The 288,358-nt window shown below is 40.4% G+C and overlaps 6 protein-coding genes across 17 annotated transcripts; 1 reads left to right on the top strand and 5 right to left on the bottom strand.

Annotated features, from left to right (window-relative positions):
- Positions 1-3,011: 3,011 nt before the first annotated feature.
- On the bottom strand, positions 3,012-38,390 carry abat (4-aminobutyrate aminotransferase). Of its 4 annotated transcripts, none has more exons than XM_062407361.1 (16): positions 38,232-38,390; positions 32,217-32,360; positions 30,288-30,385; positions 30,173-30,202; positions 28,360-28,477; positions 20,236-20,285; positions 19,812-19,892; positions 19,539-19,631; positions 17,389-17,451; positions 17,210-17,273; positions 16,808-16,956; positions 16,170-16,307; positions 8,807-8,974; positions 8,097-8,243; positions 6,716-6,827; positions 3,012-5,414 (listed from the first exon to the last, which is right to left on the bottom strand). In XM_062407361.1, the coding sequence occupies exons 2-16, from the start codon at positions 32,308-32,310 to the stop codon at positions 5,293-5,295; spliced, it is 1,527 nt and encodes a 508-aa protein (XP_062263345.1). In that variant the 5' UTR covers positions 32,311-32,360; positions 38,232-38,390; the 3' UTR covers positions 3,012-5,292. The 4 variants fall into 4 exon arrangements, with proteins under 4 accessions (XP_062263345.1, XP_062263347.1, XP_062263346.1 ...); XM_062407363.1 differs by having other exon boundaries at positions 32,241-32,360; XM_062407362.1 differs by lacking the exon at positions 38,232-38,390 and having other exon boundaries at positions 32,217-32,437.
- A 1,256-nt stretch (positions 38,391-39,646) lies between these two features.
- On the bottom strand, positions 39,647-61,505 carry mettl22 (methyltransferase 22, Kin17 lysine). Its single transcript, XM_062407365.1, has 12 exons — positions 61,322-61,505; positions 57,524-57,685; positions 57,064-57,274; positions 51,922-52,055; positions 49,332-49,372; positions 48,976-49,120; positions 48,204-48,275; positions 47,703-47,756; positions 47,251-47,331; positions 46,208-46,310; positions 41,624-41,792; positions 39,647-39,943 (listed from the first exon to the last, which is right to left on the bottom strand). Exons 2-12 carry the CDS (start codon positions 57,627-57,629, stop codon positions 39,875-39,877), a joined length of 1,185 nt encoding a protein of 394 aa, XP_062263349.1. The 5' UTR covers positions 57,630-57,685; positions 61,322-61,505; the 3' UTR covers positions 39,647-39,874.
- Positions 61,506-63,840: 2,335 nt separating this feature from the next.
- Positions 63,841-69,785, bottom strand: hao1 (hydroxyacid oxidase (glycolate oxidase) 1). Of its 2 annotated transcripts, none has more exons than XM_062407615.1 (8): positions 69,612-69,785; positions 67,682-67,833; positions 66,952-67,222; positions 66,685-66,857; positions 66,058-66,149; positions 65,099-65,257; positions 64,323-64,392; positions 63,841-64,121 (listed from the first exon to the last, which is right to left on the bottom strand). In XM_062407615.1, the coding sequence occupies exons 1-8, from the start codon at positions 69,746-69,748 to the stop codon at positions 64,054-64,056; spliced, it is 1,122 nt and encodes a 373-aa protein (XP_062263599.1). In that variant the 5' UTR covers positions 69,749-69,785; the 3' UTR covers positions 63,841-64,053. The 2 variants fall into 2 exon arrangements, with proteins under 2 accessions (XP_062263599.1, XP_062263601.1); XM_062407617.1 differs by having other exon boundaries at positions 66,952-67,054.
- A 6,948-nt stretch (positions 69,786-76,733) lies between these two features.
- On the bottom strand, positions 76,734-179,534 carry smg1 (SMG1 nonsense mediated mRNA decay associated PI3K related kinase). Of its 5 annotated transcripts, none has more exons than XM_062407950.1 (64): positions 179,332-179,534; positions 174,882-175,030; positions 172,179-172,331; positions 170,755-170,888; positions 169,167-169,225; positions 167,046-167,259; positions 166,633-166,758; positions 166,440-166,512; positions 160,348-160,445; positions 158,941-159,114; positions 155,972-156,193; positions 155,582-155,683; positions 154,589-154,879; positions 145,307-145,437; positions 144,365-144,526; positions 140,598-140,716; positions 140,406-140,493; positions 140,190-140,291; positions 138,252-138,392; positions 133,486-133,712; positions 132,709-132,908; positions 131,036-131,197; positions 130,654-130,808; positions 130,392-130,525; positions 129,392-129,700; positions 129,008-129,149; positions 128,504-128,654; positions 128,052-128,172; positions 127,174-127,419; positions 126,755-126,906; positions 126,116-126,251; positions 122,513-122,687; positions 122,212-122,350; positions 121,269-121,487; positions 121,002-121,182; positions 119,678-119,839; positions 118,882-119,105; positions 118,222-118,376; positions 117,311-117,533; positions 112,432-112,678; positions 108,417-108,646; positions 107,964-108,212; positions 107,653-107,791; positions 106,647-106,756; positions 105,211-105,429; positions 104,378-104,571; positions 103,969-104,141; positions 97,524-97,803; positions 95,366-95,638; positions 94,890-95,124; positions 94,494-94,705; positions 93,258-93,414; positions 92,170-92,359; positions 91,654-91,934; positions 90,957-91,166; positions 90,451-90,588; positions 89,068-89,220; positions 83,054-83,233; positions 82,401-82,628; positions 81,944-82,155; positions 80,137-80,237; positions 78,796-78,972; positions 78,241-78,347; positions 76,734-77,978 (listed from the first exon to the last, which is right to left on the bottom strand). In XM_062407950.1, the coding sequence occupies exons 1-64, from the start codon at positions 179,406-179,408 to the stop codon at positions 77,901-77,903; spliced, it is 11,001 nt and encodes a 3,666-aa protein (XP_062263934.1). In that variant the 5' UTR covers positions 179,409-179,534; the 3' UTR covers positions 76,734-77,900. The 5 variants fall into 5 exon arrangements, 4 of the variants coding, with proteins under 4 accessions (XP_062263934.1, XP_062263935.1, XP_062263936.1 ...); XM_062407951.1 differs by having other exon boundaries at positions 118,882-119,102; XM_062407952.1 differs by having other exon boundaries at positions 122,543-122,687.
- Positions 179,535-188,672: 9,138 nt separating this feature from the next.
- On the top strand, positions 188,673-203,122 carry fbxl16 (F-box and leucine-rich repeat protein 16). The gene is made up of 7 exons (XM_062407912.1): positions 188,673-189,020; positions 194,896-195,604; positions 197,001-197,243; positions 197,484-197,749; positions 198,428-198,512; positions 199,411-199,474; positions 200,192-203,122. Exons 2-7 carry the CDS (start codon positions 194,903-194,905, stop codon positions 200,338-200,340), a joined length of 1,509 nt encoding a protein of 502 aa, XP_062263896.1. The 5' UTR covers positions 188,673-189,020; positions 194,896-194,902; the 3' UTR covers positions 200,341-203,122.
- A 7,771-nt stretch (positions 203,123-210,893) lies between these two features.
- Positions 210,894-270,804, bottom strand: septin12 (septin 12). 4 transcript variants are annotated; one of them, XM_062407908.1, is made up of 11 exons: positions 270,599-270,804; positions 252,522-254,021; positions 226,319-226,726; positions 220,923-221,051; positions 217,132-217,213; positions 216,435-216,572; positions 214,583-214,700; positions 214,184-214,279; positions 213,752-213,848; positions 213,042-213,093; positions 210,894-211,884 (listed from the first exon to the last, which is right to left on the bottom strand). In XM_062407908.1, the coding sequence occupies exons 1-11, from the start codon at positions 270,651-270,653 to the stop codon at positions 211,788-211,790; spliced, it is 2,772 nt and encodes a 923-aa protein (XP_062263892.1). In that variant the 5' UTR covers positions 270,654-270,804; the 3' UTR covers positions 210,894-211,787. The 4 variants fall into 4 exon arrangements, with proteins under 4 accessions (XP_062263892.1, XP_062263895.1, XP_062263893.1 ...); XM_062407911.1 differs by lacking the exons at positions 252,522-254,021; positions 270,599-270,804 and adding an exon at positions 234,540-234,597; XM_062407909.1 differs by lacking the exons at positions 252,522-254,021; positions 270,599-270,804 and adding an exon at positions 232,562-232,805.
- Positions 270,805-288,358: the final 17,554 nt, after the last annotated feature.

Here is a 288,358-nt window from a genome sequence, read left to right as displayed (position 1 = left end):
GGAGTAGCACTACCCTCTGTTCTCATTCCATATACAAACCAACCTTTAAGCTATGTGTAGAGGAAAGTCAAAATAGTAGCTAGATTTGACGCTATAGATGCTTTTTTGCAATGTAGCATGTGACATTTCAAACCCAAACCTCAATAGTCGCTAGATTTGTTCGCTTGTCATTTTTTCAGACATCGAAAAGACTAGAATGAACGAACAATTTGATTGGCTGTCTGGTACCATATAAGGAGTAGCACTACCCTCTGCTCTCATTCCATATACAAACCGACCTTTTAGCTACGTGTAGAGGACATAGCAATAGGTCTGGAGAAGCTGTGGATTGCTTTTGGTCAGGGAGCCCATTCACGATAGATTCCAATCCATGACATCGTTTCAACAATTGGGCCAGAAAGATCCAGTGGCCTACCATTTTTCCATGCATTTAGTGGGTGTGACATTGTGTCTGCATTACGTGGCAAGGCTAAGAAATCTGTATGGCAAACATGGAATGTGTGTGATGAAGTGTCAGGGACATTTAAGAAGCTCAGTCACTGGCCCACCACCATTGACGATGATGACCTCCAAATGCTGGAGAGATTTGTGGTCATAATGTATGACCGATCAAGTGCAGCCACATCTGTGAATGATGCACGACTGCATCTGTTCGCCCGCAAGCAAAGGCCATATGATGCCATACCACCAACAAGTGCAGCCCTCAAGGAACACATTAAACATGCAGCCTACCAAGCAGGAGCTGTCTGGGGCCAAGCAACTGTCACTCAACCAGTTTTACCAAGTCCTACAGGATGGGGATGGAAACTGCAAGGACAAAGGTGGTTGGTGAACTGGACAACACTTCCACCAATTGCTGCAAGTTGCCAGGAATTGGCTAAATGCTCATGCAAAAACCGCTGTACTAATTGCAGGTGCAAATGTTTTTGTCTGACTCTGTCTTGTACAGCCTTGTGCAGCTGTGAATGTCACGGAGACGTTTGAGGCCCAATGAAGTTATTTTGACTTGACTTATTCTAGCCAAGTAATCGCTTGTAAAAAACTGTAGATTCGATAGACAGTCTAAAACCCCCCCTGCATTTATCACATCTCTTCTCCCCAGCCTGGACAAAGATAATAGCCCCCCCCCACCAAATGGCCCCAGACTGCCCCATCACACATCCATCCCCCCTATCACACCTCTCTCAATTCAGGAGAGAGATGTAAATAAGCTCCTGAAGAGACTGAACCCCCGTAAGGCAGCTGGACCAGACGCTGTCTCCCCCTCAACACTAAGGCACTGTGCGGATCAGCTGTCTCCAGTATTCACGGACATCTTCAACACCTCACTGGCTGAATGTGTTGTACCCGCCTGCCTCAAAACATCCACCATCATCCCCGTTCCAAAGAAGCAGAGGATCACAGGCCTTAATGACAACAGACCAGTCGCCCTGACCTACGTAGTGATGAAGACCTTTGAGCGCCTCGTGCTGAACCACCTCAAGACCATAACCAACCACCTCCTCGACCCGCTGCAGTTTGCCTACAGAGCCAACAGGTCCGTAGACGACGCAGTCAACATGGGACTCCACTTCATCCTCCAGCACCTTGACTCCCCTGGCACCTACGCCAGGGGAGTCCTGTTTGTGGACTTCAGCTCCGCATTCAACACCATCTCCCCAGCTCTTCTCCAGGACAAGCTGACACAGCTGAGCGTGCCTGAGCCCACCTGCAGGTGGATCACTAACTTCCTGACCGACAGGAAGCAGCGCGTGAGGCTAGGGAAGCTTGTCTCTGACACCCGGACCATCAGCACTGGAGCCCCACAGGGTTGTGCTCTCTCCTCTCCTCTTCTCCCTCTACACGAACAACTGCACCTCCAGCCATCCCTCTGTAAAACTTCTGAAGTTTGCTGACGACACAATCCTTATTGGATTAATTTCTAATGGGGACGAGGCTGCCTACAGAGAGGAACTAAACAGCCTGGCTTCCTGGTGCAGCCAGAACCACCTGGAGCTGAACGCTTTAAAAACTGTAGAGATGGTAGCAGATTTCAGGAGGAGCCCAGCCCAAACCGCCCCCCTCACCATGTGCAACTCCCCAGTTAAAACAGTTGTCTTTCAGAATCCTGGGGACAATCATTGCACAGGACCTGAGATGGGCGGAGAACATCACCACCATCATCAAGAAGGCCCAGCAGAGGATGTTCTTCCTGCGGCAACTGAGGAAATTCAGCATGCCGCGTAAAGTGATGGTTGACTTCTACACAGCCATCATTGAGTCCATCCTCACCTCATCCATCACCGTCTGGTTCGCTGCCAAGGACAAGGGCAGACTGCAGCGGATCATCCGGTCAGCTGAGAAGGTCATCGGCTGTGACCTGCCGGCTCTCATAGATATTTTCCACTCCAGGACCAGTAAGAGAGCAGGCAAGATCATCGCTGATCCTTCCAATCCCACTCACCACCTGTTCCAGAGACTTTTTCCCCATGGCAGTGAGGCTCACAAACAAGCCCCCTGCATCACACTTACCCCGCATCACACTGACTCTGCTGACCCCCCCACCCTTGCACATAATTTATAACTCTATATTACTGGCACTATCACCAATCTCCGCACCTTAAAACCGCATGTAACTCTTCTACTGTATATATATATATTTTTTTTTTAATATTGTTATATTGTTCGATATTGTTTTTAAGTTGTTGTTTGTAAAGTGCAGCAACCACACCAAGGCAATTTCCTGTATTTGCAAATATACATGGCAATAAAAAGAATTCTGATTCTGATATGTCTAAAGCGGGAAATCCTTTGTGGACATGGGAAGTAATGCAAAATGTGCAATGCATCATGCACCATCACGAAAATGAAATAGTAACTTTTTTCTACTGCCAGTGGTTGGGAAAGTTCATTGTCAACCAGCATCAATAAAATGCATGAGGTAGCAATGCTACTTGCAGCTAAAACAGACATTTGTTTTTGTAAAAAAAGAAAGAAAAGAGCATTAGCAGTTAAGAAATAAAACTCCCGTACAAAGTTAAAACTTCATTTATTTAACACATTACATACACAATGTTTTATAGACAACAGATAGCGCCTTCTAAAATAACTACATCAATAATCATCTGTTTCAGATCACCAGGGCAAATAGTCAAGTCATTAGGACTAAGGACAACTCCATACAAGAAAAACTGACCGAGTTTACTATGTTTAACAAATATTTACATTACATCTATGGTATACATATTTTGCATCATGGATGTAAATATATTTATATATACTGTATTGAATCTCAGGAAATTAATAAAAGGGAAATTATTTTGGTAACACTTTAAAAAATGCTAGATATTCCTTAGACTTGCCTAGAAGCTCCATAGAACATTCCTAGACGCTGATGAAGGTTCTACAAAATCAGAACATCAGCCTGAACAGATTTACAAAATAAAAAATGGTAAATAATGACACATTTTGTGTTGATAAAATCATTAAGAATGTATCCATTACAGTTTTGTATTATGTAAGATCTAATGTGTCTCAAGACAGCCCTACATAATTAACCTGTGCTTCAAGTTAAGCAACTTCACCACACTTAGATAAGTCTGGATCTGTCTCACCAACAGCACAGGAAAAGTGCCTAGAAATTTACAAAAGAAAGATCAGGGTAGCAGCTTTGTGCTGCTCTGGTTAAATTATAGTGGAGACTTTGATTTTTCACTTCATCTCAAACTCCCCTTTAAGTTTCTTCTAACATATGTTTGTAAGTGTGCATTGGGCTCACTGTTGCCTCTTCGTGGCTTGAATGGGAAAAGCTTAAACAGCCATAGTTCTCACCTACCTGCACATTTTTCTCTCTCTGGTGTCAGAGGGCAGTAAAGATCAAGTATAGAAACCACTCGTGAAACTTTCCCTTGACAAATGGCACAAGCTTATTCTATGTGAGACTGTCCCAAAAAAGGAAAGGAACAAGCCTGATTGGCTTAGTTAATAACGACTGCTGTCTTTGACTTTCCAATTATCTATCAGAAATAAGAAGTGGTGAATTTGAAATATTATTAAAGTGAGAGTTGAACTCCAGAAGTAATGTTATTTACTGAAAAAAAGGCAACTGATATGATGCTCTTGTTCAAGAGTAAAATCAATGTGTTCAAAAGTTTAATTCTATTAAGGGTTACCAATGGCTACTGTTATCTGATCCAGTGGCAAAAAAAAAAAGAAGCAGATTTAAGTAACATGCAGACCCTAATTAATCTATAACATTTTCATGGTCAATTTAAGATTCACATTTGCTGGGCTACAACATTTCAGGCTGAAAAGTAATTCTCGTTAAGAGCAACACAACAGTCAGAATAATAACAAGGGCATTTCTAATGGGCAACATCAAATGACATGCAGGCTGGCATCTTAACTATATTGTGCATTCCTACACAGATTGGTCTCTGACACTGAGATGTGTCTCCAAGATAATTGTTTGCCTTCTTTACTGTCTATCTGTGTTAAAGGCAGTGGGATGTAAGTGGCATATGAGCACTTTATGCAAGACATTGTTCGTACTTCGTCATGAAGTGAGGTGGCATCTTTTTCCTCCTATTAATCTATCTGTCTCCTGCCGTGCAACCTTCTAAAGGAACAAACCCACATGTTAAATGTGGTTCCTGACCTTTAAACCTCAGACATAAGTTTTATTGTTGTACACATGAATGATATCAAGCTATTAGATTATTGGCCAGATTGACAAAGGCGATGTCATCTTTCTGTGCAAGAAATTTAAAAACCATCACGCCAATGAAACCAAGAATGAGATTAGATGAACAGAAGTTTACAGGTACTTTAAAGCACCTTACAGAAAACAATTTCTTCCAATTACATGAAAAACATCAGCTGCTCCTTGCTTTGGTCTGATATTGAACTGCTACTTTTTATGGAAAGTCTGCATAAGAACTGCTAGACAAGTTAAGACAAGAACACAAATCCAGATGAGAAAGGTTCAAATGTTGGAGTCACTTCAATAGATTTACAGAAACATGATTATTGTGTTTAACATTTGTATTATTTGTAACTACTGGTATCTGTTCCACATGGTTTTCAGGATAAATTTGTATGGAAGCACATGTAAGAAGACATTACTATAATTATTTCTGGCCAAAAAGATGACTAACCCAGTCTGCTATACCTAACTTAATCAGAGGTTATGTGGGATATCTGCATACGTGATTAGGTGGATTGTGCTTATCATTTCATGGACTGTCAGGAGTTTCCCTGCCTTCCCTCTCGATTATTTTAGGCTCTAATGTCTGGTTTCTTTAGGGTCAACATTTATTTGTACTGGGCCAAGACATCATTGAAGATGTTAAGGAAGATATGAGCATGGTACTCTTTAAAAAGCAGTGTTGGACGGAAACGGATCGATCGATCCCCACACCCTCCAAGGAGGACACCTGTCAATGAAATACGCAATTACTCTTTTGCCATACAGTTTAATTACAGTTCTTCTGTCTGTCACCCAACTTCACATGAATGTTTGTGGTGATTTTATTTTACACAGGACCAATCACAAATTTTCTGACCAGGACAATTAGTTCCAAATTGTATTTGTCATATACAGTTAACACAGGTTCAACATTACAATGAAAGGTGTTGAACAAGAAGAAACAGGTCATCTCAGCATTGCAATAGTTAAATGCAAGAAAGGTAAAAAGAATTTGCTATAAAATGTTAATGCAATACAATATAAAATTAAGAAGATATATTTCAAAAGGTACTTGGACTTTAAGTGTATGGAGTCTGTGTGAATAGTAGTTTACACATGTGTATGTGTAGTTATTGCACCCTATGTGTGTCACACATTTCCAAATAAACAGGCAGGAAAAAGATGTTTAGAGGTTACAAATAACAAGTTGACTACAAGCTAAGGAACCTGATGGCCCGATGGTAGGATGTGTTGTAAAGTCTGTAGGTACATGCAGCCCTGCTGCTGTACCTTCTGCCAGATGGTTACAGAGTGAAAAGTCTGCATGCTGGGAGGCTGTGGCCCTTTATGATGTTGGTGGTAAATGGTTTTTATATTTATATAGCGCTTTTCTAGTCTTGATGACCACTCAAAGCTCTTTACAGTACAGTTTCACACACACACACATTCATACAGTGCATCTATTAGCAGCACTTTGTTGTTCATGAACGAATAATTTTTCGTCATAGTTTTCATCAACGAAATTAACACAGGTAAGCAAGCCCTCTCTGGTGCGCTGATAGTTTATGAAGACGCTGACGTTCATGCCAAATTTGTCTCCGAAAGAAGAAAGCTGGGAGACAAGGTTTCTTGACAGTGATGTCTGTCACAGCCGCCCATAACAGACATGTTTAATCATCATAAACAATCAAGTGTGCTGAGATGAGATCAAAATGAAATTTATTTTACTGTAGAAAAAAACTGCAGTGAAATGGTTTGTGGATAAAAGTATTGATGTATATTTTGCAGTCATGAGTTTTTCGCATTTGTCGAGGGGTATAGATGATGAGCCTTCTATTACTTCTATTCCAGCTGTATTAAAATACCTTGCTCATGTCATGCTCATTGTATTGCCAGGGAATTCCGAATTCTAACCTGCAGGGTTGAACCAATATGAGCCACACCGTGACTTGAACTACAGTACCCACGGAAGATGAACGGGTGCCACAATGAATGCATACCTCAAAATCACAAGAATAAGTAAAGAATAAATGGTAATGTGCCTCATACCTTTGTCTCTGGTCTTGAGCAAGATTTTGTCGCGCGTTTCATCATCACAGACATCAATGGCACAGAAGGTCCCCTGCCCTCGAGCGCGGCTCAGTATGCCAGGGTATTGAGTCTTGGAGTGAGATGCATTAAGGCCATGATCACACACATTAATGTCATATTCACACAAAGCATGATCAAAGGAAACTACAGTAGGCCTGATATTTTAGAGGTTAGGTATGTGGACAGATTTTCTTAATACGGCTACTATAGCTAGTATCTTATAGATATTCTCTTTATTGAAAAAATACAGTGTTGACAGGCCCTCACACATATAAATACAGAGCATCTATTGGCGCTATGTTTTTTAAGAGAAAAGCCCAGTCATCAGAGGGCATTTAGGGGTTCAGTGTCCTGGCCACTTCAGCATGCAGATTGGGGACTGGGATTGAACCACCAGGACAACCCGCTCTTCCCTAGGCCGCAATGTGGCTCTATTGTCTTGCACCTGCTTTCAGTGTTGGTAAAGGCAGAGAAAATTGATTGGTGGTCATGTTTGTGTGAACATATGCTCAGCGTCCAGGCTTTACTCAGTGAAAATTATTGCTGACCTGTCTTTAAAAGCAATTGGTAGTTTTTTATTTGATATGTTCCCTTGTGTTGCTATTCTTGAAGACAGAAAAGTGTTAGAAATCAGGCTTCCTTGCTCGCTTGTTCTTAATGGTGTGAAAGTTAGGCCTTGTTTTAGCTACAAGACCAGCAAACTAACTGCTGAGGTTACCGCAGTGTCAAAAATGGTAGCTACAAGTCCTCTCTTTTTGTGCTTGGTTTCTGACCTAACTGGACATTGTCTAAGTCCATGGAGTGAGAAATCTACTATAGAGGTTTGGTACTTGACACTCTAATCAAGAGGCCCGGATGTGGGGGATTGGGTGTATCAGTGTATGTGGATTTTTTTAGTAGTTGTATATATTAATATGTATATGTGCATCTGTTTCTTTTCCATAGTTCTTTAATAAAATTGTCTAGGGTTACATGCTGCTTTGCTGCTCTTATATGTGTGCAAAGGGGAGAAGATACACAAAACTAAACTTGTGATCATAAATTTAGACCATAATATTGGATTAACTCTGATTAACTAAAATCTTTTCATAATACAATCAGCCTACAGCAAACACTGACTGAAAATGAGGCGAAGGACTGCATATATAATATGAACATATTATAATTTCAAAATATGTGAGAAACACAGCTAGTGGTCTATATTTGGTTCATATTTTATTACTCATCTCATGATGTTATCTATGCTTCTTTGAAATGGGTCACCTTTTGGTAGAATTGGGGCAACCTGAACAGATGAACTAATAAACATATGCCTACCTACACACAAACAATTAAGTACCTGTAGCTCATAAAGACCATTTAGCAGAGTTTTTCCAGAACGGGTAACTTCCTCCAGAAGTCTTTCTCTGCGAATGACATTGAGAACCTCAACCAGGAACAAGTTCTTTGATGGATCACCCATCCATGTGTTAAAAATGCGGTATGCCTGAAAAATGAGAGCAGATACAAAAACAAACATGTTAAACAAACCCATGTTAATAAAATCAGCCCATATCAAAACTTTTACAAGTAACAGTTTAGTGATAGTGGCATAGCACTCAAGGAACCAAAAGTTGACCAAGCATTTATGACTCATGGCATTTTCTACATCAAAGTCAACTGTTACATCAATAATTACAATGTATAAGTGTCATTTTCAAATCAATCAGTTTTCTATGATTGATTGAGATCGTTGTTAGAGTTCTTGCTCATTGTGGGAACTGTTGGGTTTCTATTTAAATGTATGCTCTTTAACTTAATATGTTATGATTTGGTTCTTAAAATTGACCTGAACTGAATACCTTATATTATAATTCATTCCTCATTTTGCCATGCTTTTTTTTGTGTGAAGCACTTTATAACCTTTTTTAGAACAAGTGCTATACAATAGTTGTTATTAATATTATTATTACTATGAGGTAGAGTATACATTGCAGCCTGTATGGGCTACCAAAATTGCCAGTGTGTGGTCAAAATTCTTTTTGCAAAAAATATTTAAAATGGTCAAACCTTTTCAGCCTGTAATTCAGCCTTGTAGTAGAAGCCACCAGTCAGGAGTTTCTTGCTAAAGGAGACAATGTCAGCTGGATCTTCCATGCCCCAATGCTCATGGGCCCAAAACTTTCCTGTGCTCCCTCCACCAGTCTGAACTTCATCCACGTGGAAAGCACAGCCATGCTAGAGAGAAAAAAGCTTGCAGACTGAGACATGGAAGTGACCCAGAAGCACAGATCATGAATGCAATTTGGGGGATGTGTGTCTCTGTCATTGACACTACAGGCAAATCTTGAGAGGGAGGATTACTAACTTTTAGTTTGAATTATCAGGTTTACAACGGTGTACCGTAGATCTGGATCATGAGCACGAAAACTCTAGGTCATGGTGTCCCTGGACTGTTTACATATCATATGCGGTAGTAAAGTAAATTCCAATTTTTTGCTTATGTTTTTGCTGAATAACTTTATTTATATTAGGCTTAACCCCTTGTAGACTGATGTCGCGAATTTGCCTCAAACCCCATTCCGGTCTTAATGCAGCCGAGGTGACGATTGTGCCTGATGGTGCAAATACTAAACATACCAAAGAAGATATTGGAAGCACTCTGCCTTCATCTAGTGGTTGAAGTGGATATTACATACTAGCACCTTGGGACTGTGCAGCAAAGTTATTTTGAGGTATTAGGCTGTATTTTAATTAGTTCGATGATGGAACAGCAATGATTGTACAGAAAAAATATGTTGTTATTCAATTTCAATCAAAAGCAGCATCAATCTAGATAAAAGAGACTGGAAAAGCACCCCCGGTGGGAGGCCCTATGGAAATTTAAATGATTAGTATTATTATTAGGGCCCGAGCACCGAAATCGGTGGGAGATTTAGATTTAATGGCCATTTTGGTCATATTCCACATTTTTACTTTGATGTACTTGTCGTAGAGCTTTCATTAGATCAACTTAAAATTTAGAAGTGTGTCATCACCACAAGATGGAGATCTAAAGTTAGATCGTAAAACCGCGTGACCGTGGCGGGGCGTCAAACTTTGATTACACGCCATCAAAACACAGGCTTCTGTATCTCAGACATATTTGGTCAAATCAAGTCCAAACTAGACATGTAAGACAAGAGTCGCGACATGAAGACATCTATCAATCAATCAATCAAATTTTATTTGTATAGCCCATATTCACAAATTACAATTCATCTCATAGGGCTTTAACTGGGTGTGACATCCTCTGTCCCTAACCCTCAGCAAGATTAAGGAAAAACTACTAAAAACCCTTTTAACAGGGTAAAAATATGTAGAAACCTCAGAGAGAGCCACATGTGAGGGATCCCTCTCCCAGGACGGACAGAAGTGCAATAGATGCCACGTGCAGGAGAACATCATCAATAATCAAAGTCTCTAGCAGCATTTGAGGAGGGTAGACATCCTGAAGGACAACCCCATCATGACATGCAAAGCAGTCCCGCTGCAAGCACAGTCCATGCTCAGCAACCATCTAGACCACTATCCACCATCCAGACCAGACGCCACTCCAGTCCTCAGTCACCGTCCACCGCCGCCCAACAGGACCCATCAAAAGCCACCACCGCGGTCCTGGTCCACCGCCTGTGCCCAATGCCAACACGACACAGGGTCCGCCACCAGCACCACGATCAGCCCACATGACTCAGAATCTGCCACACTGGATGCAACACCGCGACCCCCGGTGCGCGATCCACAAACCGCAATCCATGGTGCGGCCACAGAGGCCCTGGATCTGCCGGTGATAAAGCAAAGGGATTCCGGGGAAGGGGGATAGGGATGAAGAAGAGGAAGGAGAAGCTGGAAAGAGAAGCTCCGTGTGTCATGTGTCATAAAATAGAACAAGTAACGTTCTGGCGCACTAATTAGCTCTAACTATAAGCTTTATCAAAAAGGAAGGTTTTGAGCCTACTTTTAAACGAAAAGATGGTGACTGCCTCCCGAACTGAAAGTGGTAGATTATTCCACAGCCGAGGGGCTTGATGGCTAAAGCTCTGACTCCTACTCTACTTTTAGAGAATTTAGGGACGACAAGTAGGCTTGAATTCTGGGAGCGGAGTGCTCTAGCGGGTTTATAAGGTACTAACAGCTCTTTAAGGTAAAAGGGCTATATTATTAAGGGCCTTGAAGGTGAGGAGGAAAATTTTAAATTCTATTCTAGATTTAACTGGAAGCCAGTGTCACGATGCTAATATTGGAGAAATGTGCTCACTTCTCTTTGTTCTCGTCAGGACACGTGCTGCGGCATTTTGGACAAGCTGTAGAGTCTTTAACGACTTACTGCTGGAGCCTGATAATTATGAATTACAATAGTCCAGTCTCGATGTAACAAAGGCGTGGACTAGTTTTTCTGCATCTTTTTATGAAAGGACATGTCTAATTTTTGAAATATTACGCAAGTGGAAAAAAGCGGTTCTAGAAATTTGTTTTAAGTGACTATTAAAGGACAATTCAGGATCGAAGATCACTCCCAAGTTCCTGACTGTTTCATTGGAAGCAAGGGCAATGTCGTCTAGCGCAGCTATATCATTAGATAATGCATGGGGCCAAGTATTATAACCTCTGTTTTGTCTGAGTTTAATAAGAGAAAATTGCGGGTCATCCAGGTTTTTATGTCCTTGAGACATGTTCGAAGTTTAGTTAATTGATTACTTTGTTAAGGTTTCATTGACAAATATAACTGGTTGTCATCCGCATAGCAGTGGAAATTTACAGAGTGTGTCCTGATAATGTTTCCTGGTGGAAGCATATATAATGAGAATAAAATTGGGCCGAGCACAGAGCCCTGTGGAACACCATGGTTAACTTTGGGGCGCACAGATGACTCATCATTAATTTGCACAAATTGGGAGCGATCAGAAAAATACGATTTAAACCAGTTAAGGGCGGTTCCATTAATGTTAATTAACTGTTTGAGTCTTTGTAATAAAATTTGATGGTCAATTGTGTTGAATGCTGCACTGAGATCTAACAGAACGAGGACAGACACAAGTCCCTGATCTGAGGCTATTAAAAGGTCATTAGTGACTTTTGCCAAGGCTGTCTCTGTACTGTGATTGGCTCTAAACCCCGAGTCTTCATATATATTATTTTCCTGGAGAAACTCACACAGCTGATTGGCAACAACTTTTTCTAAGATTTTAGAAATGAAGGGGAGATTAGATATTGGCCTGTAATTGGCTAAAACCTCTGGGTCTAGGGTGGGTTTTTTGAGTAGGGGTTTGATGACAGCTATTTTAAAAGACTGTGGTACATAACCTGATGATAATGACAGATTGATAATGTTAAGTAACTAACTATCAATTAGGGGCAGAATTTTGTAAGAATGGGATCTAAGATACAGGTTGTTGGTTTAGAACCTGAGATTAATTTGGTAAACTGATCACGGGTGATCAGAGAGAAGCTGTCTAAGTAATGGGTAGGATTCTCAGCCGTTTCTGAGATCTCTGTTGTTGGGAGGGTATTAGTGCCAATTGAGGGCAGGAGATGGTTGATTTTATTTCTAATAGTTTGAATTTTATCATTAAAAAAGGTCATAAAGATATCGCTATTTAGGGATCGAGGAATATTGGGTGCGGTGGAGGTGTGACTCTCTGTCAGCCTGGCTACAGTGCAGAAGAGAAACCTGGGGTTGTTTTTATTCTCTTCTATTAGTTTTGAATAGTAGGCGGCTCTTGCTTTGTGGAGAGCCTTTTTATATTCTTTAACACTATTCTTCCAGTCTATTCGATTTTCAACATTGTTGCTGGAGCGCCACTTCCTTTCTAGTTTTCTTGATAATTGTTTTAACTCATTTGTCTGGGAATTATACCACGGAGCTAATTTACTATGTTTGACATTTTTCTTTTTTAGAGGCGCTATTGAGTCTGATGTTAATCTTAATGAGTCTGCAGAGCTATCGACGAGGTGGTCGATCTCAATGGAGCTCAGGGTTTTAAAGAATTTGTTTTTTGTATATCTACTGCTAATACGGGTTTAAATGAAATTGGGATTATTTCCTTAAATTTAGCTACAGCACTATCAGGTAGACATCTAGAAAATGAATTTTTTATTAGTGGCATAAATTCAGTTATTGAAAAATCAAAGGTTATTCAATTATGGTCTGATAGAACTGGATTAAGCGGAAGTACTGTTAAATTTTCAATTCCGACACCGTACGATAATACAAGGTCAAGTGTGTGGTTACCACAATGAGTAGGTTTGTGCACACACTGACTGAAACCAATAGAGTCTAGTATTGAAATAAATGCTACGCTAAGGCAATCTTTATTATTATCAACATGAATATTAAAGTCACCAACAATAATAATTTTATCGGTCTTTAGGACTAAGTTTGATAAAAACTCAGGGAATTCCTTTAAAAATTCAGTATAAGCCCTGGGAGCACGGTAAACTACAGCAAATATGATTGGCTGTTGGTGGTTCCTGGATTGGCGTGGAAGACTAAGAACCAGACATTGTCACTTAAAATGGCAGCGCCCTCTGGTGGCAGCAGGAAATGTCTTTTTTTTGGTACGTCTTAGACTTGGATGTATTTCTCCTCATCCACTTTGCAAAACCATGTCAAACTGTGTCAAATGGGTCTCAAGACATTGATAATGTAGGCCTAAGATTAGTCTGACTTTTCACCATGTGGTTCATTAATGGAGTGGCTCAAAGTTCATCAGCTCGCCATGACACACGAAATCGCTGTAACTTCTGTGATCATTGGTCCATCGCCCTCAAACTACATGTGTGTATCAACAGCAGTTTTAAGGAATAGGCGTGGCAAAATAACTGACTATCGCCCCCTTAAGGGCAGCCCCGGCACTACAATAAGTCTCTTGGATAGATATGCTAGAGCAAACACGAAGCCCATCATTTTGGATTTGGTGGCCATTTTCTACAATTTTACTCTGATGAACTTGGCGTAGGCCTTTCATCAGATCAACTTCCACTTCTGGGAATGTCACCTAAACTAGATGGAGATATAAACTGACTGTGTATATTTGATTTCATCACACGGTGTGACCGTGGCCTGGCATCAAAGCTTGATTACAAACCATCAAAACACGAGCTTCTGTATCTCAGGCGTATGTGGTTCAATCAACTCCAAACTACATATAAGACAAGAGTCGCGAACTGAGGACATCTACAAAGACACCATGACATAGCGCTACAGGAAGTGATGGGTTTATCCTTGCCGCAGAGCTTAAAATGCACGCAACGCGGAGGCGTGCGGTTGGTCATCGATCATTCTCTCTTCGCCGACCGCAACAGACTTGAATTCACCTGTGCTCGGGTCCGTTAGGGCTACAACATAGCCCTAGTTGTAATTAGGGCCACTAATACATAGGTGTATCATGACCAGACAAATAAAAAAGTCTTAGGAGAAATTAGAAAAAACCTGCAGGAAGCCTGCTATTTTGCATTTAGTGGCCATATTCCACATTTTTACTTTGAGTTACTTGTACCAGGGCTTACAACAGATTAACTTCAAATTGAGATGAGTGTCATCACAACAAGACGGAGATACAGAATTATTAAAAGATCTATTTTCGTCACATGGTGTGACCGTGGTGTGACTGTGGGAGTCAGAGTCTCTCTCTCTCTCTCTCTCTCTCTCTCTCTCTCTCTCTCTCTCTCTCTCTCTCTCTCTCTCTCTCTCTCTCTCTCTCTCTCTCTCTCTCTCTCTCTCTCTCTCTCTCTCTCTCTCTCTCTCTCTCTCTCTCTCTCTCTCTCTCTCTCTCTCTCTCTCTCTCTCTCTCTCTCTCTCTCTCTCTCTCTCTCTCTCTCTCTCTCTCTCTCTCTCTCTCTCTCTCTCTCTCTCTCTCGGGACATTTCCTCAAACCGTGTGAAAATTAAGGTACGGCGAAGGTTCATCCATCGCCAAAGGAGACTGTGCATTGTCCTATCACCACCGAACTTCTGTCTCATGATCAGAGTCCAAGCCTGAACAGCTCTAAGTGTCAATATCTCCTCAGTCATTATTTATTTTTTTCAAGCAAAACGCATGCAACGCTTCAAAGCATTTTTCCTTTATTTCATGGATATTTAAAAAGTCTCGGTTAAAGTTATTTTAGATTTTAAAAGGCACAGATTTCATGGGATTATCAATAATACGATTTTTTTCTTTATAAATGACCAAAGAACGACCGGCATCAATGTCGCAAAAAGCTCAACAATTACTATTATGGATAAACCATATACAAGCGAATTTTCACTTAAGGCTCGCGAATGCTTCTGTGTTTTCACGGCCCCGCAAGCGCAAGAGCCCTTCCGGGCCCCTTATAAGACGCGCAGCGCTTGGGGAAGCTTGGGGAAGCATGAATGACAAAGAGTCCTGCGACACAGCTGCGTGAAAAGCCGCCGACGCAGTTGCAGAAGCATGCGTCGGCCTTTAGGGATATTTGCAATTATTTTAACAATCTGATTGTGTCCTTGATGTACTCACGGCCAAATGACATTTTAATATAATGAAGTTCAATCCACTATATGACACATGACACAAAGAGCTTATTTTTCCAGCTTCTCCTTCCTCTTCTCCATCCCTATCCCCCTTCCCCGGAATCCCTTTGCCTTATCACCCGCAGATCCAGGGCCCCTGTGGCCGTACCATGGACTGCAGTTTTTGGATTGCGCATCACGGGTCGCGGCGGTGGATCCAGTGTGGCGGATTCTGTGTAATGTGGGCTGATCGTGGTTCTGGTGGCGGACCCTGTGTCGCGTTGGCATTGGGTACGGGCGGTGGACCAGGACCGCGCTTGTGGCTCGTGGTGGGTCCTGGTGGGCGGCGGTGGATGGTGACTGAGGACTGGAGTGGCGTCTGGTCTGGATGGTGGATCGTGGTCCTGCTGGTTGCTGACCATGGACTGCGATTGCAGCGGGACTGCTTGGCATGCCATGTTGGGGTTATCCTTCGGGATGTTTACCTTTATCAATGCTGCTAAAAACTTTAATCTTGATGGTGTTTTCCTACACGTGGCATCTATTGCACTTCTGTCCGTCCTGGGAGAAGGATCCCTCACATGTGGCTCTCTGAGGTTTCTATGTAGTTTTATCCTGTTAAAAGGGTTTTTAGTAGTTTTTCCTTACTCTTGCTGAGGAGTAAGGACAGAGGATGTCACACCCTGTTAAAGCCCTATGAGACGAATTGTAATTTGTGAATATGGGCTATACAAATAAAATTTGATTGATTGATTGATATTTTTATACACTTTGCCAAAGAGAAGCTACAATAATTTATTACTCAGCATTTATGAATTTAACTGCAGATAGTAAAGCAGTAACCCTGTCAATTGATGCAACTGAGAATGCGCACAACATTAAATCCTTTAAAAGGATCTGTTGCCATAATGATAAATGGTACCTTGCGTGCAATGTTGCAGAGGCTTTTGAAGAAGTTGGGGGTGGCGTGGTTATCGCCACCTTCAGCCTGGATCGGTTCAATGACAATCCCTGCCACTGGTTTCCCCTTCTGTCTCCACTTAATGATCAGGTCCTCCACCTGGTTATGTGTGGCACACGCACACACGCACACCAAGTTGTGTATGGAAGTAAACAAGGAAAAGAAGTCAGTAATTAACGTAGAAGACACAGATGTGAGCATTTACGGTTTCATTTTTCTTTTGATATGTTTTCAATCACAGACAGGTTACGATACAAGTTTGTTTTCATCCGTTGACTCCCGTCCGACTCTTTCCTACGCAAAATTATGAAGAATGTCGATATAGAGTGACGCTGAAGTTGCATTGAATTCCGATATGGGTCACATGGTTCAGACTGACGTCGCATTTCAAATTACTTCACTTTATTCGTCATTCCTCATAATTATGGCCAGGCAAAGGGGCGGGCAAATCTTGTGGATAGGTGCTGAAAATAGTTGTAAGTAGCCCTCGACATCCTGCAATTTTGAATCAAATCTGTTTAATTGAAGCCTTTCATGTCACGATCCCACCACTCCTGGCTCCGACTCTGTAATCCCCCTACTACACATAGACGGCTTACCTCCTCCAGACAACGAGCCTCCTCCTGTGCATTCTCTTTGGCAAACTCCTCCAGTGGGTACTGCAGTCTGGGGAATGGTGCGATGGGCCAATCAAATGATGGCACATCCAGCTTGTGGATTGCTTTTGAGTGTGTTGTTGCCAAAGCACCTGAATAAGATGCAAATGTTTAGTTAGCCACAAATCTATGTCATAACTATCCCTCCGCCTCACAATTCTCAATACTTATTCATCACAAAGTATTTCAGGAGTTTCAGAAGCTTAAATGAGAAAATAATTTATTTTCTTGAAAGGTGACTTTAATGAATTAAGGAGTAAGACCTCATTTGATTTCAAAGCTGCAGAGCACTAGATATGACATGGCTGTCTGGTTGATTTTTAAATATGAAAGCAATTAACAAACCAATAGTTCTTCCATGGAAACCTCCCATGAATGATAAAATACTGAGGTCTGGACAACCTGGGGACTGAGAAAGAAGGACACACAGAAGAAGAGAGAGAAAAACCCATTAACAAATAAGAACACAATGTATGAAGAAAGCCCAAAATATTACAACACGTATTGAGATTTCTTTCACCCACCTTGTTTATCATACAGGAGCTGAGGTCTTCATCGGATGGTGTGTTGTGACCTCGTTCCTTGTTCTACAGCAAAAGCCAACACAGTCAGAACCTTAAACATTGATTCTGATGATTAATTCACATTTGGTTATTGAGATAATATTCAAGTTCTAATTAAATCAGATATTTCTGTCTGGGAAGAAGAAACTCAGTAAGAGTTGAGAACTCTCTTATTCATAATGTTCCGTTTAAAAAAATAAAAAAACTTAATGGAGGGCTCTGCAGTGTAAAATCATGGAAGTTTTCACAGTTGATGTCAATGTAGATTTATGCAGGTCTCATGTGTGTAACAGCACATCAGAGGTTATTTTGTAATGATCACGGTACATACACAATGAGGCTCAGAACTCCACTAATGCTTACATGGGGAATTTTATGTATATATTTTGTCATCCACATCACTGATGTAGACTTCTCTTTGACCCTCTCCTGTTGCAGTTATCGATCCAAGTGCCTTGTCAAATTAAAATCTATTGAACCATTTCTTGTTTATTTCAATGAAAGTGCACAGCTAACCCTAACCATCCAAACTAAATGCCTAACCCTAACCCTTATTCTAACCTAAACCTAATTCTAGCCCTAAAACAAAGTATAAACCCCCACACAGTCCATTAAAGGGAGGTCACAAAGTGAGGACCGGCCAAAAGCTACTCACTTACCCAAAATGTCCTCACTCCGTAGGTTGTTGTGATAGAAATTGTACTATTAGGGCAATGATTAATATGAGGAACAAACTTTGATCTTTAGACAGACAAATATCTCCCTGAGAAATCAGGGTGTTGATCCACCATATGATGTTATGTTACTTTCTCACCCTCAAATTCACCTAACAGAGACTTTACTGCACGGGGGATTTGTGGTGGTTGTAAACATTAAGACAGATGTTACACTCCAGGGGTCTGAGATAAAGCAGGGCACAGGACATCCGTCACCTATTCTTCACATCAAAGAGGTTGATGGATAACATTTGTGTCCTCACTAGGCTGGGCTTGGAGGTGTATAAAGTGTTGCTATTTCTTGTATGTCAATGCTCATTGTATGAAATCTATCCCATGGTCTTGTACATTTGATGCCCATCTGCAGATGTAGAATAAACTTCCAGAAAGACATTGTAATGACTTGTGCTTGTATATTGAGAAATTCCCATGACATTGTATACTCAAACTGGTACTCACAAAGAAAGCTGTACAATGTTTTTGGTTTTGTATTTATATGGCACTTTTCTAGTCTTGATGACCACTCAAAGCGCTATACAGTACAGTTTTACATTCACACACACATCCATACAGTGCATCTATTCGCAGCACTTTGTTATTCTATGGGGGGCAATTTGTGGTTCAGCATCTTTCCCAAGGACACTTTGGCATACAGATGGTTCAGACTGGGGATTGAACTGCCGACCTTCAGGGAGGGAGGACGACCACTCTACCCCTCAGCCACAGCCGCCCAAGAGCATGCACACACACACAGGCACAACAAGAATATATTAAACAAATTAAAAGCAGTGTTATGAAATCCATGGGGAAAGACTTGAGAATCTTTAGTACAGTCATCGGTTTAATTTTAAAGCTGCAGATTGAGCTACATTTTTTAATGTCATTCAGAAAGACCTTCCTCTGAGTTGTGGCTTTCACACAAAAACCTGACGCACTGCCTTTGGGCAGACAGCTTTTTCAAATGGATAAAAAAACAATCTCTTGCAGATATTCTAGTAGATATTATGGACTCCTCTGACAGACTGTCCATGATATGTTTAAAGTTTGTCGAGTTGTATTTGATGGTTATTTTATTTTTTTTAACGTGTCTTAAATTCTGATTTAAATTGAAGAATTCAAGAACTTTTTTGTCTAAGAAAAAAGTTCTTGAAAAAGAGGAAGTGATTCTATGAAAGTTGCTGCCATGACAGAGATCAGCACCCATGGCAACAACGGACCTTTGGTTCAGTCCGTTAGTTAAATACAAAATAAAAATAATTCTAATAATTAAAATTATCTGACAGGCCAGATATCTGTCAGGCCACTTTTGGCCCAAGGGCCAACTTTCGCCGACCACTGGCCTAAACTATGTTACCCAAGTGACATTTAACACCGTCTGTATGTTCACTCACTTACCCTATACCAGATAAACATTGCTTTGTAGGCGTTCTCATTTGAGCAAGAGCCACAGGCCATGGTCTGAACACGAGTCATTCCACTGGGAGCAACCTTAGAGGAGGGAAGACAAAAGAGGGAACACTAACTAACCATTGCCTTAAATGTTCAGGATTTTCTCTTTGACATGAAATTGTGTATCTTTGTCTGTCATAGGCTACGGTTGTGGAAACATTTCTGATTAATAACAAATTAGTGTGTGATTGTGTGTGTGTGTGTGTGAGACAGACTAACTGAAAGAAGACTTTCAGTCAGTTTTTCTGGAAAGTTCTCAGGTGGCAAGATCCCCAGGGCAGGTCGGTTCACAAATGCACTCTGAAAAAGAAAAAAAGAAATGAATGAGTCGGCATTAAACTGTAGATAAAGCCAGTAGCCCCATTCACCTCAGTTAAAGCAACTATAATTATCTGTGTAACCACCACCAATAACCAGGACATAAGATAAATAGCTCCTTACTGACAACCACACAAATGTTAAGTAAAATGCATGTGCTTTTGTCGGTTGATTATGGTTACCATGTTTCAATTTAGTTTTAAATTGTTGGTCAATTTCAAATTTGATGGGGCTAATTCTGAGAACCCAAGGAAGTGCAGTGTATTGGGGGAAACCTATAATGAAGCTAATAACATAAATTATCTTTAATGTGGTGAGGACATACCAGATTGTTGGGATTGGCCATCAGTTTGAGAAGAGCAGGGTGGTTGTAACCTAATGGAAGACAGAATGAGAGTGATAAAGATGGAAGAGGAAAATATTAAACAGGACATATTATGCCCATTTTACCACAGTTGATATGGTTCCTTGGGGTCTTAATGAAATGTCTGTCACATATTTTAGTCAAAATACCACAAGGATCATTTAAAACAGCACCCTATTTACCCTGTCTAAAAGATTGATCTGTTTTTAGTGCCCCTCCCCCCTCACCCCCGGTGAGCCGGGCTGCGAGATCCCCAGCTCCCCAGCGCAGCTCCGCAGTTGGAGCAGTGGGAGCCTGAGCTAGCGCAGCAGCAGCTTCTGCCACACTGTGAAGTCAACGTTTAGAGGTGTCCCGGGGGACCCTTGTTTATGCAGCCACTTAAATGTCTGATGGGTAGCAGCAGCGAGCTAACGCTAGCCGGGGAACCAGGCTCCCCTAGCCGGGGAACCAGGCCGGTGGAGCCCGGCTTGCGTTAGCTCGGCCGTCCAAGGCCATGTAGCGAGACTCCCTACATGGGCATGGTGTGACTATGACGTTTTTTTCGGTCGTGATCCCATTCGACGCACTCTAGCATATCGTTTCTGACATAGAGAAACCACAACATACAGCAGGAGGTTTTTTTTTTTCAAGAGCTTTTGGGATGGTAGCTATGCCAAATACCCAAATTAACGTGTAGAAGCACTACAAAAGTGGAATTTCATAATATGTCCCCTTTATCTAAACATCTTTATTTTTGGATTATCTGTAGCAGTCAATAGGTTCTGGTTAAAAACAAGAAAAGAGACTTGTAAGACCTGTACTGTTTTTGTTTTATCTGGGAAAGACGTCTGGCTACTGACCATTTGCGCTTCCTTCTCACATATCAATACCAACTTTGTTGATGTCTGTAGGGAAAGCTCTGTGGCTTGGTGTTGAAGCTCTTCTGTTTTGGAATAATATTCTTTTAAAATAGGTTTAAAAAGTAACAAAAATGATGAATCGGCTGCTCTTGAAATTTCCTCTGATTTATTTGTTTTTGTAGAGTAAGCAGGCTGGTTAACTACATTTGGGGGTGGTGACAGTGAAAGTTGGGTCAGCCTGCACAGGCAAATCCTACTTGGAACATGCCTACAATTCTCAAGATTTTAAAATCTTACCAAAACCGCAGTCAGACCTCATGGTAAAGCTTATTTAACCAGTTTATAACCAAAGAACACTACAAGCCAATGACTGCACTTTGGCAAATCAAGTTTTGAACTAAATGAAGAGTTGTGCTGTCTGAAATATGCACAGTTTTCTTGATCTGTTCAACTACGAGTATTTCTCCTTTTCAAGCATCTCTAAACTATATCAACCTCCCTTATTCCCCTGGTCTTGCTGTACTTTCGGCTTTAAATGATCTGCCTGCTGCAGTGACATAAATAATGAAATGCCTGAATAGCCCTCCAACATACTATGGCAAACAGTAAATGCATCCCTGGTCTGCATCATGTTCTCACACCCACCTATGAACCATCCAGTGAGTTTGTCTTTCTTGCAAAGATATCCCATTGAACACAGAATCTGAAAGCTCACTCCCAATTAAAGTAGAGATTTGACCCTTAACTATTTAGACAAACATTCAATTTAGTGCTGTCAAGCTCAAGTTGCCTGGTTGCCTGGGAATTCACCTCACCTTTCCATGTTTCTCAGTTGACACCTATTACCTTCTGTGAAACTTAATAAGCTTTAGTAATTCCTGTCAGCTGTGGTAAAGCAATGTCATTCAGCTAATATTGTCTCAATTTATATTATACTATGATAATACTTGTTTTTTGAGCACATGACATCACAGCATTGAATATTATCTAAATGAATGGGGCTACCTTACATAAATTGTAGTGCAGTTCAACATACCACCAGCAGAGTGCAGTGTTAACAATGAAGTCTTCACCTCCTCTGAGGTCCTGACACATGATGGTTTCATAAGTGTTCTTGATTATCTGTAGCAGTCAATAGGTTCTGGTTAAAAACAAGTAAGAGACTTGTAAGACCTGAACTGTTTTTGTTTTATCTGGGAAAGACGTCTGGCTACTGACCATTTGTGCTTCCTTCTCACAAATCAATACCAAATTTGTTGATGTCTGTAGGGAAAGCTCTGTGGCTTGGTGTTGAAGCTCAACATTTATATTATACTATGATAAGACTTGTTTTTTGAGCACATGACATCAAAGCATTGAATCTTGAATATTATCTTAATGAATTGGGCTACCTTACATAAATTGTAGTGCAGTTCAACATACCACCAACAGAGTTCAGTGTTAACAATGAAGTCTTCACCTCCTCTGAGGTCCTGACACATGATGGTTTCATAAGTGTTCTTGATGATTGAAGGGTGATGATCAGGTAAATAACCATATACATGAAATCAAACCAGCACACCAGAGTGAGGAATAAGAGGAAATGAGGGCCTTATACTCAAGTCATTTGAATGCTGGAGGGAGAATCTCTTGAACACATCACTTCATCTGTAAAAAGGCTTTAAAATATCTTCCTTGTGCCACAAATTGAATCAGGGACAGATTTAAGAAGTATTTTGTGCTTTGTCTTTGCATGCATATGGACTGTAAAAAGAATCACAAATACTTGAAAATCGACTGATGAATGTCAATTTTGCGCAGAAAACACAAAACATGAATATTAGTACATGCATGTCAAAGGACATTTTATCATGTGTTTGTTTTGTAAGTTTGAGTCATAGAATTAACAAAAATAGTGAGAAGATTAACAAAAAGTGGAACTGAATAGTTGTATATTCAATGAAATACTGGGCATAGTATTGTCTGTCATATATCGACTTAGGTCTATGCTTTCTGAGAAGTACACAATTGTACCAAATACCAGTTGTCATGCCCTTCTAACTACTGAATTAATTAAATGAATGAGTTCCTGGCAACAACAAAAGCCCTTCTGTCAAGGAGGCCCAAAGCCTCGATCTGAAACCACTGAATTATAAACAATATTTATCAGCGGTGTCTGAAAACCATTAGAACATTTTTTTATTATGTTTTTAAACTCTTATGAAAGATCTTATTTTTTAATGGTGAAGGCACAGGATAGTTTAGGCATACCCTTGCACAATCCATAATCAAAGCCTTAAAAAGATAATTCAGCCAAAAATGAAAGTTCTGTCGTTATCTACTCACCACTATATCAATAGTGGGTTAACTGTTAGTATTCCAAAATTCTAAAATTACTATTTTCCTGCTACACTCGATGAGCAGCCCTTGTATGTTAAGTACATTTCTTATCACTCCAATGACCACTATGTTACACTACGGAGTAACTTCTACATTACAGTACTGCTGCATATAAAAATAGTTTACTGTTTCTAATCTTTGGTTTGAAAGCTACGTTGATGTCAGAAAACACTTAGTTACAAAAAACTGTATTTGATATGACGCCAGTTTCTTTATAAGGTTGAAAACATAATGCTGATTTAATTATGTGTATAATCATGTGGTTGCGTTATTAGCTTATTCCTATTGTTGTTGTCAAAGACACATGTAAGTTTTCATACTATTATTTCACTATAAATGGCGCTTTTTCGCGTGGAGCTGTGGGAATGGTGGTATGACGACAAACAGAGAATGTGCTGCAGGGAGACACACAAGGTAGATTATAATCCTTCACTGTGGATTGTTAAATAATCCTCACCGTATTCAAAGTCTTTAAGTTGTTGTTCCAGTTTCTTATTTGTTCTGCTCATCCGATTCTTAGGAGAATTAAGCAGTCCCCACACAAACTGCATGACAGAGCATCCTGGTTTGGAAACTGTGTGATTGAATGTCTGCTCTCTGCAAAATGCAGACATTTATGGGGCTGACCTTGGCCTTTGAGGCTCAGACTATACTGGTAAATTCATAATGATTACAATGATAATAGTAATTAATTTGTAAAGAACCTTTCTAAAAAATGCAGCTGTAAGTGCTTTACAAACATAATAGATACATAAAAAAGGGGTGCAAGAATTAGTTAAGAGCTGAAGCAAAGAGATGTTTCAAACTTTCTGTAAAAGACATTCACTGAAGTGGCTTCTCTGATAATAAATAATGTGTGAAATTATGGCCAGTGTTGGGAAATGTTTTTTGTGCAAACCACAGGCCTCCTTTTTGGCCTATATCTGTTGCCGCATGTTCTGGGCCGAGCCTCCCGAAACTCAGTCTCCAAGGATGCTGCAAGTCCTTCTGTTCCAGACATCTTCACACATAGGTGTGAAAAACCACAATACTTCTCTTTCCATCCACACACCGAGGACAGCAGGCTGCCAGCCGCTTCTCCTGCATCGCTGAGGAGAGGGCCCGGCTGCCCCCAGCACATCTTCTCTTCCCACCAACAACCGGAGGTCAGAGGTCCAGCTTTCCAACTTATCTTTTCAAGGAAACCTCCTCTCAAATCAAGCTTCTACAAACTCCTAGCAGCGTCTCGGAGTCCTGCAGGTAAGGACTTCCAACCAGCATCTGAGCACACGGCTCCACATTAACGCTAAAGGCCAATGTATGCTTCTCCGAGTCCGTTACGGACAGAAGGACGGACAGACACTTTTTGATTTATAGTTCTCCGTGGCTGAAAACAATTTGGCACCAGAACAATAGGTGGCGCAGCGGAAGACGAGATTAGAGAAGCTTACCTCATGAGTTCCCAGAAGAAGTCCTCGTTCATTATTTACCTGCTCCCGGCTTTTCACACACACAGTCTATGATGGCAACGCAATAAAATAAAGTGACACCCAGCGGGTCATAATGTTTATGTTATAGTTTCTTAGCGCAGCGTATCCCCGGTCTTGTTTCCGAACTGCGTTCATTCAACAGCTTGAAGCTACACGGAGGCAGCTAGCTTCCCCCCCAGCTTCCACACACAGTCAGCAGGGATTCCCGATACTAACTACTACCAAGTGTTTGCTTTAACCTGAGGGTGTGTGACAAACAGTCTCATGATAGCTGTGGAATTAAAGTCGTGACAGCATGTTTTTTCACAGTTACCACCGCAGTTGCCAGCCAGCATGGTGGCTGGGACGCTAGCGCAGTTATGGAAGTTCATTATAACCGTATGTGATCGTACACACATGCCGTCAGGGCTCTAACCAACCAATTTAAGCCGGACAACTCCGCTGGCTTAACACACTAATCATGGAATCGTAGTTGTGTTTGGGTTTATTGTGATATAGGAAATGAAAACAGGAAGTTTGAGATCCGGAAATGATTTCGTTCCGAAATACTGTCGTTACCGGACCAATCACAGCCAATGGCTATCCGTAGGCTCTCCGCCATGCTGATGTGTAGTTAGAAAAATCAGAGCTGCACGAAAAGCTCTCCGTGGAGCCCGGAGAGGGCGTTCCACGGCAAAGAAGTCCGTGTACGTGTCTGTCAAAACGGAGAAGCATAAATTGGCCTTAAGGCAGAGAATTCTACGACCACAAAGCCAGGAGACGTCACAGATAAGCAAGACTACTAAATTCTGTCTGTGTTTATAAGTTTGATATATGCTGTGATATTGTAGGTATAAGTTCAAGCTAGTTAGGCTTGCCACAGGCGTTCTCCCTGACTCTCATTATCTGATTTAACATCCACGCATATGTCCTCACCTCCCTAGCTCAGACCCCAGCTACATGTCGTAAAACACATTCTGAAGGGGGGGGGGGGGGGGGGTCTGGCCAAACCACCATTTTGAAAGCATGCTGACGAAGGTGTGAACTTTGGTCAGCCATTTTGAAAGCACCATAACACACACACACACACACACACACACACACACACACACACACACACACACACACACACACACACACACACACACACACACACACACACACACACACACACACACACACACACACACACACACACACACACACACACACACACACACACACACACACACACACACACACACACACACACACACACACACACACACACACACACACACACACCAGTGTATAGACAAAATTATGTAAAATTGAAATGCATATTTACCATAACCATCTAAACTTGTTACTAGATACGTCAAATTCATATGCACTATGAAATGAAACATTTGTGGCACCTTTTTTTCAGTAGAAAATTAATTTATTACAGAAGCAGAGCAACCTGCATAAATCACACATTGTTGTAGAAAAGACTTGACATCTCTAAATGTAGAAAATGTAAAAAAAAAAAAGTGACATGTTTGTGTGGTCCTGATTTCCAGTTGGTAAATTGTAATAATCCCCCTACCAGGTTGGTCAGGCGTACAGGAGCTTCGTCAGCTGCTGCTGGGGCTGGCTTGGGAGAAATGAGAGGTTTATAATTCCCTCTTGTGAAGTCCTTCCCATATGTGAGGAATTCCCTGATAAAAGCAGCAGTTATGTTGGCCCCTCGACTGACACAGCCAGCGATGACCTCTTCTTTTGGTAGTCTCTCATACTGAATGGACAGCAGCTCCAGATCTGTGTAATTTACCGAATTGAGACTTTGAACACCAGTTCAACCAAATACATGGCCTCATGACAAACAAAAAAGGATCTTGCAACTAGTGAAAGAAAGGATAGATGACATTCTTTGAGGCAAACATAGGGCAACAATGTGGTAGGCCTCGATTTCTCCACATCCTTCAGGACCATCTACTAGAACGGAGCATTATTTCTTTAATATGTATAGTTACAGTGAACCAATGGCGCACATTATGTGTTGTTATTGTATGATGCACAGTTGCGATCCCTGAAAACATAATGATAGAAATATAGTTGGAGCACTGTAAAATATTTTCAGTACACACCTGGCTACAACCACTGTTGGTTTCAGTGGATGTTCTTCATGCGTGTACACATCTTAGAAGTGGTTCACCAGAGATCAGATGTGATGTCCCCTACAGATAAAAGGAATTGTGAGGGACCAGGTGAGGATTTATAACATGTAAAGCCAATACAAGGACACAGCAGCCTTAACTTATTATTATTATTGTCGGGGGGATTATTGTTATTCTAACAACCACATTGAATGACTTGATAAGTTTATCTCCTGTATAATAAATTAGAGCCACAGTTCCTGTTTCCTTTATTATGCTACCTACATAAAATTTTAAACTACAACCACAGTGAGGAACAACAACGTGATGGTCCAGGACGTTACTTGTGTTGTTTCTAAAGTTCTGGGTTCATTCAGAGTGAAGCTGCTCTGTGTGTCAACGTTGCCAACAATTAGGGCTAGTGTTTGCATTAGCATTAAAAATACAAAACAAGAGTGAATTGTCCACTGCTTCCTCCTTGTGAAAAACAATACTTCAATCATTTGTTTACTTACCGGTTGAGGATCATGATCCGCAGTGTGGCGAAATCTGTATCCTTGAGGAGTTGTTGAGAACTCTTCCAGAAATGCTACAGCACGTCAGATATAATAAAGTGTAATCGCTGGTCTCGAACATTAACGTTCTTAGGAGGCGTGTACACAGACACGTTCTCTTCCTTGCATCCCTCCACACTTCAGTGTTTCTTTAGTGTTTGTTCTGGTTAGCCTGTGGTAGCTCAGCAACAAGTCTGCTTGATGTCGCGTTTCGGTGTGGAGGGGTGGTCGGTTCGGGGGCTGGTAATGGCTGGTTGGGGCTGAGAGATGAGTGGGAACCTACGTGACTCATATGGGGGAGGAAGTACGAAACAAGACATTTGGATAACATATTTCTTAGAATGGACTGAGTGAAAAAGTCTGCTTAGTGACTGTTTTCTTACTTTAAGGGTAGCTACTGACCCCCTTCAAGTAATTACAGATAGTAAACGCCCAGAAAATGTACGTTACACAATATGGGGCCATTAATATCTTTGAAAGTAAATGATCATTACAGGCAAAGTTACAAATAAGTTAGCAGGACTGTTTTATAAGGGTTTCAGACTTTTAGGATTTTTTAATTGATTTGATACATTGATTTAAATATTAAGGTTTTTATTCATTCCCTGCATTACATTACTGACTAATTAATTCATATGAAAAACACTTTTCAAATTTATTGAAAACACTAGAGGATAGAGGAGTTTATTCATACTGCCCACTAATAGAATCCATGTAGCTGTGGATGTTTGGATGTTTTGCAACTAACCAATTGGAATGGAAGAGATCTGAGAGTAGATATCCAGCATGCGGTTGCCATCCACATCCACCAGGTAGTTTCCCCTGCTCTCCTCATAGTTACAGAAGAAGTTGACTGCAGCAACATTCTGGGAAGAGAACGTTGAAAAGCTTAGAGTAGAATACAATCCTCCCTTGTGAACTTGACAGAAGACGCACACAAACAACAAATGCATCTGCCTCATGACAGTATAAAATGCCTAGTATTTTGGTGAATGGACACAGACGAAAAGGTCATTTTTTAAATATGTATTTTTACATTGTATGCTGGCTTAGCTTTACTTGCAGAGTGGAACTTGTAATTAATTTCAGTCAAACAGAAGTAAACTTTAAAAACAACTCCAGAGATGGTTGCCATCTCGTTCAGTCAACACATGTAGAATAATACATGTGTAATAAGGCTACTGAGCCAAATCCTACACCCATTTTCCCAATGCAAATGCACTATAGTTTGTATTCACTTTTATTTGTATCGTGCAAAATCCTAATATACATTATCTCTTGTCACTTTTTATAATAAGTTTGAGAGCTTCAAAATTGTAGAGAAACCCCACAGTTCCAACAATTAGCAAATACTGTGGTGACTTGAGAGAAAAAACTCCCCCATTAACTAGAAGAAACCTCTAGCAGAACCAAACTCAATGTGGGCGACAATCTGCCTCGACCGGTTGGGGTGAGTGCAGAAATGGGGAAGAGAGGGGAGGAGGGTGGAAAAGAAGGGGGAGAAGAGACACACCAGGAACAGTTGTGAAACCATCATGTTTCAGCTCTGTCAGACCGGTTGTTATGACAATAATAAGAGTGATAATTACAGATGTTAAACTATTATTAATGATAGCACGATAGTTTGTGTCAATGGAAATCTTGATCTTAAAATTAGGTATGGGCAAGTGAATAGTTGCCACACTGACAAACATAAACCGCGTCTAAAGTCAGTGCTGGGGTGTTGGTAGTCATATTAAAGGTGCATTCTTAAAATAGCAATATCTGTCCTATGTAAGCTCACAAGGCCAAACAATCTGCTTGACAAAGGCACAGGTGTTCTGCTTGTGCACTTCCATGTGTTTTCTCTTTTTTTTTATAATTTTGAAATTACAGTCTTATAATAGCAATCCACCAAGCTATATAATATGACACATATATGATCCATTTCGAAATGAAAAAATGCCCAATAGACAGTTCAAACTTTATTTTCTTGCATGGTTATAATTCATTGGGGAGGATTTAATGCGATATTGGGCTAAAATTAAGTTTCCAACAGAATAATGACTCATATCTCTGTAATATCACAAATAAATGAATTCTCAGGATTAATTATAGAACACTATCTTACTTGGTTTAATAATAGCTTAAAAATAGACCATTTACTGTATGGTGTTTATGTTAGCAGTGAAACCAAAGCAGAAAGACTTCAGCAGGAAGTAACTTAGAAGCTTCAAGTTTTTTCGGCCTATGAACCACACCAAAAATGATCACAGGAAGGAATAGGCACCATTTCTAGTTTGATATCCTGGTCTTATAATACATTAATTTGTGATGAGCTGGCAGCTTGCACAATGTTCAGTTGTACAGTGGCATAAATGTTTAGTAGCAGTAGAAAATGCTTAAAGAAATACAGTTGTATAGATTTGAACTATAAAATTGATTAATGGTTGAGAGGTTGCACATAAGACGCTCATAGGGGGGTACAATTATAATTTCATATTTTCAAATGGCTAATGCTATTTATGATTAATTCATTTAAATCAATGGGTCACACAAAAAAAAAATGAAACTCAGCTCACCTGGATTTCCCCGAGTTGTTTTGTCAGCTCCTACATATAAAAAAACCTGTAAGTAATTCTTAGTGATATATTTTTTGTGCTTTTAAATCACTTTGTTTGTAATAATGTGTATTACTTTTGATCGTGGCCCCGGAACTGAAGTTTTCATAGAAGGTCCATCGTAGTCATACTCCACCTGGGTCTTCGGAGCTGCTTTGCTGACATATCTGCACCCTGATTAGAAAAGATAATAAGATAAGAATACTAGAACTGCATTCAAAGAGATGCTAAACAAGCACTGCTAGCAGTCTAAAATATTCAATATATATGCTACATAGTTAAACAGCAAAATAATAACAAATTTATACTGCCATTATATATAACCATTAGGTACGCACAAAACAGGGCCTGAAACGTATGTACGTCACTTCTCACGTAAACGTTGGGATTTATAAAAACAAACTTTGCAGGAAAAGATGCATATATAGGAAATATACCGAGCCCTATATCTTATCCACTACAGCCAGATGCATTGTAAGCTTCGCATAGAAATGATTTCCCGTGGACAAAAGGTCCCCACCCAGATTCTGAACCCTGGAAATGTGCGTCACTTACAAAGAGGCACCTTAACACTAGGGTATAAAGACCCGCATCTTCCGGTCTATTGATGAAAAACAGTCTGTTTAGAACCTTAGAACAAACGGATGGATTCAGAAAGTGAAACGCTGGAGTGCTTTTATTTTAATACGGTTTCGGGAACTGTCGAAAATACCTTCATGACAGAACATTGTGGTTGACAGCAGAATTAACAGAGAAAATTGTCTTTCACCCCAGTTTTAATGTGTATCTGTCTTTATGTCACCAACATAAATGGTTGCAACACTTTCTGTATGCGCTTCAAAATGAAAGCAGTCCAGCTCTTCTGTTAACCGAATCCATTATTTTGTTTAAAAAGGCTTTTTTATTGTGAAATATTTGCAGTAGCAGAAGATGCAGGGATTCATACTGTATACTACTGGTATTTATTTGAGTACACAAGATTACTTTTATACAAGGAAATAGGTATATTTATTGTCATATTCAAGTCAAAGACTATATGTAAAATATTGTGCTGCAGTAGCAGCTCCTCTGCAGAATATATTGTTGAACTGAAGCTAAATATTGGGCATTGAACAGATGCTGTAAATATAAATTGATATTAACTAGAATATTGTGCAATGTATAGATAAAGTTACACAAATGCCCTTCTTTGTGTATATTTATGCTCGTACATTTAAAAGAAATTGCTAAAATAATTATTATATATTCAATATTACCCATACAGAAGAGATCTAATTCAGGAAGCTATTTTAAGGACATACTTCTTCGAATGGACTGAGATAAAAAGCTGACTTTATAATTTGAGTGTACCTAATGACCCCTTTCAAGTATTTACAGATAGTAAAAGCCCACAAAATGTATTTTACTCAATATGGGGCCATTAAAACTTAGGGTTAAATTGCTTAAGTATTCCATTGGGAGGTCATGCTTTTCAGAGAAATATCCACTGATATTAAAACCATGATGGTGGTTAACAGCATCTGCTAAATGGTTCAAGTGAAGCAGTAAATCTAAACGAAATAGATTGGCCTACTGATAATTGACAGGAGAAAGGACCTTTGTCTCATCACTGTGAGCAGTCTCTGTGAAGCCAGTTACACATTAACACTGATTATTCAGTCATGTTCCTTTGTTCACAAACACATGGTTAAATCAGAATGTGCAAAACTTCATATTTACTGAGGATATCTAAGTCAGAATAAAGTACGACACAATGTTTAGATTTTTTTCTCAAATTTGATTGCTCGAATTCAATGATAATCTGCTCTCTAAGACTTGCTTCAATGTAACCAACCAGATTTTAAGACCACTCCAACATATATTTTGTTCCGTTGACAGTCGTTTCTTAGTCAGCAGTCCATTGCAATTGGTAACAAGACATTAAATTAATGATTAAGATACACCTCTAGGTTAATAAACAAAAATGTATAAAAGTGAGTGGTCATTAAAACACATGCAGGCTGACCTGTATTTGAAGAGCTTGATTTACCTGCAGTACCGAGCCATAGGTTCTTCTGCAGGGAGAGAGAAAGCTGACGGCTGAACAAGGAGGACGCCATGGCAGGACAGAGGCAGCAAGTGCTATCAGGATCTTAATTCACCAAGTCACCTATAGGAAGAGAGAGAGAGTAGAGTCGAGCAGAGAGAACCAATGAGCTGCTGTTACATCCACTAAATTATCTTGATCTTTCCGAGCTTTATACTAAGCCAGCTCCGCGTATTCACAAGCAGGGCTGGGTAGGTATAAGTTACCCATCACATATCCAGTTGAGGCAGATGGCCGCCCACTTTGATCTGGTTCTGCTAACTGGTTTCATCCAGTTAATGAGGGAGTTTTTTCTATCCAAGTGCTTGGTCATTGTGGAAACTGTTGGGTTTCTCTATAATTGTTAAGGTCTTGACCATATATGTTAAGTGCTTTGAGATAATGCATATTATGATTTACTAATTCATCCGAAACAAAAGTTATGCACACATTACTAATAACTTTGCTTTCTTGACTCAGAAGTGAACTCAGAAGAGCTTTTAAACAACTCCAATTCCTCTATGCACACACACAAAAACCTCCAGGACTTCATACACCCTTGATATACATATATACATGTACACATACTGGTCATTTTCTCATACTATAACAAATTTATGTTTGATTAATGTTTTCTTGAGACAAATCGTATATGTTCCATCTCAGGCTCTATCAATCCTGCAGTTGGTATCACAGCCTGCAATAGCTGGTGGTGGCTGATCATTTGTGATGATCAGCCACCACAACAGTGACTTACTGATGTTCGATGCTGGTGCATTGCCTTTTTTTGCAATGCAGAGAAGGTGTCAACATCTTTTAACACCCCATGAGACCATTTCAAAAGATGTTAGCAGTTTGTAATTATCAGGTCTCTACACTTTGACAAATGTTTATTTCAAGCTAGAGAGACAATGGTTGAGGTTTACGAACTTCTTGTATCATGAATCTCTGCACGGATCAACAAAAGTCTATCTGCAAAATGTTTGCTGACCACCAAGAACCAAGCTCATTTGTGCTCTGCCTTCATCTAGGAATAGACCCTGGACAGACAGATTAAGTAATATGGCCGTGACAATGTTGAATTGATTGAAATGTAACAACTGGTTTTGGGTCTTAACAATTTGGACATTCTTGTGCACAGCTATAGTACTATTATTCCATGACAAAAGAAGAATTGTGGAAAAAACTGGGAAGAGTAAGGCAATCAAATGAATGGCTGTTCGTTCTTTCCTCTATCATCTTCGCTATTATGCAATACTTGCAGCAAGAACAGGAAAAATCCAGCTTTCACACAGCAAAGGAAACCTTGGTCCTTTACACGCAGGCACACACACACGCACATACAGACACACAAACACAGTTTCTTGGCAACATGTGAACTGGATTAAACTGGTTTAGAGTATGTGAACACTGGTTTGCCCGGGAGGGATGGGGTGGGTTATGTGAGTCGACAGTTGAATGGACACGTTCAAGTCTGAACTGGGATAAACTGGAAACTGAACACAAAGGAGGTGTAACAGCAATTATGCTCACTTAATTATAATTGACCTGCGAATGGACTTTGATTCCTGACGTTGTGTTGGAGGTGTCAGTCACGACCACAAATGCCAGTTAACACTTTAATAAAGTATTTAAAAATTTGACTTACTGATACTCCAACCATATTTCTATTGTCCTGCTGTGTGCATTCATTAGATTACATTCAAGTTCTGATGTAAGATGAACAAAGGTTTTATCTGTTCTGGCTCGTCTAGGTTATGCTTGAAAAAAATGTTTAGTCATTCTGAACAGCTACAGTTGAAGGTAGGGTGAAAAGTCAGCCATCAATGAGTGGAAGACGCCATAATTGTGCAAAGATTACAGAACATGGTATCACACAACCCCCCCTTGCAACGCTTACATAGTGCTGCACTCACTTGAGCCTGTTATTTACAGAAACAGTCAAATAAAGAGATGGTAGTTCAACCCCTTTGTACTGTTTCAAATCGAAAGAAACTTGAGCATTTTAAGATTGAGATTAAGATACATTTATTTGTCCCAAACACATGCACAGACATGCACAGGCACACTCATGCAGGTAGGGAAATGTAACCTCTGATTTTAACCCATCTGGTGCAGACACACAGAGCAGTGAGCGACCATGTACGGCTCTCAGGGAGCAGATGTTGGGGGAGTAAGGTGCCTTGCTCAGGGGCACTAGACAGGGTAGGGAGAATCCTCTTGGATTTTTGGACAGATCAATCCAGGTTCGTCTTTTTGTTGTGTCTCCGTGGAGTCGAACCAGAGACGAACCAGAGATCTTTTCTGCCCATAGTCCAAGTTTCTGCCACTAGTCCACCACCTCTCCCAGTTAGTTTGTCAGTTGAGTTACGAATGTAGTTTTCAACCAACGATTCGACAGGCAGTGTGTGTGTAAAACGATATCGATACTTAACAGGATGCAACTTTTCTAGATAGAAGTTTAAGATGTGTCTATAGAACTCATCCGTCCTTGTATTGACAATCAACGAACAGCCAATGATAATGAGCATAGTGCCACGACAAACCAATCATGTGGCTGGAATAGAGTTACACCCACATCAGGTTTGGTTGAAACACACATCAGAGCCAATGAGCAGCAGTACACGTGCTAATGTTTAGCTCCTGCAGAGAGGAGGACGACGACTCTGCATTGATACAGTGACTGAAAATAATCATTTTTTCCGCTGCGTTCATAGCTTTTATAAAACCACTGCTCCAGGATCAGAAATGATTAAAGGTCCCGTCGTCTTGCGTCAGAGTATTTTTCAGAGTCTGCTTTCTTCTCACTCCTCTCACCTGCGCTCACTCAACACCTTCACTGATCACACGTTATTAAGAGACGTACAGGACTGCAGTTATTTTATGTTTTTTTTTAATTCAATCAAACAATCAGGATATTAGAGTGAAAGTAACCAAAACGATACGAAGCCATGATCCTACATCATCGATTAATAACTAAATACATGTGATATCAGTTTGTGTGTGATGACTCAGGCATGCTGAGAATTAGACTTGATCCCAATAAGCCTGTACGTTGTGGCTTCATCCCAGGAATAGTTCTGTTTACACACACACACACACACACACACACACACACACACACACACACACACACACACACACACACACACACACACACACACACACACACACACACACACACACACACACACACACACACACACACACACACACACACACACACACACACACACACACACACACACACACACACTTATTAAAAGCATAAATAATAAATATAACACAAAAGCCTGTAGCCGATCAGAGCTACAGCTGTTTTAAGGACGACTTTACAGCTTTGTTAAAATAGCCATGGTATATATACTTATTAACCTTCATTTTCATTTATTGTCTGTGTTGTCTGCTTAAGGACAACCAGTTTGTCCCCGGGCATAACACTCTGTCAGTGCTATAATTGTTTTCTTCCTTGACGAGTGGTCCGAAATGGGAAGTTTTTTTCATCAGTTATATGGTTGAGTTTGTGAGAGAGAGTGAGTGAGTGAGTGAGTGGTATGGATCCGGCATTTCTGTCATTGTAATGGTTAGAAAGTTTAAAATATTCACTTGTTAACTTACTACTAACCACTATGCAGATGGAGGGGTAAGAGATTTTATATGAAACTGTAAAAGGCTGACTAGCAGTTCAGACTTGGCTATTTTTTTATGTGGAATAATGCCTTGCAGTATATACTTAGTTTTTTGTCGGATTTGATTATGAGAAGATTAGTTTTGATAAATTCATTATTATATAAATCAAGATTTTTATATTGTATTTATTGTTGGATTAATCGAAAAAATAATCGATAGGCCCTAGATCAAAACAATCAGTGGTATCCTAACCTCCACCCTGGGACATCAATTTAAAGGTTGCCAGGTGAACACGGTTTATTTATTTTTAAGTGTTATTCAGTGCGCACTCTGCATTACTATGCACCTGACACCACAAACATGATCATGGCAATGATATTTCACACAGACTTACACTAAGATTCACTGCGAGTGGAGGGGTTGATGACTCTTCTAACATGCAACATACACTACAAAAACTAAGCAAAATGCTTGTTGTTGTGAACGCGTCTGAGCAGAGAATCTCCAAATGAATGAAAAAAGCATTTATCTTAAAAGGTAGCTGATTCAGCCCATCCAAACTGTATCCCAACATTTGATTCTGAAGCTTAGATATTCTAACATATATCAATGTACATTTCCTAGTTTGTGAAGAAATACTGACAGAATGGCAACTGCACCAGTGTTTGAAAAATAATTGTTCACAGTAATAGAATCCTTTTAGCTCCACTTTAAAATGGTTTGTTAGAATCTGCATTAACTTGGCAACAAACTGATACAAATATGCAATGTAACAAAGAGGCTAATCCAAGCCAACAGGTAGTTTTCACACTCCCAAATCAGCATTACCTCAGAGTTCATCACAAAATGATCATGCAAGTGCCTGCATTAAGTGCAGCTTTGTCTGAGATTTGCCCTGGTTGAGTATGTCAAGTGACTTATTATATTACCCATTCAGCATTCTTTGCATTTTGGCTAACCTGTGTGCTATTACTAAAACTCAGATTAACAGTTTAAAATTATGAAATATGCAAACACAGACATTATCCTACACGGTTTAAAAAGAAAATCAGAGTAATCCAGTATTGTGTTGATGTCTATTGTGTAGAATTACATGTTTCACATGGCCGCTATGATAAAAATGTAATTTTTTTAATTTCCGCTCCCGATAGATAATGAATAATAATAAATGTTATTGAATACACCTGTCCTAGCCCCTAACAACTGAGCGGCATGCAATAGGAAAAACAAATTCAGGTGACCCATCTTGATCGAATAAACAGAAATCAACACACCAGTAACCATGATTTTGTCCATGTGGGCAATTTCCTTCTATCGATAAGTGAATACATAAAAACTGAAAAGATACAAACAGTCTCATTCGTTTGTTCATGCAGATGGAGTAAATTCTGGATTGTTTTGGGTTCAAAGCTTTAGTTTTAATATTGTGAGAGAAAAAAGGAGATTTTAAGTGCAGCTTAAGCTTTTGAGCCGTGGGATCAATAAGGTGTTGAAAATAACTTCACAAGCACAACATATACAATTCCAGTACATTCTAGAATGGTAAAGTAGTTTGATACTATCTAAACTGAATTATTGAAGAATAGTATAGAACTAACAGCATGTGAAATAAACAAAATTACATTTTAGCAATTTCAATTAGAACAAAAAGTCCAATTCTGTTGCAAATCACGTCAGGTGCGCCTGTCTGCCAAAACAGTCTCTGTGTTGAGCTGCAGGGGGCCCTTCAACAACAAGTTTAAACAAAGATCCTTGTCGTGTACTGAGACATTCATTTCACTGTTTCAATTTCACTGTGCTTTTAAATAAACTTCTGATTCATGTTGCTATACAGCTGGACTGATTTTAAAACAAATTTAATTGCCCTGAGCGAGGTGAAGCTACATGCAGCAGTTGCTCTGTATCCATGTCGATTACAGAAGCAGCTGCAGCACACATCCCTTTCGTCTACATGTCAGAGCCGATGATTCCAAATCACCGAGGCTTTTCAAACTTGATTAAACAGCTGTTGTGTCTACGCTTCTGCTGAAAAATCTGGTTCCCTCTGGATCCGGCTGGTCGGACCCTAACCCTGCAGGATCTGGATCGATAGAGTAAATACGGTAAACAGAATAACATTCACTAACGAGTTAGTTGGCTGCAGTTAACGGCTGCAGAGACCGATGATTTGTCAGCAGCTGTTTTGACATGGCCGTTGCAGACTGAAGCGAATCCCGATTCTAACGGTTCAGGAGAAAGCTCAGCGACGTAGGGTGAATGCGCCATGACAGATATGTGAAATGTCGACCATGAGCCGTGTCAGAAATGAAGGCTTAAAGGACTTACCGACGATCCAGCGACGGCTGCAGGTTCTGAGAAGGTCCCCTTCGCACAGGGTGACAGGATGAGTCCGGTCTAAGGCAGCTGGGCCTGCTCTCTACGTGGGAGGGGCTTGTTCCCTCTCCTCGTCTCCCTCTCTTTTTTTAAACAAATCTTTATTTGTAGTTTAATGTTGAACACGTTATCCAAGACATCGTTCCAGTCTGTTATAAACACCATCAAACCACAGCAGATGTGTTTTTAAGAGAATGCTGAGAGACAGAGGGACCATGAGTCAATCACAACTCAAACAAACTGCTCCACCCAGTGGTGGATCACGATATTTTAAAATCACGGGCCATGTAGGAGGGCTCAATTATATTGTTCAATATCCGTGCATAATTCCATATTCAGTATGGTTCAGCATTGACGATGTGTAGTTCAAAAGAGCTTAGCACATAAAAAAGGTCATATTTATTCACCTCCACTTTAGCGGCAAAACAGAATTCAGCTTGGGCTTGCCCCTGGCTCCACAAAAGAGCCCGTTCACACATACTAAAAAACGTTCACCTCCTGTTCACTTCCAATCTGTGGAAGCGAGGAAGTGAATAAAATGCTAGCTTCCTGTGGAAGAGCAAATCTGCAGCATCGCTTCACCTTGACTTCAATTTTGGTGAACTATGACCCACAGATTTGCATTTGCGCATGTGTGACCAGGCCCTAAAACTGTCAACTCAAGTCATGCGGTGGCCGTGAATGTTAGAATGTCTGTTGAGAAGAAGATTCCTATTTAATAAACCGACTTACTTGTGTGTACTTGCAGATTGTGAAGTTGGGTAGTAAATTGTGATCATGGACCATAGATCATGACAGTGGATGCCGAATCAGATATAGTGATTGTAGACTGTCGTGGTTGATCGTGATCATGGTGATTGTGGATCAGTATGTTTTATTAATACATACAGGTTTGAAATGCAATAAGTTCAAACCTATTGCATTTCTGTGTATCCTGGGAGAGAGATCCCTCATATTCTTCCACTTTTTGGTAGTTTTTGATGGTTAAGAACAGAGGATGTCACACCTTGTTAAAGACCTATCAGACTACATGAAATTTGTGAATATGGACTATACAAATCAAATTTGATTGATTGATGGACGGAATATATAATTTAGATTTTGTGTTACCAAAATAATATATATATCAACCTTAACTAATAATTCAGCATTCTCTGATATATAGAAAATAAATTATAATAATAAAGTTCAATAGCTTGCTGAAATGCTGAAAGTGGCATGGAGCCACAATGATAAATATATATGCATTTTGATGTACTGAGTGTAAAATTGATGTACTAAGTGTACAATTGTATTTATTTATTTAGTTTTTATTTCATTTATTTATCTTATTCATATTTGGCAGTGAACAGACTTACAACTCAAGATGACGTTTGATCACCGAAGTTTAATAAATTCCATTATGATCATGTATGAATGCATGGAACAGGTTGAACAATAAATAATGAAAACTGATTTTGAGAAAAATCTATCTTGAACATACTAAATTGCTGACACTTTTTTTGTTGTAACGGTCTATATTACAAAACTTCAACCGTGAGCTGGATCTGTATGCTCAGTACTGTTTCGTTGCTCCCATGTGAACCCAGGGCAAGCTAAAATGGCTCACAATCAGGCTGGGCTTGGTCAAATGGAAGTGGAGTCATAGACACCTTCCACAGCTCCTGCAAGAAAATAAAATGATGTGTATTAATAAAAACCTTACACTATCTTCATTAATTATCTAAATCTGATCCATCCAGACTTTCTAGGATTGGGGAGCTGCAGAATGAGTTGACAGGCCAGTACTTGGACAACAGCTAACATAGGTAAGTAAGTACAGTCAAACTAGTGTTGGAGCCATTCAACTGAGAAAGATCTTAAAGGGATAGTTCACTGAAAACTGAAAATTCACTCACTATACCGGTGGAGGGGTGGGTGAAGTGACCTCCTCAGATGGAGTTTTTGGACCAATGTTGGAGGAAATAAGGCTTTTACTTCAATTCCCTCTTGGGAACACACAAACAACCGCACTTCATACACACAAAACATGTGACTCACAGGAGGAGATTTCCCCGCACGGTGCAAACGGAAATTATGTGACTCGCGATAGGCAGGACCTATGGGCAGGACACTATAGTTTGCTACGTAGTTTTTACAATTCTTACGGTTATGAAACCGTGATGTTAGGAAACCGTTATTATCATTAATCCCGACATCCTTATTGATGAGTAGACAAAATGGAAATGTACTGTGGGAGAACAAGACAACATTCCACCCAGTGCCAGTAAGTTGGGTCCTCTAAATGTATCAGACTTAAAAGTTTTGTCTTCGAATATCACACGTGGTTCTTCTTTTAGGCTCCCTCCTCCAATCTTATGGGAAAGAGGGCATTATTTTGATAAACAATCATATCATTGAGCGACTCGGCATAGAGTAAAATTCAGATTTCAGGATTGATACATACATTTTAATTCTATACATGGTAACATTAGACTCCTTGTTAGCTTACCCTCAAACCCACTTTCCTCTCTTCTTCACCTTAGGTTAAACAATATATCAAGTGAACAGATAAAGGTGCTCTATCATTAAAAGTAGCACACAACAGGATTCTCTGTTTGAGATGCACTTACTCCTACTGGAAAGATTCTGCTACGTTTAGGCAAGGAGTGACACCAGAGTAGAGCAGGAAAGAAACTTCAACCGATCACCGTGAATTCTCTGGACAATTCACAAACTGTGTACTAGTGAGCTACAAGGGTATAGCCCATTTATGGCCTTATTCAACTTATTTGGTCGGTTGCATTCTAGCACAGAGCTCTGCCAGATAATGTCAACAGAGGTTCAGCATTAGAATTAATGTGAAAGAGCAGCTCTATATAATTAATATTAATTAGCTAATTAAATATTTTCCACTTAAAAGTGGAGAAGAGAATGTAACTTGTATTTTATGTTTGGTTACTGAGATATTCTCAATGAAAAATCTTGCAGCTTAAAGTGCAAGGTCAGGAAGTTTCTTTTTGAGCCTCACAGCTTCTTATCTCAGTAAATGATCATCCATTTTACACAACAATTGATTTTATTATCAAGACAGCTTAACATGGACCATGTATAACAACTGCCATTTTACTTTACGGTTTACACATCTATCTTCAACACAAAGCCCAATTTAATACAATCTACATTGTAAGTAGCACATTAGCAGAGCAGCAGCATCAGCCCTCCCTCTGGGTCTTCAGAGTATGCATTCAGACACAGTACTACAGTGTAGATCTGAGTTTTGATCTGTTACGTTTATTTTTACTAATCTGTATTCAAGTTGTAGATTAAAATGAGATTATGATGTATGTCAGTGTTTCTCTTACCAGCTGCTCTATGCGTTCGTACAAGAAAAACTGTGCATAGTTAGAAGGGAGTTGTTCCACTCTGAAGCAACATCTTCCATCCATCAGGTCGTTGAGTTGGGACAAACAGTGGCTGAAATAATTGTAAGCTTCGCAGGAAACATCCATGTCGCGCAGAGTGAAGTTCATCCTTGCATTATCAAGGCACAAAAATAAATTATCATTAGTACCAGAGCTTGTAACTGGAAATACAACACTGAAGATTTACCTAAAAGTAGACATAATAGAAAAGTTTGTTCTTGCTGCATTTCACTCTTGATTTTTGGGGCAGGCACAAAACAGGTTTACAGCACAGAGAAGCAGATTCATGTTTCAGTATCTGAACATATGGGCAGAACTTTGCCTGGGGGAGGAGAGGTCGTCCTTGTTATGGGAATTTCTTAGTCAAGCACAAGTCATTACAATGTCTTTCTGGAAGTTTATTCTACATCTGCAGATGGGCACCACCGTACAAAACCATGGCATAGATTTCATACAATGAGCAATCACACACAGGAAAAGCAGCACTTTATACATCTCCAAGCCCATCCTAGAGAGGTACAAACTTATCGATCAGCCTCTTTGATGTTAAGAAATAGGTCACTAATATCCTGTCCCCTACTCTGTCTCAGACCCCTGGAGGGTAACATCTGTTTTCAAGATCCCTTTCTCAATGTTTACAACCACCACAAATCCCCCGTGCTGCAAAGTCTCTGTTAGGTGACCCTGTGGGCGAGGAAGTCATATAACAGCAGTTACTTGAGTGAAACCCTGACTTCTTAGGGAAAGATTTAGTTTTGTAGTTTTCAAAACTACAAAGTGCTACTAAATTGTTAGTGTTTTTTTTTTTTTTTAGGCGGGCCGTAGTTTGGACACCCCTGATATAGAGAGACTGCTGCACATACTTGGACTGTATAAATGGGTGGATGGAAATAAACTGTACTGTAAAAAACCTTCCCTTTTGATAAAGCTTATAGTTAGATCTAATTAGTGCGGCAGAACGTAACTTGTTCTATTTTCTAAAATAGGATGCGTTTAGTCTAAAAAGGCATAGAGGTATTGATGGCTGATCTACTGAGTGGGCCACATGGTTTTCATTGAACTATTATACAAACCAGTAGCCAGTCAGATTTACCTTGAGCCTCAGTGTAGCCTCAAGTTCGGCCTGTATCATTGTATCATTGATTACAAGGCAAAAACCCCTGATGACGCTATGACGCAAAGGGAATTTATGACACACGACACACAGAGCTTCTCCTTCCAGATTCCCTTTCCTCTTCTCCATCCCTATCCCCCTTCCCCTAAATCCATTTGCTTTTTCACCCGCAGATCCAGGGCCTCTGTGGCCACAATTCCATTTACCATGGATTGCGGTTTGTGGATCGCACATCAGGGGTCGCGGTGGTTGATCCAGTGTGGCGGATTCTGTGTCGTGTTGGCTGATCGTGGTGGTGGATCCTGTGTCGCATTGGCATTAGGTACGGGCGGTGGACCAGGACCGCGGAAGTGGCTCGTGTTGGGTCCTGGTGGGCGGCGGTTGACGGTGACTGAGGACTGGAGTGGCGTCTGGTCTGGATGGTGGATGGTGGTCCTGCTGGTTGCTGACCATGGACTGTGATTGCAGCGGGACTGTTTGGCATGTCATGTTGGGGTTGTCCTTCGGGATGTTTACCCTCATCAAATGCTGCTAAAAACTTTAATCTTGATGATGTTTTCCTACACTAGGCAATCTATTGTACTTCTGTCCGTCCTGGGAGAGGGATCCCTCACATGTGGCTCTCTGTGAGGTTTCTACGTATTTTTACCCTGTTAAAAGGGTTTTAGTAGTTTTTCCTTACTCTTGCTGAGGGTTAAGGACAGAGGATGTCTCAGCCCTATGAGACGAATTGTAATTTGTGAATATGGGCTATACAAATAAAATCTGATTGATTGATTGATTGATAGATGAAAAGAAAAACAAAGCATAAACCAAGTTAAAGCTGGAGGTGGAGGTAACCACATTGGAGAAGGCCATATAACCCAACTTAGGCATTGTGCTTCCAGAATTCAGGCTTACTTGTCGTCCCTTAAGTCTCTAAAAGTAGAGTAGGAGCCAGGGCTTTCAGCTATCAAGCCCCTCTCCTGTGGAATCATCTCCCACTTTCAGTTCGGGAAGGAGACACCATCTGTACGTTTAAGAGTAGGCTTAAGACCTTCCTTTACGATAAAGCTTATAGTGAGAGCTGGTTCAGGCTTGTGTTAGACCTGCTCTTAGTTATGCTGCTGTAGGTCTAGAATGTTGACACATGACACACTGAGCTTCTCTTCCCACCTTCTCCTTCCTCTTCTCCATCCTTTTCTCATCAAAGAAATTAATATCTCATCAATACCAGAAACTGACTTGAGTTCTTCCCCAGAGTCCTTTTGCCTTATCGTCCGCAGACCCATGGCCACATCGTGGATCATGATGGTGGATGAGGTTTCTACATTCTTTTGAATGGGGTAGGTTTCTACCCCGTTCAATGTTTTTTTACACTCTTGTTGAGGGTTAAGGGCAGAGGATGTCACACCTTGTAAAAGCCCGATGAGACAAATTGTGATTTGTGAATGTGGGCAATTCAAATAAAATAGATTGATTGATTGAATTTCTCGTTGCCCATTGCAATAATGCAGTACAGGTAACCACAGTCTCCAGCAATAATGTTTCTATACTAAGTTCAGCATAGACCTTCTCAAACCATGGCATGATGTTTCAAATCCCAACATGTAGTTCTGGTACAGCATGGGGGGATTTTGGGAGCCTAAACAGAGTTGGTAGAAAATAATTAGAAGTCTGGTAAGATTTTCTCATCTAGGTCATGGTTATCAAAAAAATTGAATTTGAATGCTGGAGTGGTTGGAGATAGTTGGAAGACTTTTCACCTCTCATCTGAGAGGCTGCTTAATTTCTGACTGACTGGTTAGAACAGGGGTTGGCAACCTGCAGTTCCGGAGCCGCACGCGGCTCTTTTGCCCCTCTGCAGTGGCTCCCTGTACAGTGCTGTGCATGTTGCGCATATTTTTCACGAATGGTGAACTTAACGAATCAGTTTTCATATGATGAACGTGAGCGAACGTACAGTTCACGTTCATTTTTAAATCATCATCGTATCAGGCCTTCATGAAATGCGGACACACACACAGGCCCCGGCACTCTGCCCCCCGCCCCGCTCACTCGCTCAGAGACACAGTGAGATCAGAGCTCATTCACGTGAAGCAGCGGCTCAGTGACTGACTGCTTCTTAACAGTGGAAACAGTAAGAACGCCTAGTTTTTCTGGTCGCAGCTGATCAGAGATGCATTACATCCTATTACAGCCCGGCGCTCTTCCCTGCATGTCGCTAATCTATAGTGTCTGACCCCCGGCATCGGTAAACTAACAAGGGACAAATCCCCAAAAAGAAAAGTCTGGGAGGAAGATAGATAGTTTAATTCTTCGTGGACAGACAACAATGCTGTCTTACCTGTATGCTTGATATGTGGCGAGGAATTAGCCAACAAAAAAAATTGAATGTTTAAAGAAATTTCCAGAGCAAGCACACAGCATCTGCTGAAAAGTACCAAGCTGGAGATGAGTAAAAAAAGCATAGTTCTGAGTTTCATTTATTTCAAAGTAGGCCTACATATGTATTTTGTTCTCCTCTTCATAAGAGTTTGGTGTTTTCCTTTTTTTTAACAGGTAGAAATAGCATTTAAATGTCAACAGTATTTTTTATTGTCGTTCTATAATTTAATAATTGCAACAAATTATAGTTTTTATTTATATTGTATAACTATATAACTTTATAACGTGTGTTATCAAATATGTTTTGCGGCTCCTGACAGATTTAATTTGGGGGATGAGGGGGCAAAATGGCTCTTTCGATAGTAAAGGTTGCCTGCCCCTGGGTTAGAAGATCAGGAAATTAATCTCTCTGGTATTAAGCCCATGGATGTCACTTGGTTCATTGGTGCTCCTGTCTGTAAGAGTAATTGGAGCCACAAGTATCAGGTTGTGTCTTAGTGTTTTACTCAGATTTAAAAACAGAGTTGTGATCCTTCTTAAAGATCCTCCTGGGTTTTTCTGATTATCCATACATACTGTTTTTGTCATTATGATGTTGACTCTTGATTGCATACCTGCCTGCTCAGTTACCAGTCTGTCTGAAGGATTTCAGATTTAGACTTGAACTCTGATAAGCTTTCCTGGAGACTTTTTCAGCTCACCTATTTAATCATCAGAGTTGGTTTCCGTTTCGGTTTTCTGCACATTGACTCCAGCCCTTTGTGTTAACCATAAAAGTTACAACTTCTTTGGCAGCCATTTGTTAAAAAAAGAAATCTCTGATCATGGAAGAAATATCATTTTGGTTCCTACTGATGTATGGTGACAACTGAAAATTAATGGACATTTTGCAAGCTGTTGTAATCACAGAATAGAAACTGATTTTTCTGCAAAACCATTGCAGCATGTGACACAAAAAGTACTTCCTTTGGTAAGATTCACACTGTCACAATAACAGTTAAGTGATACTTGTTTTAACAAAGTATGAATTGTAAAACGTATACCTCTTCTCTATGGAGATGAAGATTGTGCAGGCGTGAGTAAAGTTGCTGCAGAGTTGATACAGTGTTCGAAAAAAGCCATCTGTCAGGTCATCATCATAGCAAACTGCAGAAAGAAAGAAAATCTGAATGTCTTTCATATTGCAGCTCTAAAGGCAACACAAATTCATAACATAAAAACAAAAATTCATCACATGGCAAATTTGATACCTTCATCATGCCACTATCCATGTAGAGAAATGTCGTTTAACAATGCACTAATCTTTTTTGTAGATTATTTTGCCAGTAAACTATTGTACTATAGTGACGCCAAACGTCAATTTTTTGAAACATTTGTAAAGAGGCATACATTTGTAAAGTGCCTTCAGATTTAAAAATAATTTTTCCAGCTAACGAATCTTCTCTATGAAGTAGCTGGAAGAGACCAGTGTTTTTGGTTTTAATGCGGCTGCAATAGCCATTAGCCGGTCACATTATGATTGCATTTTGTCCGTCCATCCATACACTGTCCATACTCACTGAACTATCTAGACATCTTAAGTAACAATATTATGCCTCAAATTCAATGCAGATCTAACACAGATATGATGAATTTGTGTAATTTGACTGTTCATCTGCAACGCGGCCTCTTAAAGGGATAGTTGACCAAAAAAAGAAATTCACTCATTATCTATTCACCAGTATGCAGATATACAGTATGCAGTGTTTTTAGACTAAATGTTTGCTGTGATCTATGCACGAATGCATCAGAAAGATAAGACTGTAGGAATACATTTCTAATTCACAAAAAGGGTTTCCTCTCTATGAATGATTAGAATACAAAGTTTTAAATTCCCCTCCCACCCCAACACATTCCAAGTTAACAGATTTCAAAGGCACATCCTGCCAGTCTGTTGTATAGAAAGAAAGAAGAACCACCTCAGGCCTCAATTAATCAAAGTGCCATTGTACAGATGCCATGGTCCTTTTTCATTACAATAAAGCATGGTGCTGTATACCTAGAGGAGATTTATGTGATACATTTGTAATTCATCTCAATAACCTACCATCAGCAGCAACAATGAAGCTAGTGTTGTCGTACAAATCGGCAACTTCCTCCTCTGTCCAGTTAAACTCCCCATCAGCATCTAGAAAAATTTAACAAATGGAAAAAAAGATCCCTCTCAGACCTGATATTAACATCCATCCTTAGTGATCCAATCAAATGTGGACAGCACCTCCATGTCTCGAATTTGGTAGGTACATTGAATCTTTGAAAACACAACGAGCTATAAATCAAATGTTTATAGCTCTGGCCCAATGAATATGTTTAGTGTGTTGGCCAGTTTTCTGGATTGAGGCAAAAATGTCCTGACCACAACTAAAAACATTAAATTAGTAAATGATTTTACTAATTCATCTAAATGTAATCTAAAACTACATTTTAGATTAATGTAAAATCTAAAATGTAATTCTTGGTTTTATGCCGAAGCAGGTCAAGGAAATGTTGGTGTGTTACCTGTACAAAGGGAATGCTGGAGCCAATCTAACTGCCTCACTCTCACTTCACCACCTAATGATAAAAAAAAAATCTTTATTAAGTTTGCTTATTGTGTGTTTCTCAGTAATATTGTATTGTGAATTGTGTTGTGATTTGGCGATATATAATAACATTTTAATTTATTTGTCTCGCAGTTCGATCAGACCTGATTGTTAATGTATTCATATTTCTTTATTTTAAGTACACAGACATATGACCTTTATTACAAAGATTTTTGTTCATTTCTTTTTCCTTAATAAACAGGAATACATTTTGTCACTTTGAGGGAGCGATGTTAACGTCCCCACACATTAACATTAAGTAAAACGTAAAGGATGAGATTTAAGATAATACTGAAGTACTGCTTACACACAACAGGCCAATTAAGATGTGTACAGTGCCTTTGGTATCAGTTGGAACAGGAAGTAACGAGAAGGAAATGAGGGAAAAGGTGAAAGTAATCTGACAACATTCTCTCACCTGCAGGTTCCGTCATGTGCTTGTTTAATGTCACATTTCTCTTACACATGCTTAGAAGGTCTTCTCCCACATCTGTAAAAACAAATAAAGCTCTTTCATCAAAAAAACTACATTGGCCTCTGGGTCATGTTCTATCATATACATTATACTGAAATGTGCTGAAAGGGCAGAGATGCACACTTGACTGGTAGGTGCACTGAAGTCGTACAAGCTTCAATTTAGCTCCTAGTGAATCAATCGACCACCGTGACCTCTTGGTTTCTACTGGCCCAGTGACCTCTTGGTTTCTAGTGGCCCAGTGATCTCTCGGTTTCTAATAGTCAGCAATTCGTACTTGGTGAGCACAAAAAAAGCCATACACTGCTTCACCTTGTCATCACCGATTATGTAGAAAAATAAAAATGTTGAAGTACAACCGGAGCTAATCATGAAGGCAGATGCTATAATCCACCATTGACTACCCCTTGTGAATCTCTGAACAGCTGAAATTTTAAAGCAGATTTCTGTGAATGAACATGATGACAATGTTGATCTTGGGATCAGTATAATATGTGATCAAATAATAAAATATTTTCGAACTTAAGCCAGGTCTATTCACCGAAAATGTCTATTAAATGCTGTTGAAAAAACAGGCAAAGTTTTAAGTTGACCTGACCTTATGATATTTCCATGCAATTCAGTTCTGTTCACAGAATTATCAATTGTTTAATCTAAGTTTAAGATATTCAAACACTAAGACATTCAATAGTTGATGAGCGAGAATTAGAATTACCTGTGCAGTACACTGTTTTGGCTGTGGTTGCCATGACAACACTGGTTAATCCTGTTCCCGCTCCAAGCTCTAGGACTGTAGCTCCTTTAAACATGACCGGCTGAGACAGGATGAAGTCAGCGAAAAGAAATGCCCCCCGCCAAACCTGATGAGATAAACATTATATCATCAGTAACTGCCTCCTTAACATTATTGACTACTTACACAACTCAATAATCAATAAATTAATGACACCACAAAAAGCATTGTTCTATCATTTACTGGCATAGGGGCCTATGGATGCTATGTGGTAAACTATTTAAAACTGTGAGGAGCAACAGGCAAAAAACTGAAAGAGTGGAGTAATTTGTACTGACCTGCTTGCCAACATCTTCCAGGGGTGTTGCCATAGTGTGCTCTGTGAAAAGATTGGATTTATACATTGGATGGTGCATTTGAAATCATTGACTATTTACTACATAGTGCAACATCCAAATCAGGTGATAAAGCCAGAGGTGAGGACAGACTGAGTTGTAAAAAATCATAAATTTATTGCATACACAAAATCAATTGAGCCTCCGGATGAAGAGAAGACGTTGCTGTGCTATTTCACAGAGTACTTCTGTATTTTCTCTGAATGTTATTGTTATTAATATTATTAGGGCCCGAGCACTTACAGTGGGAGGCCTTGTTGTATTTTGAAGGATTTGTATTTCCCTTTTGGGCTTTGCTCAAACATGCTCAAATCATATCAAAGTTTGCAGGAAATTCAAAACCCCAAAAAGTAATTGTATTCTGGAGATGGAGATGGAGATATAAACCACCTTGGTATATCTTATTTCATCACACGGTGTGACTGTGGTGTGGCATAGACTTTTTATTACAAGCCATTAAAACATAAGACCATTTTTGGTCCAATCGAGTCCAAACTAGACATGTAAGACAAGAGTCCCGGCCTGATGACATCTACACAGATATCATGAATTAAAATCACAGCGCCACCTGCTGGCTAAAGGAAGTGATATGTTTTATACTTTGATGAACTGCTCCTGGCTGCTTTACAATATACAGATCAAACTCCACTGTGCATTGTCTTATCCCCGCCAAACTTCTGTTTCATGATTAGAGACTTAGCCTGAACAGCCCTCCTGCCACCTACTGATTCGCCATGAAAGAGGAAGTACTTTTTGAATCCCCTCTGCATTATCCAACCGGCCCCCAAACTACTGACCTATGATCACAATCCTGACCTGATAATGCATGTGCTCGGTCCCGTTCAGTGCTACAACGTAGCACTAGTTATTATAATTGTTTGTAATCATAATATTTTAAGAAGGTGTGACATCCTCTGCCCTTAACCCTCAAAAAGAGTAAGGAAAACAGAAAAATGTCATCAGTACTGGTGGCCTGTACAACAGTTTGAGTATCATTCTACTTGTTTATGCTGCAGTGGGAGCATGTGAATGTGACAGCAAAGACTTCAACAATTCAAGTTTACCCTTATCAATGCTGCTAAAACTGGAGAGGGATCTCTCACATGTGGCTCTCTCTGAGGTTTCTACGTAATTTTTCTACTCTGTTAAAGTTTTTTTCCTTACTTTAGTTTTTCCTTACTCTTGTTGAGGGTTAAGGATGTCACACCTTGTTAAAGCCCAATGAGACAAATTGTGATTTGTGAATATGGGCTATACAAATAAAATTTGATTGATTGATAGAAGTTTGAGAGAAAAAATGCAGAACAATGATTGGCATAAAGAAGAGCACTTTATAACCAACATTATAACATCCTAAAGGTAAAGGCAACATCCTTATTGGGAGATTTCTGCCTCTGGGCATAGACAGGTTCGCATAAGCAAGGGGAAAATGAATTCCTACATTTAATTGATACCAGTTAATTTGTAAGGGCTTTCAAACGTTTTCGAGCCACTCTAGAATCTGTGTGTAGAATCTAAGAACGCAGAGGTGGAGGCTCTCGTTACATATTCCTGTTTTCATTCATCTAATAATTACCCAGGAGTGGGAACAGCAGGTTATTGCCTAAGGATGCTAGTTTGACTTTCAAGCTGAAGCTACTGCCCTTTGTTGCATTTTCGTGGGCTTTACCAAAATATCTCACTGATAAAATCGAGGGTTGGTCCGGCAGAGGGGAGAGGAGTATGTTTTGGACTTTGTAAACGTGTAGCGACGGAAAAACCAGGAATCTGACAGGTGACTTGCATAAGTTATTGTATAACTGTGCAGAAGTGTGTGCAAACTGTTATCAGGACTCTATATTGTGAGCATTTTATTCGCATCTGGAACTTAGAGGAACCACCACTTTGTAGGTCCATCATAAGTCAACTGTGTCTTCAGTTCCAACAGATAGACATTTTCTTTCTATAGATTTTTGATTTACTTTAATCAATAATTTTTTCAACGATCTACTCTAACATCCAAAAGTGACTGATAAAGAGATTTACTGTTCTTTTCATTTGGAAAATATAGAGTATTCAAACCTGAGTCTCACCTAACTGCCGAAATCTTCTCACTTCTAACAATTATCATGTTTCACTTTACCAGTTTCCAATCATTGACATCTCAACACTAGATAAAACATTTCCTGAAAGAGATTTTATCTATTTTATTCTTTGAATCAATAACAGTTCACAATTTCTGGTAAATTTCTCAAGTTTACAGAACTGTCTTTAATAGGTTTTAGATTGGCTTTAGAACTTACCAGACATAGCACCAATTAAAGTTTTAAAGGATCCTAGTGGTTTTACATTTGAGCGCTGCCTTTGACACGATCAAACACCTTATTCTCATCCACTGAAAAAAAACTGGGACTTTAGGGTCCTCCATTAAATCCACCACGCTTTTACCTTTCTAACAGAGTAGAACCTTTTCTGTGGTCATACTGAATTCCTGTGTAACAGTCACACAGGCGACTGATAAATTTGAAAAACAGAATGAAATCTAGGTTCTCACCAATCCTTATGATGTCTTTGTAGTACTTATCAGCTTTATCATCAGTATTTTCCTCTTCTTGTTCAAGTAGAGGGTTAGATTGTTGGAGAATGATGGGGCAGACCAAGTCTCGTCCTCGTCCCTCTTTCCTCAGCCTGGGGAATGATAGGAATAATATGAAATGTAAGTAGTAACACCATCAACCAAAATTATACTTGACATGTCTATTGACCAAACCACAATCCTATACAACATATATTTCTTAAACAACATGCAACACCTTCGCAGGTCTGTGATTGCTTAAAGGGACACCACCATTCTTTAATCTTAAGTAACCTCTCATTGTGACCTGTATAGAAGCCATTTTGGTGCATCTAATGTAAAGATATTGTTGTAGCAATATTCTGAAAAATGTTATTCAGATTTTTTAAAGATTGAGATGTATTCAAGATAAATGTTCAATCTGATCTTGAAGAAACAAAAGTATTTTTTTTACAATAACTGCAAATGCACCACCTTTATGTGAATATACCAGGGCAGTCCAGCCACATCCAAAATGAAAAGTTACAGAAAAATCCTCCAGCCAATTATTTAGGCTAAAAGAACAGGCCTTTCTGACTTTCTAGTTCCAACAGCTTTAATATTTTGTTGCAAGGCACGCTAACAATGTTTTGTGCAGACTTACAAGTGATGGGCCACTGTGCTAAATACCCACAAGTATGTAGCTAGACATGAAACTACATTGATGTTCTAAATTTGCAGGTTTATTTCTGACTTTATCCCATAGGGCCGTAACGCATGGACAGTAGCATAAAGCGTGCATGCGAGTGCCTAGCTCACCACAGCCATTCCAGCATAGGCCTGATAGGGTTGGATCTAGAAGGTGTCTAGAGTTTAAAGGGTTTATGTGTGCGCTGCAATATTTCAGCTATGTTACTCTAAATTTGGACATGATACCAGCTCCTCCAGATTCTGTCCCACTCAAGTGGGTTAAGTGAGATACCCAAGAAGATTTTTCTGAAAAGATTAAAACTGAAAATTAAAACGTAAATCGCTCCCACGGCTCCATTTCTCAGCTCTCATGCATAAAAACTGCGTGAGACCATTTATCTGGTTGTAGTGTAAACTCTTGTGATTCTCAAAATGTTTTCATTTTCCAGATAGGACTTATAGTTTTTGAGTAAGAAATATTTGTTTGATGACGGTGCTAGAGTGTGAAAAAATGTCTCTAATTAAAACTAATGAAAATCTTAGGAGGAGAATTTATGAAATAAGAAGTACGTTTCGGCAGGAGGAGGTAGTTCTTTCAGTAGAGCAGAGGGACAGTAACCCAAAATGGCGTGTTGAAGTCCAAGTCTGGGTAAGACACAAACATTGAATTTTTTTCTTTGCCTTTCAGGGGGGAACTGTTGAAGTCTTTAAATAATCAACTGTCAATGATATCTAAAGTCAATGTGATTGGATTAGTGGATCTGCCGCTGACTCAGTGATCCACTGGTTGTGACTTCAAAACCAACAGAAGCCAAAAATTACTTTTGGACAAATATATTAATATATCCGGTTGTAGTGTCAAGCCTTGTGATTCTCAAATGTGTTCATTTTCCAGATAGGACTCATTGTTTTTGAGTAACAAGTATTTGTTTGATGACGGTGCTAGAGTGTGAAAAAATGTCTCTTCCATTAAAAGTAATGATAAGTCTCTGAGGATAATTTATGAAATGAGAAGTACGTTTCTAAACTGCTCACACGGCCTCATTTTTTGACTCTAAACAATAATATAGATATGTTCTTGTTCTTCCAAACCTTGTGATTCTCACGGTGTTTTCAGTTCTCGGACAGGAGTTATATTTTGAATTAGAGCATTTTGTTCAGGATGTTCTCCTGAGCTCTGATGTCTCCCCCATCCACGTCGCACCTGGCGTAATCAGTGACTCACAGACACAGGGGGAGGGGGGACAGTCAGATCTATTTTTAGACTTCACAGGTGGTAATCAACACTGCAGGTAGTGCAGTCAGATGAGCAGAGGGACAGTAACTCATAATGGCGTGTTCAAGTCCCAGTGAGGTAAGACACAAACATTGAGTTTTTTTCTTTGTCTTTCAGGGGGGGAACTGTTGAATTCCTTAAATAATCAACAGTCAATGATATCTAAAGTCAATGTGTTCATTTTCCAGATAGGACTTATAGTAACAAGTATTTGTTTGTAGGAGATTTATGAAATGAGAAGTAAGTTTCTAAACTGCTCGCAGGGCCTCATTTTTGGCTCTAAGCAAGAATATAGATATGTACTTGTTCGTCCAAGCCTTGTGATTCTCAAGGTGTTTCATTTCACAGACAGGAGTTATAGATTTTGAATTAGAGCATTTTGTTCGGGACCTTCTCCTGAGATCTGATGTCTTCCTCTCATTCTCGCACACCTGCGGTTATTAGAGAGTTACACACGCCGAGAAATTTCTCGGCAGGAGGAATTTTCTAGTTATTATATACCAAACCACTGTCCATCCCTTTACTGGCTTAACTAGCCCCATGCACAGACTATACCACTACATATTCTTATATATTTAGAGATATATATATATATATATTTCTGCTGTTTTTATATATATATACATTTTATATTTTATTGTACTATCCAATCCCTTTACTGGCTATACTAGCCCCATGCACAGACTTTACCACTATATTATTATATATATATACATTTTATATTTTATTGTACTATCCACTCCAGCAGCACAAGAACACTTTCCTACAGGACACTGACACAATCACATCATTGCATTCCATTCCTGTATCTGTAAATTTGTTCTCTGTATGTATGTATGTTAGTGATGTGCTAAGTGTACCAGCTACTGGATGATCTTAAATTCCCACGGGATTAATTAAGTATCTGTTGGGACATGGTTTTTGTGCAAACAACAGGCCTCCTTTCAGTCAAACTTGAAACAAACATGCTGCATGTACTGGAGTGGACTCAATCCCCCAAGATGCCACAGGTTCCATTGATCTTAGAAAGTCAAGGAACTCAGTCTCCCAGAGGATGTAACAGGATGCTGCATGTCCTGGGGTCTGGACAATGTCACACAAAGGTGTCAAGAACCACCAGGGTCAACTCCTATTGGTCACTCTGGTCCAAGACCCGTGAGGTCACCGGGGCCAATATAAGGAGGTCTCCCCAAGATCTTCCTCTTTCTCCAATCCTCCCGAGGGCGGAAGGCTGCTACAGCTCTCTTCTTCCATCCCTCCGAGGGCGGAAGGCTGATCAAGCTCTCTATCCAGCTTCCTTCTCTATCCAACCCACAACCGGAGGTCAGAGGTGCAGCTCCCAGCTCACCCCTCTCAAGGAAATCTCCTCGCCCTTCAAGCTCTACAAAACTCCTCGTAGCGACGCAATGTCCTGCAGGAGAACTTCAACCAGCATCTGAGCACACGGCTCGACAGAATCGCGAATGCAGAGCTCTACGACCACAAAGCCAGGAGACGTCACAGAACTGCAAACTGAACAGCAACTTCTTTTCCTCTTTCCCTCGGACTGGTAACATAATCTGGGTTTTATGATTATACATGCTAAGCAAGACTGTTTAATCAATTCTGTGTGTTTATACGTTTGATATATGCTGTGACGTTGTAGGTATAAGTTAAATCAAGGTTAATGCTAGTTAGGCTAGCCACAGGCTTTGTCCCTGTCTATCATTATCTGATTAACATCCACACAGACACGCATGGCATCTCCCCTAGTTAAACCTTCCCCCTCAGCCGTAGAGCAATGCCGTAAAGCAACCTCAGAAGAAGGGGGGGCTCTTATCTTAGGGACCATTCTTTAAAGCATGCTAATTTACATTCACACACACACTCACACACCTCCTTGTTAGTTAGTTTGATTGTTTAGTAATTTGTGTTTTTATACTTTATGATGTTCATAATAAATGTTCTTCTTTCACAAATGTTCTGTCAATAATATTGCAAGTGAATCTTGCCAACCGTCACACTGTTAAGAACTCCATAACCTTCATTGTTCATTATATAATCTTTAATGGTAACATATTTAGATTTCTAATTGAACTAGATCTACATGAGACTGATCTTAATCAATAAATTGGCGATCTTTTCCCTTCTATGAAGGGTGGTGCCCCGCGAGAACTTTAACCAATTCAAGTTATGATTTAATATTAATATTTTAAATATTAATGTTTTATATTTTATTTTGATAACCAAATGTATTGAGTGCCTAAAGGCACACCATTCTATGGTAACACTTTTTAAGCACTATTGCACTACATATCCATCTATCTATCTAATTGCAACGTTGTGGTCTTGTGAGTTGGTTTGTATGTGTGGCTGTGAGCGACTTGCACATGAATAATGAATAAGGCTGTGCTAGGCAATGGTTCCTAACAAGACGAACAGTACACAATGTAGACAGGGACAGCGGAGAATAATATTCAATTGCTGGGGTTTTATTTTTTGCAACACGGTGGATGATTGAAGATGTAAAGGTAGGTGTTAAGGAGAAAAGGGCTAGCTGCAGTTGGAAGAAATTAGCTAGCTAGGAGGCTAGCTCTAGGGGCTATGAGCTGTCATGAGTTGTGGGGCAAATTACTCCTTAGATTAGGCCACGAATAGGCCTGCTGCAAGTGCAGTAAGGTATTACTAAGGAAGGAGTGACGCACAAACTCTGCAGGGTGTTGTCTCTGAATTCATATCTGGTGGCTTGGGAGGAAACTGAGGTTAACTAAAGTCACTGTCATGTTCAGCTTGCCATTGTTGGCGAATCTGTATCAATGGCAGCCTCAGAATCTTGTTTTTTTATGACAGCACTGGAAACTGACATGGTCCCTGTCTGATGTAGACCATCCACCTCAAGGTTGGATGTGTTGTGCATTCTGAGATATCGGTCATCCGAGTTACTGTAGCCTTTCTGTCAGCTCAAACCAGACTGACCACTCTCCTATGACCCCTGAACAAGGTGTTCCTGTCCACAGAACTGCTGCTAACTGGATCCTTTTAAACGTAGAGACTGCCATTTTCACAGAAAACAAAACTAAGATTTTAGTACCAATGCTGTTTGATTTGAACCTTAACTAAAGCTCCTGGCATGTACTTGTGATCATGCCAGGATGATTTTAAGGTAATTGCATTAAAAGAAAACATTTTTTCCATACCGACGTGTAATGTGAAGGTCTCCATCCTCATCTAAGCACAGTTCCACATTTCCTTCCCCACCTTCATCTCCAACCTTTTCTTTGGTGGCATTTGTGTCTTTTTCCAAGTCTTCCCTTGGGTCATCACATTTTTCCTGCTCTAAACTTTGACCTGGGTCATTGTTGTCAAGCCTCTCATCATTCAACAAGATCTTGAAGTTGGAGCTGAAGACTGGGTAGATAAATACAGTACAGTTAGAAAGTTCAGCTAAGCACTAGGATGATGCTGACACTTTTTGTTGCTCAATCTGTTTGTTATTTCCCAACTAATTAATATTTTAGTCTTAGCCATATAAGAAATAATGAAAAATCTTCCTGATTCCTGGACATATGGTTAGAATAAAATGTAGTACTTATATATCACAAATGCATAAGACAACGTAGACAACGTAAGTTCGAAACCTGAATATGTTATACAAACCAGGCTGGCCAACATGGTTGAGGCGTGTCATAAGGTGGCTTGTATTAGGCAGGAGCATGTGAACATCTGACAGCACAGTATCATGATGAAAAGTGATCTGGTCCATAGCTGATCATTCGTGGTCACAATAGAAGAGCACCCCATTTATCTGCTTCCGCGTACCTAGGAAGACAGGACAAGCAAAGGTTTGATACAACCTCCCAAAATGTGCTTTTGGCCTTGCCCTCTCTTACCAAAAACACAAATTCATTTTCACTCACATTTTCCTATACCTATAATAACTATAACAAAAATAAATTATCACAAAGGCTGACAGAGCCCTTATATATATTTTTCTTTTTGGACTCTAAATATAATTTTAACTATACCTTAAACAGCTATCAAAATATCTTAAGATTGAAAAACACATTCTCATGTTAGCAGACATATTTTATTTTGACATATGACCATCAATTCATAATTTTTCTTTTTTAAATATTACAATGAAATATTGTCTCCATCTCTGTCTCGCCTGTCTAAGAAATTCCCTTTTTTTTATACACTGTTCCTCTCACTACGTTCCTTCAGTGACAGAGGTCATAGACAGGTAATTTATTCACAAAACAAAAGTTCATTCATTATTTTTAGGAAAGAAGCCCTTTTTAATTATTGAACAATATTCTTATACATTTTATTGCACATTATAGATTGAACCCTTCTCTGTGGACATGCTGTTTTAGATGTAGTGGGAATAAGGATTTAACTTAATTGAAGGGGATAATATAAGACATTATATTATCAATCCCTCATAACTACAATTGAAAATATTCTAATTTTTATACCTATAGTTTCAACTGCTGGACGTGTTTTGGCCCATGTCTCACGAATCATAGCAGCCTCATTTATAATACATTACATAAATAATACCACCAACAATTGTATCTTTATGCTTGCTTCTTACTTGTAAAGGCCTGATAACTATATTACCCCTATTGCAAGTATCAACTAATACAGAAAAAACGGTTTGTTTGGAGTTTGTTATGGTAAGGGGAGCGTGTGCATGAGGAGATAAAAAACCCTCATCAATAAAAACACAGATAACGTGTCATCATGTCCTCCTTCTTCTCCCCAGTCGAGTTGGAAATACTAAAGAGTTCAGATGCAAGAAATAAGAATAGTATGCAAGTATATGAGAGAGATTTAGCCTGCACATTATTGTTAAAACACTACTCAATTTATGACACTTTCCTTGATAAAGCTATAACTTCTAGTTACTGGTGGTGTCATCTGTCTGGTGGAGCATTCTGCCTAAACAGACCCCATGCAGTTGTTAATTCTCAACTAAAATACTGGCAATTACAATCAAGAAGAAAGTACATCAAAGTCCACAACAAGACATTCCTCTGTAAGATAAGAGAAGTAAGTAACAATCAAGCTAAGTAAATGGTGAAGGGTTTGCTTTTTTAGTCTTGATGACCACTCGCAGTGCTTTACATTACAGTTTGCCATTCCCCCATTCACACAGTGCATCGATTAGCAGCACTTTTTTGATCTATAAGGGGCAATTTGGGGCTCAGTATCTTGCCCAAGGACACTTCAGCATGCAGATTGGGAAGACTGGGGATCAAAATTCTGACCTTCTCTACCCCTCAGCCACAGCCGCAGGACATAGAGCAAATAAATAAGACTTATTAAAAACATAGGATTATTGTGTTTATGTGACATTATGGGTAAATCAGACATATTTGTAGAATAATGTGGCTCTGACTGAAATGATCATGCCATATTTGAAACCTCCTTTAGTCAGAGGGCCTTAGTTAAAGAGAACCTGCAAATGAGCAAATTAGCTTCATGAACTATGTTTCCATAGTAACTGACTCAGTCTTCTCTCAAATTTGGAAAAAAATAACCTTTTTAAGAGCTGGTATGTAGTTGCCACATTTGGATATCATGTGGTGCGACCTCAAAAAAACTATGAATTTTAAGTTAATTCCTAAAATATATATTTTTATCATAAATTTCATAGTGACATTTTGTGCTAACCTAGCTTGTTTTCTTTAGGTGTCCAATTCTGTGCCTGTTAATTTGGACTGAACTAGAAGTTATCATGTGGTGCGACCAAATATCATATGTGGTGCTACCATGCGATATATGTCCTAGATTAAGAGTTTTAGTGGTTTTATGTTAAATTAAGGATGTATATACATAAAGTACTTATTTAGTATTATTTAGAAAATATTTGTATGCAATTTGATAATTTTCTCTTAATATTTCAGAAACAATGGTTTGTTTAATGTTGTACAATATTGTGATAAAATATCGCCAACAAATCTGAGCATGTAATTTAACTTTTGTAATATTCATTTATTATTTATTTATGTATATGTATAACTGTTTTAATTTATTTTACCAGATGCCACTTCCAAGCAAAATAAAAACCGCTCGCCATAGGCAGCGTATTAATTCTGACCCTGCAGCAAGAGCGGAGTACCTTGCTCGGAGAAGAGAAAGGTATGTTAAAACTTTGAAAAATTGAAAACTACAACTAAAGCCACATGAAGTACTTCTTGCCTTTATGTGTTTTTTATAACCTGGAGGAAATGCATTTTTTCCTTAAAACGTTAATCTGCTGTCATATATCATTAGTCAAAAACAAGTTTATGATTTTATGGCATCATGATTTCAGCTACCAGAGGAGAAAACAGCAGGGAAAGAGTCCATATGCTAAGTCAAGTGAGCTGACAGAGAGAGAAAAAGAAACAGAGAGCTTCATCAAGTGCGTACAGGGAAATGAAAAATATGGCAAATGCTTTGCTAGAAATTACGCCGCCATCAACGGAGAACATTCCACAAGATCTGGTTGATGTGATTGTAACCTATGATGAGCTTCCATATGTAGGCCAGGTCCTTGAAGTTATGGAAGAGGAAGCCCAAGATTGGGCAAAGTTCAAAAAGGTCTGGGATTAAAGTAATGCCTGCAAATTAAACCAAGTGCACCACATTTACAGGTAAAGTTTAATGAAATGTTTGAAATGTTCATGAAAAATGTATATTTAATGTTTGTGTTCATAAAAGTTCTATCAAATTTGAATAAAATCTGGTTTTAATACATTTTTTGAATGGAATTTATTGTTTATTGGTCTCTTTAAACAATAGGAGGTATAATATCATTTAGAGCGACCACTCATCATGTGGTGCGACCAGTAATAGCAAGACCTGTAACAAATTCTAAGTGAAATATACATTTTCTGTGGCTGAAATATTAATCACTGATACAATATGCATAAATTAATGGAATTCTTAAAAAAATTGTCAGTTTTATGCGCTTTACAGGAAAAATAAGTCTGTAAACTACATTTAACAAGGACACTGTGACATTATACAACAAAAATGAGAATTATTTACAAAAACTCTAAAGAAATGCATCTACTTTTTTTCTAATGACTTTATAGTATTGTAAAACTGTAAAATAAAAAAAAGCATATTAAGGAAATTAATAATAATAAATCACGGTCGCAACAAATGACATTTTTTAAGGCCACGGCCAAAACATATATTCTTATATGATTTTATGTGTACACAACATTTTTAATGTCGGAACAATTATAATAGATTTTATTGTTTTTTGTATTTTAAAATTGGCCTGTTGAAAATCTTTATACGTCATTGACCCGCCTACTGTTTATAAAGAAATGAATGTGGAACACAATCATCCAAATCGTGCACCGCTCAACAATAACGATAAAACTGCATTCATGACTCAACACTGGATCTAAAACTTTGTGGTTGTAGGTTGATAGTAATAAGATGCGACGTTACCTGGAAAGCTACGAGAGAGTTCACCCGCCGACCTCGTTTAAGACCAGCTTAGACACACTCAACCCATCGGCAGCATTTTTATAAATATCCTACGTGACAGTGATATGTGCACGAAGATCACCTTCTGCCATCAGCTGTCTCCATGCATCTATTGCTGACACTGGTCACTAACAAAAGTGCACTCCCAAAGGCATCCGGACTGCAACAGTTAAGATATAACTTTTGTTCCACCCTGCCGCCAGATCTTCTTCTTTGGGGTTTAACGGCAACTTGCATCCTCGGCGCTGCATCACTGCCATATTTTGGAGTCAGTTAACTCTTACGCGGACTGATTTGTCTTGACAGATTTTTATAATCAGTCCTGTTTTCTGTCTGCCTCATATCTTCCCAGTGCTGCTGCCAATCTTGATTATTAATTATTGATTAATTATTTAAGTATTGATTTCCTTCCAATGGCAATGGCCCTTCCCTTTGATTTTGAAAGTTTCATTGAGATGAGAGAGATAAGAATCGAAATGATTCAACTACCTATCAAGTATTTCCATACAGCTTGAAACCCTTTCCTCTAATCCTTTCCCAGTGGAGAATACTACTTTAGTCTTTTCAACTGTTAACATAATAGAGAGGTGCAAAAGAGAAATTTACTCTTACTACTTTCGCTATCTTGATTTTTCCGAGACGAATCCTTTTTTTAACCTTCTCCATCCTTTTGCAAAGTTTCCTTGTCCTTTAATGATTTTTATGACCTTTGTTAGTGTGATTTCATTTCCCTCAATCTCTCCATTCCTTGACCTGCCGCCTGCTGCCAGATCTCGACATCCACTTACTTTTCCTTTACCCTGCAAATGTGCTACTCATAAAAATGTAATAAATTATATTTGTGTTCTGTAAAGTTCTCTGCAAATTCTATAATCAAAATTTACAAACTGTATTTTAAAATATATTCCTAATATAGAAATCTTATTATTTTTGTAATTGTATAGTTGGAACACTAGAACACCTAGTCATACCTTTCAGTGTAAACATGTGACAGGGGTTTGGACTGATTTTCAGTTCGATCTTAAAACTAAACTCTGTTTAGCAATTCCAACTTTGGAAGTGTTTTTCTCAGTGGGGATGGTATCCTCTGAGACATAGAGTGAAGCTGGGGCACCGCAGTCAAGCAATGGAGAGGGTGCTGTTGGCAGTTGGAGAACAGGTGGACACGGTCACATTCCATATGCCTGTATAAAGCTGTGGTTGTATATCTGAAGGAAGAGAGGTTTCTCATTCAGCTCATGGAGACTTTCTGTGTTAAACATGAGTAGGGATTTTAGAGGTTGTCAGCTCTGGACAGGGGGGAGCTGGAGTCACTTTGCCCAGTGTTGACGGTGATAGTGGCTCAGTGTCTTAGAATAATTCAGCATTTGTATATTTTTTTGTATTTTGAAATACTTGTATTTAGCTTTTCAACATATTCAAGTATTTCCATCACCAGTAAAAGATAGGCCAAACTCAATACAAAAATAATCCTAAATACATATAAATATTATCACTAACTGCAACTCACACACAAACCAGGGACTGTATGGTGTATATGTTGTTAACCTGGCATTAACCCCATGTTACGATTAGAGTGCAAATTCAAGTATTTGATGAAATAATCTACACTGAAACTTATTCATTTAGAAAATGGCTTAATTCATATAGGCTGACAATATTTTTCATGCACCTTTCTGAAGTTCCCTTTTTGGTAAGCAGTCTTTATCCATCTATTACTGATGACACCTGTGATACTCTTTGCAACCATGTATCAAAGAGGTCAATGGTCATATAAGTAGAATTAAAAAGTACAACAATACATAATGATACTCTCGACAAAGTTACCCTAATAAGCCACCTACTTTGCTTCATTGTACAAGCCCCAAGCGCAGACAAGCCCTCAATGGGGCAGTAGTTGTCCTATGGCCCAGTTTGACTACCTTTTTATATAAACAGTATTTTATGTATTAGTTAGTAAATATTCATCAGTTGTTGGATGGTTTGGTAAATTAGCAAATTATTAAAATACTACACCAACATGTTGTTTTGTCTTGTTCAAATCTCATATCAAAACAAGTTTGAATCCTTTTCGCAACTTAATATCATCTTAACCCTCTCTACTTTGAATTGAACCTTTGGTCTTACTCTAGTTATTTCTGTGTTCACAATAAAATAAAATGTATTGTTATTATTTATGTTGGATCATAAATCCTGTCATCACAATATCTTGTGACTCAAATTTAGATTGGGCCTCTCAACTAGACAATGCCTCAGGATTTTATAGTAATTAGGGTGTAGCCATTTCATGTCATATTGTGCAATTTCTTCCATCACCACATGGGCCTGTGGCGGCTACAGTGTAGCCCATGTGAACTGGTGCTACATATTTTTGGGGAGTAGTAGTAATAGTAGAAGTAGTGGTAGTAGTAGTAGTAGTGGTGCTATAAGATGAAAGAGAATGAGAACAATATCATTAAATACACTGCAAAGCTCGTTAGTCACATCAAACATGATTTTTAATAAGGACCTCCTGTATTTCTAAAGATATATAACACGACACAGCTTTAGGATAATATCATAGTAACAAGTCAAAGTAAAAACCTGTACCCATGATATAATACAATTTATGGCACAAATAAGTAACAAATGATTCAGGTTCAGGGATCTATCAAGATTGCATTGTCCTGTGAGTCCAACCACAGATTCTTCTTTCACATCCTGGAGGTAAAATCCAGTTTTCTGACCAGCGACCTGTTCACCTCAGATACGGAGTGGCAACCTACACACAGAGACACACGCGCGCACACACAGACATGCGCAAGTATGTATGCACACGCGCACGCGCACACGCACAGACACAGACACAGACACAGACATACACACACACACACACACACACACACACACAGTTCAATTTGAGGACTTTACACAGACTTGTTGGGTATTGGTTTGTGTGTGTGAGTGTGTGGTTGTGTGTTACCTGACAGTGCCATAGCAAGTCGCAGCTCCTCCTTTAGAAGTTCAAGGACCTCAGTCACTCCCTTTTCCCCCTGGGCACAAATTCACATGCTCAATTAACATTCAATCAACGTTTCTTTTGTAGCATGCAAAATTACTGTTAATCATAGAGTGTCATTTTGTAAAGAAAATGTAGATAGTCTCTGTTTATATTTAAAAATGTACTTTTCAAGCCAACATTGACATTCTTTTTGATTCATGCTAAATAGCAAAATTTGTAGTCCAAATAATAAGGTTTCATATCCATTGATAGTGAATTTCAAAAAGCTAATGTAATTGTTCAGTTTAGAAACTTAGATACAAGAAACAATTCAAATAATTTGTGCTAATTTTCCACCAAAGAAGATAATTCAGATCACCTAATGGCTCTGTAAATAGTAAATCTGAATATCACTGTAACACTACCTGAGTGCATTGTGTCCCTCCTTTCTCCTCACTCTCACCAACAAATGCACACATACACAGACCATTGACAAAATACCCATGTCTTTATAATCAAACTGGCTTAAATCTATCACCTTCAAGTTTATGTGAAAAGCAATGACATAGATGTTTAAAGAATATTGCATAGAGATCTGATCGCAAGTGGTAAATGAAGATGCATGTGGAGACATCACACCATGCAGGTCTGAAATGAAAAACTCTCTCAGGACAGATGTTAATACCAGGTCTGAACAGGGCCTCGATACCCCCTCCTGATTGAGGCTAATGAGTCTGTAGATAAGTGTTGTGGTTCACCTGACAAGCAAGGCCCCAGAGCACTGGTCGACCAATGAAGATGGCCTTTGCTCCCAGTGCTAAGGCCTTAAGGATGTCTGTCCCGCGCCTCACTCCTCCATCCATGTAGACATCGCAGCGACCCTGCACTGCCTTTACCACTTCATCTAACACATCAAGCTGCGCACACAAAAACATACACTTTGTTTACTTGAATTTAATCCTGTCACATAAAGTACATTTGACTGGAAAGAGAAAAGTATCTCAACATGGTTCTTAAATGATAAAAGTAGAAATTGAAAACAAGGTTGCATGACTGGACAGACTTACATCTTTTATTTTTCTGGATGGGCAATTCAAAAACAGTAATCTCATTAAAAGCAGAAATGTGAAATAACACAAGAACATTGCAGGCCAGAATTAAAGTCCTGACATGACCAGCTAATGCTTACTTATCTCACTGAGCAAGAAAAGTGAGGGTGGGATATAACAGGAAAAGAGAGGAAGTGAAAAGCAGGTGTTGAAGCTGCAGTTGTTTTGACCTGATGGAATTTTTTAAAAACTGTTTGAAACTGTTATAAAAAGGGAAACTTAATTTAATTTATTTTTATCAATTCAATGTTATTGAATTTATTTGAATTGGAAAATATTATCCAGACTTACAACCCCAACAGTACAGTTTCCAGTTTAAGCTAAAACCTTGTTCAACTTCAAACCCAACTACAAGGTGGCGCCTTTCAAGATATTCAAGGATATTCTCCAATGTAACAGGAGGATGACACAATGAGAGATGCTCTAAAAAAATGTAAGCTGCATTTTTCACTGGTTTTGTTGACAATAAGAAATATAGTGATTAACATCATGAACCTTTTTTAAGAGACCACAGTGCAGCCATGAAAAATCAAAAGAGGCCTAATTTAGATGTTATATAGGTTAAGACTATTCAATTTCTGACCATAAAGTATAAGAAACACACAGACCGTGGCAGGAACCCCATCCAGTTGTCGAGCTCCATGATTGGACACTAGGATGCCACTGACACCATAGTTCACAGCCTTGACAGCATCCTCACCTTTAACACACAGAAACCGCTGAACAAGTTCATTTTGACCATGATGTGTCAGAAACGAACTATAAGGATGAGTTGATAAAAATAAAAAAATAAAACATTCTAAAATGATTATTGATAATGTTATCCTACACGTGGCATCTATTGCACTTCTGTCCGTCCTGGGAGAGGGATCCCTCACATGTGGCTCTCTCTGAGGTTTCTATGTATTTTGACCCTGTTAAAAGGGTTTTTAGTAGTTTTTCCTTACTCTTGCTGAGGGTTAAGGACAGAGGATGTCACACCCTGTTAAAGCCCTATGAGACGAATTGTAATTTGTGAATATGGGCTATACAAATAAAAATTGATTGATTGATAAAATATTCACAGATAATTTAAGTAACATTAACTTCTTTACTTAATATAACAGCATTTATTTCAGCTGTAAAAAAAATGAATACCAATATTCTTACTTTCATGGCACAATGGAGTAAGTGTGTGTGCTTGTGTGTGTGTGTGTGTGTGTGTGTGTGTGTGTGTGTGTGTGTGTGCGGCGTACCATTCAATATTCCTTTCACAATCAAAGGTAGAATTGTATGTTTCTTCAGCCAGGTAATGTCGTCCCAACAGAGGGTGGGGTCGATTGCTTTTGCAACATAAACAGCCAAACCACTGTCACTGCCATAGTTTCCCTCAGAGAATGCCAGGGAGGCTGTTGAAAAGTTTGACATTCTAGACGCGCACACATCCACACACACGCACACACACTCTGTAGTCTCCATGTTGGTAATTTAAGAAAATGTAATTGCTATCTTGCGACTCCTACCTAAGGTGTGGGGGCAGCTGAAAGCTGTTGCGCATGTCGTCCCATCTTCTTCCTAGGTATGGCGTATCCACGGTAACAAAGATAGCTTTGTAGCCCACCTCCTCTGCACGGCGAACCAATGACAGTGTGAGCTCTCTGTCTTTATAGATATAAAGTTGCAGCCACAAGACACCCCCAGCACTCGATGAGGTTGTCATTGCTGACATCACTTCCTCTATAGTAGAGGTGGCCCAGGAGCTCAGCATCATCCCTGTTCCCACAGTTTGGCATGCTGGGTAGGTGCATTATATTTCTGATGTTAATGATTTATTTCAGAGTGGTTAAATTAAGTGGAAAAACTGGTTATGGACAGACATAGACAGACATTTTCATATACATTCATTTTGTGTTATATTTTTGGTTCTGAAAATCAATGCAAATAAAAATCCTTACAGTTTCAATAGGGCTTCCTACCATTCGGTGCTCGGGCCCTATTTAATGTTTATACAGTTGCATGTAAACATGAAAAATGAAGTGTACATTATTTGTTTGGTGGTGGAGTTTAGATTAGACATAAATGTATCTGGTGATAATTTGCATGTTTAATCAGCAAAAAACACTGTTTAGCATGCTGTGACTGCTGCCGTGCTGACATTGTGAAGACCTTTAAAAATTGAATTCTATGTGTAACCAACTAGATATGTTCTACAGTTTGAATCTCTATTATTCAAAATTCTACAGTTTTGTATACCTCTTGCTGTAGCTGTTTCTCCTTCAGGATGAGCCATCCTCTGCATTGCTGTGGCTGCCACACAGAGAGGCATGCTGAGCCTCTGGCCCAGCATGGAGACAGACAGATCCACTGCAGAAACATCCCTCAACACCCGAGGGACAAGATACCACCTACACCCAACACACGCGAACGCACACGCACGCACACGCACACCCGCACACACACAGTGTAAATGCAAAGTGCAATTTAATACTACTAATACCAAGGCACTGTTGGGTTACTGTTCTCTGGTTTATTGTTCTTTCATTTAGTCCCTAATCAACAAATTATAAAAGCATTCTTAGAGATGCCGAACTGTCTATGAGGGGCTAAGTTTGCCTAATTTTAATTTACTATAAAGCAATTATCAATGCAAGAAGACAAACAAGTACCTATATTAGTCTCTGTGGAACTTGTATCTAATTTGGTAACTTACCTATTTGCTCTCCTATAGGTTTACCCACCTACCAGTTTAAGTTTCCAACGCTTCCCTCCCTTAAAATAAAATCCAATTTGGGAAGCATTTCCACTCAAATCTGGCATACAATTTGCTTCCTTCAAAACATGAAATGGCAATGGTTGGGTCGCCTTTGATAACCTCTTAAAATATATTCGAACTGCCTCCTAAAGGAATAGTTCACCCCAAAATGATAATTCACATCTACTCACCCTTTTGCCAAAAGAGGGGTGGGTGAAGTGTTTGAGTCTACAAAACAGTGCTGGAGTTTCAGGGGCAAACGGAGTAGCAGCCGGAGCAGCCGAATCCAATACAAGACAGATTCGGCGTCAGGGACCATCACAAATGCTAATGTCTGCTAGCTAAATCACTTTAGGTGTAAAACACGGTGGAAATTACCTTGTTTCGAGTTGAATATGAATGTCAGGGCTCGTGGACACTTGGATGACACCACACGAGCAGTATGGACAAATGTTTTTTTCTGTTGTTTTTTTGTCGGAAGATAAGTGATTCAACTGCTACACTGTTTACCCCTGAATTGACAATGAGTTAATCGTGACCCCTAACCCTGTTTGTCAATTGTTAGGCTTTAAACCTGTCATATGATCAATTGCCATCTGATATATTTAAAAATATAAATATAATCACTTTATTTTCCTATCTAAACAAGGTTACAAAGTGCTTCATAAAATCCATGGCGAAACATGGCTGAAATACAATATTTGATCACCCTGAGTAGCCAGCCTTGACCTACAGACAGCCAACAAAGACAAGATACGAGCAGCAACATTTTGAACAAGCAGCAAACAAGTTCCTAAGGTTTGACTAAGGCATGTACAAAGGGATGTTGCAATTAAACGATTAAAGAAAAATACATGTATTACCTTTTCAGGGAGAAAAGTCAGGGAGAGATAGAGCTGGTATGATTTTGGATATTTGCATTAGAAAAGTGCTAAGAAAACAAAGCTCACACATACAAAGAGCTTAATGGACACACAGATCAATATGAGGACTTTACACAGTCTTGCAAAATATTAAAAAAAAAATAATGAGCATTGTGGTCATGCCCCACATACATCTATTTATAAATAAAGTAGATTTACTTCTTACTTTTCTAAATTGTTTTGTCCTCACAAAACATATGAAAGTGACCTTGGGTTCCGTGAAAGGCGCTGTCCTGCCACGGCTAACTGTATTAGATCGTCCTAGTAGCAGATACATTCTCAAATTATGAATACTTGTTTATATGTGTGTATATATATACATATATAAACAATTATGAATACTTGTTTATATGTATATATATACAATTATCGGAAAGGGCATGCAGTTAGACTGTAAAAAAGTATAAGATAATTAATAATAAAAGTATGCACAAGTGTGATTGCTGCTGGACTAAAAACAAAGTATTTAACTAACTGTGTATGTGTGAGTGCGTGTGTGTATGCATACCTCTTGAAGGCAGCAACATTGTCAGCCAATGTGGTTTGTTCATCAGCTCCTGAGCGGTAGTAGTCATACACAGCTTTGGGAAGAACTTTTCTAGCTTCCTCCTCAAAGTCAGACACACATACTCGCTGTCCTGACATTGCTGGTCATCCAAAGTTAAAACACTGAGAGGTTCAATGTCTGTCTCTCTGTTATAGTGCAGGGTGTGTAATCATTAACCTGCTGGAGGCCATCGACTCCCTGGCTCCTTTTTCAGCCGTGCCTTTCATGGGAGTTGCTGCCCTACTCAGTTTACCCAAGTCATGTAATGAAGGTTAGAACAAATCCAGATGATTGCAGGCGTTGTGGCTATCACTCTGAGCCACCTGGACCTTCAAAATCCATATATATATATATTATATTATAATATATTGCGAGTGTGGTTATGTTCTGCTTTCATACGAACTTTGAATCCTCTTGTTAAAATTTGGGTTCACAAAATAGTAATTCAAGGTAACAGAAAAATCTCAGAAAAATGTCAAAGCTCAGATTCACCACCAAATGTTTTTTTGTGAAAGCACACACACATCTCACTCATGTTGTTAGCGGATATTTTGTTCAAAATAATTTATCATTTGGTTATATAAACTGAAGTGAATCACTACCTGAAATGATCAGGTCAGTTCAGTTGACCTATCAGTCAGTCAGCCACCCAAATTACTCCTTGAAAAGAAGAGAACTGTATGGATACACTCTCTGGGGAGAACATAGTAATACTTTTTAATGCCTGATGCAGCCTATCCTGCACAATGAAAGTATTGGAAGTCTCCATTAGGAAGTAGAACTAAATGTTTTATTTAATAGTCAAGTGCTGCAAAAATATATGTGTTATATTCAACTCACTGACTTATCCTCCATTAATGAATGTTCTCATCTAACTAGTTGAACCTAAGTTCACCTGTGTTTCAGGTCATAGACAGGGTATTAGCACTCTGAACTGCAGTCAAGGACTTAACAAACCAGCGATTGTGTTTTTGTAAAAAATGTGTGCACTGATCCTTGTGTTTCAGTTCATTGAAAAGACTAATTCCCAGCACAAGCTCCAACGAGTAAGGAGTAAAAGATAGAGAACTGCATTGCATGCCACTGGCACATATACACACAACGGCAGCTGAAACAATGAGGTCTGACTGTTTGCTTGGATGATATTTGCAGTGTTGACCCTTCTTTTTCAAGACCTCTGCAATTCACCCTGGCATGCTGTCAATTGATTCCTGGGTCACATCCTGACTGATGGAACCCCATTCTTGCATAATCTATGCTTTGACTTTGTCAGAATTTGTGGGTTTTTGTTTGTCCATCCCCTCTTGAGGATTGACCACAAATTCTCAATGGGATTAAGTTCTGGGGAGTTTCCTAGCCATGGACCCAAAATGTCAACATTTTGTTCCCCGAGCCACTTAGTTATCACTTTTGCCTTATGGCAAGGTGCTCCATCATGCTGGAAAAGGCATTGTTCATCACCAAACTGTTCTTGGATGGTACGGAGAAGTTGCTCTCGGAGGATGCTTTGGTACCATTCTTTATTCATGGCTGTGTTTTTAGGCAAAATTGTTAGTGAGCCCACTCCCTTGGCTGAGAAGCAACCCCAAACAGGAATGGTCTCAGGATGCTTTTATGTTGGCATGACACAGGACTCATGGTAACGCTCACCTCTTCTTCTCCAGACAAGCTTTTTTCCAGATGCCCATAAAAATCAGTAAGGGGATTCATCAGAAAAAATTACATTACCCCATTCCTCAGTCGTCCAATCCCTGTACCTTTTGCAGAATATCAGTCTGTCCCTGATGTTTTTCCTGGAGAGAAGTGGCTTCTTTGCTGCCCTTCTTGACACCAGGCCAATCACCCAAAAGTCTTCGCCTTCCTGTGCGTATAGACTTAAATAAACTTTTTCCCGTTTGATCAACAAAACATGCATAGTACTTTGGAGGTGCAAAATAAATTTTATTGTGACACAAACAATAATGAGAACAAAAAAGTTGACATCTGTTGGGTGCATAAGTATTCACCCCCCTGTGTCAATACTTGGTAGAACCCCCTTTCGCTGCAATTACAGCTGCAAGTCGTTTGGGGTATGTCTCTACCAGCTTTGCACATCTAGAGATGGAAAGGTTTGTCCATTCTTCCTGGCAAAAAAGATGAAGCTCAGTCAGTCGGATGGAGACCGTCTGTGAACCGCAATCTTCAAGTCTTGCCATAGATTCTCTATTGGATTGAGGTCTGGGCTTTGCCTGGGCCATTTTAAGACATTAACATTCTTTAATCCAAACCATTCCTTTGTAGCTCTGGCTGTATGTTTAGGGTCATTGTCCTGCTGGAAGATGAACCTCCGCCCCAGTCTCAAGTCTTTTGCAGACTGCATCAGATTTTCTTCAAGGATTTCCCTGTATTTGGCTTCATCCATCTTTCCCTCTATTCTGACCAGTTTCCCTGTACCTGCTGAAGAGAAGCATCCCCACAGCATGATGCTACCACCACCATGTTGCACTGTTGGCATGGTGTGCTCAGGGTGATGGGCAGTGTTGGGTTTTTGCCACACATAGCGTTTTGCATTGAGGCCAAAAAGTTCAATTTTGGTCTCATCTGACCAGAGCACCTTCTTCCACATGTTTTCTGTATCTCCCACATGGCTTCTGGCAAACTCCAAACGGGATTTTTTATGGATCCCTTTCAACAATGGCTTTCTTCTTGCCACTCTTCCATAAAGGCCAGATTTGTGGAGTAGATGACTAATAGTTGTTCTGTGGACAGATTCTCCCACCTCAGCTGTGGATCTCTGCAACTCCTCCAGAGTAACCATGGGCCTCCTGGTTGCTTCTCTGATTAATTATCTCCTTGTACGACTCTTCAGTTTGGGTGGACGGCCTCCTCTTGGTAGGTTTGCGGTTGTGCCATATTCTTTCCATTTTCTTATGATGGATTTTATGGTGCTCAGAGAGATGTTCAAAGCTCTGGATATTTTTTTATAACCTAACCCTGCTTCATATTTCTCCACAACTTTATCCCTGACCCGTTTGGTGAGCTCCTTGGTCTTCATGATGCTGTTTGTTCAGTAATGATCTCCAACAAACTCTGAGTCCGTCACAGAACAGGTGTATTTATACTGAGATTAAATGTGAAATCCATGTAATATTTCCCCCCACTTCCAAATGATGCACTATTTTGTGTTGGTCCATTACATAAACTCACGATGAAATAAATTTTAATCTGTGGTTATACCATGACAAAATGTAGAAAAGTCCAAAGGGGGTGAATACTTATGCACTTTATATTTGTGTAATTCTCAAAACTTTTGGCCACGGCTGTTCAGAGCAGCAGCAGAGGAAAACATAAAGTTAGAGATCTCTTATGTGAGATATACAAAAAGGTATATGCTCTGATGCTTGTCCAAAATGCTGCAGCACGTGTCCTGACAAGAACCAAGAAAAGAGACCACATTTCTCCAGTCATAATTTGCTACATTGGCTTCTCGTTAAATCTAGAATAACATTTTAAATTATCCTCCTCACCTTCAAGGCCCATAATAATATGGCACCATTATACCGCAAAGTGCTGATAGTACCTTATCAACCCACTAGAGCAGTGGTTCTCAAAGTGGGGGGCGCAGACACTCTCCAGGGGGGGGCAACGTCAAAGACAAAAAAAAATGAAAAAGACAGACGACCTGTCACTGGTTAGTGAAAGCTCCCTCAGTGGCAAAATGCAAGGGGCTGGACTGACACAAACACATCTAATACTGTTTTGTGCCTGATCCACCAATCAAAAGAGGAGTGTTATCATTTCAACGGGAGTTGCACGTAGGCTTCCAAGTATAAAAGTAACTGCAGGCATGGTCAGCGCTCACCCTCACTGAGACGACACCCTGCAGTTTGTGCGATTGCTCTTGTTTAAAAAATTCTGTATGTTTACTTCTGCAACAAACTGTCTCTTGTACTGTTTGCACTTTAATCACTACTTTTACACTTTTAGAGAACCTTATGCTGCTGTACTTAAAAAATTCTGTATGTTTAGTTAGTATTAGGAAATGTCTTGTGGAAATGTGTTATCTGTGCACTTTATATGTTTCACTGTGGGAGAGTGGGAAACGTCGTATCGATTCCTTGTATGTTCTAAACATGTTAAGAAATTGACAATAAAGCTACTTTAACTTTAACTTGTTTCCTCTATAATTCAGATATTCATTGCTTTATAAACACTGTCTTTTTAAAGACTCACTCCTTCCTTAGTAATCCCTTCCTGCACTTACAGCAGGCCTATTCATGGCCTAATCTAAGGAGTAATTTGCTCCAGTCTTTTTTAGAAAGCTCATAGCCCCAAGAGCTAGCCTTCTAGCTAGCTAACTTCTTCTAACTGCAGCTAGCCCTTTTCTCCTTAACACCTACCTTCACATGTTCAATCATCCACCGTGTTGCAACAAATAAAACACCAGCATTTGAATACTATTCTGTGCTGTCCCTGTCTACGTTATGTACTGTTTGTTTTGTTAGAAACCATTGCCTAGCACAGCCTTATTCATTATTCGTGTGCATGTCGCTCACAGCCACACATACAAACACACTCACAAGACCACGACGCTGCAATTAGAACTTTATTAACATCACACACACTGTATCAGCAACCAAACACAACTACCCCTAACCAGTTTTTTTTTTTTTTTTGGGGGGGGGGGGGGGGGGGGAGCACAGAGCTCCCACAATTCAGGCTTACTTGTTGTCCCTAAAGTCTCTAAAAGTAGAGTAGGAGCCAGAGCTTTCAGCCATCAAGCTCCTCTCCTGTGGAATCAACTCCCCCTTTCAGTTCCGGAGGTAGAAACCATCTGTACGTTTAAGAGTAGGCTTAATACCTTCCTTTACGTTAGAGCTTATGGTTAGAACCAGTCCAGGCTCGTCTTAGACCTGCTCTTAGTTATGCTGCTATAGGTCTAGAATGTCGGGGGACACACACAGCTTATTCTTCCCAGCTTCTCCTTCCTTTTCTCCATCCATATCACGTCAAAGAAATGAATATCTCATCAGTATGTTACTGACTTGACTTCTTCCCCAAGTCAAGTCCCTTTGCCTTATCGTGAACGTGAACGTGGCTGGCACCTACCTCTCAAACGTATTAAATACAGGGTTCATACCCATTTTGACCAATGGATTTCCATGACTTTTTCCATGACTTTAAACCAAATTTCCATGACCGAACATTTTATGAAATCTCTGTAACGTATTGTTAGCATTCAAACTAACAATGAGAATTTCAAGGCATACAGTATACCTTAAATGACACAAACCCAAGTATGCCTGTTTATATTTTGAGCGCATTTCTTTAAAAGTATATGAATTATTTAAACTCAGCGTAAATGAACTAGGGATGGGCATTCAATTAAATTGTCTTAATCGATCGTCGGGGTAATTAACAATCGATTTGATATATTCTGACCTCCTGCCACAGTGATGCCATTCATCTACAAAATTCTTAATAATCAATTAATCGATCGTCGATTAATTATGCCCATCCCTAAAATGAACGACATGAAAATATGAATATAACAAATTTCCATGACTTTTCCAGGTTTTCCATGAAGACCCTGTAACACAGTCATTAAACACCAATATCGATCAAAGGTAAATTCATACTTAAATAGTCATGGCACATTATAGCTGTAAAAGCATTGGCCGTTTTACCCTTAATGATGGAAATATTGTCCCTTTTAGCTTGGCTGAGGTGAGTCAGATCAAACAGGAACCCTTCGATCAGTAAAGTGGGACTTTGTCTGCCTCACGAAGGTCCACTGTTTATCCTGACAGTCTGCACCTTAAAAAACTTCACGTGGACATTCTTACGCAGTCACCTTTCGTGATGCAACTACAATGGCAGAGTATTTATGAATCATTAATATTCACAAGATCCAGATTTTATTCATTTTGAATAGATCCCTCTTTCCATAAGGACCATTGCATAGTGTTCCAGATTCAGGAGCGGTCAAAGAACTTGCATGTCTACATGCCTTTGGACTATGATGATAGATCTGAAAGGACATTTCTTTCATTTCCATCTTCTGTGAAAAAGATGCTGAGGATGGAGCCATTAAATAACAGTACTTCATTGAGCCCATCAAGATTAATTACATACATTTCTGTGCTCTGACAAATGAGTTTAAATGCAAGGGGACTTATTCTTTCTTTTGAGATTGATCTGCAATAAATCATTTTATTTGTATAGGCCATATTCACAAATCACAATTTGTTTCATAGGGCTTTACAAGGTGCAACAAACTCTGTCCTTAGCCCTGAGTAAGGAAAAGCTACCCAAAAAAACTTAAAAGTGGAAAAAAATGAAATCTAGGAGAGTAATGACAAAAACATGTATTATCCTCATTTACCCAACTATGCAATTTGGGAATTAAATAAAAAAGAAACTCAATACAGTATCTCATCCTTTTATCTTGTGGTTCCCATGTTGTCTTGTTTTCCTCTGTCACTTTCTAAAAAATCTGTCCCTGTACGTCAATCGCTGCTTCCTGTGTTCTAGAATGTGTGAACTTTATCATTTGAAACCTCACCGGTTACACTTTTTTTCAATGTCTACATGCATTCCTTTATTACCAGGTGTTTGGTTTGTCTTACACACTCTGGTGTCACCATTTTTTTAAAAAACGCATTGATTCTTATTATTGGAAATACTAATTAGTTTGTCTACATTTAGTTAAAAATACTCAACCAGTGGATTGTGGTTGTTTGAAACACTTTCTGGGCAGTGCAGACCCAAATTATTTAATAACCAACTTCATCGGTCTTTAACCATTTATTGAACCGACAGTAACAAATTGACATATTGCATCTACTGTAATTGCTCTGGAGAAAACGGACAGTCAGGGCTCTAGTTTAGAGAGGAGCTCTAAACTAATGTAACCCCTATTATCTTGAAATGTTTCTTTCTTTTCATTAGAGTTGAGGTGAGTAGTGGCAGATTGTTGCAGGTGACCATCATTGGTGAGTATTATTGTATTATTCTATGACAATCTCAAAACATGTATATAAAATAAAACTAAAATCTACAAGAAGCTAATGTAAGGAAGAACAGCTAAATAAAAGTCATCTCTTCTCAGCTCCATGTTTATTTGGCATTCAACAAAATTGACTAAAAGCTTTAAGAATTAACAATTTGCACCATCACCAAAAACATAATTTCTCCCACTAAAAATGTAAAATTAGAAAGTTACTAAAAACGCAAGCATTGGGGGTGGGGAGTGAATACATGAGGTCAGCAACAGATTTTGACAGGCAAGTGAAAGAAGGCCGAAGTCTACCATAGGTCTAAAGATGACTGAAGATAGTTACAAATCACAAAAGACCAAGATGCATACTGAAGAAAGCGTCAGATAAAGGTCCTTCACCTTTTACATGTCCATTCTAGACTCAGATGAGCCCTCCAGAAACATTTCAAATGACAGGATGTTTCTCTTTTACCCATAGTTCAAATAATCCTCCTGAGAAAACAATTCCAGTTCATCTTTTAATCAGTGACATGTGACAAAACCTCAGAGATGTGTCAAAGTCTTCACTGTTCAATCAAAGTATGGTTTGATTATTGTTTTCTACTAAAATTTCTGCTGATTTCAGGTGGGTTCCCATGTAGCCTTGGGAATGCTGTTCAACCTACATTCTCATAATTTATACCGTTCTGTATCACCCACTGACCAATCAGAATCCCAACGCCATTGCTGAACACATACGAGAAAATCTAAATGCCCCATCCATCTGAGCCCCGGTAAACAGCGCATCAGCTGTGTGCTTCAGAGGGAAATAACTCACTTCCTGCTTCATTCTGCCATCAGTTGGTATTTGATTGGCTCCACAGGATGGTGTGATGTTTATGGGTACAACTTGATAGTGAACTATCCGGTTGAGGGGGGGGGGGGGGGGGAGTATCTCCAGGTCGAGGCTAAGGAGGCCTTTTCCCTCCTTCCCCCCTCCCCCATTCATCACAGCTTTGCTCTGTCAAACCCCAGAAAGGAAGGTGGGACTGCGGGCCCACTAAGCGTTGTGTTAGCCCGATCGCCGATGGTTGGGGGAGTGTTGTTGCAGCAGTGCTACGAGGTCGCTAACCCAGTTAGGGTGCCCAGGAGTTTGGGAGGGCAGACTAAGCATCCACTTCCCATTTACTCCCCCGTTTGGCCCGGTGCTGCTGTTCCAACACCCCAGACCCGCTGGACTCTGGTGGATCTCCAAGCCTTCGCTGGACCAAAGACATGAAGCAGTGCAGCAATCACACCCAGGCAGTCCAGCCCTCATACAGCTGAGCGAGGTTGTCCATGTTTGTGGCTTCTTTGATGATAAAGTCCACCTGCAACCGAACAACAGGACCATTAATCAACCAACTGTGTGTGACATTCATTCGGTGACTTGACTCTTGTGTTCTGTATACTCTTTAACTGCGGTATATTCTTGACCAAAGAGAGGGGGTGTTTTTTCCATATAATTTGCTAAAAGGCAACTGTGCAATAACAAAATGCAGGAAGGATGGAAAGATTGATGACATGTTTATATTTAAAGATGGAAACAGATTTGGATTATTATTTGCTACGTCACTTAGTGCGTGCATGAACCTGCTCTGTGGCGCTCATCCTCCTGTTGGGATCGATGTCTCTGCCTTCCAGCTTGGCTTTCACTCTCTTCCACACACTGACTGCATACGAGTTCCTCTCCTGGACAGCTGCAACACAGATATCCGTAGGTTCACAGCAGTGCAAAGACCTTCAATCAAATTCAAGTCTAAAATCCCATAATGCAGTAAATTTGGCAGGAACATCTGTACTAGATGAAATAAAGAGACTGTTTCTGTTCCAACAGACTTATATGTGATATACACCTGTAACTAATGTACATCTGTAGCACCAAAATACTGAGTGGGCATAAAAATAAAGAAATACATGACATTTTGACAAACGAGCATAAATTGAACTGTTATATATAATTTTAAGATCAGAACATTTGCTGGTATATATTGAGGGTGCTACATATGAACAAGGTATGTCTCTGTAACTTTTGTTAATTAAGATGTATTGCCTTGCATGTATTTTGCATGCAAGGTTAAAAACAAAATGTACTAAAATGACCTCAGATCAATGAGCAGAGTCAGTGTAAAGAGTGAAGATCAGTACCTCGTCCTGTTTTGGGGTCTCGTACAGCTCTCTTGGGGCTGGGATTGAGGCCTTTGCAGTTCATTAGCAGAGTGCTGGGTGGGGTGTCATTGGGGGTTCCAAGGTTGCGTGGCAGACCCTTACGTGCATTCTGGGACATTGAGTCTGGCTGGGTCTTCACCACACTGCACCTAACAGCTGAAGCACATGACTTGATTAGTAGAAATTTAGATGAAACTTGCTCTATCGAGTTTCCTTCATGGATCTCTCTGCTAATTCCAGAAATCTGCCTGTACGTGGACTGCATATTTTCAAATCTTCATCATGGCAACAACATTCACGGAATGACTTCTTCTTTAGCAATTTGTCTACACAGTAAAAGCACAACCTTTGTTGTGCTGCAATCCTTTATATCGAGCTGAATTGTAGTTGTAAGATTGGGTCTGACGATTGTGTTGCTTGCTCAACAGACCTTGAAAATAAGTAACATGCAGTGTTTGAAAAATAGTTAAGCAAATCACTCAGTTACACTTGCCACACACAAAAGAAATAAAGCTAATTATTGATTCTTTGATAAACATTGACTTTAAATTGGCTGCAACAATAAAAAAAGAATAGTGTTTTTAATTGCAGGTAAGTTAAACACAAAGTTCTCTAAATTTACACTGCACCATAGAGTGTTTGTGTGTGTGTGTATATACATATATATATATATATATATATATATATAATGAGGCAAACAATAAAAGACTGTAGTATATTGTAGAACTGTGAAGAGGAATAAATCTGAATTAGACTTTGCAGCGTTACCAAAGGCCAAGCAAACTGCAGATTCGAAACAGGGATGTTTACAACGAACATTGAACTACTAAATGCAGAAAGCATTTAGTAGCATCGAGAAACAGCAGATCGTTGGCTTCACACTTAGCATGTGTATTGTTAAGGGCCCGAGGAAGTGCTAAATAGAACAAATTGAATTTAACAGGCCAATGATAATGGTAATAATAATAATAATTAATGACAATGGTAATGACAACTGGTTCTACCATTTGGGATTCTGTGTACTAAGTCAAGCCTAACTGAACTTTGAACATGTAAATAGCTCTTTGTACGGCAGCGATGGTGCCATTTCAGGATCCAGCAGGCCGAGTTCTACAGCTTACTTTCTGTGGCTCGATTACTGCAGGTCACTTTTACTATCATTTTTCTTTTGAAAACACCACTACTATCCTGCTTTACTATAGCCAGTTGCAGTTTTTAGCTGAAAAGAGAACTATAGTGTTTTATAGCCACCTGTCAAGACCACAGGGTAAGGGCGTGAAGGGGGTGGGGTGTAATGTGCATACTTTTACGAGGTCATACCTGCTGCAAAGCTCGTCTGTGCTGCAGAAACAGGACTGGTACATTCACTGTCTCTATCCGTCACCAGTGGGGAAGCAAAGCCCACCAAGCCGTTATACACACTACAGGGATGCACAAACAGAGGATAAGTATAAAATATTTAAGGGGAAATAAGTCAGATTTAAAGGGGACATTATGAAAAATTCACTTTTGTAGTGCTTCTACACGTTAATTTGGGTATCCAAATTACCGTCCCAAAAACTCTGGAAAAAAACAACTCCCGCGATTTGTTGTGGTTCCCCTATGTAAGAAACTATACGATAGAGTGCGTGGAATGGAAATACGACCAGAATTGACGTCACAGTCGGTCTACATGGCGTAGCCCCCCGGCGATCTGGCCAAGAAGCAGAGCCTGCGGTCGGGGTAAGTCACGAGCCAAAGCCCCATCCTCAGCTCGGGCTCGCTGGGTGATGTCGTCGGGCTGCTGGTGGACCTGTCGGTGTTTGTTTACGGTTAGCAGCAGCCGCCTGACTGATCTCCCCACGGACAGGGGAGCGTTGACAGTGCGTGTCTTGTGTCGCAGTCAGTGTCTTCAACTAGAAAAGCTGTTTTGTTTCTGTAATTGACGGTGACATGTAAGCTAGGTGGCGTTAGCCTCATAGCAAGCAGGGCCCGGCTTGCCTCGGCGGCAGAGGCAGCAGTCAGTCGGCTGCTCGGTGGCGGGTTGGTCCCCGGCTGTACCTGGGTGGCCCACTGCGAGGCTGGCGGTGCTCCCGCTGACTTCACACACATGAGAGCCGGACACGTCTCACCGGCTCAGGGTTCCCCCCGTCTGCAGGGTATGTGTCATTTTCATCATTGATCATTATCGATCTGTGACAAATCTCCAGCCTGTGTGTCCCCTGTGTGTGTCCCGCTACGGTTAGCAGCAGTGGGCTGACGCTAGTTTGTTGTTAGTTTGTGTTTAAAGTTGCAGCACTTTCTTGAATGGCTGCCTATTAATAGAAAACAATGCACTCTGAGTCGTTGCTTCTGTGTGTGTCGCCTGGTTGAAACAGCAGGTATAACTTAAAACAGCTGTTTGTGGAGCTTTGTTAGAAAATAGCACCGGAATGTGTTCCAGGACCCCCCGGTCTCCAGCTGCATTGAACCCGTGCTTAGGCGCTCGCTCAGCGGACAGCCTCTCCTGTGATGCCCGGGCGGCGAAGCGGAGGAGGAGGAGGGGGGGAAAGAGCTGTGCCTTAAAACTTTTGTGGTCCGTACAGCTTTGCTCCATGCACCCCAAGCTGCACGATCCGGTGACGGTCACCAGCAGCTCGTTGCCGCCTCCGTCGCTAGCTTTAAAATAAACTCATACCCGGGGTTTTAAGTGCATTTCGGCGCAAAAGTTTCAGCAGTGTTAGCCTCCAAAGCTGTAGCCCCCCACGATCCCTTTGTCTGTGTGTGTCTGTGTGTGTGTGAGTGTGTGCACGCTCAGAGTAAGTATGAATAAATATACACATACAATTATATAGTGTATACACACATATCTAATGCATGTATTTGAATAATGTACATATTTATCAGAAGGTGTAGTAGTTTGAAAATTGTAGCTTCAATGAAGAAACACAACAAACAGATAAGGAAATATATGTGTACGACGGGAACTCAAAACAGGTCAATCTGAGGAAGGCTGTTTTAGACAGGGTAAAAAGGGTGCTGTTTTAAATTATCCTTGTTGTATTTAGACCACAGATATTTCATTAAGACCCCAAGGAGCCATATCAACTGTGGTGAAATGGGCATAATATGTCCCTTTTAGAGTCCATGTATAAAGGACTGGCGGTACCTCTGGCTCTGGGAGTGCAGTTCCTTCAGGGTAGCAGGGATCTCCTCTAGCAGTTCAAGCTGCTCCTGGTTGCGAGGCTGTCCACTGGCCTGGACCACTGTGAATAAAACCAGCTGGATGTTGTCCTGCCACGCTTTGTACTCTAAAAGGAAGTGACGCACACTGCCCTCATATGTCACCTCTTCCCCTTCTGCCAACGCTGCCTCTTCGTCCTGTACAACAAAAGTATCACAGGGGTTACTGGCAAAGGTAACAGCTAAAACAGACACATGGCTCAGCAAGAAACTTATGAGAATCATGAAAAGGCACATATTCAGAACTCCTAATTTTTTGCAGTGATTAAATGTTTTATTTTACGTTTGCATTGCAAAACAGACAAACACAAAACCCATATCTGGATGTTTTTTGGAAAGTTCCTGAAGAAAAGAATGCATAAGTAAATTAGGCGCAAGTATACCTTAGCCATGGCTCTCAGCAGGTGTTTGACATCAGCTAGTTGGCGGTTGTGGTTAGACAGAATGGTTTTAATGGAGTCAATCAGGAGTTGCAGTGCATCTCCACAGGACTCTAGTTGCTGGTCTCGCTCATCTTGAGTTCTCTGCTGAACGCTCAGCTCATCCTCCAGCTGCCTCTGGGACCAGCTCAGCCAATCAGGACTGCCTATGGGCAGGTCCAGCGGTGGATTCTAGTAATGGACAAATAATATGAGTTACTGAATAAAATCACACTGACATGTTCGGAGCCTGTTATTATACTTGGAAGACATAACACCGGAAATGCATATTAGTCCATAGCTGTTAGATACTCATGACACAAACACAGGGTCTTTGACTGGAAGTCTGATGTAAAATGCCAATATAATTGCTAATAAGAATCCCAGCATGATAGACTAAACGCTGATTTAAAGAGTTTTTTGTTTTTCTTTTATAACATTGTAAGAAGCAGAGCCTTAACTGCTAAAACAAATGAATAGGCCAAATTACTTCTATACATCTAATGAGTCTTCTAAATAAAACAAATGTATTACTAATCCAAAAATGTATTACCTAACTTGTAATGCACATTCTGACAATAACTGCTTCTAAACTGTAAGGAAGGAGGTCAACCCACCAGTCTTTGTAGCAGCTGGAGCTCTAGAGGAGACACTGCATTGCTAAACTGAGCAGCATAGGAGCAGGTTTGTTGGCAGCGCTTCAGCAGCTCAAACAGAGCTGCATCCATGTTTAGGGCCTCGGGAGATCGAATCCTAAGGCCTTCAAAGTTCAGGATGGTAGAGCACAGGAAGGTGACCTGGAAACATACAGCAAGAAAACTTGTCTTTCTTTACATTGGTCATCAATCAAGTGCCAAAGATGAGTTCAGCAACTTCAGTAAAGGGCAGACATGGGGGACTCGAGTCACATGACTTGACTCGAGTCAGACTCGAGTCGCAAATTTGAGGACTTGAGACTTGCTTGAATTACACTGATAAAAGACTCGACTTGACTTAGACTTGGTCTTCATGACTTGAGACTTGACTTAGACTTGAGACAGATGACTCGAAATGACTCGACTTTTTAAAAGTTAGATTAAGTTAGAAATTATGTTTTATTTATATATTTAGCCAATATATTTATTATTTTATTTTGAAAAATGATCGGGTGATTTTACAGTGCAATGAATGTACGCATCTCGGGTGATCGCGCGCTGCACGGACAAACTGCCGCTGCGTGAGCAGGTCAACACAGGAGCAGCAGTCATGGAGGCGGCAAGACCAAAAATAATTAAATTTGGGTTCAACGATTACATTGTCGATGAGAATAAGAAAAAGAGGACAGCGGTATGCAAGGTCTGCAGCTCAAAAATCAGTGACACGATCGCCACCACATCCAACTTCATCCGTCACTACAAAACCCACAAAAAAATGTAAGCTACGTGACTGTGTCTTTTAGCTAGCTGTACGGCTGTTACAAAGCTAACGTTTGCTAACACTGAAGCCTGAAACATGCTTCTGCGACTGCGTCTGCGTCTTTTCACGCCGCTGTGGCGCAAGACTAGTTTCATTCATGCTTCCCCAACCGTTGCGCGTCTTACAAAGCAATTCCGCGCCAGAACACTAGGCGGAGTAATGCTTTTTGTCGAGACGACCTTAGAGACGCCTTCTTTCTTCTTCATCGATTGTTTATTTACATAGCCACTGCGGCTCCTCGTAGCCTTTTTCTGGCGGACAAATCCGCCAGTCAGTGACAGGTTATACAAGTGATCATACTATCGATTATCTTCTGCCAAGTGCTCTTCTATTTGGTCCATATTCGTTCTTCTAAATCTTCCGTGATTTCTGCCGGTATAATGGGGCATGAAACCGGAAATGCAGCTCCAGAAGGGATGTAGAGCAGACCAATCACAGCCTTGCGGGCTGAGTGAGCTTGCGGAGCTTTGCCGTAAATTTTAGAAAAGGGGGTCGACACCCGTCAGCACGTAAGAAGGGATACATAAGCACGTAAGGGACCCGGAAGGGGTCTTGCGCTTACGGGCCCGTGAAAACGCAGAAGCATGTTTCAGGCTCAGGCCTACATATCTTAAATTGACCGTGGCTAGAAGGCTATCTATAACCTAATGTCTTCTCAATAAAATGCGCAGTAAAAGTGTCTTTAGCTAACTTATTGGCTGGTCAAATGGGTCAGACGTTAACTAGAAAGGTAACGGTTGCTAACATGAATTCCAACACAGTAGTTTATTAAGCTAACATTACGAGCAAGTCAGTGCATATTTATGCACGCTGATTAACGGCCGCGACTCGCGGATTGCCACTGCAGATTAACGTGTCACTTCAAGCTTTTGAGAGAGAGAGAGAGAGAGAGAGCGAGTGTGAGTGAGTGAGTGAGTGAGTGAGTGAGTGTGTGTGTGTGTGCGTGTGTGTGTGAGAGCGAGAGTTTGAGAAAAACTATGAGTGAAGAGAGTGTATTTCTATGTGTTTGATTGATGGTTGTGTAACACTGATATTGAAAATCCTGTATGCCAGGGAATTTAAGGGAATTTGGTTTGATAGATTTGAGGCTCTATTTTATTTTCTGTCTTATTTAAAGCCTTTTCACTCTTACATTTATTTATTTTTTAATATGTAATACAAGCAGATGAAGTTATTAACACATTATTACCTTACAGTGTAAAGAAAGAAAGAGGAGTGGAGAATATATATATATATATATATATATATATATATATATCCTATCCTAAAGTCAATATTTCTCTCGGGAAATTTAACTCACATTTTAATTTTACTTGTCATAAGCCCTATAAAAACTGCATCCCACATTGCATATTAACAGATTTTGTTTAAATGTATGAACATTTCAGTGCATTTTAAAAGAGCCAATTCACAGAAATTGAACAGACTGATTGAGTCCTAGCTATATGGTCAGCAGTTCCAGGATAACAAGTAATCTTATTTGATTCTTGCATTCATAGAACTAAACTAATGATTTACTATGCAATGAATAATATATGAATCATAATGTGTAAATATATTCCTCTTTTCTTTTTACTGTCTACAGATATGAAGAGTACATCCATACCAAAGATACTTTGGATCTTAAACAGCCTTCAATCAACCAATTCATCGAATCAAGGAGTGTGCCACTATACAACTGCAACCATCCCCAGCAGAAAGCCATTACACACTCAATACTGTCGGACCTCATAATAAATTGCAACATGCCATTGTCCATCGTTGAACATCAAAGCTTTCATCAGTTTTTGTCAATAGTGGACAACAAGTACTCTCCAGTCAGTCGAAGAACAATTACTTCAAAGATTGACAGTCTGGTGGGAGATAGACAAAGTAAGCTAAAAAATGAACTAGCAAAGGCAGATAATGTGTCAGTGACTGTAGACATATGGTCAGACCGCAGGATGAGAGGCTTTCTTGGAGTCACAGGACATTGGATCAACATCGAAGATGACAGTCTTCAGTTAAAATCTCAGTTGCTCGCATGCAACCGCTTCAGAGGTTCCCATACAGGGGAAAGAATTTGTGAAGAATTTGAGCAAATATGTGAAGAATATCAAATGAAGAAAAAGGTCGACCACATCATCTGTGACAACGCTGCAAACATGAAAAAGGCGTTCAGTACATGTTTTCCTGGACAGGAAGATGAAGATGACGACCATGATGATTTCAACATTTGGAACAACCTGACAGTGGAAGAGCAGGAGAGGTTTGAGAATGTATTGAGTGCAAAGTCCCAGACAAGACTTCAATGTTTTGCACATACCCTTCAATTGACTATAGGTGATGGCCTTAAAGACACTAAAATAATCAGTGCAGCTCTCTCCAAAGCTTCAAGGTTGAGCTCTTTGCTCCACACGAGCACCACTTTCAAAGACAAATTTGAGATGGAGTTTGGACAGCGTGGAATTCCTGCCTCTGTAACCACACGCTGGAATTCCACACTTAGGCAACTGAAATCAGTGCTTAACTGTGACCAACTGAAACTGTCTGCAGTTCTTGAAGATGCGGGACACAAAGAGACAGTATTCACAGCTAGAGAGTGGAGTCAGATAAGGGAACTGGTGGATGTTCTTCAACCCTTTGGAGAAGCCACGGATCTCACACAAGGAGAAAAAATTGTCACTATAAGTGCTGTGGTACCCTGCATCCTTTCTCTTAATCATCACTTGGAAAATCAAAAAGAGAGAGTGCACTACATGGGTGGTTTGATCCGTAGCCTGCAAGAATCACTCCAAAGAAGATTCAGAGGGATCTTTGTACATGTGAGGATGGCAGATGACCAGAGTGATGGAGCAACCTTGCCGTTCTCTGACCCTCTATACCTAAAAGCTGCTTTGCTGGATCCTTCATTCGGCACCATGTGGCTGGCCCATGATGTTTTTGCCCCTGAAAACGTCAAGGAGGATGTGTCTGTGATGATAAAAAGTATGTTATTTTTTCCGTATTAATCCAATTTAAATGTCAGACCTAAGAAGAAATAGTCTGTAAAAGGAATGTTTAGTATGTTGATATATACACACTGAGCACTTCAGTTTTTGTTTACATTGTCAGAAAGGTGATAATTCTACTTTATAGTTATTATTGAGGTTGTAGTGGGTGATAGTGGTATACTGGAGAGAATAATATATTGAAAAGTGTTCTTAATATTTTCCCTCCCACATTTATGTTAATGAAGTGGACAAAATTGAAATTGTTATAGAAATATTTTGTGACTATTGTTTTTGCTTGTTTATCAGGCTTGATTCTCAGAGATGCTGGCATGACCATGACCACGACCAGTCCAATCACCGATGAGCCAATTACACCGTCAGAGCCAGAGCGTAAACTGGGCTGTTCTCAGCATACCGCAAAAATATGAAGATGAGTTCAAATTCCACTCCCCAAATTCAGTTGAACCACTACCTCAACATTTGTGATGGACAGAGCTGCCTTCAGTTTTGGGACATGAACAGGCGCACCCTCCCCTCTTTGTTCAAGGTGGCGGTAAGGGTCATGGCAGTCCCTGCATCAAGTGCACCTGTTGAACGTGTGTTCAGCCATGGTGGGGTGATAATGCAACCCCATCGTTCACCACTGAGTGACAAAGTACTCTCAAATTTAATTTTTTGCAAATGCAATGCATTGTAAGTCGATGTATTGCAAATAATATTCTACAACATGTAGGGAGATTGACTGATGACTTGATCTGTTCTCGTATACAGCGAGCCACCTAGAGGTTGTAATTGATTCTGTTCATAGGTTGGAGGTAATGATCAAAAAAAACATTTTCAAACTATTCACATATTGGCTTTGGTATGCCACATGCTATTCTTGTTATTTCGTCCTGTTCATATTTACACTATCTACATTTTAACCTAAGATTTATTATTAAAATATTGATTATTAAGTGTGCAAAATGAAATAACCTTATTTATGCAACGCCACTTACACAACCACTGCTGTCCCTGTTATTTGGAGCCTGACACCTGGGAGGAATTGTGAATACGTTTTCATGGTTTGATGTAATGTTTTTTCATTTCAGTAATGTTTACATTTCAGGCAATATTTATTTATTTATTTTGATATATTTATTTTAATTTTATGTTCCATTTAGTTGATGATACAATACTTTTTTGTTCACATAAATGTTAATGAGAAGCACCTTAGACAGATGCCTTAACAGGCCATTGAGAAATTGCGTGACCCTCCTGAAGGTGGACGCAAGCAGTTCAGTAAGTTGGGCAATTGTAAGCAGGCTGCTCAATAGTTTGAGTTATTGTTGACATTATGATTGTTAATGTTGAAATAAAACAACTTGTGATTGTGAACCACTCTCTTGACTGATTTTTAAATGTAGAAACTGGGTTAGATAATATGATTTTTGTATGACTTGACTTGTGACTTGCTTGACCTGAGCAATGACTTGACTTGTGACTTGCTTGATTCTAACCACAGTGACTTGGACTTGCTTGAGACTTGAAGGTTATGACTTGAGATTTGCTTGTGACTTGCACATGAGTGACTAAAGCCTGAAACATGCTTCTGCGTTTTCACGGGCCCGTAAGCGCAAGAGCCCTTCCGGGTCCCTTACGTGCTTATGTATCCCTCCTTACGTGCTGACGGGTGTCGACCCCCTTTTCTAAAATTTACGGCAAAGCTCCGCAAGCTCACTCAGCCCGCAAGGCTGTGATTGGTCTGCTCTACATCCCTTCTGGAGCTGCATTTCCGGTTTCATACCCCATAATACCGGCAGAAATCACGGAAGATTTAGAAGAACGAATATGGACCAAATAGAAGAGCACTTGGCAGAAGATATCCGATAGTATGATCACTTGTATAACCTGTCACTGACTGGCGGATTTGTCCGCCAGAAAAAGGCTACGAGGAGCCGCAGTGGCTATGTAAATAAACAATCGACGAAGAAGAAAGAAGGCGTCTCTAAGGTCGTCTCGACAAAAAGCATTACTCCGCCTGGTGTTCTGGCGCGGAATTGCTTTGTAAGACGCGCAACGGTTGGGGAAGCATGAATTAAAAAAACGAGTCTTGCGCCACAGCGGCGTGAAAAGACGCAGACGCAGTCGCAGAAGCATGTTTCAGGCTTTACTCCCATGTCTGGTAAAGGGACCCTTGGTCATTAACATGTAAGATGTGCTACCTTGCTGGTGCGCTGGTTCTCCTTGGCCACAATGCCACGTTTCTCCCGGATGGTCATCTCAAAGTCCTGCAGGACAGGGGCTAGTGCTGGGTTGGCTCCACCAGCCCATTTCAGACGCTGCTCAATGCTAGCCTCCAGAGATGCCAGCTTCTCCTGAGAACACCAGCAGCAAAGAAAACACAGGATTTGGAGGGTAGCAAGTACTAAATCAGGATTCAAAATGTCATATTGATTGGTGCGTGTGAACTTGGTCTATTCATCATTATATGCAATTATAATTGCTGTATTTGGTGGAAGATTATTAAACTTAAAACTGGGAACAATCATGAGAAGTTCTGTGCAAATAATTCACAAAAAACAGAATCCCTACCGGCATGGTAGCAGAGTTATGATTTATAATCACTAATGTAAGTATGCATAAGTTGAAAACTCAGTGTAAATGAATTAGGGATGGACATTCGAATAAATTGTCTTAATCGATCGTCAGGGGAATTAACGATCATTTTTCGATTAATTATTAATATTTTTATATTAAAATTCACTATTTATAGGCTTTATTAAAATGCAGTGGAAATAGAAAAAACACAGCGGTCTTCCTCATTGATATCTTTATTACATGATGAACAACTCTTGTGGCAGTTAAATGGGATCAGTTCAATGGTTACACTTGGGTTCCAATCATTAGGGGTTTGAATAACCGAGCACCGATATCCTGGTTTCACAGAGGAATAAGACACTGCCATCAACGGTGTTTACCGAAACCGGAAGTGATTAAAAAAATAAAGCATAGACTTCAGAATAAGGGCACATATTAATAAACGTTTAAATCGTGATTTTGATACTGTGCAAAATAATCATGATTATGATTTTTTCCATAATCAAGCAGCCCTGCTGTACTCTTAAGCCCCCGATGAGAGAGCAGATAGCCGCTGAGTGCTATCTGGATTTGAGGTTTTCGACCTCTCAGATCGGTTGTTGTCACGCCCTCACTCCCGGAACCCCTCACCCAGACCCGGGTCTGTCCGGGTCCCATTCCCTGTGGATTGAGGGTCTGTGTGCGGACATGAAGCCGAGCACCGGAGACTAGCTCCGGGCTTCTTCCTCCAGCTGCTAACATAAGGGGCAGTGTAGCCTAGGGGGTAGAGTGGGCGTTCTCCAATAAGAAGGTTGCCGGTTCAATCCCCACTCTTCTCCATCTGCATGCCGAAGTGTCCTTGGAAAGATTCTGAACCCCTAAATGGCCCCTCATAGATGTTGAATGTACTAAAAATGTAAGTCGCTTTGGACAAAAACGTCAGCTGAATGTCATGTAATGTAATGTAACATCCTCGCTGTGCTGCGTTCAGTGCAACTCGGATATTCCGACCTCCTGCGAACACTGACCTGAATGGTGAGGGTTGCTCCCTCGTCCTGACTGAGCTTGTACAGCTTCTTCTTCATATTGCTGAGGATGATAGAACGGGGAGGAATGCTGACACTAATTGGCTGATTATTGGGGCTCAGAACATCTTCATGCTGCCACTGGAAATAGAAACAAGAACAAACTCATTCCATGAGGTCAGGGACATGCTGTACAATCAATACTAACCCAAGCTGCAGAGATGATGAGCCAATGAGATGAACAATAACAAATATATTAAAATCCATAACCTTCAATGAGTACTTGTATGCACTGACGTGAACGGTTTCTCGGTGCTAGCTATCTACGGTACACTTTAAAGTTTGTAGGTGTATGCTGTGGAACATTTAGTTGGCGATCCATAATAACAGTTGAAAAAATGCATTGCAATAAATCCAGTCAGTACTAGGGAATGTAAAGATGTAGAGAATGTGAATGAGGCTCCCTCATTCACATTCACATCAGCAACCTCACAAACTTATATGCGTACCTGGAACATGGCAATGTGCAGCTGGCTCCTCTGCAGGCTGGCCTTGGCGGCCTCCAGATTGGCATCTAATCTCCTCAGCAGGTCCACTTTTTTCCAAGCTGTGTCGTAGGAGGAGGTCAGTACTGTGGATCTGTTCAGCAGCAGCTGGGAGACTCGGCCTGCGGAAAGGTTCTGCTCCACTGCCTTCTTACACAGCTCATCTAGAGACACCTTAAGAGCCAGGACAGACACCAGATCAAGAAATCATACTACAGACGTCTATCTAGTGAGCTCTTTATACACTTGAAAGTTCAGAGCAAAAGTGTCTGGATCTGGCAAAAATGTATCCTGAAAGGTTTATAATTCTTTCAGTTATCATTACACCCAAGGAATGGATTCTACAGTGCAAATGTTTATTGAAGAAACTTGTGTAAATGTAAAAAACAATTTGGGTCACACTGGTGCAAATTATTGACTTCCAAAGGATTTGCTTTAACCCCAGTCCTGAATGGGTAAGAGCACAGAGCATTTTATCAGCAGCTTTTTCATTAAACCAGTTAGTGAGATTACTGATTACAGAAAATATGGGTTGAGTTTAATTTATGGTGGCACGTGCTACCTCTCCATTGTTTTCTGTATTTAGCAGGGTGAGGCTAACCTCCAACAACACACACACAAACAAAGATAAGTAGACAGGACACACACACACACATCATACCATGTTCTCCGTTCCAAAGTCTTTAGCCTCCACCTGAGTGACAACGTCTAGGCCGAGGGCAGACACAGTGCTACATAGGGCCAGACCAAGGGCTTGACTGGGCAGACCCATGAGCATCTGCCGAACAAACTCAGCTGTGAAGGCCTTGATGGGGCGGGTCATCTGTTCCTCACTCACCACTGCCAAACCTGACCCTGTTGAACCGAGCAGCTGGTAAAGTTGATTACCCAAACCAACTGGTCCATTTGTAGGCAAAAGGTCCTCAGCTGAGGGACATGTACCTAAACACATAAGATTTGTCACACACTTGTCAGACAGCAGGCTAAAAAAAGTGGCCCAGCTTCATATTCTCTGCCTTGCAAACACCCCTATACGCTTCTGTGATTTAGACTAGAAGAACAGAATATAGTGATAAATATTCTGTTGCCTGATCATTAATACTAACACATTGTTTTTTTTTAGCTTGCTTGATGTGTTCATGCTGAAGGCTTTTATGTGGAAATTAAGATTTTTTACCAGACAGAGTTTGAGCAAAGGAGGAACACAGCCTGAAGAAATCCATGATGGTTTGTAGTCTCTTGAGGAAGAACATCTCTTCCATCAGCTGCCGCTGATTCAGGCTATCAAAGAAATGGAGCTGTGTGGTACGAGCCTCCCTCAGAACATCCACCTTCCTCCAAGCTGAAGGAACCTCAAGAGAACTCAGCTGAGAGAAATGAGGAGAAAAGAAAATTGGGGTGAGATCTCCTTTTACATTTTTTTATTTAATGCCCTCCCTCTTGTTTTCTTATGAGTATTATGGCTTCCCTCATTCACTTTACATAGGTGGTTTTCCTTTTTTATTGGCATGTTTTTATAAATTGTTATAAATTATTCCACACATGTTGCATTTCTTTGAAAATACTATCCAGTGACCTTGGATCAGTTAGTACATTGTTATATTGCATGTGTCTGATCATGCACTGATCACTATCAGGAGTTTTTGCTGAAATTTTAAGCAAACTCTGGTAAAAATTTAATTAGAATTGTTTTGGGTAATTCATCTTAAAGTATTTGGGTATTAACTCATACTGCTGTTATTACTTTTAGTGAGGATAGTATACTGTTATTATAAATATGGAGCTGGAAAATAATTAAAAACAATATGAAAACCATTTCTCTTTTTGAAAGGAGATATGGCTTTTTGTTTCATGAGTTCCTCTTGTAACCAAATCAGCATGAAACTTTCATGAAGATCTGTGATGTGGCCAAAAAGAGTTTTGGCAGTGTTTACCACTGCTGCAAAATGAAAAAAGTGGAGGCCCAGGAAGATTTAAAATGAACCATTAGCATAACCATTTTGAACTGCTTGCTGTAGTATGTCGTATTTATAGAAAATCTACTGAGAAATCATCCAAGTCATGCTCGAGAAAAATGAAAGTGCATCAGAGCAGCAATAGGGCAAAATATGAGAACTTGTGTTTATTCAGTCTACAACACCTAATTGATGTCTTGTGGATCACTGTACTGGCATTACTGGCTGAAGGTTCACTCAGGGAAGATCTCGCTGTATGTAATTTACGGGGTACTACATTAATATGTCTGAGGAAAAATCTGGGTGTTACCTTCTCTGTGAGTTGTCCAAAGGCAGTCTCTAGCTGGGTGAACATGCCATCAAAGGCCACCAACAACATTTGACCCGCTGACATCTTTGGTGTCTCCTGGCCTGCTCCATCCATACTACGAGGCTGTATCAGCTCAGAGTACTGAGCACGCAATATTCTGAGAACAAAACATGTTGTGAATTTCAAAGGTTAATTTCACCTTCAATTTAGCATATTATGCAGAAGTGTGGCAATTGTGTTTTGTTAGGTCCTGGTAACTCTGCGCTCACGTTAAAATCGAGGAGACTCAAGGAAAACATTGTTTGAATGCAATGCTGGATTATGTTTAGAATAGAATGACACAGTGACAATGCACATTGAGAACTGGTGTTTTATTCACAGTCTGCTGCCCATCACAGCGGATTTTGAGAGGACAAGTATTATTGCTGCAGAGAGCAGAACCTGTAGAATCTAACATTAAGAAATGTTGTGGCGTTATCAACATAGTCATCCTGTATAGATACATCTTCTCCCTAAAACCAACTCATAAAAAAGAGAAATTGAATGGACACATTTTCATTCAGTTAAAAAATCTTTCAGTTACAGCTGGGTATCACTGCAGACTTCACAAGCCCCTTGGTTGAGAGCATAGAGGGGCAAGCTTGTACTCTGTGTGGGCGTGCAAATGCGGCTACAGGCTGAGGATAACAGTGGACATTTAGGCTAAAAACATGGATTAAATTACGCCATTTCAAGTTGAATTGGAATGACGGGGCTTAAGGACAATAGGATGACACAAGAGGAGCTGTATGCAGGCAGTATGTTTTTTTTACGTTAGAAGAAGTGCACACCATTCTTTGATTGTATTAGATTTGGCTGCAACACGGTTTACCTCTGAAACTCCTAAAGTGTTTTGGGGACTCAAAAAATTCATCCACCCCTCCACCCACATAGTGGCAAGTATATAATGAGAAATTTCATTTTTTCGGTGAACTATCCCTTTAATCCCTTCAAATCAGCCTAATGGTCACACCAGGCAGTTGCTTACTTTTGGTCGGGGTGAGCCCTAGTTTACCCAAAATCTTTTGTACAGGGCAAAGTTAGCACAAACCACAGTCAGATTAATTTAAAATATATTAGGTTAAAATAAACTGCAGCGATCCTATCATTTTTACTTGAAATTAAAAAAAACAATGCTTAGTCTGATAAATTTCCGTGACAAGGAGAATTAAACCTAAAATCAATGCGGCTACTTACCTGGAGATGTGGAAGCAGTGGTTGTGCCCATCGTGGCCGATGCTTGGGGTGGCCTGAAGACTGTCTGCTAAACCGTGCAGGCCAAGACCATCAGAGCTCTGCTCAACCAGTTGCTCCAGTTCTGCCAACATTGACTCCAGAGTGGGCTCCCCTTTGATCATACAGTGCAGAGCCTCTGGAAAAATAATCTGATGGAAGTTGGTGTTCAGTTCCTGCAGAGAGCAGAGACACATAAGTGACAGGAATTCCTTTTTTCCTTACAATGGAACTTCCTATTATATTTGCAAATCTATAAAAACAGTTCATGAATTACTAAAAGTTTCTCATTATTATCCAGAGGGTAGGCTGCTTTTGATTGTATCCAGTTGATTCCAATGGGTTGTTGTTTGATCCTACCTGTAAGCAGATGTACACAGAGTTGGCCAGGTACACAGCCTGCGTGGTAGCTGAAGGTGCAGGCAGTTCCAGGTCATGGGGTAGGAGTGGGCAGCGTTGTAGCAGTGTTATTAGGGCACTGACATTTCCAATCATACTGCAGAGCTCCTCCAAAAACCATGCCCCATCCCGAGATGTCAGGTCTATCAGATGCTCTCCAGCATTGGCTGCTGCTCCCTCCATCACCATGTTCCGCCTAGAAAAAGGATCAAATATAACGTCTCTGTTAAACTGAAACTTTTATTATTGCTCTTTATTTTCTCATTAAAACCATTTCTAAAAATCCATGAGCTGGGTTAGATTAACTGAAATTTTAAGTTGTATAAATAATGTAATAATAAAACTTAAATCAAAGAGCATCATACCACTACCCTATTTTCCATTACCCAGAGTAGTGAAACAGCATATTTAAAAATGTGTAGAAAAATGTGTATAACCTGCAGAGTGTACAGATGGCAGAGGTGATGATTCCAGCCAAGCTTAGGGAGCCTGGCTCTCCATTCTCCAGAAGGAAGACTGTGATACAGTGTTCAATTTCCTGTAGCTGCTCCTCATAGTCTGCTGCAGTTGTGCCATCAGCCTTCAGTTGCTCTGCTTGGTGTATCACACATTCATTGGTGTCAGCCACTTGGTGCTGCAATGTCAACTCTACATTGGACAGAAACTGGCAGGAGGCTGCAGGAGGCTGGGGGGCAAACAACACCTCATATCTGTAGAGGTAGGGGGGGAAAACCATAGCATAACAAGCATGAGACAATGTTTGATACAATTGACCACAACATCAGTATCAATCGAATTAATTGTACATTAAAGGGAGGAAATTATATGTCAGAAATGGAGATTCATTTGCTTTCACTGCCAACGACACTGGTTTACTTGTATGCTTGATATGTGGCGAGATATTATAAAACAACAAAAAAAGTAATGTTGAAAGACATTTCCAGAGTAAGCACGCAGCATTTGCTGAAAAGTACCAAGCTGGAGATGAGCAAAAAAAGCATAGTTCTTTGTTTAATTTATTTCAAAGTAGACCTACACATGCCAACGCATTTTGTTCTCCTCTTCATAAGAGTTTGGTGGTTTCCTTTGTTGTAACAGGTAAAAATAGCAATAAAATGTTAAGTTTGTTTTATTGTCGTTCTATAATTTAATTTAAGCAACAAACCATAGTTTTCATATATTGTATAACTATAAATATAACGTTATAAACTGTGTTATCAAATATGTTTTGCGGCTCTAGACAGATTTAATTTGGGGGTAGAGGGGGCAAACTGGCTCTTTAAATAGTAAAGGTTGCCTAGCCGTCTTAGATTGAGATCAGAGCTTTAAGGCCCACATTAACAAGGTTACTGGTACCAAATTTATCCACCTTAGAAAAATAGCAAAAGTTTGGCCATTAATAAATCACACAGATGCGGAAGAGCTGATTAATGCATTACTTTCATTTTTCATTTACATTTGATAGGCCTTCCAAAGAAAATAATAGAGACTAAACTGAACTGGACTGCCTCACAACAGTGGCAGACAGTAGGACCCTGAGTAGGTTGCGGACTATCCTGGACAATGAGCACCACCCACTTCACAGAACTCTCATAGGACAGAGGAGCGTATTCAGTGGCAGACAGGAGTCTGCCACCGAATACCTCCGGTCCTTTGCCTCCGGTCCTTCGTCCCCAGGGCCATTCGGCTTCATAACGCCACACAGAGGGAGAGTGGGGGGGGAGAGATCTTCCCGGCATGAGTCGACAATATTCGTGGCACCTATTGCACTTCTGTCCGTCCTGGGAGAGGGATCACTCACATGTGGCTCTCTCTGAGGTTTCTATGTATTTTTACCCTGTTAAAGGTTTTTTTCGTAGTTTTTCCTGACTCTTGTTGAGGGTTAAGGACAGAGGGTGTCACGCCCTGTTAAAGCCCTATTAGACAAATTGTAACTTGTGAATATGGGCTATACAAGTAAAATTTGATTGATTGATATTCCTATATATATATATCTGCTGTTTTTATAATGTATAAACAGTTTATATTTTTTGTACTGTCCACTCCAGCAGCACAAGAACACTTTACTACTGGACACTGACACAATCACATCATTGCATTCCATTCCTGTATCTGTAAATATGCTCACCGTATGTGATGTATGTGATTTATGTGATTTATGTATATATGTCAGTGATGTGTTAAGTGTACAAGCTACTGGATGATCTGAATTTCCCTCGGGATTAATAAAGTATCCATCTATCTATCTATCCATCTCTCTAAAGCTGATAGTAACAAGAGGGACTAACACATTAGTCCAGTTCTAGCTACTTTGATCTGGTGGCCTTTAACACACAGGATTGACTTTAAGGTTCTCTTACTTAAATACAAGGCTCTGAATGGGCTTGGACCAAGTTAATTAGCAGACTCAAATTAACCATGTCCCCTCTAGAACACCAAGATCATCTGCAGCAAATCTATTAGAGATTTCAGGGTGTTACTCACTGCACACTAATATTGTAGGCTTATTCTGCACTGTAAAATCTAGATATCAACGATATGTTTCTGACAGTAAACACAATGCCAGGGAATGAAAAGCCTGCTGCAGTTCCTTACTGTCTATATACGTGTTGGCAGTGCTCCACTGTCATGTCTCTTAGTAGCTCCTCTAACCAGGTCTTCCATTGATGGACACGATGGCGCAAAAGAGTAGCCCGTGGATACAACAAAGCAACTGTAGCATAGTTGTGCAGCTGCTCCAGACAACCACGAAGGGCCACACGGCGTTGCTGCAGGAAGGAGCTCAACTCTGCCTCAAGGCTCTCACACTGGCTGATCAGGTGGGCCTGGCCTGCATTCTGTAGGAAGGCTGTAGCTGGCACATAGCTAGGAGGACCTAGAAGAATTGGACAACAAAGAGACAAGGTGTAAAATAGCTGAAGTAACCTAAAATATAACAACCCTCATTTCTTGACATAATAGCAGGCTTATATGACCTTCTACACTGCTGGGAGTCAAATGTTGTCACAGTCCTAGATAAGGTACAGTGGCAAGATGATGGTAATAGTACTGATGATATGCTGGTAATGTTATTGTTAGACAGTATATAAAAATAGTACAGTATATATAGTATATAATATAACATAATATGTATTTATATATGATAGTAATTATACCAATATAATAGCAGTATATAGTAATAATGGCAGCAACAGTATAAGTGTAAGAATATGTAGACAGTGTGCATAAGACAATATTATTGTATTAAATGATATATAGTATCAATATGGTTTATATTAACACATATCACATATGATGTGAAGTAAGTGTTCCAGTATATGGAGCGGAGTAAGGAAGGTTGCTGCCTAGTCAGAGCATGGATTCACCCAAAGAGCAAATATCATCTGAGGCATAGGTCACCAATTTTCCTCAGAAGACCAAGACCTATAATTTGATTTTGACAGAGTGCTTCTATTTTAACCTGCCGATTTTTCTCGCATTTACGGTATTTAATTATTTCAGCACACGATAGAGTTTACTTCTCTCACTGAACAAGAGAAAGTGGGGAACAAAGAGAAAAGGAGCGTTAAAGCTGTTTGGTTGTATACATTTGAGACACATCAATTGGATAGACCTACAACCAATCAGAGCAACATAGTATGTGACGCATGTTAAGCAACGCATTGTGAGTTATTTACTAACGCCGGGTTCACCCCGGGACACTTCAGCGCAGCGCCAAGCCTTAAATTACAGCTGGCTCCCATCCACTCCCATGTTAAAACTGCGATCGTTTCGGCGTCGAGTATATTTGAAAAACGATTTTAAACTATATTGATGACCAATTTTAGATGATATAAATGATCAAATATGCATCCCATACTTTGAAGTCTCCTTCTGTTGTCCTGGAGTTTTAATTTGACCAATGACATTATTAAATGTCCCCCTCTGCGCATCCACTACAGCCACACAAGCAGTGATACAGATAAAGAGAGAGAGAGGGGGCTATGTATTCTCCACATAGGCTTGAGTGGAGAATATGTAATTTACCCCCGACACTTAACGGAGCAAACAGCGAAGTTCTTCAACATGGATGACATTAAATCAATAATTGAAGTGGAGAAGTACAGTGAGTTGTATGATCCTCGGAACATGTTGTATAAAGACAACACCAAGAAGGACACATGTTGGGACGCTGTTGCTTAATGTTGGAGCAACAAGTAAGTATATGCTTTTAATCTACTTGATCAACGGGTGATATTATTAGCACTGCCCGGCGGTTCAGCGTCGCTTCAGTGTCCAGTGTCAACAGCCAAGCGCCGGCGAAATAGGGATTAGCGCGGTGCTTTGGCGTCGCCGCCACGTTCTCTGTTCCTCTTTCAAAATGAATGAGCTGTCGATGTCTTCTATAACAGATTCAATGGCAGCATCTACACATCTCAGCTCTCCAGCGGCAGGCATGTTTGTTGAAAACGAATTCAACCCAAGGGCACTATGATGACGTGGTTGATTACGGTACCGTTGATCATGTGTCCATCAACATATAAAGCCCGCCCTGGCAATCTGATTGGCCCGGTCGAGCATAATTTCTCCTCAACGGAGCGACTCCAGACCGAACTTCCCGACCTAAAATGTTGTGGGCGGGGCTAAATTCGTCTGGCATCCAGGCTGAGTGTAAGCTGCTAGCTAGCAAGACTGCACTGCTTACTAACTAACGTTCATAAACCCAGGTTTGTCACACAGTTGAAACACAGCTACTTACATTTGAGGATAAACTTGCATAAGAAGTTTCACTGTAGATGTCAAGGCTCCCGTGTTGGCTGGGAAATGCATGTATTTGACCCTTCTATTGAGATCGCGAGTAACGTTTCTCGGTTATTATTCCCGAAGTCCACCAATCCCAAACTATACTTTTAAAGTTTATATCACCAGGTTGCCTGATCAAATTCCAAAATCCAATACACCAGATAGGATGCCAAGAGCATGTTCTACAACATGGGATCATCAATTTCTATCTACAGTAAAAGCTGTTCACATGTAAAGGGTTTTTATAAACTCATCTTAATTCTGTGCTCAATAGTTTCATTTTATTACTATTTTACAGATCATCCAATACAATTTTCCAGGACAACTGTTTCAATTTCCATGTAAGTGTTCACTTTTGCTCAGTTTCCATGACTTTTCCAAACCTGGAAAATGAAAAAATAAATTCCATGTTTTCCATGATTTCCAGGTACCCTGGGAACCCTGAGAAAAGCACATTGATTCATTAGTTATTGAGATGAATGATTCCTCTTAAAAAAGTTCAGCGTAACTCCAGTTCAAAGTTTCGGTGTTACTCAAATTGCACAAATTTGACCCTAAAATGACTTTTTTGATACATTAAAAGCTATAATCAGAATTTGTCCTCTGGTGCAGCACACAAGTCTAAGCTAAATGAATATCAAATCAGTGTGGAGAGCACTGAACAGATTTTTGAATTGAAATCCTTATTTTGCAATTTACAGCACAATTGTAATAACAGAGTCTAAAATACTTTTTAAAGCACTTTCTAGTTAAAAACGTAGTTTATATTTGTCTGACTGATTGTATTAACTGATGAAAAAGCAGTAATGTGTAGTACTATAGGACATTGTGAACGTGAAATGTTTCATGCACCGGGCCAATCAGATGGAGCCCTGCTGCCTTGGATAATATATTAAAGACATTCAGATCATTGACAGGGTTTTCCTTCAATGAATCATTCTCAGGAGAGGAGAATAAGAAGAGAATAGAGCGAAAACAGAGATTTTAATGGAGCTCCGTCAAATCTCGCTCTGCCACATCTGACTAAACTCTATTGTGGACCCTTCTAGTGATCATGTTTGTCCCGGATTGTATAAAATAATAGTGAAGCTTATTTATGATCCCAGGACCTGAGGTAAAGTAACATCGCGCACAGAGACACACACATCTGCTGCGTCTCTCTCTCTGCTGACATCTGACTCGCTACAATTTTAAATGTTGTCGCCACAATATCAACAATAATCAATACTTTCATTAATGAGTTAAATCTTTCTTCAGAGCAGCGCATTCTGTGCACGTCACTGCATATGACCTCTGACCAATGTAATCTAATTACTTCATCTTTGAGAAATTCCCTGAAGGTGGTCTTGAGATTAATGTAACAATAATTTTTTCGGTAACCTAATGATTCTTTTTTATTACACGATTAATTTGATAATGAATTTATCAAAAATAAAATAAATTATATTATTTAATTATCTTCTCTTGAATGCAAACAAATTTGATAAAGACAAAGTATGCACTGCTAGGCATTATTTCAATAAAATAACTTTAAGAGCTTGTTCCATTCAATTAAAAGGAATATATAAATTTGCATTAAGCTATACAACAACAAAATAAATGAAAACCAAAGTAATATTCAAGTAACTTTCTGGAGGAATATCAACACCTGGTAAATTCAATCTTGAAGTAGCCTGGTAATTGAATCAATGTCGGTATGAAGTCAAAAGCTATCTTTACAATAAATATCAACAATGTTCATTATAAATTTTCACTTTGACCTTAAGTGTACTCTTATTATTAAATAAATATTTTCTCATTTCAAGTAAAATAAGGTTTGCATTTAAAAAAGGCATCTTAAAATAAAGTGCTTAATTTTAGAATAAATTACAGTTTTTCTCAGTTAACACACAAAAAGCGAAAATTCGGCACAATTTGCACAACCTTCACTTCATGTACCGATCACTTGACCCAATTTGGCACTACTTCACACTCCCTTATCTGCATTAGACTCTGACTTTCATTCTTTACACTCTGACATCAATTACAATTGATGTCTTGTTGTCAAAACACTACACACAATGTTCGGTTGTTGCACACACTTCTCAAGTAAAATCTCAAAGCATCAACCTACAACACACAAATACTCAAATCTCTAAACATTCAGGTCTGTTGAGCAATTTCACCTCATTTACACAGCCGAACAGGAGACTGAAATTGTAGATATGGTTCGTGAGAACAACTCTCTCACACTCAGACAAATAAAAACTAGGATCCTGGCTGACCATGCTACATCTAGAAACGTCCAGACCGTCAGCCTCTCTACATTGGACCGCATTCTTCATAGGACTGCCATGTGGATGAAACAAGTGTTCAGGGTCCCATTTGAACGGAACACAGGCATGAAGGAGTTACGGCTAGAGTTTGTGCTTGTAAGTACCAACATTCAGCACTGACACATGCATGTATTTTACCTGTAATCCAATATTGTTCCTTTTCTACAGTGTCTCACTGTAGCCCACTGTGTTGACCTCTCTGTGTCCATACTGTAACTTGCATTCTCATGCTGTCTGTGTCAGCGGATTTACACTACATTACATTACATTTAGCTGACGCTTTTATCCAAAGCGACTTACAATAAGTGCATTCAACCCCAAGGGAACAAACCCAGGATGTATCCAGGAGCACGGCACAGCCAATGAGTTGTACCAGTACATCTTTATTGATGAGGTGGGATTCAACCGGGTGAAGAGGAGGTGACGGGGCAGAAACGTCGTTCTATACCGTCCACCTTAGTCTCCTTTCCTGAATCCTATTGAGGAATTCTTTTCAGCTTGGAGGTGGAAGGTATATGAGTGAAAACCAGTGGGACCGGGTCCCACTGCTCCATGCCATGGAGGAGGCTTGTGGCGACGTGAGTGTCGAGGCCTGTCAGGTCTTCATGCGCCACTCAAGGTGTTTCTTCCAACGCTGCTTGGACAGGGAGAACATTGCCTGTGATGTGGATGAGGCCCTCTGGCCAGATAGGAACCGGAGGCCTGATGCCTAAATAATTTTTGTGAATGGGGGGGGGGGGGGTTACAGTACTGTACTGTTCTGTGTGTACCGAAATAAACCTTTTTTTAAATGCATATTTGTGTGCTGTTTTATATTTGACTATGAAAAAAGAAGGCCAACACTGAGACATTTTACAAAAAGAGAAATGGCTCATTCTCCAGAGTCACTGTCATTCCTATGGTGTGTTCCATTTTGATGATTGTGTTTTCAGTTTTGCACTTCAGTGTTCTGTAAATGCTTGATAGTGTGCAAGCAAATGCTTAGTTGTGTTCTCAATGAAAACATGAGTTCCATTTTGTGAACAGGTAAGAGATTTGATGGCAAAGAGTCATCTTGCAAAGGGAGTGTCAGGTTTAGCATTTTGTGTGTGAGGTTTTCAGTTTTCTGTGTGCAGTTTTGAGAAAACCGTTATTGTTTTGAAAAACGTGTTTTAACAAAACTGTAATAAACAGCTTAAACTTTCTTCTTTGTTCCCACTTTCTCTTGTTCATTTACAGAAGTAAACTCTACCATGTGTTGCCAGGATTTACTACTGTTAAAACATCGGATTTAAATACGACTACCATAAGTTCTTAAAGTACGCAGGTTAAAAATATAAATGGTCCGTGTAGAGCGGCTTCTGTGTCTGTTCCGTGGCCCAACTATTGGGAACCTACGCTTGATGATCGTGGATGATCTTTTTTGCTTCAGCTTACTCTTCAGGTGAGTCCATGCTTTGACTTTGCGAAGCCACCTTACTTGTGATGCTTAAGTAATCAATGAAGTCTATTACGTCGACGCATCGTCCCAGCCCTAACCTCGACCTTTGCCCATCAAACTCTAATCAAGTCATCCTTTTGTGCAAGTGAATTATGCCAGATGTAATAAAATTACCAACAGGCAGTCCTGATATATCACATTCACAGGAATCTGAGGTCACCATGAACTCTGACCTTAAAATCTGTGCATCTCTGAGTCATAGAGAATGTTTGTACCAAATATGGTTTTCATGAGGTACTACTTTCACGAGAATGGGACAGACAGATAAACAACCCGAAAACATAATACCTCTAGCCACTGGCTGTTGCCAGCGCAATTGCATACAAAATTGGCAGTAACAACGTTTTACATAAAACCCAAGCAAGTTAAAAAATATATTTACATATTCTTTTTAATTTTGTGTTGTTTTTTTAAAACCAGTTCATTCACTCATTCTGCTTGCTGTTTTTGCAGTGGGTCTCACCGAGATCTATGGGACTGCTGATGTCCTGCAGAAGGCTGGCTAGTTGGGTGGCCTCTAGGTTGTTGAATGCTGCTTGGTACTGTGAGATCCACTGGTCCAGGTCGGCCAGCTTGCTCTGAATGGCCTCCTGCACAGTCCGCTGCCTTGACTGCAGCTGATTGTGTTCAGAATATCTATGACAAGGAGATTTGGTTTAACAGGTTTTCAGAATGTTCTGATACAGGCTCACCTTGCATATACAGTAAAGAGAGGAAATCTGAAGCTCAAAAACAGGACCGTAAAGTGATACTTATTACGATCACTACAAATGTGTTAACGTAGACAGCTTATTCTTTGCCTAAAATTAAATCTAATTGCCCCATGATCAACATGTGGCTTTGGTGTAAATAAGTGTTGTGCTTTCTCAGACCTTTTCTCTAGGGTGAGGATGAGATGGTCCGGATGGTTCTCTGCTCCCTCAAGGAAGGCAATCTCCTCCTGCAGTTTAGTTTGTTGTTTTTCCCCCTGGCAGAGCAGCTCCTGCAGGACCAAATACTCCTCCACAGCTTCTTCCACTTGTGGCAGCACTGCCAGCATCTCGTCCCGATTCTTAAACCAGTTGACCTGTTCACATTCCACACAGTGAACTAATCACACACATAATATTTGCTTTGCTTGTGAATCCGTTATAAATGGCATCCATTTATTTGATAAGCTTTTCCAGTCTGATCAGTTTCATTGAGGCACACTTTCAAACTGCACTTTTTTCTATCCCACACCATTCATACTCTGCCAGTACAGCTGTCTAGAGGGAATCTGGGGTCCAGTGTCTTGCACCTGATCACTTTAGAATGCAGACTAGATGTATTCATTTGTGTAAATTAGTTTAATACAACTCTGGTTCTTCTTGCTAAAGTAGCTGGATGTTTCATTTCCTTTGGTTTGCCAATAATCCTGTCCCAACGGCGTTCCTATTTTCTCCTCTACACTATTAGTCTTAAAACAAAACTGAACCATTCTCTGTTACCCCTAAACTTGATTCTAATCAGACTGAGATCATTAATCTGATCATTCATTCTATTAGAGAAAACGAAAATGCATTGCTTAGACACATGTTGACTAATTTAACTAAACTAAATTTGGTAGAAATAAACAAGATAGTATAAAACCTTAAGAATTAACATCGCCAATATTCAACTTTTACTTCCTGATTGAAATGTAAAAGAAATACATGGCTGAGTCTCCTCTATTCCTGGATCTTACCTTAATCTCCGCCACCCTGGAGGAGAAGAGAGAGCGTGTGATGTCTCGCTCCATCTCCCTCTTGCTTTGCTTGCTGTCAGCCTGTTGGCCTCCTCCTCCATAAACTGCACCAGCAAAGCCTACTTCACCCCCAGCAGTCCAGTCTACAAGAGGATCATAGACGAAGGCCTCCAGCAGGGTCAGTAGGGTCTCTCTGCCACGACGCATCATTTGAACCACCTGAAATAACATCTCATTTCAGCACTTATTCAGCTGTTGCAACTATCAGACACAGCTGACATGTTTATTCAAGATCAAAACCATGTCCTGCACTAGGGTTTGGCAGGACTTTTCCAATTGATCACGGTCAGCCCAATTGCCATACCATGTGTGCATGGCACATGACAGTATAAGCAAATGCAATAAAGGAAAATTATCGTGAGCATTATGTGCACAACAATTGACAACACACATGCCCTCTATAAGAAGGGCCAGAGCCGCCTTCATCTGCTGAGGAGGCTGAGGTCTTTCGGAGTGTGCAGGGCTCTCCTCAGGACTTTTTATGACTCTGTGGTGGCCTCAGCCATCTTCTACGCTGTGGTCTGCTGGAGGGGGGGTAGCACGGACAGAGACAGGAACAGGCTCAACAGACTGATAAGAAGAGCGAGCTCGGTCCTGTGCTGTCCTCTGGACTCCATTGAGGAAGTGGGGGACAGAAGGATGTTAGCCAAGCTGGCGTCCATCATGGGCAACACCTCTCACCCCCTGCATGACATTGTGGGGTCCCAGAGCAGCTCCTTCAGCAGCAGACTGTTACACCCACGGTGTAAGAAGGAGAGGTTCCGCAGGTCCTTCATCCCGGCTGCAGTCAGGCTCTACAACACCAGCACCACCTGATAATGTTGTAGTCCCTGTCTATTTATCTTTTTCTCCACTAAACCTCTCACATCATAATATTCAACACTTAACATCTATATTTATATCATGGTCACTTAAAATGGTTACATTGCAATATTCATATTTCCAGTATGCTATCTTGTAGTATTATTTATATTATGGTCACTTACTTTCTAATTATTTTTAATTATTTTCTGTATCATGGTCACTACTGTTTCATATTTTTCTATTTTCATTACAATAACACTTAACATCATTCCACTTTATCCCCAGCACCTGCTTTTTGTACAGTGTCTGTTTTTGCAGGTTGTTTGTTTTCATACTCCTATTATGTGTAGTTTTAGAAGTGTACTTTTTTTTTTTTTTTTTTTACAGTGCTTCGACACTGTTACTTTAATTCTGTTTTTCTATTACTGCTGTAACAAGTGAATTTCCCCATTGTGTGGATAAATAAAGAAATCTAATCTAATCTAATTGCCTTGAAGTTATTCCTTGTCATCTATTGCAAATCAAGTAAAGCTAGGTGGTGGCTTATATTTGTTGTATGATATGAGAGTAACCTGTTCACAGGACAGCCTGAAGATACCCTCCACCCCAGTGACTCCCAAGGCAGTCTCAATGTTGTGGGTCATCCGAAATGGGACCTTCTCTGGCACCCGCAGGCTCTTTCCTAGTGACACAAAAACACAAACTTGACACTGTACTAATCTATTAACCAGTTAAGGTAGTTTATATTGTCCACGAGAGGCAATTTGGTTTGCAAACAGTATTCACACATAACCCACACATATCAGAACAATACATGAAATTATAGCTGGGCGATATGGAAGAAAAATCTTATCACAATATTCACACGACAACAGTCGATATCGTTATATATTTATATATATCGAGATATAAGTCAAATAACCAGAAAATAACTTTTTGCAAACATGAAACTACGTGTTTATGTACAATGTTTTTCTAAAGTACAAACATTTCTTATGCACAATACATATTTTACTTGCTCGTACAATCATCCTGTGCCACTGCACTACACTTATATTTCATACAACCACTGAAGTTAAAAGGTGTTTATAATGCACATATTCAGCATTTCTTTTAAATTAAATGATTTCTATTACTTTATTCTCTTGTCTACCTAATTCTGGCATGCCTGCTGTTGTAACAACAGAATTTTCCTTGTGTGTGGATCTTTAAAGTTTTATCTTATCTTAATTTAAATCAGCACCACTGCACTGAGGCACATTACTCCACTGATCAACAAGTGACTCTGCTCCTCTGATCTTCTCTAATCCTCACTCTTATAACTGATCATTATAAAAGCATCTGGAATGCATATTTATATTCCTGGATAAACGGGGCGTCGCTTCTGAAACTATGAATGAACTATGAAACAGTGCAGCTAACACATATTAAGCATGCTGTGTGTTCCATTTAATCAACACACGCTCAAGGCAAATACTGCATATATTCTACTTAGAAAGTAAGACATGGATGTGACAGTAGCTCTTATATAGGCATATCTATAATTTGTGGTTTCATTGTCATTTATTAGTAACTGACCTTTTTCAAAGCATACATTGTAGTCAATGTGGACCACCTCTCCAGTGGTCATGTCAATCAACACATTGTCAAGGTGACGGTCACCAAGGCCAATGATGTATCCTACCATTGACATGACAGCAGTAGATCTGGCGTAGGACTGCATGATAAAGAAAAGGATAATCAATCAAACAGAAAACTGTTGATTTCAACCTTAAACACGTCTCTGAACTACCCATCCCACTGATAAAATAAATGAAAACATGAGAAGTATTTTTTAATTCCCCTCACATGTCATAGGTTTTAAAATGATAACAGACAGTCATGGTTACCTGAGTGACCCTCCACCACTCACTGGGTGTGGTGCAGGAACACCACAACTCCTTGGCCAGCAAGTTTGAGGGTGTAGCCTCCATAAACTCTTTCAGCACCTCCTTCATGACGCTAAGAGGCCAGTCTCGTCGTGTCACATCTAGACTGAGCCCCACTGCCTTCAGTGCTGGCCCAATGCGGCTGTAGTACAGCTCACTGGGGCGGGGAACCGGAGGCACTGGCTGCTGCTGCTGAAATGAGTCATGGGTCTAGACAAAGAAAGACAATTTGTCCAGTTAGCTTCAACAAAAAAGCATTTAAATTGAAATGAAGCATTTAACCATAATGTGGGGTTGTCACAGTGGAAATGGTGGGGAGATGGCCTAGTGTGGTTTCACTTAAAACAATTCTAGCTGATTAAATTGCCCAGCGTGCATCTACTTGTTACAATATAATACATGGAAGAATGTAACCTTCTGAGCTTGCAGCACGGCCTCCCTCTGCTGCCAGCGCTTGTAGAGGCCAAAGAGTGGTGTGGCTCCATCCACCCACTGGATTAGTCCTGATCGGGTTCCAAGGGGGGTGACGGAGTAGTGGCGGGCATGGAAGTGCGGCTGCTCCTGCTGGTTGATCTTGGTAAACATGGTGTTGACAATCGACAAGAACTGCATGATGCGCTCATCCAAATGCAAATCCTCCAAACCTGAGACAAACAAGATTCTAATCACTACTTCAATACTACTGACTCATTGATTTGATAGTACATATGGTATCAAATATTCATAAAGTGATCAATATTGAACTTTGGCTACTGTTAATTAACGATTGTTGCTATAATTGTTATTGCTTTATAGGGCACTTCTATACTACTGCAACTACTAGTAGTATTACCAATAATAATTAATGGATGAACTCTGCAAATACGATCTTGACATTTGGCTATCAATTGCACTGACCACTGTCAAACCATAGATTAGACCGTCTAGCAGCAAATCAATAATCTGCATAGAGATCAGAGAGATGTGATTCAATCATCAGCAAAAGAGGTCCCATCAATTGTACAAATAAGTTGCACAAATAGTGACTTTGTAAAGAGTTAAGAGTTCTGAATTAAAGATTTTAGTCAGAACCTCTTTAGTAGGGTTACTGAACAGTATTAGTATGAATTTAATGATATTTTGCCCCCCGAAGTCAAACCTGGGCAGCATTTCAAATAGATACAACCAATTTACACAGTAAATTTATACTTCCATGTATCCTGGGATAGAATCGCTGCATCTATACTTGACCTTTTCCTGTATAAAGTATTGTGCACTCTTCTCAAAGAGTTGAAGTTTAAATTTATCTAAATTCAAGGTACATTAAATCAGTGGTTGCCAACCTTTGATCGAGATCGACCGTCGTCGCTTACGATATCCGCAATGGACTCACTGGCTGTGGTTGCGCCGTTGTTCACACTGGCAGTGTGTGGAGCAGGGAGCTGCTGGTTTATCTACTGCATTTCCTTCATTACTAGTCGGATTATGTACTAAACTAAACGGTCACTACCGTACAAAGACGTGCATCTGTCAATAACAATCAAAGCCCCGTTAGAACAAATTAATGGATTCAGAAAGCAAAACCCTGGAGTGCTTTTACTTTGAAACGAGTTCAGGAAGTGTTGGAAATACACAAGTTTGTGACATAGGCTGATAAACATTGTGGTTCAGGTCAGAATAAACAGAGAAATAGATCTTTCAATAGAGTTTTAATGTTTATCTGATGAATGTATGTCAAACAAATGGTTGCATCACTTTCTGTATGCGTTTGAAAATAAAAGTACGTATTGAAGTAATCCATTCTTTACTTTTGTTTAAGTACACAGGACAAAGCCTATATGTAAAAATATTGTGCTGCCGTAGCAGCTCCTCTACAAAACGTATTGATGAAGTGAGAAGCTACATAGTGATCACTGAACAGATGCTGTAAATATATACTGTTGTGAATATTGTGCATTGAATTGATAAAGTTGCACAACTGCCTTTCTTTGTTTATATTTAGGCTCGTACATTGTGCATTTAACAGAAATTTCTAAAATTATAAAGATTACCCTCTTAAGTGGGTTTTTTGGAAGATATTCAGGTGGTAAATCTCGGTTTGCACTTGGTATTAAAAAGTGATCTTGGGCTAGAAAAGGCTTGTGAACACTGCCTTAAATTATGTTTGAACTAGTTGGAATGGTGTTGTATTCATGACTAGTCAGAATTAAATTGTCTATATTACTATTGTAATTCATTATTATCAGGCTCCAGCAGGAAGTCGTTAAAGACTCTACAGCTTGTCCAAAATGCTGCAGCACGTGTCCTGACGAGAACAAAGAGAAGAGAGCACATTTCTCCAATATTAGCATCGCTACACTGGCTTCCAGTTAAATCTAGAATAGAATTTAAAATTCTCCTCCTCACCTTCAAGGCCCTTAATAATATAGCGCCTTTATACCTTAAAGAGCTGTTAATACCTTATAAACCCACTAGAGCACTCCGCTCCCAGAATTCAAGCCTACTTGTCGTCCCTAAATTCTCTAAAAGTAGAGTAGGAGCCAGAGCTTTTAGCCATCAAGCCCCTCAGCTGTGGAATAATCTACCACTTTCAGTTCGGGAGGCAGTCACCATCTGTTCGTTTAAAAGTAGGCTCAAAACCTTCCTTTTTGATAAAGCTTATAGTTAGAGCTAATTAGTGCGCCAGAACGTTACTTGTTCTATTTTATGACACATGACACACGGAGCTTCTCTTTCCAGCTTCTCCATCCCTATCCCCCTTCCCCGGAATCCCTTTGCTTTATCACCCGCAGATCCAGGGCCTCTGTGGCCGCACCATGGATTACGGTTTGTGGATCGCGCACCGGGGGTCGCGGTGTTGGATCCAGTGTGGCGGATTCTGAGTCATGTGGGCTGATCGTGGTGCTGGTGGCGGACCCTGTGTCGCGTTGGCATTGAGCACGGGCGGTGGACCAGGACCGCAGTGGTGGCTTGTGATGGGTCCTCCTGGTGGGCGGCGGTGGACGGTGACTGAGGACTGAAGTGGCGTCTGGTCTGGATGGTGGATCGTGGTCTAGATGGTTGCTGAGCATGGACTGTGCTTCATCAATGCTGCTAGAGACTTTGATTATTGATGATGTTCTCCTGCACGTGGCATCTATTGCACTTCTGTCCGTCCTGGGAGAGGGATCCCTCACATGTGGCTCTCTCTGAGGTTTCTACATATTTTTACCCTGTTAAAAGGGTTTTTTGTAGTTTTTCCTTACTCTTGCTGAGGGTTAAGGACAGAGGATGTCACACCCTGTTAAAGCCCTATGAGATGAATTGTAATTTGTGAATATGGGCTATACAAATAAAATTTGATTGATTGATTGATATATTGGAAACTGGAATGAAGATTATAGTATACAGATTGTACTGAATTGTAGATTTCTATAATGAAATAACCGAAATAGTTAGAATCTTACTATGTAATTACATGTTGAAAATGTTTGAGTAGTTAACAGTATTTATTGCTTTGAATATATTGAAGTATATTATATAAATCCTATATAAAAATTCATACCCGTCAGAAAGTATGAATAGTCACCATAACGTTGTGGATATCTGTTAATTGTGGATAATCTCGCTTAACACACATTTTAAAAAATGTTTAAACTACTTGTCCTGCTGAATGTGCCTGATACAGAGGGCTGTCTTTGTCACATATAGAAGACCGACTGCACTGAGCTGAATTCATGTCTGTATTCAAATAAAATCTTCCAGCAGGTTGTTTTGGTGCTTTAGAACATAACCGCTGTAAAACAATTCGAAAATTACATTTAGTTTCACTGTTTCGTGTTCGGCGTAAGTTGATTAGTTGTTGCAGCCCTACTGCACATGGATCCTTTTTCATCAAATGATACAATCAGTAAGATAAACCTGAACAGACTTTCACTGTTATTGCACATTTGTGCTGTAATTCTCAAAATAAGTTTTTCAATATAAGAATCAGATGACATAAGCAGCAAGACCTACTCTCATGTCTGCAGCCTGTATGTGCGTTTTAATCTGATACTCTTCACACACAAACTTAATCTTATTTATTTGGTTATTAATCAATGGTGTCGGTTCAAGAATTTGGAGCATTCCAACTACTTTAACCCTGATATCCTGGCTGCGCGCGTGGTGTGTGTTTAAATGCGTGCCACATATATACGAGCAAATTAAACAAGCAAGGGTAGGGAGGGAGGAAATTCCCACAGGATACTAACGTCCAAGGTGACCAGACCTAAGTGGATTTTACTCAGTTTGAGTTTACAGATGTGACCCTTGTTTGTATGTGTGTTTCTTACTGTTGGTACAAGTGTGCAGAGTCAGGAGGAACTGAGTGAATGGATCTGCAGCGTTCTGCTCCATTATGAAGAAAGATTTTCATCATTCTCCCCCCCCCCCCCCCCCCCGTTTTTATTACAGTGAGCTGGTATCTTACCTTTAAAAAGGTAAGGGTAGTTGTTTCCATCTGATCCCAGGAAGTAGAGTTTTTTTGGCTTGGTCTTGGTGGGCAGGATGGTAATGGTGTTGCCTACGCTCTGTATGGTGACAGCATCTGATGCAGACACCTCACCCGGCAGGGCCATCTCTGTTGTGGTCATAGACAACAGGCGAGGACTGATCTCATCCAGATGAAGCAGATAACTGGATCTCTTCTGAGCACGCTGCTGAAGGCTCATCATGATCTATCCAATACACACACCATTTGGGGTCAGCCATGCAAAATGATTGCAAGAAGGTCATATAGACATTAACCTGAACAGTAAAAAGGGCTGAGAACCGACTCAAGTACTTTGAAAACACTTGGCAAATTGCTCATACCACCATCAAGAATAAATAATGCCTTTGTCACTTCTAAATGCAAAAAAGATAGGAACACAAAAATGTATTGAGGGGCAGAGTGAAAAAAGTAGCAGTCTTACATATATATTAAATGGTTTTGTATTTATATAGCGCTTTTCTAGGCTTGATGACAACTCAAAGCGCTTTACAGTACAGTTTTACATTCACCCATTTACACACACATTCATACAGTGCATCTAATCGCAGCACTTTGTTATTCTATGGGGGCCATTCAGGGTTCAGCATCTTGCCCAAGGACACTTCGGCATGCAGATGGGTCAGACTGGGGATCGAACTGCCGACCTTCAGGTTAAAGGACGACCACTCTACCCCTCAGCCAAGGCCACCCCTGTTTGTGCGTGTAAATCAAAATTTACGATGGATTCTAGACTAATGTCTAGCATTATAAAATGTTCACTATTTGCTTACTGGTTATACAAATTTTCAATTTATGAGAGGCTCAAAGAAGATCTGTACATTTCGGTTTAACTACAACACAAACAGTGCATAAAAGCAGAGGTGGGAAGTCACGAAGTACAAATACTTGTACTTTACTTGAGCATTTATTTTCCTGACGACCTTTACTCGATACAATTGAACACAAATTTCGGTACTTTCTACTTCTTATATTCTCAAAACTGCCTCGCTACTTGAGTAGCGCAGGTTGGTGAAACACACGCCTTTACGCACAGCACACCTCTCTCTCTCGATTGATACGGAGGCCCGGTTGTGTTTGCCGTCGGGGGGACAGCGCGAGACCGTAAGCCTCTGGACGCTGGTCGGGCTGCCTTGGTCGACCGGGGTCGAACAGGCTGTACTGGTACTGATCCCTCCGCGGGTCACCTTCAGAAACCTTGTTACAAGGATAACTTCCTCTAGATAGTCAAGTTTGATCCTCTTCTCGGCGCTCCGTCAGGGCCGTGACTGACTACGACGGGGCCGATCAGAGGACCACACAAAACCATCCAATGGGGAGTAGCGATGCGTTTACAAAGGCAGGGACTTAATCAACGCAAGCACATTCCCCATCCATTTATTCCCTTTAGAATTATCCAGGTGCTCATGCAGGAGCTCGTTTCTGTTCAGTCTTTATTATTTTGTCGGAAATTTGGCCCACAGCAAAACTAGACTGTGTCTAGTATTTGTTCTTCTCTGTACTAGCACTGTGCAGGCTGTTAACAAAAGAGGAAATCTGTCCTATTTTGTGTGCCTAGAACTTGTTTCCTTTTGCTGAGTTATAAGGGGCATTGCGTATCACTCCTGCTACTGATTAGAACGTGAAAGGTCCATGTTAAGTGATATTAACAGAATGTTCTAGTGGTTAAACTGTGGTTTATTAATGTGCTTAGGCAGATACAAGAGGCACTTGTTTATTCTGTTGTGTTGCTTCTTTGTTGTGCCTAGACATTCTGGTGCACTAGTCCATTACTATTTGAACCGCAAAGAAAGTGAAAATTTCCTTCAACAGTGTGAGCTACTCCCTTCAGAGAACAGCACAAACGGGCTGTAACCAGAGAAGAAAGCGAAGTGGGAGGCCCCGGTGCACAACTCAGCAAGAAGACAAGTATATTAGAGTATCTAGTTTGAGAAATAGACGCCTCACAGGTCCTCAACTGGCAGGTTCTTTAAATGGTACCCGCAAAACGCCAGTGTCAACGTCTACAGTGAAGAGGCGACGACGGGATGCTGGCCTTCTAGGCAGAGTGTCAAAGAAAAAGCCATATCTTAGACTGGCCAACAAAAAGAAAAGATTAATATGGGCAAAATAACACAGACATTGGACAGAGGAAGATTGGAAAAAAGTGTTACGGACAAACGAATCAAAGTTTGAGGTGTATAGATCAAAAAGAGGAACATTTGTGAGACGCAGAACAGGTGAAAAGATGCTGGATGCCTGATGCCATCTGTCAAGCATGGTGGAGGTCATGTGATGGTCTGTGGCTGCTTTGGTGCTGGTAAAGTGGGAGATTTTGTACAAGGTAAAAGGGATTTTACCATGGCAACGCCATGCCATATCCTGTGGACAGCGATTGATTGAGCCAATCTCCTCCTACAACAGGACAATGACCCAAAGCACACCTCCACATTATGCAAGAACTATTTAGGGAAGAAGAAAGCAGCTGGTGAGCTGTCTGTAACGGAGTGGCCAGCGCAATCGCCAGATCGCAACCCCATTGAGCTGTTGTGGGAGCAGCTTGACCGTATGGTACGCAAGAAGTGCCCATCAAGCCAATCCAACTGGTGGGAGGTGCTTTAGGAAGCTAGGGGGGACATTTCTAAAGATTACCTCAACAAATGAACAGCTAGAATTCCACAGGTCTGCAATGCTGTAATTACTGCAAATGGAGGATTCTTTGACGAAAGCAAAGTTTGAAGAATGAAATTAATATTTCAAATAAAAATCATTATTTCTAACCTTGTCAATGTCTTGACCATATTTTCTATTCATTTTGCAACTCATTCGATAAATAAAAGTGTGACTTTTCATGGAAAACTTGAAATTGTCTGGGTGACCCCAAACTTTTGAACGGTAGTGTACATTTCAACTCCAGATATTTTTGATACTTAAGTACAATTAATAATAGCAACTTTAAGTCTTTGAAACAACTCATTTTCTTACGGGTGACTTTAACTTTTACCGGAGTCACTTTAAGATAAGATATCTGTACTTTTACAGAGTATGGCTTTCAAGTACTTTATACATCACTACACAAAAGACTCTGGATAATCAGGTGTAAGGAGTTTTGTGTGTAGTGACTTGAGGTAAATAGTCTTGAAGAAACAAGATGAATATAGTCAAACGGTATCCACCCTGTTCGGCCCTTGTGACTCAATGGCTGTGATTTAATTCACTTCGACAGGGCCACATAATGTCTTAAAATACTTCATCTCACTTTGGCAAAGTGTGGGTCGCTAGATGCCGTCTCAAAAAAAAAAATACAATTTTAAAATAATTTAAAATGTTATTTGTAACCCTTTATTGTAAAAATATATACATAAATATGAGTTGAAATTAGAATAAAAACATGCAATAAAAACAAGTTTTTTCCTTTTTCTTTGTAGACCCTTGAGGTTATTACGACCATTATAGGTCAAAAGAAAGTCCTTATTGAACAGACAATCCCAGCCGCAGCTCAAAGGGCATCATATGCGGTGGAATATTTAATTGCACAGGTAAAAAAAACACACACACAATCAGCGAATCGTTAATTAAACCCGCTAAAACCTCTGGCCATGGATGGGGAAACATTATAAAGGATTATAAGGATACAGTTGAGGACATTTTTACAAAACTAAAAGAAGAGGGACTATCTTTGGGAAACTGTATTGTGTGTTTAGGAACGGGGCTGGAGGGATGCTGGGGGAAAAGGCAGGACTGAAAGCGAGAGTCCTACAAGTGGCGCCACACGTCAATTCCACACACTGTATTAATCACAGAGAATCTCTTGCAGGCAAAACACTTGAGCCAGGGCTTAAACATATTCTTAACATTGCGTAAAAAATGGTCAACTACATAAAAACACGTCCACTCAATAACAGACTTGCTCTTGCGGGGAAATGTGCTGAGCCGTCTGTATGAGCTGTGGGACGAGGTGCACATATGATGGAGCTAGGGTTGGGTACCGAGAACCGGTTCCAATATGGCACCGGTTCCAATACAACCGGTACCTACCCCGAACCGAAATGCAGTGCAGATTTCGGTGCTTCATTTCGGGGCCTCAGCCAATTGAACTGAGGTCTTCGTTCCTCCCGTCTACTCACACTTCCACTCCTTCCTTCACGGGAAGGGGCGTCTCCCGTCGGGTCCCTGCATGAGTCGGGCGCGTCTTCCGGTGTACAAACTCTTGTCTCAGCGCTGCCCGCGTAACGCATGCGTCAGGGCTTCCGTGCAGGTGTGGGAGGATCTCCTCGCCAGACCTCTCCCCGGCGCGGGTGTATTGTATTTATTTTTGTTTATTTAAGTATAGTGTAAACTTTAGTTAACAGTTCATATATTATTCATAGTTTTAAGTTAAAATGTGTTTTGTATTTATTTATATTTATAATCTACAGGCCGTGCCTGTGCAAAAATACTTTCTCAGCCCTGACATACTTAAAGATTAAATACAGAGCGCAGCTAAACATGGAGTGATCTCCGAGTCGACGTCTCCAAAATAAAGCTATGCACAACCTAAGATCAAAAGATTGTCAGTAAATAAAAAATTTATTGTAAAAGTGGCACACTTGTGTTATAAATTGAAATATACAAACTATTACATGTTTTTGTCACAATATTTATCCGAATAAACACAAAACAAACTAATTAAAAGATTTCCAATATTTCACCCTACTAATTAATACTTTAATCTGCCCCTTTCATAATATACAATCTCCTGTGACCAGCTAGGGACCACTCCCTCGGGACCATCCTTTTCGGAGTGTTCAATGCATTAAGGTTTGGTCATTTTTATATGTTATAAAACGGTTGCACAGACCTGTTTGAAGGGAATCCAGCTGCTGGCAGGGTTGGCAGGGTTGGCAGGGTTTCTCAGGCGCTCCAGGGCAGAAGTGATGGCATCACCGTAAGTCTGCTGGAACCAGTTCTCATGGGGTGTTTCGGCTGGAGCTGCTGTTATGCTGCAGACGTGATCCAGGGCAAAAACCACGGGACGCATCAGAGCAGAGTGCTTCTCACGCATAATGGCAATCTTTTCATCCCTGCAGCACAACAAAGACTGTAAATAGACTTAGAAGAAACAATTACGTGGGTCGAAGGAAATTTGCGATTTGAACCCCAACTGACCCAAAAGAGACTGAGAATACAAGATCATCACTGAATAGGGTTTTGTTAAATTACTGGTTTAACACTGGTATGTAAGCTTGGTTCTGTCTGTAGAGATGAGTATCGAGTGTTTTTTAATGTCATTTATGAGAGATTGATGCTTTGAGACTAGAAAATAGAGAAAAAGATGGTAATGTTAGAACAAGGAACTGCAGACATACTGAGTAAGAACAATGAGGTAAATTAGGAAAAAATAAAGGATCTGTAGAAATGCAGTCCATTTACCAAAAACTGTAACAGTACCCAGCATCATAAAATCCCAAGCTGGAAACACACCAAGGGATTTGTATAAGTGGCAACGAATGCCCATACAAATTAAATTTTTAAACAAAAACAATTAAGTGTGGATGTAGTCACAGAGATAAAGAGAAATGAGAGCAGTGTTTAAGAACTCTTTGTCCAAAGAGTTTTGCATTAGTGTTCAACAAAGACAAAATAAAATATAATTACTTGTATAGTTAAATAAGCAATGTTAAAGAATATCTACTTTTAGCTGTTAATGAAGAATAGACTGAAGTCTAGGAGACAGCTCAGCTTCTAAACATTTATATTGGTGATCCTCACCTGCGTAGTGTGTTGTTGTTCTGCACCCTCTTGACCTCATCCTCCAGCTGTTGGATTCTGCGCAGGACATGCATGTGTTGCTGTTGTAACACACCCAGCCACAATTCATCCCACAGTAATGTAACTCTCCGCAGCTCAGCCACCAGCTGCTGGACCTGTTCAGCACAAAGGACTCATTACCAGCTTTGAAAAAAATACAGTGGTAATCTGATTCAAAGGCTCTACGTGACGCACCAACACAGATATTTTCTTTTCTGAACTGCCATCTATTTCTAGGGTTAGGGCTAAAATACTAATGTCAGCATTTGTATTATAGGAGATGGTCACACTAAGCCAGACCATACAGCCATAGCTAACAAATATGAACACACATCTTCCTGTACTTTAGGTGCACTTAAAAGGTGTGAGATTAGAAGTGTAAACTAAAATGCTGCCATCTATAATAGTTGAACTATAAAAATACCCTGCTTTATTGGTCCACTATCTTTCCATCAATTCAGCTTGACTTAAAGACATTAATCTTTCAATAAACAAGGTTTATCACTGACTGTGTACAAGAACATATTGTGAAATGCTGGTTCTTACATGGTGTCTGTCTAGGATAGGTACAAACTCTGTCCATGTAACAGTTTACAAGGTTAAATGTCTGCAGCCTCCTACCTGAAGCACCATGGTAGGGTTGGCAAAGGACAGCTTTTCCACGATCTTGCTGTAACAGTCTTGCATCATGGCTTGATCTTGACTGGAGCAAAAGGTCGCCAGCTCGTCTGGATCTCCCCCTTGTCCAACACTCTCTGGCTGCTCCTCCTCCTCACCACCACCCAGGCACTCTCCTTGCATGCTTCCAAGGAAAGTCGGCAGCGCTGATGGTAATTTGCTCCCTGCTAACACATCATTATCAATAAATAGATTAACAGTTTCGACAATGGTATTCCTGATAATTGTCTTTGTAATGTGGGCTACATGGCTCAGCGGCAGAGCCGTCATCTAGCAGTAGGTACCTGGTTTGATTCCTTGGCTCTTCCACGTAAGATACTGAATCCCTAACTATTACTAGCTGTAAATGTTCCAGAGAGTAGGAAAACTCCTTACATAAACATTGGTGGTAGTCAAATTAAGTTTTTGTTTTGCCAGTGGCATTGAAGATAATTAGAATAAACGTATTATATAAATGAGCCATGTTTATAGCTGTACCTAACAAAAATGTTAACAGTCAAAATCAAATTTGGCTTTCCATTACGAATAGAGTATGACTGACTGTCACACGCGCACCCACACCAAACCCCCATACGTCAACACACAAGCGTCCCCTGAAGTACACTGCATGCTGACAAAACCAAAAAAAAGAATGCTGACTTAAAAAACTCAGTAAACTGAGGGGTCTTCAACTGATGATTAATATCTTTGGCTCATTGACATTAAGGAGCTGCACATTGCAACAGAATTAAACAAATACCTGCACTCTGACCCTCCCCTCCGAGGGATAGTGAGCCCACAATAGCTGGGTAGAGGATAAGATGTGGGGAGTCCTTGGCCACTCGACATAGCAGGCTGCAAATACTCTGTCGGATGTATGCTTCTGGATGGTTGAGACGGGAAAACAGCTGGGGGATGATACCTAAGAAGGATACACATTAGATGGATAATTAATCCTGAGGGGAATTTAGGCATATGTATCAGTATATAAAAGCCCTAAGGTGCTCTTATCCATCTGCCACAGATTATCAGCAGACATTTATTCTAAATATTTTGATCAGTGGTCTCAAAATGGCTATTCAGAAGAGCAGATCAAATGATACAAATTTCTATATATATCTGTTGAGTAGGACATAGGCAGACGAAGAGCTAGATCATTAAGCAACTCACTCTGCAGTTACTAAACTGTAACAGAGACATTACAACAACTATCCTCCAGCAAGAAACCAGAAATTTGGAATTCCATTAAATGCATTTAACACCAGCTGGTGTCTATGGTAGAAGATGAAGTCTTAAGACGATAAACATGAATGGACTTTAAATGTGTTCCTGCGGTTCTCATACTCCAACTCAGTTACTCAGTAAGGATTCCACTGCCTGACCACAAGCCAATCAATTCATCTATAAAACTATTCTCTTGCTGGTTATATCTACCTACTAATTCCACTAACGTCTGCCTACACTTCTTCGCACCTGAAACGCAAAGCTCATGACCATACCCTTATCGACTTCATAAATGTCTATTGTCATCTTCCTAAGGAAGTGCAGTTCTGCCTTTGGTGTGTTTTGAGCACAATATTAATACAAATTTAATAAACAGTCAACAAATAAATATCTGTGGATAAACTACAGCAGTGGAAAGTGACTCGGTCAGAATTGGCATCACATATTTTTGATATTCTGGTTTTTATTATTTGATCACAGACATTCACAGGAGTCGTTGGTAATGATATCCCTCACATCAACAACGTTTATAAAGTCAGACATTTTCTGAGGCTGTGAACCTGGATCTTATTGTGTTTTTTGTTTAACAGACCTCAGAAATAGTCACCATGCAATGTAGGAAAAAAAACTACCTATCATTCATGCCATGCGTGAAAAAATGTATTTGAAAATCTTCATTGTAGATAAACCAGGTATGATAAACACAAAGCAGAGCATTCCTTTGGCCAAGCAAACAGTGAAAAAAGGCATGTTTAGAAAGGCACTATTGCAGATAATTGCAAAGGTGACTGACCATACTCCTATGAAAACAAAAAACCTGTAAAGAATTCAGGTGTGAATGCATATTTTGTGTAACATACCCCTCCAGGGAGCTGTAGGGGTAGAGGCCAAGCCAAGCTCAAGCCCTTCCCTCAGTTCACCAGCATGCTTCACCAGCAGACGAAGGAGACGCAGGGTTGCCATGACAATCACATCGTCATTGCTCTGTTTGCTGTTGTGATAGGACAGCAGGAGTTTAGGGTTATCCTCATCTATATGGACCTAAAACACAAGACAGATACAATAAAGGTTGCCCTTTGAACCATTCATGGACTTCAGCACCTGCAAATTGCGTCTCTGAATCTGACCTGTCCAGCATTCAGCTTAAGGAAGGTGAAATAGGCTTGGCAGGAGACCCGATACAGGCCAAAGATGCGGTCCACAACCCGTCTCCAAACATGGATCAGACCATCTGTGACAGGTTGGCCCATCTCCCCAAGAAAGGGACATGAAGCAGTCAGCTGCCGCCAGATTACGTCTACCATGTCGTCCTCATTGTCCTCCTGCTGTAGAGCCATGTCCTCATCCTGACACACAACAGAACATTAGATTCAGAACCATCTGCACTGTAGTAACATATGCACATAGAGAAATGAGATACTTCAAAAACAGGATCTGGAATAGTAATTGAACACCAGCAAAACACTCAGTGAGTTGGGTAGGTGATACTCCCAACACCCAACTATTCAAAATCCACTTAAGAAAAAAAACCTTTTCAGTAACACTTAAGAGGAAACCAAGCCTGAATCATCCCTTTCTATCAGCGCAGGTTTACTTATAGTTTATCTACACAGTGAAGGATTGAAAGGATCACGTTTAAGTTTGTTTCTCTGTGACTGTCAGTTTCTGTCCTCAATTTTTTCAGGACACATGTGACCTATGACAAAAGAAATATTATCAGTTAATCTTTAAGTCCAAGCGATAACTGATCAAAATGTGAAGAAATTCCTTAAAGGGAAACCCGCTTCATGAGGCCAAATGAAGAGAAACAAGTTTAGGCCCAAATCCCTCATCCAGGAGTCCAAGTAAACTTTGTACTAAATTTGAAAGGATTCCATGGAAGTGTTCCTGAGATATTGCGGTCAAAGTGACCGAGATATTTGACAACCAAAATATAAATCACTTTTAGCAAGGTTTAAAAACTCAATCAAGGCGTTCTTCCGAGAATGATACAAGAATGAAATGGACCACACATAACCATAATGCCTCGTCACTGGCTGTCGACGGCATAGAGACACAAAAATTGTCTACCTGTATGCCAGTGGGACGACACATAGCCTGTCCCAGAATACCAAAGATTGTTTCCTTGTCTTCTTCGCTAGTGTTTGCTGGTAGCAACTCTTCTACCTCCTTCTTTTCCTCTGATAAGAGAGGCAATCCTTCCCCTTGGCTGAGGAGAAAATAAGAAATAATAGACTATTTATAGTTCTGATGAGCATGAAAATGCATTAAAATGGCATCTTTGAAAACAGCGTAGAACCACAATACATAAACATAACTTCACAATGGAAGAATTGTATTACATTACACAAGAGAAGCTTCAAACTGGTACCTAGACATGTTTGCCAGTGGGTCCACTAACCTGGCATTATCCACCACCTTCCTGCCCCAACGGTAAGCCCAGCTAGCCAGGGCTGCCCAGGACTTGGCCACCTCTGGAGCCAGGCTGGTAGAGAGCTGGTAGAGTTGGCCCAACACAAAGTCTGCCTCACCAACACCAACACTCACTGCACAGATTGCCATTAAGCGAGAATCAATTGACAACTCAACAAATCCTTTTGATTGAAAAGCACAGCCCTAATGTGCTAAGCTGTACTAGAGACTAATAAATGGTCAAAGTAAAAGGCTGACGTTGTCTGATTCAAGATTCAAGACTTTATTGTCATGTGCACACCAATTCAATTTAGCAGTCGGTGGGATTGAAATGCACTGGTCACAGGCTGTCTTCTGATCTGGTTGGCCTTCTTCCTATACCACTGGGTATAGAGGTCCTCCATGGATGGCAGCTCCGTCTTGGTGATGTGCTGAGCAGACTTCACCACCCTCTGTAATGCCTTACAGTTCAGGGTGGTGCAGTTACCACACCAGGTGGCGATGCAGCCAGTCAGAATACCCTCTAAGGTGCACCTGTAGAATTCTATCTGGCCGTCTTCCTCGGTGAGTCTGTGTGGTGTGTCCAGGTCAGGTCAGATCATCAGGTCAGATGTCAGGGCTCTGACCTTTCTGTAGATCATTTAAGGATGGTGTTGCAGCTGTGGGTGAACACGCAGTCATGCATGAAAAGGGAGGACTGAGCACGCAACACTGGGGAACGCTGGTTATGAGAGTCAGGTTGGAAGGACATGGTGCTACCTATCCGCAACAGCCTGTGGTGTGCCCGTCAGGAAGTTCAGGATCCAATCACGGAAGGCGATGTTGAACCCAAAGGTCTCTGAGCTTGATGAATAGCTTCAGGGGCACGATGGTATTGAATACTGAACTGTAGTCAATAAACAGCATTCTCACATATGTGTCCCTCTGGTCCAGGTGGTAGAGGGCAGTGTGAAGGGTGAGGGAGATGGCATCTGCAGTCGACCTATCTGGCCTGTAGGCAAACTGAAGTGGGTCCAGTAAGTCAGGGAGGCAGAAGGTGATTTGACTAACCGCTCAAAACACTTCATGATGGTGGAGGTAAGTGCTGCTGGGTGGATGTCGTTCAGGCAGAGGGTTTTCGTTTTGTTCGGAACAGGGACAATGATGGCCTCCTTGAAGCATATGGGGACTATAGACTGGAGGAGCAGTGACCATCTGAAAATGTCTGAACATATCTGCCAGCTGATCTGCACACACCTTGAGAGCTTGGCCAGGGATGCACTCAGGTCCAGGTGCCTTTGGTGTGTTAATCCGGTTAAGTGATCTCCACACAGGAGGCAGCGGTCCTCCTGGGCCTCTTGGATCTCCAAAGCCAGGGAGTTGCTCTCAAATCGAGCAAAAAACGTGTTCAGATCCTCTGGGAGAGATTCAGATACTACATCAGCACTGCTGGTCTTTATATTGCAGTCTGTGATGGTTTTTAGTCCAGCCCACATACTTTGTCCCTGTAAAGTCTCTTAGCACTGCTAATAGCACTCCGGAGCGCGTACCCGGACTTCCTGTACTCCTCCAGATCACCTGAGTTGTAGGGATCAGTCCTTGCTTCGAGTTTGGCATGGACGTCAGCTTTATTCCAGGGCTTCTGGTTAGGGGATGGTTGTACAGTTATCCTCTGCACAACGTCATTGATGTAGTTGCTGATGTAGCAGATGACCGTGTCCGTGTATGTGTTGATGTTGTCATCCTGGAACACATACCAATTTGTAGTGCTGAAGCTGACCCATAGGGCAGAGTCTGATTGTTCGGACCACCGCTGAATTGTCCGAGTCACCGGTCTGTCTGGTTTGAGTTTCTGCCTATAGGAAGGCAGCAGCAGAACTGAGATGTGATCTGATTTGGCGAATGGGGGGGCGAGGGAGGGCCTTATATGCATCCCGGAAGGGAGTGTAAACATGGTTGAGTGTGTTCTCACCATGCGTAGGAGAGCTTATGTGTTGATGGTAGGGATGGGCATTCGATTAAATTGTCTTAATCGATCGTCGGGAGAATTAACGATCCATTTTCGATTAATCATTAATATTTTTAGATTAAAATTCACTATTTATAGGCTATATTAAAATGCAGTGAAAATAGAAAAACAGGGTTATCGTGTTTCCTTATTGGGATCTTTATTACAAGATGAACAACTCTTGTGGCAGTTAAAAGGGATCCGTTCACTGGTTACACTTGAAAATATGCACTTTACTCTTAAGCCCCAATGAGAGCTAGCTGGATTTAACGGTTCTTGACCTCTCCGTCTGGTTGTCGTCACGTCCTCACTCCCGGAACCCGTCACCCAGACCCGGGTCTGTCCGGGTTCCCTTCCCCCTGGACTGAGGGTCCGTGTGCGGACATGAAGCCGAGTACCGGAGGCTAGCTCCGGGCTTCTTCCTCCAGCTGCTAACAGGGCTGCGTTCCAGGCAACTCGGATATTCCGACCTCCTGCCACATAACGAAATCCAGTTTTTTCGTTGATGAAAAAATAATGTCATCGACGAAATTCTTAATGATCAATAATCGATCGTCGATTAATTGTGCCCATCCTTAGTTGATAGTATGTCGGCAGGACTTTCCTCATCTTGGTGTTGTTAAAATCACCGGCCACAATAAACACAGCCTCTAGCCGTGAGGTCTCAATGGCGGAGTCTGGGATTGAGGGGTTGCGCCAAGTCTCAGTGAAAACCATAATGTTACAAAACTTAATATCCCGTTTAAAAAACAATCCTGCTCCGAAGTTAATCCACCTTATTATCCAGAGACTGAACATTATCCAGAAGAAATCCCATTAAGATTGCTGATGACATTTCCTAATGGGAGCATGTAAAGTTTAAATAGGATGGGACCAAGAATGGAACCTTGTGGCACTCCACACATCAGTTGAGCTAAGGATGAGCGGTTATTTCCAATGGAAATGTATATTTGTCTATCTGAGATGACTTGAACCAACTGAGGGCAGTGTTGGATATGCTGACGCATTGCGTTAGTCTGTTTATCAGAATGTTATGACTAATGGTGTCAAATGCAGCACTGAGGTGAAGGAGCAATATACTGCCGATGCAATCACAAGCATCGGCAGACATCAGTAAGTCATTCGTAAAAATGACGGTGATATTCAGATGCTGTAAATATGAATTGATATTCATGTGAATGTTGTGCATTGAATATAGGAAGTTGCTCTAGCCCATGAAAAAGAAAACAGGTTCTTAAGAGGTTTGCAGGTTGAACAATCTATGAATCAGAACTAGCACCAGCCCGGGCACAAGCATTCAGTTTACTTTGGTGGAAAGGGGGTAGTAAAAAGAAGCTCACGAGTTTGTGTTGTGGAATGAAACAGGTTGTCAGTAAATTACCTGCATTTCTACAAAAAAAAACTTAACATTGACATTTATGAACCAATTCAGAATCGCAAAAGTGAGACGTGTGTTCATTATGTTTAAGATTACTTCTCCCATTCCTAATATTGACATACCTGAATATGTCTTGGCGAGCTTTAGGATACTAGACCACAGATGTGTCGTATTATTCAACATCGTCTTATTGTTACCTGAGGTCTCAGTGATGATGTGGGGAATGCCTTGGTCCTCGAGGGGAAGTTCAAGCAGAGCAGAGATATTCCGGCTCAGAAGTGACATGCTGCTGACAGCATTGGATGAGTTTATTGTTCCTGACTTCTTTCCCACCTACACAGAAGCATAACAAGGCCTTAAATTAAAATATTCAAAATAACTAGTGCAAAGGGAGACTTGATTTAGAGGTTCAAAATATTTCTTTGCATGCCTAATAGAACAGGTTTACATGCTGTAATGTCAATAAGATTGAACAGCTGTTGGATGTTAGATGTTGGACTAAACCAAACAACCTTGTAGCCAGATTAAAAATGGTGTCAGTTTTGCTGTACCAATTTAAGTCAGGGTAAACGGAAGTTGAAGTTACATTTTAAAAGTACCGAATCTTTTCCAAAATAAAGCAAACATTACAAATTAGGTATTTGGGAGCTGAGTGTTTGCTGTAGAGAGGGACTTTGGTCTTCGTAACTAAGCAGAACTTCTACATGTTTGAAAGAGCAATTATAAACTGTAAGAAAGGGACAATCCCAAAAAGCATAACTGTAGCACTTGAAAAAAGCATTTTTGGGAAAATTTAACCAAAGTCTAGTTGCAGTTTTACTGATTGGTAAGCATGCCTGTTTAAGCTGTGGTGTCATGTCCTTCCAGTCGGCCAACAGCCATTTGCAGAGTGTCAGCAGTGAGCGGCATGCAGCACCTTCATTCTTCTCTACATGACAGTAGGACAGAGCAGCCCCGCTCAGCATCTCCATGGCTGTCATGGACTGTCCTGCAGAGACACAGAGGGCTTAGAAGACGCTTAAGACTGTATCCTGAGCCACATTATAAACACAGCGCAGAGATATAGTTGGTTGTGGCAAGTGGCACAATGAAATGAATGTGTCAGATCAGCCTCTATGCCGGTTGTAGCTGACCCTTTGGGACGCATGTGCGTCTTCGTAGTCATATTTATCCTTAAAATAAAAAAAATCTGTCAATAAAAACTTCTATTGCTCCAATTTCAGTTTACAGCTTTTGGATATCTCCTGCTCCTCACCTGCAGTTCTCAGGACTTTGGCTTTTTCAATCTGCAGCTCTGCTCCCCATTTTTCCCCTAGGGTGCCCTCAAGAGTAAGACGCCTGAAGGTCTGGCTCAATTCATCCTGTGGCTTCTCCTCTTGAGTTCCACCAGCGCACTGGCTAAGCAGACGGGACGCCAGGGAAATGTTACCTTTCTTCCGGGCGAATTTTACAGCTGTCAGCCAAAGCTCCACAAGATGGCCATCTAGTGAGGAAGAGTATCCTGAAGAATGGAGAAATAGAGAAATCTCTGAGCTTTACAAAGAAAGTGATTTTCACAAAAGGCCAAGATAAATCCTTGTCCAATGAGTGAATGAATCAGACTTTTATTGTTCAGGTCTGTACCCTCAAGGTTTAATGCACTTATTGTAAGTCGCTTTGGATAAAAGCTAAATGAAATGTAATGCTACTTATTTTTTCTGTTCACCATCATTTTAAGACAGTGTAAAGGTACTGCTGCCTTTTTCTTTGCTTTCCATTGGTGTTTCAACAAGTGGCTTTTATTGTGAAGTAAAATGTAAAATGCCCATATTAATATTAAAACTTAATTTCTGTCATCAATATTGTAGTTCACACTTGATTCATAAAGCATTTCAAGTGTTTGTGATGAAGAGCTGAAGGACATTCCTCATCTTTTTTTTTAAAAAGAGGCGAAAATAAGATGAGGCTTTAGTCGTCAGACTAGGACACATAAAAAGTTTGTATGCTAAGGTCACAGTACGTGCGTACGGGCAAATAAAAGTAAGAGATTTCGCCGGTGCAGAGGAATAAACTGGTAGCGGATGCCAACATACAATATGACAAATTTTATCAGAAAATATAGCAAATACACCTACTTCAGTCCCAGATATTTACCTTTGAGTTTCTGGAGGAGTTGTCTCTGGAACGTGGTGTATCTGAGGGCCTGAAGGAAAGGCTGGATGTCCTGTTGCTTACAGGAGCTCAGAACCTCACTGCATAGAGGAATTACACAGTCCTGCAAAGACACAACAGCTCCCAGCTTGTTTTATTTTATAATCACAATCATGAAGTTTACTTAGAAGCTCTTTTTGCACCCATATAGTTTAGACATCGTCTACCTGTAAACAAGCCAACCATGGGAGACCTTAATTCAACACTGTCATTACATATTTAGTGACTAATTAAGATTAGGATATTTGTTTGTGCTCTTTTTCATAATATGCCTCTTTATTTTGTGATGTCAAAACCAGTGTTTAATCAACTAACCAGGATGCTCTAAGCATTCTTATTGTTAATGCAGTAAATTCAGATGACATAGGTCAAATGAGAAGTGTGGGTGAACATACTTCTTGTCCAGTGAGGGTGTTCTCCAGGGTAGCAGTGCAGTGCAGTTGTAGGGTAGGTAGCGTAGGCAGGGCATCAGACAGAGTGAGGGTGGACAGGCGAAGAGGACCCAAGCAGATTCGTCCGGTCTGTTTCAGGCAGCGCACCAATGTACTACAACAAAAGCGTTTCACAGGACATGAGATTTGACATTGGTTTGACAAAAGCACGATCAACACATCTATACTTTTGTAATTGTTTTTTGTCACGTTGAGAATCTGATTTCTTACATGTTATATTTCGTACTTTTTTTAAGCTAAATTGGGCTTTATGGACAATAATGACAGACCACTATGAGAAATTTATTTTTATCATGTTGACTAATTATTATAGTGGTCGAATAGTTAAAGCATTTCAGCAGGAGAACTGAGATTATTGTCATATTTCCCAACAGTATTTACACAGCAACAAAACCCTTCAGGACCGGACAGTGGTTTCTGTTTCCAATATTTGAGGGCTTTACTCACTCTGGACTGGCTGTTGTCTTCTGCTCCTGCTGTTGATTGGCTTTTGACATGGCACTTACAGCACTTCGAAGAAGCTGCACCTCAATTGCTCTCTGCAGCTCAGTTGGATCTGGACTCATGGAGGGCAGAAGCCTCTTCAAATCTGACACACACACACACACACACACACACACACACACACACACACACACACACACACACACACACACACACACACACACACACACACACACACACACACACACACACACACACACACACACACACACACACACACACACACACACACACACACACACACACACACACACACAATTTGTTTGCTAGGTCTAATGCTCTAGTAGAAGTGAAAAAAAGTAGAAGATAGTATATAGTAAATCTTACCCAGCTTATCCTTGTTGCTGATTGAACTGTAGTCCTCTCCAGGCAGCAGCTCCAATTGAGCCCCACACTGTGCCAGATCTCCCTCCTCAAAGCGGCTCAGAGCCTGGATATAGTTGAAATCTGTCCTAAGGTTGATGCTGATGGGGTTGGGGGAGTTCTGTTTGAGGGCATGGACAGTGGCCTGCCACTCCTTAACCGAGGCCCAATCACTGAGTGCCACATAACACTGACACATTTTGTTGGCCAGGAAGTTGATCACCTCAGGAGAACAATCACTGGATTTCAGCAATACAGTCTTCCTGCTTTCACCTTTTTGCACCCCCATCCCCCAAAAGAAGCATTTAAATTAGGACATGTCAAATTCTGCAGTACATTATGAATGAACTGGGCAAACTTAGTGCAGGTTATGAGATTTCTTGTCGTACAAGTCTAACAAAGACTTCTATAAAACAACTATATGATTACACAAAAAAATTTTCTTCAATTACAAAAAATTGCAAATGGCTTTGCAAATGGCTGAACATACACAACTGTATGCCTCACATCTCATTAACTCCACATAAAAAAATGTACTGTTAATAATAATTAAACTCATTTAAACAATGCGATATGTTTGATTTAGACTTTAATCAGATTTTTTTCATTTTTCCTTCAGTTGAGAGCTAAACATTACAACATCTGAACCTGCCAACAGCTGCTGAACCAACTGATGTGATATTAAAGATTAATTATCAAAATTTAGATGCATATGTACATTGCTTTGCAGATATTCATGATAAATATCATTTTTTTAGCGACACATGGATACATTTTAAGTTATCATTACCTCTCTTACAGCAGTGCAAGCTTTGAACACAAGTCTTTTCTCAAAGATTGATTTTTGAATTAATTAGGTAATTTTGTTGATGTTTTGAGAGCCTCTGTTAGAATTGACACTGCATATAAAAATTGAATTAATCAAAGCTTATGGAAGCTGGACTATATTATAAGAGATAGTTACCATTGCTGCTGTGCTTGGGGCTGCTTGTGTTGCTGGAAAGTTTGAGCAGGCAGCGTTCAGAGCTTTTTATGCTGCAGTCCATCCCTGTAGCCGCCGAAAGCTGATCCTGATACTCCAGAGCTGCCTTCTCAAATCTAAAACACAAAGTTATTATTTAGCAGACGACAACCACATCAATGAACAGATAACATGTGAATGGAAAGGATGTAGCGTCGTATTCTGCTGAGCTACAACAATGTCTGGTAAAGATGGTGATGCTGACCGTCCCTCAGCCTGCAGAGCGACTGACGATAGCCAACTCAGACTCCTGCCATTGGTGAAGAGGCTCCAGGCTGCCAGGCCCTGGATGGCCTCAGGACATCGCAACTCACACAGAGCCTCCACCAGTAATGTCAGAGGAATCTCCACCTCTGGACCCTGGAAAGCACACAAACACCTTAAACATGGAATGAGATGATACTGTCAAATAATGCAGCATAATTGGGTGCCAATTATATACACGTGAGAGGCACAGAGAGGCAACAGAGGCTCCAGCCAGTGTCCATTGCCTGCTGCTTATCAAAATGTCTGCTACACAGAAAATTTGAAAGTAGAGCTTATGTGAATCACTTGAAAGCTTCATGTAGCAATGTATATTTACTGACCTGGGTGCTACTGTTTTTGATCTCTGTAAGCAGGTCAAAGCCATGACGAATGGTAACTGCCGGTTGACCAGACAGGAGACCAACCCTCATCAGTGCCAAGCGAATCCTTGTCAGCCAATCTTGGCAGGTCTGACGGTTGGTGTAGAAGAATGTCCTAATACCCTTAGACATAAACAAAAAAGATGGACTCATCATATTATGTAAATAATACAAGTAAGGGGGCAGTTAAACTAATTAAGAGGGAAAGCTTGGTTTTAGAGTGACCTGTGGACTCTACTGAAGTAGGTGAGAGGAGGATGTTGGCGAAATCATTGACAACAGCTCCCACCCCTTTCATGAAACTGTGGCAGACCCAAGTAGCTCTTTCAGCAGCAATCTGCAGCACCCAAAGTGTAAGAAGAAACACTTCCATTCGCTGTCAGACTGTCAGTGCATACTGTTGCAATAGCAGGGAGACTTGTGAGTTCTCATGAGAGATGCAGAAGTAACTAGGACGAGGATAACAACGGGCATTAAGGTTCAAAACATGGTGTAAATTAAGCAGTTTCGAGTCTTTACAGACAGTTGGATGACCACAGGAGCAGTATGGATCATTTTGTGTTCTTTTCTGTGGATGCCATTTACTTCAATTGTATTCGATTTGGCTGCAGTGCTGTATGCCCCTGAAACACCAAGAGTGTTTTCTTGACTCAAACACTTCAACTGTCCCTACATAGGCATATGCTAAGTGAATTTTCATTGTGGGTTAACCATCCCTATAAAACGAATGGGAACTATATGTGAGTTGCCTGTAGCTGTTAACCTCTGGTTGCAGCAGTGCTGAGCTGTTAGCCCAAGGACCACAGGTGTAATCATTGGCCATGCCTGGCTTGTAGCCCTGGATGTGTTTTCTTCAGCCCCATGTCATTTTCAGTCGCTACTTTCCGCCTGGTCACACTGGCAGCATGATGCAGATCATTTTGGTTTTCATTTCAGTGCCCATGTAATCAGATAAGAGCGTCCAAACTGACGGCGTGAGCAGCACGGCTCAGTTGTTGCTTTGTTGTAGTCATTGTGAATGCGTCATTATTTCAGATCTCTTCTGCCGGTGTTAGGCAGGAGCGGGCCCAACTGGGCCATTGGCAGTATCATTAGAGCCATCTTTTGCTTTGCATGCCTCTGAAGAGCCTCCGTCTGCTTTCCGCACTTCTTGAAATTATTGTTTGCAGCATGTCGGTTATCATATTGGCCCGGAAAAATCTATATCGTGCATCCCTAAATATAATGTGCATTGAAAAATGTCCAGCCTAATACAGTAATCATGTATCTTATGTAGTAGGGCTGCACGATATATTGCCATATATCTTAATAAGATGGCAAAAACTGCAATAAATACCTTGTAAAGTCAAAACATGGATGAAAAAACTCCAAATTAACACCAAGTGTGCTCAATGGAGCTTTGCATGGCTTTGCATGGCAAAACTAGATGAGGGTGTCTACCTCGTTTCTACGATCTGCTGTCGTAACAAGTGAATTTCCCCGGTTTGGGATCATTCTTACCCCATCTTATTTCCCCTGGTCTTAGCACTCCTTCATTGTCATAATGTTAGATGCTCAAATTATCAATTAGTTCCTTCTTCATTGTCATAATGTTAGATGCTCAAATTATCAATTAGTTGTAGGTACTTGCATACCTTTGGTGGGGCCGTGAGAGCATTGGCACAGCCCTCATAAGCATTGTACATGAGCTTCTCCAGGTTCTCCAGGTACTGAAGCAGCAAAGCGAGGCGTAACTGATTGGAGTGGTGTCCATCGACGTCGCTTCCGGCAGCAGCCCATGCTCCAATGTCCTGCTCTGGGTTCAGACTGTGGGCAGCCAGGCTCCGGATCATACCTGAAACCCACAGATGCAGAAGAAAAAGAAGGTAATGAAAGTCGGCAATGTTGGCTTATGTTTTACTTATGGAATGGGTCTGTGACAGCTAAATGTGGTCTATACGCAACCAGTACTGGTTATGAAAGTGCACAGTATATCATGAACAACAAAAATTCAGAATTGAATTATGTCTATGGGACAGTAGTTACTTTTGCTGTGTAGTTTGCCTTGAGTGCCAAGAGGCTCCAAATGTTTTCTTTACAGATTTACTTAAATGCTGGTTTACAACCTCATATAATGGTGCAACAGAGTGTTGCACTAAAGCAGATAAATTGAGGATAAAACAATGTACAAAATCTAGTGGACTTTTGTCTCAGGACAAAGCCATCGACAAAGTCTAAAAATAGCTAACAAAATTAAAACTAGACCACAGCAACTGCGTTCTGAAGGGTCCCCACATTGAAAACAATGGATAACGTAAAAGGAATACTATGATGTACACTATTTAATCTTACAAAAAAATGGCAGAAGAGGCTTAAAACCCAGGTGAAATTTTCCATTCATTGACAACACAAATTGGATCTTGTCCCTGTACCTTCAATGGTCTGAAAAGTGTCCTGAGCTCGGCCCAGCGGCGTTCGAAGTTTAGAAAGTACAGTGAACTGCGCAGCCTCCCACACTGCCCATTGCCACAGCACCACCTCAGATTTCAGCAGTGCCCTTGGCACTACATCTGGCCTACTTCCATTCACACCTCCCCGGGCATCCCGTTTCTCAAGCCGTTGGCAGCTGTAGTATAGACGTTCCATCCAGGGATCTTTCCTGGGAGGAAGAAATGTGAAGCTTAGAGTCGTTTTATAGTGATGCCTGATAGTCATTATTAGGCAGGCAGAGAGGGGTACAGACTGACGGGATAATAAATTCTGTAATAGTACACAGAGACATACAAACACACACCCAAGGTTAATGTAGGGGGTCATTTATCTGCAGAAGGACCACAGTTGCAATCAGGAATATTCAACCCCTCAAAGATTTAAAGGATTTATCGATGAAAGTTTTTTTTTCAATGAGCAAAATTCAGCTTCGGATAACTTCTTTATGAGTTGATACATAAAAATAAAACAGAAAATGTAGTAGTTGTGTGAAACAGTTTATTGTTTTAAGATAGCCATGTCACAATCATTCAACCCCTATATAATATTGTTGTTTTTAAAGCGGTCTGACAGTTTTTGTGGCCTTAAGCGGGGTCGAAACATAATTAAGCCTTTTGGAACTCTATAATGATCCTTCTTTTGCTTCAGCTGTGATGCATACAGTGCTCTATAAAAGTATTTGCCCCCTTCCTGATGTTTAATTTTTTTGCATATTTGTCACACCTAAATGATTCAGATTATCAAACAAATTTTTATATTAGACAAAGTTAACCGGAGTAAATACAAAATGCAGTTTCTAAATGATGATTTCCAAGTAATTGCCCTTTAAACCTAATAACTGGTTGTGCCACCCTTGGCGGCCACAACTGCAATCAAGCGCTTGCGATAACTGCCAATTAGTCTTTCACATCGCTGTAGAGGAATTTTGGCCCTCTTCTTTGCAGAATTTTTTGAATTCAGCCACATTGGATGGTTTTCGAGCATGAACGGCTTGTTTGAGGTCCTGCCACAGCATCTAAATTGGATTTAAGTCCGGACTTTGACTAGGCCACACCAAACCTTCATTTAGTTTTTTTTTAGCCATTCAGAGGTGGACTTGCTGGTGTGTTCGGATCATTGTCCTGCTACATAACCAAAGTGCGCTTGAGCTCACGAACTGATGGCCGTACTTTCTCCTTCAGGATTTTCTGGAAGAGAGCAGAATTCATGGTCAAGTCATCCAGGTCCTGTAGCTGCAAAGCAGCTACAGTCCATCACACTACAACCACCATGTTTGACTGTTTGTATGATTTTATGAAATAATGTTAGTTTTACGCCAGATGTAACGGGACGCACACTTCCCCAAAAGTTCACATTTTTTTTGAGAGACGAGCCTGTGTGTTATTTTTGGTCAGCAGTTAGTTTTGCCTTGGAACTCTCCCATGGATACCATTTTTGCCCAGTGTCTTTCTTATGTTGAATCATGAACACTGATCTTATCTGAGGCAAGTGAGGCTTGCAGTTCCTTAGATGTTGTTCTGGGGTCTTTTATGACCTCCTGGATGAGACATCGATGCGCTCTTGAAGTAATTTTGGTAGGCTGGCCAGTCCTGGGAAGGTCACCACTGTTCCAAGTCTTCTCCATTGGTGGATAATGGCTCTCACTGTGGTTCGCTGAAATCCCAAAGCCTTAGAAATGGCTGTGTAACCCTTTCCAGACATAACTTGGTTTCTCATTTGTTTTAGACTTTCTTTAGATGTGTTGCTTTTTGAGATCTCTTAGCTTACTTCACTTTGTCAGAGAGGTTCTATTTAAGTAATTTCTTGATTCAACAGGTCTGGCAGTAATCAGGCCTGGGTGTGGCTAGTGAAATTTAACTCAGCTTTCAAAAAAATTTAGATTAATTACAGTTCATTCATGATTTATCAAGAGGGAGCAATTACTTTTTCACATAGGTCCAGGTAGGTTTGGATAGCTTTTTTCACTTAATAACTGAAAACGTCATTTAAAACCTGCATGTTGTATTTACTCTGGTTATCTTTGTCTATTATTAAAATTAGTTTGATGATCTGAAACATTTAAGTGTGACAAATATGCAAAAAAAATTGAAACCCGGAAGGGGACAAATACTTTTTCAGAGCACTGTATATAAACCCAACCCATGAAGGTATTCAAGGTGAGTTGCATCATGGGAAAGGCAAAGGAGCTTCCACAAAACCACATCACACCTGAAGGGCCTTAAGAAGATATAAGAAGATTTCTACAAAAAAATGAATATTCCAAGAGAAACCATTGGGAGCATTATAAGTTTAAAACTAATGGCACAGCTGCAAACCTGCCTGGACGTGGAAGAAGGCCCAACATTTCATCAAGGGCCCTTAGCAACTTAATCAGAACAACTCAGAGAAACCTGTGTGTGACTGCAAGACACCTACAGGATGACCTGATGAAGGCTGGTACAAGTGCTTCAGTGGCAACTATAAGACGTGCACTGAATAAACAAGGACTTCATGGCTGGACTCTAAGACCCACTCCACTCTTGACCACAAGGAACATCAGAAGTCGACTAGAATATGCCAGGAGGAATTTGGATAAGACCAGAGTTTTGAGTGACAGTTCTATGGACGGATGAAACCAAACTTGAATTGATTGGACATATGGACCAGCGGTATGTCTGGCGTGCGAAACGCCAGGCTTATGACCATAAGAATACCATCCCCACGGTCAAGCCTGATGGCGGGTCATTGATGATGTTGGGCTGTTTTTCTGCTGCAGGAACTGGCAATCTTGATCGTGTACCTGGCATCATGGATTCCCAGAAATACAAGGCCATTTAAAGAGGAATGCGATTCCATTAATTTGTCGACAAATTAAATCTTGGTTATCATTGGACTTTCCAGCAAGAAAATTATCCCAAGCACACCTACAAGTAAAGCAAAGCTTGGTTGAGAAAAAGATCTCGGAACATACTGGAGTGGCCTTTTCACTCACCAGATTTAAATCAGATAGAAAATCTTTGGTGGGTTTTAAGAAAGCAGTTGCAGCACGGAAGCCATCAAACATCACTGAGCTAGAGGCTTTTGCACGTGAAAAATGGGTAAAAGATTCCAATCAAGAGGTGAAAGAAGCTTGTCAGCACTTACCTGAAACGTTTGTAAGAAGTTATAAAAGCTAGAGGATACACCACAAACTACTGAAGCTGGGGTTTGAATCATACTGCACATGAAAACTGTGTTAAGAGATACATTTATCATTTGAACTTCAAAATTAAGTCAACTTCTGTTGTCAAAATAACTCTTTCATCCACATCAATATAATGTTGAATATTTCTGATTGCAACTGTAGCTAGAATATATTACAAATGAGCCATTTTCCTTTCACTCAAAACTTGTTCACATCAGCAACAAATCAGCCGCAGGTTTCAGGCAAGGGTTGGTACTGCAGACAGAGAAATTAGGTAATGTATCAACTCCGCGGCAGAGATCCCAGCGTTGACCCTTATCACCAAAAACTCCCCCCCTTGATGTCTTTGTCACTATCTTTACAAAGGGGCCAGGCAGAGAAAGTCTGCAGTAAGTCCAGGTGCTTATACTTGAACATTTCACAAATATACCTCCTTTGGAGAAACTACAAAGCATCTCCTGAGCTCAGTGCGTGTCAGAACTAGCTATTGAACCCTACCAGGGATGTGATTTTGCCATAACCGCAGTTTCATAACAGTAAGAAATTGCAAAAACTACAATATCCAACTCTGGTGTCCTACCTCTCATGAGTCAGGTAATTTGTATGTGCGCTGCAGGGTGAAATCACTTGTGAGTCACGTTGTTTGTGTGTGCACTGTGCTGTTTGATATCCTCTCGTGATTTAACAGTGTATGCCCGAGACACTTAACCGAGACATTAGAAAAAACTCCATCAGCGGAGTTTACAGCGAGAAGAGAAATCCTTTTTTTACTTTCAGTTTCTGACCAGCAGCTGACATGCTGACAAACACACACACACACTCACTCAGTCCTTACTCTATAGTATTGAAAATCGTGAAAATCTTGAAACTGGGATATTTCCTCTGACAATAATCGTGGCACCAATATTTCATATCGTGACGTCCCTATACACTAAATATCACATCTATCATTTCCGTCTACTGTGAAACCTTGTGTGTAATACTCTAATTTCACTCACAGATTTGACCAGAATTACCACCCTGTGATTGTATGTCTCCACCAACCAGTTTCAGTCTGCATACGTTCTTCATTTAAGGAAAAGAACATTTACATTTGACCACTGAAATCAATCTAATCCAATTTGATTTGTTTAGATAGCATGGCAAAACTGAGTTTTCTGAGGTCTGGTAACCTATGATCACCAAATACAAATCAGTTCATTCTTGATTCAAACTTAACATATTTATCAAATTTGAAGAACCTCTCAAGGTCATGAGACATGTTGACAAGAATGGGAGGCACGGAAAACCTGAAAACAATGGCCACTGGCTTTCTAACAATGTTTCAGATTTAGAAACATTGAAGATATAGGTATTATTACTAATTCACTGTTAATTTCAGCAATACACAATACAGCCAGAGAATTTGGGAAACATAAGCTGCTACACAAAGTCTGGCCCCTGCTGCATCAGTCTCTGACTGTTAAACAACCGTAAAAGAAAAACCCATCTACAGAGCTTGTGTAAAATCTTTGCAATTGATTCCCGTGTCACTGTGACATGTACCCTCCACGGTGCAGAACTCCATATAAGATGAAGCTGATGAGGTCGCTGAAGTCCTGGGGATGGAAGGTGCTGCTAGGGGCTTGGCTCATGTGCTGGCGGATTGCCAGTGAAATTTCCCTCATCTGAGATTGGCTGTGGTTACTGTGAAATAATAAAACAATATACATTTCAATAATAAGAAATTAATGTCCTGAAGTCGACAGTGTTAAATCAGTATTAAAAGATTCAAAATCTGAAATATTTACGGATGACTGACTTCTTTCAGTTTGACATTTCTATTCAATAGACCCGATTAGTATTCCCTATTGAAATAGTATTCCCAAATGGGAATACTAATACTAATCGGGTACTGTTTCAAGATAGTACACTCCTGATCAAAATCTTAAGACCAGTTAAAAAATTGCATGAATTTGCATTTTGCACTGTTGGATCTTAGGAAGGTTCTTAGTAGAGCTTCAAAATGCAAAAAGAAGAAATGGGAATAAGAGACCAAAAGTTGTGAGCAGGCAATTTATTGAAAACAACAATTTAACTCAAATAGGCTGTTCATCAGCTGATCAAAAGTTTAAGACCACAGCCTTTAAAAGTCAAAATCTGTGCAAAAATCTGGATTCCATGTAATTTCCTGTCAAGTAATAACACTGTGAAGATCTCTTGATGGCAAAGGCAAAAACGCTTGAGGTCTTTGAACGTGGTAGGATTGTTGAACTGCATAAACAAGGCCTCTCACAACGTGCCATCGCTGCTGAGGTTGGACGCAGTAAGACAGTCATTTTGCATTTCTTAAAAGATCTTCAGGGTTATGGAACAAAAAAATCAAGTGGTAGACCCAAAAAAATCTCACCGGCGCTGAGCCGGAAGATCCGAATGGCTGTCCGTCAAGACATGGGACGATCCTTGTCCCAAATTAAGGCCATTACTGGTGCTGACTGCAGCCCAATAACCATCAGACGGCATCTGCGAAGGAAGGGCTTCAAAATTGCCCGTTTAGACTTTGCAAGGGAGCACCAAACATGGGACATTCAAAGGTGGAAGAAAGTTTTATTCTCTGACGAGAAAAAATGTAACCTTGATGGTCCTGATGGCTTCCAACATTACTGGCACGACAAGGAGATGCCACCTGAGATGTTTTCTACGCGGCACAGTGGATGGGGCGCCATCATAATCTGGGGTGCTTTTTCCTTCAATGGAACAATGGAGCTCCAGGTTGTGCAGGGGCGTCAAACAGCAGCTGGCTATGTGGAGATGTTGCAGCGGGCATCCCTCATGACTGAGGGCCCTCGTCTGTGTGGTAACGACTGGGTTTTACACCAGGACAACGCCCAAATTCACAATGCCCGTCTGACCAACACTTTTTTCCAGGAGAATAACATCACTCTTTTGGACCATCCTGCGTGTTCCCCTGATCTTAATCCAATTGAGAACATTTGGGGATGGATGGCAAGGGAAGTTTACAAAAATGGACTTCAGTTCCAGACAGTGGATGCCCTTCGTGAAGCCATCTTCACCACTTGGCGCAACATTCGCACTAGCCTTTTGGAAACACTTGCATCAAGCATGCCAAAACAAATTTTTGAAGTGATCAACAATTATGGTGGAGCTACTCATTACTGAGTCAGTTTTTGACACTTTAATTTCTGTTTTAGGTGGGTTTTTTTTTTTTTTTAGCTGTGGTCTTTAACTTTTGATCAGCTGATGAACAGCCTACTTCAGTTAAATTGTTGTTTTCAATAGATTGTCTGCTCACAACTTTTGGGCTCTTGTTCCCATTTCTTCTTTTTGCATTTTGAAACTCTACTTAGAACCTTCCTAAGATTCAACAGTTCAAAATGCAAATTCATGTAATTTTTTAACTGGTCTTAAGATTTTGATCAGGAGTGTATGAACAGTCAGATTTGTTCTAATGGCAACAGATCGTTTTTACAGTAGAGGTCTTACCTAAGAGCTACATCAAGGGGGATTGTCCTGAGCAGCTTTCCATAGGCCTGCCTCACCCTAACAGCTGAGTGGACCAACTGCACTCTGCACACATCCACACACCTAATGGATGAGGAGAGAGAACAAACACACACACATGCACACACGTTAAAAACAGCCATTATAGTTTTATCCCACGTCCAAAAGGCTGTTGAAACGTGTGTGTGAGATGTTCACCTCTGCAGCATCTCAGTGGACAGAGACGAAGAAAGGACTTGTAAACTGTGGCAAGTCTGAAGGCAAATACTTTGGTCTTCATTAAGAGCTATCAAGGAGAAAAAAGGAGTGAAACTGATGAATAAAGGATACATTTGAAGTTGACTTGACTTGAAAATTCGATGTTGGATATGGCTGACATATTGTGCTCACCGTTAGCCAGTAGGCCCCTGCAGAACTTGTTGAAGGAGGGCAGGGAGAAAAGGGGGCTGTTGGTGTCTGACTTCTTCATCAGCACAGAGATTTCCTGAGCCCAGGTCAGCAGTAGCCTCCTAACACACAAACACAAAAGTGTCACAGCAACTGTATTCTGCCACCTTTGGGTATTGCTCAAATCTAGTATTGCTGAAAAATGTTGTCACAAATAGGGTTGCAAAATTCCGGGAACATTCAAAGTTGGAAACTTTCCATGGGAATTAACGGGAATATACGGGAATTAACGGGAATTAACTGGAAATGTTGTAGGTAATTTATACAAACTGTATTTACCTTGTCATATACAGACATAAATATTAACATTTAGTTTAGTCATAGGCTGTTTTGAGCCCTGAGGAAACTTCGAGCACTTGTCTATATGCTTTCTCATCTTAGTGTCTTAGTTCCTAACATAGGTCTTTGCACAGTATTTGCAAATGCACACAGCCTTTCCTTCTACATTGGCTGGGTTGAAATGTCTCCACAAAAGAGATAGTGCACGTGGCATTGTTCTGTGGAATAAGATGAGAAAAAAGCTTATAAAAATACACTAATGCAATGCCAGAGATATAAAAAGTTAGCCAAAGAATTGGAATTGTCTGTAAAAATATTTTACAATCGATGGATAAATGAATAGAAATAGCCTAGATGAACAGATGAACAGTCCCCATCAGCATGCTAATATATATGCATGTGATGGAGAAATGCACAGTTGAGGGTTGAAAATGCAACATGCAGCGTGTGCTGCATTCCATACATCTTTAATATAGAGTTTTGAATGATGTTTTAATTGCGTTTTCTTTTTCAAATTTCCAGAGCTTAACATACCATGGAAAGTTTCCGGAAATTCACACAGTCATAGGACGTGTCCCTTTTATGCACATTCTACACTTCTCAATGTTATCAATATATTTGAATAGCACTGTTTCGTGAGCAATTATAAATGTTTCCTCCGAAAAATAACTTTTTATACTCCTGTGAATTGTAACTGAGCAAATCCGTCCTGAAAAATCCAATCACACGCTTTATGTTCATCTTTTCAAAATTGGCATTTAATGCATCTGAATGCATCTCCTCAGATGACTTTAGCAAGTACACACTTTGATCATTTGTTTGCAAAGTCATAATTATGATTTTTGACCCAGTCTGAGTACACAGATCAGGGTTCATACACAATTTGACCAATGGATTTCCATGACTTTTAACCAGTATGTAGTATTCAAACTAACAATGAGAATTCCAAGGCATACAGTATACCTTAAATTACACAAACCCAAGTATCCCTGCTTATATTTTAGCGTATTTCTTTAAAGCATATGAATTATTTAAAACTCAGCGTAAATGAACTAGGGATGGGCATTTGATTAAATTGTCTTAATTGATTGTTGGGAGAATTAACGATGGATTTTTTCGATTAATCATTAATATTTTCATATTAAAATGCAGTGAAAATAGAAAAAACAAAGCGTGTTTTTTCTATTTTCGATGCTAATATTTCTCCAATATTAGCATCGCTACACTGGCTTCCAGTTAAATCTAGAATAGAATTTAAAATTCTCCTCCTCACCTTCAAGGCCCTTAATAATATAGCGCCTTTATACCTTAAAGAGCTGTTAATACCTTATAAACCCACTAGAGCACTCCGCTCCCAGAATTCAAGCCTACTTGTCGTCCCTAAATTCTCCAAAAGTAGAGTAGGAGCCAGAGCTTTTAGCCATCAAGCCCCTCGGCTGTGGAATAATCTACCACTTTCAGTTCGGGAGGCAGTCACCATCTGTTCGTTTAAAAGTAGGCTCAAAACCTTCCTTTTTGATAAAGCTTATAGTTAGAGCTAATTAGTGCGCCAGAACGTTACTTGATCTATTTTATGACACATGACACACAGAGCTTCTCTGTCCAGCTTCTCCTTCCTCTTCTCCATCCCTATCCCCCTTCCCCGGAATCCCTTTGCTTTATCACCCGCAGATCCAGGGCCTCTGTGGCCGCACCATGGATTACGGTTTGTGGATCGCGCACCGGGGGTCGCGGTGTTGGATCCAGTGTGGCGGATTCTGAGTCATGTGGGCTGATCGTGGTGCTGGTGGCGGACCCTGTGTCGCGTTGGCATTGGGCACGGGCGGTGGACCAGGACCGCGGTGGTGGCTTGTGATGGGTCCTCCTGGTGGGCGGCGGTGGACGGTGACTTAGGACTGGAGTGGCGTCTGGTCTGGATGGTGGATCGTGGTCTAGATGGTTGCTGAGCATGGACTGTGCTTCATCAATGCTGCTAGAGACTTTGATTATTGATGATGTTCTCCTGCACGTGGCATCTATTGCACTTCTATCCGTCCTGGGAGAGGGATCCCTCACATGTGGCTCTCTGAGGTTTCTACATATTTTTACCCTGTTAAAAGGGTTTTTTGTAGTTTTTCCTTACTCTTGCTGAGGGTTAAGGACAGAGGATGTCACAACCTGTTAAAGCCCTATGAGATGAATTGTAATTTGTGAATATGGGCTATACAAATAAAATTTGATTGATTGATTGTTTCCTCATTGAGATCTTTATTCGAAGATGAACAACTCTTGTGGCAGTTAAACAGGATCCGTTCACTGTTAACACTTGAAAATATGCACTGCTGTACTCTAAACTAAGCCCCGTTGGGAGCTAGCTGAATTTGACTGTTCTCGCCCTCTCAGTCAAGCTATTGTCACGCCCTAACTCCCGGAACCCCTCATACAGACCCGGGTCTGTCTGGGTTCCCCTCCACGTGGACTGACGGTCCGTGCGGACATGAAGCCGAGCAGCGCAGGTTAGCTCCAGGCTGCTTTCTCCAACTGCTAACATCCTCGCTGTGCTGCGTTCAAGGCAACTCGGATATTCCGACATCCTGCCACATAGCGAACATACAAAAGTTTTCATCCATGAAAAAAATAATGTCATCGACGAAACTCATGGTCCATTACTTATGCCCATCCCTAAAATGAACAACATGAAAATATTAATATAACGAATTCCGATGACTTTTCCAAAACCTTTGGGAGATTATTTTTTTCCATGACTTTTCCAGGCCTGGAAAAACACATTTTAAAATTCCATGACTTTTCCAGGTTTTTTCCATGACGTACGAACCCTGACAGATGTGTCTGACGTCACTGTATTTATCTCTGTGCTGTAGCAAGCAAGCAAGAGAGAGCTATAGAGAGAGAAATCAGGGGGAGCTACGAATTCTTCTGCGAATTTGTGCTATGAAGAAAGATTTGACCAATTTAGGAAAAGTATCAATCATTACTTGGTCTGTGTTGATATTTTGGTCACTAACAAATCAACGTATGGTCACTGTCAAGCAATTAAAAACGTCAGATTTGTGTTCACAGAATGAAAAGCATGTGGCCACATTTTGACCACCTCAAAATGAGATTTCAGGTGTGCCTTTATCAGCATACAGATGGCGACCATTTCTCATTAAAGACTTTTCACCTTAATATCCTTCTCACACAGGTTTGAATAATGAGCAACTTTCTGGCTGTGTTTAGTTACCATGTTATAGTACCTTTTGTTAATATGACTATTAACTGAATATTTCAATTATTGTGAAGGCTTAAGTACAATAGAATAAAAAGGTGAGTAAGAATTAGAAAAGGAATGTTCGTGGGGCCATGTGTGCTCATAAATTCAACACAACTGGAGATCAGCAAAACACCTTTTCACGATTTAACTATTTTGGACATCATAAAATAACACGAACCTGGCCTCATGGTAGAGGTGCTCCTTTGACAGTAGACCTCCCAGAAGGGTTAGCACTGTACTGAAATGTTTCTTAGTTGCTGTTGTCACGGTACTGATGACGGCGCCATCGAACAGGGAGGGAGAAGATGATGACAGGCTGGATGAGATGAAATGGTCATGTCTGTATAAAAACAAAACACACAACATGGGTTAAGAGCAGCCACAGAGCTGAAAAACAACATCAACATATAACTGTTACCTAGAGCATTTATTGTGCTTAAATTTGAGCTTGACTGTGACCCGTTAAAACGTTAAATTCTTACATGTAATATAGTATATAACATACATTTGTAGATATTACTAAAGAGCACTATAGAGGACAAGCAGTAACAAAATATTTTGTTTGAACCAACACAAGGGTTAATAAAGTATCAATCCACTAATCTTACACATTAAGCTAACTTACATATATTCGCACAAGCGCACCTGGGACTAAACTTAAAAACTAAAAGATTTAGTCTAAAGAAGAAGGTTGAAGAATTCAACAGATTACACATCTCACTTTTATTCAATTTTTATATAGTAAAATGATATCAGTATATTATCTTCAACTTAACCTACTCTGGAGCAGGTTAGATGCTCAGCATAAGTTTCCATGGAGATTTACCCAGATAAGAATTTAAAGAGATTCATAGTACAGAGCTTCACAAACACAACAATCAACATCAATAAACTGGCAATTCCTCATTTGCAAATTGAAGCATACACAAAAACCTCCAAAATTAAGAATCAATATTTACAGTTTGATCTGTGCTAGCATGTGTATCAATAATATTTTGACAAAATAAAAATAAAGTAATAATACATTTGGTCACCCAGTACATTTTAATATTATCAAAGGTGAGTTAGTACATATATTACTTGTTATATTTACAATACACAACACAGGTGTGTGTATTACCTGGTGCAGTGGGAGAAGAGGGTGTAGAGTACAGCATACTGGATTGCAGGGTAGTAGACGGCTAACTCAGAGTGAACCAGCATCAGATTGTGACTGAGAAGAGCGAAGACAGTAGGGGACAAAGCCCACATCTATCGAGATAAAACAAATTACAACATGAACACACATGGCCAAATAGAACAGCTGTTCATCTTCAGTCAGTGCCAACATCCAAAAGATCCTGATGCTGATACACATTTAAAGCATTTCAACAGCAAACTGCTGTGAGCCAGCTTTACTTTCCCGTGAACTTAGTGACCGATACACAGCTTACTAAACAGCTGCCTCATTGGACCCCTTAATTTGGTGTAAGAAATGTATTGATTCATCGTTATGCGGATGACTTTACATTTTTTTAAGTGATGTCCCACCACTGCATATTTGTAACTACCAGTTAAGGATCAGGGGTCTCATTTATAAAACAGTGCGTAGGATTCATATTAAAAGTTTACGTGCGCACAAAAGCCAAAATGGCGTATTCTGATAAATAAAACCATGCGCACGCACACCTGAATGCAATTTTCGCTTTATAAATCTGCCTCATACTCTGCTCTCTACACGCCCCATTTAAACCATAAATAGTCAATGCAAAGCACCTCATTAATATTACATTTTTCCGATGGGTTTCCAAGGTGAGACTTGACAGGGTCACGGCATCAGGCGATGAGAACAGATTAATAGAATCTATATCAGCTGATCAGACTTTGATGAACCCTTGCTTCGTCCTCATCCTCCCATCGTGTGAATCCATCACGCAGAATCACGCACCAGTGTCACGGCAGTATTTATTTATTTAGAGCAACCGAAACTCCGCTCGTATGGAGGACCATACATGACTTAAGTAAAAATAAATAAATAAACGTATAAATAAATACAGAAATAAATAAATAAATACAGAAATAAATATGTTAATACCAAGAGAAATGTCAAAATAAATGTCTTAAATATATTTGCACATTTATTTATTCCCTGATACATTTCCTTTTCATTTGCAGTGTCCTTATGCCAATGAGAAAGGCGGGCCTAACCGCAGTCTCATGCAGGATTGGTCACAGGAGTATAATGATCCAGCCCTACTACTTCTGCCCCTCAATGCTGACTGGTGTCCAGTAGCTGTTTGCAGCGTTGAGCCAGTTCACACTTAAAATTAACTAGTTCAAGTTCAAAGGGTTAGTTAAGGTTATTTTTTATTGGGATGATTTAGGTGTCAGTAGTCCTGACTGTGAGCGTCATGTCTCGTGTTGTACTGAGCACAATGAGCGAGCCGAGACTGCGGTTAGGCCCGCCTTTCTCATTAGCACAAGGACACTGCAAATGAAAAGGAAATGTATCAGGGAATAAATAAATGTGCAAATATATTTAAGACATTTATTTTGACATTTCTCTTGGTATTAACATATTTATTTATTTATTTATTTCCTTTTTTATTTATTTATTTATTTATTTCTGTATTTATTTATACATTTATTTATTTTTACTTAAGTCATGTATGGTCCTCCATACGCTCTGGGTTATTATTTGGAAAGTGAATCGTTTTTCCTAATGTCTTGTAAGTGCGCTCTGTGTACCTGATGGCACAGTCACAAATGCAATTAATCGTGGGATTTTCTAATCGCAACGTGCGCGATAAAAATGTGCGAAAGAGAATAGGGCTCTGGGCTGCTCTCCTCACCCGCAGCAAGAATGCTGCAGGACCACACAACTCCTCTGATCCAGAAGATAACTAAGCAAGCATGCATCACCTACAGGGTCCTAAAGTCTTCGGCCGACATGGCGGACACACAGACCTGAAAATCGCTCCCAGAAAAAGCAAGCCGAGCACCGGGGCGGCGGGGCTCCTGAGCCCCCCGGTCACCTACATGCACATCTGCGAGACGGAGGTGTACAGCATGGGGTGTTCCTGCTGAGACCCGGAACTCCATACCGCTGCACGACCACCCGGACATGAACGGGAATCTATGGAGCTGATGATCCGCAAGCTGCCCTTCCATCGCATCAAGCTGGCCCGCTGCATCCGCGGAGAGAGAGCTTAAACTGCTGCTGATCCACTGACTATAACAACGCCGCATTCCTACACTTATAAAATCCAATTCAATGTGGAAGTTATCCAAGTATTCAGAAAACGTTACTCAGATTAGTTAATGTAACGGAATACGTCACAGAATACAGAATACATGCCCAAAATGTAATCTGTATTCTGTAACAGAATACGTTTTGAAAGTATCCTTCCCAACACTGGAAATGTTACTGACTTGGGAGCAGTAAGACACCTATAATTTAAAAAATGTTTTGCTCAAGATGGTAAATTTTGCACACAGGTTTTAAAAAGTGCATGGCTTGTGTTTATACTTACAATGACTTTGATTAAATTACTTAAATGCACACCGATTTGTTGTTCTTGTTTCTGTAATGAGCAGTTAATTAAAAATGTCGGAGAGAATATTGTGCAGTAAATGTATAAAATCATTCATTACGGTTTTTTTGGGGGGGGGAAGAGGATAAAATAAAAAAAATTGCATATCAAATCGCAATATTTTGAAAAAATAAAAAAATCGCAATTAGATTTTCCCAAATCGTTCAGCCCTAATCTGCACAGCCAGAACATCAGGGTTTAAGGTACCGGAAAACAATCCAGATTCTTTCTCAGACATCATTGATTAATAACTAAATACGTGTGGTTATAGGTTTTTGTGTGAAGAGCAACAGAGGCGGGAAGACAAACACAAACAAACAGGCTGCAGACAGTCTTCTGTGATAATCTATGGGTAGAAATCTCCTGAGTTTTGGAAAAAGTTGTGATGCTTTGCTTGTGCAGGAACACAAATATGAATTCAACAGGTTTTAGTAAAGATCAGCTCTAAGTGCAAGTGATTACAAAAAAGCAGAGGAGCAGAATCTCGTGACCAGTGGATTCACCTCAATGCTGCTAAGGGGGGCCTGGAGGGGCCACCTGATACCCCAAAGGCTTTAAAGGGGACATATTATGAAAATTCCACTTTTGTAGTGCTTCTACACATTATTTTGGGTATCTGGCATGTCTACCGTCCCAAAAACTCTGGAAAAAAACAACTCCTGCTATTTTTTGTGGTTCCTCTATTTCAGAAACTTTGTGCTAGAGTGCGTCCAATGAAATTACGAACGAAATAGACGTCATACTACAACATGCCCATTTAGTACATTCCCCCATAGCTCTATGCACTCCCCCAACACCACTCGACCCACCCCTAGATGGACCCTCCCACTTTATAGACGACGATGTCCGGCCGCCATTTCATTCTTGCAAGCCTTTGAAACATTTGGATAAGCTAACTAGCAGCATGAATCGAATTCGACAACCAAGATGCTCAGTGGTCAGCTGGACAAATGTCTTCATGTGACTCCAGCTTCAGAAGACACAAGATTGAGATGGATTGAGTTCATATACACTCCTGATCAAAATCTAAAGACCAGTTAAAAAATTGAATGAATTTGCATTTTGAACTGTTGAATCTTAGGAAGGTTCTAAGTAGAGTTTCAAAATGCAAAAAGAAGAAATGGGAACAAGAGCCCAAAAGTTGTGAGCAGGCAATTTATTGAAAACAACAATTTAATTGAAGTAGGCTGTTCATCAGCTGATCAAAGGTTTAAGACCACAGCTCAAAAAAAAAAAGAAACTCTTAAAACAGAAATTAAAGTGTCAAAAACTGACTCGGTAATGAGTAACTCCACCATTATTGTTGATCACTTCAAAAATTCGTTTTGGCATGCTTGATGCAAGTGTTTCCAAAAGGCTAGTGCGAATGTTGCGCCAAGTGGTGAAGACGGCTTCACGAAGGGCATCCATTGTCTGGAACTGAAGCCCATTTTTGTAAACTTCCCTTGCCATCCATCCCCAAATGTTCTCAATTGGATTAAGATAAGGGGAACACGCAGGATGGTCCAAAAGAGTGATGTTATTCTCCTGGAAAAAAGTGTTGGTCAGACGGGCATTGTGAATTGGAGCGTTGTCCTGCTGTAAAACCCAGTCGTTACCACACAGGCGAGGGCCCTCAGTCATGAGGGATGCCCGCTGCAACATCTCCACATAGCCAGCTGCTGTTTGACGCCCCTGCACAACCTGGAGCTCCATTGTTGCATTGAAGGAAAAAGCACCCCAGATAATGATGCCGCCCCCTCCACTGTGCCGCGTAGAAAACATCTCAGGTGGCATCTCCTTGTCATCCCAGTAACGTTAGGAGCCATCAGGACCATCAAGGTTACATTTTTTCTCGTCAGAGAATAAAACTTTCTTCCACCTTTGAATGTCCTGCGTTTGGTGCTCCCTTGCAAAGTCTAAACGGGCAATTTTGTGGCGTTGAAGGAGACGTGGCCTTTGAAGACGTTTCTTGTTTTTGGAGCCCTTCCTTCACAGATGCCGTCTGATGGTTATTGGGCTGCAGTCAGCACCAGTAATGGCCATAATTTGGGACAAGGATCGTCCTGTGTCTTGACAGACAGCCATTCGGATCCTCCGGCTCAGCGCTGGTGAGATTTTCTTGGGTCTACCACTTGATTTTTTTGTTCCATAACCCTGAGGATGTTTTAAGAAGTGCAAAATGACTGTCTTACTGCGTCCAACCTCAGCAGCGATGGCACGTTGTGAGAGGCCTTGTTTATGCAGTTCAACATTCCTACCACGTTCAAAGACGTCAAGCTTTTTTGCCTTTGCCATCAAGAGATCTTCAGTGTGATTACTTGACAGGAAATGACATGGAATCCAAATTTTTGCACAGATTTTGACTTTTAAAGGCTGTGGTCTTAAACTTTTGATCAGCTGATGAACAGCCTATTTGAGTTAAATTGTTGTTTTCCCTCCGCTCGAGGGGCCCGTAGCAGCTACTACGAGCCCCGTAGCAGCTACTACGAACCCCGGTAGTTTCCTTGTATTCATGACAGTAGTACAAATATGAATAACATGGCTGCTTTTGGTGTTCAGGCAAGCACGTCTGTTCAGGGTGCTAGGCTACATCACGTAGCATGCCAGACGGACCCACCATAGATGCGCACACATGGCACGCAGCTTTCTATGAAAACACTGCGACCTCACTACAAAAGTACAGGTTTGTTTACCCTTAGTTACTTCCACATGAAATTGATTGTGTCTCCGTGTTAAAGTTGTAACAGCATCTCATTTGTTGTGACTCCATGGATACTGAATGTCTGTTTTATCATAGGCACACAGAAAACTGTGCTGCACTGATGTCGGTGTTGGGACCTCAGTTGTAAGAGGCCTCGCTTGGAGGAGGGAGAGGACAACCCAAGTTGTTCAAGTATGGACTTCGGAGAGCCACAGGATGCTACCTGTGATCCTGATGACTCAATCATAGTCTTCACTGAGTCAGCAGATGTGACGTGAGTGACTCAATATTTAATCTAAACATTTCAATAATCAGATGGATGACCATCCTACACTTTTTTAGCTGTTGCAGCCCTTTGGTGAAATCTTTGTCTTTCTAATAGAATGGAATCTTCCAACCCTGTTCATAAGACACCCACATATATTGTCAATGAAAACTGCCTCCTGGAGCTGTTTGAGGTGTGTCCTGTGTGTCGGCGGAGGACAGATGTAATATATAAGAAGGGCGAGTGCACAGCAAAGCCGGTGAGAGGAGATGCAGCCTTCCGTGATTCTCACAGGCTCTATTTAAAAGCCAAACAATGTACAAACAGTATGTGAAACATAAATAAGATATCAATTAACCGCTGTCTTTAAATGGTCTTCGCAATTTAAAGACCATTTATTTATCGTCTTCACGATAAATAGAATAATATAATTACAAAATAATTATAAAAAGAAAATAATAAATACAAAAAAGTGCAAAATGTCCAACTTTTTTCCCCAATTTGTATTACAGATTACGTGGATAACCTGTTGGACCTCATCTTTCACAAGGTTTTTCAGGACCCGGCCCCATACAGTGCCTTGCATAAGTATTCACCCCCTTTGGACTTTTCTACATTTTGTCATGGTATAACCACAGATTAAAATTTATTTCATCGTGAGTTTATGTAATGGACCAACACAAAATAGTGCATCATTTGGAAGTGGGGGGAAATATTACATGGATTTCACTTTTATTTACAAATAAAAATCTGAAAAGTGTTGAGTGCATATGTATTCACCCCCTTTCCTGTGAAACCCTTAACAAAGATCTGGTGCGACCAATTGGATTCACAAGTCACATTTGCAAGTCACATAATTAGTAAATAGGGTCCACCTGTCTGCAATTTAATCTCAGTATAAATACACCTGTTCTGTGACGGACTCAGAGTTTGTTGGAGATCATTACTGAACAAACAGCATCATGAAGACCAAGGAGCTCACAGGTCAGGGATAAAGTTGTGGAGAAATATGAAGCAGGGTTAGGTTATAAAAAAATATCCAGAGCTTTGAACATCTCTCTGAGCACCATAAAATTCATCATAAGAAAATGGAAAGAATATGGCACAACCGCAAACCAACCAAGAGGAGGCCGTCCACCCAAACTGAAGAGTCGGACAAGGAGAAAATTAATCAGAGAAGCAACCAGGAGGCCTATGGTTACTCTGAAGGAGTTGCAGAGATCCACAGCTGAGGTGGGAGAATCTGTCCACAGGACAACTATTAGTCGTCTACTCCACAAATCTGGCCTTTATGGAAGAGTGGCAAGAAGAAAGCCATTGTTGAAAGGGATCCATAAAAAAATCCCGTTTGGAGTTTGCCAGAAGCCATGTGGGAGACACAGCAAACATGTGGAAGAAGGTGCTCTGGTCAGATGAGACCAAAATTGAACTTTTTGGCCTCAATGCAAAACGTTGTGTGGCGAAAACCCAACACTGCCCATCACCCTGAGCACACCATCCCAACAGTGAAACATGGTGGTGGTAGCATCATGCTGTGGGGATGCTTCTCTTCAGCAGGTACAGGGAAACTGGTCAGAATAGAGGGAAAGATGGATGGAGCCAAATACAGGGAAATCCTTGAAGAAAATCTGATGCAGTCTGCAAAAGACTTGAGACTTGGGCGGAGGTTCATCTTCCAGCAGGACAATGACCCTAAACATACAGCCAGAGCTACAAAGGAATGGTTTGGATTAAAGAATGTGAATGTCTTAAAATGGCCCAGTTAAAGCCCAGACCTAAATCCAATAGAGAATCTATGGCAAGACTTGAAGATTGCGGTTCACAGACGGTCTCCATCCAATCTGACTGAGCTTCATCTTTTTTGCCAAGAAGAATGGACAAACCTTTCCATCTCTAGATGTGCAAAGCTGGTAGAGACATACCCCAAACGACTTGCAGCTGTAATTGCAGCGAAAGGGGATTCTACCAAGTATTGACACAGGGGGGTGAATACTTATGCACCCAACAGATGTCAACTTTTTTGTTCTCATTATTGTTTGTGTCACAATAAAATTTATTTTGCACCTCTAAAGTACTATGCATGTTTTGTTGATCAAACGGGAAAAAGTTTATTTAAGTCTATTTGAATTCCAGTTAGTAACAGTACATAATGGGAAAAAGTCCAAGGGGGGTGAATACTTATGCAAGGCACTGTATGTGAATGAGGTGCTGAAGATCTCAAAACCTGAGGATCTCTCTGCCAAGTATGAGAAACCTGACAAGCAGGAAGTTATAGCCAGCTATGTGAGCATCAGGGAACACTCTGCGTATCTGGAGCAACACGCAGGAGGGCAAGACAACCCTGATTCTCCGGCCCAGAGGGCCTCAACACCAGCTCACAAAGCTTCTGTACGCCAAATACCTGTAACGGCTGAGCAAAGTTTACATTCTATTTAGAGAATAAAAGGTGACACACAAATATAAAGTGTTCCTTTATTTACAGTATGGCTACTGATGGCACAATTGTATTTTTGTAATCAATGTTTTTATTATACTTGGTATTTTTTGTATTTATTACCTCTGTCCCAGCAAGTACATTTAATAACTATGATTAAAAAGCTCTGTGGCAATTTTTCTGACAATAAAAGTTTATAGAAACAGTTGTGTGCTTTTAATGTTTGATATGTAACATGTCAACAATTGACACGTGTAAGATGAGCAGTTAGCAAAGTAATACAGAGGGAAGAGTAATTTATGTATTTTATTCCTCAGTCATATTTGTATTGCAGAAATGACTGATATCATGCATAAAAATAAACAAAACTTACTGCTCTATTCCTCTTAGACATAAAGGCCCATAATCTGCTCCATAGATGTTGAATGCATTCTGAAGTGAGAACACATTCAAACACACGAGCTAATAAATGGAGGTAAAAACGTTATGTCCTACACCTCCATGAGAGGGGGGAGGGATGAGAGGGGGGCGGGGCCCTCAAAACTGGTCGATCTGAGAAGGTCTGTTTTAGACAGATTAAAAAGGTGCTGTTTTAAATGATCCTTGTGGTATTTTTACCAAAATATCCCCATCTCATCTGTGATAACCAGAGCGAGTTGATTAGGTTGGCCAATCAGTGCTTAATACAGTTTGACCTAATTTCAGAGGTAAGCACACTAGAGCAGCAAAAACTAACCAATTACATCTATTAAAATAAAATATAAAAAGTTGCCTTCAAAGAAGCCTATTAGCTGTATAATGCACAAAGTTAATTTCACATTGCACAGCTGCCCTCCATCACTTTGCGAGCAGCTGAAGAGCGAACATGTTGGAGCCATGGCTGAAGGGTTCTTATTCTCTATGTTCACTGGTGGATTACAAACAACATTAAGGTTCATACCTTGTTCTATGTGAAATCAGCTTTGCAGAGGTTGTCTTTGAAGCTTTAAATGTTCAGTTTGTAGAATTTAGTGATATCTAGTGGTGAAGTTTGCATGTTGCAGCTGAATACCCCTCAACTTCCCTTCTAAACAGGAAAGAGAACCTGTGGTTCCCTTCATTTGTCATAAAATCTCAAAAGTGTTTCTTCTGACTCAATCGCATAGCAACCTTGTATTTAAGTTGGTACTTGTGCTCCTTTTGTTACAATTGCAAGGTGGCACAAGAATAATTAACATACTTAAGCATTATTTAAACAATGAGGACAGAGGTGTGCTCATATTGGCAGTGAAACATTTTTTATGTTTATGTCACTAAAAGGACAGAAAGGACAAGAGACATTCAGACATTGTCTGCTAGGAGCTAGAATAGACACTAAAAGGTAAAAAATAATTGTAATACTATACAATGGGGTACTACTTAAAGACGATATTTAGTTATTAGTAGTACAGAAAAGCATAGTGGCTCACCCCAATGAGAGAGTTCTTGGTGTTGCCAATGGTGGTGAGGATGCTGAGGTTGAAGATCAGGGAGAACTCTGCCTTCTCCAGCGGTAGGGCGAGGGAAGCAAAAGCGGGGTGCTGGATGATGGGAAATGGGTTATCTTGCACCTGGTCCAAACCAGTGGGTCCCAGGCTTATCATCAGGTTTGACAAGGCACATGCCATCTCACCCAATACCATTTTATAAGCTGCCTCCAGTGTTGGAATGTTTTTCAGGCCAAGCAGTACCTGGTACACACCATGAACAGCTGACATCACCTGTAAAGTACAGAAACAAAGAAATATTGACGCTTGATATCATTGTGTTTTATTCTTTGGAGCTAACCTCAATTGTAGCAGATAGCATGCTTAACCCCAACATGTTGGTCTCACAAATGCTCACGTGGCTGATAGGAAGCAAATTCCTGCAGTCAGGTTCAAATATGTCCAGAGGAGTGGGGTTGCTTAGGCAGCATAATAATAATTGGAACTACAAAATACTAAATCTTCAACTACCACATCTAATTAATGGAGCTGTAACAATTCTCAAACAGACTGAATGGAACCACAACTTGTCTCACGGCCCAACCCCATAAACTACTTGGGGACCTAGGACTACTACTTATCAAGGAAATAGTCGTCATACCAGAAATCTCACGAACAGTGTAGTTATATTAAAAATTTAACGTGAAGGACTTCAGCTAATGGGCAGTGGGCAGGCTCTCTCTTTCTCACAAACACTTAAACTTACAGGTGTATGACAGGACATAAAAGTGGTCATGCGGTCATCAGCATCAACATAGAACTAGCTCAGATGTCATGACACTTTTTCTGAATTTATTCAACGTTTAACAGAAATTTGGGCCTGGGGGCCTTTTGCCACGCACCCACAAGAAGATAACAAGGTCTGAACTGAACCTTTGATTTGGAGAAAAGAAAACATGAACATGTATCTTCACAAACACAACAGTCCACACACACCTCTTTCTCTTGGTGAAAGCGCAGATTCAGCAAATGGGAGTCAGGTGCCAACAACTTCTCAACAAAGAATACAGGCAACTTAGTGCTGATTTGGTCCACAATCTGCAAGAAATGCAGACACAACATGACTTTAACATGATACAGAATTAGTTTGTTACAGCATTAAAGCTCATATGATACATGTCCTGACTTCTGTCAGAAGTGGAAATTATATGGCTTTGCAGAAAAGCTCAGGGAAAGAGTTACAGCCCAGTTTGACAGTGAATTATTCAGAGTACCAATCATCTGTCAAGGTGCAGGGACTGTTCTTACTTGCAAGTCACGATTATCAAAACTTTTCAACCCATGGACACACAATCTAATTCTGTCAGAAATACTGAGTGAGTGTACCAGAGTGAGAAGGCTAAGCACAGCCAGACTATAGTCTGTTCCACACGCATGGCAGCAGTCCAGCTGGTCTAGCCCATAAGTTAGGACTGCCTCCATCAGCTGACCACAGGGTTCCACACTGGCCAGCAGCACACCCACACACTCGTTTCCTGCTGTGAGAACTGCCTCAGAGAATTGAACCTCCTTAGCCATGGTCACACAGGCCAGAACCCGATTCAGGACCTTAGGAAAACAGAACAGAGAAAAATGATTACAACGACACAAAGTTGTGGTATGGCATTTAAAGTCACCTACTAGAATGTACAGAAATGCACAATCCTCTGACGTCTAAGTGGCATTAAGGTAGTTGGGAATCTGCCCCTTCCCCACACCATGACTCTCATTTGATTTTGAGTTACAAAAGTAATAAGACTTAACAATCGCTTAGAACATGAAAGCTGAGGTTTTACAGTGAGTTGATGCAGGAGAGTGGTGGAGGATGTCACTTTGTCAACACAAAATATATTCTAGTCAGATACATTCTCTCTAATTCCTACTCTGTCGGTCTACATGTCTGTGTGTTATTATTTATATATTTTGTATACAATCCTCCTTGAGCTTTCATCAGATCAACTTCAAATTCTGTGTGTGTATTCTTAACAACATGGTCTTTCAAACTAACAAATTGTGAGTTTTCGCAACACGGTGTGCCCATGGCATGGTGTCAAGTATTTATAACTCGCCATCCAAACAAGAGGTTGTTGTATCTAGGAAATACATGGTCCAATATTACTCCAAACTGGATATGTTTGACAAAAGTCCCTTCTTGATGACATCTACGCAAAATCACGACTTAAAATCACAAGGCCCCCTGGTGTCAGAAGGAAATGTCTTGTTTGTTTTACACGTCTTACACGTTGATTTACTCCTCGTCCATTGACCAAAAAGCATGTCAAACTTTGTCCGATGGGCTTCAAGACATTTATGATGTAGGCATATGGAAACTGAGTTTTTGCCGAACACCACGTTTGTCGCTTGAGGTCAAATTTCAACAAGTCGCCAAAAAAACATGAAATTGCTGTAACTTCAGTGTACTGTGTTCCATCTCCCTCAAACTACAAGTGTCTAACAATAGCCCCCCCCCCCGAAGACATATATATATATATATGCATTTAAGGAAGAGGCATGGAAAAAGCTGAATAGCGCCCCCCTAAATATCAGCTCTGGAACCACGATGACCATCATTACAGACAAAAAGCTCTTTAGGATCGATATGCTAGACCTAACTGGAAGTTAAGTCTAACCCTAACCCATTTTTTATTAATTCATTTTTTACCATTTACACATGCTACTCCTCAGTGTTAATTTCGTTGACGAAAAGGATGACGAAATATATTCGTTAACGACCCTTTTTTCATGACGAAGACGAGACGAAGACGTAACGAAAACGGATCTTTGAAAATAAAAACTATGACTAAATCTATTTTTAACTTTCGTTGACGAGACGAGTCGAAAATGTTGGTGGTTGACAAAGTCACAATTTTTTTAACATCATCGTATCAGGCTGTCATAAAGTATCAGGAGCGGGCGAGTGAGTCTGTGTGTCTCTGTGTGTGTGTGTGTGTCTGTCTGTGCGCTCCCAGATAGCGCACCGGCCCCGAGGCTCCGCCCCCCCGTCCAGCTCACTCGCTCAGAGACACAAGATCACAGCTTGTTCACGTGAAGAAGCCTCTCAGTGACCGACTGCTTCTTAACTATGGAAACAGTGCAGTGTTAATTTTGGCAGCTATTTTTGATTTAGTCTTAGTCTTTTGACGAAAATGCATATTAGTTTTAGTCACCTTTTAGTCATTTTAATCCTTCTTAGTTTTAGTCTAGTTTAAGTCGACGAAAACAAATTCCATTTTAGTCTAGTTTTAGTCACATTTAATAGCCACATTAAACTCATTTTCTATAAAAACATATAGCTGCAGCCTAATAGCTTAAAAATATATATTTAATTTTAAATGTGAAAACAAAAAGGGAGAGCAGGTCAGACTGGAGCCGGACACAGAAACTGAACATCGGTACAAACCAACTGCAGCTTCTGCTCTGATCGAGAAGCTGAGGCGCTGATCTCTGATCAGCTGAGACCAGAGAAACTCTGGTTTTCACTGTTTTCATAGTTAAGAGGAGGGGGGCGGAGCTACGGACCGGAGCGCTATCTGGGGCGCACACACACACACACACAGACACAGTCACTCGCCCGCTCCTGATACTTCATGACGGCCTGATACGATGATGTTTTAAAAATGATTGTGACTTAGTCAACCACCAACATTTTCGTCTCGTCTTGTCAACGAAAATTAAAATAGATTTCGTCATAGTTTTTATTTTCAAAGATTCGTTTTCGTTACGTCTTCGTCTCGTCATTGTCATGGAAAAAAGGTTGTTAACGAATATATTTCGTCATAGTCTTCGTCAACAAAATGAACACTGAAACAGTGAAAACACAGAGTTTCTCTGGTCTCAGCTGATCAGAGATCAGCACCTCAGCTTCTTGATCAGAGCAGAAGCTGCAGTTGGTTTCTACCGAGCTGCAGTTTCTGTGTTCGCCTCCAGTCTGACCTGCTCTCACTTTTTGTTTTCACATTTAAAACTTAATATATATGTTTAAGCTATTAAACAGCTTATGGGGAGACTGTTTTGGTTGTTTTTGTGTTTGTCCTACCCCAATTATTGATTCATGGTGTCCTATTATTTTTACACTTCATTTGTCTCTACAGTTACTATATTTTTTATAATTTTGTTATAGTTTTTTTTTTATATCTCTCCACTTTGTCTCTCCACTTTGTTTACCTTTATTCACTTTAATGTGCTACATATTTTTCATTGAGTAAAACGGATTTGCTTAATTATATCTGTACATATTTAATAAATGAATAAAAATTAAATTACAAAGAAAAAACACTGCTCAGCCCTCCGTCTGGTTCTCTTTTAGTGCCTCTTACATCTGTGACGTAGACTTCAGTGATGGGTGGACCTCTGAAGGGGCTGAATCGCTCTCCAATGCTGCGGACCACTGTACTGAAAACCCTGAGTAGTGCTGCCAGCTTAGGTAGAGACACTGAGGGAGGGGGGATGTCTTCATCCAGTACCTCGCCTGACACCACATGGCTCAAATCCTAAAAAGGAGAATCAGTCAACTCAGTTAAGCACTTACACATTATATATACTGCCACATTTAATTGTTAAAGAAGATAGTTTGAAAAAGATTCCTTGAAAATCTTTTTGTAGTGTATTTTTTTGCATTTTGGTTTGGGGTCTAGAATAGGTTTACGTGTCAAACTAGCTGGTAGGTTGGCATACTATATTTAACTCTGTGACATACATTCACCGGCCATTTTAGTAGGTCCACCTTGCTTGTACCGGCTTGGACCCCCTTTTGTCTTCAGATCTGCCTTAATTCTTCGTAGCATAGATTCAACAAGGCGTGGTGATTAAACAATGCTCAATTGGTAATAAGGGGCCCAAAGTTTGCCAAGAAAATATCCCCCACACCATTACTCCACCACCACCCCCAGCCTGAACCGTTGATACAAGGCAGGATGGATCCATGCTTTCATGTAATTTACGTCAAATTCTGACCCTACCATCTGAATGTTGCAGCTTAAATCAATACTCATCAGACCAGGCAGAACGTTTTTTCCAATATTCTATTGTCCAATTTTTGGGAACCTGTACGAATTGAAGCCTCAGTTTCCTTTTCTTGGCTGACAGGAGGGGCAACGTGCCACTGACTGGATATTTTCTCTTTTTCGGACCATTCTCCGTATACTCTAGAGATGGTTGCGCGTGAAAATCCCAGTAGGTCAACACTTTCTGAAATACTCAGACCAGGTTGTCTCACACAAACAACTACGTTCAAAGTCACTTAAATCCCCTTTCTTTCCTATTCTGATGCTCGGTTTGAACTTCAGCAAGTCTCAGCAGGCAGTCTTCACCACGTCTAGATGCCTAAATGCATTGAGTTGCTGCCTTGTGATTGGCTAGCTCTTTTTGTTAACAAGCAATTGAACAGGTGCGCCTAATAAAGTGGCCGGTGAGTTTACATGCTTTTTGAAAAAGACCAGCAGTACAGATTAGGCATATTCTGTAACACAGAATGACTTGCATCAGACATTGAATTTAGTAACTTGACAGAACCACCTCATGCACATAAAAGCTTTTACATCCTAAAGAAAAGTGAAAACTACTGTAAGCTTGATATTGGCATTTTAATCACAAATGAAGACTAGATATAGTAAATATATTGGGACAAAATAATCAATCAATAGACACTGTTTGATCAATCTATTATTAGCATGCTTTGGCATGGCTGCAACTCAGCGTGTACTTTGCTTTAAGACTAACTTCACCTCTGCATATGCCTCCATGTCCTCCAAGAACTGTCCCAGCAGGGTGGTGGAAAAGGTCAAGTCTGCCACCCAGAATTGCTCCAGACTTTGCAACCAGCCTAAATAGAAAGGAAGAGAAGAATGGCAGATAAAAACCTCTGTCCTTATGCTCTTAAAAGGGCCTATATTTGACACCTTAGTGAGATTAAATGTGAGGTATTGGTACTCCTAAGATGATATATCAATGAATTAAAGTCTGGTATCCATAGGCAGCATACATGGGAGAACAGTAACAAAATAAACTTGACAAAAGTTGAAAAACAAAGTTGAAAAATTGTGGTGATGGTGACAAGGTGTGGTTGGTTAGATGTATACTGATAGCTGTGTTGTCCTTATGCATCCTTCTTTAATTTTAACATACATGAACTGACTTGGTTACGAGTGGCTAGTGAGCCCAGTCAGAGAAGATGACAACAGGAAATTCTCATGTAGAAAGACCACCAGGACAAGTCCCAAATATCACTGCATATACACTGTCTGAACTTACACTTTCATCTCTTATTACAAGTTCACTCAATATGAGCAACATTCCTTATACACACAGATATGGAAATTCATGGCCGATACTGATGTTTAAAACAATAATCTAGCCGATACTTGTTTATTTTTGTATTCATTCACCCTTTTGTGCCAGGAAAATAATTAAATCGTTATTTAAAAAGCACTACTTTAAATTATTTCCGCCCCTTATCACTATTATCTTTCAGATAGATCTTCAGATTTATGAAACAATCTTTAGTTTTACTAAACTTTATTTAATATAACCTTCTGTTACAGAAGACGTCCAGCTAAATAGCCTTTATAAATTGCACTAACCATTGCAGTCTCTCTGTAACTCAGAATCATGTCAGTATCACATTCTGCACAAATATAAATTAGACGCTTGCAAAGACACAAGACGAGACTTGCTTTTGGTAAAAAGAAAAAAGGTGGTAAGTTGACACTTCGGTTCATGTTGTTTGGGTTATTGGGATTCAAAGTACCTTTAATAGTATGTCCCTCATCACCATAGAGAAACAAGATGTTGATATATCGCCATTTACACAGGTCTATTGGCTAACTTGTTGACAGTAAGAAAAATCCTGTACATTAACAGACCCAGATATCAGCTGACTTACTGTGAACTTTGAGGAGTGAGTGAATGTATGGGCTTGTTTATTTTTCAGCACTAATTTGTTTTATGAGCCAGAGCAGCTCTGTACTCAGTAATTCTAGTCCATGGTGAATTTTGAGCTAATTACTAGAGATGTTGTGATAGTAGTAGAAATGTGCATCTTCTCTGGCCTAACGATTCCATTAGGATTCAGCAGTCAACGATTCGATGCCTTCCGATGAATCACATACAAAATGTTCTATATTACTGCACATTGCTGCTTTTTCATCAATTAATCGGTTTGTCAAACAAACATGAACTCTGTTATGGTTATTACAATTGTGCCGTAATTTCGTGATAAGGTAGGGCTGCTTGATTATGGAAAAAATAATCACGATTATTTTGGACAATATCAAAATCCCGATTATTTAAACGATTATTAATATGTGCCCTTATTCTGAAGTCTATGCTTTATTTTTTTAAATCACTTTACCGGTTCCGGTAAACACCGATGAGGGCTGCGTGTCTTATTCCGCCGTGAAACCAGGATATCGGTGCCCGGTTATTCAAACAGTTAATGATGGCAACCCTGGCTGGCTGGCGCGGAGAAATGTGGGTTCCGGTCTGTCCCGGTCTGAACAGCCAGGCGGGAGCGCGCTTGAGAATCGCTACATGGTTTTTTGCTGCCATCCCTGCTTTTCCAATCGTGCACACAACTCGCCTCCTTCACTGTACTGTTGCTTGAGAGTGAGAGCCAGTCAGCTGGGACGCTGAATGCTTTGGGGGAAGGACTGAATTGCGAATGTGCGTCACTTTAGAAAAAAATGCCAAATAATCGTTTCAACTCGATTATAGTAGTTTGGAGATCATTTGACCCCATAATCGTAATCACGATTAAATTTTGATTTAATCGAGCAGCCCTATGATAAGGTTTCAACAATTAAAAAAATCAGGCTACAAAATCAGGCTTCTGTCATTATCATCAGGTTATGTACCACAGTTTTTTAAAATAGCTGTCATCAAACCCCTACTCAAAAAACCCACCCTAGACCCAGAGGTTTTAGCCAATTACAGACCAATATCTAACCTCTCCTTCATTTCTAAAATCTTAGAAAAAGTGGTAGCCAATCAGCTGTGTGAGTTTCTCCAGGAAAATAATATATATGAAGACTTTCAATCGGGGTTTAGAGCCAATCACAGTACAGAGACAGCCTTGGCAAAAGTCACTAATGACCTTTTAATAGCCTCAGATCAGGGACTTGTCTGTCCTCGTTCTGTTAGATCTCAGTGCAGCATTCGACACAATTGACCATCAAATTTTATTACAAAGACTAAAACAGTTAATTAACATTAATGGAACCGCCCTTAACTGGTTTAAATCGTATTTTTCTGATCGCTCCCAATTTGTGCAAATTAATGATGAGTCATCTGTGCGCACCAAAGTTAATCATGGTGTTCCACAGGGCTCTGTGCTCGGCCCAATTTTATTCTCATTATATATGCTTCCACTAGGAAACATTATCAGGACACACTCGGTAAATTTCCACTGCTATGCGGATGACACCCAGTTATATTTGTCAATAAAACCTGAACAAAGTAATCAATTAACTAAACTTCGAACATGTCTCAAGGACATAAAAACCTGGATGACCCGCAATTTTCTCTTATTAAACTCAGACAAAACAGAGGTTATAATACTTGGCCCCAAACACCTTAGAGATGCATTATCTAATGATATAGCTGCGCTAGACGACATTGCCCTTGCTTCCAATGAAACAGTCAGGAACTTGGGAGTGATCTTCGATCCTGATTTATCCTTTAATAGTCACTTAAAACAAATTTCTAGGACCGCTTTTTTCCACTTGCGTAATATTTCAAAAATTAGACATGTCCTTTCACAAAAAGATGCAGAAAAACTAGTCCACGCCTTTGTTACATCGAGACTGGACTATTGTAATTCATTATTATCAGGCTCCAGCAGGAAGTCGTTAAAGACTCTACAGCTTGTCCAAAATGCTGCAGCACGTGTCCTGACGAGAACAAAGAGAAGAGAGCACATTTCTCCAATATTAGCATCGCTACACTGGCTTCCAGTTAAATCTAGAATAGAATTTTAAATTCTCCTCCTCACCTTCAAGGCCCTTAATAATATAGCGCCTTTATACCTTAAAGAGCTGTTAATACCTTATAAACCCACTAGAGCACTCCGCTCCCAGAATTCAAGCCTACTTGTCGTCCCTAAATTCTCCAAAAGTAGAGTAGGAGCCAGAGCTTTTAGCCATCAAGCCCCTCGGCTGTGGAATAATCTACCACTTTCAGTTCGGGAGGCAGTCACCATCTGTTCGTTTAAAAGTAGGCTCAAAACCTTCCTTTTTGATAAAGCTTATAGTTAGAGCTAATTAGTGCGCCAGAACGTAACTTGATCTATTTTATGACACATGACACACGGAGCTTCTCTTTCCAGCTTCTCCATCCCTATCCCCCTTCCCCGGAATCCCTTTGCTTTATCACCCGCAGATCCAGGGCCTCTGTGGCCGCACCATGGATTACGGTTTGTGGATCGCGCACCGGGGGTCGCGGTGTTGGATCCAGTGTGGCGGATTCTGAGTCATGTGGGCTGATCGTGGTGCTGGTGGCGGACCCTGTGTCGCGTTGGCATTGGGCACGGGCGGTGGACCAGGACCGCGGTGGTGGCTTGTGATGGGTCCTCCTGGTGGGCGGCGGTGGACGGTGACTGAGGACTGGAGTGGCGTCTGGTCTGGATGGTGGATAGTGGTCTAGATGGTTGCTGAGCATGGACTGTGCTTCATCAATGCTGCTAGAGACTTTGATTATTGATGATGTTCTCCTGCACGTGGCATCTATTGCACTTCTGTCCGTCCTGGGAGAGGGATCCCTCACATGTGGCTCTCTCTGAGGTTTCTACATATTTTTACCCTGTTAAAAGTTTTTTTTGTAGTTTTTCCTTACTCTTGCTGAGGGTTAAGGACAGAGGATGTCACACCCTGTTAAAGCCCTATGAGATGAATTGTAATTTGTGAATATGGGCTATACAAATAAAATTTGATTGATTGATTGAAAGGTCTATGTATGTGGTCAGTGCACTCGCCAAACTTTATTGTAACAATCATTCAGTTTAGATTTGTGTGCTGCACTTTGGGCTTAAAATGACAAACTCAGATTATACAAAAGCTGAGAGAGGAGATTATTTCATCACACCTGAAAGGCCTTGGGTAGAAGAAGAATTCCCCAAAAAATTATATTCCAAGAGACACAATTGGGAACATTAAAAGGAAGTTTACAACTGATGGAGCAGCATCAAACCTGCCTGGCCATGGAAGAAAGCCCAGCATTTCATCAAGGACCCTCAGCAACTTAGTCAAAACAATTCAGATAAACCCCTGTGTGACTGCAAGACACCTACAGGATGACCTGATGAAGGCTGGTTCAAGTGCTGCAGTGGCAACTATAAGACATGCACTGAATAATAAAGGACTTCATGGCCAGCTTCAAGACACACTCAGCTCTTGACCACAAGCAACATCAAAAGTCGACTAGAATATGCCAGTAGGAATTTGGATAAGCCTACAGAGTTTTGGGTGACAGTTCTATGGACTGATGAAACCAAACTGGAACTGTTTGGACATATGGACCAGCGGTATGTCTGGCGTGTGAAAGGACAGGCTTATGACCAGAAGAATACCATCCCAACAGTCCAGCATGGAGGTTGGTCAAAGATGATGTTGGGCTGTTTTTCTGCAGCAGGAACTAGCAATCTTTATTGTGTACATGGCATCATGGATTCACAGAAATATCAGGCCATTTTAAAGAGGAATGTGATTCCTTCTGTTGACAAATTAAACCTTGGTGATCATTGGACTTTCCAGCAAGACAATGATCCAAAGCAAAATCTCCAAGTCCACCAAAGCTTGGTTGAGAAAAAGATCCTGGAATGTCCTGGAGTGGCTTTCACAGTCACCAGATAAAAATTTGATTGAAAATCTTTGGTGGGATTTAAAACAGGCAGTTGCAGCATGGAATCCATCAAACATCACTGATCTAGAGGCTTTTGCACTTGAAAAATGGGCAAAGATTCCAATCAAGAGGTGTCAGAAGCTTGTCCACACTTACCGAAAGCATTTTTTAGAAGTTATAAAAGCTAGAGGATGCGCCACAATGTACTGAAGCTGGGGGGTTGAATAATACTGCACATGCACACGTGTTGAAAGAGTTACATTTTTCATTTGAACTTCAAAGTTAAGTCAACTTCTGTTGTCAAAATAACTAAAATACTCATCAATAAATATCTTTTGTGGTTTGATGAGTTTTTTTTGTAATTTATTGTCTTTATCTGTCATCCACATCACTATAATGTCTATTGAGGTGAGGGGGTTGAATATTTCTGATTGCAACTGTAGCTTTTACTGTATCAAGGTGGCCCCGCCTGGCCCCCCTGAGCAGGGCCACTGGACTGAGGCGCATTACTCTACAGTTCAACAAGTGACTGAGGTACTCTTATGACTCGCATTTAGGAATAATTTTTATAAAAACCCGCTGACTTAATTTTTATGTTCCGGGGCATCGCTTGTTCTGCAACAATGAAGTTAAAACACTGCATTGCTTCGTAATCGAAGGAAAAAAACTTCTGTGTGAAGGAGTGTGTGTGTGTGTGTTTGTGTCTGCTCATCTTCGTTACTCTTCACACAAACTGATCATCACTTGTATCACGCAACCCTCAGTTTTCACGTGGTTGTTTTCATTCAATTCTTAGGTTTTTAGAGTAGGTTTTAATTCAGCACCTTAGGCATCAAAAAGTTTGTGAAATTTGAAGCGGGAGATGTTTGTGGCAAACAAATATTTACCACCTTGCACTGAATTACAAGACAATTACTAGCATGCAATCAAAACACCAGAGACAAATTTAGAAAACCTTAGAGTGCGCACATAAAATCAAACTGACCTGAGACTTGCTGAGTGAGTGCCTGCCTCTGTGTGTGGTCAATATGCCAGCCCACCAAGATGTCCACTGTGTCCTGTGGAAGCAGCAAACATCAAATGACGTGGAACTGGTATTGGCTAAGTTCATCCTTTGTTGGACTGTGAGCTTTAAACACACATATTCAACAATAACCACTCGCTGCTGAAACACTCACCCTGAAGTTGGTGCTGAAGACATGGGGGTAACAGCGAGCCACCTGAAGAATACACTTTACACTTTGACAAAGCAGCTCTGGTGTGTCCACATTTTCCAGGATGGACTGCAGGTTGCTCATCACCAGCTGAAACACATGACACACTCAGTCTATAAAGTAACCCACCTACCAGGCACCAGACAGAACACAATTCCCTTTCTCTACACTACCAAGATGGGTTTTAAGGAATCTGGTGCCTGTAACCTAAAACTCAATAACAATTTTACTAGAGTTGGAGCATTACAAAACTCAACATTCCATGGGATGAGTTATTTATAATAAAATAAGTTTATGAAAAACGAGATCTCAAGTCTAAAAATGCTTTTGAAACACAGCTCAGTTCAGAGTTGTAAAAAAGTCTCTGTATACATTACCTGCATGACATGAGAGAAGGCCTTCTTCTCTCCAGCAGCCTCCAAAGCACGCTGTGCTGCCACCAGGTACAACAACTTAACCTCGTCACGGCCACTTGAAGTTAACTTGATAAAGAGCCACTTGAAGATGCGCTCAGCCTCGTAGCTGAGCACTGTGCAGAGGAGCCCAAGGCAAGCTGCTGCTTCCTGTCGCAACTCCCACAGGAGTTTACTGCTACACACATCAAGAACATAGGCAAAGAGACCACCTTAGATGGTAAATGGATTTGTATTTATATAGCGCTTTTCTAGTCTTGATGACCACTCAAAGCGCTTTACAGTACAGTTTCACATTCACCCAATCACACACACATTCATACAGTGCATCTATCCAAGCACTTTGTTATTCTATGGGGGCCATTCAGGGTTCAGCATCTTGCCCAAGGACACTTCGGCATGCAGATTGTTCAGACTGGGGATCGAACCGCCGACCTTCAGGTTGGAGGACGACCACTCTACCCCTCAGCCACAGCCGCCCAGATGGCAGACACTGATGGGCAAAATAATGTTGGTTGACTGTTTGCTTCCTTTAATCAAGAGATTAAATCCATGAGTGCAATTGAATGTTTGTGCCAAATTTAAAAGTATTCCTTGACAGAGTTCCAGAGATATCACCTTCAATAAGGTAAAAAATGTGTTTTGAGAAGTCACTGTGACCCAAGATTTCAAGTGAATATCTGCCACAATAACACTTATCACCAAATAATGGCTGATGCTTCTCAAACTCAAACACCCCCACAAAGAGTGGAACAATTCTGTGTGAATATTTTACCGCTCTACATGTTTGTAATCCCATATATGTGAGACAGACTGTGTACTAATGTTGACATCTTTATTCGGGTCCTCACTTCTGTGTCTGACCCCGCCCCCCTCATTCATTGCCTCATCCTATTGGTCCACAACATACCAACATAGGGGCTTGCTATTAGCTAAACCTACATGTCAATCAACTGTTGTGAATAACATTGAACCATACCACAGTCTATATTTTCCGCTCGCCGCAAGGAAACACACTGACATTTTTTTTAAACGATATGAATGACAAATTTTTATGATATAAATTATAAAATATGCATCCCATACTTTGTATTCCCCTTATGTTGTCCTGGAGTTTTCATTTCCCCAATTACATACTTAAATGTCCCCCTCTGCCTATCAACTACAAGCAGATAGAGAGAAAGAGACGGGTTGGGGGGCTATGAAGACCCTATGGCAGTGGGGCTCACAAACAAGCCGCCTGCATCACACTGACTCTGCATCACACTGACTCTCACACTGACTCTGCATCACACTGACTCTGTCCCTCTCCCCCCCCGCACATAATTTATACTTGATATATTAGTGGCACTATCACCAATCTCTTAGCACCGCACGTGCCCATAACTCTGGTACTGTATATATTTCTTTCCATATTGTTGTTTTTATATTGTTGCTTTTATATTGTTGTTTCTATATTGTTGTTTTGTGTATATGTTGTTTTTATATTGTTGTTTTATATTCAGTGCACCAATGAACTACACCAAGGCAATTTCCTGTATTCCTGTACAATCATACTTGGCAATAAAAATAATTCTGATTCTGATCATTTACTCCGAAACCAGTACACGGGTTACATACACACAAGCGGAGAAAGCAGAATCGCTGACCCGTGTGAACAGCCAGGCGCCAGCGCGCTTGAGAATAGCACTGCCCTTCAGCTTCCGGTGTAAACCAGGCGTCACATAGTGATATTGAATAAGAACATTAGTTTTAATGAATTGAAATTGAACGTTTTAGAAATTGAAAAGGTAAATTCATAAAACCAACAAAATTGATTTCAAATATTTATGTCGACGCATTTTCAGCGTCGACATCATCGATTACGTCGACTAATCGCGGAGCCCTATCGAATACAGTGTTGAAAGTATTTTTTTTAATAAGACAGTGGCTGATGGAAAATTGCAGCACATCTTAACTCAAGCAGGTATTAACCTTTCTATTTCTAAAGCCTGGACTGTTGAACCCTCTGGATAGATATTTCCTTCCAGTTTGACGGCGAGCGTTCCACAAGTAAATAAACCACAGCACACAGTTTCCTCTTACCTCTCATTCAATATGTCATTCAAGATGCTGAGGATGTTTTCTAACTGTTTCACCAGGGTCTGTGTGAGAGAAAATACAAAATTAGGACAGTGGAGTGTTTGGCACTACTTTGCTTCTAATTCAACAAATTTAATTTGTATCATCTTCAGCCTTACAATTCCATTTTACAGTGGTGCTTAATGTATTGTTTTTTTCCCCAGCCTGCATAATAACCTTATACTAAACAGTGTGTTCTATATGAATGCACGCCATAGTAAGTACTTGTCAAAGAGGGTTTCTGAGAGAGCAACTACTACTTTCGTTGAACAATGGTTTTAGAGAGTGTTTTCTTTAGTTCCAATAAATGCAATTATAGTGGGAGATCCTCTCTTAGGTCAGATCAAGGTGGTGTTCATTGTGCACCTTAATTTCTTTCCGCTTTGATAATATTTAATTGTAGGAGCAATTGTTCTCGATAAGAAAAAGGTAAGCCCATATAAAAAAAAACACATTAAAAGCTGCCCTACTAGGTTGGAAGCTCTGCACTTGTGTTATCAGATAAACCAGCTACAGTTGTCTTTTGTTGAAATGACAACATGGATTGATGTAATTACTCAGAAATTTTAATTGGCAATTGGTCAATTGGGAATGCACAACCCAAGACAATACATTTTCAATGACTGATCATGAACATTATTTGCAACAGTGATTAGGGATGCAAGGGTAACCAGTTTGACAATTAACAACGGTAACATTCCTGATGGATAGTATTACCATGTGAAATTTTTATTATCATTAAATAGTCCAGGCAGAGTAGCGTTTTACGCCCGACTAATTGTATAAAAAAAAATGTCAGCATAGATAATTTCTATGAGGTGTCCAGAACAACATACTAAAAGTCCTAAGAAATCCTAGTTGAGGAAATATGTTTCTCATCAATGTGGGCCAATAAGGCCAGGCAACAATACACCCCAATGGGGCCATGTTTTTCCTTTATCCCTATTAAATTGAACTTTACAAAATGAAAATACACATAAAAAGTAAAATGTTTTGTGTTGCAAGTTTCTTTGAAAATGAAAGGAAACATTTTAGCCTATTTGGGTGTATTTTGGGCATGTTCGATTACTGTATAGATCATTTGCATATTTAAATAGATTTTCCAAGAAACTTGTAACACAAATTTTACTTTTCATGTGTACTTTCAATGTGTAAAGTTTCATTTTGATGGGATAAGGGAAAAACCATTGGGGTGTATTGTTGCCTGGCTTTATTGGCACACATTGACATTTAAACATTTAAACATTTCCTCAACTAGGATTTCTTAAGACTGTAGTATGTTGTTCTGGACACCTCATAGAAATTATCTTTGCTGGAAAAAACTATTTTACAATAAGTTCGATTTTTGGCTCCGTTACTTTGCCTGGACTATAAAATCCACAGTTGATTACCTAGGAGTAAGTTCATGGCCAAAATTGTGCAGCATCAATAGCAGTGAGCAACAGTATCCCACACAGGCTTGCCGGCACAGCATGTAACATGGGCTTGAAGTTTCTTTTTTCTAGTTGTTTAATTAACTTGAGGGTTTATGAAGCACTGATTCCTGACTGACCACTTTGCTCTCTCCATGGTTGATGAACTCCTTCAGCTGTTTGAGGGTGGCCAGCCTGCGGTCCCGATCGTCCTCCCTGGAGATGCGGCGCAGGATGTTGGCCAGCCGAGACTCCTCTGAGTGAGCACTTCTGTCTGTAACAACAATGCTTCATGTCAGGAACACCACATCAGTCACTCCACTCATTTTCTACTCCATCACATGCTGCCATGGGAATTTTCAGATGCTCATCCTTAATGTGTAGCATTGCATCACCCAGACGTAACCTGGTGTTTTTCCATAAGGACAGTCCTACAATCTTACCTCAGGTTTTTGTAAAGCTTTCCAATAAATTTTGTAATTTTGTACCTTTATCCACTGGTGTCAGCTTTCTATTAAGTTCATTACTTCAGTCTTTCAAACATCAGTTTTTTACCCTGATAGAGTAGCAACTGACAGACAAACAAGATTGTAGCTTGTCTGTAGAAACATTGGGCCCCATTCACCAATATCTCAAGAGTTTTCTTTAATTTTTTTTTAGAATTTCCCCCAAAAAACTCTACATCAGATTCATGACACGTTCTTAAACTGCAGAAATGATTGCATCTGTGTTCTTATAGTGATGAATACCAGGTCTTCATAAGTTTCTAATTTGCATATATTTGCATGCAGGCTCAGACCCCGCTAACCCACTCCACTCGGTAAGCCCAGCTAGCAGCAGCTAGCTCCATGTCAGCTGAGTCAGATGAAGCCATGTCTCCCCAGTACTTTCTCCACAAATGTATCCTGCCTCTCCAGTGTCGAGAGCCAAAGATGGCTCCAACAGGCAGCTGTGGCTCAGGGGTTATAGAGGTCATCCTCTAACCAGACGGTTGGCGGTTTGGTCCTAGTCTTCCACAGTCTACATGTCGAAGTGTCCTTGGGAAAGACACTGAGCCCCAAATTCCCCCTGCTAGCGAGTTGAAGAGTGTAAGAACTGAAGGATGAGTGTTATACAGGAATGTATACAGGTGCAGGAGGGGCCTCACATACAGAGTCATAGGTGTCTTCAGTCAGAACATCCCATACTTTGTATTGTACCGAGTTAATCAACTAAAAGGGAGCTGGCACCAACTTTTAATTTACAAAAACAATAGGATTCATTATTATAATTATAATTATTATGGGTAAACAGTTTAAACAACAGTTTAACAGCATGTCATGAATCAGACAGAGTTCTCTTTAGAACTTCCTTGATAATGAAATTTAAAAAAAGAGCCAAAGATATTTATGAATGAGGCCTAACAAGGGTGAGATGAATACTTCCAAATGAATGCCATGCTATCAGCAAGAGCAAGCTGCTCTTGCTGATAGCATGGCATTCATTCAGCAAGAGCAAGCTGCTCTTGCTGATATAAATATTAAAGATATATTAAAGAAAGTTGACCACCTGTCAGAGAGCTTACCCTGTGATTTCCTCATTTCCTTTGAAGCTAAAGCACGGTTTCCATGCTGAAAAGGAGTCAAATCCGTTGTCACGTCATTAGGCCTCAACTCTTGCCCCAGCGACTTCCAACCAAAGGCAGTATCACACACACCTTGAGCAGCTTCATATCCACCTTAGGGACACAACGAACATTGGATTAAATCATGAGTTAGAAGGTTTTGATAGACATAAGCATGTCTGACATACCAACAAGCAAAAAGGAGCAAAATATCTCACTTCCTGAGTGTCTGGATTTCTCTTCGAGACGCTTTGGTAGGCCTGTCGCGATATGCAATAAATCAATTAATTGCGCGATAAATTAAAATGAGCGATAATTTTTTGCCGGCTGCAATAAATCGCCGGATGGTGTTTTTTTGCCCCAACTGAATTCTTCAAGGCAGCGCGCAGGGTTAGGCATTCAGTTGGTGATGGTTATTATTTCCTGCAGCGCAGCCTTAAAGGCCGAGCTGAGGGCACAATAAGTTAACCCCCTCGTCACGTCTCAGTCACTTGTAGCATTGGTCTCTATGTGGGAGGCGGAGCCCTGGCGTTGCGCAGTGCAGAGTGCAGCATGAAAGTCCCGAGAGGAGAAGAGAAAAAACATTTGGAAGAATAAAAAGATGGAGTTGGTTTCTAAGCCGAACGCGACAGCTGCCGTGTGGGAGCACTTCGGCTTCAAACCCAACGGCCGGGGCGAACCAAATAACTTATGCGAGCCGACATGTCGCATTTGTTTGAAAACAGTATTGACAAAACGCGGTAATACAACAAACCTGCATCTTCACCTGAAACACAATCACCCGATGCAGTTTTCCCAGCTTGGGAAAAAACAAACAGTTGGGAAGTCTCCGTCTTCCCAACTGTCCACAATCACTGGGGCGTTTAGTCGGCAAACAAAGTACAAACAGGACAGCGCAAAATGGTGCGCGCTCACTGACTGTGTAGTTCGCTTCATTGCTAGAGAGATGATGCCCTTTAGTATCGTGGAAAAGCCTGCATTTCGACGAATGCTGCAAACATTTGACAGCCAGTACGAATTGCCTGGGAGAACATACGTGTCAAAACGGCAATATTATCGCTTATCGCAATAATTTCTGGGGCAATTAATCGCACAGAAAAATGTGTTATCGTGACAGGCCTACGCTTTGGTTGCGTTTATTTAAAACTTATTTCGGACTAAGTTAACTCTTGAGGTCGGAAGACCAGCACACTTTCAGCTGACACGAAGGCCAGCTAGCAGGTAGTTCACAATTGAAGCCAGCTTCAAGCAACACTTTAATCTCCAAACCTCCATTTGTGAAAACATGTTGTATGACATCTTTCTCCTTGATGGGTCGGGAGATTGAAGGTAGGTCTTTCTTTCAAAACCACATGATTTATACCATGGTTTTAGCCTAAATGTACTAGGATATTCGCCTCTGGAGAGAGTGGTAGCATCACTACTTCTGCTAGCTCCGCAGTTTCCAATAGAGAACATTTAGACTGAATGCGCGATTAAAACGTGCGAAAGAGAGTAGGGCACTGGGCTGCTGTCCTCACCCGCAGCCAGAGTGCCGCGGGACCACAAAACTCCTCTGATCCAGAAGATAGCGAAGCAAGCCTGCATCACCTACAGGGTTCTAAAGTCTTCGGCCGACGTGGCGGACTCACAGAGCGAGCTCATGCCGCTGCTGACCGCGGTGCGGGCGGCGGACCTGAAAATCACTCCGCGGAAAAGAAAGCCGTGCTCCGGGGCGGCGGGGCTCCAGAGCCCCCCGGTCACATACATGCACATCTGCGAGACGGAGGTGTTCAGCATGGGGGGGTTCCTGCTGAGGCCCGGCGCCTCCGTACCGCTGCACGACCACCCGGACATGAACAGGAATCTACGGAGCTGCTGATCCGCAGGCTGCCCTTCCAGCGCATCCAGCTGGCCGGCCGCATCCGCGGACACAGAGCTTAAACTGCTTCTGCTCCACTGACTATAACAACGCCGCTTTCCAACACTTATAAAAATTAATTCAATGTGGAAGTAATCCAAGTATTCAGAATACGTTACTCAAATTGGTTGGGCATGTATTCTGTAACTGAATACGTTTTCAAAGTATTCTTCCCAACACTGGAAATGTTACTGACTTGGGAGCAGTAAGACACCTACAATAAAAAAACAAAGTGCAATCCTTGTGTTTACAATGACAATGTGTTTACAATGACTTTGATTAAATTACTTAAATGCACACTGATTTGTTTTTCTTGTTGCTGTAATGAGCAGTTAAATAAAAATGTGGGAAAGAATATTGTACAGTAAATGTATCTAATATTGTGTTGGTCATATTTAAATCATTCATTATGTTTTTTTTGGGAGAAAAAAAATCGCATATTAAATCGCAATCGCAATTTTGGGGGGAAAAAAAATCGCAATTACATTATTTCCCCAAATCGTTCAGCCCTAATTTGAAGTAGGGGTCACCAGTTACTTCAATTGTATTGCATTTGGCTGCAATGCTGCAAACACTCCAAAAGTGTTTTGTTAACTTAAACTCTTCACTCAACCCTCCATCGGCTTAGTGGGGAGTAGATTTTGTTACTGAGTAGATACTGTTTGAATGTTGAGGTGGAAAGAACCTTTAAGCAGCATTCTTAAATTCTACTCCTGTTTTCTAAGAAATTCCGCATGAGCAAAAGGTGCTACCAGAGGCCTCACCTTCTTCCTGGTATTGATCTTCAGCATTGTAGGCATCACTGGGCACTGCAGGTAGTTTAGGGCAGCTGGAGGGAAATGCGTCATACAACACTTCTGAACCAAGTTCTTTGGACCTCACTCCGTCCTGGCTGGATGACAGGCTGTCAACTCTGAATACATGATAGAACACACAGGCAAAATTTTTATTTTTTAACTGAAGTCACAGCAAGTTTTGACTAACATTTGCCCCTAAATATGGAAAAATAGGAAAAATATTTTTGGAGCACAGTGTGCAATTAAAAACCACAACCATGAGAGTTTAAGATATGCTGGGGTGTGCATAATTTGAAGCTATAGATACAAAAAGGAGTCCAACATGCTAGTCACTCAAAAAGTAAACAGTGTACAAGGCCTATACAACTAACAGGCCCGAGGGCCAGATGCAGCCCTTTTAAAAGTTTCTATGGCCCACAAGACTGCCTGCAAATTAATTTGGCATGCGTGTGATATAACAGAACTAGGGTTGCAAAGGGGCAGACAATCTCCGGTAAATTTCCAGAAACTTTCCAAAGGAATATTCAGCTCGGGAATTTTGAAAAAAAATATATATACACAAATTAAACGCTGAGCAATAAAAACATCATTCGAAACTCTATTTTAAAGATGTATGGAATGCAGCATATGCTGCAAATTGAATTTCAACCCTCCACTGTGCATTTCTTCATCACATGCGCAGATAATTCCCAGCATCCTGCACACTACAGCAGGGCTACTGAGGCATGCTGTAGTTTGCAGGAATAGTCAGGTAAGTTTCAATTATATTACTGGGGAAAATATATTAACATGCTGATTGAGGATTGTTCATCTGTCCATCTAGCCTCTTTCTATTCATTTATCCATCAAATGTAAAATATTTTAAAAGATGATTCCAATTGTTAAACTATTTGCCAACAATTACTATCTCTGGCATTGCATTAATGTTATTTTACAAGCTTTTTTCTCATCTTATTCTACAGAACAATTCCACGTGCACTCTCTCATGTGTGGAGACATTTCACGCCAGCCAATGTAGAAGGAAAGGCTGTGTGCATTTGCAAATACTGTGCAAAGACCTATGTTAAGAATGACACAAAGATCCAGAAGCATTTAGTCAAGTGCCCAAAGTTTCCTCAGGGCTCAAATCAGCCTTATGACAAAACAAATGTTTATATTTAGGTCTGCATATGACAAGGTAAATACAGTTAGTATAAATTATTCACAAAATTTGTCGATAATTCCGTTAATTCCCATGGAAAGTTTCCAACTTTGAATATTCCTGGAATTTTGCAACCCTAAACAGAACTAAGATATGTCTCTGAACACCCAATGATCCGCTCCCATTTTCATCTCCTGCTGGCATGCTCGCAAATACAAAGAAGTACAAAAAAACTTTGATCCAAAACGTTCAAGGAGTTTGATTTGAGTGGTGAAGATAAGCAGTTGAAAAGGGTCATGATGCAATGGGAGTGACAACTTGCTGAGATGCTCAAATATATAAGGACAAGTTTCCAAGCAACAAAGTCAACAGCGCAATTGTGGAAATCAAGAAAATGATGCACGCTTTTTGAATTCAAACCGGGGCAGCTGGCCAATCGGGGGCGATAGGGCGCTGCCCTCTCAAAGAAAAAAAAGGAAAGATAGGTGATAGTGATAAATTTAGTTAATTATGAATGGTCATTATTATTTCTAAAATTATACAAATTCTGAATGACAGTTTGTCCTGCCTGCTGCCTCTGAATATCATAGTCCAATCAGCTGCAGCGTTGAGCCCTGTTCAATAGAGTCAGGTGCGATTTCTTCATGGTTGAAAATCACTCTGACTCGCTCATCAATTTTCATTGTAAGACGTTTCTTTTTCAAACTGCAGGCACTGCAATGCAATCTCTAGGACTTCTGGGAGGATATTTACAAAATTCAGTTTTTAGTCTGTGTTTTTTTTTTTTTTTTTTCGCGTCCCCATCACTTGCAGAATATTGCTTCAGTCAATTATAATAATAGGGCATTTATTATCTGGATGATGGATCATTATCTTGCTGACTGCTGACCATGGACTATGATAGCAGCAGGACTGCTTGACATATAGTATTGAAGTCATCCTTCAAAATGTTTACCCTCATCAATGCTGCCAATTTTTTTTATCTTGATGATGTTTTCCTACACTTGACATCTATTGCAAGTCTGTCTGTCCTGGGAGAGGGATCCCTCACATGTGGATCTCTCTGAGGTTTCTACGTATTTTTACCCTGTTAACCTAGCCTGACGTTGTCAGACTCACAATTCTAGTCAGAATGTGAGTCTGAGAGACCGCTCCATTGGGCTGTGATTATCGGGCGTGTTCCAACTGACCAGGAAATAAAATTCTTCTTCGGTCAATTGGATAGACCTACAACCAATCAGAGCAACGTAGTATGTGACGTATGTTAAGCAACGCATTGTGAGTTATTTACTAACGCCGGGTTCACACCGGACACTGAAGTGATGCCGAAGCGACGCTTCAGCGCAGCGCCAAGCCTTAAATACCAGCTGGCTCCCATCCACTCCCATGTTAAAACTTTGTGCGGGTCACACCGGAGACTGAAGCACCGCGCTGCGCCAAGGCTGCCTCGATCCGTGCAGCGATCGTTTCGGCGTCGAGTCTATTTTTTGCGCTTGACTCGAGTGTATCGCACCAGGAAACACACTGAAAAACGATCTTAAACTATATTGATGACATATCTTATATGATATAAATGATCAAATACGCATCCCATACTTTGAAGTCCCCTTCTGTTGTCCTGGAGTTTTAATTTGACCAATGACATTATTAAATGTCCCCCTCTGCCCATCCCCTACAGCCACACAAGCAGTGATACAGATAAAAAGAAAGAGAGAGGGGGCTACGTATTCTCCACATAGGCTTGAGTGGAGAATACGTAATTTACCCCCGACACCCGACATTTAACGGCGCAAACAGCGAAAGAGGGGTTTTTTACAAGCTTTTTTCTCATCTTATTCAACAGAACAATTCCACGTGCACTCATGTGTGGAAACATTTCACGCCAGCCAATGTAGAAGGAAAGGCTGTGTGCATTTGCAAATACTGTGCAAAGACCTATGTTAAGAATGACACATTGTATAAATTGTTGGCAAATAGTTTAACAATTGGAATCGTCTTTAAAAATATTTGACAACGCACTCAAGCTCTTGTCCAAAAGCATGGCTAATTCTGCTATCAGTGTGATATTAAACTATCCATTTAACAACATCTGCACAAGGTGTGAAAATCCTCTACCCTAAACTAGAGTGAGAAAATAAAAAAACTCTTAATGGGTTAGAAATTGAAAAAATGTCGGAGAACCAAAATGATGGATCCATATTTCTCAAATCTAGATAAGTGCAGTGGATGTCACAGATAACACAGAAAATCAAAAGAATATATATATATTTTTGATACTATGCAAAAATAGTATACCCAATATTGAATATAAAACCAGTACATGTGGCTGCCTACATCAGGTAGTCAGTCAAAATGGCCTACACAGGTTCATATTGTAGCCAAGCAAAACTTGACCATAATGTCAACTCAATATTAAAAGCAATTTTGTTGTCACAAGCACCCAGTTATCAAAATAGGGAGATGCAGTATGGCTCTGAGGCATTTAGAATGTTGCCAAACAAATTATCAATGTGTCTTGTTTATTTTGGGGAAATACACTGCCACAAACAAAGCAAGCCTGGGTCAGTTGCCCCGTTAAAAGGGACACTGGACATACATCTGATGTTTGAGTGTCATGAAATGGGCTAACACGTGATGCTAACTCTGGACTTAATTACTTCGGTGCCTGCAGTGACGATTTTTGTAATTGTGTGAGGCGAACTTGGAAACTAGACACGAGCGGTGGCGTCATTTTGAACAATGCATATTGGTAAAACCTAATAAAAAAGTTTTAGATAAATGTATAAAAGTCCTTGTTAATTCTCGTTAGGCAGCGCAGGTTGTATGATAACGGCTAGACTAGCACCATAGCCCACATACGACTAAAGCAGTTCATCAAGTATCCGTATCACCTTCAGATTTATTATTTTGACTTAGTCAATGGGGCTCACAGAAAGTCTTCACAGCGTTGTTAATGCTGTCTTGTGTTTTGTTGATCCTGAGCATTTACTGACATAGTAGCACTCTGCTAACATGTAGGCTAATAGGCTAGCTAGCGTTAGCTGTGTTCGAAACGGTCCATAAAGTACTAGTGCTCGGCTCCCATTATACTTCGTGACGAGCCACGTCGATTATACGATTTAAAAGAGAGTACAGGTAAATATTCATGGGCACGTAATGTTATTTAAAGACAGAGTATTTCTTCCCATGCGGCCAAAACTTCACAAAGCAACACGACACAGGCCCAGAGAGTCAACGTTTAGTAGTATACCGCCTCCCCCGTAGCCCAACACCAACCTGGCCTCCCAGTCGTTCCACTGTGGCTGCAGTTTGTGGGCGCTGCTGAGCCGAGACCCTGGAGCTTTACGGCTCATTACCTTTTAGATAGCTGCATGACCCGCTGGCAGCCGTTACCGTGTCTATCATAAAGATGACTTTCACTATTGTTTTTAGTCAAGTCTAGCGAAAAGGTTAGCAATTTGGGGTTATCACTAGCTGAAGGTACTCTTCTTCTATGAGTTAGTGCGGCATGTGACATCCTTGTCATTATATTACTGACATCTTGTGGAGGTAGTTTCACACTACAGCGTTTAGTTTGGCTACTTCATCTAACAAATATCCGAAATTCCAATTTAGGATGTAAATAAAAAGCCCGGGTATCAAACATAATCTTTAATCAAAAAAATAAAATACGTTATATTTTCGTGATAAAACTGGAAATTGAGTCGGCTTTTAATAATGACAAAATCAGATAGAAAAAAAGGCACTCCTCTTTTCATTTTCCATGTTGTTTTAGTGCTAGTAAACAGGCAGACAAGAATTTAAAGTAAATATTTAAAAATAAAGCCAAGAGAATGGGATGGTTCCATTAGAAAAATAGACAAATAGATAGATAGACAGATAGATGGATACTTGACTAATCCCGTGGGAAATTAGCTAGTACACATCACTGACATACATACTTAAATCACATACTGAGAACAAATTTACAGATACAAGAATGGAATGCAATGATGTGATTGTGTCAGTGTCCAGTAGGAAAGTGTTCTTGTGCTGCTGGAGTGGATATATATAAATATAATAAATATAAAATGTACATATATATAAAAACTGCAGAAAAACGTATATATATAAATATCTAAATATATAAGAATATGTAGTGGTAAAGTATGTGCATGGGGCTAGTATAGCCAATAAAAAGATTGGATAGTAGCAACCTACTCAGGGTCCTACTCTCTGCCACTGTTGTGAGGCAGTCCAGTTCAGAGCCAACTACAGCTCCCGCCTTCCTCACCAGCCTATCCAGTTGCCCAGCATCCCTCTTCTTTATGATGCCTCCCCAGCACACAAAAGCATAGAAAAGGACGTTGGCAACAACAGACTAGTAGAACATGCGCAGGAGTTTGTTGCAGATGTTGAACGACCTCAACCTCCTAAGGAAGTAGAGCCGGCTCTGACCCTTTTTGTAGATTGCATCCACGTTGACTGGCCAGTCCAGTTTATTGTCCATATGGACTCCTAAATATATGAAGGTGTTGACCACCTCCACACTGTCCCCCTCGATGGAGACTGGAAGCAGAGGAGGCTGAGACCTCCTAAAGTCCACCACCATCTCCTTGGTCTTAGTGGTGTTCAGCTGCAGGTTGTTATGTGTACACAACTGCACAAAGTTATCCACCTGGCTTCGGAACTCCCCCTCCTGGCCATCCCTGATACATCCAACAATAGCAGAGTCGTCCGAGAACTTCTGGATGTGGCATGACTCCGAGTTGTAGTTGAAGTCAGATGTGTACAGGGTGAACAGGACTGGTGAGAGCACAGTCCACTGTGGAGCGCCGGTGCTTCACAACACAGTCTCAGAGACGCAGTCTTAATACTTAAATACATGTGTCATTGAATATATACATATGCAACAGAAATAAATGGCGGCTGTGACTTATTATGAATATATTATATTTGTAGTAATTTCTGTGGCATATTAAGTTGAATAATAACACAACTGCACCCATGACCACCCACACCTGCTTTTGTTCTGCCGTTAATATTCTGTCCTTCTCCAGCTTTCCTAACTTTAAACAGAGCGTAAAACTCATGATGGCGCCCACCTCTGGAGAGGAGTGTCCTCCTTCATATCAAAATTTGTTTGGGAAGATGCATCACTAGTGGAGGAAAAGCTGAACTTCAGAACCTTTGCAGTTTTGGAAAGAGAGATCACTCTGCACAGAATTGAGTGATTTGAACTGATCTAGTTATTTGTTGGTTTGTTGTTTATCCCTGAAAAGCTTTTTTCGGGTTTGGTTGTTGATCTCTGGACTCTTTATTGTTGCTTATTATCATTGGGACTCTCCTAAAAGAGATTTTCAAATCATAATATTGTAAATCTGTGTGTTCACAGAAACAAAAGTTTGTTCAGGTAATGGGTAAATGATTGATCTAACGATCGAAAAAACTAATATTTTCATTCAATGAATAATATGACATCCTGTCTTACTGTTCTCGCTATGCATGTATCTGACTTAGGAGCTACAGGATCCAGATCTTGAACTGTCACTCAACTATCATTTATTGTTAATATTAATCATTGATGCTGCTATTATTGCTGCAGTGATGGTGATGTTATATCAACGCACCTATTAGTTTCAGTATTCTACTGAAACTAATAGCACTTTTAACAGAGCTTGAATACAATCCGATGGTAGCGGACAACACTAACATCCTGGGTCTCATCTCTAACAACAATGAGACCGCCAATAGAGATGAGGTAACAGGCTTGGTGATGTGGTGCAAAGAGAACAACCTGTCTCTCAACATCACCAAGGAGATGATCGTGGACTTCAGGAAGCTGCAGAGGGGGGGTCATGATCCCATACACATCGACGGAACTGTAGTGGAGAGAGTCTACGACTTCAAATCCTCCGTGTGTTCATCACTGAGGACCTTACCTGGTCCAAACAAGCGAATTCTGCTGTCAAAACGGCCCAAAAGCACCCATGCTTCCTGAGGAGCAATGCCCGTCTATTGCGTAGAGGTTGCCTGCCAGGTCACAAGAATTTCACTGCTCTGATGATGCTGTCATTGGTGCATGTGACAATAAACTTTGATTTGATTTGATTTATATGGCTGTTCTGGTCTTCTCTCCTCTCTCTTTCTGTACTTTCAGTGGCTGATCATCCTGAGTCTCTTCTCTGCTGTTCACTTTCGACTATTTCATCAATATTTGGGAAGGAGGCCACATACTATAATAATAATAATAATAATAATAATAATAATAAAATTATTATTCATTAATTATATGTTGAATTTTTATTTGCTTTTTTTAGATAATTGTTAGGGACCTGGGGGGCTTTTCCTAGAATGATATTGTGTCTATGTTGTACATGTGTATGATGCAGGAGCAAAGCAGTCCTGGTTGTAATGGCTAACATAAAGATATTTTCTCATCTATTTACTATATAGTAAAAACTGATAATTTGATATAAGGTTACCTAGATAGAATAAATTTATTAAATGGACCATGAGGTGAAATAAGGACGAGAATACAACAACCCTAAACCATATGATTTGTGATTAACAACAGAAGGAATACAAACTGTTCATTGCATGTTCATGTGATGGGTCCTGGTGGGCGGCGGTGGACGGTGACTGAGGACTGGAGTGGCGTCTGGTCTGGATAGTGGATCGTGGTCTGGATGGTTGCTGAGCATGGACTGTGCTTGCAGCGGGACTGCTTGGCTTGTTATGTTGGGGTTATCCTTCGGGATGTCTACCCTCATCAAATGCTGCTAGAGACTTTGATTATTGATGATGTTCTCCTACACGTGGCATCTATTGCACTTTGTCCGTCCTGGGAGAGGGATCCCTCCCTTTTTAGCCTGTTAATAGGGTTTTTAGTAGTTTTTCCTTACTCTTGCTGAGGGTTAAGGACAGAGGATGTCACACCCTGTTAAAGCCCTATGAGATGAATTGTAATTTGTGAATAAATAAATAAATAAAATTTGATTGATTAATTGATATCATGCAAACATACATACATGCTAGATATGTAAATTAACAACCTATCTTCAATGCATTTGTAGAAAAGGTCATCTTTCCTACAAAACATATTTCTGTTTAGCTGCTGTTGTTGTTTCTCAACAACCCCCTCCGGCCTCCAACATGCATCCTCCAGCCCCCCCCTCATTTCTCCCGCCCTTCCTTCCATGTATCTCTCCCTCTACTGGCTAATAATACCTCTGTTCAAGTTTGAGTATACAGACCTTCGATGGAGCTGGCCACTCAAGGCTGCTGTGCGTCAGCCGTGACGTCAATGCAACCAAACACACAGGGCTCTGTCTGGAGGAGAAGCCTGCTGTGGGTGGGTTATCTGGGCCCGTTTGCTGCTGCATCCCTGCTCTTAGATTTGCTTGGGAGCACAGTGAATGAAAAAAAAAAACATGACTGGAGCATGCTAGGCAAGGAGGGAGGGGGAGCAATGGGGACAAGAGGAAGGTGCATAACAGAGAGTTGTTTTAACCTGCCATTTTCATTCCGCACAAGTCTGGTATACGGTTCTGATATATGTAAAGATTTTTTTTGTCAATATTTAATTTGATTGGAGTCATTGTTTTATGTGCAGTTTCATACCTGGATGAAATGTGTGTTTCCAAAACGAAGGAAGTAGTAATGGATTTCAGTAATGAAGAACTCCTGGTTGTAATATTCTGCTTTTCTTTGAACTGGAAGGTCATCATAACAGGCCACTGACTACAGTATGAGCAATTTTATCTTTGGAATAACTGAACATAATATGGAAAACATCTGTACAAAGGGGTCCACTGCATCAATAATCACATCACCTGTAGACAAGAGACACAAGATTCTTCATTGATCAGTCTCTCTCACTCAGGATTCCCCTTCCTCTGGTATTTTCACGTAAAAAAACTAAAACAAACAAATCTCTCTCTCTCTCTCTCTCTCTCTCTCTCTCTCTCTCTCTCTCTCTCTCTCTCTCTCTCTCTCTCTCTCTCTCTCTCTCTCTCTCATATTACAAGCTTTATTTATCCAAATTCAACACAAAATGCTACATTTAATGACTACTGCAGTCTCAAAATTATTTAACCCCTTTATGACAAGCATCTTAAGTACTTAGTAGAACACCCTTTTGCTGTTATGACCTGATGCAAACCCAGAAACCAGCTTCTGACAGAATTCCTGAGGAATCTTAGCCCATTCCTCATCGGCAATGGACTCAAGTTCAGTTATATTCTTGGATGTGCGTTTTGCAACCGCCTTCTTCAAATCCCACCAGAGATTTTCGATATGATTCAAGTCAGGCGACTGTGATGGCCATTCTAGAATCTTCCATTTCTTCTTCTGAAACCAAGCCTTGGTGGACTTAGAGGTATGCTTTGGATCATTGTCCTGTTGGAAGGTCCAATGACGCCCAAGATTCAGCTTCATCACAGACGGCATGACATTTTTTCCTAATATTTCCTGATACTTGACAGAATCCATCGTGCCCTCCATACGCTGCAGGTTTCCAGTGCCAGAGGCAGCAAAACAACCCAAGAGCATCAACGAGCCACCGCCATGCTTCACTGTAGGCAGGGTGTTCTTTTCAGCATATGCTTCATTCTACTTTCTACAGACATACCGCTGATCCATAGGCCCGAAAAAGTTCCAGTTTGGTTTCGTCGGTCCACAGAACAGAATTCCAAAACTTTGGTGGCTTATTTATATGGTTTCCAGCATATTGGAGCCGATTCTTCCTGTGCTTTTGGGTCAGTAGTGGTGTACGTCTTGGAGTCCAGGCATGGAACCCTTCAGTGTGTAGTATGCGACTTACTGTGGAAACTGAAAACTTAGTGCCTTCTGCAACCAAGTCTCGCTGCAGGTGTTTTGCAGTCACTCTAGGGTTTTTGACCACTTGCCTCCTCAGGAATCTGAGGGCAGCCGTGGATAGCTTCCTCTTTCTGCCAAGTCCAGGTAGTGTAGCCACTGTTCCTTTAACTTTGAACTTGCGAACTATGCTTCTAACTGTATCTCTAGAGACATTCAGCGCTTTTGCTATCTTTTTGTATCCTTTTCCTTGTTTGAGTAAGGCAATGATCTCTTCTCTGAACTTTTTGGACAATTCTTTTGACTTAGCCATATTTCTAACATGCAGTAAATCTTCACTCTCAACAGACCCCTAGCCAGTCCAGGTATTTATGTGTTCTATCTCAAGCACACCTGAACTAATGAAGCCCTTGATTAGTTGCACCAGGTGTGCTTGAGACAGGGGGTTGAAAAGGGTGTTCTACTAAGTACTGAAGATGCTTGTCATGAAGGGGTTGAATAATTTTGAGACTGCAGTTGTCATTAAAAGAAGCATTTAGTATTGAATTTGGATGAAACCCATGGTAATATTAGTTTTATTGAACTATTTCAACTGTTCTTGTCTATTTTGTTTATTGCAAACAGCTGAAAATTTTTACAATTTGCCAATAAACCTAATACGCAATGGGGGTTGAATCATTTTGCTTGCAACTGTATATATATATTTATAGAATTACCATGAAAAACAATTGCACCTGAAAAATGTTTTGTAATTGCTCTTAATTTAATTCCACTCAGTAATCTAATCAGTTACATGTCAAAATAAACACAATCACACAGTCCCACACACAGGTTTCTTCCTCGGCAACTGCAAAGTTACTAAGCGACGGATTGCAAAGAGGCTGTGTTTCTATGGCAATGTAGTGGCTGACTCATCTTCACTGCAGTGCAAACTCTTGCGAGCCCACCTGTGTATCACTGTGTTCAATAATTTGTCTTCATATAGTTTGAAGTGAATCATAAGAATGCTTAAAACTAAATAATTACATATTTCAAAGAGTCTTGCAATCATAATAATAATCAATCACGTTGAAATACTGTTAAAACATTTATTAACATTTCTCAATGAAAAACATCTAAAAGGATAACTAACAAAGCAGGCTCCTTAAATCCACTAAAGCTGCTTCAAACTTCAAACACTCATAGAAACATCTAACTTTTTTTCATCTAGGTCGAAGAATTATTCCCTGGGGAATGGGTGAAAATGACAAATAACACTGTATTTCTCTTGGAGTTGCTCAAAACCCAAATCGGAAAAAATGTATGGTGTTCTTTCTACGCCTTGGTCCCATCCTTCCACCAGGATTTGTGGAAATCTGTTTTGTAGTTTTTGTGTTATATCCTGCTGACACACAAATAAACAAGGCTTAGATGCTTTAATCACTAATTTAAAACTTTCTCCAATTGCTAATAGCATAAGAAATTTATCATAAATGTCATGACAAAGCTCTTGCAGCCGAAACTAATTATGATCGGGGAGAGTGTTGGGTGAATGGAATTCTGAGGGCTTAAAAACTGCCCCCTTGATAGTTTTAAATAAGGATGGAAGTAACAAGATTGGTCAATAGTTTTTTGAACGAGTAGTCTGGACTGCCTACTGTAAATTTAGAGGACTAGTCCTCCACTTTGGCAGTACGCCCAACCTGCCCTCCCAACCACAATGGGTTCTCATTTTTTATTTGAATTGGACAATTAAACCAATTAATAAAGCTGATAATACAAGAACATAAAGCACCTTTCACTCAAACAAAGATTTCTGGATGATCTCCTAAAAATCTCTGGAGGGACTATATATGAGAATGCAAATGTCTCTGGAATTTTTCCTGACATCTCACAAGTAAAACACGTAATGTCCAAGTGAGCCCATGTGAGAATATAGCAGATGTGCTGTTAACAATGTGATCACTGCAGGGTAATTATATTAATTTTATTTCCTGCATGCTGCCCTACTACTCATCTGAACACTGCAGCCATGTCCATACATCATTATGGGGACATTTAGCAGAGTTCACGTCTATAGCAGCGCCAAACCCAACTGCTATAAATGTTGTAAGTGGATGGGAAATTGATATCATACACACACACACGCATGCACACAAACACAAACACAAACACAAACACACACACACACAAACACACACTAAACACCCTGTGTGTGTCAATAAAGAAATGGAAGGTAATTGTCATGTTACATTGTATAAGCTGCATCAGAGTTGAAGTCCCTTCCCCCTCTAACTAGTCTTCTTCTTTCTCCACCAGGAGACTCTGCATTATTAATGCTTGTGTATGTGTTTCTTTTTTTTTTTTTTAAATGCCTTCCACCTGTGTATATACATTCATACCTTTTTATATATCTTTATTTGCCAAGTAAAATGCATCAATTCTCTCTCTCTCTCTCTCTCTCTCTCTCTCTCTCTCTCTCTCTCTCTCTCTCTCTCTCTCTCTCTCTCGTGTGTAATGATTTGTCCAATATTGTGCAACACCCAGTGTGTTATACTTACATTCGTGCTCTCCATTGCTGCTTTGTGTGTTTATGTGGGTGTATCTCTTTGTCCCGAGGTGGAAGGCTGAACAGGCAGGTAAGATTCTATAAATAGAAAGCGCTCTAGCGCCCTGTCTGTTTGGAACCAGAGAGAGACTCACACAGAAAGAGGAAGAGATGCATGGCGTCACTTCCTTATTGATGTAAAGCTCAAAATAGGAAAAATCCCAGGAACAAGGTTTTTGTGACAGTAATTGCCTTAAAATGAGGCCATATGAACTGACATCAAAGTAATGGCCTTAGAGTAGGCATAGCTGCACTGGTCAAGCTTTCCCCTTCTCATTTGAGACCACACACAAGTGCAATTCACAAATAGAATGTTCTGAAAGACATTTTATAGGAATATTAATTTCCGATTTTATAGATTTCTGTCCTTAGTCCGATTTCTGTCCTTAGTCAGGGTTTATGTAGCGGTTTCATCTTCATGATATTTACTGACTTGGGGTTATAGTTGACTCATTTTTATTTCCCAGGACATGAGCTGGTCTTTCATCAGGACAAATCTGTAAATTGAACTGAAACCCCCCCAAATGCAACTATTTGATTCAGAAACGTTGATACAATACATAAAAAAACTATTAATTCGGCCCAAACATTTTTATTTAGTTTTTAACCTTCATTTAATCATGAAGTCCTTTGAGATTCAAATTTCCTTTTCCACGAAGATCTGGCCTGTACACTTTTTTGAGTTAACAAAAAAAGAAGGCATAATTAGATAACGAGTTACATGATGATTTTCCCTGATAACAAATTTAAATAATCATTGTGCTAAAAGATTTTATAAATTATATTGAATATGTTCACTAGCACACTGGCACCAACATCTAGGACCAAAGCAAAAGCTTTGATGGCCACAGCACAACTCCCCTCTCCTTTATTTGTCAGGCAAGTGTTACCTAAACATTCTCTGTGTGTTACAAAGGCCAGTGAAATCAGCCACTACACAAACTTACAACCCGTGGTGTTCGCTTGTCCACCTTTCTTTCTTTCGAGTATACGTGTATTTACGCCCCCAACAGCTTAGCATCTGGTGACAGCAATACTCTTGTCAGTCATTGTCAATCATTGCATCAACACACATACACACACAGGTAGAGCAGTAACCTGCGGAACAATCTGGGCTGCAGGTTACATAAGAAGCAGACAGAGAGGCTGTGTGCTGCTCCAGCTGCCCTATCATATCTCTTTAAATGAGAAAGCGCTGCGTGTGTGCGTATGTGTGCGTATGTGTGTGCGGAGGAGAAATTACGGGACAGAGAGGGCCATTCTGCTGTGGACGACGACTAGAAGATCGAAAACACAAAAAAGCCGCTTTGCTTGGATCTTCACATTCCTGCAGAGGAGGCCGTGCATCGGTTCATATCTAAATTCGACGGATCCTGATTGTGGACCCGGTTGCTCTTCTTGTATGTATGGGCTCGGTAGGCGCATCCCTCGCATCCTGATAGAACACAACGAGCAGCATTTTAATCGATTTCTGTTTCCACAATCCCTGCCCTGGAACATTGAAGGAAACGTGATAAAGGGGTAGCGGTGAAAACAGCGTGTTGATCATGGATTAATGGCTGAGTGAATTTTCATCTGAGAGGTAAGGGATGCTGCGAAAAAATAGGGCCGAACGAGGAGGATGCGTCCATGGCTGCAGTGGGTGTGTGTAGCATGTCTGTGCTTGTGATGGATGACGGGGTGTTTGGTTCTAGCAGCAGCATCCACAGTCGCTCAGACGAGGCGGAGGGGACTGCAGAGAGATCAGGGTGATGCGGGTGGACGGCGCTGGGTATTCCAGCTCTTTGTGTGCATGGTCGGGCCTGTGGAAGTCCGATCATCCGCATCGAGCTGCGTATTATTAACAAACATAATGACGCCAGCGTCTGTCAGTGACGCAACCCTTTTCGCTCTCAGTTGTACTGCCATGTGACTTCTTTCTTTGAGCCACTTGTCTTCTTAAGTGTTTCTTGGTTTTTGCCCGAGTTTTCCCTTGATATATTCATACTCTTCACTGTTAAATAGGAGAGGATTGAGTTGATGAACTCAACATAACCATTATAGCTTTTTAGCCTAACTTTGAGGTCTGAAAGATCCACTTAGCGTGATGAATTCAGTGATGGTTGGTTTGTGTGTGTGTGGGGGGGCATAACCCTCTGGCATAATCACACTTGGCAAAGCTCGTCCAGAAGGAAAGTCAATTCAAGATGTGATTAAGCTGAGTGAATTAGCAAAATAACAGAAAATCTCACATTTGTTGGACATTAAACTTTCTGTATGAGGTTAGCTGGCTAACCAATGCTTTGAAGACTCGCCTACACATGACAGACTGCACAACACTGTTACAACAACCAGAACCAAAACAAAAATATTTTTTTACGATTAGCCACAGCAATGGTCATAGCAATGGGTGAATAGCAATTACCTGTAATGTAAAGCGCATTGAATGGTCATCAAGACTAGAAAAGCGCTATATAAATACAGGTAATTTACCATAGGTCCCCAGCGTGGTCACCAACTAACTTATTATGCTAGAACACAGCTGGAAATGAATGTAAACCGTTGTAAATGACTATAGTATGTCGTACCTTTTCAGTACCTGTGTGCTTAGCTAAACAGTATGTAGATCAGAAGGTGGTCCTTCAACCTCACTTTATACACGACTTGAGTAGACACATTGGCACAGGATCTTATTTACTGAGGTTTTCTGGGACTTAGTTGAAGTTGCAGGCCTATCAGTGGCAGTGTATGTTAAATTTGAGACAGCTGAGATAACATTGGCTTCAGTCTATAAGGCGATATTGCTGTTGGTAATGTTACAACTGTTACCTCCACAATTTACGCAGCTATAGACCTTTTGTTGCTGCAGGTGGTCAGTTTCCTCAACTGTTTTCCAATAACATTTGGACAGTTAGCAGACAGTAGTAGACGGATGTTGTCCGGCCCACCTGTGTAGGTTGACACATTGCAGCAGACTTGTATAATTGCAATTCCCACTCTCCAGTGTTAGCAGCAAGACAGATAGAAAAACCAGCAGGAACAACAGCTGCAGAGGAAACAGCAGACAAGAGTTTAGGGGTTGCTGATTAGTGTGGAGTGACTGTTCATCTCTCATAATGCTTAATCCTTGCTAATATCATTTCAGGTTATCATGGTTAATCACTGCTTTGGTTACACAGATAAACCCAGTGGGGCAGACAGATTGAGGGTTATACAGAATGAAGTTTGCCTGGAATGTTGTGCTTTGACTGTTCTAGTATATAGAACATGAGTGATCCCTCAAAAATATTTCTCTCACTCCTCTCCTATCATACATATTTCCAGACTAATGTAGGACTTTGTCAGGACAGAGTTTGCAAAGTTCGAACCCATCTTCTTGGGAGATTGACCCTCTAATATTAGCTTAAATTAAAACAAATTATTGCAACACGATATGTTCATACAGTTGTGGCTCAACTGGTAAGAATTGTAAGAATTGCATTACATTTCTTAGCTTCCTTGTGCCATGGAGGGAACCCTAAATTGAAGCTGATGCTTAGCTGAGGAACATTCATAGCCTCCTGCCTGAAGGAAAGGCAAGTTGTGAAGTGCTCCTGATCAAAACACATAAGCAGGGTGGTACAGAGGTGACAGCTTTGTACCTCTGCGAAATGCAAATAACTTTTAAATTTTTTTAATTTGAGAATAAATGTCATCTTCCGAAGGAGGAGCTTAAAGTTTAAGATAATTCAAACAGTAGTTGCATGAAAGAGATAGATGGGAATTATTTGCATCAATGGATCTCTGAGAGACTCAAATTGGGTATGTTGTGGTTTTTTGTTGGCCAATCCATCCGTAAGACATGTACATGTACGTGATAATGACTCCAAGATGAGCTAGAAGTATTGAAAAAAAAATGTTTAATGTTTAAGCATCTATATGTACATGAAACCGGACATACATTGGTGGCTGCTGATGTTTGAAAGGACCACAATAAAGAGGTAACTGGAACTTGCAGTGAGACCTAATTTGCAAGCTCAGGACAATAATGTTTAAAGATGCATGGAATAGACCCACAGTCGACATCTCGCTCAAATATCGTACAATGTTGGAACTGATTTTCAAGTGGACATTATATTTGATACCTTAACCAAATAATGGTTTCTTCTCTCAAATTTCCATTCATCCTGGATTTGGGTTTAGCTCATGTAATATGAGAGGGCCACTGGCTGATATTAAAACATTCAGGGACACAAAAGTGAACTTAGTGCTGAATGGTTTGTTGTGAGTGTTGACTCATTGGGACTTAAGGGCTGAGGCATAATGTTCTAACTGTCCATTTATGCAAGGGATGTTTCTGATGGTCCCTGTTGAGTCAGCAACATTTGTATTGGTCTTCTTTTATAGCATGATTGTCATCATGCATAAAACCTTAAATAAAATGTATTAACAATTAATTCCTTTTAACGAAATAATTGTATTAACAACAGGTTTTCTGTAATAGTGTTTACCAGTCAATGGTCTTCTTACAGAGTAAGTTTGAGATTGTAAGCCAACCAAGAGCACATTTTATATGTACATTTAAAAAAAGCCCTTTTAAAATTTGACCTTTAGATAGAACATTTAAAAAAAGCCCTTTTAAAATTTGACCTGTTATTGAAGGCTGACTTCACATTATTCACCTGACAAATGCCAGAATAAAACTGTTGTCTCACCAAATCATTACTAATGTGACGATACACGTGATAAACACACCTCAATGACTGAACTCCACTTCATTAACTAACTGATCCAGTTTTTCTTTAATTAGAGGAATTCTTTTTGTTTAGTAGAACTGATGTGAATTATTTGTCATGAGATGTTTTTTCTGTTTCCTGTTTATACTTCTGTTTTATACATTACATAAGGGTTACCGGGCTAAAATGCTGCTTTTATGTGACTACTTTTAATGATACTCATATTGATATTTAATTAAATCGATCACAGACTAGGTTTGAGGCAACAGAAAGTCCTCCTTAATTACCGTCACAACTATCGCAGTTTTGAAAAGCTTTTTTTGTCCAGTACATACTAAGAGACCAAGCTTCCATTTTCATTAAACTGTAGTGAAAAAGCTGAGTTTTGGGATTTAAAAAAAACACCCTGTCTCAGACGGTTAAGTGCTTTGGTTATTAATTAAGGGAGCTGGTGGTTGAATAATGCTGAACCTCAGCAGGGTTTATGTAAAAAACGATATAGAGTACTTTAAACAATTGTAAAACTGATAACCTATCATATATTCCATATCCACTATATTAAATAAGCTAAAGGCCATTGAGTTAGTTGCACTTTGGGGACAATGTGGGTTGAGCACTTAAGTGTTGTTTGTACTGATGATAAGTGTTAGCAGCATTTTGTATAAATAATGGAATTGAGATTGACAAAAGGGTGAAATGGAACAGAGTCATGCCGCTCTGTTTCCCAACCTGTGTTGCCTTTGCCTTGTAACAGAGGTCCTTTGCAGGTAAACCTTACATTGCTATTTGTAGTAAGACTGTGTTGAAGGGAACATGTTGTTGTGGTCACATGTAGCCCCAGGTTCTCTGCAATAACACAAACTAGTGGTACTCTGCAACACAGTTAGTTTGGCCTGGTGAGTATAGCTCGCTGATGTGATTCAGCAGGGGAGATGGGACTGTCAGCTCACAGTATAATACATGTATAAATGCGAACATCACATTTAAAGGGGGATTTATAAGTTGCTGATAATGCTACACAGCTAACTTTCCAGACTCAGTCAAAAAATGTTGCCGGTTGTTTTTCATTAAATTAATGAAATGCTGAATCAGTGGAAAAATATTTGAAGTTTTAAAAAAAAACATTTTGTATGGAGTGGTGTGGTGGGGGCAAAATTTAGTAAAGTACAGTAATTAATAGGGCATGCCAAAAAGACAGTAAACACAGTGAGGAGGTCTAACAGAGAATTGATCTCCCTTAGATTTGTAAAAGTATTTGTCATTTAAAAAAAAATAATAAAGAAATAGTAACGTAAAATGAATTGTGATAATTATCGATATATAAACTAAAGCAGTATAAGTAAAGCTCAAAACAGTAGTTTTTTAGTACAGCAGAACACAGTATACTTACAGTGTATACCAGTATAAGTACAGCAGAATATACTATATTTACAGTTAAAGGCAGTATTATTTTAACTGAATATATTATATTTACAGTTGAAGGCAGTATAAGTACAACAGAAACATTCTGTTGAAATGTTATTTGAAATGTTAGGGAGGGCTTTCTGTAGCTGGTCTAGTTGACAACTTTGTTGTATTATGTAATGAACAAGCCTTGTTGATGCTGCATCGGCAGCGAGAGTCTCCATCTGTTCAGGAACTGAGGACAAATATATTCAAGTGATGGAACGTAAATGCTGTCATACTGAAAAGTGTTCCTGATAACAGCATATACATGCAAGCTGATGCAGGGGTTGCTGTCAGTAGAGTGGGACAAAGCGATGCTGTAGTGTATGAAGTGGCAATGTCAGCATGTTATGTAACTGCGGTTGGAGCCTGTCCTCCTGATGCTGATACAGTGAGATCACAGACAACAGGCTAGATGAGGCCATGGGCCATAGCATTCATTTCAACTACAATGTGTTTTGACTTGGAGCGTCGAGCTAAGTTTACTTAAACAACAAATGGGATGCAGGATGCTGATCATATTGGCAACTTGACTCAGATGACTGCAAAAAACACAGGTGTTACTAGGCACATGATCTAAGGGTGTGCTCTATTTAGATAGAGCCTTAACTATCTATTTCATGTCAAAATGGTTGCTGGTAAAAAGGTATAATAGTTTGACATTTTTATCTTAACTCAAGGTCCTTTTTCAGAGCTTTCAGTCGCACATTAGGGGAAGGATTTTGCCCACTTTAGTGAAAATAGTTAGCAATTCATGAATGAAACAAACTTGCTGAGACTAAGTGTAATTCCTGGATAAAGCTAGTATGTGGAGTCAAGGTCATATCGTAGCTTCTTATGTAGAAAATATGCTGTTTTTGAACATTCAACTGTAACTAAATTAGTGATTGACAGAAAACCTAGACATTACTAGCTTCACATCACATTAAGCAAAATTTACCAATTGGTGCTGTAAACCAGTGGTGTTTGATGTTTTGAAAGACAATCTGGGAGAAATACCACAACATAAATAGTCTGACAGGCTCAATAGGTATTTAATATGTGTAGCTTTATATAATTAACATCAGCAACATCAATGACATTAAAAGTTATAGTAATTCATCAATTCCACTGCAATATGACATTATGGATACTAAGAAGCACATGCACAAGGATGTAGTTCAAAACTTACAAACTGTAGATCAATTTCCCACTTACAGAAACCACGTGTACAGTAATAATGTACTAGAATTAGAAGAAATATAAGTAATGATCATAATAAACAGAAATATAGTATTTATCAGTGTTTAATGGCCACTGTGGATTTTTATCTCATAGGTTCCCAATGTTGAACATGTCCACCCCCAGCGAGCTGAAGTCTGCCTGTGTGACTCGCAACGGAATGGTGAAGTTGCCCACCGGACAGCCCAACGGTCTGGGTAGTGCGAGTATCACCAAAGGGACACCTGCTGCCAAAAACCGCCTGTGCCAGTCCTCATCTGTACCCTCCATCCTGCCTACACCAACATCATCCCTTCCCTACCACCACCACCTGGACGGCCCTGGCATGCCCCACTCAGCAGCCTCTCTTTTGGGCACTGACATGGAGCCTGGAAAGCCTCTGGTAGGCTTGAAGCCATCCCTTCGCCAGCTTCCCCCTCTCACTCTACCCAAACCCATGATGCTGGAGCGCCAGCTTGTCCTGGATGAGAAGTTGCTTAACCGACTGCTCTGGTATTTTACCACAGGTGAAAAATGTGTGCTGGCACAAGTATGCAAGACATGGCGAAAGGTGCTATATCAGCCTAAGTTCTGGGAGGGTGTGACACCTATCTTGCATGCCAAGGAGCTCTACACCCTACTGCCCAACGGGGAGAAGGAGTTTGTCAGTCTACAGGCTTTCGCCCTACGTGGTTTTCAGTCTTTCTGCTTAGTGGGCGTGTCAGACCTGGACATTTGTGAGTTCATCGATAACTACCCACTGTCCAAGAAGGGTGTCCGCTCAGTCAGCCTCAAGAGGTCCACCATTACAGATGCCGGTTTGGAGGTGAGTCATGTAACGAAGTTGACAGAGGTTATTGGATGAAAAATGTACCTGCTCTTAGAGATGATATCACATAAGAAAAATTCATAGCTGTAATCAGAGCCAATCAAGCTCAAGACAACTATTAGACATAGTTTAAGTATAGGACAGGTTGAAACTGGTGTTGTCGGGGTCACAAGGTGTATGTCTGTGGTTTAGTCTGAATTGGCTGCTGTTTCCTGTAATAACTAAGGTCACCAACAACTGATTTAAATGAAGTTCTAAATAGTTAGGCTCAGTATAAGAATCAATTATAAAATCAGGTCATCCCATTATGTTATTTTGCAAGCCACACTAAAATAATAATCACAATTAATAGTGTTGCTTCTTCCTCAGTGCCTTTTTGATGTCGATCAGGGAAACTATATCTTACTTTTGCAAAAAATCATAATTAAGTAAAAATGTTTGTCAGGATAAAGATTTCAGATCACGAAACAGATTTGGTCATGATCCACACTGCAGTTCACTGTCAAGGGTTAATTTCTATCTGAGAATCAGAGGCTCACACACACAGATTAACTCACAGTGTAATCACATTTACTAACTATTGACTCTACAACAAAGTGGAAATATGAAGAGCAGTGGAAATATTTGGCAGATTACAATGCAGATCACACCAGTATACCAGTGCAGCCCCACAGATTAAGTGATGGCTCAGTGATCAATGCCCAAGGACACGTTAGTAACCCTCCTCCTTCCAGTGCACGAAATGATGATAAAAGAGTCTGAGGAGGCTCAGGGAGCCGCTTTAGTGGCAGTTTGACTGCTGCACAACCAAACCTGTGCTTATTTTGACAAAACTATTTGGTTGATTGGAATCATATTCCACTGCCAGGACAAAAGAGGCATTTGGCTTGCAGAGTGTTTTTCACTTCGCTCTTTATACCAACTAGGCCTCCTATTCTGGGATGAGTGGATGGTTGCCATAGAGAACTCTGCAATCTGCAGTCAGAGCTAATGGGACTGGCCATTTCTTTAGTCTGCATGTAATATATTTATTTTCAACCAGAAATTTGCATACTCTGAATCTAAAAAGTGTAACAAAAAAGGCCAGTGGTTGAATATAAAATGATATTGAAACAACACACTAAAACAAAAATGAATAAAAATAATGAAAACAATTTTTTTCTGCAGAACAATTGTGGGCAAATAGTTGTTTATGTGTGAGCGCTTGATGTGTGAGGGATTTTGGATAACAAAGTTTTTTTTATTTATTCAGTCAAGGTGCAGTAACCATCTAACAGAAAGCATGTTGGCGGTTTTGGAAATCAATCAGCGTATTAACACAACACGTTAATTATACCATTCATTTTAAAAGCAGCGTCATCAGTGATCCAAACTGATGGTCTTTCTGTTGCAGGTCATGTTGGAGCAAATGCAAGGACTGATACATCTTGAACTGTCAGGCTGCAATGACTTCACAGAGGCTGGCCTGTGGTCTAGTCTGAATGCCCGTCTAACTTCCCTCAGTGTCAGTGACTGCATCAATGTGGCAGATGACGCCATTGCTGCTATCTCACAGCTCCTACCTAACTTATCAGAGTTGAGTCTGCAGGCTTACCATGTCACTGACACAGCCATGGCCTACTTCACAGCCAAACAGGTAGAATGCTAAAACTAGAGAAACCAGTGTGGTGTTTTTCTGTTGTTTTTGAATTGGTAAATAGTGTATGTTGTTTTAGCTAGATCTTGTTCTTTTTCATATTCCCTTCTCTTCATATTATTAAATAAAATAGATATAATTTTTATATTGTAATGAAGAAACGAAAAGGCAGCTTGTTTGTTGGAAACAAAGTAAAACATTCTTTGACTAAAATAAACTTAAATGACCCTCCACTTTCAGGGCTACACCACCCACACTCTGCGGCTACACTCCTGTTGGGAGATCACCAATCACGGTGTGGTCAACATGGTGCACAGCCTTCCAAACCTGACTGCCCTCAGCCTCTCTGGCTGCTCAAAGATCACAGATGATGGTGTGGAGCTGGTTGCTGAGAACCTGCGTAAGCTCCGCAGCCTGGATTTATCCTGGTGCCCTCGGATCACTGACATGGCCCTGGAGTACATTGCCTGTGACCTGCATAAACTGGAGGAACTGGTGCTGGACAGGTCAGCGTGTCCTGCTTTCATCCTTATTTTTAGCAGTTAGAGAGTGAAATGCAGAGGTGATTAAAAGTAACTGAGGGTACATTGGTACCCGCAACACAGAGGGGGCAAATAACCCATTGATTATTCTGGACATTCTACACTTCTAAACTTCACATTTGATTATATTAGAAGCTGCATCAGGAAGCTTGTTATTACCTGGATCCCTTATCCTCTTTCTTTCACCTCAGAGTATAGTTTTGTGAAGAGTTGCAAATTACACCTGACATCATGTTACACCATAGTAAATGAAATGGTGACGCCCATGCATGGGAAGATTCATTAATAGCAACAGCAAAAATTATAATTACTGAGGTGAAATATGTACGACTTAACTAAAGTAATGTTAAGGCTATAAAAGTCTTCAAAAGCTTCAAAACAAAGATACTAATCAGTAGGCTTATCATTTGAAACAAGCTTCGGTTGAACTGACTGCACCGTCACAGTAACATGAGATGACACATTCAGACACGTTCTTGGCTTTGATTGGTGGATTATCTGCCTCATGTACTCATGTATAGCTTTAGTCCACTGGAGCCTCAGTCTTGTGATTTGTCAATGTTTTCTTTACAGCAGAGATTCTGATTGCATCAGTCTTAGAAAAGTTGTGGTTATGATAATTGTTGTGTTTTATGATTCTAGGTGCGTGCGGATTACAGACACTGGTTTAGGCTACTTATCCACCATGTCATCATTAAGGAGCCTCTATTTGCGCTGGTGTTGTCAGGTAACACGAAACACAAGTTCACCGTATTTTCTTTCTTTCTTTCTTTCTTTCTTTCTTTCTTTCTTTCTTTCTTTCTTTCTTTCTTTCTTTCTTTCTTTCTTTCTTTCTTTCTTTCTTTTCTTTCTATCTATCTATCTATCTATCTATCTATCTATCTATCTATCTATCTATCTATCTATCTATCTATCTATCTATCTATCTATCTATCTATCTATCTATCTATCTCTCTCTCTATCTATCTATCTATCTATCTTTCTTTCTATCATAAGCACAGAAAAACCGGAACTACATTATCTCACAACAGTAATGTCACATTTCCTCACTCATTATCTACTCACCACGATGCTGATGGGGGGTAGTTTAGTCCACAAAACTTCTGGAGTCTCAGGGATAAACTTTGTTGCAGCAGAATCCAACACAATTGAAGTCAATGGTGTCCTCTTCTTCAAACTTAATAAAACTTAATAAAACACATAACATGCCTCTATACTGCTTGTGTGGTGTGATCCAAGTGTACACAAGCCCCAAAATTATTATTCGGCTGAAAACTAGGTCATTTAAACCTTGTTTTAAGTCTAAAAGGCCACTGGAAGTGACTAAGCTAGCAGAGATAGCTACATGTGGTGTGTCCAAGGGTCGGCAGATATCAGCTGACATTTAGGCTTAAAACTAAATGTAAATTAATTCCATATGAATGTCAGGGCTTGCGGACACTTCTACCACCCCTCCAGCAGCATCAAGTGGTGAGTAAATAACGAGTGAATTAAAAAATATTTAAGTGAAACATCCCTTTAAGGGAGATTGTACATGTTTTGCATGTGTTGTGTTTCTTTCTACTACCAGCAAAGGATGGATGAAGATGAGAATTACAAGAAAAGGGTGTATGTGTTGATTGCAGGTGCAAGATTTTGGACTGCAGCATTTGTTTGGAATGAGGAGTCTTCGTCTTCTGTCCCTTGCAGGTTTGATTTCTTGCTCCATCTTCCACACATAATGAGACATGACCTGTCTGTATTCCATCCACATTGAAGTATTGAATTTAATACTATTCATATTTAAATGATAAGAACCTCCCTTGTTCTTGCATACATCAGTAACAGTAGACAAGCAAGTAATGGACAGGTAGCAAATAAACGAGAATATATATGGTATAGAGTCTCAACTCAAAAGTTCATTCAGTATTGGGAGTAACCAAGACACACTGCAAATATTTTATACTAAGATGAAAGTCATTGAAGTAGTTAAAACAAAATTAATTCAATCTGCAACTATTTTGAGAGTTAATTCATCTTTAAAAAGAAAAATGTCAAGCATCTTGTTATTGAATATCCTAATATTCAGTATACATATGTTCCTAAATATCACTCTGGGCATTCAAAAAACTATTCAGAACTCATCTTTTAGAAAATTGGTATGACTTCATTTGATTCAATCTTTCTTTGTCTTTGTCACATAAAATATGTCTTCTACCTAATATGAAAAGTTTTCTTGGGTCCGGTGAAAAGAGCTATTAAAATTATTATATAATATATACATATATTTTAAAAAAGTTATTTTTGTTAGACAAAATTGCTTTCGGTTTTGGAAAAGAACCATACATTTGATGATTAAATGTTGAACTTTACATTAGCATTGTTCAGAACCAAGAGCTGTTATTCCTGCTGCTGTGTCCCTCTCAGGCTGCCCCCTGCTGACCACCACCGGTTTGTCAGGCCTCATCCAATTGCAAGAACTGGAGGAGCTGGAGTTGACCAACTGTCCCGGAGCCACTGCAGAGCTCTTCAAATACTATTCGCAGCACCTGCCCCACTGCATGGTCATCGAGTAAGACCAATGACAACTAACCAACCGGCTGACCAGCCGCCATGCTTCAACCTTCCTCCTGTTTACTCTTTCACTTTTTCCCCCAAATGCTAACCAGGAGACCGAACTGATCCTATAGTAATTCCTCATTACCTGTCCCCCTACCCCACGTCTTCCTCCACACTCATTGAGAAGACTGACCCACAGGTGGACAGAGGCAGGAAGGCAGATCATGGTGAATGCCAGTCAACAGAGGATGATGGGATGGCGTTTGAGCTTCATTTAAGAAGATAATGGCGTGAAGAGCTTGGTGTGACTAGTCTGACAAGGTTCTTTTTCAGGATTTATAGCAGGTTTTTGTTTGCAGAACAAGAGCTTCTCCCAGCTGAATGGATACTGAAGGGAATAACATTCACAGATAAATATGCAGTGTGAAGAAATTTGAAAAAACTAAATAGACCTTTGTGTTTGAGCTGAAATGGTGGAACTCACACATGATCCCATACACATATTGTACATGGTAAGTGAACAAATGTAAGTCTTCAAGACCATGAGTACTGATATTTCTATTTCCATCAGTCTGTGTAGTAAACTGCTGGTTTTCCTTTTCTCAGAGGGTATCATAGGTAGAATTTTTTTTTTGTTGAATGCCCATGTCAACTGGAGAAACAAGTGAGGACAAAAGATGCAGTTCAGAACATTTTCTCTTTGTGTGTCATGGACTCACATCTTTTTGGGATACCACCATCTTTTCCATTTTTCATGTCTTATAAGAAATCAAAAAAGGAGAATCTGAAACCAAACTGCTTTCATTGTTCTTTGTGTTGAAATTGCACGCAATTTTTTTATCTGGATCCTTCTGTCTTAATTTTTTGTATACATATATTTTAATTTACAAATCTGCAGGAGAAGCTGTCATACATTATGGATGTTTTTCTTTAAAGGGTAAATGTGTTACTGAGGCAAAATGAAGTGGTCAGTCAAAGTACTGTCAGACTTGGGGTTTCTGCTGAAGTTAAAATGCTTTCTCTCAAACAATGGATAGAGATTAATCATAACTGCTAAACAAGGCAAATGTGTGACTTAAACTCACAGTCATAACTTTTTACATCTTGCTCAAACTCATTATTTATTTCCATCTTTTAAATGCAGATAGAAACAGATCTGAAGCTGAAAAATGCTTTTTGTGACCCTTCTGGCTCAGGTCAGGTTACCTCTAAGGTAAATTAGGGAGGATAGGGGATTTCTGTATTTTTCAAATCAAATCAAAATCTAATTAAAATTGACAGGAGCCAAGGGTCCTTATAATGTAGCAGTTTTCAAATAATCTAGTTTGTGGGAATTTTAAGATTTTTCTTGCAAACCCAAAGTCAGAGAAACTTCATGGTTAATGGGCGAGATCTGCCACATGGCTACAGAATGAGAGGGCATTTGCAGTCACACGATCAGATAGGCAGTAATCAAACCAACTGGTTATTATAAGTTGACATTTAGAATTATTATTCAAATCTAAATTGTAATAAACAATAGCTTAATAGACTATTTCATAGAAAGACCATAAGTTCTCATACACATCCATAAACTGAGCTAAGCTAAGCTACAATTCAACGTATCTTTATCTGATAAAAAAAGTGTCTGATTCTGGGTAAGAAAGAAAAACAACCAAATAATTAATTTAAAATGGAGAAAAAGATTTGGTGTTGGAAAGGAACATTTCAAAGTAAGTAGTTGTCTTTTCCCACCATTATCTGTTATCTACAGAAGAGGAAAATGATAAACCTAGCAGTCAGTCACTGTGGCGCTTTTCGTCTCTTATTTGTCCTCAGATGTGTTGACTGCCACCTGAAGGGTTGGATCAGTTTCAGCTAGTATCAGGTTGTGCCAAAAGCATCTGCAGCAGCGCAGGGAAAGTGGCTGGTCGCCGCTAACTGATTACTGACCGCACTAAAACGGACTGTTATGAACGGACACAGCAGACCATGCATGTTTTTAGTAAGTCTGCATTTCCGTTTTGAGGAGGCTAATTCTAGAGGTTGATCTGCATCTCTTCATTGTACATACATTTATTTATTTATTTATTTATTATATATTTATTTTAATTAATTTGTGTCTTATGTGATTCATTTATCAAAGTGACATTTTTCAAAGGGTTATATTCTATTGAACTTCACATTTGAGCCTGAATAAGCTAATGCATTGATTGTTGGTTTTGTACTTTTAGTTTTCACATTTTACATGATTTTCTAACATTTTAGACCCCATAGTGAAACAATCTACATCTTAGACATTGAAAATGCACTCTTTTAGACACCAGTGACCATTAACATCATAAATGCCTTTTAAGTCATCATAATGCCTAAGAGTATATTTTCCTCTGTGCAAGTGAGTGTCAAGTTACTTGACACTGTTTCATTATTAAGAACAAGGAAACGAACAGTGGTGACAAATAATAATTGCTTTAATTTTTCAGAATGTGGCAGCAAAACACAGAGTATAATATACAAAGAAGAATTTGAAGAACTGACTGTCATGGCTAATATTTTTTACAATGTCTACTAAAATCTGTTTCGTGGCATGGAAGACAAGGTTGTATGGAAGCCTATCACTGGCAAAACAGTACAAACAAATTGAAACAGGAGTATTATCAAGCCAGTTGGCTTTAGCACTAGCTCAGTGCTCACTAGCTTTGGTTTGGGAGCACTCACACCTTTATTGGAACTTAATGGTGACACTAAGCGACAACCTTAGGATGGCAAGGGTAAAATGTGCAGACATGCATTTATATGTTTTCATTTAAAAAAAAATTATTGACTTTACTCTTAAAGACCCTTTGTTACCTCTGCAGCTTTTCACTGATGGAAGGAAGTAACTGTTCATCGTTTATAATTTGTATTAATTGGCTGCAGCTGATAAAACATAAGTTCATGTTTAACAGAACAAGTACCTAAAACATTCAGAAAGATTTTTTATATTTACCTAAATTAGTGGTTTTTAATGGCTGAATGAAATGGCTGTCATTAGGCAAAGTTCATTGAATCCTCTCTTAATTTAAGGTGTAATATCAACATTCAGAAATATTGGCCACTACTTAATCGTCCATTCCAAACGTGCTCTGTACAAGCAATTCTGCTCTTTCACTCTTAAACACTTGCTCACAATTTGATAACAATTTGATAACTGATCTGACCAATACAATGTCTAATGTCTATTCCAAAAGGATCAAATGTAAGTTTACATATCATGAACTGTGAAAAGCACATTCCTGCAGTTCTCAATCACAAACAACTAACACAAAACCTGTCTATGGTACAATATAATCTAAGATACATTTTCTAAATAAATAATTCCTTTTATTTATATTGCTGTCTACAGTTTTTGGTCTACATCTGTCACCATTTTGTTAAAACTATTGTACAGCACAACTTTAAGTAAGCAGTTAAATAAATACTGAGAGTTTACTGATAATGTTGAAATTGTCAGAATCTTTGTGCCCTTCCAGTTTCAATGTGTTTATCCCACTGGTGCCTGTAATGACCAGACGTTGATCTGAGATCCTCTTTGCAATGAAGATCAGTGGCTTTTGTGTGTTTTGGTTGTTAAAAAAAGGATTCACTAATACCAACATCACACCATGTCTGTTGACAACAAGTGCCACATCAAGGCGTGGTCAACAAGTGGCTTGGATTCATGGTAAGAATAGAAAAAAAATAATGTAATTTCTGTGCATATATCAGTATTTTAGTGGCAGTTGAAATGATGCCAGAAACAATGGATGTGGTCAAATATGTATTATTAGTTGCAGTTTGAAGCAAATAAAGATCAATGTTTAAAGTATGGGTTGGACTAAATATCAAAAAACAAATATAATACATAAGGGGGCTCCTGGCATAGGCGACATAGGTTTAGGCTAGAGCAGACATGGGCAAATTACGGCCCACAGGCTGTATACGGCCCGTTGGGCTTTTTAATCCGGCCCGCCGAACTTGTTCAAATATATGAAAAAAAATTTAAACTAACAATTTAGTAGCACTTAAACAGCACTTTGTAGTTTTACTTCATTTTTGAGGAAATTGTACTTTCTTGCTTCTTGTTGTTCTGGGTTTGTACCCTCAGGGTTGAATGCACCTATTGTAAGTCGCTTTGGATAAAAGCGTCAGCTAAATTAAATTTGACCGGGAGTGTGGTGTATAGGGCTCGAAAGGGCACATGATCTCCTTTCACTTTTTCGCTTTGCCCTGTGAGCCCAAGCGAAAAGTGGACAATGAGTGCAGAGTGTTTAACACGGAGTGGACAACAAAATGCTTTCTCTCTGAAGTCCAATCGAAGGCTGTATGCCTGATATGCCGAGAAACTGTCGCAGTTTTAAAAGAGTACAACATCAGCCGTCACTTTGCTACGAAGCATGCTAACGACGCTAGCAAGCAGTCAACCCAAGAACGGGCAGCTACGGCTCAGAGGTTGGCGACTTATTTACAGACTCAGCTAAAAATAATTCACCGACAAACTGCGATTCAAGAGTCAACTACCAAGGCAAGCCTCTCTCCGAAGGCGGGTTTTGTTAAATTGCCTTATAAATGCTTTGCTACTTGTTAAAGGCCAAATCCTTTCATGTAATGATTTATCCATGTCAAGATACAAAATACATTTATTTGTCCCACACACATGCACAGACACACGACATGCAAATGGGGGGATATTTCTCCTCTGCTTTTGACCCATCTGGTGAGCACAGTTGGACACACAGAGCAGTGGGCAGCCATGAACGGCGCCCGAGGAGGAGGTGTTGTGGGAGTAAGGTGCCTTGCTCAGGCACCTTAGACAATGGAGTGGGGAGAGTCCTCTTTTGAACAGATCCAGGTGTTGTCTAGCCTGGATGCCAGACGAACTTAGCCCCGCCCACAACATTTTTGATTAATGATTAATTTTGGCGATGGGTGCCCTTTTTTGGGGGTTTGAACACCTGCCCCCCAAAATGTCTGTGCACGTGCCTGACAACATCCATCAATTGACCATATATTCAGGTAGTTTAAAGCCTTTTCTTGACTTCTTAACCTTATTAGCTTGCTCAGTTGTCATCACATGACCTAGTTATGGAAAAAGACTCGGCAGAAGATCTCGATGAACCGGACAAGGGTTGTGATCTGCCCTCTAGAGTCCTGTGAAGTAACCAAGATTGGTAATTCAAAAGGGACCAGCAGAAATATGCCTGTGAAACTCCCCTCAGTGGCTGGACTGAATTCAGGTCTCCTGCACCAGAGGACCTGAACACACCGTTCCATCTGCCAAACCTCTGCACTTTTGCTTAGTGCTTTGCTACATGAAGGACTAACTACTTTGGTAATTTGAGAGATCTAGTTGGGAGCCAGTAAATGGACCTTATCAAAAGAGTTGTTTTGTAAAACTACTATGTCCAAGGTCAATTATGAAAATGTATAATGTGTAATTTTTAGAAGGCTCTGACCTCATTGTGTTTTCAGGTTATCACAAGAGGAAAAATGCTTCCTGTTTTTTATTTATTTAAATACAAGTCATCTGAGAATTTACTTGGTTGTAAGTCAGGGTCTGACCAAACGTCCACACTGTGACATCCATCGGACAACATCTATCTTTTACATATAAAAAACATGATTATGCCTTTTATGTATATGTCACTTATATTCCTGGCTCATCGTTTGAGGCCTGTGCCGTTTGTCCGAGCCATCTCAGATTTTTTGCAATACAAATGAGCAATATTGCCTTATTAAAACAAGAGTTCTCACCTCATATCTCAGATCCCCTCATTTTATTCTTAGCTGAGAACTACAGATGAGAAAATGGGACTGATACCAATGTGGACCATAGTTTGAAACTATAGAAACTAACAGTGATAGATGATATTCAAGTTTTCGGGAGATTCAAAAGAACCAGAATCTGGCTATACAGCTACTATGTAGCTCATCCCTTGATTGACACCAAAACGGGGTTAGCGTAGCCCTAGATTGCACAAATTGCACTGTCTGAAAGTTTTAAATCTGAAAAACTTTCTGCCAGAAAATCTTGAGGAAGACATGTGATGTAATAGACCAGGGGTCTTCAACGTTTTTCAGGCCAAGGACCCCAAACTGATGAAGAGATGGAGCAGGGACCCCCTACTATATATATTGTATAAAATTGTGTTTTATATTAAGCTGGGCCTAGTGACATATATAAACATAGCTACCCTGTTATTGTGCATTCAATACTAAGCTATTCAAATATAACACGGGCTCATATATTCATGTTTTTAATTTAAACGTGCTAGGTACCGGTTGGTCATGCCACTGCCATTTATAAACATACATCTTGAATACGACACTGGGCTATTAAAGTAATTCACAGATTCATGTTTTTGTTTTAAACATACATGTAGAAGAGACAGCGAATCCTCAAGCCATCTGTGGATAGCACACATACTCCCACATTAGCGAGATGTCTGACCCTGATGGGAAGCACACAACTTATCTAATCTGGGACGGATGGAGGTTGTCAGGCAGAGGGTCAAATCAGCCTCTCAATATGTCGGATGCATGTTAATGTGTATTTAAACACATTTAAATTAGTGGAAAAAAAATTGGTTAGAAAATGAATCTTTAAAAAAAAAAAAAAAAAAAAAAATCTAATCAACCAAACATTTCGCGACCCCCCTGCAGTACTTCCCCCTGTTGAAGACCTCTGTAATAGACACAAAGCGGTGACAAAGAGGTTACATTAGAAAAGTGACGCCAGTATAGGACTCCTGAGCGAGGCTCTTGTTTTTTTTCTTATGTATTTATTGGGTCAATATATGTATATGATTGACTTGTTACAGTGTTTAATGCAATGATTTGAAGGTGTTGTGGGAGTAAGGTGCCTTAATCAGGGGCACTTACACAGTGGAATGGGGAGAGTCCTCTTGGACAGATCCAGGTGTTGTCCATCCAGGTATGTTTTTGTTGTCACTCCGTGGAGTCAAACCAGATCTGACAGTTTAGTCTCAACAAACGGAAAATACTACAACACCTTTCCTGGTCCACACAATGAGTTTTCGCTTTGTCACTCATTTTCATCAATGACTGAAATCTGCTCTTTATGTTTCTAGATTTTCCAGGACATCGGGGAAACCTGTATTATAATATGGAAGTGTACATGTACACAGAAAATATACCGCTATATATAGTGCAATCTGCGTGTACCATGTCATATTTATACCTTTTGGTTTTGGTTCTTTAAGGTTTTAGAAATGTATTACTCATTTTTGTTTATAGTAGACTACTGTAGTTTTGACAGTAGAAAAATATTGTCTTCAGGTAATTCCTGTTGTTGTTGTTTTCTCCTGCACAGCCATGATAATACATATTTTTAACATGACTTCCAGAGGGGAAGAACATGATACTCTGGTCCCCATCTACTATATACATGAGAAAATTATTATTGAAAAAGAGAGACGATCCTGTTACTTATCCTGCATGACTATAAGATGATATAGTGGTGTAAATTGGTAAGTGACATGGGTCTCAGAATAGGGTGTAGAATGAAATGGAAAAACAGTAATCCCTTCTACTATGTTTCACCAAGATGTACGAAAACTTGTAAACTGCTCATATATATATTCTTTTTTTTTATACATTCCTTTTTTTTTTATACATATACAGGTTATGTACTTGTTTTCAAATATAAAGAGTGACGACGTATGTGATGTTGACGTGATACTGATTCACACATCTTTTGAACAGCTTTCATTGAATGGCATGTCAATGGCCGCCATCTTCTCAAAAAGTCACATGATTGATAATGAAGCATCCTGTTCTGAAGACATTTACTTGCCAACATTCAACCACAGTCATAGTGCCACTTCTGTCAACAGGAAGTAATCCATGTATGAGAATCTATCCCTCGATTTACATTTGGACGTTCTCTTCCACACCTGATATACAGCAAAACAATTCAGGCTTTGTGCATGTTTTGTACCACATAGTTCAAATCAAATCAAATCAAAGTTTTTTGTCACATGAACAAATGACAGCGTCATCAGCTCAGTGAAATTCTTGTGACCTGGCAGGCAACATCTATGCAGTAGACATATTACATATAACAAAGAAAGCAGCATGTATGCTGTCTCATACACCACGCAGCAAACAACATCCTACTAATTCATCTAGAGTCCAGTCACTGAAAATAAACATCCCCTCAGCTTCCCCAATGTGCACAAAGGAGCCAGGGCCTGTTAAATGATACTTTGAGCTATAATCATTATGATTAGAATGATTCAGTTATAGAAATATATTTTTACATTTTGGGAAAATATATTGACAGGTTTAAATCAGCACAAATTGATCTGACATGAAATTCGAATGTCTGAAATCCGCAAGCAGGATCCCGAGCGATACTCTACACCAGAGGACACTAACCAAATGACAGACGGACCAAGGTATTTCTAACCAGCAGTTTTTCTAGCATTTACAACACTGGTTTAGCAGCCCAAGAAGCATTATATTTTTCCAATTCATAGGCCAGTGTAAAAAACATAAAGACCACTAGACAATCAGCCATGTATAGACAATACAGTCCAAATTTACAATGCTAGATCGATCAAATACAATTTGAATCAATTTAAATAAGCTATCAGTCAAATAGATTAAAAATAAACTAAATAAATTAGATTGTGTGTGTACATTAATTTGATGAATTGTGCTTTTTTGCATATCTTTGCATATCCAGGACATCGTAGATCATGAATTGTGGTGGCACCTGATCATGGATTTCAAGTAAACTGTTTAGCTTGCTGCTACCTGCATCTCTGCTAATCCTTTTCTTTTTTTATGAATGCTTTAAACACTGAAACACTGCAGCCTCAATTCAGACTCATCTGGAGAATATTCATATGATCGCCAGAGTTCATTGCATTTTTGAAAATAGCTTAAAAGTTGACAGTCAAGGAGATCTACTTTTTTGTGTTAATGTGATGTTGTGTATAGATAAAACTGTGTAAGCAACAATTTCTATTCTCTGGATCCACTAACCAGACTCAATGTCCCTATTGGCTGCATCAACCAGCATAATGAGAAAGTGTAAGAGTCAAATCTTCTACATAAAAGCACCTTAGTTTGTATTATGTGTTACGTTAGCTGCATTATTCCCTCAGACAGTGGGAAACAAACCCACTACTCCTAGGCTTGAATAAAACAAGCCTACTTTGATAAACATAACCTTTTTTAAGGTGAGCACAATATGACCCAAAATATATTCTTTTTGACATTCATTTTCTAGGCCACAAATAAAGCAATAATGCAGCAGCATCTTCTTTGATATTGTTGAATATAGTGCTGAAAAAGTTTTCAATTAATCAATTGGTAAAACCGAGATTGACTGAGCAAAATAACAACCAGCAAAATTTGCAGTATAAAGTTTTAGTATAAAGAACATTTTATTATGATAACATGCAGTGATGTAGAGCTATGTTGAGATTGACTTAGAGCTCAAGGGTTGTAACTGTGGTTGGAGCTTATTACAATGATTACACTGGACTAAGAAAGTTGAAAGTATTTCATTGTAAACTGTTGACACAGCGGTCTCAACGAAGAGCTGGGAGGTAAGAACACTTAACAATCAATAACAGACACAACAAGTCTGTGTGTGATCTGTAGAGGGTTTCACTGTTGATGACAGGTAACTGCTACTGCTTAATGAAGCATGGGGTATTGTATCTACTGGCATACTGCCCAGCAGCACTTTTGAGCCAATAAAATCAATTCAACTTTTGAACATATCAACATCTGAAGGTAAGAGTGTGTTCTGAATGGAGGTGAAAAGTCTGCCTTTACAGAATGAAAATTTTACATTATCTGCATATCTCTTTCCGTCCGGTCTGGCTCAGGGAATTTGAAGATGAGATTTGATTATGGTCCATTAAAGTCAATGTCCACAGGTTCAGATTTTATATTGAGCACATGACTTGTGCTACAGATGACTGTGTTTGCATGTTTACTCTTAAATAACTAGGTTAGTGTACTTTACACAGCAAGCAGTTGTTTAGTTCTTAATGTAATTACTAATAATTGAATATAAGTTTTAAATCATATCACGTCCACAATATAAAAAACACCTACATATTTCAGTTTTGTGAAACAAATTTCCTGAAATTGTTCATGTGTTTGACAAAGACTGCATACTGGAAATAATAATGGAAAAACAATGGAGTGGAGCATGTGGATAAGTAATAATTACAGTTTTGTTCTTGTATTTAGCCTGCCCTAAGTCAGACACAAACTGAAAATAACCCAAAGCGGCCTGCACAAGTCTAAATAAGTTGGTTGCCACCGTTTAATACTAAAAGGTAAATTCTGACACACAGCTAAAATCAGTGGGCCATTATTATAAAATTAATAAAACTAGTGACTGATTTGCTGCATGCTTGTAAATGAAAATTGACAGTAATCAAGTAAACACAGTGCATGTAAACAGGTTACTCCGAACAACCTGTTCTGTTTGACTTGGCCTTGGAGTTTTTGTTGTAAATCTCAGAATAAACACCATGTGCACATTCATCCACTGGGCGTAGTATTGAACAAGATTAAACACTAATGACATAAAGACTTGTTTTATTCTTTCTGTGTTACAAAAAGATTTTGGAGTTTAGTTTAGCTTAAAATGAGCTAGAGGATAACAACTTCAATCAAGCAGTTGTTTTGGCACTTTAATAGGGAATACATGTTTTAAAAAACAATCTGAGACTCAAGTTTGGTTCTCAAAAATTCAAAACATAAACAGAATATTCAGTTTTATCCATGTAATTGTAGACATAGAGACCTGACTGGAAAAATAAGCTAACAAATGTTGAAACGCAACATTTTGAATCACGACATGTCCTCCAAAATTAGTCTAATCATTTTGTTTATATTTTCTATAGTCACATATATAATTAATGCAGCTCAGTTATAAAAGGCAGCTATCTCGTTATAAAAGCAACTTAAACCAGGGACACATCATCCACTTCTCCACAGCACTTGGGTTGACTTGATTCTCACAAGGTTTGAGTACGTCAATTCAAGAGTACTTTAGGTAATATGTTAAGTCAAAAGGAAGACCTTAGTGAGGTCCAATGCTGACATAAGGTGATAAGGTCTGTTCAAATTTAATACAGCTGGCAGATTTAGATCTTTCTTCCCTCTTATTGTGCCATCTTCTTCTGCCTGCTCTCCCTTGCCCTGTCTCCATCCTTCCAGGAAATACATATAAGTGCACATTGAAAAATATAATCATATTTGATGTCTTGTGTAATAGAATATTTCATTTAAAAACAATGAACAAGTTGGTCCCATGATGAGAAAAGGAAAAACATATTTGAAAAAAATTGTTTCTGCATTTCATTTTGTATGTGACAGAGCATCAGCAGAGACGACAGAGAGATTAGAGTTGACTCTCTGATTCACATTTGTCAGCGGTTCCATTCTCCAGTGGCCTGGTGGACAGTCCCATTTAGCTGAAGTTCATGTTGCTCTCGTTGAGCCGTCGTACACGGTAGGTCTCATAGTGGATGTTGTGCGTCACCTCTTTCAGGTCTTGCAGATTAGACCTTTACAAAAACATGGAAACAGAAAGATAGACAACACCATATTGTTTTTGCTGCTCTCTTTCTTATAATCCGGTTTACAGCTTTTAAAATATTGATGTTCCAAATCAATATATTTTCTTTATCAAAATTTTTGTTAAAAAGGTAATTTTGATGCATTTATTATCTAAACAGAAGTTATTTCAGCTGTGTTTGTTTAATAAGAGTATTTTAACTTCTCATTACTCATTACCTCCATTTTACATAATTAACTTCATTGAATGTGTCTTGGGTGACCTATACTCAATATGTGCCTGGATGTTTCCTGCATGGACAGTGTTACTGTTGTCTGTCTGTCTGTCTGAATACCAGACACTGCTATACATGTCATAGAGAGGATGAATAATAATAATAATAATATTACATTTTATGTATACAGCACCTTACCCAAAAGGTAGATCCTGGGGTTTTACTGTGTTATGGGATTTATTTCACCTCAAAAACATTGTAGCCCTTGGCAGCCTTAGTATGCCTTAAGTAGCTGTCTGTCACATGACCCTCATTTACAAAACTGTAGTGATCCCTTAACATCTCCAGCAACTTTCATTATCCCATCTCTACTATTCTATAATATAGGACAAAACGGTGAATATCCCTTGTACATTTGAGGGTTTCCTTTACGAATTAAGTTACCAACTACCAGTAGATGTAAGTAGGTATTAGCGGCCAACAGTGGATTTTGGGGACATAACTTCGGCTGTAGCTGAGGGGAAGAGTGGTCGTCCTCCAACCTGAAGGTCGGTATTCAATCCCCAGTCTGACCCATCTGCATGCCGAAGTGTCCTTGGGCAAGATGCTGAACCCCGAATGGCCCCCCATAGAATAACTAAGTGCTGCGAGTAGATGCACTGTATGAATGTGTGTGTGAATGGGTGAATGTAGAACTGTACTGTAAGGCGCTTTGAGTGGTCATTAAGACTAGAAAAGCGCTATATAAATACAAAGCCAAAGCCATTTACTTCAGTTGTTTTGCCTTTTTTAAACTGAACACATACTGTTATAGGCAGCAGAGTCAAAAGCTGTCCCATTTTATAATATAGGTAAAGATGAATGATATCCTTCCAGTGGATGCTGGTGAGCATTTTAATAAAGAATCGAGTGTAGCAGTATTGTATGCTCACCTGATCAGTAGATCTCTCAGATTGGCAAACTCGCAGTGTGCAACATTCTCAACTGTGGAAAGAGAAAAAAGATTTGTTGCAGTTAAGAAGTAAACTGATTAGTGTTACGGAAGTTTTCTGGATGCTGGTGAAAGGAGAACTCAGGCAGCAGCTGATGTCTAATGCGGATCATTTTAATGCAGACTTTTAGGAAACCAGAAGGTGGGACAATTCCACACATACTTCCTTCTCTCTTGGACACACACACTCATACCTAAAGATAGCCATAGATACACACGTCATATAATCACTTGAGATTCATTTTTTTGTTTAATGAAGTTACATTGGTTAAAGGGAATGATACAGGTAAACATGCAACTCTGATAGATGTGATGGCAGGTCAACATAACTGTAGCAGATATACTGTTTATACATTAGCTGCTGCTTACAAAGTAGTGATTGTCATTCCTGTGATAGAACAGGAAACTGGATGGGAGAAATTATAGTTCAAGTAATAGTTCAAAACATGAAGTTGTCTTCCAGAGTCCGTTAATGATGTGTTGTCTGTTACATAGGAAGTTTCAGGTTGTACCGGAGCAGCTGCTGTACTCTCCTAAGCTTCAATCCATCTACTCATGTGCTTTGCCAAATTAAGATCACAATCTGTATACATTGGAAACCAGTTAGTGTTCATACATAAATTAGGTTTTACTGTGAAAGGGAAGCCTTACCTTCAATGATTCCCCACTTTGTTTTACGGCCCAGCACTGTGTTTCCATTCACCTGGTGCTCCTTGTCGGTTCCCACCACAGCAAAGGGAATGCTTTCCTGGACACACAATACGAGAAAGTCGGACTCAGGCCTATTTGACAACTGATTCATTCGTTGTAACATGAGGAAAAGATAAAAAGCTGCAGGGTAGAAGCAATGAGCTTCATGTAAAAAGTAAGGGTTTATTTTGTATTTACAGGCTGTGCTAGGGTTATAATGTCAGCATTAAATAAACTTAAATGAGTATATTGAAATTGGTATTGGACTGTGTCTGCTGTCACTTCCTGAATTAGATTTCTTGAAAATGTTGTATACAGTATATCTCTAGTTAAATAATAGAAGTAATAGAGGACATTCTCAAACTGACAAAATAAAAGGTGCAGAGACATTACCCTGATCCTGTTGTTGATGATGTGCTCCTCTAGATCTTCATCGTACTCTTTTTGGGGGTAAACCTGAATCCCATTTCCTAACAAATCTTGCCTGATCTGTCAAAAGGTCAAAGGTTAAACACAGGTTAAATAGGACAGGTATGTCACTGACAGACAACAATTTATGAAAAGTCCACACTCCTGACAGAGCCACAATTATATGCCCATATTCAGAGGTTATTCTTAATATTTGTTATAGATTTATATATATATTTACATATATTTATCTATTATGAAAGTCCAAAGTAAATCAAAAAACATATAACCTGTATCTTGCTGCAAATTCGATCTGCTGAGTAAATCAAGTCATCACATTTTTTTATGTTGCACAATCAGAGCATTTTATGTGTGTTCCCTCACCCTCTCTTTGAACTCCAGTCTCTCCTCAATTGTGAGTGTGTCAGCTTTGGCAATGACGGGTATGATGCTCACTATCTTCCCCAACCTTTTCATGAACTCAACATCGATGGGGCGTAACCTGGGAACATACACATTTCTGATCAGTTTGGACAACAATGAATATCTGTACAACCTACATGTAAAACTGTGGTTGAAGAGCCACGCTTAGACATTGTTAGGACATTACATATGGTAAATTGTTGGTTTGGGCCTTATCCTGGGATTTGTTGACAATTAATGGAAGGAAAACATTTGAAGGGCACTCAGAGACCACATAACTGAACCAAAGTCCTTGAAACCACATATAAATTCACTATATCCGACATTGGATCATAAATATCAGTCAAAGAAATATGTCCGATTTTTGCAAATGTAGAAAAAAAACCTACATCCCAATGTTAAATAATGTAAAAAAAGATTCCTGGATCCACCCCAAAGATTTAATGGATTCTTCCCTGACCCATACCACATCCTTCCACCAGGTTTCTTGGAAATCCAGCACAGTTTTTGTGTAATGCTATTAACTAAGAGACAGAAGAACAAAACTAAAAGATAACCTCAGATGAAAATATGATCCTGGTCCTTCTACTTGATGGACGGATCCAGAAAAACCCTCATAAGATGTTAAAGCTGTTCGATTGGAGAATCATTAAAATGTCTCTCCATTCTGCATACTATAATGGCATCTTCTAAGAAATAATGCAGTCACCCAAGTTGTAGTAGTAGTAGTAGTAAGACCTAAGTGCCCTGCAAAGAATTAATTCTAAAACCTAATCATTGTCAGAAAACAACTAGCTAAAACCATACTGATTTCTGAAAAAAACGTTTTGTCTACCTTTATCTTGCTTTTTGTAGCTGGACCATAAGCAGTAAAATCTCCTTGACAACATAAATGAAGCAAAGATTATTTACCCTAAACTAGTTTCTAATAACACTGACTTCATATTTAAACATCAAGTAAGTTACATTAAGAGCCCACTCTGGGTTCAGGAGTCAGACACCATATCTAAGTTCAAGGTTTAACATAAATGTTCCTTTTTCATAAAGCCTATAGGTAGGGCTGGATCAGGTGAGTCCTGAACCACCCCTTAGTTATGCTGCTATAGGTCTACACATCTGGGGGAACTCCCAGATGCACTAAGCAATTCTCCTCTTCTCTCTGTCTCTCTTCCCCAACATTAATTTATTTACATGTCACTAACTATGTGTCTTTTTTCCTCCCATAATCTCTCTCTCTTTCTCTCTCTCTCTTTACAGGTGTTTCCATCTCCAGAGCTGCAGGATTACAACTATTATTATTATTATTACTATTATTATTAACATTAATACCTATTATTACTTTATTACTATATGAACTGTCGGTGCTATCATTAATAATCAACAGCATCTTTACACTGTTATTGTTTTCATTATAACTAGTCAGAGCTGATACCTCATCATGTTCTTGGTCTCCCTCTCCTCTCTCACCCCTCTATCTCTCTCTCTCTTCTCTCCCCTCTTTTACACTGCTCAAAGTGCTGCTCATTGTGGGAACTGTTGGGTTTCTCTATAAACATTTTATGGTCTTGACCTCTGAGTGTCTTGACCTCTGAGTGGCCAGCTCTAAAAGCAGAAGCACACAGAGGCTGCACCTACTTAGCACATGCACATGCTTAGTTCTGGAATGCGATTTAATAATAATTCAACATGGTTTATGAGTGAAATATGTGACTGAGTCAATAATGCGCAGAAATTCTTTAAAAAAAATGTTGAGAGGAAAAATTGGGTGAGTGCAGAAATGTAATTCTGCATCCATTAGTAAATGAATACTGACCTGTGTCCGGTGGCAGGGAGGAAGTAGATGCAGCAGTGGACTCTGGTGTCAGGTATTCTCGTCTTGCGGTTCACATGCAGCTCCTCTCTTAGGTATTTCTCATACTGCTCATTGACGTACTTCACAATTGGCTCCCAGCTGATGAGAGTAGTGACGGGAAGAGTTAGTGAGAGCCTGGAATATTCTGTTCTTTTCAAGATGCATAAGGTTGGCATTATTTTTTCTCATCATCAACAGGACCTAAAACCCTCAAGAAAATCAATTTTCTTACTACTGCATAAGGGGTCTTGAACTCTGAGATTTCTTATTATGAGATGTTATGCTACCCTCCAAGCTCTCAAGAAGGAAGTAAGATTCCTAATTGCTCAAGTATGTCACTTCATCACAGCATATACAGCACAATATTCTGAGGCTATATTTTTGACATTGTCAGGCACAACAAGAGTAGCTTGAAATGGAATTAGGGACGAAGTCAGCCTTCATTTTATATGGCATTGAATGCCATATAAAATTACACATTGTTCGGGACTCACCCAATAATATGGATTAGTAGGTAGATGTATGTTTAGATTTATGTTGAATCTACAGTGTGTGTGTTTGTGCTTATTCTAATTTGAATCCTACAAACAGATCAGACATTACATAAATCATTTAAGCAGCGACAAGATTTAAGGAAATTCAAGGTATTGTCACTCACCAGTTCTCATTATTAATCTGGTCCCCAAATCCTGGAGTGTCAATCACTGTCAGCTTCATTTTCACTCCCTTCTCCTCAATCACTGGACAGAGGACAGAGGGAGTTACATTCGCAATTGTCTACAGGACCAGACCATCAAACAAATCCTTATGGTGAAGTGTCAAATCCGTCAGTCGGGAAGCATATTGAAAAACATTTGGTACGTGAAGTTTTACACAAGAGGCCAGAGAGAATCAGGCCAATGTGAGAAATTTACCTAATTTAGAAATATAATGAGAGGACTATATCATACAGTATCAAATTGATTGAGAGAATAAATGCTCTTTATTTCAAGGCAAATAAGCAAACAATCAGTAAGAAGAAGGGTGTTTAGAATGGGAATTAAAACTAAAGTATACAAGTTTTCACTGAAAACACAGTAAAGGCAGTATACAGCCATTAGCATAGATTTGGGTTTCAACTATTTAATTGTGTTGTTAAATTGCCCTAACTACTATTTTTACGCATCTCAAATGATCTTGCAGTTTTAACTAATCTCAGGACACCTGCAGGGGTTGGGACTGTGCAGTCCGTGATGGGATGAAAGAAGTTTGCAGGTCAGTTCAGAGTATGTTCTCTATTGTAATAGCTCTCACTTGTGTGGACATTAAATTAATAATTGAAGTGGAGAAGTACAGTGAGTTGTATGATCCTCGGAACATGTTGAATAAAGACAACACCAAAAAAGACAAATGTTGGGACGCTGTTGCAGCGAATGTTGGAGCAACAAGTAAGTATATGCTTGAATACTACTGGATCAACGTATATTATTAGCGCTGCACGGCGCTTCAGCGTCCGGTGTGAACAGCCAAGTGCCGCCGCGCTAGCGATTAGAGCCAAATACAGAATTTACTGTATTTCACAGCAGTCAGTAGATTTTAGCTATCAGAGCATTAGAGCCAGGTGATGTGTGCAGATAATGGATTGAATGAATTGCAATATATAATTCCTCAATCAGCACACTAACCCTAACCAATGACCAACAGAACAACTTTGCAACAACACGCATACAGCATTTTTATAAGGGTCACTGTTATGCAACTGCATTTCCAAAGGATTTATATGCAGTGATGCGTTTGTCACTGCAGATGTCTAACTCCAGATTTGAGGCTTCAGGGAAGTTTCCACTGTTAGGATTTTGACAGATACAAGAGCATTGTTGCGAGAGGATATGAGACTCAACCTTACTCGTCCATGAGGCAGTGGTGACAACTAGAAAACCTTGTGTGAAAAGTGTGAGGTTTGACTGGGAGGACCGAATACTCAACAAGACAGATGATTATCTTTACTGGAAAAAGAATGCGTAACCATATACGGATAGAAAATTATAAAAATGTATCAGAATGATCTTCAGTAAAGAGCAAACGGTTAGCTGTGGTTTGCCTCAGGGTATATACTATATGCTGTCAGTTTCATTCTGACAGTCTTGTCATGTGGAGGCAAGCCTCACTTCCTCACATCCTAATCACAGCAGCTTAACCTCATGACATATTATATGAATGCAGGTAATGGATTTGTTCTTGACTTGTCATTTAGCACAGTGGTACAGAGCAACAATTCTCCCTGATGATTTTGAAGACATTGTATCATTTTGTCTGGGGAACATGGATTTCTGTAGCCTGGATGCCAGACGAACTTAGCCCCGCCCACAACATTTGAGGTCGGGAAGTTCGGTCTGGAGTCGCTCCGTTGGGAGGGAAATTATGCCCGAACAGAAACTGTTCGACCAATCAGATTGTCAGGGCGCACTTTATACGATGATGGACAGATGATCAACAGTAACGTAATCAACCACGTCATCAAAGTGCGCTTGGGTTGAATTCGTTATCAACAAACATGCCTGCCGCTGGAGAGCTGAGATGTGTAGATGCTGCCATTGAGTCTGTTTTAGAAGACATCAACAGCGCATTTATTGAATCAAGAGGAAAAGAGACTGCGCAGGCGACGCCAAAGCGCCGCGCTAATCCCTAGCGCGGCGCTTGGCTGTTCACACCGGACACTGAAGCGACGCTGAACCGCCGACAGCGCCAATAATATCACCCGTTGATCCAGTAGTATTCAAGCATATACTTACTTGTTGCTCCAACATTAAGCAACAGCTTCCCAACATTTGTCTTTTTTGGTGTTGTCTTTATTCAACATGTTCCGAGGATCATACAACTCACTGTACTTCTCCACTTCAATTATTAATTTAATGTCATCCATGTTGAAGAACTTCTCAGCTGTTTGCTCCGTCAAATGTCGGGTGTCGGGGGTAAATTAGGTATTCTCCACTCAAGCCTATGTGGAGAATACGTAGCCCCCCCCCTCTCTTTTTATCGTTAACAATTGAGACAAGATGATTTTTTTTCTGGTTCGGTTGAAACACGCCCCATAATCACAGCCCAATGGAGCGGTATCAGACTCACATTCTGACTAGAATTGTGAGTATGAGAACGTCAGGCCAGGATTTCTGAGTCCTCATTGAAAAACACATCGTCCAAATGTCCTTAACCTGTACACTGATACTTCAATCCAACAGACTGAGAACATCCTCACCAGAAGATGACTTCATTTGAGTTTAATTACAAGATTTAAATTACGTCTCCTTATCTAAATTTAATAAAGAAAACACATGAAAATAATATGCCTTGATACGAAAACTTGTATTTTATAGAACAAACAATGCAGATGTGCATTTATGTTTACATATGTTTAATGTCTTAATAACAACTTGTATATATTTGTTTGTATTGTTTTTCTTTTTATTTGTAGGCGTTTGTAACATGGTCAATGGTTAAATTGGATAAAACCTCAATCATACAACTTTTAATCAATTTTTGTAGTGCTCCTAATATGTAACACGCTCATCAGAGTCTTCATCATCCTTATAACATTATCAATTTGTTTGTATACTCTGGTTTAAACCCATTTAATACATCTTCCTGTCACTCTCACTAACCTCGTGGATTGCAACGGTCATAGACATTGTGATGGGAAGAGATCTGGAGTTTGTCTCTGAATAATGACCATATTTAGACTTTTTGCCGGGATAATGTGTGTGTTCAGCAGCACTCTCTAACTGTCATACACGACCAGAGTTTTCCTGAGAAGTTCATGTTTTATGTGTTTTTGAGTGCATAGCATAAATGTGAAGAATTTATATATTAGGAGACGTGAGTGAGCATTAATGACAAAGTAAGAAATGAAGACACAAACATTAAATGGTTTATGAGTGTGTGTGTGTGTGTATAAGTGTGTGTGTGTAGGGACTTTGGAGGATTAAATAATCCTCATGATTTTGGCCTGAGGTCACTATCTGTGTGATCTGTTGAACATTTCAACCAAAGGGACTATATACTCTGAGAGCAACATTTTCTCATTGAGGCAGCTATTACCTGCCTACATTCTCATAGTGAAAATGTGAAAAACTTGAGAATTGGTTGGGAAGCAGTCAAAGCGGTGTTTCATGGTCATGAGACAAGCAGAAAAAGGAAAGTGATGTGAAAGTAGCATGTGAAAGCTCATCAGTCATAACCTCTTCACACTGGCCAGAACAAATGTAAATGTTGTAGACAGGGGAGGACAGGGAACAGAAACACATGACCATATTTTACATATTATTCAAGGTAGACCGTCTCTTATAAAGCCATACCGGGACAAATCCACATCCCTCATAGCCTCAAGAAACCTAAAACATTCCCTGTGCGTGCGTGTGTGTGTGTGTGTGTGTGTGTGTGTGTGTGTGTGTGTGTGTGTGTGTATGGACTCACCATGGCTGACTGAATGCAGTTTGACTGTTTTGGAGATCTCCTCTGCGTAGTCGGGCATGCAGGACTTTCGGCTGACTTTGGACTTGAATAGAGTGTTGACAAGTGTGGACTTCCCCAAACCACTCTGACCTGCAGGTACATAAAACAAAGGCTTTTAACCACCTCCAACTGAATATCAGAGTGTGTATTATAAGCAGAAGCCCTATTCATACCTGGATTTAACATGTGTCTTTGGTGATCTGTTCAAAAGTTGACAGCTCAAACAAAACCAGTTTACACCTACTTTCGAAGGTGTCATCAGTGACCACTTGTGATCGGATCTCAATTCCCTACCCAAATGTGGAAAAACAACATTTATTTTTGCAAATTACAAATTTTGAATTTTTAAAGAGCGGAAGCCAGGAATACACTACTTTATTAAAAATGTTCATTAATCTTCAAACTGTAATGAACTGTTTGATTTAATTCAGTAGAGGCCTCACTATCAGCCTGAAATAACCCTTGCCATCTTGAACTATCAGTTAAGTAAGCCAGTAATGTCATGTATGACACGAGGAAGTACAGCTTTCTTGAGTGGACAATCATGCCAATTGTTACGGGCCTCGGCTGCTTCCTTCCTGCTGATTAAAATGTGGTAAAGTATTTTTTTGTTCTCCCTCATGGTAAACCGATCCTCCACCATACGCACATCCAGGGGATTCCTCCTAGAGCACCGCCCTGCAAGGCCCAATGGCATTAGAATCCAGTGTTTCCTGATTTTTGTTGGCTCCTCTTCCAATTTCACCAGCTACCAATGATGCTCCTTTGTCCTTGTGGCCAAGAGGATGAGATACCCTGTGTGATGTTGCCATTGGCGACTGAGATTTAATGGGATTAGTCCTTCTCTGTGCCACTCTATCTCTCGCGGAACAGGATGTTGACATACTCATTATAATATTTTGTGAATGTTAACTAGCAATGTCAATAATTCAATGGTAAAGGGGTTCTTGTTTGGGCTATAGTTCAGTTTAGTTATTTTTCATTAGTACGGGAGTAGAGACTAAGTATAGGAAGGTGTTTTGCTTTTAACTTATTTTATGATTTTGTGTCACACCCTGCCCATAAACCTGTGGTCCTCATATTATTCAATGCTGGTGAGTATTGCTTATGTGAATCTTATTTTTCCCTACAATAAAAGACCACTTTTCCAGGTAAATCAGCACTGTGTTGCATCCCTTAATTCTAAACGCATACTGGGTTGTAACATAATTTGGGGCAATTCCGGGGTATATTCATTAATTCCCATAAAGTAAAAACATTAGCCTGATTGTTTAGTGCCTGAGTGATTTGCGTGAATACTAAAATGGCTATTTTTGAATTAAATGAGATCCTCCCAAATCCAACATTTGAAAAAAAAAATGATATGAAGGAAAGATGAATTCATGGCGATTGCAGAATACTTCAGTGTGTTTTATTCTCCCACAGGTGAACCACTCCTCCACCCTACACACCTCAAGGGTATCTGTAGCCCTGCACCACCCACTGGCTTTAGGACTCAGTGTTCCACAGTTGTAGCTGGCTCCTCCTGCAATTTTGCCAGCAGCCTATCACGCTCCCTTGTCCCTGTGGCTGAGAATATATATATATATATATATATAGATATTAATTAATTTCACTTGATCAGTTTGCCTCGGTGCCTCTCATGTGTCATGTTAACTGTGTTTTGTAATCGAGACTTGGTTTGCTCTAGGATTGTTGATGAATGTTAATTTGTGAGGCACATGTTCTGTGATTAAGGGTTTGTTTGGTGGGCTATAGTTTAGTTGGTTATTGTCTTTATTGTTATTGTGCACTTCACCCAGACTCTTTGTTATTTCACTAGGCCTTATTGTTGGAAACCTGACTGTATTTTATTATATGAAGGTTGGTTTAGTTTAGTTAGCCATGTTCTTTTGTGTGAAACCGTCAGTTTAGTGAGTAGGGTCAGGGTTTAGGATGAGGGCTTGCTTCTGCCCCAACCCTATTTCAGCCTGTTCAGCCTGCAGGTATGGGGCACGCTGCCTGGAGTCAGCCCAGAGGGAGAAACCCCAAATTAAGTTTGGCGTAAATTCAGTCAGGAAGACCCAGAAAATCCTCTGACACCAGATGTTACTGCACTGAATAGGCGTTCCTATGTCTGGTATGTCCAGACATCAATGGTAAAGCGCAGGACGTGATGGCAGAACACTCTCTACAGGGCAGTCTTGATTATGTGAAGGTTAAGGCTGCTATTCAATACACATATGAATTTGTGCCAGAGGCCTATATACACAAAGTTTGAAATCACAGAAAATCCTCAACCCAAACTTATGTAGAGTTTGCTTGGGATAAGGGAAGCCTCTTTGATAAATAGTGTGCTGCATGTAATGTAGCTTAAGGAAGTTCAGGAAAACCTTGCCAGGGCGTATAGTTTTATATTTAAATGAGTAGAAAGTGAAATTATTATTCTGTCTTGGCCGATGAATATGTGCTTTCTAACAAGGTTTGATATCCCTTGTCTTCCTCTGAAAATCACAGTAGCCCAAATAAAACACCTGCTAAAGAAGAGAGCTTTTCTTTTGCAACAATACTGGACATGTGATCGTAAACTGTATATTGGTAAAGCGCAAAGCACTGCATTGACAACTAAATGTGTAATGAATGAGCGAAAACCGTAAAAAACATTGGTTTAGTTAAGTCTAGTCTGAATGGTTTAGTGTCATTGATCTGCAAATCAGGTGATCAATGCTCTTAGTCTGTAATAAATCTAAAGTTTTTCTGTTTTTCGAGCAGTTTACATGTTGCTACAGTACTCATTGGTATTGAAATGGGTTACATCCTGCGACCACTGCATTTTGTGCATTTACAGTCTAAATTTGTCACTGGTGTGTTCCCTGTTGCCTTACGCCCAGCCTTGCCCATCAGTGGGGTTGCCAATGACAAATGATGTTGCTGGAGGACAAGTGACTCCTGCCCTCAAAGTGTTAAGCAGTACGTTTACACTGCACAGCCTATATGCCCTACATGCATAGTTAAGCGCACCCGTTGTAGAGATTTATACGACAGAGAATTTATGACAGATTTGACAGATGATATCAAAGCAGGACACATCATCTTCGGAATGGCCTCAGCTGCCAGCTGTGGCTCATTCCAAAGACCTACCAAAATGCTTCGCTGTGGTGGTGAGTAGTAAGCAACGCACATAGGAATCACCAAGCTACTTTGTAGATAATGATGTTCTGATGTGCACATGGTCATCACTGATAGCTGACTGGAGGGTAATTCGCCAAATGATGTGCCTTTCGTTTATTGTCAGCATGTGTTGTGTTCTAGCTCAATTAAGCCTGTGGGCTGGCCATTTAGGGCTAACCAAAACATACTTACTCATTACTCAACACTTTTTCAGGCCAGGCTTAAAGTTTGATGTCAGTAACTATTACCTAACCTGCCACGTGCGTGAGTTAACAGGAAAAAACAAATTCGCACACTGTTCAAACAGGTCCTTAAATCCTTATACAATCAACACAGCGTTTCGAGAGCCTACCACCCGGAGCAACAGGAACCCTTGGAATGTTGGCATCAAACTTTCAAATCCATGATTTGTAAATTTGTTTAAAAATGGGAAAAAGCTGGGATGAGGTTATTCCATTTTGGCTTTTTACAGCAGGAGGCAGTGCAGGAATCATTACGATTCAGTCCAGCAGATTTGGTTTTCAGTACCACTGTTCGTTGGCGTCTGACAGCACTTCAAAGATAAATTCCTTTCAACATAGTTGTCTACAAAAACAAGTGTTTTGGACTATGTGAGCAGGTTCCGCAAACGATTACACCACAGGCTCGTTCCTTTGCAAGAGAAGCACTTGCAAATTTTCAGACAGAGACGAAGCCCAGTTTGACAGTTCCATGGTAGCTCGCCACATCAATGTAGGTGATAAGGTATTGGTACTGTTACCAGTCCCTGCCTCGTCCCTGTCTGCACGTTTCTCAGTGTAGAGAGAGGTGATTATCTGTGCATCCAGGCCGCGGTTTTGACTTGCCTTTGGTCGTTTACACCGATTAAAACCTACTTGCATTTTTAGCACGCATGTATAATCACAACCAGTGGCTCATTGCTGAGCTCAAGAGGGGAACCTTGTGATTAAACAAACAAAGAGATCTGACAAGGTGGTGACCGATGCCCTGTCTAGGGTGCAGTTATTCTATGTTGGTACCCTTACCCCTAGAAGCTTTCTCGGTTGTAACACCAAAGCATCTGAGAAGCAGCTTGTAGAAGTATTTGGAGTTTTACACCGCTGATTAATAAACATATGTATGGCTGTTTCTCAACTTTTTACCATGCAATCTGTTGGCTCACCTGCCTTCCACCAAAGTGAGGCAGTGGAGGAAGCATCAGAGACAACACAGCAACGTTAAGTGTTCATCCTCATCTGACTTGTGCAGGGGGGTGGTCAAATTTCAAATTACATTTTTTAGAGAAAAACAGTTCTTAAATTGAACTTAAAAATGAGTTAGTGATTTGACCTTGCTCGTAATATGACCTTAAAGGTACAAGAATATAGGATTGTTTCAGACTTTTCGAAGGAATGATCTGAAATTAGTTTGCTGTTATTCAAATAGAAAATATTTTCATTAACGGATTGTGTATTTCATTAGATTATATATATTTATACTTAATTCAGACTTGACCTTTGGAGTTCAGTCAGAGTTTGTCTTTAACACATGCACAACGCAGCCGGGGGTTCTCAAAACCACTTCCTTATCACACAGTCTCACTTCCTATTTCAATATGAAACAATATGTATTACAAACGCACACATAGTAATGCACATGGCACGCAAACACACATAGACACGCACGCACATGCAGACATACACACAATGAAGGATAGCAATTGTAGATTGCATTTTAATTTTGGTATTTTAAATGAAAAGAGAAAACATAAAGAAAGGAAAATCCATTGGTCTGACTATTAGCTTGCCATAGTGCAGAGCTTTGCTAAGTGGCTCAGAAGAGACTAACCTCACTGACGAGTTCTGTGATTGGTCAAAGCACACTAGGTATGTAGGTGTGAATCAATGAAAGAACCTTTTCGCAGAAGAATGTCGGCTCACACATGCACCCACAAAACGAATATGCGTGAGAGGCAGGGAGATGGTGTGTGTATAAGTGTGTGAACTGGCACAGTGGCAGGTGAATAAAACAGAAGAATAAAGAAACAAATAGATGAGTTACAGTGTTTGATAATGGCCAGTAAAGTGTTGCTGTGGGAGTTTTTTAGCGTGTTTCCAGGTTGCCTGTGTTTATCCCCAGAGGGTTTAGCCAAACTGGAGACTTTGTTTCAGATTTATAATTATTTGCTCTTGCTTGTGTTTGTTTGTATTTATGTGGGTGAGACTCACCAACTACCATGATGTTGAACTCAAAACCAGCCTTCATAGTCTTGCGCCTCATTTGGTCCAGTACTGCCTCAATGCCCACGTATCCAAACAGGTCAGCGCCTCGGATGAAGCTAACCTGCTGGCCAGAAAATGACTGGCAGAGCTCCCCATCGAACTCTATTTCCAGCTCCATTTCTTTCTTCATCTCTCCCTCCTTCATTCCCTTCTCCTTCCCCTTCTCCTCCACAACTGGGCAAACCTTCAAACAGTTCTCCTGTTTTTCTGTCATGGAATTCTGGGTAGTCATGCTGGCGGTTTGTTCATCATTCTTGTCCTCGTCTTTTTGCTCTTGTCCCATGATGCCTCCCTCTTCCTCCACTCTCTCCTCCATTCGGGTGGGCGGGGGTGTCTCCAGCTTTTCAGCAGTGTCTGTGGGTAAAAAAGAGATTTCTCAGTAGTTTGCAATGATTTGGCTTTGTGGAGGGTCATGTCTGTATGTGCCACTATTTGTAACACACTGAAAATGTAGCTTTCATTTCTTTTAAATTGTAACTTTTTAACTGACTTCACTCATTAAACCCATCCTGCTCACTAAGCAGGTTATCATTGTGTTGCTGCTAGAGAGAGGTTGTCAGGTTTGGTATACCATTGTGTTTGTGTAGCATCAAATCTGGGCACTTGGATTAACTGCTGTCTGTTAAGAGTTAGTAGATTAGCTCAACATGCAGAGACTGAGTAGCTCAAAAAACTCTCTGGTCGGAAAGAACAGAAATAGTTAATACCAACATATATTAGGGTTGGGTAATAGTAGTAATAGTAATAATAATAATAACAATAATAATAAACATTATTTTAACTTTTTAACAATAAATACAGCTTTAAGTGCTTTATATACAATATAGATGAAAATAAACCATGTTCAAATGTTATTGAAAACAAAATAAGAAAATGCTTAAATGATATTTAAAAGAAAAGGAAATACAAAAGAATGAAATAAATGTATAAATAAAATGTAACAAAAACAAATGCATATAAAAGATAAAATGATAAAAAAAAGTGCCGGAAAGTACAAGATCTAGTTAAGTGCTGAAATAAAGGGGACATTTTTAGGTTTTCTAATAAGGAAGTTTACTGAACTAGCTTTGGAGTGTATTTACAAAAGCTGCATCGCCAATTTTCTTTCGGCTGTAGTCAGGGACCTCTAACAGATTTGCTGCAGATTATCTCAGCGTTCCAGAGGGGACATAGTTAACTAAAGAGTCAGCTATGTAACTCAGTCGTAGCCCATTCAGAGCCTCAATCCAGTGTATTATAGGCAACCAGTGCAAATGTGTCCTCCCCATTTTTCTCTGCTCACCTCAAATGGTCAAGGCAGATGGACAACCAAATTGAATCTGGTCCCCCTATGAACTGTTCAGGCGAGAGGTGAGTCGGCAGACAGAGAAAGGCACAAAAATTCATTCAATATCACTAGATCACTGAAAAAATACAAAGTTAGAATCAGAAACACACAACATACAATCGTTTTAAGACTTAGCTGGACTATATGTAACACAAGTCTATCCCTTCTCTTATCTGCAAGGGTTTGTATGTGTAGTCTGGTCTGTGCTGTAAGAGGATTGAATGGTGCTGACAATCCCAATGAAGACGAAAGAAAAGCTGTGTGTGTCTGTTTGTGTGTTTGTGTGTGAGTGTGTACAAATACAATTATAACAGTCATCTGAAACCAGCACGACTGAGACTTGTGTATGTATGGGTTTGTATTTTGAGAGAAGTTGCACAGGCACACACACACACACACACACACACACGCACAGATGCACACACAGAGGCTGATGGTAAGTGTTAGTCCACATAATTTAATCAGCTATAAATATACTCCGTTCATCCATTTGAACAGAACTAATCCTCCTCATGAGTCAGGACAGTTAAGGGCAGAGTTGGTGACAGAGACAAGTCTCTTTCATTATTAAAGCAGTTGGGTTTTGCTGTAAAGTATAAAGTGAATAAACACAAGGGAAAGTATTTGTTGATTAAGTAATTAGGTTTAACATCCTCAGATGCTTCAGTGCCATTAAACAACAACCTTGTAGCTAAATTGCAAATGTAAAAGGAGGAATGGAAAATGTACACATTTCCCATTAATTCAGGATGATTTCTAGCAATGGAAATGATCAGAATGTCTTCAGGACAAAGGGCAGTTAAAATATAATTGTTTAAAAAAAAGTGGTCTTGTGTCCCACTTTACCCCAGCTACGGGGTAAAGTGGTCCACTTACTTTTTCCAATTTAAAACTACCATAAAAACACATGATGTCTTAGTTAAAATCCTGACAGCTAGAATTGACAACCACTAATATCGGACTAGTAACAGAATCATGGGGATTGGTCAATTAAGCACATTTATGATTATTATGATTCATGTGATCTCTTGCACACCCTAGCTTACCGGCACATTGTTTCTCTGTCCAGTTGGCAGGGACGGGGATATTGTTTTTCTCTGCGTATTCAAATGCCAGTTCACAGCACTTAACTGGAGCAAGGCCATGGAACTGGTCAGCTAGTTGTTGAAGTGTTTGGCTCCTCCTCCATCTCATCTGTGAATATTCTCTTTACCTCAGCTTCTGCCCCCCAGGCTTCTGATTTTACTTTCCCTTTCTCTTTTTTCTTTATGAATCTGATGAGGGTTGTCTTGTCAATATTTCTATCCCTTCCAGCTTTTCTTAAGGACTTCTTTCCTTGCATGACCTCAGCGGCTGCACTCTCCATCTCTGCGAGGGGTGTTTGGCCCCAGGTTGTCTTCCTGGTGTATAGTTTGTTGGCATGATGGTTTTTCTACAATGCTTATGACATTAAAAATAAAACATATATAATGTAATATAACACCAAAATATGTTCAAGACTAAACTTAACTTGTGCTTGATGGTGGGGTAAAGAGAGACACTGTCCCACTTTACCCCACAGCATTTGTCCCACTTTACCCCGAAGCCACAATTTTAGGAAAACAACATCTCTTATCAATTCAGGCTAATCTTCAGCGAGCATCAATCACATGGTTTTACTTGTTGGAAGTTCACCAACATGTTTGATATAAGTTTTTCTACCTGAATCAATTTGTTTTGACACAACAGTTGATTAAGTTCAAAGCAAGAAATTTTACTTTTACATGCAAAAACACATTTTTGTGAAAAAACATACTTTCCACAGCACCTGCACCACCTTCTCCTTCATTGCAAGGGGGGGAATGGGAGGGGCTTTTAAACATAATAGTCACATGACCACAAATGTGTTCCGTTGCCTAGATACAGGGGTTTTTTCACATCACCCGATGTCCCACATTACCCCGCTCTCCCCTACATTTCCTTTACATCTTTACTATGCCTATGAAATACAGATTATATTGTCTGTGGCTCAAGAAAACTTCAAAAAGTCTTGGCTATCGACTAATAGGCTACAGCTCGAGACCTCAAACTGGTTCGATTTTGGGAAATGTGGGATCCAGTTTTATGGAAACTTGACTACAGGGGATTAAAAGTAAGCCTGATAGATTATCAATGTGTCACATGTGAGTGCCCATTAACCTGGACAGTAAAACAATGGTTAAGCAGATTGCAGCCTTTAATCAAACTCTGCCATGACATGTCCAAACCTAAGCCAACTCACTCAAGTCTGGTCAATGACAGACCACGAACACTTAGGTGTGTACCATAACGACGACAACTGAATTCCCCAAAGGCTTTAATGTCCTTTTCAGCTTGATGGGGCCCTCAGCCTGAACTTGCTACATGGTGATTCCTTATTGACAACATGTGTGGAGTTCCAAGGGCTAGAGCAGTACACCGTAGAGAGAGTGCAGTTTGGAGGTGGAGTGATGACTTGATGGCAGACAATAGCCAAGTGGTGAGCTGACTGAAATTCACAATGAATCATTTTAATGATAAAGTATGAAGCATTGATCTAAGCAATTATTGAGCAGCATTGGTCTCTGCTGCGTTCACATGCACACTTGCAGACAGAAAGTGGTGGTCTATGCAGCATCTCATAAATCTGTAGATCTGAGGGGCTGTTATGCTAGGAACCCAATTAAGATACTCTGTTGTGAGTACACAGTGGTTTTCTGCTGCAGCCACTGAACTAATGTGGTACTTCTTTAAAAGAAACTGCTGTGTCATTTTAATAACATCTTACATATTTTTGGTAGGGGAGAGCGGGGTAATGTGGGACATCGGGGAATGTGAGACACCCCCTGTATCTAGGCAACGGAACACATTTGTGGCAATTTGACCATTATGTTTTCAAGCCCCTCCCATTCCCCCCTTGCCATGAAGGAGAAGTTAGTGCTGGTGCTGTGGAAAGTATGTTTTTTCACAAAAAAAAGTAATGTAAAAGTAAATTGTTTTGCTTTGAAATGAATCAACTGTTGTGTCAAAACAAATTGAATCAGGTAGAAAAACTTTTATCATACATGTTGGTGAACTTCCAACATAGACAACCTGGGGCCAAACACCTCTCGCAGAGATGGAGAGTGTAGCCGCTGAGGTCATGCAAGGAAAGAAGTCCTTAAGAAAAGCTGGAAGGGATAGAAATATTGATAAGACAACCCTCAAAAGATTCATAAAGAATAAAGAGAAAGGGAAAGTAAAATCAGTAGCCTGGGGTGCAGTAGCTGAGGTAAAGAGAATATTCAAAGATGAGATGGAGGAGGAGCTTGCCAAACACTTGAAACAACTAGCTGACCAGTTCCATGGCCTTGCTCCAGTTAAGGGCATTTGAATACGCAGAGAAAAACAATATCCCTGTCCCTGCCAAATGGACAGAGAAACAATGTGCCGGTAAGCTAGGGTGTGTAAGAGATCACATGAATCATAATAATCATAAATGTGCTTAATTGATCAATCCCCATGATTCTGTTACTAGTCTGATATTAGTGGTTGTCAATCTAGCTGTCAGGATTTGAACTATTACAACATGTGATGTAATTGTAGTTTTAAAGTGGAAAAAGTAAGTAGATCACTTTCCCCCGTAGCCGGGGGTTAAGTGAGACACAAGTCCACTTTTTAAAAACAATCATATGTTCACTGCCCTTTGTCCTGAAGACATTCTGAGCATTTCCATTGCTAGGAAACATCCTGAATTAATGGGAAATGTGTAAATTTTACAGATATATAATTTTAGCCCGCCTAGAGGGAAGCAAATGTAAAAAATGTCTCACATTACCCCGCTCTCCCCTACAGTTCGGTCTGTCTGTTTCTTTAGAGTTCGAATGAAGAATTGGCGGCTCCTACTTGTTCATCACTCAGCTTTACATCAACTTTCGCCTGTATTATGCATTATAATGGGTGCTTTTTAAATTTCCATAGCACAGACAATGCTAGGTTTTCTGACAACAACAAAGCAGGCCATTGTTTGTACACTCACGTTAATGACAACCAAAGATCTTGAGGGAGTGCAGGCGAGTGGAGGCACAACGAACAGAGGCAGGATGTATCATAAAATCCATTACTGAGACCACGTGTCTTTGTTTACAGCACATCGACATTTGCAGTGACTCTTACAGAGGATCTCATCTCTACCGTGTTCTCACACATTTCTTAAAGGGGACAAACCAGAGAAAGTCCCACTCTTAATGAATGAAAGATCAATATTTTGATGTGACATAATCAGGTAATGTGGGACTGTGATAAAGACCAAAATCTGTATACATACAGTACACTCCAACCATACAGGTCTTTTCCAATCAGAGCTGTGGACAAATTTACATTGACAGCTCCGCTCTCCTAATTTGTGCCACCTGTTTGGATGGGATGACTTCCCACTGAAAAGAGGCTCTACAGCTGTGTACGGTCTAAAACAAATAATGAGTATTTAAACATCACAGCAGATATACCCTAACCCTAACCCTGAATAGCCAAAATTTGGGCTCTTTAATAAATGAGAAGAAGATAAATGAAAATGTGCTTGATATTCATAAAGATACTACAGCACAAAGTTTATATATGAGTTTAAAAACCTCAACCCTAAAGCTAACCCTAACCCTCAAAATGATAACTGGAGTCTTGCGATTCACAGAGTACTTTAGTTTCAAGAAAACTACAAAGATCTTCCTGATTCAATGGTAGGAAAAAAGCTGAAGCCTAATAACCCCCCCCAACCCCCATTCTGACCGCCAAAGTGGACCAGTCCTGTCAGCCTTCATTGTTTGCACAGAAGACTGAGCGTACCCCACTGATATCCATGGAGCATGAGAGAAACAAAAGTATCCTACCTCCTCTCATTCACAAAGGCCAGTTGCGTGACTCCCTGACAGGCAGTGAAGGGTTCTCGAAGCCGACGAGACAGAAACTCTGCTTACCAAACTACTTTTTCTGCTAAGTGTGTCTGCAGTGATGGTGCTGCACTCTCTCTTTCCCTCTCTGACCGCATCTGACCCTCACCCTCTCTCTCTGGTCCTCCCTGATGTTAGGAGGAGAATAGAAAGGCTGAGAGACACCAAGAGAGAGGGAGAGGGGGTGAAAGGGAGAGAGAGAGATGGTGCGGCAGAGTGGAAGGGGGGTGTTTGGCTGCAAAAGCAGGTCCAGGAACTATTCACATGCAAATGGCCGAAGCAGCTTCCACTAATCCCTGAGAGGAGAAGGAGATTTCTGCAGTCAACATGCAACTGACTGCAGTTCAAAGTAAGACTTTTTTTTTAACACAAACTATTATGTAATATTTTAACATTGCTATTTTCAATAACTAGGGTGGGATAATGCAGGCGTGATACTAACTGCAACTACAGTGACATGTAAAATCATTGATAAAAAAAGTCTAAATTGTACTACATTTTTTAGTTTAAGCAAAATATCTATGTTTCATTGACAAAAAAAGCAGAGGAGACAAAATCACATGTTTTTTGTTATTTTTTAACAATTACATGTTCTTCTTCAATGGGATGGGCTGAAGATTTCCCTTCCTTCTGGAGATTCTGCACAGCATCACAACATCAAAGTCAGCCAATTGCTGTGCTGATAATGACTTGAGATGTCTTCAGACAACAATCAGGACTCTCTCCAGAGCTTAATTTCACACATGAAAATCACAGTGGGATATTATCTGCTCAGATCCGACAGCAACAAATCCTCTAGTGGACTCAGGTGAGGGTTGGTTCCAGCAGCCAGAGGCAGCAAGTAATGCATTGAGGGCACATGTTTCAGTTTGCAGTACATCAAAACCAGCGTCGGCTCTTACAACAAGCTCCCTGCCAAGACATTTTCCTGACTGTGTTTGTCTAGTTACTTTGTTTGCCTTAGCACTGTACTAAATGTTGTATTTAGAGATTTGTTTAAATGCTTAGTTTAACATCCGCTGAGACTGCCTTCCAGCCCCCTTACGGCCCGCAATGATAAGTGGATACAGCTAATGAGTGGACATTTCATTGAAAATTCTGCTGATATGTTCAGACAATTTCTTTTCACACACACTTTACACACTGGAAAAAGCAGCAACCAAGAGAGAATTTATTCAAAAATAATAGAAAATCTTTTCCACGTGTACACCAGATGAACCAGTATGTATTTGTGGGTGGAAGCATCATATCTGATGTCTTATAAGTCTAGATAACTATATAACAATATATTAACCTGTACTATAACTCTACAGTTAAATGTTTCCACATCATCCACCCACATTTATTGTTACGTGGATAGGTTTTCTTTTTCAACATAACAATGGATGAATATGGCATGCATACCACCATCATCATCTTGTTTAATAGTAATGTAACTCCTGATAATCAAACAGAAGTGTCACAACCACACGCTGATAAGTGTAGTGGAAAAAGGACAACAGTCCTCCAACACTCTCTGCAGACATGTTTGATGTCAAACATAAAATGTGTAGCTAGAAACCTTAAAAAAGTAATACACTAAAGAAGTTCCAATCATTAAACCGGCATTATAATAAATGTTTATATTAACCTCTTTTTGCAATTGCATTACCCTTATTTCTCATTTCTCCTAGTACTAGAATTAAAATGTTGAAATAAAACGTACTTTCTGTTCCCTAAGCTAAGTTGCATCACATTCAAAGCTGACAAACAAGCAGACTAGTTTTCACAAGTTCATCTCTGAAGTTCCAAACCTGAAACATTTTCACCACAGAACAAGTGTGTGACTAACAGAACGCAATAATGTCAATGTAACACTAAGGACCAGGTATAAGCAGTTTAAAGGGGCTGAAAACAGGAAGGAGAGAGCTGTTTTTACCTGGTGTGGAGACCCAGCAGTCAGAAGTGACACATAAATACAACTGGGCAGGATGTCCTTTCACTGTGTGTGTGGAGAGGCGTGGCACTGTGTGTGCGTGTGCGTGTGTGTGTGTATCTGTGTGTGTCAAAGGATGATGCATTTCCTGGCCTGGGGGAAACGGTTTCCTGGTAAGATCCTCTGCTGGCTATATACTGTCCTAACAACAACATACCATTAGATGACAGTGATGCTACATGCTTTTAATCTCCATAGTTGTTGTTTCCATGGAGAAAGTGGTCAATCAGGATAAATTGGAATAATCATATTGAAAAAGTAATAAATACCACGAAAGCCTCAACATTTTCCTCCACTGATCTTTCCTGATTTTAAAGCAGCATCAATTTTTCAGTGGGTTTTTGGTGATCGTATTGAAATCAGACAGAACTTGACCAGATTACAGTCCAGTTGTAAATGAATGTAGCAGAAGGATAGTAACAAAATGTGGACATTTTACACTTAAGTTGCCTTTTATTTTTTTCAAAATATATTTTTGCTCAGGACAAGGATTCAAATTCTCCACTGGTCTGACACTAGTAAGGTTCTAAATGGTCAGTGTGGACTAGGGAAATGGTTATAGCAAAGAAAACCGTTTCACTGTACATTTTTTGTTTAGAATTAGAATTTAAAATTCTCCTCCTCACCTTCAAGGCCCTTAATAATATAGCGCCTTTATACCTTAAAGAGCTGTTAATACCTTATAAACCCACTAGAGCACTCCGCTCCCAGAATTCAAGCCTACTTGTCGTCCCTAAATTCTCTAAAAGTAGAGTAGGAGCCAGAGCTTTTAGCCATCAAGCCCCTCGGCTGTGGAATAATCTACCACTTTCAGTTCGGGAGGCAGTCACCATCTGTTCGTTTAAAAGTAGGCTCAAAACCTTCCTTTTTGATAAAGCTTATAGTTAGAGCTAATTAGTGCGCCAGAACGTTACTTGTTCTATTTTATGACACATGACACACGGAGCTTCTCTTTCCAGCTTCTCCTTCCTCTTCTCCATCCCTATCCCCCTTCCCCGGAATCCCTTTGCTTTATCACCCGCAGATCCAGGGCCTCTGTGGCCGCACCATGGATTACGGTTTGTGGATCGCGCACCGGGGGTCGCGGTGTTGGATCCAGTGTGGCGGATTCTGAGTCATGTGGGCTGATCGTTGTGCTGGTGGCGGACCCTGTGTCGCGTTGGCATTGGGCACGGGCGGTGGACCAGGACCGCAGTGGTGGCTTGTGAAGGGTCCTCCTGGTGGGCGGCGGTGGACGGTGACTGAGGACTGAAGTGGCGTCTGGTCTGGATGGTGGATCGTGGTCTAGATGGTTGCTGAGCATGGACTGTGCTTCATCAATGCTGCTAGAGACTTTGATTATTGATGATGTTCTCCTGCACGTGGCATCTATTGCACTTCTGTCCGTCCTGGGAGAGGGATCCCTCACATGTGGCTCTCTCTGAGGTTTCTACATATTTTTACCCTGTTAAAAAGGGTTTTTTGTAGTTTTTCCTTACTCTTGCTGAGGGTTAAGGACAGAGGATGTCACACCCTGTTAAAGCCCTATGAGATGAATTGTAATTTGTGAATATGGGCTATACAAATAAAATTTGATTGATTGATTGATCTCATAGGACTTTAACATGGTGTGACATCCTCTGTCCTTAACCATCAGCAAGAGTAAGTCAAAAACTACTAAAAACCCTTTTAACAGGGTAAAAATACATAGAAACCTCAGAGAGAGCCACATGTGAGGGATCCCTCTCCCAGGACGGACAGAAGTGCAATAGATGTCAGGTGTAGGAAAACATCATCAAGATTAAAGTTTTTAGCATAATTGATGAGGGTAAACATTTTGAAGGATAACTTCAATACTATATGTCAAGCAGTCCTGCTGCAATCATAGTCTATGGTCAGCAGCCAGCAAGATCATGATCCGCCATCCGGATCGGATCCACTATAGTCCACATTCATTGTCCACTACCGCTTATTAGGATCCCTCATCAGCCGCCGACCTCGGTCGTGGTCCACCACCATTATATGATGCCAACGCGACACAGGATCCGCCATAACCACTACAATCAGCCCGCACGATATAGAATCCGCCATACTGGATCAACCATTGCGACCTCTAATGCGCGATCCACAATCTTAATCCATGGTGTGGCCACAGCGGGCCCGGATCTGCGGGCGATAAAGCAAAGGGACCCGGGGAAGGGGTCAAGTCAGTAACATGTACTGATGAGATATGACTTACTTCAATGTGATAGGGATGAAGAAGAGGAAGGAGAAGCTGGAAAGAGAAGCTCTGTGTGTCATGTGTCATAAATTCCCTTTGCGTCTTAGCATCATGAGGGGTTTTTGCCTTGTAATCAATGATACAGGCCTAACTTGGGGGTACACTGAGGCTCAAGGTAAATCTGACTGGCTACTGGTGTGTAAGGTAGTACGATGAAAACCATGTGGCCCACTCAGTAGATCAGCCATCAATACCTCTATGCCTTTTTAAACTAAACGCTTACTATTTTAGAACATAGGATAAGTAACGTTCTGCCGCACTAATTAGCTCTAACTATAAGCTTTATCAAAAAGGAAGGTTTTGAGCCTACTCTTAAACAAACAGATAGTGTCTGCCTCCCGAACTGAAAGTGGTAGATTATTCCACAGCAGTGGGGATTGATGGCTAAAAGCTCTGGCTCCTACTCTACTTTTAGAGACTTTAGGGATGACAAGTAAGCCTGAATTCTGTTCTAGTGGGTTGATAGGGTACTAACAGCTATTTAAGGTCAAACGTCGCCATATTATTCAGGAAGAGACTGTAGAGTCTTTAATGACTTACTGCTGGAGCCTGATAGTAATGAATTACAATAGTCCATTCTCGATGTAACAAAGGCGTGGACTAGTTTTTCTGCATCTTTTTGCGAAAGGACATGTCTGATTTTTTAGATATTACGCAAGTGGAAAAAGGCTGTCCTAGAAATTTGTTTTAAGTGACTATTAAAGGATAAATCAGGATCAAAGATCACTCCCAAGTTCCTGACTGTTTCATTGGAAGCAAGGGTAATGTCGTCTAGTGCAGCTATTTCATGAGATAATGTATCTCTAAAGTGTTTGGGGCCAAGTATTATAACCTCTATCTCTCACTTTCAGGTCAGGAAGCAGACACCATCTGTTCGTTTAAGAGTCAGCTCAAAACCTTCCTTTTTGATAAAGCTTATAGTTAGAGCTAATTAGTGCGGCAGAACGTTACTTGTCCTATGTTCTAAAATAGTAAGCATTTAGTTTAAAAAGGCATAGAGGTATTGATTGCTGATCTACTGAGTGGGCCACATGGTTTTCATCATACTACCATACAAACAAGTAGCCATTCAGATTTACCTTGAGCCTCAGTGTACCCCCAATTTCAGCCTGGCAAGGCAAAAAACCCTGATGACGCTAAGACGCAAAGGGAATTTGACACATGACACACAGAGCTTCACTTTCCAGCTTCTCCTTCCTCTTCTCCATTCCTATTACATTGAAGTAAGTCATATCTCATCAGTACATGTTACTGACTTGACCCCTTCCCCGAATCCCTTTGCTTTATCGCCCGCAGATCCGGCCCGCTGTGGCCGAACCATGGATAACGACTTGTGGATCGCGCATCAGAGGTCGCAATGGTTGATCCAGTGCGGCGGATTCTATATTGTGCGAGGTGATCATAGTGGTAATGGCGGATCCTGTGTTGCGTTGGCATCATATAATGGTGGTTGACCACGACCGAGGCGGCGGCTGGTGATAGATCCTAACAAGATGCTGAACCCTGAATGCCCCCCTATAGAATAACAAAGTGCTGCGAATAGATGCACTGTATGAATGTGTGTGTGAATGGGTGAATGTAAAACTGTACTGTAAAGCGCTTTGAGTGGTCAACAAGACTAGAAAAGCGCTATATAAATACAAAAACATTTACATATACCACTACAGAAAGACAGCAGCTCACTGAACTTTCCCTGCATGATAACGTATCATCTGCCAATTTTTCAAACGATGTTTAATCAAATGCCCTTGTCAGTTTGATTGAGGATCTATACACTGATTTATTCAAGTATTATCTAGATCAGTGATTCTCAAATGGGGGTACGCGTACCCCTGGGGGTACTTGAAGGTACTCCAGGGGGTACTTGGGATTAATTTTTTTTATATTTAAAATTAGCATCCATTCAAAAACCCTTGAAAAATTGTTACTTAACAAATATTCAATTTAATATAAGTGTAAGTTTATGAACTAAATTTTATATTCAGTAGGCTTTTCAATTTAATTATCCTAAAAAAACAGAATCTCCCCCATACCGATGGTTTGACCCAACCTGGCACACGCCACCTGTCATCGCCTGTCATCACCTGCCTTGAAAACTTCAACAATGGAGTCGAGTTGAAGTACAGCAGCAATACTGCTGAAACACGGAGGGACAAGCGCCAAAGAAGGCGAAACCAGAGCAGAGAGCCTTCCCTAAACAACACCGTGAGAGCTTGTGCCTTGTCGAAGGGGCGCTAATACGTAAAGTTTTCCGTTGTGAAGTTAATGATTCATAACAAGAAGTCCGCGTCTCTACCGGTACCCTTTCAAAATAAAAGCCTGTAATACAAAAGCGGAAATGAAATTGTATGAACTTTAAAGCGAACAAATATTTCACAATAAAATAACAGAAAGACACTTCACCAATATTAACATTAACATAGATTGGGTTATTTACACTTTTTGTTTTTTTCTGTGGGGAGAGATTAGCCAACAGTGGCATTAAGCCACCACATCTTCAGCGGTATCTCCAGACAAAACATGAAAGTCATGTTGCTAAGCCACATGAGTTTTTTAAGAGGAAACTTTCTGAATTCAGGTCATCTCAAGACACGATGCAAAAAGCCTCCCAGAAGCAAGCGGAAACAAGCTACCTGTCAGTAATCTTTTCGATCCTTAAAGAAGATATTTTAAGATGATAAATATAAAAAAAATAAATGAGCTAATCTTTTATTTAAAACTAAGTTAATGATACATTTTTTGGGAAGAAGTGTTTAGCTATAATTAAGTTCATGAGTTCAGTTTGAGAACATATCTTTATTATGATCCCAAAAGAGGTCACTTTAAGTTGATAATTATTTTTGATGTGCACAAATCGTTATTTATATTGAGATAATAATAAAAGTCTTTAGTTATTTTACATCTTTTTATTTCCAAATAGTTCAAGAGAGACCACTACAAATGAGCAATGTTATGGAAATTGATGGAGTTTTAAATTTGAATGTGTCTAGTTACAAGGATTAATAAATCACATTACATCTTTCTTTCAACCAAAAATGCTTTGCGCTGGTCAGGGGGTACTCGGCAGAATTTTTTCTTCAAAGGGGGTACGTCACTGAAAAAAGGTTGAGAACCACTGATCTAGATCACAAACTCTTGTCTGTATTGAGTTATTAATCGATGGTGTCAGATAACGAATCTGGATCTCTCCGGTCACTGAAACACTGAGTCCTGACTGTGTGAATCAGGTCTTGTGTTGTACTGAGCACAAAACTCATATTTCAATGGTAAATAGTATTTCTGTAGCGCTTTTCTAGTCTTGATGACCACTCAAAGCTCTTTACAGTACAGTTTTACATTCACCCATTTACACACACATTCATACAGTACATCTATGAGCAGCACTTTGTTGTTCTATAGGGGGTAGTACAGGGTTCAGCATCTTGCCCAAGGAAACTTCGGCATGCAGATGGGGAAGACTGGGGATCGAACTGCTGACCTTCATGCTGGAGGACGACCACTCTACCCCTCAGCCACAGCTGCATGCAGCCTCATAAACTCTAAAGCAATTCAAACAAACACTAAGTCAACTTTAAGTACTGATCAGGTCCTAATAACTTGTGATGAGTGTTGGCGTTAAAGTTAAAGTGAGAGCAGGTCAGCAGGAGACTTGAGGAGGACACAGGAAGCTCCATAATGGTACAAACCAACCTTCTGTTCCTTGAGCAACATTATGGACCGTAGAGAAACTCTATATATAAATCACACATCAGATCTTGCGCCACAAATTATTCAAGTTGAAATCTTTATGGATGTACATTGTATAATTTGTTGAGAAAAAAATTATGCAACGGTCAATGGAAACAAAAATCATTAACCCACTGAGGGCTGGATTCAAAACCACACCGAAAAACAAGTTTAAAACCAGGAGGAACCCCCGGCGTAAGGTCTGACAATCTGTCTGAGGATTCAGTCCTGGTACCTAACAGCAGTCAGGGAACTGTTGGCTATGAGATGGAGGTCTGTGCAACCCTCCGAGAATATGCCTCCCTAGACCATCAGTGACCCATTGTCAAACCGGTCATGCTGGATGATTTTACAGGCAGCATAACGTTCACCACAGTGTCTCCAGACTCTTACATGCCTGTCACATGTGCTCAGTGTGTATCTCATGCTCTTATCTATGAAGAAAAACAGGGAGCCAGTGGCAGATCTGCCAATTCTGGTGTTCTCTGGTGAATGCCAATCGAGCTGCCTGGTGCCGGACTGTGAGCACAGGTTTCACTAGAAGATGTCAGGCCCTCATGCCACCCTAATGCAGTCTGTTTCTTTAAGTGTGGTCAGAAACATGCACACTAGCAGCCTGCTGGAGGTCCCTTTGTAGGGCTCTGGCAGTGCTCCTCCTGTAACTCTTCCCAAAGGAGCAGATACTAGTCCTGCAGCTTGGTTGATGTCCTTCTATGGCCCTGTCCAGGTCTCTTCGTCTAACAACCGGTCTTGTGATATCTCCACCTTGCACTTCAGACTCTGCTGGGAGACACGGCTAATCCTCTCGTGAGGAGCTGGACTACCTGTGAAATCTGATTAGGCTGCAGGTACCGCCTCATGCTACCAGTAGTGACAAGGACACTAGCAGATCACAAAACTAGAAAATAATCAGTCAGGAAGGATGAGGAGAGAGCAATTATCTGTGGACACCACATGGAAAAACATTTCTTTTTGGGGGGTTGTCTTTTTTGGGGAGCACGCCAAGGCAATGTCGGGAGTGCATACAGGTATGTCGGGGCCATACCCAGTTACTGAAGACATGTCAACCTCTAGGCCAAGGGTCTCAAACTCAAATTACCTGGGGGCCACTGGAGGCAGTATCTGGGTAAGGCTGGGCCGCCGCACTTATTCCACAAAAAAAAAATCCAAACTTCTCAAATGTCCTTATTAACAGTTATTTAACTTCAATGGCTTCTTCTGAACATGAATAGAATATTGAAGAACATGAACGGATCTTCTGAACATGCTTTCTCTTGCCTACTTCTTGCTGCAAGATTCGGTACCTCTCGAATCGAAAAAATATATAAATTTAACAATATAATGTAATCACTAGAAAATTACGGAGCCCCTGTTGACATTGGTGGATAAATTACTAATTTGTGGCTACGCAATAACAAGATAATCCTATAAGTTATATATAAAGCTTTCCTAACAACAGCATCACAATTTCATAAAATAATAATAAATGCAGACTTCTAAGATGAACCAAAATAATTATGCACATCGTCATGTACAGTCTGTGGCTCGGTGCGTAAATGTCACCACCAGAGGATGAGGGAATTTAAATCAATAAAATTCATCCACACATGTCAGGTGTAAATAATAATGTAAAACAGCCCACACTGTAAAATGTAGATATTAGCTCAATGACGTGTTATAAACTGCTGCGGTTTAGAATAATCCGTCTGCGTAAAGAAGCTCCCAAAACCTCACAGCGCAGCGTGTGCGTAAAGGAGCCGTGGTGTCCCTTGAATTTGCCTTCAATTTAACAAATTGTGTGTGTGCCAATCTTTTCTCTTCCGGCTCTCTCTCACACTCACTCTCACACACACACACACACACACACACACGACCCCGCCCCCCATGTCACTCACATGCATGCTGCATTCACTGGACAGGCACACAGTAGGAAACCAGAACATCATAACATTGTCCCACACAGAAGCCTACAGCGGGGTTGCTACAATATAAAACTTGCGGGCCGCAATAACATTAAACTTTAAGCTGCTTCACGGCAACTTTCATATTAAGGTGGGGGCCACAAAATATCGTCCCGAGGGCCGCAATTGGCCCGTGGGGATTTCGATGTCCTCCTCCACTCTGAACAGCTCTCACTTTAATTAAACACTCATTACTTATGACCTGATTAGTACATCAAGTAACTTAGTGTTGAACTAGTTTATTTTAAGTGTGAACTGGTACAACACTGCATATTTGTGTGAGCAGCTTTTCTCGGTGATGAAGATGAACAAAAACCCACACAGGAGTCGTCTTTCTGATGCACACCTTCACTCCATCATGAGGGTTTCACAGCACTGAACTTAACCCAAACATGAATGAACTGGCAGCCAAAAAAATATGCCAAACTTCTAGCTCTGGCACATGTACATAAAAAAGAAGAATGTAGGATATATGTTTTGCATTTTATCCAATATCCTGTCTATCCTGTTTAATAAGTATTGACCCTGTTTGGCCCTCAACCTAGTCCCAGTTTTTAATTTATGTGATGTTTGATTTAAGAGTTCCCATAATTTTTGATCGTTGTATATAAATATTAAATAAATTATAAATGTCTGTATGCTGCATAAGCTAAATTAATTAAATTTACAATTATCCTATGAACTCTCATCATAAAATTTAAGCTGGGATTTTTTCCGAGATGATTTTTTTTGCCCCCGATGGAATAAGTCACACAGTCAAGGAAAAATGTGACGGAGAAGCTGTAAGGAGTTGGACAAGGAGAACCAGGTTGCGTAGAAAAACCATCTCCTCTTTCACTCTGCGTTTTATCTTTATTTATAACATAAGCTTAACACAAAATGCATGGTACTCTGTGCAGTAGGCTCCACTCTCGCAGTTATAATAAAGTTACCTGTTTAAAACAAAATGATATTTCCTGAGTAAAGATGTTTTCATTTTATTCAAAGGGCACATTTATTCATTACCTACTCACAAGAAAAAACAATAAAAAGATTCAAAGGAAAATGTAATAATGTGAGGGATATACGTGGAGACAAACTTATCAAATTGTCGAAAACACATTTTTTTCAATTCACAAATAGGGGATTTAAATATATTATATATTTGTGTTATAGTTAAGTTATTCTAAGTTATGATGATATTTTGACCTGAATATATTAGTTCAATATGTTTATATGTAATGAGGTTGATTGGACAGAATTGACATGAGCAATGAGTTCTAAATCATATCATGAGAATAAACTGGCTGTTTTGTATTTTATATTTACGTTGTCCAGGGGCAACTACGAGTTTCTATGGCTCTAAACGTTGCTGTCGCAAAGAATTGGTGTATGGGTTGTAATTTATGAATATGGAGGCATTTTCTCCTTTCCTTTCATAAAGGTCTGCTGTTTCATATGCTAAATAAGGTAAGTTTAGAGCAGGGGTGTCAAACATACGGCCAGCTAGGCCCGCCGGATGCAAGGCATGCTCTAAATAAAAAATAATATTGTTAAATCATCATCGTATCAGGCCAGCATGAAATACCAGGAGCGGAAAATGTGTGTGTGTGTGTCTCCAGACAGCACACACAGGCCCCGGGGCTCCGCCCCTACTTACTCGCTCAGAGACACACACATGAGATCAGAGCTCGTTCCCGTGAAGCAGCTGGTCAGTGACAAACAGGACACAGTGTTCAAAAACCAAATTGAAAAGAAGGTACAATGAAGCCCGTCTTGCTCTTGGGTTCACAGTGAATGAAGGAGGACATGAGGAGAGACCAGTGTGTATTTTAGGTCTGAAAACTCTGGCAGCTGACAGTATGAGACCAAACCAATTAAGAAAACACTTAGAAACATTACAGTCCAGTCACATGAATGTGTTCTATTTGGTTAAGCATTATCACCATTGTAACAAAGTGATTGTAATTTAATTAATTTTTTGATAAATGTAGCGATAAATGTCACCAAACGTACTTAAATGAACTTGAATTCAAGCAAAGTTGAAAACAGATTAACAGAAATAAATGTTGGATGTTTTAATATATCTGTTTCCTGCCATCATTGTTGTGGAAATTATTGTAAATAATTATTGTGAGAAATAATTAACATCGACTTGATTTCTTCACATATATTATTATTTTTATTAAAAGGTGATCTTTGCAACTTTGTTATTAAGGAAGTTTGTATCAAACAAGCAGCCCTTCGTACTACTCAGTACCTTTGAAGTAGCTCTCAGTTTCAAAAAGGTTGGTGACCCCTGCCATAGACCATCGGTTCCCAAACTGGGGTACGGGGTACGCAAAGTGGTTCAGGAGGTACGCAGTGGTGTGCACGGAGCCCTTGGTGGCTGGAATCCCACCTCATGTTGAAAAAAAGGGGGGGGAAGAAGCTATTATGCTATGATTTTAGTGGTCTGGCACACTTGAGATGAAAGTGGGCACTATGTGGCCCCATAACTAAAATGAGTTTGACACCCCTGCTTTAGAGAATTCGAACAGCTTTTACTATGGCAGCCACTGAAATAATTCATTTTACTCAGTTTGGAAGGTTCCTAATGGTGCCTATATAGGTGGTGTGTCTCTGGTACAAGAAACACATCAGTGGGTCACTGAAATTGTCAAAATAAGTACTCTCCATGTTATCATCTGGTAAGATGAATTTTCATACAGAACGGTATTGGGGGATCTTTTGGCCTGAGTTTGGGTGAGATGAGAGGTCACATAAGCTGCTTTCAGATCAATTGGATTTCCAACAATTTAGGGTTCCGCAAACGCAGCTCAGTACTGGCCGAATACTGGCCCCCTGAGGTCAAGAGCCACATTACAAGGACATGCTTTTTTTCATGGCTCTTTTGCATATGACTGGAAGAGTCAAAGGGCAGCCATGTTCAGTTAACTTAACAGATTGAAAACAAATCGAAGCCAAGCCCCGCTGCAGGGCCCTGCTTCTTAACCTAAAACAAACAAACACACACTGACCAGTCTGTACGTGCCTGCAAACAGAAATCCCCCTCTTCCTTCTCTTCCTTCACACATGGCTGCAGTGAGTGAGTGAGACATCCACGACAAAATCTGTGTTTTTCTGACCCTTCTCCACAGAGGTGTTGGAGCTTCCACTGGGACGTGTACTAACCAGCCTTTGACAAGGCAAACAGCTACACAGCAAATATGTGTGAAACAAGATATTCCTCGACAATATTGCCAAACAACACTCATAAAACAAGAGCAAAAGACGAGGGAGGAGTATTTCTTGTGGATGGACTACTGACTGTTCTGTGCTGCTCTGAGGAAAAATGTATGCAACAACTAATCCATTACAATTGATTAACTTAAAACAACTAATTTCATAATGGGTTATTTGGGCCTGTTGTAATACATCTGAAGTGGGGGCAGGAAACCAGCCATGCTGTGCCTTTTGAAGCTCACGTAACAAGCACGTCTGCTGAATATTAGCTTTTTAAAGTGGGCAAACACTTTTAATAAAACAGAAGAGACCCAAGTCATCCAAAATGTGGGAACACTTCACATTAAAGCCTTCAAAGAAGACCATTAGCAGCAAAATGTGCAAAGATGATTTAACATAGGGCAGAAGAACAACATCACTGTGGTATGAACCTGAGTAAAAAAACATGTTGGAGCAATTCTTCTTCTTTTGACACTCAAGCCTTTTAAAAAAATGTCAGTGTCTCCACAACTGTCTCTCCTAAACTGTGTGCAGCCAAAATAGAGTGAGCTAATCTAATCATTTGCAGGAAACACATTTCAGGGTCTTGAACCAAACAACTGGACAGGAAACTGGGCTCTAATCTGAGCTGATGGGAAAGACAAACTAGTGGGTTGCAAGAGAAACAAACTGCAGCACAGAAGATGATCCCTTACAAAAAGATACAACAGGATGTTTCCTTCAGCTGAAGTTTTTGAATGTGCTTAATAACCCATCTGCCTTGAGTGCTCAAAAGAGCATACAAACACTTTCCATCTGCTGGCTGTCGCAAATGTAAAGGTTCAGTGTGAAAGATGTGAAAGGGATCTGCTGAATCTATTGCTCAATATATAGAAATTAAAGTATAAATAAATAATCCCACTGATGTTTTCACTAGTGATTCATTTTGGAGTTGTTTTTTTCTTAACCCTTGAATGGGCTGTTTATATTTGTATACTTTATATTTACACCTGGAGTAGGTCCTCTCTACAGGGGCAACCATGTTTTTTATTACAGTAGCCCAGACTGGACAAACTAAAAACCTTTTGAGTTGTTATGACAGCTGAAGGTTTCCACAGGTTCTCTTTCATGTTTGGAAGAGGAGTGTGAGGTGAGGGGTATTCAGCTGCAACATGCTAACTTTACCACTAGATATCACTTCATTCTCTACACTGGACCTTTACAAAGTAGAATTGGAAAAAGTAGTAAGTCAAAGAAACACAGTCCATTTATGGTTCTAGTGCCCATTATCAAAGTCGTCCTATTTAGAAAAAAATAAGGAGATGTAAAGTTGCCATGAAGACCATCAGTTTAACTAAACCAACTTACTGTACTAAGCCCTTCATGAGAAAACTCCATCGTAGCTTAAAGAGCTCATGGTAGCTTGAATTTGGGTAATCTGGGACATTGGGAAATGTGGGACACTTCAGCTTCAGTCTGTTGATTTCCTATTCGAACAAAATCCCAATATAGTCAACAGGATCCTTACAACAGGTAAGCATAGTTATCATGTGACTAAATCCTAACACTTCATGAGGGTGATGTCACAAAAATGGAAGGGGTAAATTCCAATCAGAAGCTCCCCCTTGTAACATCATGAAAAGGTTAGTGACTTGGACGTGTAATATTAAGGATATTAAATCTTTAATAATTTAGACAATGTTGCTAATTGTAATCGAATTATGTTTGTGATGTATTCAAGTAACAAATATGCTTTGAGTTGTTGAAAATGTTGTATTCCCAAAACATTTCAGATGTCCCACTTTATTAAATATGATCTTATGTGGGACACCATGCTTTGGGTAATCTGGGATCATTTAAATTCTCTAAATCAGGAAATATTCATATACTTTTTTACTTCCTGAAGTAAAAAAAAAAAGATGTAGCATATGGTCTGCAGTTTTCAATTAAAGGTAAATACAGTCTGCCCCTGTCGATTCAAACTGATGAATTATATACATTTTCTTATTCAGCTTTCTTGCTTTTTTTATAATGGTAAATGGTCTTTATTTATATATAGCTTTTCTCGTCTTGATTACCACTCAAAGTGCTTTACAGTACAGTTTATTGCCATCCACCCATTCACACACACATTCATACAGTACATCTATGGGCAACCCCTTTTCTATGAGGGGCAATTTGGGGTTCTGTATCTTGCCTGCATGCAGGTGTTGAAGCCTGGGATCGAATCTCGGCCTTGTGGCTAGAGGACAACTGCTCTACCCCCTCAGCCACAACCACCCACAAATTTTAATATTGAGCTTGGCATGCATTTATCAAGGTGATTTAGTCCTTTTTTAAAGCCCAATACAAATGTCCCAGATTACAAAGTGACCTGTCTCAAATCGTCAAAGTGTTTGTGCAAAGAACACTCATAGCTGTATCATGTCTCCTCTGGGTATTCTGTCTTTGGTGTGGTTAGAAAACATTTTAAGGATTACAGAATGGCATAATATGTTTATCTAATAACAATGAAAAAATCATAGAAGTCAAGGTTGCAAAAAATGTCCTAGATACCTGAATTCACCCTACAGATCATTTCACTCTCAAAATAACGGTTTACCTATGCTCCTAGTCTGTTACAGTTTTTCTCAGGTGTTAACACACAAAAAGCGAAGATTCTGCACAATTTGCACAACCTTCACTTCATGTACCAAGTGCTCAACCCAATTTGGCAATATTTCACACTCCCTCATCTGCATTAGACTCTGACTTTCCTTCTTTACACTCTGATGTCAATAACACATCACCTTGTTGTCAAAACACTACACACAATGTTCAGTTGTTGCACACACTTCTCAAGTAAAATCTCAAAGCATCAACCTACAACACACAAATACTCAAATCTCTAAACATTCAGGTCTGTTGAGCAATTTGCATCAAGGAGTTACGGCGAGAGTTTGTGCTTGTAAGTACCATACATTCAGCACTGACACATGCATGTATTGTACCTGTAATCTTTTCTACAGTGCCTCACTGTAGCCCACTGTGTTGACCTCTCTGTGTCCATACTGTGACTTGCATTCTCATGCTGTCTGTGTCAGCAGATCCAGGAGCATGACACAGCTAATGTGTTGTACCATTACATCTTTATTGATGAGGTTGGATTCAAACTGGTGAAGAGGAGGCGACAGGGCAGAAACGTCATTGGCCAGCGGGCCATCGTTGAGGTCCCCGGCCAGCATAGTGGGATCATCACAATGTATGCTGCAATGAATCACCATGGGATCTTGCACCGTCATACCCACCTTAGGGGCCTATAACGCTGCCCTTCTCCTCGTCTTCCTGGATGGCCTGCATGACCTGCTGGTACCACCTGGCCAGATAGATGACCCACAGCAGATTGATCATGTTGTCATCTGGGACAATGTGAGCTTCCACCGGACTGCTCAAGTGCGTGAGGGGTTCCAGGACCACCCACATTTTTCCGTTCTATACCTTCCACCTTATCCTCCTTTCCCTCATCCCATTGAGGAATTCTTTTTTTCAACTTGGAGGTGGAAGGTATATGAACAGAACCCACAGGAGTGTCCTCAAATAAAGCTTTTTATGCTGCATATTTGTGTGCTGTTTTATGTTTGAATAAGAAAAAAGTAGGCCTACATTGAGACATTTTACAAAAGGAGAAATGGCTCATTCTCCAGAGTCAATATAATTCATATGGTGTGTTCCATTTTGATGATTGTGTTTTCAATTTTGCACTTCAGTTTGCTGCAAATGCTTGGTAGTGTGTACTCAATGAATGGTATGTATGTGTCATTTGAAAATATGGCTCTGTGTACCAAATGAAAACACGAGTTCCATTTTGTGAACAGGTAAGAGATTTGATAGCAAAGAGTCATCTTGCAAAGGGAGTGTCAGGTTTAGCATTTTGTGTGTGAGGTTTTCAGTTTTCTGTGTGCAGTTTTGAGAAAGCCGTTATTGTTTTGAAAAACGTGTGTTAACAATTGTGAAAAACTGTAATAAAAGAGCACAGAAGAGTTGAATAAAATGATTCAAGACAATGCTGGTGTTGTTCGTGGTGTCTGAACACTGCATATTTACAATCATTACTGGCAGTCATGCATGGAAGACTGAGGTGAACAGATGGGGGAATGCAAAACCACAGAAGCAAGGTGTGGAATATGGAAGGAGAGATAAGAAAGCTTTGCAAAGGTGGGGAAGATTTGAGTCAGATATGAAGAGGGAATGATAATCTATGTGATGAGGGAACCAAAGACAACCATATTCATGTGTGTAAATTACAATATACAGAATTGCCTGGTATGACTGGATTCCTACAGTTTTATTACGACTGATAAAATGTATTATACAAAATGTAACTGAGAACAATTTCAAGTTGATTGTGTTTGTGTGTGTGTCACTCTTTTTCTACCTTGCATTCTTCTGTTTGACTCTGTGCATTTCTTCTGAGGCAGAGGAGGATAGTCGAGGAAAGGGCCCCTGAGCTGCGTCTTTGTTTTCATAATTTTTTCCTTTTCCTTTGCGACCGTCTAAGTCAATTACTGGGTCGAAAAAAACAACAATTCTAATGTGCCCATCCATTATGGCGCATTAGACTGTTAATAACACAGTGAACACAGATGGCTGCAGCCATGTTCAAACTCATCTTCACCTGACACATCAAGAGTGTCGTAGCATGAAAGTAGACAACCAAGAAGTAGACAAAAAGACAGACTGATTGATTCATCCCTATGTGGCCGTGTGAGCGCCTGTTATTGTGATAGTGTGCATTCTGACTTGTTGTTACATCCTGAGACTTTCGGGCAGTTTTTGTACAGAACAAATTACACATTAAACAAAAATACGTACTCACAAGTCTTGTTTATCGCTCTGACTGTTAAGTGAGCCTAGTTGGGAGTCAGAGAGAAAGAAGCCACCCTCTTTTATCCCTCTTTCATCTCATAGGAACTTGACTAATTCCATAATGACATTGGAAGATGGAGGGGAAAGTCCCCACAGGTGCCAAAAACAGAGGCTTTCTGTTTTCTGAATCTGCAGCAAACAACATTCTAATATAAGCATTGGGCATGTGATAAGACTAAACCAAAGTGGGAAAAGAGGTAGGCAGAACATCTCACTATTACATCGAACGAACATTATAAATGTACAAATGAGATCAAATATTTGAAATGAATTGAAAATCATGTCAGTAAAACAACAGACACTTTTAAACAAGTGTGCATTTTTTGTTTAGGGCGGGGCAGAGTCAGTCAATACAAGAAACTGTTCAGTAGGTGTTGCAGCTGTGCTAATCTGCAAACCTTGACTTTTCTACACCAACATAAAAACAGAAGGAAGCTCTGTCATCATTAGCTAAACACACTCACAAAATGGAACACTTTTCCATGTCCCTCAAGTCGGAGTTTCCAGGCAAGAACAGCTTTTACTGAAGCATGTGCAGACAGATGGATGCTTGTTATGTGCAGCATTGAGTAGTATGCTGGCAAAATAAAATGTATGTAGAACACACTGCAAATGTAATCTTTTCTCCTCAAAGGTATTTGTACATATTACGAAATTAATTTCCCAATCACTACTTGTGAATATTGTATGTTACTGAAAGATCTGATATTTTGGTCAAAAATTAAATACTATATGTTGTCAATGATCAGTTGACTGATACAGTCAATAGCAATGGCCTTGTTCACAGATGATCTCATTTTAAGCTCCAAGAACAAACCAAAGATGCATGGGGGACACGTTCGAAAGACCGTCAACTCAACTGACATCCCTGACCGTTTACAGCAGGGCTGTTCAATAACAAATTCAGATGGATCCAGATACTGAAAATTTCCTCAAGCAAATGTCTCGACAATCAAAATGTCTTATTGGGGTTTTTATTCAGTGATATATACACATTGAAATATTTTTGAATGTCTGACTGTCAAATCGAAAAAGTATTATGCAATCAAATGTGTCAGTTTTAACAGTGAATTGAAGGATAATAGAACTAATAAAATGAAATGCTCTTTTCTCATGCCAAGTAAAAAAAATTATATGTTTAACAGAAAGCTTTTTAAAAAAATATGCATTTTAAAATAAAGTGCTTGATTTCAAGAAAATGTAAATTTGTGAAAAAAAATTCAATTTCTTTCCTTTTGTCAACTCAATTTCAGTCTCAAACAGTTTTTTATGGTTCCACTTAATTGGTGTAACCGCTTTATCACCTGCTTTTCTTTGTCCTGCCAGGGTTCAAAATCGTGTATAGAGTTGTTTCAAATTGATGCTTTTAACAATCGCCACTCTTAGCTAGAGATTTTCCAATACCACTTTTTACCCTCCCGATACTGATTCCAATACCTGGACTTTGCAAATCAGTCAATACTAAATTGAGTGGTGGTGGTTGTTTTCTCACACACTATCTTTGTGAAATTAAATTAAGCAAGACAAGGTATAAAGATACATATACAATACCTGCTTGAGGGGCCACAAAAACACTCTCTGGTGAGGATAGCTTTCGTATGCTCCTAGCATTTACATACATATGGTTTCAATATGCAATCGTTTTGCGGTCTAGTTTAAAACCACAGATCTTGTTATAGATGGCTGAAGTATGTGTTTTCTTGTCTTGTTGATGCAGTGCTCACAAACAAAAACAAAAACACACAAGCACCCATAAAGTTGACTATACCTTTAAGTAACAATTCTGTTATTTACCTACAACTAGAATCTGTTCAGCCCTAAGGGATGTCTCATTAATAACCACACATACACAAACGCAGCTTATTAAGCACTTTGCAAAGATCATCTTACCTTCATGATTCTTCTTCCAGTTTTTCCTAGAGGGCATTGGCATGGTAACAGGAGGGCAACCGATTGTAGATGACAACCAACCATTGCCTGGGCATGTAGGGAGCTGGGTCACCGTTGCTTGCGTAGTGTCAGTGGCTGCAGGCTGAGAGAAGGAAGCGATCCTCTGTAGGATTGAGCCAACAATATCTCTGGTATCACCTGCACAATCCTCCAAAGACTGAGTGGCTCTTGGGCTGGAGGGGCTTGACGAGCTGTAAGGGCTAGGTAGGATGGCAATCATCTGAACAGGTTGGGGCCCTGTGATAACCTCCAGCTTCAGGCTCTGGCTTGGCATGAGGGTCACTCGAGAGCAACTCATCTCTGGGTCGGGAACTGAGCCCCGTAAAGGTTTTGGATAACATGGGGAGAAAAGCAATAGGGGATTGTGCTGGGATACAGGCACAGTGTCAGAAGTACTGTCCAGACTGTTGAGAGAGGCTGAAGGGCTGGCTGAAGTGGATGGAGGGCTGGTGTGGTGGGGGATGCCCCCTTTACTCCTAAGAGTAGGTTTGGGGTTCATGGATCCTTGGGGTTCATGAGCCTTGGCAGGAGATATGGAGGTGCTGCTTACCAAGCTGTCCAAATCCAGGGGAAACTTGTTGAGACGCGGTATCTCTTTGACCTTTCCCTGTGGAGACTTGAGGACCTTGGGGACAACAACAGAAGTGTCATTATGACAATGACCATTCCAGTTGTCATTTGCATTGGCATTACTCAACCCTAGAGACACCCTGCCTCCAGCCACCATTCCTACTCTTCCATCACAAATTTGGACGTCTAGGGTCGGCATGGAGCCAAGGTTCATCCCCCGAGGATGTGGAAGACCCAGCATCATCCCTGACCCACGGTCCATCTCGGTGTGGAAAACACTCCCATGGGAGGAGAACTTATTCATTCTATAGTTGCTTACCAAGTTGGCCACTCCACCTAGTTGCTGTTGTGGGGGTTGGGTTTGATGGTACCCTCCCTGAGGTGGAGGGCTAGGATATGACCCAAGTTTGTTAAGAGGCACGGCAACCCCACCACCCCCAGAGTACTCCAGGCTGGACGAGGAGCTGTGAAGGCTGTCGTTGTCACTGCCGGGCCCAGAAAACATGGAGTAGCTTTTAGGATTTAACTTGCTCTGGAAGGATGAGGCTCTGGCCACAGAGGAGCCATTATGGTGGACGCCGGGCTTGTTCAGTGTTCCTCGGTTGAAGGAGAAGCTGTTAGCTACTGTACGAGACTTGAGAACAGGGATGGGATGGGAATTCAGGCTTGTGCAGGAGTGGTGGGAGTCTAAGGTATTGTTGTTGAAGGCTAATGAAGAGGACTGGCCATCTCCACTTTTCCCCTCAGTTGCTTTATTGTGGTTAAGGAAGAAATGCGAGGAAGGGTGAGAAATGGTTGAGGAGATAGGGGAAGCTGAGGAGAAGGGTGGTATGTCATCCACTTCTTCGATCTCAAAGGATCTCTTCAGTGCTGCAGGTGTGAAGAAAAAAAGTCATTAGGCAGATTTCACAGTTGAACTAAAACCTGCACTCATTATTGTGGATACTATCCAGTTATTGAAGCAGAAGCATTCTGTCAGACAGGGATGAGTGTAGAGATTAAACGGTGTGAAGATTTTGTATCACTATAAGAGTGACCAAAACAGTTATCAGTAATATTGCACTAATGTTAAATGTTAAAAGTGCTGATACACAAACAAACACATTTTCAAGATTTATATTGACATATCATAGATATATATATTATATCAATAAATCAATAAAATTTGTTTTCATTCTTTATTAAAGGTCGACAGCATTTTACATTAAATGCATACGTCAAGCCCAAATGTCAAGAATCAGAAAAAAATATCAGGTTGTTTAACGAAAGCAACTTGGCCTCGGTAGATGTTAGCATTTGTTAGCTATGGTCATTGATTATTAATGCTGTCTTGCTGTAACAGCCCCCATCTGCCTGCGGCTCCTTCTGTCATGTTTTTATGAGACATAAGAAATGCTGCCCTTGCTATGTCTGCATCATGTGGACTTGCTGACTTTGGTCGATGCTGGACAGTATCAAACTCAAATGACTGCATTCTCCAAAATATTTGTAACACATTCAGAATTAATGCAGCAGTAATTATAATACATTTAATTTATATAGCGCTTTTCAATATAGGGGAGAGCGGGGTAAAGTGAAACATCGGGTAATGTGAGACACCCTGCTTTTGCTTTAAACTTAATCAACTGTTGTGTCAAAACAAATAGAATCAGGTAGAAAAACTTATATCATACATGTTGATGAACTTCCGACATATAAAATCATGTGATTGATGCTAGCTGAAGATTAGCCTGAATTTCTAATAGATGTTGTTTTTTCTAAAATGGTGGCTGTGGGGTAAAGTGAGACGTGAAGCACAAGTTAAGTTTAGTCTTAAACATATTTTAGTGTATTATTACATTCCATATGTTTTATTTTAATGTCATAAAAATTGTAGAAAAGCCATCATGCCGAGAAACTACACCAGGAAGACAAGCTGGGGCGAAACACCCCTCGCAGAGATGGAGAGTGCAGCCGCTGAGGTCATGCAAGGAAAGAAGTCCTTAAGAAAAGCTGGAAGGGATAGAAATATTGACAAGACAACACTCAAAAGATTCTTAAAGAAAAAAGAGAACGGGGAAGTACAATCAGTGTCCTGGGGTGCAGTAGCTGAGGCAAAGATGAGATGGAGGAGGAACTTGAAACAACTAGCTGACCAGTTCCATGGCCTTGTTCCAGTTAAGTGCTGTGAACTGGCATTTGAATACGCAGAGAAAAACAATATCCCTGCCCCTGCCAATTGGACAAAGAAACAATGTGCAGGTAAGCTAGGGTGTGCAAGAGATCACATGAATCATAACAATCATAAATGTGCTCAATTGACCAATGCCCATGATTCTGTTACTAGTCTGACATTAGTTTTGGAATGTGTGGTTGTCAATCTAGCTGTCAGGATATTTTAACTTTTAACTATTACAACATGTGTTGTTATGGTAGTTTTAAAGTGGAAAAAGTAAGTGGATCACTTTACTCCCTTGAGAGAGGCGGTGGTCTAGTGGTAGAAACTTGGACTATGGGCAGAGAAGGTCTCTGGTTCGTCTCGGGTTCAACTCCACGGAGAGACAACAAAAGACAAACCTGGATTGATCTATCCAAAAATCCAAGAGTCTCCCTACCCTGTCTAGTGCCCATGAGCAAGGCACCTTACGCCGGGTTCACACCGGACGCGGAAGCAACGCCGAAGCGAGGCGTAAGCGCTAATCCCTTGAGCGCCGGCGCTTGGCGGTTCACATCGGGCGCGGTAGCGATGCCGAAGCGCCGCTGTTATCAGCCTGCAGTAAAAACGGCCTTTCATATTTTTTTTCAAGCATATACATGCTCCAAAATTAACTGCAACAGCGTCCCAACATGTGTCCTTTTTAGTCTTGTCTTTATACAACATGTTCCGAGGATCATACAATTCACTGCACTTCTCAAATTCAATTATTAATTTAATATGTTGAAGAACTTCGCTGTTTGCTCCGTAAAAAAAACGGAGGTCGGGGCTAAATTACGTATTCTCCACTCAAGCCTATGTGGATAATACGTAGCACCCCCCCCCCCCCCCCCTCTCTCTCTTTTTATCTGTATCACTGCTTGTGTGGCTGTAGTGGATGGGCAGAGGGGGACATTTAACAATGTGGTCGGTAAAAGTGGTAAAATTAAAACTCCTGGACAACAGAAGGTGAATACAAAGTATGGGATGCATATTTGATAATTAATCTCACATAAAATATGTCGTCAATATCGTTTAAAATCATTTTTCAGTGTGTTTCCTGTCGCGATACGCTCGCGTCAAGCGGAAAAAATAGACTCGACGCCGAAACGATCGCTGCACGCGCGAGGCAGCCGCGGCGCAATGCTGCGCTTCAGCGTCCGGTGTGTTCAGCACAACGATTTAACATGGGAGTGGATGGGAGCCAGAGGATTGGCGCTGCGCTTACGCCTCGCTTCGGCGTCGCTTCCGCGTCCGGTGTGAACCCGGCGTTAAGCCTGAAACATGCTTCTGCGACTGCGTCTGCGTCTTTTCACGCCGCTGTGGCGCAAGACTCGTTTTCATTCATGCTTCCCCAACCGTTGCGCGTCTTACAAAGCAATTCCGCGCCAGAACACTAGGCGGAGTAATGCTTTTTGTCGAGACGACCTTAGAGACGCCTTCTTTCTTCTTCGTCGATTGTTTATTTACATAGCCACTGCGGCTCCTCGTAGCCTTTTTCTGGCGGACAAATCCGCCAGTCAGTGACAGGTTATACAAGTGATCATACTATCGGATATCTTCTGCCAAGTGCTCTTCTATTTGGTCCATATTCGTTCTTCTAAATCTTCCGTGATTTCTGCCGGTATTATGGGGCATGAAACCGGAAATGTAGCTCCAGAAGGGATGTAGAGCAGACCAATCACAGCCTTGCGGGCTGAGTGAGCTTGCGGAGCTTTGCCGTAAATTTTAGAAAAGGGGGTCGACACCCGTCAGCACGTAAGGAGGGATACATAAGCACGTAAGGGGCCCGGAAGGGCTCTTGCGCTTACGGGCCCGTGAAAACGCAGAAGCATGTTTCAGGCTTAAGGAGGGATACATAAGCACGTAAGGGGCCCGGAAGGGCTCTTGCGCTTACGGGCCCGTGAAAACGCAGAAGCATGTTTCAGGCTTAACTCCCCCAACATCTGCTCCCCGAGCGCCGTACATGGTCGCTCACTGCTCTGTGTGTCCTGCACACAGATGGGTTAATGGCAGAGGTTAAATTTACCTACCATTGCATGAGTGTGTAGTGCATGTCTGTGCATGTGTTTGGTATGAGTAAACATATCTTAATCTTAATCTTTATTTCTCTGGTCTGCCTCATTTTACCCCTAAACTGGGATAAAGTGATACACAAGACCACTTTCTAAACAACAATCATTTTTCACTGCCCTTTGTACTGAAGACATAATGATAATTTTCATTGCTAAGAAAGATCCTGAATTAATGGAAAATGTGTACATTTTACTGATATATCCTTTTCGCTCGCCTAGAGGGGAGCAATTGTAAAAAATGTCTCACATCACCCCGCTCTCCCCTTCTCAAAGACACTTTATAAACTTTAAATTAACACAAAAAGCTACACACTAAAAACATAAAGCACACAACATACATCACACATTAAAAGCAGCTCTGATTTGCTAATTTGAACAACTGCTGTTGCTAACCTTAAACACTTTTAGCAATTCCAGTTCTCAGTGATTAAAGTTCTATAAGTGAAGTACTCTGAAAAAAGTGCAAATATACAATAAATTCACCAAACACTAAACAAGACCAATGCTACAGACTCATGAAAATATAATTTATTTCTCTCCATATCGCCAAATCTGTCAACATGTCAACATGGAGAATCACAACAAAACATGTCCCAGTTTTCATGCTACTACAGGAGTGTGCATAACACTGTAAGCTCGACAAATGTCATACAAGCAGAAGATTCTGTATCCAGTACAGGTTTCAATGAGGGGTACCTGAGCCTGGGGCCAGAGGTCGTAAACCCTCCACCGCCAAGCAAAGAAAAACTCTTTGATTTGGTTTAGAGACGGAGAGTATGATGGAAGGTATGGTACTGTAAACTGTGGATGGTGTTGAAACCAGTTCTTGACCAGAGCTGAGCGGTGAAATGACTCATTGTCCAAGATGACAATGGATTGCATCTGGTGCCTGTGGTTTACTGCTGTGACGATATGTTGTGTAATCGGTCCAAACATTTGAGAATGTGAGGTGTGTTGTAAGGGCCTATATTGGTGTGACGGAGGAGGACCCCATTCTGTGTAGTGGCAGCACAAAAGGTGATGTTACCCCCACGTTGCCCTGGGACATGGATTACACCCCCGTGGCCAATGATATTTCTGCCTCTCCTTCTTGCTTTTGTCAGGTTGAACCCTGCCGCAGTGTGTAACTGGCTGAAACAGAATTAAGTCATATGAAGCGTGTGTGTTTCATATGGTAAAAAATATGGTTTTGATAAATAAGTCTATAGTTTTTAAAAGTGGCTTTCATTTTGCAAATGATCTGAGGTGTTCTGCCTATTGGGTGTGTGGTTGTGCTAATTGTGTGTAGTGTTTTGAAACACCGGGCCCTGTAAATAAAAGGAATGCTCAGTTACATGTTCAATTTTGAACATACAGACATGGTTCATCCTAAGTTTTTTACCTAGCTTTGTTCAATAAATACTTGAGCCAATTGGTCACAGTCGGTAACGGTATGTGTGGTGTGGGGGGTTTTGTTAGCTGAGGCTACAAGTGTGAACCTGCTCTCCAAACAAAAGATAAGGAGACCCGCTATCAGGTCTTTTCTGGCACACTGTCAAACACTGGGGAAATAATTATTGAGCACTAATGTGCCCTGTGTGTGTGTGTGTGTGTGTGTGTGTGTGTGTGTGTGTGTGTGTGTGTGTGTGAGTTTTGTCTATATTAGGCTCCACGCCCTCGTTTCTCACAGTTGTGCGGAACCTAAACCCCACCTCTTACAATATGCCTTTAACATCTGATAAAGAGAGATGCTCAAACTCAGTCTCTCTCTTACACACACATATGCACACATACATACACATAGATACTAGTGTGCATTAGCATAGGAAGGAGGCGATAGATTATCAGCCTGGCTAATTATCACTTTGGTTGGATCTGATTTACGAAAATATATATACTTTCACCAATTAAAATGCCATGCTTAGGTATATCTAAGTTATATTTAGTATGTTTGCAAACAAAAGGTCATCGGTGAGGAATTTTTAAGGAACATCTGGGGTAAAAGCGCAAAAGTGACAAGGGATTTCATAAAATAGGAGTGAAAGGTGTGGCTAAATATGTAAATGGTAATTGGTTTTGTATTTATATATAGCGCTTTTCTAATCTTGGTCAAAGCACTTTACAGTACAGTTTTACATTCACACATTCACACACAAATTCATACAGTGCATCTATTCGCAGCACGTTTTTATTCTATGGGGGGCCATTTGGGGTTCAGCATCTTGCCCAAGGACACTCCTGCATGCAGGTGGGTCAGACTGGGGATCGAACTGCCGACCTTCAGGTTGGAGGATGACCACTCTACCCCCCTCAGCCATAGCCGCCCCCCTCAGCCACAGCCGCCCCAGTTATAAATATGTCACTTATCTCTTATGCCATAATTCCTGCATAATGCATGTAGTAAAATATAACATTACCATCCATTTAAAATGATTATGCAGTTTGCCTTTGTATAATAATGGTAAAAATTAAGCTAGAGATGGCTAACGGCTATTGGTCAAAGTTAAATAAAAATCTTTTGTATGCACAGAGGCCCACAAAATGGTCTTGAAAAATTATGCTGAATCTTTTCATGAATAACCTGATCATTACCACCAGCGCAAGAAGAGATCTGTTTCCTGAACTTGAAATTCACTTTTCGTACGAGCAAAAACCTCCAGAGGAGTATAACAGCAAACCTTTAGGTTAAAAACATGGTGTTAATGCCCAAATTAGTTTTTTTTTTCCTATTGTTTTCTACGTTTTCAGACGTGGTCGCCACTTAATTTAACTGTATTGGCTGCAACAATGTTGCCGTGGCTTAGCTGTGAGTTACATCAATTCCACAGTTTGTAGAAGACACTGATGAAGATATCAAGAGAGTTGTGATGAACAGTTGTTGTGATAGGAGCTGACACCGGTGTCTGTGTGTTGTAAAGAAAATCACGTGAACTCCTCAGCGGAGGTAAAACATAACTTCCTGCCTCTGTGTGCTGCACCCAGCTGCTCCACCTCTCGCCTGAATAATGCGCAGGACTTGCTGCTGTTGTAAATGTGACTTTGCAATGAACCTCCTGCTGTGTTGTGCATGTTTGAAAAGCAAACTCCAGATTTTATCTTCAGGTAATGTCTGAAAAAACCTTATCTTTAATTTCAGTTCCTGACATCTACGATTAAGTAGATATCAGATTAGAGTAGTCATAATTAAAGTTCATGATCTACAACACCATTCTTATGAGCTCAACAATTACCAAGCTTTGCTTGTGTTTGGACTTGTGTTTTGTGTTTGCAGTTTCTCTGTTTCTGTGTCTCTCATGGTTAACCTCCTGTTATTGTCTTAGTTCCTGCCCTTGTGATCGTCGGCACCTGTTCTCGTGTGTTTCACAAGTGCTCAGTTATCCTTTTCTCTCTTGTGTATATAGTCTTTGTGTTTCCTTTTGTCTCGGTCAGCTCATCTGTTTACACATTGTGTTTCAGTTTTAGTTTAAAGGGTACATATTATGAAAATTCCACTTTTGTAGTGCTTCTACACGTTAATTTGGTATCTGGCATGTCTACCATCCCGAAAACTCTGGAAAAAAACAACTTCCGCGATTTGTTGTGGTTCCTCTATGTCAGAAACGATACGCTAGAGTGCGACGAATGGGATTGGGACCGAAATAAACGTCATAGTCACACCATGCCCATGTAGGGAGTCTTGCTACATGGCCTTGGATGAGCGAGCTAACACTAGCCAGGGAGCCCGGGGTGAGGGGGGGATGGGGGGGATGACTCAAAACAGGTCAATCTGAGGAGGGCTGTTTTAGACAGGGTAAAAAGGTGCAGTTTTTAAGGCATGTCTACCATCCCGAAAACTCTGGAAAAAAACAACTTCAGCGAATTTGTTGTGGTTCCTCTATGTCAGAAACGATACGCTAGAGTGCGACGAATGGGATTGCGACCGAAATAAATGTCATAGTCACACCATGCCCATGTAGGGAGTCTTGCTACATGGCCTTGGATGAGCGAGCTAACGCTAGCCGGGGAGCCCGGGGTGAGGGGGGGATGGGGGGGATGACTCAAAACAGGTCAATCTGAGGAGGGCTGTTTTAGACAGGGTAAAAAGGTGCAGTTTTTAAGGATCCTTGTGGTGTTTTGACCAAAATAGACATTTCATTAAGACCCAAGGAATCATATCAACTGTGGTAAAATGGGAATAATATGTTCCCTTTAAATTATTCATTTAACTGCTAATTCTTTGCTGACTGCTTAATACCTGAAACCGTAGAGCTGTTACATTTTGCTTCTTTTTTGCATTAAATTATCGACCAACGACCAAGCTTCTGTGCCCACATTTAGGTCCTATCAGCGGCGCATTTGCACATCAGGGTTATTTTTGGATATATCAGATTGGCATGTGTGGCAGGGCAGGGTTGGGTGATAAATATATAGTTTAGCTGTCCATTGTGGGTTGATTTATTGGCCGATTGTTTGGCAGATTTGTCCTTTTATTTGGTTGATATAAGGGTCTGGTTTCCTCTGGAATTAATTCAACTGTTGAACACAAATAAACAAATATGTTATATTTAAATATACAGTTAGTTATATTCAGTTATGTTTTAAAGCGTGATCATAATGGGATGAGTTTCTGAAGCTGGAACAAAACAGGATGTTGGCAGTAGTTCTAGTTTATAAATAAGGGTTTAATATACTTTTTTTTACTGATGATGATGAAGATCATTTTTTATTAATTTAAATAACTTAGTGTTTGTGTGTTTAAAATTCAAAATAACGTGTGTTGTATAAAATACAAATTAATATGTTTTGTGGAAATGTGTGGATAAACGATAAGGGCACACAGTCTATGGTTCAGGGGCACTGGAAATATCGTCCGTAAAGCAGAGATGAGTAGCAAATAAGGGACTGTTGCAAGGGAAGATATGCGTATAGCAAAGTAAATTTGGCCAATCAACATCGTCGCAAATAATACAGGAAAGGTTATTCTGCGAGCACCCAAGCCTGGTCGCTCAGTGTTGGTGGTTTAGGAAGAGAAAATAAAGAAACATGATTCTACGAGGGCGCAAACTATAACTGTCTCAAACTATCATATAGTAAGAGAACTAGTATGAATTCAGAGGATGGGAGGCTTCGCCTATCTGATGTACATACACAACGTAAGGGGATGCCGAGTCTGGGCATGTCTATGACTACACCCCTTCCTGCTTGCTCACACACACACAAACACACACACACACACACAGGCTCCCCACCCCCTACCCAGCACATTCCACAAGCTTTTCTGACGGACAAAGCAACATGTGCACTGACACGTGTGAACACGCACAGCACACAAAAACTCACAAAGACTAATAAGGGAAAAAAGGTATTGCTAAAAAGTTAGATCTGAACAATTTATTGACATTTTATTGAAATTGCAGTATTGCTAAGGGCAATATCCATATGTAAGGCTTGTTGTACTACAGAGATACCAGGCAGAAAAAATGAAGAAATCCTTATTTTACATTATTTTTCAGTGAAAATTTTTAATTGAAATTTCCACAAATGCGGCCTCATGCCGAAATCACAGCATTTGTCAGAACTAATTACTTAATGTTTTTTGTCCTATTAAAAACCAATTGGATATATTCACAAAATACACTCTCAATCACTCTTCTAAAGCCACAAATGAACACATAGACACACACACACAAACATTAAAACAACTTCCACTTACTAAAAGCACATCTGGAAGTAACATTCCAAGAAGCATAAGCAATGAAAATGATAGACTGAAAATAACAGTGGCTGAGGAAACACACACACACACACACACGCACACACACAGATAGTGCTTACATCACTGGATTTCAGGTGCCTGACTTGCACACTAGTTATAAATTTGGACACTATATATGTTTCTCTCGGAGGAAAAATATCAAGTCAACAAAATAGTCAAAATAGAAGTTTGCACATACAGTGCAAAGACAATAACTGAGAGCACAGGTAGACCAACAAAGGATAAGGTTGGAGTTGAACTGAAAAGGGTATGTTCATTGCATATCAGCTAATTTCCCTAATAATCTTCTACTAATAGAGCTTCATTTTATATGAACACAACATGTGCAAGTTCAGCGATGTTACAATCATGCACAGGTAGAGGTAGGCACTGTGGTCCAGGCAATGCATGGATTAGTCTGTCAGCTCATTAATGTTAGCTATTTATCATCAGTTAAGGTAGCCGTTCACAGCCTAGGGCAAGACGGTTGTCAGTAGATTTTTTATCAATTCAGTTAATTTGAGATAATTGTTTTCAGCCCAGAACCATTAGGCTTTCCCCATTAATGGTTTTGTCTCTGTTCTCTTATTGGTCCATGAGAACTGACAGGTAGTTTTTTTAAGGACCTGACAACTCCAGAAATGTCGAGTACCAGGCAACCTGCACTGATGTCTTGCCAAACTCGTATCAATTATGGGAGAACGACTTGGCCACAAGCCACATCATTTGTGACCTTTTATGTGTGTGTGTGTGTGTGTGTGTGTTTGTGTGTGCGTGTGTGTGTGTGTGTGTGTGTGCGTGCATGTGTGTGTGTGTGTGCACAGTCCTTTTTATTAACTCTTTAGGACCTTGCCAGCATAAGCACCAACTTTGTCAGCACTGGAAACTTCATTGGGACCAAAGCTTTGTCCTAATGAGGCAAAACACCATTTCTCAGGTCCTGATATATTTTAAAGGTAAGACATAAATTGGTCATGGCTAAGGTTATGGCAATTTGTTCGACAAGGATGTAAACAAGTCACTGAAGTCAATGCACAGCTATCCTTATTATCCTTATTAAGGATAGCTGTCCAGACTTGTGAGTGTGTTGTGTGTGTGTCTGAGAGATGTCATGGGCAAACACTTGTACCTGAGCTCAAGGAAAATGTTTGTACAAAATGAGAGTCATGTTACTACAACCACTATTGCATTGTGTTATGTTATTCTTTTTATCTTATAAATAAAGGTGTTCACAGTTGAACAGAACCAAGTTGGGTGTCTCAGGCTGTTGTGCTCCATTGCGTTAATGCAGCCTGGAATGTCAGAAGGGGACCAGAACTTGTCGTGAGCAAAAACAGTGTGTGTGTGTGTATGTGTGTGTGTGTGTGTGGTCACTGGGTCAGTAAGTCATGGGACCCTCTCTGATCTTTGCAGGGTTCGTGCCCTGCTGAAGCCCAGTACCAGCATGTGGCAGGGCTGGGAGGGACAGCTCTTATCCTGCCTGACCTTCTCTAATCTCCTATGTCATCCAAAGACCCAAACGCCCTCCTTCTCTCCCTTCCTTCCCTCTCCATTACCTTGATTTAGTCTGCTCCTGCAGACACATTATGTTTGTCCTTACCATTATGTCTGAAAAAATTGTCTTCACACTCCATTAAATTTAGTATGAATTTCTGAATAAGCTATGTAGAGATGCAATTTTTTGATATATTAGTGTTAAGATACAATATCACCCTTTAATACCATGAATTCAATAATTCATCAGTAAAGAGTTTTCTCATCAACAACTGAAAAGGAGCTGGGACTCTGTTGTTTCAACGAAGTGACTCATACAAAGCAAAGTAGCACAGTAAGAGTCTTCAAACAGCAAAGCAGTGGTTCGTGTTGGACAAACTGTCCATTAAGCCAACCATAAACAAGCAGTAACAGAAACCAGAGAGCATCACCACTTATTCTAGAAATATCAGTTTTTTGTTTGTCTGTGGCTTCCATATCTCAAGAGCAGTTGATCCTAAAGGCTTCACGCTTGTGTATTACACATATGTGTGTATATGGACACATGACACATTCAACATTTGAATGAACAGGAAAACAGTGCTTTGTAGAAGTGGCGGCTCGCACTCATCAATGAAAATTACGTTGATATTCACGACAACAGCACGTTCACGACAAATGGCCCACCCAAGACAACAGATTCTCCAGTTCATTGTGCAGCAGTGGTGGCCTTGGGGTTCGGAGGACCACAACCAGTCTTTTTTTGCCTTCACTCAATTAATGCAGGCCACTGTTACAGTTTCAGAAAGAGACAGCAGCTAGCATTACCACGGGACAGAAAAAGAGCCCATTGAACACAGGCTAGTTTAGAGTGAACACTGCATTAGTTTATCCATCTCAAGCCTCTCACTTATCGGATGTAGACAAAGAATTCTGATCGGCTCTTCAAAAAGAAGAATTAAGCCGCTTTCAGACATGCACTGAACAATGAAAATTCAAAAGGTCTGAATGCGTGAACGAAGAGTTCGATACTCCACAGACTGAATCCAGTGTGAGGACACAGCAGGATGTCGTCCGCAGGAGTTACCTCTCGCTAGCAGATGTGTTTATGAAGTTTCTAACAGAAAAACAGAAAAACAGATATTAAACAAATTTAAAAAAAATTTAAAAGAAAACAAATATCAAAGGATGAAAATGCAGTGCCATATGTAGAAGACACAGACTAAGATGTCAAGAGTGTTTTTGGTGATGAGGGCTGACACAGGTGTCATTGTGTTGATGTGCTGTAAACAAAAACACATGATTATTTCCTGCCCCCGCCTGCTGCACAACCGATTACCTGAACGCTCCGCAGATATCTTTGCTGTTGTGAACACGTCTCACCCAAGAATCTCCAACTGTGTTGTGCATGCCTGAAAATCTGGAGCCAATTCTCTGGACATCCTACAGTGACTACTTTACATAGGAATAAAGGTTTTGAATGTCAGCTTCATTCATGGTTCACTTTGACAATGTGAAACAAATCCTCTGTAGACTTGCACACACAAAAATGCACCTTTTTAGTTATGCTTCTTAAAGCATGCCTTACATATGCCTAGAGATTATGGCACTGATTAATAGACAAGAAGATGAGACATCCATTCAGCATCAAGAGACCGAGCTGTTGATGTTCCTATGACAGTGGTTTCAATTGGTAGATACAAACAGTCATGCAAAAGCAACTACGGCAGCTGGCTGTGGCCAAAGGCTCCATCAATTTGTTTAGAAGCACAAATCAAACATGTCTAAAACAGAAAAACGTAAGAGAATAAGAATAAAAGAAGTGGGGAAAGCTTTTGTTTTCCTGTCCCTGAAGGGTCCCAGGACATGATGGATCACACTGAGGAAGGACAGCGTGATTATACTGTTCCATTAGCCTTCTATAATCTGGCTCTCCCATGCCTTTTGGACTTTCTTCATCCCTACACCCCAGAGCCCTGCTGCCCGTCTCCCTGTCCACACATTCAAACTTAGCACCCTGTGTGCCAGAGCCTTTAGCTGCTCTACATCACAACTCTGGAAAACTTACACCTCACACCTGCCTACTGGATTCTACTGGACAGCTCAAATCTATCTAGGCCCTGTTCAGACCTGACATTTACAACCGCCTGAAGGGATCTGATCACAAGAATATGTCATGAATGGGTTTCTGGGTCTCAGAAAAGTGTGATCACTTTTGATCTGATCAAAAGTGATCACACTTTTCTCTGCTCTATATGCATATACAAATTTATCAGTTCTGTTCACAAAGACCAAATAATGTTTTGTGTATGTGTGTGTGTGTGTGTGTGTGTGTGTGTGTGTGTGTGTGTCTGTATATGGAATAGTATTCAAGAGAGAGTGAGCAGAAACCAGAATGGGCTGAACCAATAAATCTATACTACAAAACAAAATTGTACTCATTGAAAAAGCTAGAAAATAAACATGCCATTCTAAGTTAATACTGTGGTGCTGACCACAAATATGGCAAACATGTTAAAGTACTTTCAGTGCATTATGAAAGTAGCGGGTCAGAGGATGTGAGCTTGGTTCTTTTGTGTTGCCCAGGACACATTTGCCTTCACATAGCTGAAAGAATGTGGCTACATGTGGTCTGAGTGATAAGATCTCAAATGTGTCCACTTGTGATCAGATCTCTTAGAACGATGTTTATACCAGGTCTGAACGTGGTCTAATATACTGCAGATGCTCCACCCCCGAACTTAAGCATTGCTTAAAGTGAATGCTCTAAATTGACTGCAAATAAACTAGTATGATATATACTTTAGTGAGATGAAATGATTAAAAAAAGTACTGTTATATAAAAATGTTATACAGTTGTCTCCAAAAGTTTGAGAATTTTGGTCCGCACTGTATTTAGATTTTTTTATTTACTTAGATCAAGTCAAAGCAAGTAGCGTCTCAGTTTGACAGACAGATCTAACAGAGACAATAGTGTTCAGATCAAACATAAAAAATGGCAGAATGACTTGCTTCTAAACACACACTCACACACAACATTGACTAACACTCATTTCCTGGAGATTTAATCTAAAATTAATTTAAGTATACTACTTGCCTAACTCTTAACAATACCCGAAATTTTGAGAATGTCTTCACCTTAAACTGCAATGACTTGAAAAAAGTCCCTATTCTGTAACTGTGTAAACAGATTTAGGCCCCCTCAACATTAGTAATACCTGGACCACACACACACAAACAGACACACATATACACGTACACACACACACACACACACAGTCTGTATTCATGGAAATCTTTTCAAGAGTATGCTTACACTGTGTTATTAGTTCTTCTTTCTTAGCTGTCTAGGCTGTTTAACATCCGACTCCAGTTATTATAATGTTGGTCTCACTCAAATACAAAAACCAAAAATTCTAAGGTGATGCAAATGCTTTCTTGCTTATACAAGGATGGTTGGATAGCAGGCCTATAAAAAAGACAAAATATTTGAAACCGTTCAGATTTTCACCTTTTAGATACTGTGCTGCTTCAATGCAAATGCGGTACATTAGTGGTGTGCCTGGACTTTTACAGGTTTCGCAAGTGCAGAAGAATGACATCTTCACTCCAAACCACTATCGCAATGTGTGATCAGCAATTTCTGATTGCCGGAACACAGCATACTTGCTACTGGTACAGAAGTAGGCTACTAGCAAGTCCCTTAAACAAATAATAAAAACGTATCTTTTCAGTGTTTTTTAACATCTACTTCAGTGAGCTGTAACGATTAAGAGCCTCAAGTTACTTAGGTGTTGGGGATCTTGCATCACTTGCGCACATCTTTTCTCTGTCAGTGTGCCAGAGGATTAAAAAGAAGCCAAAGTATTTCCTTTGTTTAAAGCAGATGATCAAAAATATTGAATTTATTAAGACCTATATCCATTTTACAATGTTTTTTTTCCATCTAAATACCAATTCGAGTCTTTGTAGACATCAATATGGTTTTCTGAAAGACCAATATGGATTTACTTCACCTGATTAAAATAGTTACTGCTGAACTTGAAAATAATACATTTTACAGGAAAAGCTATCTAAATGTGATTTTCATGATACAGGCTACAGAAGTAAAAATAGGCACACCGTTGAAATGCTTTAGATCAGGGGTGTCAAACTCCTTTAAGTTATGGGGCCACATACTGCCCACTTTGATCTCAAGCGAGCCAGACCAGTAAAATCGCAGCATAATAGCTTCGTACCCCCCTTTTTTTTTCACCGCCGCTGCCACGCCCCTCTGCTCTGGACGACGTTGCGTTGCTCAGGATGGGGGGGCGTGGCGGCGGCAGATACCAACATGAAACCAACATAACGGGGGAGCCGACTCGTCTTGGAACTAGCAAGTCTGGCTCACGCATTTAAAGTGAAAGGTGAGGGCCGGCGCACGCCGGCTGTGGTGGGATTCCAGCCCCCAAGGGCTCCGTGCACACCACTGCGTACCCCCTGAACAACTTTGCGTACCCTGTACCCCAGTTTGGGAACCGATGGTCTATGGCAGGGGTCACCAACCTTTTTGAAACTGAAAGCTTGTTCAAAAGGTACTGAGTAGTACAAAGGGCTACTTGTTTGATACAAGTTGCAAAGATCACCTTTTAATAATAATAATAATATATGTGAAGAGACTGTCTGATCACGTCAATGTTAATTATTTCATACAATAATTATTAACAATGATTTCCACAACAATGATGGTAGGAAACAGATATATTAAAACATGCAACATTTGTTTCTGTTAATCTGTTTAAACTTTGCTTAAATTCAACTTAATTGAAGTACTTTGGTGACATTTATCACTACCTTCCTCCATCAGTCTGTACTTTTTCAAAAATAGAGAAAAAATTATTAAATTATAATCACTTTGTTACAACGATGATAAAGCTTAACCAAAAAGAACACATGCACGTGACTGGACTGTAATGTTTCTAAGTGTCTTCTTAATTTGTTGGGTCCCATACTGTCAGCTGCCAGAGTTTTCAGACCTAAAATACATACTGGTCTCTCCTCAAGTCCTCCTTCATTCACTGTGAACCCAAGAGCAAGACAGGCTTCATCATACTTTCTTTTCACTCTGGTTTTTGAACACCGTGTCTTGTTTGTCCCTGACCGGCTGCTTCACAGGAATGAGCTCTGATCTCATGTGTGTGTTTGACACTCCTGCTTTAGAAAGTCAAAAGTTGTTGCAAAAGCACCCCCCTGTGGCCATGTATTGTTGTCTTATTTGTCTCATGCTTCAACACCTATATTTCCTTCTTGTTAATGTTAATGTGGCTTTTTCTACAACAACACCCTTGCTTGAAAATCAATCACCAGACGACAGCAGCAGCAACAGAAAACACAGCTTTTTCTTTAGTAAATACTGATGTTCTACCTCTGATGTTTGGGTGTATTTTTGGCTTTAACTGGTCAAGCACTGCCTACCTTGTTTGTCCATCCAGAGACATTGATGGAAATGTAATCTACCAGTGAATGAAGCGACTTTATACACTAACTGGTCACAAATAATTCTTGAAGAAGGATTAACCATCACCGTCAGTTCTACTAATTACTAATCCTGCAGTTGTTTTTTCCATTAATCAATTGTTTGGTCTATGAAGTTTCCAACACATTGTCCATATTCTACGGTGACGTCTTCGCTTTTACTAATTTGCAGGCCTAAACCATTCTTTCACAGAAGAAGCTGCTCTGTGGAATAATCTAGTTTTAAAACGGCAACAATAAATCAAATGTTGATTGCAGGGGTCGTTTTCTCACGAACAATTATGGTACAACGTGTGTTTTTGCGCTCATGCCAGCAAACAAATTATTATTTTAGAACTTAACATGAAAGTAAACCGTTTTATTTTACGTTATTTAATGATCCTGTCCTGATTACGACCGCGTTGTCTCTCTGAACAGAGGTACATGAGCCCGGAGCTGCATCCCCACGTTTGCTTTCATTACGCGCCGCAGTAAAGCAATCCAATATTACAGCACATACCTTCGAAATCTGATAAAATCCCCTCGAGGTGCTCATTCACTGAAAGCTCCGACATTGTGTCTGTGGGCAGGAGGCTGCGTGGTGCCGCTGCAGATCAGGGGAGGAAACCGCAAACAGCAGAAAACTAAGATTGGCTGGGTTGGATTAACTAATGTACAGGGACTGAGTCGACTGATCTGCGTTCCAAGTATCTCCTCCGTATAGTGTGCGTCCTCAGCGCAGCTGAAGCTCCAAAGTGGATGTGAAGCTCAAATACCCGGGGGGGAGGGCAGGGGTGGGGGCCAAAGGCTGGTGGGTGGAGCAGCATGCAACACCTGGAAAATATCCTGAGTCAAATTTATCTTGTCTTTGCTTTCGTCCCCCAGGCGTGTTCTCCTCTGGCCAAAGGTCTCAGATAGACCTTTACCTGCACCCTGTTAATCCTGTCGCATGGTTAGGAGCGTTTAAAAATAAATTAACACATGCAGTCATCCTAACGTTTAGAAACTAGAGAAAAGAAAATTAAAAGTGTCCAACAGGTTTCCTCTACTTGGCCATCTGACAAAAGAAACTTTAAACAAGAGAACAAAAACACTGGCTTCCAGTCATCAAAATAATTCAATATAGACGATGAACGGGTAAAGTAATTTAAAAAGGAATCTGTTATATATTCCTTGTCATGTGCACTCCTGTCTCTTGGCACCACACATGAACAAAGCTATCATATAGTTTATTTTATAATTTATGCCTTTTTACAGTTCCGCTTCATTCAGTGTAAAGGTATCTGAAAACTGTCAAACCAGCTGCCAAAACCACTTCTGGGTAAGTCAGCAGCTCTGTCTTTTTACATTACACAATAGTAAACAAGATGTCCTGATGTGTGTACAAGACAACAGTGTTGGTGACCGATCCTGCAATGACAGCTCTCCCTTTAAACATTAGATGATCTAGGGCTCTGTGATTACCTCTGAAACCCGTGTTTATACCTTTTACAGACCAGAAAGGTTGAAGGAAGGTGCAACATTCCCACCTGGAACTGGCTGTGTAAAAGTGCCTAGAGTGTGTTTGCTTTCAGGTAACCAGCCAAACCCCAAGCTGAAGGTGACACACAAACACAGACACACACACACACAAACACAGACAGACACACACACGTCTCTGTGCAGACCATGAAAAGCCACTGTGACGTTAATCCTCCCTGGTTCAGAGCCAGAGGGCTAATGAGAGCCCACTATCACCTACCCTACCCCCACACTCTGCCCTAATAGGAGTATGTGTAAATGTGTGTGTGTGTGATTGAGAGAGAGAGAGAGAGAGAGAGAGAGAGAGAGAGAGAGAGAGAGAGAGAGAGAGAGAGAGAGAGAGAGAGAGAGAGAGAGAGAGAGAGAGAGAGAGAGAGAGAGAGAGAGAGAGAGAGAGAGAGAGAGAGAGAGAGAGAGAGAGAGAGAGAGAGAGAGAGAGGGTGTGTTGATGACATTTCAAAAAGGATAAAACAATTATCAGGATGAAAACGCACAAGTAGGAGACGCCAAGTAAGATGCCATGGAGCTTTTGTGAGATGGGCCAACGCTAATGTCAAAGTGCTGTAATTAAAGTAATATCTGCAGGGGAATTATTATAACTTTGTGCGTCTGACTAGAATGCCACCTCTCACCAGAACACTCCGGAGATTTCTGTGTTGACCATATCTGAAAATGCCTTGAGTCTACTGGCCTGTGTGTGTGTGTGTGTGTGTGGGTTTGTGTGAGTGTGTGTGTGTGTGTGTCTGTGTTGCTATGGTCATTGAAGATTCTGTCTCATGGGTTTTGCTCTTCGCTCAGTTTTTCTCTCTCAATCTCTTAGGCTGGATAATTGCCCCGATTCCTGTAATATTTTTGATAGTTCCAGACCATTTGTGTGTTTACGGTACACATGTACCCTTGCCCTTGCTCTGACTCGCCTTAAGTAATCTTCTTCACAGTGCTGCATGACTGCTTTAAACTGTAAGGGCCAAAGAATTTAGGTCCCACATACCAGAGTAATTTACAGAGAAAGGCTCATAGACATGATAGAATATGATACATGAAGCGTAACGTTACCTTGAAGGAAAACAACCCTTATCCCTTTAACAACCTACATTTTAAAAAGGAGTATTATTTTACCGTTCTTGTCTATGTCATATGAATATTACACTTCATCCACCATTCATTGCAGGGTGTAAATGCTGGAAAACCGCACTACAGTATGTGTACAAAGGCAAAGAAATGCTCAGGTTTTAGTGTTTTAACGAGTACACACAGCATTTCCTACCTATTTCCAAATCTGATTAAGTTTAAGATGCATTTATTAGTCCCAAACACATGCACAAACATGCACAGGCACACTCATGCAGGTAGGGAAATTTAACCTCTGCTTTTGACCCATCTGGTGCAGGACACACAGAGCAGTGAGCAGCCATGTACGGCGCCCGGGGAACAGATGTTGGGGGATTAAGTTGATCATTTCTAAATTCTGAATTGTTTCCATCCATGTTTTCTTACTATTTTTCTCCTTTCATGGCTTTGCTGGCACATTACCTTAGTGTATTACCACCACGTGTTGGACTGTGTGGAGATCAACTTAAAATTTAGTTGAGTGTCATCACAATCCCCATCCCCATATTTGGCCCAATCGACTCCAAACTAGACATGTAAGATAGACATCTACACAGAAATCATGACTTAAAATCACAGCGCCCCCTGGTGTCAGCAGGAAATGTCTTGTTTTTAGTACGTCTTACACTTGGATGTATTTCTCCTCATCCACTTTGCAAAACCATGTCAAACTGTGTCAAATGGGTCTCAAGACATTGACTATGTAGGCATACGATTACTGTGACTTTTCATCATGCTGATTATTAATGGCCTGCAATCAAAGTTCATCAACACGCCATGACACACGAAATCGCTGTAACTTCCGTGTTCATGAGTCCATCTTCCTCAAACTACATGTGTGTATCAACAGCCCCCCTCTGAAGATATTCAGATAGTTTTAAGGAATGGGCGTGGCAAAAAAACTGATTAGCTCCCCCTAACGGGCAGCCCCGGCACTCAATTGGCCGACATGTACAAAAATCGATTTGGACATGTGTCTTTTCATAACAAACACATAAGTCTCTTGGATAGATAAGCTAGACTAAACAGGAAGCCCGCCATATCGGATTTAGTGGTCATTTTTGTCATATTCCACATTTTTACTTTGATGTACTTGTCCCAGGGCTTTCATCAGATTAACTTCAAATTATTATTATCATCTAAGATGATTAGAGTCCAAGCCTGAACAGCTCTATATGTCAATATTTCCACATTGTCTCTGTTAATCCACTCTGCATTATCTAACTGGCTCGGGCCCGCCAGTGCTACAACGTAGCGCTAGTTGGTCTTGCATTGCTGGCTTCATTGTATTTTCCATGTGTACCCTCGTAGACTCATGTTTCTTTATTTTTTCAGATAAATGTTTCATGTCTCTCACTCTAGTAACATTCAATTATGTTTCGGTTCCAGGATATATGTGTATCTTCCCCTGCAACAGTCCCCTATTGGCTTTTGTCATTGCTTAATGGGCAACATTTCCATTTAAACACACTCACCACAAGGGAGGGAGGCACCTTCTATTGGCCAGCCGCCACTGAGTGCTGCTCACATTATAATAGGTGGTCATTCAAGGGAGTGACACTTACGTTTGTGCTAGTGCTGTTCGCAGTTGCTTTTCTACAGGCCAGTGCCGTTCACAGAGCCACGTCATTAAAGAACTGTTTCCGGTTCAGGACAAAACAAAAGACAAAATGACTGTCTTTATGAAGTGTCTACAGGATCTACCAAAGATCACAATTAAAAACACGCAGCTTCGCTGCTATTGGTAAGGTTATGCTAATTATTTTATAGAATATTAAATTTCATTTAATATTTTTGTTTGCTTGTTTTTATTATTTATATTTGTATGCTTTTTTATCATTGAGACGTCTGAGGCACTGAGCCATGTGATGAGCAGTCTGTAATCCTTTATTCTGTTGGTAAGCAGACATGAAGCAGACACGAATGAGTTGTTGTAGGTAAATGAACAAAGTTTATTTGTAGGAGAGGTAGATGCAGGCTGGAGCGGCAGAGTGCTGGCTGGTTGGAGATCCTGGATGAGACGAGGATGAGGAGCCGAGCGGTAAGGCACACGGAGGTTCTGGGTTGAAGGAAAGCACAAGGGTTAGTGTACATCCAAAAGACACAAGGGTCGAGAGTACTGCCGCGAAACAGCTCCCGCAGTAGACGGAATAATCTGGCGTCGAAGTGGTGAGCAGAACAAGCTTTTATTGAGGGGATGATTAGATGGATTGGGAGCAGGTGTGCCTTGTCCGCTGCAGCCAGGAGCCAGCCATGCACCCTGCCACACACAAACAGCAGAGGGAGAAAACAACAAGGAATAGAGGAGACACAACTATCAACTACAACACCAAACACAATCCTCACAGTACCCCCCCCTCAAGGGACGCCACCTGGCCGCCGACCCGGTCTGTCTGGGAAACGAGCATTAAAGTCGTGGAGGATAGAGGGGTCCAGGATAAGGGAACGGGAAATCCGCTGTCGTTCCTCCGGCCCATATCCCTCCCAATCCACGAGGTATTGGTAGCCTCGGCCACGGCGACGTACGTCCAACACCCTATTTACAGTATACGCCGGGTGGTCATCTATGATAAGGGTGGTTGGGGGAGGCTCCGCAGGAGGGCTTAGGGGACTGGTGTGGAATGTAGGGTGAATCTTTTATGACAGGGGAAGTTTAACCAATATAGACCAATATACCTCAGGGGCCACTTCCGGGATTCGGTCTGGAGAGGCAGATCCCTGGACGACAACCAGACCATCTGTCCAGGCTGGTAATCAGTAGCAGGAGTGCGGTGACGGTCAGCCACTCGCTGATTGCGAGCAGTTGTGCGGGACGAGGGCTGCCCGGGCATCGTGCCAGACACGATGAGCACGCTGAAGATGCTCCCGGACAGATGGCACTGCCACGTCAGTCTCCTAGGATGGGAAGAGTTGAGGTTGGAAACAATTAGCTGCGATGAATGGACGCTTACCTGTTGTGGAGCAGACAAGGGAGTTGTGGGCATATTCAATCCAGGAGAGGTGTGTGGACCAGGAAGCCAGATGTAGGGCTGTCACACAACGCAGGGCTTCCCCCCTTGCAGTATGGTACTTCCCGATGGGTCCTCCACGGGGAGAGCGAACTGACGTGACAGCGCGTCAAGTTTGATGTTCTTAGATCCCGGTCGGTAGGTGAGCGTGAAGTGGATAAGCCCCAGGAACAACGGACAGTTTCTTATGGTCAGACCACACAATGAAAGGTGAGTGAAACCTCAAGCCAGTGGCTCCACTCCTGTAGAGAGAACAACAACTTGAGTCTAGCAAACGCACCCTCGGCTTCCGGTGACCACACAAAAGGAACCTTAACTGAAGTCAGCTGTGTAAGAGGTGTGGCAACTCTACTATAGTCCAAGATTAACCTGCGGTAAAAATTGGCAAACGCGATAAACCTCTGAAGTTGCTTTCTTGATGTAGGAATGAGCCATTCGGCCACTGTCTTAACCTTGGCAGGGTCGGTCTTGATTTGCCCCTTCTCCACAATAAAACCCATAAAACTAACAGAAGACACATGAAAATCTCACTTCTCTGCCTTAACATATAATCTATTCTCTAGGAGTCTTTTAAGCACTAACTTTAACATGTTGAACATGCTCCTGGAGATTGCGGGAGAAAATCACAAAATGTCGTCAAGGTACACAAACACAAAACAATTAAGCATGTCCCCACACATCATTAATAAGGGTTTGAAAAACAGCAGGGGCATTGGTAAGGCCAAAGGGCATCACTAGGTACTTGAAATGTACCAGTACTTGAGGTCCCACTTAAAAAAAATGGTTGCTTCGTGAAGGGGACCGAAAGCAGAGTCAATGAGAGGGAGGGGGGACTTGTTCTTTACAGTAATGTCATTCAGCCCCCAGTAATCAATACAGGGGCGCAGCGACTTGTCTTTTTTCCAACAAAAAAGAAGCCCGCCCCCAAAGTAGATGACGAAGGACGAATGAGTCCAGTGGCCAAGGAGTCTGTAATGTACATCTCCATGGCGTCCCTTTCAGGCTTGGATAAGTCATATAGTTTGCTGGAACGATATGGGACGTTTAGAAGCAACTCAATACCACAGTCGTAAGGTATGTGAGGTGGAAGGGATAGAGCACGGTCCTTACTGAACACCTCCCGGAGGTGGTGCGGAGCTGACGTCCACTGGCTTGGGAGGAGACGGTGTGGAAGATAAGGTGGAAGGAATGGCGGAATGTAAACAATTGGAGTGACAAAATAAACTCCAATTAAGGATGGAGACGGTGGACCAGTCTATGTGGGAGTTATGAAGCTTTAACCAAGGGAGACCTAACACAACAGGGGAAGAAAGCGACGGGATCACAAAAAAGGATATAGCTTCATGGTGGTTACAGGACAACAGAAGAGAAAACGGGCTAATGCGGTGAGTGACCTGAGCCAGGAGCCTGCCATCCAGAACAAATACCTTCTTCGGGTGAGAAAGAAGCTGACAGGGAATTTGATCCTGGGTAGCAAAACTAGCTTCAATGAAATTGTCATCTGCCCCCGAATCAACTAGGATGGACAGAGAATACTGCCATCCGAACTCTGCAGCTCATCCAAAATGCAGCAGCTCTACTGTTTTTTAACCAACCTAAATTCACTCACACTACTCTGCTCCTCCGCTCCCTTCACTTGTTACCAGTGGTTACCCGCATCCGGTTCAAAACACTGGTACTTGCGTACCATGCTGTGAATGGATCAGGTCCAGTCTACATCCAGAACATGGTCAAACGTTACACCCCGGCTCGTTCACTCCGCTCTGCTTCGGCTAATCGATCCGTTGCTCACTCACTGCAAGCTAAACACTCATCTAAATCACGACTGTTTGCTGTCCTGGCTCCTAAATGGTGGAATGAGCTCCCCATTGACATCCGGACATTAGAAAGTTTACACATCTTCCGCCGAAAACTAAAAACTCACCTCTTCCGACTATACCTTGAAAAAAAAAAAATATATACTACTATAACAACTTTTGAATCTAACACTTTTAGTAGCACTTGAATGGCACTTACTTATAGAACTTTGTAGTTTTGCTTTATTTTGAAGAAACTGTACTTTCTTGATTCTTGTTGTTCTGGGTCTGTACCCTTGGGGTTGAATGCACGTATTGTAAGTTGCTTTGAATAAAAGCGTCAGCTAAATGTAAAGTAATGTAAAGAATGGGAGGTCTGATTCTATGAAACAGTACCTTTAATCATCAGGCAAGGAGGAGACGAACAGAAAGAGGCCTGGCTCACCAACGCTCCTCCAGTGGTTGGGGAGCCCCCCCTTTTGGCAGAGACAGGCAGTGCACCCGCAGATGTCCGTCCTGCCCACAGTAGAAGCAGAAACCATGGAGATGATGACGTTGACATTCCTGCGCAGAGGGTATTCAAAAACTTTAAGGAATTCCTCGGAGTAAGAGGAAAATGAAAAACAAATGGGTGAGTTATTATGTGAGAGGGCTACAGCCCAAGCCGTGGCTTTCTCCGACAGGAGACTCATGACAAAAGCTATCCGCTATCTGTCTGTAGAGTAAGTTAAGGGCTGTTGCTCGAAAACGAGGCCGCACTGAAAAATAAATTGTGTACCGGACCCTGACTGACAAGTAAACCTAGCGGGTGTGGGGATGAAGGGTTCCCTGGGCTGAGTGGGAAGAGAGCCCGGGAAGCAGGTGGTGGAGGTGCTGGAGCTGGATCCGGAGCCGTCAGCTGTTCCATCCGGGACGATTTCCCTGGGAGGACAGAGCCAGTCTGAATTTTTCCGCGTCTGCGGGGTCCATGTTTTGGCCAGATTATTCTTGTTAAGGTTGAGTTAAGGTTTCGACCCCAAGGCAGACACGAACGAGTTGTTGTAGGTAAATGAACAGAGTTTATTTGTAGGAGAGGTAGATGCACAAAGTGCACAAAATACACTCACTAAGTAGGGGTATTATAGACAGCACTGTAGGGGGGCCCTGGGGGTTAACTATTACTACTACTCCCCCCACAAAAAAGTGGTTTTCTACTTCCAAATGGAGGTCTACCTGAGTTTTGTGATATGTTTGTTTGTTTTGTCTTGTATTCACTTGTTGGGTTCATTTTATGTTAGGTTAGGTTCAAGAATAGTTCAAGTTTGGTCACTTATGGTACAGAACTCTTTCGTTAACTGTGGGTTTAAATGCAATGTCAGGAATATAGGGTAATTACCCTAAAGGTAAAATGGTTTTCACAATCCAATTAAGAAGGGTAAGGTGATTGCAAGATGAAAAAGGAAAAGCTGCATGTAATGTTTGGCAGAACAGCCATCTTAACTACATGGAGCATGAAATGTAAAAAATAAAAATACTTTTCATTCGTCTAATAATAAAGGTATAAGGAGAGGAGTCTTCTAATACACGTAAGAGGCTAACTCCTAATACCAAGGTATAACAAAAAAAAATGCTGATGGAGCTGGGACTGATCGATGTATGGAGGGACTTCCACCCGAATGAAAAACAAGTTACATTCTATTCAGCAAGTAAAAGGGTATACTCAAGAATTGACTTAAAGATTGTAGGATAGGGGTCAGAGACATATCTGACCATTCAGCTGTTTATTTAACTTTGCATCTGGATAATAAAAAGAAAAACATGCTTTGGCGACTCAATACAAGCATCCTGAATGACAGGACATGCAAGGAATATTTGCAGAAGGAACTTAAGATTAAATGGTCAGTAACAATAATGGAGAAGTATCGTCAAGTGTTTTGTGTGATGCTGCAAAAGCAGTGATCAAAGGAAAGCTTATTGCATTGACCTCACACAGAAAAAAGGAAAGATACAGAAAACTTTCTGATTTAGAAGAGAATCTTAAAGTTTTCGAGAGGAAACACATCGAAAGCAAGGAACCTGATATTCTAGATCAATTAAGAAATGTCAGAAAAGAAATACACAAACTATGTTTGGAAGAATTAGAGAAAAAAGACAGATTTGCAAAGCAGAGATATTATGAGAATGAACCAAGGGCCCTGAGGCCGCTGGGATTGAGGTTAAGGAAACAACAAGCAGACAGCTCCATATATGAAATTAGGGACCCTGTAACTAAAAAAGCATGCCATAAGTTAGAGGATATTGAACATATCTTGGAAAATTACTATAGAGACTTATATAAGGAACCAAATACAACTAGGGCTACGTTGTAGCACTAACAGGCCCGAGCACAGGCAATTTCAAGTATGTTGCGGTCGGTGAAGAGAGAACGTACGATGACCAAGCGCTCATCTCCGCGTTGCATGCGTTTGCGCACTGAGGCAAGGATAAAGGCTTCACTTCCTGTAGCCAGCAGGTGGCGCTATGATTTTAAGTTATGGTGTCTTTGTTGATTTCATCGGGTCGCGACTCTTGTCTTACATGTGTAGTTTGGACACGATTGGACCAAATATGTCCAAGATACAGGAGCCCGTGTTTTGATGGCGTGTAATCAAACTTTGAAGCCCCGCTATGGTCACACGATGTGACGAAAAATCGATCTTTCAATAACTTTAGATCTCCATCTTGTTGTGATGACACTCGTCTAAATTTTAAGTTGATCTGATGAAAGCTCTAGGACAAGTACATCAAAGTAAAAATGTGGAATATTGCCAAAATGGCCACTAAATCCAAAATGGCGGGCTTCCTGTTGCGTTTTTCATAATGCTAAGGCTTTTTTGTGCATCTGGTCATGATACAGCACTATCCTCATTTTCGTGAGGATCAGTGAATGCTAAATGAGGGGCTTTTCCATAGGTGGCGCTGTTGAGCCAGTTCCAAATACTCCAGAATACGTCAATTTTCACCACTTTCAAATTTACTGCAAACTTTTAAAACTTTTGAGCACGTTGAAAAACGCCCAGAATAATCCTTACAATTTCAATAGGGCCTCCCACCGGAGGTGCTCGGGCCCTAACTAGCCCTCAGGAAATAAATTCATTTCTAGAGTCATTGAATCTACCCTCTATACGTGAAGAACAGAATAAAGCCCTGATTGCAGAGATTACAATGGAGGAAATAGGGAAAGCAATCTCTAGATTAAAAGTTAATAAAGTGCCGGGTACAGACGGCTTCCAAGCCGAGTGGTACAAGGCCTTTAAAGATCAGATAGTGCCTATGCTTTTTGATTGCTTTAACTACACACTGAAAATAGGTGAACCACCAGGTACATGGAGGGAGGCAATCATTTTGGCTTTTCCTAAGGAGGGGAAGGACAGAAAAGAATGTACCGCATATAGACCAATCTCTGTACTCAAAATAGACTACAAATTATATGCGTCAATATTAAGAAAAAGGTTAGAGCATATAATAGTAGAACTAGTGGATCAAGACCAAACTGGCTTTGTGCGTGAAAGACAGACACAGATAGTATTAGACAGGTGCTATACGTTATCTATCATGTGAATAAGGGGAATATTGGAACCACAGTGATTAGCTTATATTTAAGATGGCGCCACGGACGGCTGCTTCGGTGATTTGGTGCGCAATGTTTTGTGTTGTTTTGTTAACATAACTCCGGATAATTTATTTCAGACTTTCATTGCCTCATCTATCGATATTTTGGACATTCTGGTCAAAGGTGCGCTCACCTTTGTTCACACGGTGAAGCGGCGGAGGAGAGGTAATCGAGCGGGTTCGCTTGTGCGTCTTTGCCGGTGGGGACTTCGCACAGCGCCTTCAACAAGTTGGAGGAACTCCAGCTACTAGTTGGTAAAAATAGAGACTTCTCCTCATCCTCCGTTCTGTGCTTCACAGAGACGTGGCTGTGTGGATCTGTACCGGACTCTGCGCTGCAGCTGGCCGGCTTCCAACTTTTCCGAGCGGATTGCAACACGGAGCTCTCCGGCAAGACGAAAGGTGGAGGTATCTGCTTTTACATTAACTCTGGCTGGTGCGACGATGTGACAGTGATTCAACAGAACTGTTCTCAAGATCTGGAATATTTTTTCAATAACTGCAAACCCTTCTACTCCCCCCGTGAGTTCGCTTCATTCATTCTGGTCGGTGTATACATTCAAACCACAGGCTGACGTGCAAGAGGCACAGCGCATGTTCGCTGATCAGCTACTGTTGCGAGGGGACTAACCTGGACTCCTTAGTGATTGTCCTCTGTGACTTTAACCATGGAAATCTCACCCGTGAACTCCCCAAATATAAACAATTAAATGTCCGACCAGAGAGGAGAATATTCTGGATCACTATTACACCACAATAAGCAGTGCTTATCACGCCGTCCCCCGGGCTGCACTGGGACTCTCGGACCATGTCATGGTCCAGTTGATTCCTGCATATAGGCAGAAATTAAAACTCTGTAAACCTGTTGTGAGGACTTCAAAGTTGTGGACCAGTGAAGCTGTGGAGGATCTTCAGGCGTGCTTTGTCTGTACAGATTGGGAGGTGTTCAGGACTGCTACTAATAGTCTGGATGAGTACACAGAGGCTGTGCCTTCTAATATCAGCTTCTGTGAGGACAGCTGTGTTCCATCACGCACCAGGGTGATTTACAATAATGACAAGGACGTTAACAGTCTCTTAAGGAGATAGAACCCCCGCAAAGCAGCCGGGCCATACTCTGTCTCTCATCAATCCTGAAGCACTTCGCTGATCAGCTGTCTCCGGTGTTAACTGACATCTTTAACACCTCACTGGAGACCTTCCACGTACCAGCCTGCTTCAAGACCTCCACCATCATCCCTGTCTCCAAAAAAAACAAAGATCACTGGACTCAATGATTACAGACCCGTCGCCCTGACCTCTGTGGTGATGAAGGCATTTGAGCGCCTCGTGCTGTCCCACCTCAAAGCCATCACTGACCCTATCCTGGACCCCCCTGCAGTTTGCCTATAGAGCCAACAGTTCTGTAGACAATGCAGTCAACATGGCCCTTCACTTCATCCTCCAGCACCTGGACTTCTTAGGAACCTACGCCAGGATCCTGTTGTGGACTTCAGCTCTGCCTTCAACACAATCATCCTGAATCTTCTACAGGAGAAGCTCTCCCAGCTGAGTGTGCCTGACTCCACCTGCAGGTGTATCACAGACTTCCTGTCTGACAGGAGGCAACGCGTGAGGCTGGGTAAGCATGTCTCTGAATTCAGATCCATAAGCACCAGTTCCCCTGAAGGCTGTGTTCTTTCCCCTCTTCTCTTCTCTCTGTATACCAACAGCTGCACCTCCAGCCACCCGTTCGTCAAACTCCTTAAGTTCGCAGATGACACCACCCTCATTGGGCTCATCTCTGGTGGGGATGAGTCCGTCTACAGGTGGGAGATTGACTGTCTGGTGACCTGGTGTGACCAGAACAGTATGAATTTAAATGCTCTGCAAACAGTGAAGATGGTTGTTGGTTGATCGGCTGCAATCTGCCATCTCTACAGGACCTGTTTGCCTCTAGGACCCTGAGGCGTGCACAAGAACAGCTTCTTCCCGGCTGCAACTGGCCTTATCAATAAGACCCGGGACCCCCACCTGTCTTTGATTCTTATCCCGCCCCATGCCTCAATTCTTTGTTACATTAACACACACTACAGTATATTGCACATTGCACATCCTCATTCTCTCCTGTTTTTAACTATATCTTGTATTTATTTTGTTTTGTTTGTTTTATATATAGTTTTTTCTTTCTTATGTGAAGTACTTATTGTGTTCTTGTGGTACTTATTGTGTTTTTATGTTTTATGTTTGGTTATGTATGCACCTTTTTTACCAAAGAAAATTCCAGGTAGGTGTAAACCTACTTGGCAATAAATACCATCTGATTCTGATACTGATTCTGATGCTGATCTGATTCTGATTCTGATTAGATGCGGAAAAGGCGTTCAATTCAGTTAGCTGGAAATATCTGTACTTGGTGTTGAGAAGATTTGGCTTCAAGGATGATTTAATTAACTGTATCAGAACTCTATACTCCTCACCAAACACAAGAATAAAGACTAATGGACACCTCTCTCAGGTTGTCAACTTGGAGAGAGGCTGCCGCCAAGGCTGCCCCCTCAGCCCCACCCTCTTTGCTTTATTTATAGAGCCCCTGGCACAGTTAATCAGGGATGATGAGATGATGAAAGGAGTCATGATTAGAGGTTTGTTTATATGCAGATGATGTTCTCCAAAAAATGTTTGGAGCTTACTCTGGATATAAATTATAGGTCCAAAAAACGCAAACTCTAAGTTATAACTACACCCCTCAGAAAAACATGCTAAGTAGATTTGCTTTCAAATGGACCTCTTCAGACATTAAGTATCTGGGAATTCAAATACCTTAAGACATTTCCAAAATATATGATAGCAATTATGGCCCCATAACTAAAAACATCAAGGCAGATATCTACAGGTCGTCCCAACTATCCTTAGATATGCATAATAGAATAGAAACGATAAAAATGAATGTACTTTCCCGACTCTTGTATCTCTTTCAATAAGCCGGCTGTAGTACCACTGCAACAATTTATGAATGGGATGTGGATATCAAGATTCATATGGGGGGGTAGAAGACCAAGAGTTCAATTCAAAACACAACAACTTTCTTAAGAAAAAGGGGGTAGAACATTAACATGCTTAACAGATTACTACAAGGCGGCGCAATTAAAACCACTAGCATGTTGCTGTAATCCAGTGTATATAGCAAAATTGAAAGATTTGGAAACTTCACAGCTAGATATACCATCACAATCCATATTAGGTAGCAAAATCTTGTATGAGCAGCATGTTAAAAATGTTAATCAATGGACTAAAGTTACTCTTAGAATCTGGTTTAAAGAATGTAGATTCACTACTATTTGAAAGACGGTCTAGACTGTTGAGATGGGTCGCTTTTGACCCGGACTTTAAGTCAGCAGGGATTGATGGGAGCTTTAGTTATTGGCATAGAAATGGCATCACTACTTACTGTTCAATTACATCAAAGGGAGAACTGGATAGTTTTCCAAAAATGTCAGAGATGTATCGTTTATGAAAACTGGATTTTTTTAGGGACCTACAAACCAGGACCTACTTTAATAATGAGTATAAATCCAAGGAGAAATGTGGTGCCAATTTAATCAACATATTTATCGACATGTATAAAAATATGGACAACAGGAAACTTGTTTCAAAGTTATACTCAAGTAGGGGAGAGCGGGGTATACCCCAGGCTACTGATTTTACTTTCCCTTTCTCTTTTTTCTTTATGAATCTTTTGAGCGTTGTCTTATCAATATTTCTATCCCTTCCAGCTTTTCTTAAGAACTTCTTTCCTTGCATGACCTCAGCGGCTATACGCTCCATCTCTGCGAGGGGTGTTTGGCCCCAGGTTGTCTTCCTGGTGTATAGTTTCTTGGCATGATGGCTTTTCTACCATGCTTATGACATTAAAAATAAAACATATATAATGTAATATTACACTAAAAAATGTTTAAGACTAAACCTAACTTGTGCAGCATTTGTCCCACAGCCACCGTTTTAGAAAAAACTACATCTCTTAGCAATTCAGGCTAATCTTCAGCTAGCATCAATCACATAGTTTTATATGTTGGAAGTTAACCAACATGTATGATAAACGTTTTTCTACCTGATTCAATTTGTTTTGACACAACAGTTGATTAATTTTAAAGCAAGAAAATTTACTTTTACATGCAAAAAACACATTTTTGTGAAAAAACAGACTTTCCACAGCACCAGCACTAACTTCTCTTTCATGGCAAGGGGGGAATGGCAGGGGCTTGAAAACCTAATGATCAAATTGCCACAAATGTGTTCCGTTGCCTAGATACAGGGGGTGTCTCACATTACCTGATGTCCCTAATAACCCTGCTCTCCCCTATTCACAGATGAGATGGAGGAGGAGCTTGCCAAACACTTGAAACAACTAGCTGACCAGTTCCATGGCCTTTCTCCAGTTAAGTGCCGTGAACTGGTATTTGAACTACGCAGAGAAAAACAATATCACTGTCCCTGCCAATTGGACAAAGAAACAATGTTCATGTAAGCTAGGGTGTGCAAGAGATCACATGAATCAGAATAATCAAAAATGTGCTCAATTGACCAATACCCATGATTTTGTTATTAATCCGATATTAGTTTTGGAATGTGCGGTTGTCAATCTAGCTGTCAGGATTTTAACTATTACAACATGTGTTGTTATGGTAGTTTTAAAGTGGAAAAGTAAGTGTATCACTTTACCCCATTGTTTTCTCATTAAATGATTAAACGTGTCCACTAGCTTGAGAGGGTTTAAATTAAATTACTTCTTTCACATTTTAAGCGCTAAATATTAGTGCTAAAAATGTCTTGTTATGTTTTTTAAAAAAAAGATACATGGTTAGTGTCAGATTAGCAAAATTTATTAAAAGAAGTAGATGTAGAAATTGTTTATTGGAGCTTGTGTTGGATGTTGCAGCTTTGGCTAGTTGGTCTATCATCTTTATTTTTTACTCACCTATGTCCGTGCAGAGATCAGAGAATGCAGTAATATCATGAAAGAATAAATCAAGTTGGGAACAAAATCTCAGGAGAATTAAGTTGGTTGAAAAAAGAAAGACAAAGGTATCCATACCCATATTGACCCAACTTTTATGTACTAAAATACATTGTAGTCGTGTGCATAAGGTTTTATGTTTTTTTGACATGCGCAGCAATATCAATTTAACCGCTGAATAAAGTGTCAAGAATTTGACTAAAATGATTCCTCAGACCTGTTCTTACAAAATTACTTGAAAAGAACCAATGGCTAGTAAATGATACAAAAACTAAATGAAGTTAAAGTAAAACCCAGTAATATAAAAGGTTATCCTATTCTTCATGCAGCCTTTGTTAACCTCATTGGGATGACACCCCTATCCATATTTACCACATGATTTCAGTAGATTGTTGATACATTCAAAACCAGCTTGTTGACACCAGTGCCATTTGGATTGGGTCAAGCTAAATGTATATTTGTGTGTGTTTCCCTCAGCACTTTCAGTAGGGAGAGCAAATGCACAAATAAAGAGTAAAACTTTGTAAGTACATTAATAGCTCTCAAACAGAACCTCCATTATCGCAGCCCTACAGGCGCAACAAGAGTACTAGGGTGCTAAAAAGCTGTGTAATAGAAAACTATCAACACTAGATGGAACCACTATTCCATTGGTGACTATTCAGCTGGTGCATCAACTTGAGGAATCTGGCACTCAGAAATGCAAGGGTGCTCACATGTGTTTTATGTTTCTCTTACAATGTAAATTATGTGAACTATGACACTTTTAAAACACACAAAATAGTCTGGCTGATTAAGAAAGCTTAAAAAATATAAACAAGCACACCAGATAGATTTTTATAGGTTAATTGATGGATGTCCTGTTTGCCATACTGACAGTGTTCTTTGACTATATTATTCGGAAAAATACTACATTTGTTAAATTAAAATATTTATAAGATTTTCAAATACAGATTAAATATTAAACTAGAGTTTAAGTACCTCTTCAGAACTGTAATTAACATTTATCATGAAAGATCTGATCACTATTGGACAGCATTAAATCATCTGTTCACACATGGCTTAAAAATGCATCCTGAATGTGTTGCATGTGACCACTTATGATCAGATCTCACCTCTAAGCTCTATATGCAAATAATCATGCCCATTATTTGTGTTAGCAAATACCAAATTATGATGTTTTTACATCTAACTTAATATATAGATCTGTCCCATGACACACTGTTTGTGCATGTGTGACAAAGTTGTGGGTGTTTTGCGTGTGTGCCTGTCAAACATGCACAATGGAGTAGGGGGGGATCTATTTCGACCTCACTCAAACCTCACTGACTTTCAAAAATAAATAAATAAACAGTATTTGAGGTCAGGTAGTTTCCCCTTTTAACCTGTGTGTTCCCTGTATAAAATACAGTTGGTTCTTAGTTATCACCTTCTATTAGGTGCTAATTTTATTTTCCTTAAGCCCTGATCGCAGTGGCTAGACTTTTGTTCTGTCTCCACATCGACTTTTTTCTGCCATTGCAGGCATACAGTGGGCATTTTCAGGTGAATTACATTTATTTCACCCCTTCTTTCTGCCATATGACCTTTCTCTCTCACCACGGGTGTTCACCAGAGTGGTTGGGGCTGCCTTGTCTCCTCTCCAGATGTCAGGAATATAAATCCTTCCCTACCTGGATGACTGGTTGATTTGTAATCCATCTCTTGGCCAAGTTGTAGAGGATACCCAGAGGGTGATCTTGCATGTATGGTGCTTAGGTTTCAAGGTAAATGAGACAAAAGCAACCTCGAGCCAAGGCAGCAGGTGACTTTTCTGGCACTTTGTTTGAATTCCCTTACGATGTCTGCATCCCTAACCTAATCAGAGGGTGAGGAGGATTCTAGCCTTCATGGAACCATCCCCTCTCGGCAGGCAGCTAGAATTGATACATTTTACAGAGGATGCTGGGGATGATAAACCCTCAGACGGTAAATCGGGTGGTTGAGATCAGCACTTTACAACCTGATCCGGATCTACTGCAGGAGGAAGCCGCCCTGCCTATTTTGTGCCCAGTAAGGGCACTGAAGGCTTATATTGCACAAATACAGTCTCTGAGGGGTTCACACTCTCAGTTATTTGTCTGTTTTGGTGGTGAAAAAGTCGGCCACCCTGTATCTAAACAGTCTTTGTCCCATTGGATGGTTAAGACTATCGCTGAGGCCTATTCTGGACCGAACCT

Source organism: Platichthys flesus, chromosome 16, assembly GCF_949316205.1.
Source record: "Platichthys flesus chromosome 16, fPlaFle2.1, whole genome shotgun sequence".
Classification (NCBI taxonomy): Eukaryota; Metazoa; Chordata; class Actinopteri; order Pleuronectiformes; family Pleuronectidae; genus Platichthys; species Platichthys flesus.
This window is presented reverse-complemented; position numbering and strand designations above follow the sequence as displayed.

Bases quoted from the DNA above. Each gene is read 5' to 3' on its own strand.
- abat (XM_062407361.1), bottom strand. From the start codon at position 32,310: ATGGCGTCCTCCTTGTTCAGCCGTCAGCTTTCTCTCTCCCTGCAGAAG. The intron at 16,957-17,209 runs GTTTGTTAATTG...CATCTTATTCAG, and splicing joins TTTCCATGGAAGAACTATTG to GTGCTTTGGCAACAACACAC. The intron at 8,975-16,169 runs GTACCATTTATC...TTTTCTCTCTAG, and splicing joins TCTGCAACATTGCACGCAAG to CATGGCTGTGCTTTCCACGT.
- mettl22 (XM_062407365.1), bottom strand. From the start codon at position 57,629: ATGGACCAGATCACTTTTCATCATGATACTGTGCTGTCAGATGTTCAC. The intron at 41,793-46,207 runs GTATACGTTTTA...TGATAATGCAAG, and splicing joins TTCATCTCCATAGAGAAGAG to GATGAACTTCACTCTGCGCG. The intron at 39,944-41,623 runs GTAAGAGAAACA...ATTTTCTTGCAG, and splicing joins ACGAACGCATAGAGCAGCTG to GAGCTGTGGAAGGTGTCTAT.
- hao1 (XM_062407615.1), bottom strand. From the start codon at position 69,748: ATGTCAGGACAGCGAGTATGTGTGTCTGACTTTGAGGAGGAAGCTAGA. The intron at 65,258-66,057 runs GTCTGTGTGTTT...TTGTGTGCGCAG, and splicing joins TGGATGGGGTTCCTGCCACG to CTTGATGTGTTAGATGAAGT. The intron at 64,122-64,322 runs GTAACACACAAC...CTCTGTGTGTAG, and splicing joins ACTTGCTATGGCACTGTCAG to GTTGCCACTCCGTATCTGAG.
- smg1 (XM_062407950.1), bottom strand. From the start codon at position 179,408: ATGAGCCGTAAAGCTCCAGGGTCTCGGCTCAGCAGCGCCCACAAACTG. The intron at 91,935-92,169 runs GTAAAAAATCTT...TTATGTGTTTAG, and splicing joins CTTTGCTCAAACTCTGTCTG to GTACATGTCCCTCAGCTGAG. The intron at 78,348-78,795 runs GTACTGATCTTC...TCTGTGTTGCAG, and splicing joins AGACCCCAAAACAGGACGAG to CTGTCCAGGAGAGGAACTCG.
- fbxl16 (XM_062407912.1), top strand. From the start codon at position 194,903: ATGTTGAACATGTCCACCCCCAGCGAGCTGAAGTCTGCCTGTGTGACT. The intron at 195,605-197,000 runs GTGAGTCATGTA...TTTCTGTTGCAG, and splicing joins TTACAGATGCCGGTTTGGAG to GTCATGTTGGAGCAAATGCA. The intron at 198,513-199,410 runs GTAACACGAAAC...TGTTGATTGCAG, and splicing joins ATTTGCGCTGGTGTTGTCAG to GTGCAAGATTTTGGACTGCA.
- septin12 (XM_062407908.1), bottom strand. From the start codon at position 270,653: ATGTCGGAGCTTTCAGTGAATGAGCACCTCGAGGGGATTTTATCAGAT. The intron at 216,573-217,131 runs GTGAGTGACAAT...TACTCTCATCAG, and splicing joins CAGATTAATAATGAGAACTG to CTGGGAGCCAATTGTGAAGT. The intron at 214,701-216,434 runs GTCAGTATTCAT...GTATGTTCCCAG, and splicing joins CTCCCTGCCACCGGACACAG to GTTACGCCCCATCGATGTTG.